Raw genomic sequence first — 211,326 nt, forward strand, 5'->3', positions numbered from 1 at the left:
TTTACTAGGCAAGCCTCGATCATTTATTTGGCCCCCAATAATAAACCAAGTCCTAACGTTATAGCATTATTAGTAAAACAATTCTGAAATTTATTTAACCCCTATCCATGTGGGGATCGTCTTGAACCAGAAATTCTCCTTCAATGGGTTAAGCGTATATATAATGCATACAATCGTTCAAGTTTAACCCTTTAGGTATCAAGGCTCAAAAATTGCAAATAACATCAAATTATTGAAACCATGTTGCTATGACGTCACAATATATTTTTAAAGACACATAATTTGTCAGCTATTGGTATTAAATGTTATGTTTATTTTGAAGGTATAAGTCACAAAACACGATGACATCGATTCATTTTTAGTCGAGTGTAACAGCAAGCAGATCAACTTGAATTTCTAAAATGAATATCTATCCAAAAATTGTTCAATTCGATTTAGTATTTACAAAGATATGAAGAATTGAAAATTTATCAAAGAAAGCCACCATCGCCAATAATCTTTGATCAAATCTTTTGACGGTCATTTTTTTACTTCCACGGAATACAAGCAGGGAGATTTGGAAATTTGTGACTTAAGTGTCAAGAGATTTGATACCTAAAGGGATCAACTATATTTTAATTATTCAAATTTACACAGCAATACTCTTGCAAACATAATGGAAGAAAGTCGATGAATTCTTTCTATTAAGTTATGGTTTAAGATAAACAAATTCCTGTGGATTTAACTATGAAATACATGATAACGCAGCTAACTAATAAAAAAACTAAATGAGTGGTTTGATTTTATAAATTTTACTAATTAATTTGATTGACGAAAACAAAATCGACCAGCGACGTAACTATAAAAAATGACAGAAGGTTAAAGTTCAAGTTGTATATATGAACGTGATTTCGATCAACGACTACAATAAAATTCTTACAAATGTTTAAAGGCAAGACTTTGTTTGGTTAAAACTGAGTGGTATGAAAATGGTAGTATTTAAACGGATGAATTTCAAGTTTGAAATAAATTAATATGATATAATGACAGTATGGATGATAAAATGATAACAACTAAATGCTTTAACCTATTTTTAATATTCCATGTAAGAATACCTATATGCAAATTACTGTGTTTGTTTTTTTTTATTTCAAAACTACCATTTTCGATCGAGACAATGTCGTTGTCTTTCAGATAAGCCCATAGTCTCATAGTTATCTTCTATCTTTCAGAAATATTTTAATCTTAAAGAGCCATTATGTAAGAGCTAAATCTTCCTATAGCGGTTTTTTTTACTGGCTTCAAATATTATATAAATTATTAATTAGGCATTTATTCACATGAACAAGCCCATAATTAACACTTTTGCCATTTAATAATTTAATGTTAAAATGGATAATCAAAACTTTGTTTTTTATCGTAGCAATTGTACCAGAAAATCAAGACTATCTTGTCAAAACTTTGAACACTCATAACTTGGCTCAGTATAAAGTAATCTGACTAAAAAATTTTAATATATTCATTTTTAATTATTTTTTAACTATTGTAGCAAAAATGTCCAGCTCTTTATCTAAATCTTACATAATGCATCTTTAAGTATTTTAGTAAATAACTGAGGATCTTTCTAATCATCACCCTAAATTTGAAAGCAATTTAAGATTAACTTTTAATATTCTTGTAAGAAAAACGGATTAAAGCTCAATAATTGAAACGGAATAATGACTGGCAAATCTTGAATCTAATCGTCATCTAATTAGCTAGCACACAGAAATCAGTTTCAAAAAAGAGGTAGCTCAACAATAGTATATATATATATATATATACACATAAATACACCTGGACATTTTGGACAGATTCCAAATTACCCAAGAGCACAATTTTTTTTTTCTTACATTACAGCTACAGGTCAAAGGGCAAGCCTTAATTTCATACAATGAGATTAATTATCTTACTACAGTAAAACAAACAAACGCAAATAAATAAATCAGTCAATTACTACAAAACAAGAAATTAATGCTAGCAAAAAATTAATGTTAACCGTGGACTGATCAAAACTATTGACACTGGTTGACATTCTGAGACAAATGTATAATAGCAATCATTTATTGGTGTAACGTAACATAACCTTAGTTCTGCACAGTGAACTTAGTTGACATTCTGTGACCATTGTTTAATGGCAATCAACTTTATTGGTGAAACGAAACATAACAATAATATATGCATGTCAACCTCTGCAGGTCACATTATTACACAATCTCATTAAAATACAGATCTAAATTTCATTTCATATTTTTATACTTCCGATGACAAACACTTATGAAGATATGACAAGTTGTAGTGATAGGTCGCGTCAGAGGTCATACGAGCGGCTTTTAACCCTATGATGTCAGACATTTGATTAACAAATCAGCATTGATGTTTCTAATGGATTACCCACAGTTTCGTGCAAAACATGCCTAAAGCTCGCCGTAACAGACCGTTTCATTGGCTAATCCCTAACACCATTCAGAACACAGCAATGATAACAACTCTTCCAGATTCTAGTGTAGTACAGACAAGTAAAACGAAATTCTGAACTATAAAAAACGAAACGAAATAGGATCTGTGTTTTAATCAGATTGATTATTACATTAAACATTAATCTCAGGTGGCATTAATTCCTTGATTTACAGTAATCATCATTCATACACAATTAAAATTAATGAAAACAGTATTTTTCAGCACATTAGGCTCACCCCTTCCAGATATAATCAGTATAAAAAGTGCGCCTAATGCGCTGTAAAATACATTAGTCTACTGTAATAAATACTATATAAATACTTGTCTCATATGTTAGATATCAGGTGAGATCTAAACTCTTTGGTGTGAGTAAATATCGTAAAAACAAAACGAGTAATAATAAGGTTGAGTTGGGGTTTTATAACTTGAAATAAATATCAACTATTTGTTCATAAACAGGTCACAATTTTCTGGAATACAATAACTGCTTATTACTGAGCGACGTTGCAACTAGGGTTTTCTCGTGTTTATCAAGCAAGCCTCGTCGAAACGTCACTCAGTAATAAGCAGTAATTGTATGCCATAGAATTGTGATCTGTTTATTCCAGTTCAATTACTAAATGCCATTGAAACAATTTGTTTGTTCATAGCCTTTGCACATTCATTGATCTTCGGTAGATTAAAACTGTCTTTTATTGGTCATAAATATTTGATTCGACTTACACCTGACCAATAATTGATCTGGTCGGATTTAAACCACTTATCTTTTGTTTTTTCTTTTAAACAGAGTTTGAATTTATCTGGTCCGATTTAAACCACAAATTTTTTTTTGCATTACAGGTAAGTGCTTCATTACATTAACATAATTTAAGTACGAGTTGATTTTCAAAAAAAGAGATCAGCTTTGATTCCAACGAAAAAATAAGAAAGGTGCAAAAGCTAAGAATTCATTGAAATAATAAACCTAGTTAACAATGGCCATAAAATATTAATATAATAACTTTTTAAGATCTGATATGTCATAATAAAAGTATTGAAGATCAAATTCTTGATATTAATCGTCAGTTCATTAGACATTTATAACTTTGAATTTCGAGCTAAGCCATTTAAAAATATCTTGGGAGGGATTACGATGGAAAACAATGCCACCTTGTTTGGAAAACCCAACATATCCCATTCTCCAGTTCTTTAAAAATTTCTAATATCTTTTTAGATTCAAGGAGAAATGATAGAAGATACGTTCATGCTCCTAACAAATATTTCTAAATTGAACCGCCCTTATCCATGTTATACCATCTAAAATAGGAAAATAATCTGCCTAAAGTCTTTGTCTATCTATTCTCCAGAAACGTTTGACTGAAAGCACATAAACTAAGCCACAATAATATAAGAAAATTAACAATAAATATCATTTAAAATTTTGTTGTATTTCTAATATTAGTGCCTAGTTAATAATTAATTCAGATGTACTGATATGAAATCATGAAGCCATTTTTTTCACAAGATAAATTATGTAAATTTTTTTTTTTTTCAGTACAATATGAATCTACAATATCTAACTCAATTCTAAAATATATTTAGGTTTGATTTATCTTTTTTTAAAAATATTTTACTTCTCTCATATTACGTTTTGTACAATATCTATTTATTTTTTTTCTAATTTCGATATTCAGTGTGCTGTTTTTGTGATGTAAGTTTCTTGGTCCATAAACAAAACTTATATAAATTATGCCCTTTAAAAACAATAGGTTACAGACATTTATAGTATATATTATGTAGGTATAGTATATTTGTCAACACACAAATTCAATTTAATTTTTGATCCATGGAAGATATTTCTGTAAAAATGGTACATTGTGTCTGCTATATAAAAGTCAAAAGGTAACTAACTCTGTCAACTGTTGAATGTCCAATAATGAAATTATGTCTAAAGACAACATAGTCTTTTTCTAATTTAAAAACTAAAATAGTATACCGGTAATATGAATTAAATATTACAAGGTTTGCATTGTTTCGGGGACAATCTAAAGTATGGAATTTGATGTTACTTCCATAAATTATTGCTAAGTAATTAGAGAGTCGAATTTGTTCAGAATAGATCTAAATCAAGATCATATTCCTTGTTCTAAATAGATCTAAATCTTAAATCAATAACAGATATTTTTTTTCTAACTATATCGGAATCAAAATCACATTTACAGATAATCTTTTGCTTTAAACACAAAATATTTAACAGAAGTTACCAAAAACAATTTGCTTTACGCACTACACATAGAGATTTTATTTTCCATACCCCAAAACTACAAATTGATTTTGACTGTGTAGACAAATACCCCAACAATGATTAAGTCAAATTATGTATGTACAATGTTCATTGTGTGAAAAATCAACAAATAACAAAAGGAAGATCAAAATGGTATGATAATTAAACTACCAATTATTATCACCATCAGGTTTTTCAAATGATCGTTTTCTGTTGACCGTGGTATTTACTGTAACATCAGAACATTCATCAGAATCGGAACTACTTCCCATATCCTACAATATAATCACAAATAATTCCAATATTATATATTCAATATTAAACCCTGCAGCCTAAAAAAACAGAATTTAACAAAACGTTTTCCATTAGAGATCAAGATTTTAACATCCATTTGACAAAAATTCAGAATTAACCTTTAGTAAATTTTATTTCAATAATTCCCATAGGGGTGTTTAGGAGTGGGGTGGAAACTGGACAACACAATGCATGATAAATTGTAGGTACAAAACTCTTGTATTAAGAAACGAAGTATTCTAAGAACAAGCCTTGAAATATGTCAAGTGTCACAGACTTTATAATATAATATATACGTTGTGTGATAATTTATGTCCACGTTTGCAAAAATAAAATAAAAACAAACCTTGTACACAGATTCTGGAGAATTGGCCACCTGATTTCTCATTCTACGCACTGTCATCTCTTTATCTGATAATCCATCTGATGGAGCAGCCGTTATTTTAGCCAGTTCTAATTGTAAATTCTCCGAACTGTTAGTCGATAATAATCTATCAGGTCCAGTCTCATACATGTGTTCACTTGTATTCTCCTCTTCCGAAAATACGCCTTCTGAACTTATACCAGAATATGACCTTCTATTTTGCTGCTTTATGTGTCTTTCATCCTCACTTACCTCCCCTTCCTCTTCCGAATAAGAATCTTCCGAGTGCTGGAAAAAAAAAAAAAAATCAAATAATAAAAAGAACGAAATGCCTGATTAGTTTTATTGGAATATTTAGAAAGACTAAATGACTGGGCATACTCCAAAATGTCATGTGCATTTGAAAAAGTAAAGTGGTTTTTTTTGCTTGCAACCCACAGCGTCTGCAGATAGAGTGTCAAATCCATAATGTCTGGAGATAGAGGGTCAAATGGATGTTCTATATTGTTCAAGTTTGGAATTTGTTCAAGTAATCAAACAGATAGAGAAATGGTGGTTTAATGTCCACTCCACACAACTAGGTAATTTCGGGACTAACATATGGTTCATTGGCTTTATCCATATTGGATATTTGCTTTACAACTCTAATGGCTACAGTAAGTTTGTTATTTAGAGTTCAAAGAATAGCAATCATGTGACGCAGAATTTAGTCTAGTAACATTTCTATCAATCTCGATAGCTGAGATAACATTTCTATCAATCTCGATAACTGAGGTAACATTTCTATCAATCTCGATAACTGAGGTAACATTTCTATCAATCTCGATAACTGAGGTAATGTGAGTAGAATCCTGACATATTTAATAATCACGGTAAATATCTTTATTCAGTGAGCACAGCCTACAGGTGTTGCAGTCCCAAATCACCTTATCATGTGATTGTCACTATTGATGGGATTGAGAAAATTCAATTCCCAGATATTCAATCAAGTATCCCTTTTGAGAACAATTATACCTGGAATACAAGTTACTTGGGAGATTTATTTCTGGCGACGTTTCAACAAGGATTCTCTCGTCTTTATCAAGCAAAGAAGAAATAAATCATTCAAGTAACTTGTATTCCATATAATTGTTTCATGTGTTATTCTCATCCAGTTACTAAATGTCGTTGAAACAATTACACAATGCTGTCACATTAAAAAGATTTAAAATCCCCTGAAACTAGCAGCATTTTCCTTGAACGTTTACAACAATATGTATGGACTGTACTAAAACAAAATTATTCACAAAATGATGAACCCAATTCCAATAAATGACAAATTCAAAATAAAAATAAACATTTAATCCAACTAACCTTGATATTAGAGAACGTAACAGCAGTTTTATGAACAGGGTGATCCTCATTTGATTCTACACTATCCAAGCGTTGTGAATGCCCATTTCGTTTAGGTGATATTTCCGTATCACTTATAGTTCTCTTAACAGATAACGAACAATGTAAGTTGTTCTCCAGATTTTTACCACATTTTTTCACGTTTTCCTCGGTTAATGGAATCGTTAAATCAGTCAGTACATCTAATGGACAATTGATATTCTCGTTTGAGTCTTTTTCTCTGAAGGGCTTTGATTGGTTTTCATATAAATTCTGATAATAGGTAGCTTGGTGTAGAGAGTTCACAATGAGGTCCTTGTTACACGATCGTGAGGGACTCGTGCACGGGGAATCGTTAATGTTACTTTCCACATCGGCACTGATTTGGCTTGACCGTTTGGAGCTGCAGGTGGCATCACTACAACCCCCATCACACCCAAAACACACATCATTCAAATTCTTTTCCTTCAAATTCTGATTAACGGGTTTTTCTGTAGCACTCTCCTCTTCGCTCTTGTTTTCCCTGATAGCAGTGCCTGGTCCCATATATCTAAACGTACTAGCAGACGGAACATTGTCATTCGGGTCAGCAAAGCGTAAAGCACTAGGTTTTGATTGACTCTCTTCTTGTAAAGAGTTATTTGAAGGACTTTTGATTGGAGAGGTGATGTCTTTTAAAGAGCCACGACTATTGTTACGACGATGTCGACTCTTTCTGGAGCGCATTTTAGTAGGTGAGGGAAGAACTTGTTCGGAACTAGTTGTCATGCTACCTGTCATACTGCCAGTCTTCTGGGAGTCAGGACTAAAAATATTCAATACAAATTGCATTTTATTCAAAGTTGTACAAAATACTAAAATCAGAAATATAACAAAAATAAATACAGTGTTACAGCCTTTCCTTCTTGATGTTATACATTTTACATTGTAGGGCCCCTTATTCACTAAAACTTAAATCTCATAAAATCGTGTGACTCAAAATATGACATTAAACTTAAGAAGAAATACTCTTCCATCATCGTTTTTCCCTGGAAACCATTCTTTTTGTGGTCTGCATTCTATGAATTAATTTAGAATACAGAAGAAGAGAAACGACCCAAAGCTTTCATGTTATTCTGAGCACGTTTTGTTTGTCTTTAAAGACTAAGCATGATTTTAGTGCTATTTTATCACTTGTAAACTACAATATTATGAAAGTTAAATATCTAACAGGAATAGCAGTCCTAAAATGGTTCATTTCCATTCAGTATTTACAAAGATACAACTCATTTAATATAATATCAATCTATCCTGCTCCCTATGTAACGAGAGCACAGCTATCTTTATATGCTGTCAACAAAATTCATGGGTGTTTTAAATCTGATTGATCTTAGCCAGGATATTATCTGGCATTGGTATTTTGATTTTGTTTTCTTAATTTAATGTTTATTAGCGTGATAAAGCCGTGAGAAATTTAATATTTTCTGAAAAATGGAAATCAAACATCGTTACTTTAAGGAAAACTGGAATTTTCAGACTTACCTGGTAGCTTCGGTGGAACCATCTTTATAGGATTTCTTTTTACTTAATCGATCTAATCTCTCCTGGGCTTTAATAATAGGACGTACGATACTCTTTCTTCTTTTAGAAAAATTAAATAGGTGTTGTTCTCGTCTGTAACATAACACATTGTTATATATTAATATCATTATTCTAAAGAAATATTTAATTCAATTAGTAAATTATGTAATGAAATCACAATATACTGGGCACTGCAGACATTTAATTCAATTAGTAAATTATATAATGACATCACAATATATTAGGCAGATATTTAATTCAATTAGTAAATTATATATTGACATCACAATATATTATAAAGATATTTAATTCAATTAGTAAATTATATATTGGCATCACAATATACTTGAACAACTTCACAAATTTCATTGCAAGACCCCCTGTCCTGCACGACTGACAGGCAGGAAACTATGCTCAAAATTCTTGAGGTACAGTCCCGCCCAACACAATACTGATAAACTATACTCACTTTATAAGTTCTCTCTCTCGTTTCTCTAACTGTAACATACAAGCTGTTAACTCCATATATAAATTATTAGCTCGTTCTAGCTTTCTTTCATAGTGATCTCGAACATCTTGGGCATGTCTGAAAACAAAAAAAAAAAATCTTAAACAAACATACAGACCTTTCGCAATTCCCAAATAAATCTTTCTCCAAACTCTTTTGAACATTTAAAATTACATTTTTAGCATTGTGGAAAAAGCTATGAGTTTTGATTCAACATAATATTTCTTAATCAGAGTATAAGAGGCGAGTGGGGGTTGAAAGATTTACACAGTCTGTTATTTATAGAACTAGATTACTACTTGAGACAACCTATTGTCCACATGTAAAATTTATGACCAATTATTCTATTCATATCATAAACTCTTATAAAATAAATACACATGTTCCAACCTTAATTCTTCCTTCCGTCTGCGTACCAATTCCTCTTCAACTTGTGGTAAATGAGATCCATCTGATTTGATTTGAAGCAAAGATTCCTGAATTTCTTCACGCCATTGTTCCTGAAAAACATAATAATATATCACAACTATATACACAAACTAGGTTGAACAGACGCACTTACTCTTTGTCACATACAACCGGGGAATCGAAACCACGCCAGTTGACTCAATGACAGCGTGCACATGCTAACCATTCGGCCATCCAACCCCGAGCAATGTTATGAATGTTGGAAGTTTTTATAAGAATAGTGAGTGTAGTCTTGATTTTCATTCCAACTATTGTTAGAATAATAAACAAAGTATCAATTATCCATTTTTAAATTAAATTTTTAATGATGATCATGTTTCAATCCATTAAAAATCATGACCATCCGATGGTCTAAAGTGTTGATAAATGGCCTTGTCATGTGAATAAATTTTTTGTCAACAGAGTAGTTACAAGGTAATCTTTATTCGTCAACACAGTAGTTACAAGATAATCTTTATTCCTAAATACAGTATTTACGAGATAATCTTTATGCCTAAATATAGTATTTACGAGGTACAATTTATTTGTAAACACTGTGGTTACAAGATAATCTGTATTCCAATATGATTGATATTACCAACCTGTTGTGCCATGAAATCCTCTGTACAACATTTGATTAAGTCTGGTGTAGCTATATCTAGATGCATGATAATTTGACGGAATGATGGTCGATTTCTAGGTTTACCGCTCCTGAAAATGTCAAATAACCCATTTATAACTAATGTCAAAAAGGACTTTAAACTATTACGGCCACAAAATCTGTCATGGAATAAATATATGTTGATCAACAAAAGAAATTACATGAAATGAAATGTGTTTAACATCCTACTTTTCTGTCCTAATCAAGCTTATGAAGATGGACATGCATCATACACAGGCGCGTGTCCGCAGGGGGGAATTTCAGGGTGTCCTGACCACCTCCACCCCACCTGCTGGCACAGAGAATATTTTTCTCTCCTACATTCATGGAAATAATGCTGTTTTGGTTCACTCCATTGTAATCCTAGCCATGTATACACCTAAATGAGTAGAAATATCTTTCAAAGCATCTGATTTGATCAAATTCACAGGTAGTTTCCTCCGAACTAACGCCAAATTTGAGGTTTTCTCCACCTTGGGACCCCTCGCTACTCAAATTCCTGAACGTGCCCCTGATACAATTTGTTAAAAGATAAATTCTGCTCATCCAACCGTGTTTCAACTGATGCTTCATCAAATTCCACTCCTGTATTACATTAACACCAGTTAGATAACTCAACCTCCCAACCCATTTCAGTATAGAACTTACCAACACATTTTCATTAATAATTTAAAGCCATCAGGACATGTTGAAGGGACTGGTAAATGTAGACTATTACTTCCAACACCCCAGATAATGGCCGACGAATCAACATCTTTATATGGTATTTCTGCTGTTAATAATTCCCATAATACAACACCAAATGACCTGCAAAATTACATTAATAAGAGAGGTTTAACCTCCACCCGACACAAACTAGATCATTTCAGGACTAAATGGTTCAATTTTATTTCAAACCACAAGGTCGGAGAGGCAACCCTACTCCTTGTCATGTACTAGCGGGGAATCGAAACCACGCCACTTGACTCAATGACAGACCTTCTGATCCCACGTACACACCACACACACCCATTTTCTGGAAAATGAGTACATGAATGTGTACATGAACCGCACAAGGTATCGTTTGATAAATCGGCATAAATTCTCACTGTAAAAGTAATTGTAGAATCTTACCAAATGTCCACTTTTTCTGAACAAGGTTCATTTCTGATAACTTCTGGTGCCATCCAGGCTACTGTTCCTGCAAATGACATCTTCGTGGATTTCTCATTCCATTCTCGACTCGTTCCAAAATCTGATATTTTAACTACGCCATTATTAGTAACAAGAACACTGAAAGAGTAAAAGAAATTACTTTAGTTGGAGTGAAGTTATCAATGTGTTGTATTTTTGACAAGATGTTTGAATTGATCCTAACCACCGTACTGTGTAATTTGAGTTTTAGCCTCGCTTCTTCATTTTTAAATTAAATCATTAAATGAGCAAAGCATTCTAATCTACTTAAAATCTGAGCCATCTGATGGCCTAGAGAGTTGATGATGGGCTGGTCATGTTGATAAATAGTTTATATGACATTTGAAGCCAAGACAAAGACCTGCAATAGGCAGATTTAGCTCTTACATAATGCACCTATAACCTAAACATCTAATTTCAATGTAATCAGAATCTATTACACGGCATGAATGTAAATAAGGACAAGATATATAACTTACTTGGGTGATTTTAGATCTCTGTGTATGATCTTATTATTATGTAAATAATTCATGCCACTAGCTATCTGTTTGGCCCAGTCTACAATCAGGCTTGGTGGGATTTCACGACCATCCCGTAATACTTCGTAAAGCTGCCCATATGAGCAAAACTCCATTATGATACAATAACATGGTGCCTGAGTACATACACCCCTGAAAAAGAAAACATATACTTTTATTTACTATATAGGTAGGAGAAAGGCACACACCCTGCAGTGTGCTATGAGGGAAAATTTGCCTGGACATTGGCACTACAAGCTATTGTTATTTTGAATTCCAAAGCTAATGTGCAGATAGGACCTGGGGTTTTTTTTTTTGTCCCATCAGAATAACTAATTGCTGTTCTTTGCCTGGAATCCAGCCTTTATCACTGATAAGGGGAAACTACACCGGAAAATTCTTAGGAACTTTCTTGACCAACACCAGAATCGAACACGGGAACTGCAGGTTAGCGAGTCAGCACATTACTCAATTAGCCACTGTAGCCCCCTTTTTACAATAGAGCTTTGACATACTTCAATAACGTTTCAAAATAAGCTACAGTAATCACTGAAATAACATCAATATCAAGATCTTATCAATTTACAATATGGACATTTCTGTCAATATTCTACGTTTGTAAATAAATCTCTAGATACATCAAATAGATTTAAATTTTAAATTTGTTGAAATCAATGGGACTTGAAGACAAATTAGTTAACATGAATAATTAAAAAAAAATATTTGATATGATTTTTCCACAATTATTATCCAGACCAGACCCAAACCAATGCAACCTAGAAATTTGGAAGCCACTTACTTGAAAGAAATAATATTAGGGTGGTTTAATTTACGGAGATTTTTAATATCAGTTTCCTTGACATCTCTGACTTTTTTCACTGCTACCTCTTCTGAATTAAGTTTGCCGAGAAAGACGGCTCCTTGAGCTCCGCTGCCCAACCACTGTAAATTGGTGATATCTTCAAACGGTATCTCCCAATCATCTGAAACAACATAATTAAATAGTAATGCTAAAGGCAGTGTTCTTGCTCTCAATCAAGATCTACAAAAGAAATAATGGCAAATTTTTTACCGCTACATTTTACGCATAGTGGGTTTGGTTTTTTTATCGAAAGATTTGAGCTAAGTTAATTTTCATGGCGTTCATCTGTTCAGGTCCATAGAGCACATTCAGTCACTATTTTCAGGTAAATGTATGACTTTATTTCAGATCATCATGCAGTAATAAATTATTGAAATCGAACATAGGTTGATACAGACTAGAGTACGCTTTATTTATTTTGCAATCTATATATACAAGCATAGAAATAAGGATTTGTCAGGCTTGTCCAACACAGAATTTATCAGTGTTTTGTAATAATGTTCAGCACCAAAGTTCAATTGTCAGGAATAAGTTCATTAGTGCCTAAGATTTTGTTACATACTGTGTATACATTGTAACAAATTCCTATCTTCAATTAAAACTGCTACGTTTCAACAAGATTTCATGAGTAGTTATCAAGCATATAAAACACAAATTGATTCAACTGATTGTGTCCCAAATACTAAATGTCATTCAAAGAATAAATCCCTACCTTCTTTGCTGCTGTTTTTTTGCTTTAGTTCAGCCACTGCTGCCTTTCCGAGTATGGTCCACACAGGCCTTAAACAACCTAGCAGACCATCAAAGAAACCACGTTGGGCGCTATCTCTATAATCTACGCTACAGGAAGGATTATGAATGGGTGTCACCGGGGCTGATCGACATGTAGCTGTCGTAGGAGATGGACTTCTAGAAGAATCGGATTTCTCTGTTAAACTCACTTGTTCTACATCATTCTCCAATCGTAACATACTGAAATATAAAACACCAATTATCAATATACATTAAATTAATTATTGTTATTTGGCATGCCTGGTAATAACATAATATGTCAACCAAAAGCAGGATGGACCCCCCCCCCCTCCACAAAATGTTTTTTAGGAGAGAGTATTTTAACCTGCACTCAACACAAACTAATTCCGTATGGGACAAACATATGATACAAACAATCCTGTTAGGTTTGGTAAACAACCCTGATCCTTGTCACCTCCGAGTGTTGGATCGAAACAACGCCAATTGACTCAATGACAGGTTAGACCAATCAGCCACCCAACCTACCACCCACATAAAGCAACTGTGACATTATTATTCTTTGTATTACATGTAACATACTGCACCATTTCTTTCAAATATCAAAGGTATCATATACTATTACTGGATATGATTCCACACTGATCCATGGATTTTTTAATCTAAATCCGAATTACATTTATATGCACATCTTTGGAAACTGACCAGAATGTATTGCACAAAGAGACATAAAAAGTAAATTGAAAATTCATCCACTAAACCTTAAGGTTCAGACAGTAAATATAGTTTATAACTATTCAAATCTTTTATATTATTAAATGCATAAAAACCTCTGATATTTTCAATTCAACATCCATTTTAAACTTTGAACTGGCCATTGGGACATGAGACAATAATAGTTCAAGTTGTATCAACCATCAATTAATTTCAAACAATAAGCATAGATTTACTATTAATACATTTAATTAAGATATTGTCATATATGGTCAAATTCAAGAGAATATCTGACATCCTTTCTCTTTACAAGTGTGGATTTAAATTCTAAGAACCAATACAAATACTTGAATCTTTTCTTATAAACAGGAGTGGGTGTGAGTACTTGTTTCTGGGGGGAAAATTTCTTAAATTGTTTGAATTTTATACCTTGAGAAAAAAAAAATAAGAGAAATCTGGCAGAGTGGAAAACTTTAAGGTATTTTATAAGCAAATAAAAGGCTTGTTACACTAGTGTATGGTGAATCACTGACACAGTCATCGTTTGTTTTCAAGATTTAAAAAATTTATTTACCAGCTTTATATATGTCATTTTGCGGCATCCCACTCGTATTCACTTTAATTGACAAATTATTAATATCCAATTTCTCTTGAAACAAAATTATGTTTAAACAAACTTAAAAAATTCTATCTATAAATGTGAGTCATTTTTATTTTTCAATTTCAAAGAATGACACATTCTTATAAAAAAAAAACAACTAAAAGACACCAAAACACTTTGAACAAAAGATCTCAAATATAAGTTCTAACAAATTATATATTGACATGCCTATGTAAAAACCCTCTTCCCCTTTATTTTTTATTCATGATATTTGAGATTGGGAAACAGGGATAAGTCTATATAACATCATTAAACAAATGTGTAAGACCTAAAAAGGAAAAATCAGGGTTTTTTGGATTTTTTCTAATTCAATTTCAAATCATGACACATGTGGCACATAGACAAATTTTCATAAAGAACTAACGTTACTAGTTTAAACACCAAAGAATTCCCTAACCACGGATTTCAATAAATCTAATTGGTTGGCATCGGTCCAAGTTGTGAGTTGATCAATAAGTGCTCTTCTGTACTAATAGCAATCCAACATCCCACTCCTACAAGTCTATTTCATTATACGGAACAGTCAATCATTTGATACATACGTCAAGTCACTACGCCGCAATCAGCCTCGACTTTCTCGGCGTAACAATTTTCAACGTACGAATCCCAAGTGATGCATTTATACATAACACTTTTGGTAATCTTATCTCTGTGCATTTAAAAAAATAAAATCTGACGCAAATTCATCTGGTGGTTATGTTGTCATGTTCAATTTTTACCTCGATCAATGCGGCTTAAGATTTTGTGAAATAGAAGGATGATGATGATTCGGGAGAGTTGCGATAGATCTATATTAGATCTATACCACTAGTTATTCATGTCAGTGTATTACGTCAGACAAACTCGGCACTGAGACTTATTTCTGGCTATTGATTCACCATCCATATAATAAATATGTCTAGTGTTATGGCCACATTACAAGGAGGACCACACTTTAAGTGGATATTTGGCTTTCAACTCCGGGAAATGGTTCACTGGCTTATGTTTGATGTAAACCTATCAATCACCTCCAGCTTCTGTTACACTTTCATTGAACAAAACTATAAATAATTCTAAGGATGCTCCAGGGACGACATCCATGAAATTAAAGTTCCACTGTCCTCTTTTTTATACAAACGCTTTCATTATTTTGCTGTTTTCACAAAACTATGCATGCCATTTATTTTGTCTAAAAAAATGGGTAATTGTTTACGTTTTTTAAGCCGCAATCACTATCGAAAATATTGATTCAGCATTTTTAACTCAGAAATTATAGCCCCTGGCTGTCATTTGCATTTTCCGAACAATGTCTAATTTTTCATGGCTCAATGTTAATAAAAATATAAATGGTAGATTATCTCCCTTCTTTGATTCAATCGGATTAAAAAGAGGCCCATCAAATAATTTTATACAGCTCTTTAAAGATGACAAATGTCCCAAAATTTTCAGTTTATCATATCTTTGTAATTAATACACAGAAATGAACCACTTTGAACAGGAGCACAATTTACCTAAATCCACCAAAATCTACCATTATTTCAACTTATAAGACATTAATTTATATCGATATTTGATAATATACTATTCTTTATGCCAAATTTTCATTTTTAATTCACAATTGTAACGTTTTTGTGTCAAAATGACTCTCAAAATGCAAATCCACCATTATTTTAACTCATATCACAATAATATATATCGATGATAATATACCGTTCTTTATGCTAAGTTGTCATTTTTAATTTAAAATCGTAACGTTTCTGTGTCAAATTTCCCTCTTATATCTTGTATAAGTTAATTAAAGAGGCATTATGTAAGATTTAGATAAAGAGCTGACAGGTCTCACTATAATAGTTTTAAACTAGATTTAATGAAAAGGGAATTTGTTGAAAATTTCAGCCAAATTACTTCATTGCCATTAAAAGAACAGTGTAATGGGCATCGCATATCTAATTAATAATTACATAGCATTTGAGGACAAATGAAAGAAGATCTGCATTAGACAGATTTAGATCTTACATAATGTATCTTTACTTACATAATGTATCTCTAAGCTAAAATGATTTCTTTAAATTGTTAATGGGGCAACAGATTAAATAAATATCAACCAGAAAACAATATTGTAAAACATTAATGCCAAGAAAATGTTTTCAATACATGTACAACAGTAATCTGTGGTTTGGCTGAATGCAGAGATTATGAAACAGTTGGTTATCATTTATCCAGAACTTGACCCAGCGTTTATTGTTAGTCAAGATCATTATATCAGACACATACAAGCTATTGTCTGATATTCCATTTAATTTATAGCATGATATTACAAGATTCCTATGTAAATTATATCATTAACATCATTAACAAACACTAAAGCAGATGTTAATCTATATTTCTTGTAAACCCCATATCAAGAACAAATCAATAACTAATATGCTCAATTAATTCAGTTATATCTGAAAAAAAAAGTCCTCACATAAAAAAAGTCCACGCATAAAAATAAATCAATATTAATATTTTTCACACAAAACATCAAAAAGGAACACACAAGATGCTCAATTTATTTAGTCTTAGCCAAATCGGAGTTAATTTATAGTAAAGTTAAGGTTGTTTATGGCTCCCGGCCTGCTTATATACTAAATTTTTTTATTCGCAATTAAGGTGGAGCAAGTGAAGTAGAAAGTTGTCATTGATAAGTGGAATGAAAGTGTTTGACCAATCGCATGTATTAGTACAATAATTGTCCTTTTACGTCAATGATGGTAGTGGGTCGATACCTAACACGCTATCGCGAAAAGGCTCGGACAATAAACCAATCTAAATATACTCAATTTTCTGTATAAATAGAAAATAAATGACTTGAATATATCTACATATTTAGTGGGTGAAAATATCAATATGAATGAATTATACATGTTTATAGTATTTCAGTTTCAAGGTTTTACTTACATAAATAAATAATCCAGTTCTACGATGTGTAAACAATAATATAAATGTCATTGAGTTTACTACTATTGTTCATTTCTTAAAATATCAATTGAATGGAAATTGAATGCAATCAGTCAAGGGTAAATTGAGGCAGACAAAGACAAGTAAAATCTAATACATGTATGATGCAATCAAATTTTAAAAAATGTCTAATTCGTTGGATTTTACATATATCTGTAGTTAAAACCAATGTGGAGATATAACGGACTATAGATTTTATAATAAACTGAAAATTGGGGTTATTTGGTTTATTTTGCATGAAGTTGACTTTGTTGATTTTTTTTTTTAATCTTTTAAAGAGTTTTGGGATTGTTTCCCTCTTCACACAATATGTCAATGGTTTTTTTGATATTATCATTTGAAGAATATGTATTTTGACAGATGTACACACTAATATTGTACTGAATTTAATATCTAACACCTTGCTGTGAACACACCACTGACATTCATTGTCACTGGCTTATAGAACAATCATAAATACTCATTCTCGACTAACAACCCATACATTTTAATACAAATATTTTAATACCAAAAGTCTGTACTATATTCCACCGAGGACTGTTTTCACAATCATCTGAAGACAGAGAGAGAGAAATGGGGTTTCAGGTCCACTCGACACAAACTAGGTCATTTCGGGGACTAACATATAGTTCAATTTTATCTTTACTCTTTAGCAGCGGGCGGAAACCAGAGGACCCAGGTTTGACAGGTGACCCTACTCCTCGTCACATACAAGCGGGGAATTGAAACCACGCCACTTGAATCAATGACAGACCTTATGATCAAACGAGCACATGCGTTAACCATTCAGCCACCCAACCCCCTTCTGAAGACAGGAAAACAGTATAAAGTCTTGAACGATATGGAGAGAGAGAGAGAAATGGGGTTTAACGTCCACTCGACACAAACTAGGTCATTTCGGGACTAACATATGGTTTAATTTTATTAACATAATTCGCTTGCGCGTAGGGGTCTTTAGCAGAGGGAGGAAACCGGAGGCCCCGGAGAAAACCCACAAGGTTGGACAGGCGACCCTACTCCTTGCCACGTACAACCGGGGATTCGAAACCACGCCAGTCGACTCAATGACAGACTTTATGATACAGCGCGCGCACGCTAACCATTCAGCCATCCAACCCCCCGAACGATATGGAAAAGAATTTGAAATCTTATTATTTCTCTTTAATCAAACAAGATGGTGGTTTGAATCGATCATAGCATATACTATTGCGATTAGCTAAGACAAGTCATCTTAATGTCATATAGATTCACTTTCTTCAATGTATTTTTAATGAGAAAATTGTATTGCGAGACATTTCTTCATCAATAATTTACCTATTAAATACATTTCTAATGTCTTTGTTTAATGGCACAACTGGCCAGATGAAAAGTCAAATATATTATTATGATTAGGCCCATCTGAGTGTGAAAAGTGTTTCGGGCTGGCTTGCTGTACATAACAAAATTGGAATAGGGTTTAACGTCCTACTTTTCTACTCCATCAGTGCTACATGAAGACAGACAGTGTGCTATGAGGTAACTCTTGCCCGGACAGCGGTGCTACAGCCTACTCTTTATTAGGAATTCCAACTGTCAAGGTTCTCTTACGTGCACGCCAAGTAGAGAAAACTTTTTAAATTGTAACATCACAATTTTATGTATTTATGTTGAAAGTAAAAATGTAATAAAAATTTTGGCGGAAAAAATATATGGTTAATAAATTAAAATAAAAAATTGGGGAAAAAAATGGAACCCAGAGTGAGCACTGTACATGGGACCTTGATGTTCACATTTCATAAATATGTGCAACACAATTAATTCATTTTAAGTTCCAGATTTGAAGAAATATATTTTGTGTCACCTCATGAAGTAAACAGAGCATAGAACAATTCTATGACGCAAATAACACACTGAATTACGATTCTTGATTTACTACACTGATAAATATTTCAGTATAAACAGTCTAATTCAATAACAATAAATTGAGAAATGAACTACAAAATGCACCAAAAGACTAAATCAATCGAGTCCACAATTGAAACAAAGTGCATAAAGTGCAAAGTAAACAGAATGCAATTTAACATCAGTATCAGCCCAAGATTCTAATTCTGAGATCAGCTGTCAGTTCTACAACTACACCATAGATGCTACCTTTTTTAACCTTCGGAACGTTTTTTGTTGACAGAATCGATTTTTATTACTTATAGTGTGCATAGAATAAAGATGGCGGATGTCTTGTTACATAGGGAGCAGCGCATACATAATGCTCAATGGATTTGTCATATCTTTGTAAATACTGAAGGGAATTGAACTATTTTTAGACTGATATTTCTATCAGAGATTAAGCTATCATAATATATTACGGACATCTCCTACTCAATTTTCCAAACGTCCGACCTGGAACATACAGTGAATACTATTCAAAATTCCAAAATATATTAACTGTATTGAGTATATAACTACTACTCATCTTGATTATCGTTGATAATTGGCTAGATTGTTTACATAAAATTAAATGATCAATTCTTTTATGGTGTTATAAACCTATATTAATTGATTAACTACTCAATCTGCCTTCATTGATTTTCTAAATCTACGTTAATCCCTTTATATCTTAATCCTGAAAACAATTTGTGGATTCTTCTTTGTGGTACATTTTAATCCCCTTGATGTCGGTCGATGAGATTAAAAGTAGTCAAAGATTAGTCAATAAACTTGTAAGCTGATGATTCAGTACTCTACCTAAGTATTTAGTATAAACAGTAATTTTGATAATCCCATAAATATACAAGCTCAATAATTATTCACAACACCATAATTTTTATCTGTAACCATTGTTCCCACCTGGCACCCGATTAGCCATCATCCAACATTTTAATCATTTTCCATTTTAATTTACTACACTATTTTGATAGCCTAATCTCTGATAGGAATATAAGTCTAAAAATAGTTCAATTCCATTCAGTATTTACAAAGGTATGACAAAGCCATTGAGCTACATGTATGCACTGCTCCCTATGTAACAAGACATCAGCCAATTTTATTCACCATGAACCAATTTGATGGGTCTGTTTTGAATCTAAGAGGAGAGATCTAATGTTGTTATTTTGATTATTTTTTCTTAATTAAATAATCAATCTGAGTAAAGTGAGTACATACATGTATTCGATGTATTAGCGTGCATTATGTCGTAAGAAAGTCAATTTTTATGGATTAAGTCATAAGAAAGTCCATTTTCGCAGATTAATTCTTTTGCATTTAACTATTTAGAGAGGTAATATTTTTTTCTCTGCATAAACGACCCATTCTCTGTGGATCATCGACTCAATCTTCTTGTTTTGAAATTCAAAATTAGGTAATATGCCAGTAACATGTTTTGTCTGCCACCTCTGATGTACGTAAAAATAATATTTTGGATTTGATCCTTTATCAATGACTGACAGATAATTAAAAATGGGGCATGCACAGAATATGTGAGCATGTACTTAAAAAAGATATTCATATCTACAAATTTGTGGAACTGCATGTGAAGGGAATATATTTAACAATAATCATAAAGTACATGTAAAGGGAATATATTTAACAATAATCATAAAGTAATCCTGGTTACAGCATATTTTCAACAGTAATCGATTAAATTACGTGTAAACAGAAGATGTCTGATTACAAATTACCTATGATTACTTTTTTAAAAAAATGTGTAATTGATAACAGCTTATTACGATTACTGATTACATGCATCTTATGTCTGCAATAATGGCCGATTAAAAATATCTATGCAAGTTCATAATAAAAATCAGCATTTTAGAAGTAAGAATCATACCTATTGGAGAATTCAAAGTCTGAGCTAGCTGTAAGGACATTGAGGGTGTTGGGACTGTTTCTACTGTACATAGGCTCATCTTTCTTTGGTATATCAATGGCTTTGGTTTGCTGGGGTGCTGACATAGTCTGTTGCTGGTACAGAGGGCCAGCATTACGCTCTAATGTCATTTTCATCTGTTACGGTAAATGCAGACTCTGAAAAAAAAAAAAGAAGTAAAATTGAATTAATGCTTTTCAGTGAGACACTGAAGATTAAAATGGTGAAATACGCATGTATTTACATATGATATACATGTATGCGCTTTAAAACTGTAAAATAAGCGATTAATGTAAATAAAATGCATGTATGTGTTAAATGAAACATGATGTAGGCAGACGTGGAATTAATGATTTTAGTTGTTTGTACCTGTCATTTTGAGACAGAGAAATGGGGTTTAAAGTCCACTTGATACAAGCTAGGTCATTTTGGGACTTAGATATGGTTCAATTTTATTTCAATAATTCGCTTGCACGTAGCTGCCGGAGGAAAACAGAGGACCCTGAGATGACCCTAGTTCTTGTCACATACCAGTAGGGAATCAAACCCACGCTATTTGACTCAATGACAGATCTTATGGTTTCATGCGCAAACACACCAAACAACTCAATATTATCTGGAGTCTTATAAAAAAAAAAATTGGAGATTTAGTTCCTTTAATACCAACATGAACATGGGCCATGGCAATCATACACTATAATATTATTTTCAATTTCTTAGCATCCTGATCATGAACAATATGAACAATAGATTTAAAAAATAAAATAAAGCTGCCTACTACGTGTTGTGTTTAAATACAATAAAAAAAATCACCCAGAAAGAAGAATAGAGGACTATTTTAGTTTAAAGTTTTCACGAGGGATCTTATCTAAAGCTCAAAGAATAAATAATTAACGCAAGAAGTTTTACGACCTGGCCTCAATTTACCTTGATTGTCGGTAACTATAGTGTCGAAGTAAATCAATCAATGATTTTTTCTAAATTTGGTCTTGTTACAATGTAATTATTCAATGGAAATATTTATAGTATGATTAAGTAGCTAGACAACTTGTACATATTTATAGAAATAATCAATGCAGCTTATTATAAATTATTTGAATCCATGTTGATTAATTGTGTAATATTAATGCACAAATTCTATATCTGTAAACAACAAGTTCTGTGTGGGCAGTTAAGACCACCTGAGCTTTATTTAATTAAGATAAAGATGGAGAGATTAATGTCTATCAGCATAAGTCATTTCAAGGCTAACATATGGTTAATCTGAAAGATACATTATGGGAGATTAGATAAAGAGCTGGCAGTTCTCACTATAATAGTTAAAACTAGATAATTTAAAGGCAATTTGCTGAAAATTTCAGTCAAATTGATCCAATATGAACCGAGATTTAAGCGATTGAAATTTCAGCCTAGCCTCGATCATCATTAATAAAGTCAATACGATAAAAAACATAGTCTCGATTATCCATTTCATGATTAAATCATGAACGAATGTTGAGCAGCAAATCGGATCATAATCCAGTAAATATCGCAGGCTAGTGATGACATCGAGAGTTGATTATGTTCTACATAAGTTAATTAATGTCTAATTAATAATTTAGATAACATTTCAGACCTAAAGAAAGAGACAGGCAATAGGCAGATTTAGCTCTTGCATAATGTAAGTTTAATAATTTGCTTGTGTTGTGTGTAAGGATCTTTAGCCATACATGTAGAACAATGATGCGAGATGCAGAGAAATCCAATGAGGTTGGATAGACAAGACTCCTTGTCACATATAGACTTGGAATCTAAACAACTTTACCCAATGACGGATCTTAGGGTCTAAAGCACAAACCCCAACCCCTGTAGACTTCCGCTTATAATTAACAACTTAGGTCTGATAACCAAAACAAGTTTTCTCTGTTAGGGATCAAAGGGCAAAATAACGCAGTGACAAAGTGTCCAGAAAGAAGGATGGCAAATACATGTAACTTTAACTTTGATGTTATTACATATCTGGAAACACTATATTCATTTGATTGCCACCATAAAAAATAGTTAATGAACAAAACAACACAAAGAAATGATTGTTTTTCAGTGCTTTCTTCGGCAGTTTCCGGTCAATTTTGTGTTTAACGCAGATATGGCAGGCATTGTCTAAACCACTCAATATCTAAGCCATCTCCGATGGCCTAGACAGTTGAGACATCTAAATAATAATTCATATAGGATTTTGAAGCCAGAAACACAACCGGCAATAGGCAAGTTTAATTTTGTATTGTATGTGTAGGCAGTCTATAATCAACAGAAATTAATTAGACGATAGGCTAATGATGTCATTATCAGGTAAATCTTTTTAATTGATTTGATATATTTTCATCAATGAAATAAATGAAATGATATAGGGTTACACTACTACTGTTCTGCATATGCCATGTGTGCTATGAGGGAAATTTTGATATATTTTCATCAATGAAATAAATGAAATGATATAGGGTTACACTACTACTGTTCTGCATATGCCATGTGTGCTATGAGGGAAATCTTGCCCGGATAGCGGTGCTACAGTCTACTCTTATATCGAATTCCAACTGCCAAGGGATCTTTAACGCGCATGCCAATGTGTACACGGTGCCTCAGTTTTTCGTTCCATCCGAATGATAATACATTGTCCCTTAGCAGACCCTCAGTCCTGCACCACTGACAAGGAAGAACAACGCCAGAAAATCCTGATGAACTTTCTCGACCAACGCAAGGATCCAACACAGGACCTCGAAGTTAGCTAGCCAACATCTTACCCATTGAGCCACCGTGGCTCCCTAATTGCATCAAGCTATTAGGGTTAAAAATGAAATGGAAATAGAGTTTAACGTCATACTTTTCTACACCAACCACGCTAATGAAGAAGTAAATAGACCAGGGAAATCTTTACCCAGCAAAGAAGGGTTCTTTTACATTTACGACATTAGTACATAAGTGGGCCTCTTTTTGTCACATCCGAACAACTAGACAGTTTTACTTGTCAGACACTCTTGTCCTACAGAAACAAGACTGGAAAATCTCAAAGAACTTTCTTGGATCAAACCCAGAGCCTCCTGTTTAGATGAGTCGGCACCATACGCAGTGAGCCAACAACGCTTAACTACCTACTCTTGTTAAAATCATGAATAAAAAAAAACAAAACAATTTCGATACACGTTTATGTCGCCACCCATCAGGTTACATTTATGTCATGATGCACTAATCTTTTCTTATGATACATTATAAATATTGATGCAAAGTCACACAATTCGCAACATTCTCATACAATATAATCCAATACGCGATCTTTAGTTCTTTACTACAGGGAATCGAAGACCAAACCTAACAAGTGCACTAATCATCAATTGATTGACATTTATGTGCGAATGATTTACCATATTCCTTGTCTGACGCCAGAAGATCCGTAATAACATGACTGTCAATTCACCTATTGATTTTACAGCATGCTTGAACAGAATTCCTCTACAAACAATTCACTACCAGTCTTTTTCCTTCCAACATGAATAATGGAGAAAAATTGATAATGATACAATCTTGAGTTCTGTAGCTCCAGGAATCAAAGAAGAACTTTTTGACATTTACATAATGCTGTAGTTCTTAAGACTTTTGTCTCTCACTGAACCAAGGACATTTTAGTCTGCTGCATGCCGTTTATTTATTGGTTGATATGATAGAAAACAGGCTTCAGATTGAACCAAACACCGAATATTTCGTCCTTTCAAAAAGAATCAGGGTTTGTTTTGACTAATGGCTATGTCAAATCAAGTTACAAACATCAAATTGAATAGACAAATACGTTCAGCATTATGTTATCTCGGTGTTGCATGCAGTGTATGTGGAACACTGAACTCATCACTACAGTATAATGCATGTACGCAATTTAATGCCTGACTGAAGTAATGATAAGGATTGGTATCAAGTACTTCAGATGGAAAGGGGATAAAAGCACAAGATCCTTTGTAAAAATCAATAATGCGTGTTAAACGATATATTTCTGTGTAATGAGAGAAATCAAGACCAAATTTGCACACTTGCACGCTTCAACAGAAGATTTGTGACCACCTTTCTGTACTTGTACAAGACATCACGAAAAAAAAATAAAAAGTCACAGGAGGAAAATACCAGCTTACAAATCATTTGTGAGCTAAGCAGGATTGCTTACTTTATAGGTAATTTCAGGACCAGCATAGTACATATAGATTTTTCATTTCAATAATTCAGTTTATATAGGGGAGGAAACTCAAGTATACAAACCTGGTGATCAAAGCTGAACACAGGCCCATTAAAAACAACTCAACACTACTTTAAAGAACACCCGATAACACTTTAATAAACTATAGCCCATATTTATAGAAAAACAATTAATTTATTTTGGTGAAAGAGAATACTTTTCAAAATGTCGGCAAAATAAATAATTGTTCTTTCTTTCGTAAGTATATGTACCAGTATGTGTTATAGGTTGAATGGCCGAATGGTTAGTGCATGCGCGTTGTATCATAAGGTCTGCCATTGAGTCAATTGGCATGGTTTTAGATTCCCGGGTTGTACGTGACAAGGAGTAGGGTCGACTGTTCAACCTCATGGGTTTTCCTCCCACTGCTAAAAACCCCCACGCGCAAGCAAATTATTGAAATAAAATTGAACCATGTGTTAGTCTCAAAATGACCTAGTTTTGTTGAGTGGGTTTAACCCGTATTTCTCTGTCTCTCTCTCTCATTTGCTAAATGACTTTAAAAAGGACTACTTATTATTTCATGAGATGAAACAGCTAACAACATTATTTTGATTATTTTGTACTTCTGCCTGGTAGAAAAGAAATACGGTAGTTTATGTCTAAAAGTAGCACAGAAGCAGACAGACATGTAGATATTTGAAAAATTAAATTCATGATATTCATTGCCTGTGTATACATTGACTGTATACAGACGTCATATTATACAAATATTCATTAGACTATAATAGACAGTAATATATCGTCTGATGATAGCTGTTTTAAACTCCTATATAAAGCCCTCTTGCTCTACTGCATTCATGTACACATATATGTATTGATTTTTCCTACATGACTAGCAGTGAAAAAAGCTTGCACAAACACACTGTCTTAAATAATCTAATCCTCCTACAGAACTCTGTGGGGGTTTGATCTTTTATATCTAGTTCATTAAAGGAGCTCAACCTTTAACTCGATATCATTCATAATATTCGACATTAAGAACACAAATTAGAATTTAATATTTGATCAATATTGATGTTGTTATCTTACCGTGAAAATATTGGGTCCTAATATCCAATATTTAAGACACAATAACATTTCAAACTGAGCGCCATTTGTAATGATAAACAAGGCAAAACAAACCCCACAATTCAGTGCGGAATTGAAATGTCGAACTGTTCTCCAAATGTACATTGGACTAACTGTTTATGAGAAAAGTGTCAAAGTCGTGTGCTTTATCCTTTATCATCAGATGATGACATTGGGATACGCATTCAAAGCGTGAGATACATGTAATGATATAAACATATGTTATATCACAATTAATGCTTTGCATCAAGGAAATTGAATTACAATGTGATACTATTAATTCATAAAAAAAAATTGACATCAAACAGGGTGTTGGATTTCTCTCTTTACAAACATCGGTGTGTATGTACATGTATGCCTACGTAATTTAGAGACGATGATGGCATCATTGTCAACTATCAAATTTCCTTAACAGGAACCTAGCAAACCCCCTCCTGCAAAAATTCCTGGATCTGCCTGTGACAAACCATTCAATTTCGCTGAACAAAAATGATTAGAAATAACAATAAAAAAAATTTAAAATTGAGTGTAAGTCAGTTTATATAAGCTTACATGTACAGTGTACATTCATCTTATGTGCTTTTCAACCCATTTTCGTCCATATTTAGGTTCCAATTATAGAGGCTTAGCTCCTTTACATGTAAAAGGCACAACTGGTCACATTATGAGGATTATGCTAGTTCTTTAATGAACATGTGCCACTTCTCCCAGCATGACAATCACTGGCAATAGACAGGAGGCTAGAATAAGTAATTCTACTCCATATGTACTATTTTATTCACCACTGACTGCATTAAAAGGATTAGGCTTACTGATGCACTTAAATTTCTAGAACACCTGATACCACGTCTTTTTCACTCCGTAGCAAACACTTTTTGTGTTTCTATAGACTGTTATTAAATGTGACTGATATTATGACCTTAATCTTGGGCCGAACGCCCAAAACCACTTGGTTCATCATTAGAATTATCTCTTGTGGGGTTCATAAGTTTTGTAAAGGGAAGATATTCTTAGTTCAACACAATGGGGGTTGGGCATTCTTAGAAAGCCAACACCTTCACAAGGGGTCTCTAATTCTACAGCCAACAAAATACAGCACCGTATGGAGAATAATGGTGGAAAAGGTCAAGTATTTTCTGTGGTTCTACATAGACTTACAGTCCTGACTACTCCAAGTACCCTAAACTATACAGAAGTCAAGCAAAGAAACAACTGTTTTGCTCTATGAGGCACTCAGAGTCAATTAGCTTGCGTTAAAGGCAAGATTGCAAGGAATACATGTATGACATGAATAATATGGGTAGCATTTTTACCCTATTCATTTACTATTGAAATAGCATCAGACAAATTTGAAAACCATCTTGTGTTTGACAAGACCGTGTTTTTATTCCAACCATCGCTGATAAATTCTACTTGATCTGTGTTGTTTTATAAGTTAGACAGGCAACTCCTTGTCACGAAATCATGCCACTTGACACCATGATAGATCAAACAACTCCCGTTTCTCAGTAAGAAGTAAGAAACCAATTTCAAATCTGGCACTTAATTAGAGATACAAATATAATAACAAAAGTGCAATTTATGCAAATTTCCCAAATAAATGAGAAATGATATCAAGTGTTCTTGAAAGAGTAAGCATACCACCTTTATAAATAACCTTCCTACTCGACAGCCATACATTTTAAGGCATTGCAAACAATATTAGGGAGATATCGCAACTTAACAGTTACACTTACATTTAGATAAGAGAAAGTGTAACTGTACATTATGACGTTTCGCTAAATTCACACTTACATTTACATTTAGTAGGTGGCGACACAAACTTGGTCCACGATATCTTGAAAGGCCTTCATCACGGATAGGTTGTTGAAAATGAGAGTAGTAAAGCATGCACATGTTTTGTCTCGGCCTCTTCTTATTTTGTCTACATGAAGGAGGCTGTTATCCGTCAGCCACACTTTTATGACGTGCGCTTCACATCATACGTCACAAGAACAGATGACGTGTTACCGTCTAAATGTAAGTGTAAATGTAAAGTTGCGAAACATCTCTATTATCAACAGTTAGACCATTATATCAGCATCCTTTCATTATATGAAAACAAACAACATCAAACAACTGATAAACAACACTTGCATGTTCATAAATGGAAATAACATTTCTACTGGATTTAGACACAAACCTATTCCTCCATGGTTGTTTAAGGTCAGACTACCAATAAACATGTAACAATAAGACCAAACTGTATAGACAACCTATATTAGGAACTGTTATTTTCATGTTACTTGAAACTTGATTAATTAAATAAATAACACGGCCATAGAATCGGAGATGTCTTAAGTTGTGTTGATCTTAAAATGTCATTTCTATTGATTGTCTATAAAAGATAAAGTTATGAAATTAGTTTTGTTAAAAAAAAAAATATATCTTTTGACTACAGAATTTTAAAATTTGTAGTTGTGAAATCATAAGGTGCCATTGAAAATATAATTCTAAACCTTTATGTGCTAAGCATGTACTGATGTCATAATAGCAGGTTGAATTAAATTGGTAACAAAACGTAAAAGTTATAGCATATTAAAATCAAGTGGCTCATGGAGGCTTACCTGTTCTTTCATTAAATGTGATGATATTTGTACGGAATGAAAAGAATTCAACCATTTTAGAAATTATTTTGTTTTTAGAGATTCAACTTTTTAATTAGCAAAGGATTTAAAATCTGTGAATTGGGGATCAGTATCTTTAATCTAATGGCATTCCATGCATGTACAATATTTACACGTATTATTAAATAATATGATGTAGCATACAATGACATTCTGATAATCATTTATAATTCATATAAATTAATATATCATTAATAATTTAATCATGTCATCAGTAGACCATAGCTCAAATTATTTTATATCAAATACAAATCTGTCGCTGATTAAATTAACAACGCAATTTCAGATCAGTGACTTTCATGCACAGATGAAATTTTTCAAAAGTTCTCCTTGAAAGGGCCGATCTGATAATTATAATGTGGTCAATCAAAAAAGGAATTGTCAATTTTTTCAGTGATCACATGTTCGGGAGAAGAATTTGGCCTGGGAAGCAGTATTTAAAGGGTTCTTTCACATGCACACCAACATGTACACAGAAGGACCTTTATCTGAACCCTCACTATTTCAAACAACAGTCCAGTGCTCTGACCAATCGACTCCCAAAGGAAACTTTTGCTCTTAGATAGTTTCCCAAACGACCCTTCTAAAAAATGATTGATTTTTAAACTCTATGATCCCCTATCTTATAAACGCGTAAATTGTCACAAATATAGATCACTCTGCAAGACCTAATATAAAATACACGCTTTCTGCTCCAATAATAATTGAGCCATCCAATCTATTTATTAACATTTATACCAAATTCCAGTGATGATTCATATGTCTAATTACTAATTGTAAAGACAAATCGGTATCAATTAACAGCGACAATTAATTTGTTTTTTGGGTACAAACCCACCAAGAGTGATAAATATATTGCTCTGAATGGATGCAAGACAATTTTCTCGTCCATTAATTTATTGTAATTTTCCACTCTATTAATTTATTAGAATAATAAATTTGTTTTCACCAAACAATTTATTCAAGTGAGGCAAACTATTTCCATTTAAACTTGTTATTTATTTATGGACAATGAACATGCTGACTGGCAGATGTTAATTTTGATCAATTCTTCACATCTAGCTCTATATGCACATTGATGTACATTTCATTTCTCTAAAACACAAAGGAATTAAGTTCCCATCAACACATTACTCAAGCTTCTTTAAAATCAGATGGGGTTTTTTAATTCAATTTCTAGTTCATATTTACTTGTGAAATGTAAAGACTCAATAAAAATGCAGCCCTTTCAATCAGGCGAAAACATCACTCAGAGACCTATTTATAAGTTCACTTAAAGTAGCTAAGTCTCTAACTCAATATCGTCAAAAATCTTCAAACATTGAAAACACGAATTATTTGTCAATTCAAATCAACATTGGTCTTGTGATCTTACATCAAAAAGATGGGCTTCTGATATCCAATATTCATGACAAAATAAACATTTTACCATTGGTACACGAATCGTGTACCATAATGCATTTTAGCGCCATTTGGAACAAGGGACTCAAAGAACGAGGCTAGACATATTCCACAAGTCGTGTCAAAAGGTGACGCTATATTCTTATCTGGAGAGCATGCGCAATAAATACCATCGGTGTAGACTGGAATAACCAGATGCTAAAGATTGTCATTTAATTGAGATTTTGGCGCATTTCGCCGAACATAACTGATTAGAAATTACAGTAAAAACAGAAACGATTGAATGTAAACCAGTTTATATACATTCATATTACATTATTATATGCGTTACCATTCATTTGAGTCAATTTCTAGGTCCAAAATATTAGCGATTTAGCTCCTTTAAGTCTAGTGCATATCACAGCAGATATGACAGAACCATTCTGATATTAGATCTTACTCATTGCAGAAAATCAGAACCATCCAAATAATCAGGCTCCCTTCTTTTCACCACCTTCGACAAGGGGGAAGATGACTTGAAAATCCTGAAGGTCTTACTTAGCTCCTGTCAGTGTTTGAACCTGTGACAATCTATATGTTATGGAGAAATTATTTCAATGGCATTATCAAATGGAATGGATATACACAGGACACAATTTTATGGAATACAATTACTGTATATTATTGAGTGACATTTTGACTTTGACTCACAAGGATTTATCAACCTTAGTGGAAACATTGCTCAGTAATAAACAGTAATTGTATATTGTGTCCTGTGCAACAGAGTTTCTCAAAATAACACCTCTAGCATATTGACCAGCGTACAACTTTCTTCCGGCAATAGCCTTTAAGTTTACAGTCCACTTTTTGTAGAATGAATGAACGAATTGAGAGTTTAACCTTCTACTTTTCAGCACCGAAAGGAATAACAGGACTTCTTGTAGAATAATATATGTGTGATCTACAGGGACCATTATGATGTCATTATCTTCTGGGTTAAATTTAATGCCTGTGCATGATAATCAAATTGTTTTTATTACGAATTCAAAGAAAATATACATATATAAAAAAACAAGATTCTATCAGATGCACAGACTGTATAAATTCTAGTGCACAACATTCACCGCACAGTCTGAAGCCACAGTGTTTACCTTGCAACATTTGTCTTCTCAAGGTGAGACTTAATATGGTGTTACCTGTACATTTGTAGTTGTCATGATAGAATAAATGACAAAATGTAGCAAACCAAATGCAGATGAATGGCATATGGTGTGACAGGTGTATGTACAATATAGATAATAAAACATTGATCAATTTACTATGTAATATATACATGTAGATAAGCAATAGATTTATAACATACAACAATGGTGTTAATACTGTGTTTTGTACGTGTGACCTACAAACATACATACACAAACTAGGGCTGAAATGGGACAAGAGAGTGCAAATTACTTAACATACCAGACAACTACGTCAAACTTCTCAACAAGTAGTAAATATTAAAGTTGGAGGATTTCGCAAAAGAACGAAACAAGTAGCTTTATGAGATAAATTTGGGATGGCTACCCACCCCTACATGCATATACATGTAGATTTACAACTAAAATCCAATTCATATAAAGAAATGTTGCTGTTATGTAGCTAAATGACTCCCCTACCTATTCTTGCCCCTAATACAACCGATGTGAACAGAGCTGCAAGTGGTATCAAGTGTTCTTGATATGATAATCAAAATAGCATAAACTGCTTATTAAACCATCTACATGGGTATATCATAATATTTTCGCAAGATTCCCATTTCATTTCATTTAATAAGCTTAAACATACATTATGCAAGAGCTAAATCAGCCTATTGCAGGTCTTTCTTTAGGCCTGAAATGCTATATAAACTATTAATTAGACATTAATTAACTTATCCAAACCATACTCAACTCTTGATGTCATCTTATATGTCGGATTTTCACTTGATTTGGATCCGATCTGCTGCTCAATGCTCATTGATGATAAAATCCAAAAATGGATAATCAAGACCCTGTTTTTTTTTATGGTAAAGACTTTAGTAATGATGATTGAGGCTAGACTTAAAATTCAAAAGCTAATATCTAGGTTCAGAGTGGTACAATTTGACTGAAATTTTCAACATATTCTATTTTTTAACTATTATGGCGAGCACAGCCAACTCTTTTTCTAATCTCCCATAATGTATCTTTAAGGATTTTGATATATCTTTAAAGATTATGCCATACGAATTTCTACAAATCGACATTTTAATTTCAGACTGGTAAACCAAAATCAATAGATAGTAATTCTTGTTATTTAGACTTTTCATTTGTGCTTGAAATTAATCTATGTTCAAAATATAGTCTTAATTACTTTTTACATTACCTGATTTAAATCAAAGTCATGAAATACATGTATGTACAACCACGTAGACAACAACAGCCACATAATGATGGCATTGAGATCTTTCAATTTTAAAATTCTGCATCCAATACGTAATAAAACATGCAATATTGCACCTTCTGCCCATCCCAATAAAAAGATTCTATTTTCAAGATATAATTAGATATATACATTTCAAGACAAACCAAATTTTATTAGATATATAAGTTTCATTTCAAGATGTTCGGCATTACTTTATATACAATGTACATGTACAGACCTACACAATATTATAGACTGGAGAACTAGTTTTCGCCAAACACCCACACAAACATGTCTTATATTATCCATCAGAGAAATCCACCCAATGACAAACTATTTGGTAGAATAATCAATATACGTCAGTGTTCCGACCATTCAGTCAGAAAAAAACATACATTACCTTACACACTCTACTAAATCCCATTTCATTCAAAAACGACAAGCTTTAATTTAATCACTATTTCTTTTTTAGTTGGGTTTTTTTTTCCAAAACAACAAGCTTTAATTCAAACATAAAAAAAAAATAAAAACTTCATTTAGACATTTCTATGTTTAGAGGTTTGATTTGAGAATTTATCGCGCATGGAAGCAAAATAACACTTCAAAGTTATCAATGTGTGAACTGTAACATGTTGCAAATTGCTGTAAAATTTCACTAGGCAGCAAAATTAAAGAAATGAAATGAAATGGGGATAAATATTCTAATTTTCTGCCTCAACCAGTCTGATGAAGACAGGCATACGGCATGCAGCGTCCTAAGACAGAAATCTTGCTCACACAGCAGAATTTCCACCTACTCGTCCTCAAATTCAGACAGCAGAATTTCCACCTACTCGTCCTCAAGTTCCAACTATAAGAGTTATTTTACGTTAATGCTGATGTGGACACAAGACTTTTTTTTTTGTCCTATCCGAATGACTAGACAGTTCCTTGCCAGGCCGTTCATCCTGCACCATTAACAAGGAAAAACCATGCTGAAAACCCAAGGAACTCTCTCTCAGTTAACACTGGTTAGTGGGCCTGCCCCTTAATCCCTAAGCCACAGACATAACTGACCATGGTATCATATATAGAACAAACATGTATATTCAAATTAAAAGTACAACATAGGTTTATTTGCCATGTGACCTTCTGTTAATCTAAAAATTTAAGTACATCCTGTCCAGAGCACAACAAACCACTATTTACATGTATCGTTACAGTATTATCAAACAAGTTCGTTAGCGAATGTACTCATTTAATTGAAGAACTGACAGTTTTTTATTCAAATATAATACTTCCAGACTGTATTACAGACTGAATGTTTCTGGACATCGATCAGATTATTTGTCTTATTGTTAAAGAGCAAACAATAAGACCTAATTATATTACTTACAAATGAAAACAAGAAGAATGTGTTGAATACTTTTCTGAATAAAAATCAAAGTCAAAATATTATCAAAATTATGTTTAAATGGTCTAAATGTCCATATTGGCAACCAATACTCACCAGCCATCTTGATTTTTTCTTGTCTTAATAAATGTACTTCCATTCAGTTTTATGAGAATTTAATATCCTATAAATCCAATTGTAGCCAGTAGATAAGTCAATATGTAGTTTATATTAATAAAAACAATATAAACAGCTGTCAGGTATGTAAGTTCAATTAAATGTGATAGAGATCTGTGTGAATAGGATTTACAATACTGTCAAATCTATTTGAAACTGTATTACATTTACTTGCTTGACACACTATTAACAACAGTACACATTACTATGTTCATGTAAGGATATGTTGTCCAACAATTTGGTACAGATGAATTCCACAACTACAATGTAAACCCACAGGCGGTCAAACTCAAATTCGCCGACCTTCCAAATATAACTCCACCAACAATTCCAAGACGAAAGTATAAAATTCTTGATATTCCAATCACCAAGAAATCATTACATTTTCTCCCTTACATGAAACCATCAATGGAAGGCGATAGAGGGCATCTCTACTTCTATATAAGGAAAACCTGCGCAAGCTTCACCATGGCTCCCAGAGAAATAATCAATAAGCTGATTTTCTCCTCACACAGTTACCCCAATAGTTTCTGCCAGTCAGCCATCTTTATTATTGATTTTTTCCACCAAGGATGGGAATTGCCAAAGAAATAGGATGTCACAAGGCTTAGGAAGAACAATAGGTCAACATAGAGTCCATGTAGAAAGAGCTATTGAAATTTCAAACAAATAACCAATAATGTACACTAACTGATTGGACTACTGCACGCCTCATAGAACACAATACATAAAGATAATTACTCCTAATACACTCAGTTACCCAAATCATTTACTATATCAAATAGTATTTTATCTATGTATATATATACTGACTAATATTATTGTGTAATTACATATCATCGTAGGCCTCTAAGCTTCCCAAACAGTTAATATCAATTTTTCTTTCTTAATGTTCTGTAACCTAAATCATTTACCATATTAAATAGTATTTTATACATGTATACATAGGCTACATGTATGTGCAATGCCTATTGTATACAGTGTACCTGACATATCACTGTGTAATTACATATCATGAGAAGGCCTCTAAGCTTCACATACAATTAGTATAAATATTTCTTTCTTAATGTGCTGTAATCTTCATATTTGTAATTACATATGATGTTATCTTTTCAACACTAAGATGGCAAGTGCTAAAGGGCTTTCCATTTTCACAACACTAGCTATTATTTTGTATACTTAATACTGTCCAAAGAAATGAAATGAAATGGGGTTTAATGTCCTACTGTTCGCTCCGAATTGGGCTAATGAAGACCGGCATACGCCATACAGTATGCTACGAGGGAAATATAGCCCAACAGCAGCCTACTCTTACATCGAATTCCAACTGTCAAGGGATCTTTTATGTGCATGCCAATGCATCACTGACAAGGGGGAACCACAGCCCAAAATCTGGATGAACTTTCTCGGCCAATGCAGGGATCGAACACCCGAACTCCAGGCTAGCGAGCCAGGGTCTTACCCAGAGTGATCCTCTACTGTCAAAAGAGAGATGGTGGTAAAATACATGTATGATCAAAACTATCCAGGTAATTTGGGGATTGAAATAAGGCAAGCTTATATTTTTTATTTCAACAATTCACTTGGACATCCAGTTCAAATGTGTGTAGGGCATAGTGGTCTTTAGAAGTGGGAGAAAACCGAAGGACTCAGAGAAAACCCACTACTTGTAGGATAGCATACTTTGGCTATTTTAAACAATAGAGATTAGCAATTTTAAAGAAAAGTTTGCACTTGAGAATGAAACCTACTTGTTTACATGTATGTCTAATGATGTCAACAATAATAAACTGTAGTGTAAGTCTATGTGAAAGAAAATAACATTCACTAAAAAGAATGTGCACGAAATAATAAAATCACTAAAATAATGTGCAATGCAATCATCACTTCAAATCATCCAAACAGTTTTCAGAGATTAAAACAAGTTAAGTGACATTGGATGGTTATAAAAAAATTCAAACCAATGCAGACATCTTTTTAATTTGTACAAAGACTGTGACGAAGTAACTCCTTATTTAAGATACATTGTCCCAAAAGTATTTATTGGGTGGTTATTTACAATAAAAGTATGGCAAATTTGGTATATACAGTATGAAAACTATAGACACCCAATCTTACTAGAAAAATACTGGATTACCCCAAAAATACCCATGGGACAAGCACTGGGCAAAATGTCAAGGTATCACTAACTAGCAACCTGACTGTTGTCTGCCAGCTTATTGTGTGCTAGCTTGAATGAAGGAGCGGTTGTTATTTCTTGATCAAATGGTTAGACGGTTTTGGGAACATCGAGGGGTGTCAACGTACAAAAGACTCTGCAATTAAACAGCGGAAAAAGAAGTTGACAGAAAATAATAAATAATTTACTTAAGCTTCAATATGTATGATAAATAGACAGTACATGTACGTAATGAAAAATACATTCTGAAAAATGAACCCTCCCACAATGAACTGAGGTGACAGACATGGTGTCTAACAACATTTTATTTATAGCATGTGGTATCTCCCCAAGAAAACAAAGTTTTGACAGGGATTTGAAGCAGATTTTTTATAGATTAATTAGTTTGAATATGTTATTAGTCCAAATATATCATCAAATCACACAGTTTGTACGTGGGAAAGTATCTTTAAAAGTACAGTAAATGAGTGGAAGAATGGGTGGAAGAATCACTGACACAGTGCAGACAAGATCAGATCTCAGTGATACAGTTGGGGATAAAAGGAAATCATCTTCACAAAATAATAATGCATAAGTTGCTTGCTGATTATAACCCAAACCAGGGATGGCCAACATGAAACATACATGTAGGATGATTTGATGTGATGAATTGCATTTATTTATGTCGAAAGAAATGTTGACTTTTGTTCATTGAAGTAGATGGAGTTACAATTTTACAAGAGCTGTATGGCACATCCAAATTATTGTGTGAACAAATTGGTGCACTGTGTGTAAAAGGTTGCCAACCCATGAGTTTGGTCCTTCTTGAAACTATTAATTTGCCTTGGGTTGCATTATGAACATGCACGGTAGAAAATGGACATGTACTAGCAGACCATTAATTTCAGTAGGCTTGAATTATAGGTGTACATTTTAAATAAAAATTGTCAATCAAAAATTGTCAAGTTCTGACATCCAGAGCATTAATAATATACATGTACTATAACTTTATCAAGGGGTGTAACTATACTAGATTTCCACACTAATACATGTATTGCTGAAGTTAAATTGGTTTCTATGCCTCACCAATGGAGCGGTAATAAAATATCATATCCCCAAGAATCAATAAATAGGCAAGAAAACTACATGCACACAAGCTACATGTACAAATAATTATCAAAAATTAATGACAAACAATGGTCATCTTCATCCTTCTAAAGTAAACAATACAACTTTTTTTTCCACTAAGATTCGATAATTTGTATCAACATGCCCCCAGAAGGGTTCATCCCACATATATCATGATAGAATGGTGCGTACATAGGCATGAGTCTTTCATGTTTCATGAGTGATTTCGCTCCTGCTCCTCTCATCGCACCTCGACTTTCGTTCACAGGAGCCATTAAAGAATCCGGCAAATTAGCTAAATCGCTCTCCTAAATATTGAGAATAATAAACTACTTTCAGTTTTTGTTTATTTTTAAACTGCATACATTCGAGCTGTCAGTTTCCATGATGATAATTCCTATGTAACCATATTCACCAAATAAAATATTAAACAAGACTAAAACATAAATACAATTTGGCTCTCCTTAATTCAAGAGAATGTATAAATACTCTTGCAACTTTTTTCTCATTTTTGAAATTGGTAGGAGGTTTTTGTGGCTCCCGCGCAATTTTACAACAGTGAAGGACTGCATAGGAATGACCAAACACTGAACATAACAGTGACAGATTTTTAAAGGTAGATTTAGGACCAAACTTCTTTACAAAATGTTTTGTCATCCAGATACAAGTACATTTATTATATCATATACACTATGCATCAAGCATTTGGACCTGATTTTGGTGAACGCAGTGTTTTACTGGCACGATTTGCTAAGACGAAGAATCATGGTGAAACCACCATGCCTAATTGCTGGCATGTCAAATCCCTACACGTAGCGGATGCTGATATTGCCACAATTGCTCGGGTGCCGTAGGACGATGTACATCATAGTCTCTTACATTTGTACATGTATACAGTAGGACAATAATAAAGCTTTTCATTGAATTATCAGGGGAAGACACTCTTTGATATTTTGTTGATATTCTGGTGCTTTGGTCAATTGGAAATGAAATGGAATTTAACGTCCTACTGTTCTGCTCCGACTTGGCTAATCAAAAACAGGCATACACCATACAATGTGCTATGAGGGTATCAAATTTCAACTGCCTGGGGATCTGTTACGTGCATGATAATGTGTACACAGGACCATGATTTTTCATCCCATCCAAATGACTAGACAGCTGTCTTTATCAGGCCCTCCGTCCTGCACCATTGAAATGGGGAAACCAAATGAACTTTCTCTGCCAATGCTGGGATCGAACATGCTGCTCAATTAGAACACCTTCATAAATACATTTGTGGGGAAATTAAAAAATTAATGACAAAATCAAATTGTTTGGAATGATACGAGAAACAGTTTCGCTTGTGTATAGGGGTATTTAGCAGTGGGAGGAAACCAGAGAAACCCATGAGGTTGCCACTTGACTTAATGGCAGACCTTGTGATCTAAACTTTAGATTTTAAAGCACAAGTGTTGGACCATTCAGCAACCCAACCTCTCGCTCAATAAAGACAGCAATACTTACATTTTCACAAACTGTTTTTTCATGTGCAGACTTGATTATTGATTCTCTATTAAAAGTAATGGCATTCAAAGTTCCCAATGCTATTTGGTTGACTTGTAAACAACTATGGTGGCTTCCACTGAACTCAAGATAAATGAATTTCATAGTGTCTGAAAAAAGCAGAACAAATTTATTGAAAATATATCAAGGAAAAATGAGGTCACTGATTCTGAAAATTAAAACCCGATAATAAAACATTTATAAAATTTATAATGCAATTAGAGGTACATGTAAGTTTATACTAATTAAATCTTTTGTCGATAACTCTGAAAGGGGTAATATTTTGAATCCACAATGGGTAAAGGAGATTATGTATATACATGTACATTCTGGAGCCTAAAATAAACAGTAAAATGTCTTAAAGTAGCCAAGTCTCTAACTCAATATCATCCAAAATCTTCAACATTCAAAACGCGAATTATTTGTCAATTTAAATCAACATTGATGTTGTGGTCTTACCGGGAAAAGATGGGCCTCTGATATCCAATATATAAGACAAAATAAACATTTTACCTATGGTACACGAATCGTGTACCATAATGCGTTTCAGAGCCATTTGTAACGGGAACTCGGAAAACCAGGCAAAGCTTATTCAACAAGTCATGTCAAACGGTGACATCATATTCTTATCTGGAGAGCATGCGCAATAAATACTATCGGTGTAGACTGGAATAACCAGACCCTAGAGATTTCAATTCGATTGAGACTTCTGGCGTATTTTGCCGAACATAACTGATTAGAAATTAGAGTAAAAAAAGAAACTATTTAATGTAAATCAGTTTATATACATTCATATTACATTATCATATGTGTTGCGACCCATTTGTGTCAATTTCTAGATAAAAAATATTAGCGATTTAGCTCCTTTAAGTTCACTGTTTCTGTGAGCTGAAACTTATAGGAACTTTCTTTTCTTTAAATAACTGCTGGTGAGTGGAATCAAGTGATCAAGTAACACCTACATGTATGTTAAAGAAGCATTATATTTAGATAAGAACTGACCATTCTTGCTATAACAGTTCAAAATAGATAAGAAAATGAATAACGCTCTCTGAATGTTCATCACACTAGAGCATTGGTTATTTGACACACTGATACATGAACCTGTGGATAATAACATTGAGTAATAGCCTACCCCTGTAAGTTGGGGTTGGGTGCCAATGGTCTAATACATTCGCTTTTTTTTTTAATAAGACCTATCATTGAGTCAAGTATCGTGGTTTCCATCCCGTAGTAAGTGACCAAAGTAGGGTAGCCTGTCTAACCATGTGGGTTTTCTCTGGGTCCTCCAGTTTCCACCCACTGCTAAAGACTCCTATGCGCAAGCAAATTATTAAAATAAAATTGTACCATATGTACAAATGACCTAGTTTGTGTTGAGTGGATGTTTAACACCATTTCTCTCTTTCATCTTGGTGTTAATAAATGAAATAGCAATCTATCTACATGTACTCTAGGTACATGTCATGTACTGTAGGTATTTGAACCTTAACAGCAGTTATTTCAAAGCAGTCATTAAAGACACCTTCCTGCATACAAACTAGGTGATTTGACGATATATTTGGATTAAAAACATATTCAAACTACCGGTAATTAATCTATCAAAATTTTGCTCCAAATCCTTCTCAAAATATTGTTTTCGCACAGGAATATCCCTGCTAAAAAAAAATCTATTAAAAGAAGTCAATCTATCTAATAGCATTTATTTCAATGCAGTTATTAAGATTTAAATAAAAAAACCCAAAAAACATCTGAAGTAATAAAAGAGAAATACACAAAAACAATACCCCATTTCAAATACATTCATTTACATACATGTAATGTGTCTGTCTGATCATGATGTATCGATGTACATTGTATATGTAATATAGGCTACAAGAACAATATGGTAAATTATACAATGTATATGCTTCTTTATACACTTCTTTGGCTATAACATGAGGTGGATCAAGCATAGATGTAACAGGGAGAGAGAGAGAAATGGGGTTTAAGATCCACTCGACACAAACTAGGTCATTTCAGGACTAACACATGGTTCAATTTTATTTTAATAATTCACTTGCGCATAGGGTTCTTTTGCAGTGGGAGGAAACCAGAGGACCCAGAGAAAACCCACAAGGTTGGACAGGCGACCCTACTCCTTGTCACATACAACTGGGGAATCGAAAACATGCCAGTTGACTCAATGACAGATCTTATGATACAGCGTGCACATGCTAACCATTCGGCCATCCATCCCCCTTAGATGTAACGGAAAGTGAAATGTACACAGCTGACCCAACACACACACACACAAAGAGCAAGGTAAATGTCCATGCGACACAAACTAGATCATTTCAGGATTAACATAGGGTACAATTTTATTTCAATAATAGTGGGAGTTGGAGACCTCAGAGAAAACCCACAAGGTTGGGCAGACAACTCAACTCCTTGTCATGTACATGCACAAGCTTGTGATCAAGACCACATCAATGACAGACCTTATGATTTAAGGTGCATGTGTTAGACCATTTGAACACCCAAACTTTACCCATGATACATGTACGTACATGTGTACATGTACAAGTACATGTCTGTACATACTTTATATGTATTTCAGCAAAATGATGACAGTCAATTTACCATTAAATCCTCATTAAAGACCTGGGCCCTTATACACGAAAACTACATGTAAGTTACAACCGAAATTTTAAGAAATACTGCAACTTCATTGGATATATGCAAATTGATTTTACTGGTCAGCCAATCGAATTGCAGTATTTCTTAAAATTTTGATTGTATCTTACTTTAAGTTTTCTTGAATAAGGGCCCTGGGCTCTGTTTCTCGAAATCTTAACTAAAGATAAAATCCAAATTTTAGCAGATACTTCAATTTTGATTGGCTAAGCACTAAAATCAATCTAATATTATCCAATCAAATTACTAAAATTTAGATTTTATCTTAGTTAAAATTTCATGAAACAGCCCCCAGGATTTATACACAAACATACTTTTTGCAAATAATGTCACAGGTGAGCATAATTTTGTGTAGAAGGTAGGGTATGCTCACTCTATCTGAAACATCTGTTATTACTACCATCTTAAATACATTTAAGTCCATTATATCAATTAAAGGGGAATTAAGGGAGATTACATAAAGAGTTAACAGTTCTTGCGATAATAGTTAAAAAAATAGGTAACATAAATAGAATATGCTGAAAATTTCAGTCAAATTGCTCCACTCTGAACCGAGATATTAGCTTTTGAATTTTAGGCTAGTCGGTATGATACATGTAAACAACAAAGTCTCGATTATCCAATTTCATGTTTAATTATTTATCAAAAAATGTATCTCAATCCGCTAAATCGCAGGCTAGCGATGCGATCGCGAGTTGATTATGGTCTGGATAAGTTAATTAATGTCTAATTTATAATGTAGATAACATTTCAGGTCTAAAGAAAGACGTGCAATAGGCAGATTTAGTTCTTGCATAATGTATGTTTAATCTGGTTAACGTCTACCTGGTTGGTAAACATACATGTATCATTGATTTTATACATGTAATTGTCAGATAGTGTATTCTGAGGATTACTGAAGAAGAAACACAAAGTAGTGACAGGTCCAATGCACAAAGGTAGTGTATGTTTCTAATATCCAACAAACCCCTTCTGCATATTAGTGTGATGTTAGAAACTGCTTACATGAAATATACTCCACAACTATTGTTTTTATGTATTATAAACCTGTAACAGTAAATCTCTTTGATCTTTGGGGTCTATGCCCAAAATAACTTGCGGTCTGAAAGGCGGGGGCGGCTTTGGATATATACAGGGAAATTTGGGGTTATTCTTCTGAAAGTGTTTCTTTAAACCTGTACCGGGTTATTCTTCCTTTTTTCCCATAAGAAAACATGATATAAGGTTTTTCTTGTGGGAATTCTGGGATATTCTCATCTTGCGTACATGTAAACATAGATGGTTTATAAGCAAGATAAATTCCTCGACTTCGGTTATGCTGGGGAAGAAAGACTTCAGAAAAAACCCTCGACAGAAAAACCACGGCCTACCGGCCTGGGTTTTTCTTTTTCTCAGGTTATTTTCTTCAGTCTTTCTTTCCCCAGCGTAACCTCAGTCTCGTGCTTTATCCTACACTTAATCACTCAAGTGTATTTTGATTACCCTTCGGGTTCAATGGTACATATATCATCATATTTTTTGTATCATGTACTAAAATACTTTGCGACGACACCCTTTTCTATTTCCATCACTTTTACATTCCATCATTTTTATATTTCTTCCTACTTTCTATTAGGGTTAGGATTAGGATTAGGGTTAGGGTAAGGGAATTTACCATGGAAGAACCAATCTTCTTTTCACTTACATGTACCTACTTGTTATTTAATGAAATATTGAGCCACAAAAATGGGAGTCACAAACATGAATGCCAAATACTTTTTCGGAGCTACATTAGATAGACAGAGAGAATGGGGTATAACTTCACTCGATACAAACTATGTCATTTTGGGGCTAACATACATGTATGAATGGCACTATTTTATTTCCATAATTCTCTTAACACCAAGAGGATACCAGAGGACACGGTCTACACAGAGCAAACCAATGAGTTTGTACAAGTACATGTACAAGCTTGAGATTGCAACCACACAATTTTACTCAATTATGGACCGTATGGTCTAAAACACATGCGTTAGACCACTCAACCAATGCACCCAACTCAGCCTTACTACATTAGATAGAATCTGTCTACCTATTTTTTTCTTACATTATACATGTACCTGACATCAGGTAACCTAGATGTTCACTGCACCTGCTAGTGCGAGTGATGAACTGATTCCAAGAATTTGACAATTATATGCAATATGGAACCCCATATTTATATTTTAAAAGATCCATTGTATTAAAATCCAGGCCTGCAATCCACAATCTTTTCAAGGTGGGTATAGTTTCAAAATTCCTAAAATCCACTTTGAATAAAACATATAATTGTTAGACCAGTGTCATCTAACAGTACATTATTACATTAATATTTTTGCTTTATGGTAAGAACCATTTGTTATGGACTTATAAAAATTAATCACTAATTAATTTAATTGATGACAATTTCATGTCAAGTTATGAAAATTACATCATCATAGACAATAATAGATGACCTACGTGAGGACATTTGACAAACTTGTTTACAATTATCTTACCAATGATGAATCATGTTGAGTCAGTGTTTATCAGGAATTGTATCATCTTCACCGAGTAGACCTTGTCATGGAATGTTAGCTGTCAAGTCTGTATACCTTAGTGACGTGTTCGGTTATTTTTAGAACAAGATTTCGACATACATGTTAGTAAACGTATACCTATGGCATTATGCTTATGGAAATATTTGATAACGTTGATGTTCCGAAACATTGTATATAATTGTGTGAGAATATTATAGTAATTAAAAGAATACTTACGGAATTTCTACACAATGTTGACATATTGCGGTTTATATACTCATAAACAGTAGTAGAAATATCCACAACTAGCAGCGGAAGAACACAATGGAGCAAGCCCCACCTGTTATGGGTATTCCAACCAGAAATATTACTCCCTCGTTTTATCCGCAGTATATGAAAAGTAAGCTTAAATTATATTGTTTAACCAAATCAAGGTTGCAACCAATATCATATTGGCATAAATAACCATTACATTCAACTACTTCAATTTTTATAATATCCCGTCCCTGATTTCAGACTAATTTCGTTTAAATTGGAGAACGAATAATGAAAGCAACAGCTGATCTCGTGACCAATCGATTGCCGCGTATTCTCGAATAACAAGCCCGTTTATTAATAATTTATAGGCGAGATTGTCAAGTGGAACTCCAGAGAAAATTACAGTGATAAACCAGGGTCGTAAGGAAATTAATGCCATAAATTTGATTATAAATTATAAATATTTAACCGACTGATAGGAAAACTGGGTCATAAATCGATGACTCTAAACAAGTTATTTTAAATATGGATATAGATCCAAAATATTACTCATACCTATCCAAATCTATACTAAATTTCTTATTTTTCTATACTCAAATTCATATAAATTTTAAATCCAACCGTAATACATTTTATTATTATTCATTATAGTTTTTCCACATGGGCCAATGTTTATCTCATTTCATATTTAAAACGTGCTCATCCATATATCGATTCCATGTCAACCCTATGGAGCCCGGTGAGGGATTCAAAATAATATATATATATATATATATATATCAACATTCAACTTTTTTATTTGCATATACATCGGACTATACGCGTATAGGGGCACGCTATACGCGTATACATGGTATCGTGCAAGTACGTTTTTTTTCGGCGTATACTTGCTTCAGGGAGGAGTAAATTCCATGGGATGAGTACAAAATGGGGCATTTGTGTTGTAAAAAGTTCGAATCAAACGTTCTGAACATTGATGGACATATCTCTAGGCATGGTAGACTATATATATATATATATACTATTCAAAAAAAGTAGGGGATATTTGATTTTTAAGTGTTATTAAAGTCACCTTATGAAACTGACGAAGAAACAAATGACAAAATGAAATGAAGTTCACATTCATCGATTTATTCCAAATGATCGTTAGACTAAGTAAGGCACAGACTGACCATTATAAGGGTAAAATGATACCCGGGGTCAAACAGCAAAGTTACCACAGCATCACAACCAAGTCAGTAACGGGTAAATCCTCCTCTGTTTGCCAAACAAGCATTGATCCGACGTGGCATACTCCTAATGAGACGTCTAAGGTCATTTTGGTCCAGATTGTCCCATTCCTGTTGCAACGCAGCAGCAAGTTCTTGGACATTGGCAGGACGTTGTTGACGTTGACGTAACCTCTGTCCAAGCATGTCCCAGACATGCTCGATGGGGGAGAGGTCGGGACTCAGTGCTGGCCAAGGTAATGTGGTGATGTTCTGTTGTTGGAGGTAACCTGTAACGATCCTGGCCCTGTGACATCTTGCGTTGTCATCCTGGAAGATGAAACGGCGGCCATGACGTCGTGCGAACGGCACAACATGGACTGCCAAGATGTTGTCCCGGTAGTACTGGCCTGTAACACGCCCTGCAACAACATGTAAAGCCGTTCTTCCAGCAACAGTGATGCCTCCCCACACCATAACAGAACCACCCCCAAATCGATCATGTCTGATGACGTTAACGTCTTGGAAGCGCTCGTTTCGACGACGCCACACCCTCCTACGTCTGTCCAAAAAATCAACAGTGAACCTTGACTCATCTGAAAACATCACTTTGCTTCAGCGTCGATTATCCCAGTGTTGACGATCCCTACACCAACGACGTCTTGCCTGAATGTGATGATCTCTCAAACAAGGGATCACGCGAGGACGTCGGGCGCGAAGGTGACCCCTATGCAGTCGATTCCGAATCGTCTGGCCACTCACTCTCACACCAGTGTCTGTTTGAAGACGAGCGCTGATCTGATTTGCTGTGATGACACGATTTCTCAAGGCCAAGGTACGGATAAATCTATCCTGGGCTTGAGTTGTCGCCCTTGGTCGACCTGAGCGTGGTCTGTCCTGTACAGATTGTGTATCACGGTATCTGGACCATAGCCTGCTTATGACAGACTGAGAAACATTCATCGTCCGCGCCACAACCGCCTGTGTTGTGCCGATCTGTAGCATGCCAAGGGCACGTAACCTTTCATTTTGGGTAAGCCGACGCATATAAAAATTTGTTTTCTGGTCACTAAAACAATTAAACTGATGTTTCCACCCTGGAATTCAATGCCACAATGACTGTAACATTCAAAGTCAGAGTCGTGCAAATCTTGGGTTGGACCCCCATGATGATCCCAAGCATCACCTGCATTCCATGCGGTAGCTATTGGTGCGTTTGGGCGTCACATGTAACTGGAAATGTTTCTTCTGTTAGGTTCTATAGTGACTTTTTTCGTAGTCATTTGCATAATTTAGTATTATGCCCCCAAAATCAAATATCCCCTACTTTTTTTGAATAGTATATATATATATTCTAGATTATCATGAACAGTGATCTCCAGTTATTCCCCCCCCCCTTAAATATTGAAATGAGCCGACTCAAAGCCTGACCTTCATGCCACCATACTTTACTCCTCCGCAAGTAAAATTCAAGTCAGAGTTTCCTCTTCTTCTGAATCCATATGAATGAGCCTCGATGAGGGTACCAAAATCGGTTGGGAAAATAACTGACCAGGCCAGTATACCTACGTATAGTATATATGCCGTGTAAACCGCCGTGCCCGTATACTCCTATGTAATAGCAGCCTAAAGAACATTATACAAAACATACGCATACATCAATATACATGTATATAAAAATATATTTTACTTGGAATAATATATTGGAATAACATGATATAATATCTGGCGCGCATAGTATTATCTGCGCGTGCTAGTTATTATCCGGGGCGCAACTATTAACTAGTTATCTATAACTATAATAACTAGCGTGGGTGGTACTTTTTACCGCCGACCACCGCCGACTAATACTTTTACCGCCGACCGTCGTGAAATTACCGCCGACCAAATACTTTTTACCGCCGACCGCACTGTAATGACTTTCGATCGTAATATATAATTACCGCCGACCAAATGCTTAATGATTCCTTGTTACCGCCGACTATATAAAATTAATTAAATTATTAGTGACAAAAAAATAGATTTGGTTAAATACACAGAGTTTGATAAAAATATAGATTTTATTATATATAAATATGGTCGACAACCCTAACCCTAACCCTCGCACTAATAGAAGATAGGCCTAAAATGTTATTTTTTTATAACCAGTAGCTGAAACAATCTTCATATATTTGCCCTTCAATATCTAAATTGTAGTTTTGTCCTTCCATATTCTTTAAAATATATATTAATGTTTTTCGACAGATGTACGTGATTAAACCTCAAATAAAAAATAACATTCTTGTTGTATTCATTTTTATAAAAAAAAAACAACCGTAAAATAGTTGGCGGTAACAGGTAATCATTAAGCATTTGGTCGGGGGTAACAAGTATACACTGTAAATCCAACGGACGCCTTTCTGAATGTGTTCTTATTAGAACATTTTGCGTTGAAATGTGAACACGTTAATGTTCACATATGAACACCGCAGTTCTAAAACGTACGCAAATCCTTAAAATCCGTTAAAAATTGAACACATTGTGTTCTTTTTCCTTTCAATGGTCTTTGAAATCGTTCACACTTAGAACACAACGGACGCAGAAGACCAGTAAGGAACGCATGGTGTTCAGTGGGTGTTCATACCGGAACATCAAGTTGGACACCATGTGTTCAAGTTCAACATCGGACATGCACACGACGCATCACGTGATGCGGGTTATTTTCAAAATCGCCATTTGCAGGACGCTGGTTTGACTTTAAGGCTCTGACTGTTTCAACAACTGTTATTTAAGGTAAAGTATTGTTGTTGTTTTTTCAGGGGGGGTGGATGGCTGAATGGTTAGCGTGCGCGCGCTGTATCATAAAGTCTGTCATTGAGTCGACTGGCATGGTTTCGAATCCCCGGTTGTACGTGACAAGGAGTAGGATCGCCTGTCCAACCTCGTGGGTTTTTTCCGGGTCCTCCGGTTTCCTCCCACTGCTAAAGACCCCTACGCGCAAGCGAATTATTGAAATAAAATTAAAACCATACGTTAGTCCCGAAATGACCTAGTTTGTGTTGAGTGGACGTTAAACCCCATTTCTCTCTCTCTCTCTCTCTCTCTCTCTCTCTCTCTGTTGTTTTTTCTAATAAGGTAGATAAGTTGTTTCAAAAGTAACAGTGAAACTTAGATATATGAATTTGGAAGTAGAAATATGAATTTAGGTTATGTTGCTAGATTAACAATCTAGGCCTGTATAAACTACTAGGCCTGGCCCTAGACCTGTGTTCCCAAATCAACTCGTAAACCCTCGTCAAGCATATTAATTTGTGTTAATAAATTATTTCCTCTTATCAAAAAGCGCATGTATTAGAGATTTTTGGTCGAATTTGACAAATTATTTTCTTCTTCCATTTGTTTGAACACATGGTGTTCCTTATAGAACATATTCTGTTATATACGTGCCAGCGTCTTGCTCACTGATCGTTTTATATGCTCCCGTTTTACTAATGATTTAATAACAATGCCAATGACAGTGGAATGTTTATATGGAGACGTGGGTTTTCTTCGGGCCCTCCAGTTTCCTTCCGCTGCTAAAAAAATCCCTAATTTCGCGCATGCCCCCGCCCATGTTCTCACACACTGATTTGAACTCTTTATATTATTATAAGAGTTTATATTCCATATCCTTTGTCATAGGCATTATCCGATTCGTGAATATTAGAGATACGTACATTATGTAAAAGCTAATAAATGTATTATATATTATGATATTTTCAGAATTCGAGAAAATGATAAGGTCATAAGGTCTGTCATTGAGTCAAGTGGCGTGATTTCGATTGCTCTCTTGTACGTGGCAAGTAGTAGCGTCGTCTGTCCAACTTCGTCGGTTTTCTCCGCCCCACCCCCCGGCCGCGTTTCTTCCAAAGGATACAGACTCCTTCTCTACTTCAAAAGCTCATTTTGTGTAGCTGTGACCCCACCCCAAACACGCACACCCACACCCACACACCCATGAGCATTGCATTAAAAAAAAAGATAATTTAGATATTAAACAACTTAAATATTGAATTTGTTTTATTTTTCGATATTATTGCTGAAAGCTACTGATAGGATATATACTATTCAAAAAAAGTAGGGGATATTTGATTTTGGGGGCATAATACTAAAATATGCAAATGACTACGAAAAAATTCACTATAGAACCTAATAGAACCAATAGCTACCGCATGGAATGCAGGTGATGCTTGGGATCATCATGGGGGTCCAACTCAAGATTTGCACGACTCTGACTTTGAATGTTACAGTCATTGTGGCATTGAATTCCAGGGTGGAAACATCAGTTTAATTGTTTTAGTGACCAGAAAACAAATTTTGATATGCGTCGGCTTACCCAAAATGAAAGGTTACGTGCCCTTGGCATGCTACAGATCGGCACAACACAGGCGGTTGTGGCGCGGACGATGAATGTTTCTCAGTCTGTCATAAGCAGGCTATGGTCCAAATACCGTGATACACAATCTGTACAGGACAGACCACGCTCAGGTCGACAACTCAAGACCAGGATCGATTTATCCGTACCTTGGCCTTGAGAAATCGTGTCATCACAGCAAATCAGATCAGCGCTCGTCTTTAAACAGACACTGGTGTGAGAGTGAGTGGCCAGACGATTCGGAATCGACTGCATAGGGGTCACCTTCGCGCCCGACGTCCTCGCGTGATCCCTTGTTTGAGAGATCATCACATTCAGGCAAGACGTCGTTGGTGTAGGGATCGTCAACACTGGGATAATCGACGCTGGAGCAATGTGATGTTTTCAGATGAGTCAAGGTTCACTGTTGATTTTTTGGACAGACGTAGGAGGGTGTGGCGTCGTCGAATCGAGCGCTTCCAAGACGTTAACGTCATCAGACATGATCGATTTGGGGGTGGTTCTGTTATGGTGTGGGGAGGCATCACTGTTGCTGGAAGAACGGCTTTACATGTTGTTGCAGGGCGTGTTACAGGCCAGTACTACCGGGACAACATCTTGGCAGTCCATGTTGTGCCGTTCGCACGACGTCATGGCCGCCGTTTCATCTTCCAGTATGACAACGCAAGATGTCACAGGGCCAGGATCGTTACAGGTTACCTCCAACAACAGAACATCACCACATTACCTTGGCCAGCACTGAGTCCCGACCTCTCCCCCATCGAGCATGTCTGGGACATGCTTGGACAGAGGTTACGTCAACGTCAACAACGTCCTGCCAATGTCCAAGAACTTGCTGCTGCGTTGCAACAGGAATGGGACAATCTGGACCAAAATGACCTTAGACGTCTCATTAGGAGTATGCCACGTCGGATCAATGCTTGTTTGGCAAACAGAGGAGGATTTACCCGTTACTGACTTGGTTGTGATGCTGTGGTAACTTTGCTGTTTGACCCCGGGTATCATTTTACCCTTATAATGGTCAGTCTGTGCCTTACTTAGTCTAACGATCATTTGGAATAAATCGATGAATGTGAACTTCATTTCATTTTGTCATTTGTTTCTTCGTCAGTTTCATTAGGTGACTTTAATAACACTTAAAAATCAAATATCCCCTACTTTTTTTGAATAGTATTATAAACTGGATTCTGAATTTGGCGGAGTTATTAGTTTATAAACTGGAACCTGAATATATTTTGGATTAGCTAGCTCGTGCATGAGCTGTGTGAATGCCGATAACGTACACAGGGGCGGATCTAGGAATTTGAAAAGGGGGGGGCGCCGCAAAATGAGGGCACTGACCGCGGAGACGGGGCACGCCGCTGAGGGGGGGGGGGGTATTTCCGCCCAAGAAAATTATCCGTCATTTCTTTGCATCTGTAGCCATCCCAAGAGCTATTTGACTGATATTTTCGTCTAAGTAATCGTTCGGAAATCGTTGAAAAAGAGCCTTAAATTCGAGCAACCAGCGGCTGCCAGGCAGGATACGCCCACATTTTCGAGAGATGGATAGAGAACAAGCTAAAAAGAAAGTGATTTTTCCTACAATCAAGGGCCATAATTGAGGAAATTACAATTAGATATGCGCAAATATCGAAAGGAACCAAGATCTTTGGGTTATAAACTTACATTTCAAGTTTCAACGAAGGTCGGCCATTTTGTCTGTCAGTTTTGGGCCGATTTTTACGAAATTCGAACTCAGCCGTCCTTAGGGTGTAACGGTGATATAATGATACGTTTTTTAAAATCGGATAAAAATTATGACCTCTATAGGGTCCACAAGCTAAAAACGCGATTTTTCGTACAATCAGGGGCCATAATTCATGAAGTTACGTTCCGATATGCGCGAATGTCAAACGGAACCGAGATCTTTGGGTTATAAGCATACATTTCAAGTTTAAACCTAATCGGATAAAAATTGTGACCTCTATAGGGTCCACAACCTTGATATACCATAATTCAGATTTTAAGAACGATAATAGTGTTGGTGGCATTCAGATTTTGAGAACGATCAGAGGCGTAGCCGTGAAATATATATTGGGGGGGGGGGGGTCCGCAAATGAAATTATATAAAATGTTGACATCTGTGACGCCGATGTAGCGCGATATGGGAGGCCACCCCCATAAACCTTTTTTAAAGTTTCAGTCTTCTGTAAACACTGTTTTGGCATATTTTCGGGGTTAAACTAAAACATCACACCATTACAATGTTTATCATGTTAAAGTCAGGGGGTGCCGTATTCATATTTTTTTCATGACTTTCACATATTGAATGTTAAGCTTGAATTATGAACAATACGACAAAGAGAGTTTAGTAGGGGAATGTTTATGAGGAGGAACCAAATGAAACAAAACTTGATCACATAACTTTAGTTTATGAGGATGCATATTTGACAATCACCTTGTTAACTACAGTACTATATACATATACACATTGACATTTACAAGAAAGTTGTATAGATATTTAAAGTATTTTGAACATTTTGTGTATTATAAATGGATTTCAAAAAGTAAACATAAGTGTTTGTGTTTTAATTTGTAGATTGTTTTATACATATAGAATCGTAACTAATCCTAATAATTGTTGTAAATAAATCGGAGTTATAGGGCCGACTATGTAAATTTTGGGGGGGGGGGGGTTCCAAGTATTGGGGATTCGCCGCCCCCCCCCCCAATGTGTGACGCCCATAAGAACGAAACTAGTGTTGGTTACATCTCTTGATTGCCAAGATTAAACAATACCGAGAACCACATACATAATGGCTCCTGGTTTCCAAACCTTTTCGTTGCTTTATTCATTCAATCAGAAGTTGCTGACACCATGTTCCTGAAGATGTACGCAGATGACCACACATGTATTACCAAATAAGACGGAAACTCGAACCCACGGCTTTGAAATCGGGAGTCTCTTTGGCGCTTTTAGTGGCGATATCGGTGACGACCCAACATACGATCATTTCGAGTGATACTCATGTTGTTACTCCCTAAATCTTCACCATAGTTCGTATATCCAACTATAGCTACGAGAACGTAGCTAAAAACGTTGAGATATACTGACGGAGGGTTGAGAGGTAAGATTTGTTATCTAATCCAACTACTGAATTACATTTCTATGCCTCCACCACAGCTCATGTTCTCCCAATCTGTTTCACAGAGAATTACGAGTCAGAGAATTACGAGTCTAGTAATATCTCTGTCAAAGATGACTGCCTCAACACGTGCCGTCACAGCACGCGGCGTCAATCATTGGCTGAATGGCGCGTACATAAGACGTTACTGCTTCGGGCGGAATGATGTCTTTTAGTCATTTTAATACTCATTTACACTAAATAGGAAATAATTTTTACCTACAAATACGTCAAACGCCATTATTTATTTTTCCAATACATAAAAAAAAATGTTTTAGAATTTAATTTGTCGCAGGAAATATTTCTGGCTCATTAAGTCGCATCGATGTCATCCTTATCAGTAATTGTAGGGGCCTAGCGAAAATTCATTTCTGATCAGTGTGGTTAACACCCTCGATGCAACATCCATATTTTCTTTCTAAATAGAAGTATTACCCGGTAGTACATTCGATCCAAAAAAAATTCAATCAACAAGCCCAACACTTAAAATCACACTTTAAAAGGGAAAGGTGTAGAAATGAAGAACAGTTTAAACATAGAATGCATCGGCTACGAATAGTTTAATTATCTTTTATAATATACTGCCTTTTGCTCGGCATATTGTTATAATTTTCGTAGGACTGAGTATTGTTAATAGTGTAATAAAATCGCAGAAGTCACAATCAGCGTATATCCTTTATTGTAATAAAAGATAGGTTGCCAGGCAACGAAACATACGCCCACAGCAGCTATATCATCCGGGCAATCAACAAGAGTTGTCGCATATTTTTACTTTTTTCGGTAATGAAACATTTATAATACATTAAAATCTGATTAAGAGTAACAACTCATTAAGTAATTATCAGAAAAACTTTAGAATTTGTTTGGTTTTTATAAAGTTCTTCCCCATGCTAACGTTAATTAGTATACAAAACTTTTAACATCATGGATTTAGCTGTTCAAGTCATAAAGATTCATTGAAAATCAATATACATGATCGACTCAAGACTTTAAACACTGCGTCAATCGGATACTAACTTTAGCCTCTAGAGCGTCCACAAGATTTTTAAGTGATCAAGGGCCATAACTCTGGCAGTAATTATCGAAAATCGTTGAAAATCAATAGGCTTCTTCGTCTCATGACCTTAAACACTGTGTATAAATTTAAAGTCAATCGGATATTAACTTTAGCCTATAGAGCGTCCACAAGCAATTGTGGACGCCGGACGGACAGACGGACGGACGGGCGGATGGGGTCGACAACAATATACGACCACATTTCAATGTGGGCGTATAAAAACGTAAAATGTACATTTATATATATACTGAGCGCCATGGAAAACGCATCACTTAGTTTTTCGTATAACAAAATGATCCTGTAAACAAATCTTATTTATTTGGCTTCTTATTGTGAACAATATTCAAATGGGAACACATCAATAACAACACATTTGTACACTTATGGATGTTTAATCTGTAATAAAGGGTACAAAGTCAGAGGGGTCAAAACCAACACAGACGTCAGTAGCGCGTGTGTCCTCCACGGGCCATCATCACGGTAGGCTACAGCATTAACGCGACCCCTGCAAATGTGTAGGGCGGTCCGGTGATGAAATGTGAAGCCTCCCCACACCATTACACTTCCCCACCCCATCGATTCGTTTCGAAGACGCAGCAGTCTGCAAGACGTTCCCCAAGACGTCTCCACACACGTTGACGGCCATCGGCGTGATAAAGATGAAAGCGACTCTCATCACAGAAGAGCACACTTTGCCAGTCTACTCTTCTCCATGCCTGGTGTCCTTGAGCCCATATCAAACGCCGCTGACGGTGATGATCCCTGAGGATAGCTCCAACATAAGGTCGTCGTGCACGGAGTCCTACTTCTCTTACACGACGTCTTACGGTGTTGGCACTTACTGGTCCTTGTCTTCCGACGACTGCTGCACCTGTTCGAGTCGCTGGGTGGAATCTGTCACGCAGATGAGTGACCCGGATGTAGCGGTCTTGAGCCTGGGTTGTAACGCGTTGTGGACCAGGACGTTGACGGTCACGTGTTGATCCAGTAACTCGAACACGTTCCACCAACCTTACAATAGTGGACTGATGACCATTAAAGTGTCTGGCAATAGCACGTGTAGACATGCCAGCCCTGGACATTCCCATGGCTTCATTCCGTTGATTTTTAGTAAGTCTCGACATCTCTAGCTCGATTCCTTCATACGTTTCACACTTCATGTACTGCACATTAAGTTGAAAACATGCTTTTAAAGGGCTCACATACAATGCTGCACGTGAATATTGGGTTTTTTATGTGCATCTCGTCCAACTTTTTTTTTGTGCACACGGGCCGATATTTTTTGCGTTTGGGAGCATTGTGTGAAACAATAGTTCATAGTATTGCATAATATTATACATACAAAACCACCTAGTAATAAAATGTTTGGGGAAAAAAAGTGATGCGTTTTCCATGGCGCTCAGTATATCAAGCTTAATTGGGCTAGACTTAATTGGCTCGCTCGGCCCTGCTCTTTCATTTCTTTCGTCTATGTTGAAAATATTGTCCAAATCCAAGAGACGGAAGCATGCAAGAAGTTATTTTTAAAATAAATTGCACGTAATATTCAACCTTGCTGTTGTTTTTTTTTTGTTTTGTTTTGGTTTTTTTGGGGTTTTTTTGTTTTTTCTTTTTTTTGGGGGGGGGGGGGCGTGTACCCTCCACGCCTTTCGCAGATTGATCTATCCGGCCTTGAGTGTCCAGGTAGGGCTACTAAAAATATTTGATAATACTTTTACAAATACATAATCACTTCAAAATTCTTAAAATATCTCCGTGTATGGGGAATGGGTGTCGACGTACAACGTCGGTTGAACTGATATTCTACTTCGATCTGGTTGAAATTGAGAAGCCACACAATGCTCCAACAAACTTCACATTTACTCAATAAAATGGTTTCCCGGGCTATATTGTGGTTTCGAGTATAGAAAATTAGAGTTATTGAGTATTTTGACGCATCCTTTGATACTCCGTATTACCGAAAATGCCAGCAATGAATGACCTACAAGATTAAAGAATTCTGTGTTAATCTTTCAGCAATGCGTGGCCCTGCAGATGTTTCAATGTCGCATACGATCTATTTAGGTCCACGATCTATGTAGGTCTACCATTTAAAGGAGCTAAATTCCTATTCTTTGGCACCTAGAAATGGACACAAAGCGGTCGCAATGCATATAATAATGTAATATCGCTGTAATGTCTACCCACAGTTCCGCGTGCTAGACGACAAGAACTCGACCCAACAGACCACTTGATTGGTCAATCCCTCAGATCCAGCAGAATGCAGGTTATATAACAACTCTTCCAGTAGTGAAGACAAGTAAAACCATGTTTTGTTTTAAAATTTGAACTACTAAAAGCATAATATGTGAAGATTAATCAAATAATTGTTCTTTTCGAGATTTTAATTTTATCCCATTGGGGTTACTTTGAGTTTACAATGACAATATTTTTTTCTGAAAAAAAAAGATTGTCAGGCAACAAAAAATGAAATGAAATGAGGTTTAACGTCCTACTGTTCTGCTCCGACTGGGTTAATGAAGATTAGCATACGCCATACAGTGTGCTATAAGGGTAATTTTGCCCGGACAGTGGCGCTACAGCCTACTCTTTTATCAAATTCCAACTGCCAACCCTAACCTATGTTAATGTGTAGACTGGACCTCGATTTTTCATCCCATCCAAATGACTAGACAGTTTTCCATGTCAGGCCCTCCATCCTGCACCACTGGCATGGGGAAACCATGCCGGGAAATCCCAATGAACTTTCTCAGCCACCACCGGGATCGAATCCACAATCACTACACACAACAAAGCATAAGCCCACAGCAGCTAAAGCAACCAAGTAGTCAAGACGGGTTTTCATATAGTCTTTTATATGAAGTGAGAGAATTTACAAGACACTAATATCAATTTCATACAGATTGTATGATAACTTTTGACCTTCACAAAGTGAAACAAGGTAAATAACTCTAGAAGTAACAGTGCTTGTCCGTTTTACTAAATTAAATAATTCAAACTTTTGTTGTTCGACCGTTCACAAGATTCTATAAAATTAAATAGGATTCTTCCTATCCCAGGTGTAAACAACATAATAATATATCAATTTCAAAAAGATTGGATGATAAATATAGCCATTAGAATGTTCACAAGAAATTGTGTATGACGGATGGAGGTGATGACAATATATGACCACATTTCCATGTGGGCGTATGAAAAAATGAAACACAATATTTTATTGTAGAATTATAATTTTCTGATAAATGACAAATATATTAATAATATACAGTTATATAATATGTAACGTTTATAACATGATTATGTCTTATTAATATTCATTCCCTGACTTATCACCAGAGTTCTTACTCAAATATTAATCCCTTAACCTAAGATGTGAAGTTCAACACCAAATCTAACTACATCAGAATTATAAATATTTGAAATGCGGTATACATTGTTCTGACACACTTATTATCCTTAGCCTAAATTTTTTTTTTAAATAATATAAAATTGCAGAATTTTTTATCGTTTAGCCGTTTAGTAACACGACCGTTGGAAAAAAAGACAAGATACTGAATAAAATCTCAGTAACTCAGACTTGTACTTTCACAACTCTGTACCTAGCCAGTTTTTACTCAGATAATACGGTAATCCATTATCATGAAATGTTAAAACTCAGTCAAACCATTGCAGAAATTTCAATATTAAGTATTTCCTTTTCCTAGAAATGACCCTGTCAAACTCACCCGGTATCTTATACATGATAGCGTACTATACACTGGAAAATATGGTACTGTAAACCCTGTTATATTTTGAGGACTTAATTTTTATCATAGCACATAAATTGTCTTCATTTTAGACTTTCAAGTGATACAAACTCTCCATGATGACAGACAACTCTGCCCTTATCCCCTTTAAAAAAAATGCTGGGTTTCCATGCATTGCTTATACCTTCAAAATTCTGTACTTCAAAGGCAAAGTAGATTAACACCTTTTAAATACTGCAGGAAAAAATAAGAACTGTACAAATAATTTCAGGTAAATTGCTCATTCCTTAGAATAAAATTTTGTATGTGGTTTTATATACTAATAGACAATATTTAGTTTCATTAAAATAAAATAATGCTATAAGCCTAATGACTTTCTGACAGTTCTTTGAGCAATTTCTTGAAATTTTTGGCGATCCTCTCTCCAAGTTTTTGCAGCATCAACATTCGCAGCACTTTCATCATTAGGTTCTGAAATAATATTTTTAAAACAAATTATTTTATCAATCAAGCCAGATGGCAAATAGTTTAACCCGGCAGTTGATATATAAACCGTATGGGGGGGGGGGGCCTAGAGTGTCGCATTTCGAGCTCTGGGTTCTCTGGTTTCCTCCTACAGGAAAGACCCCTGCAAGTGCGCTAAGTTAATAAAAATGAAAATAAGACTTGTCTGCAATATACCCTCGTTGGAAGCGGGTGTTAAACACCAAGAACAACAACCAATCTATCGTCAAGTTTGACCCACAATTAAGAGCAAACAAGTTCATAAAGCTGAAATTTGTCATGCCACTAAATACAGAGAGAGAAGGAGAGAAATGGGGTTTAACGTCCACTTGACACAAACTAGGTCATTTCGAGACTAACACATGGCTCAATTTTATTTCAATAATTAGCTTGCGCGTAGGGGTCTTTGTCTTTAGCAGTGGCAGGAACCCTGAAGACCTGGAGAAAACCCTTGAGGTTGGACAGGTGACCCTATTCCTTGTCACGTACAACCGGGGAATCGAAAAAAAAAAAAACGCCAGTTGACTCAATGAAAGACCTTATGATAGAGCACGCATGTGCTAACCAATCGGCCAACCACACCCCCAACTAAATACAACAGTGAATAACACTGTGGTAAGGCAAATATAATTTGAATTCATTACACAAATAGTTGTAACAGGAGACCGTACGATATGAGAATAATATACTATTTTGTAATGCGGTTCTAATCTATTTGACATGTTTCATACACACAAAGACAAAATAAACATTTTCAATTTTGATAAATGGAAGCAGAATAAATACTTTTCCAAATTCCCAAAGTATAGTTAGCGGTTGAGTCTAAAATCATCCTTTTAGGAATTAAAATGTATGTCAACGAGCTTTGTGTCTGTTCTCAAGCAGAGCTAATGGTAGACAGAAAGGGTCTGATTTGTATGACAATGGACCATGTTACCATAAGAATACTATAAACACTTAAGGAGCAGTTCGAGAAAATATAATCTGTATAAAATCCTGTAATTTCAAAAATGATGTGTCATTTTGTTTACCACTGACATTTGTATACAGGTATTTGGCTCTGATCACATAATGCTATTTGAAGCATGATTCCAAAAGGGAGGCTACTCCAATAATTTTGATTTTTCTATGTTTACAATTTCTTAAAATGGATTGCACCTATCTCTAGCCAGTTGTTTTAAAGCTAACCTATTTAAAATGTTTTTTTTGGCAACATATTACGTAATCCCCTAAGCAACGGTAATTTCCGATGGAATTTGTAGCAGGCTTCTCTAATTCAGGTATGTAAGGCCATCCAAAATAATTATTCCGGTTCTCAAACAATTCTTACCAAAAATCTGATGCAGGAGGGAGGTTTTTACTTTTGTGTTTCTATGTTTGTCAAAGGATCACTTACCAGCCAGCATACTGACAACTGAAAGTAATATTTTCTCAACACTTTGTACTGGACTCCACCTCTCTGCGCTTGTTTCGTAACCCATAGGATCATCCCCAGGCGCATGTAAAATTGATATGCATACTCGACCATCGGGATATACTAAATTGAAATAAAATAGGATCAAAGAAGAAAAATAATATATCTTTTGAGAAATTATTTTGCTTTTAAATTTTAACAATCTAAAAATTTTAATGTATGTATTATGTAGTACACTTGCAAGGCACAGACTAGCACTACCGCTACCTAGCAACACATAAGTAAATTGAATTTTCCTGGATGTCACAAATATCATATTTTCAGAATTGAATGAAATGGAATGGGATTTAACCTTCATACATTTGTGCTCCATCCAGGCTAATAAAGACAGTTACACACCATGCAGTGTTTTTGCCAGGAGAAGTGTTACGGCCCACTCTTTTTTCAAGGTCCAATTGTCAAAAGTTATTCTACACGTACAGCAATGTGTATATGGGACTATAGTTTTATATCTCATCAGAAAGACTGGATGCTGTTTCTTGCCAGGTCCTATGTCCACCAACACTGACAAGGGTAATCACATCGGAGAATCCTGAGGAATTTTCTCTGCCATTATGAACATCGAAACCAGGACCTCCAGGTTAATGAGCCAGAACCCTACTCACCGAGTCACAGTGGCATCTCTGGTATAAATATAGATGATGAAACAGATGACCTAAATGTGCATGAGGGAACAGTATTATTGCTGTAAAATAGAACTAGATGGACCACTCCTTATGAGCCCAAACTTGCATATTTCGTCATTTAAAGTGGTAAGCATATGGATTGCAGCTATATAATATTATAGAAAATGTCTGCTCATACTACAGAAAGGATTCAAATCAGACACAAACTTACTATTAGGATGAAAAATTTCACATGTGAACTTCATTTTAGGTGGACTTAAAGGGTAATCTGTTGGAAAAGTTAATCTGGCTGGAAATATACCACCTTCGAACCATGTGCCCTCCGGACCCCTGAAAATATAATTCATGTAAAGGGTAAAGATATATAATCAAGTGAAACAGTGTTACGTGTATAATGACTTGGTACTTAGTTTGGTTTCTTGTGTTTCATAACTTGGTACCTAGTTTGGTTTGATTTGTTGTGTATAATGTATGACTTGGAGCCTACTTTGGTTCAGTTCCTTGCGTATATGACCTAGTTTGGTTTGGCTCCTTATGTATAATGTCTGACTTGGTATAATGGTTACATGTGTATAATGACTTGGTACCTAGTTTGCTTCTGGTCCATGTGTATAATGACTTGGTACCTAGTTTGGTTCGGTTCCTTGTGTATAACGACTTAGTACCTAGTTTGATTCGGTTCCTTGTGTAATATCTTTTTTAGCTCAGTTCCTTGTGTATACTGACTGACCTGATACTTAGTTTGGCATGGTTTGTAAAGCAAACAGATCAATATCTGGGAAAATAAATCATTAAAAATCCAGATTTTTTCGTGTCTGATTTTATAACTTACATTATTAAGGCTTCCCATTCAAAGAAATTTTCTTCATTAACTGGTCCAGCAATAATACCTTCTGGAGGATTAAGTGTAAGCTCTGAAAAAAATTGGACATAATGTTTAGTCAATGTTAGCCACAGTACACATGGCTAAACCATACAGATGATGGGGAATCAGAGGGCAGTGCAAGTGTGGGTACTCAGATACTACAATCAGCCACCACTGTCATTACAGAAAGTGACGGTAAGTTTAGCTGTTAGAAAGAAATTGTACATCCTATCTTTCGGGTGAATTAAGACACCCTCCATATAAATTTCTGCACCCTGATCAAAATTTCAAAATTTAAAGATCTTTGCTTTTCAATTAAATACAAATAATTTTGATTTGAAGTTACAAGTAGTTTGGATGCACAAAATTTGTGACAAATAATGCTAATTCATTGTCCTGATAGGTTTGCTGTAAGTAGTTCACTGATTGATGTTATGTCAGGAGAGTCTGTTGATATTGTTCAAAATCTATTAAAACCATGGACCTTTTACATGATGTAGACACAACCGATGACAACTAAATCAAACAAAATCGAAATACATTTAATTGTATTTTTTTTTTTAAAATGTCCTACTTTTCTGCCCTGACTGGGCTAATGAAGATGGGTTTACGCCATAAAGAATGTTATGGCCTACTATTATTTCAAATTCCAACTGTTAATAAAGGGATGTTTTACATGCTAGTCATGTCTCGTTTTTGTGTCCAATCCAAATGACTAGACACTGTACTTCCGTCCTACACCACTGACAAGGGGAAGCCGCAGGAAGTTTCTCAGCCAACATCAGGTTCGAGAGCAAACCCAATACCTCCATGTTAGTGAGAAAGCATCTTACTCACTGAGCAAAAGCGGCTACCAGAAACAAAATCAACAAACTAATATTGGTTATTGTTTTTCAGAAGCTGTTTTTAGAATGTTTCCATGAAAAAAATATAAGCGAAGATCTATCTTTTCTTTTCTTCTTTTTTTTTTAAATTAATAAATAAAATCATCCCAGTCCAAATGGCAAATCCGCGCAAAAAAGAATGAACAGATGTGCATACGTTTATACTCTGCCATGAGTCTTTTTAATGCTGATCCAGCCATAATCTTTTTGAATAAATAAAACTTTTAAAATGTGAATAGTCCATCCATTATTCCTGATGAATATTATTACGGACAATAAAAAATATTGCTAGAAAAATGAGAAGATCTGATGTCCAAAGTAAATAAATACACGCATCGTTGGTTCCACTCGATTCCATAAATGTTCATTTGATGCGCACTGACGCTACAATCTTAACGATTGGACTCTTAGCCTTACAGTCTACTATCAGTACTATACTATCACATTTACATGAATTTGAAAAGAGCATAGCAATGAATTGAATTGATATTTTAAAAATAAATAAATTTTAAAAACCCATTTTTATCTATAAATTAACGTTTCTTTACACAAAATCTAACCATGATGCCTAGGAAATGATAATGTGATCTATTGTACAAACTAATCAAGTTCAGATCTGTACCCGAGATCATTACGCGTCTGGTTAATCAAGCATTTGAGTATTACTAAAGAGACAATTCTTCGGGACTATGTATTATGTGACTTGAAAAGACTCACTATCGAAGTACTTAATCAATGAACATGTATTTCACTTTAAAGGGTGTACTACCACAACATTAAAACTGAAACTTATGTTAGTTTTTTCATAATCAAAATATTTGTCAATAATATTAGTATCGCGGACTGTCGGATTTGGATGAAGAAAAGCCCCAAGGTATTCCACTTTGAGGACCCCTCCCAATCTGCACATCCCCTACCTCCCATGACAGAGGAAGATGAAAATGAGTTTTTAAACACAACTGAACAAAGTCGAGGGTGATGACATATGTTTAAGACTACAGTTCGTGTAAGAAAGGCTTCCGACGGTGTTAAAAAAAACAGTCATGTGCACCTTGGTCTGAGGCCCTCTAGGTCCTGTGGCGCTATATGTTTCAGTCAGTCAAGTCATAGGCAAAACCGATACTGAGCAAAGTGGCCAAATATTCTTACTAAAAGGAAAATTATCCTGTTTGTCCAACAAATTTATAAAAACGGAAAATTTCGTTCGGTTTTTACAGCCCAAGAACGTTAACGGTTCGTTTATCTTAGTTACAGTGTCGATTTTCATGCGAGGAATAATTATTTCTTCCATAGTCTTTATGAAACACTCTGTTACCTGTTTTTTGTTTAAGCTTTGATTTGGTGCAGTAATTCTTTTTTTTTTCTTTCAAAATTTGCAGAAAGGAAAGTGGCACCAGGTGTTTTGGAAAGGGTAAGTATATCCTGCATATAAGTAGCATAGCCTACACGTTCTATAAAAAGCCACAATAAATTTGTCATACATATAGCTGTCGTGCATGCATGGAGAAGATACTTGAACAAATCCATAATATTTTAAGAACTTTGACAAATTTTTGTTTTGAACAGCCCACAAAGAAGAAAGAAACAGTTATCCGTTTTTAATAGACCCTCCACCCCCTTCCACGCAAAAAAAAACCAAAACAAAACAACTCAACTTATTGCATTAGTTTTTAATTTTCAAAAATCAACATTTGGTACCATAAAATGTCCGTCGGACATCGTTTTAACACATCATACGTCGCACATTTAAAAATCTAAATAAATAAATGTAGTTTACATCCTGTACTAAGGTTATCGGCAAGTTGTCACTTTAATAAGAATAAAATGTATACACGACATCGTCCTGCGTATGGAGGGTCATTTTATTCTTACGACTAAAAGGCGGCTTCTCATTGGACAAAAAAGCCCTTTCTCTCTTTTTATTAGCCAATGTGCGTTGAGTGTTGAAATTAAGCAGCAATTTTTCGCTCGCTAATTTTCAATGGCCGTCGGCCGAAACTCCTTTTAGAAGCACTAGATCTTGCAAAAAGAAAACCTGGGCACATATACACAAGTAGGTATAACATGGGATTGAATAGTTTCCCGACAGAACATTTTTGCGCTAATTAAGAAGAGACACGCCATTGTTCATGCATTTTGGCACCTCAGTTTGAATGACCCGGCGGCGGAAGTGAAATGTTTTCTTTTATCTTGCCAGTGTAACTGTAGTTTTTGACTGTCTGGCACCACACTGTACGTACACATGTGTGAGACAAATTATTTAATTTATTGATATTGCGCTTGTGAATATCTGTATTACATGTTCTAAATTTTCATTTCAGGTGATCTGTTACACCAAGAAAAAGTCATGGAAGAGGTATAAAATATGAAATTTTGTGTCAAAAATTGATGTTTTCGTTCTATTTTGTCACGTGACTTTTCGCGCGGTGGACACTTTTCCTGCAAATTTAGAAATATATGAGCCTTAAAAAAGAAAAACGACTCCTAAAAAAAGATTTAACATCATAGAAATTGATAGGTTATATTCAATATGAGCTTTTACTTTTTCACATAGAATTTGTAGCATGCTGACTTGCTGTTGTAGGCTCCTTGGCGTTATCTCCATTTTGACTAAAGTCCTCTCTAGTTAGTAGTAGTAGAGACTAGAGGGTAGCATTGGGTCCCTTAGTTCAGCTCTGAACGTAGGTCTCATGTCACTCGCCCTGTACGTTCAGGCACTGTCCTATTGAATCCTTGTCGATAATCTAGGCTAATCGCTCACCAGTTAATTTTACTGGGCAACTTTTTACTGCTAAACGGTCGCGTGTCGGTCCCAGTGAACGCCTGAACAATATAAATGAACATTTTAGTGAGAAAATAAGACCTTGCTTACCTCGCTAGAATCAGTATGAGCGACACAACACGCTGCTAAAAAATACGTCTCCGTCTTCTGACTGACTTGGCGGACTTCATTGAAAGGGTAACGCACAAATTTACGAACTCAGCCATATAAGATGAAACGAAATTTAGGTAAGCCTGGGAGAAAAAAATTGAAATCTTTGAAAAGTTGAGAATCTTCAGTCATTTATTGCTTTGCCTAGCCAAATTACAAAAATTTACAATCAAATTTGTTCAAAAATCCCAATTTTTTCCCCCAGGCTTACCTAATTAGCCATATACAAAAGTGTCAAAAGATCGCAAGCAAGAGTCTCATAAATGCGGACCAAATCAAACGTATTCTGTTTATGTTCGCAAACATGTTTTGTTATTAACTGACAAAAGACTTCTAAAGCACTACTGAAGTACAGTGCAGGTCAAGCTTTTAGTTTGAAAAATCATGGAAATCTGACCTGGGAGAAAATGAAAAATCCCAGGCCTCAGTTGATTTATAATTTATAATTGAATAAGTATGATTTATAATTTCAGGAAATGCCTCTGGGTGCTGGGGATGGTCCACCGATCAGTAATAATGCTAACAAAAGATTATCCGTTGAAAGAATTTATCAGAAGAAATCCCAGTTAGAACACATTTTACTACGTCCTGATACTTATATCGGTTCTGTTGAAAGAGTAACACAGGTAAATGAATTATTATCTGATATTGAAATGTTGATATACTTTCTATCATTCCGTAAAGCCTACCTTTGAGGGATTGAGGAATTTTTTTATACTACAATACTGTGAAAGTTTAATCTCAAAATGGAATATCAGTCCAAAAAGGGTTTAATTCTGTTGAACGTTTACAAAATGTAGAATTCATCATTAGTTTGGAAGTAAGATTATTCAAAGTTCTTTAATGTGTTTGAAATTCTGGGTTTTAAGTAACAGCATGTGTGAATTTAGGAATTGTTTAATAAAAGTTTTCTTAGAGTGGATAGTGCTGTAACTGATTTTATTTGATTTTAGCCAATGTGGGTATTTGATGAAGAGAAAGCTATGATGATACAACGAGAAGTAACCTTTGTGCCTGGTCTATTTAAAATATTTGATGAAATTCTTGGTAAGTAGACATCACCTGTATTGTTTAGAGTTAATTTGATCTTTATGATATTTACAGTTAAAAGATGCTATTATAAGCTACTATCCATCAGGAGAGAGGAGTATAGGTCTTTAATAGTGGGAGGAAACTTGACTCTATGACTGACCTTATTGTCTAAAGCACACACATTAAACCATTCGATCCCCAACCCCTGTGTTGTAATGTTTCACATCTTCTTTGAACCATGGCGTTCTCTAGTTACTGGTAATGCCAAGATTGTTATACAGACGAACTCTCTTGGTCTACACCGAAATTGAAACCGGATTTGTGATCAAGCACCTTACACGGTGAGCCACATTAAAATGTGAGATTGTAAGATTATTAATTATATTAAATGGAATTTTTGTATTATTTCTGTTTTCAGTAAATGCAGCAGATAACAAACAGAGGGATGCTAACATGAATACCATTAAAATCAATATAGATGCGTAAGTATTTCATTTTTAAATATCTCCATTTTGATTAAATATCTCATCATGGTTTTTATGATATACGGAGAAGGAATATGTATCCCTAAATCAATATGCATACCCAGGACAGACTTGCCAATCCATATCATTTTTCACAAAATTAAATTTTAATTTAAGCTATGATGAAAAATTCCCTTTCAATCTCAATCAGCTTAGGATAATAAGTTTTCAAATTCATCTATGGCCTGCTCAAAGATAGCAGGCATTGCTTCTGAATAATCGTTATTTCTCCAGTCATTGGAAACAAGTATTTTTGATATGATTATTTATGAATTGTTATCAGTACTCTAGGTAACTGGAAAACTAGGTCTGGTAAGTACAGGAGGACTGCACTGCCCATGTCCACTGTGCTGTACAGACCCTGCCCTTTAATGATACAGGCCTCACTCCGCAAAATGAAAACAAACTAACAAGGGAAATCAAGAACAAAGGCGGAATATTTACCAAATGTACATACATATATATATCATACCGTTATTGAGTTATGAATGGTTATTATAAATAGACATAAAGAAATTCTGAATTGTTTTTTTTGCAGTGAAAATAATCAGATATCAGTGTGGAACAATGGTAAAGGTATTCCGGTGGTTGAACATAAGACAGAGAAAATGTATGTACCAACTATGATCTTTGGTCATCTACTTACCTCCAGTAATTACAATGATTTTGAGAAAAAAGTAACAGGTACGTAAAATTTAATATTTGTATATTTGCGATACTAGTAGAGCTGTTTAATGTTGGTATGTTTACATGTAGAGCTGTTTAATGTTGGTATGTTTACATGTAGAGCTGTTTAATGTTGGTATGTTTACATGTAGAGTGTTTAATGTTGGTATGTTTACATATAGAGTGTTTAATGTTGGTATGTTTACATACAGGCCTATGTTTCTGCCCGGTCCGAGCTACCCATATTACATCAAATTTCAACCTCAGAAAAACCCTAGTGTAGCCGCCAACCCTGAACAGACAAACAAACGACAGTCACAAATATTAGTATAGATTAACACAGCCCTAATGATTAGAAGCAAAAAAAAAACAACCCAGGTTCAATAATGAACTTATTATATTTCTTCTCCAGGTGGACGAAATGGTTATGGTGCTAAATTGTGTAATATTTTTAGTACTAAATTTACAGTAGAAACATCCTCTGGAGAATACAAAAAATGCTTTAGACAGGTAAATAGATTTAAACAAAAAACAAGTTACATCCTACTTTCATGCACCCATCATATTAATAAAATATTATAATAACCATTAAGTCTGGAATATTTTTGTATTGCAAATACCAAAACATTTTATCATTGTTACGCTTATTTCTCTTGATATATCTAACATAGTAGTGTTACGGGAGGGGAGTTGGGTCGTCCAGTGGTTTAATGCATTAGCATGAAACCATAAAGTCTGTCAATGAGTCAAGTTTCGATCCTCGCTAGTGCCTGTCAAGGAATAGGGGCACCTGTCCAACCATGTGTTTTTTCTCTAGGTCCTCCAGTTTCCTCCCACTGCAAAAGACGCCTGCACGCAAGTAAATTATTAAAATAAAATTGAACCATATGTTAGTCCGGAAATGTCCTAGTTTGTGTCGAGCGGACATCAGACCCAATTTCTCTCTCTCGCTACTTGTGTTTTGTATTAAACGATTCTTGCTGACTCAAGTTAATACAAAAGACTGTAAGCACAAAATATTTCTGTAAATTTATTTTTAAATTTTATTCTTTTTCTTCAGACATGGCAGAAAAATATGGGTTTCACAAAAGAGCCAACAATCAAGGATGCAAAGTCTGATGATTTTACATGTGTATCATTCTCCCCGGATTTATCTAAGTTTAAAATGGAATGCTTAGATAAAGATATAGTAGATGTGTTTAGCAGACGTGCTTATGATATCGCTGGTTCTACTAAAGGCGTTAAGGTTATACTGAACGGCAAACGAATTCCTGTAAGTCAGAGTGAATAATTTTATATTCAGAATATGTTACAAATCGTAATTGATATAGTTCCATGAAAGTTAGACCTTTGTCGCATATTTAAGATGGATGAAATGTCAATAACTTGATGTGAATTGTAATGATTTGTTTTTCAGGTTAAAAACTTCAAAGAATATATTAATCTATTTATAAAAGATAAAGAAGATGAAAACGGTCAACCATTAAAGATAGTTTACAGTGATGTCAATCCAAGATGGGAAGTAGCACTTACTCTCAGTGATAAAGGTTTTCAACAAGCTAGTTTCGTCAATAGTATAGCAACAACTAAGGTACATACACACATTTATTACACTACTTGGAGTTAAAGATTAAAGTAATTATGGTATAGGTCCCTTATTCATGAGAACATAAATCTGATAAATGGTTTACTTGTCTAACTAGTGAGTTACAAGCATTTGTTGTATGGTTGTGACTCAGTAAGACGCTGGCTTACTAACCTGGAGGTCCCGTGTTCGATCCCTGCTTTGGCCCAGAAAGTTCATCAGGATTTTCTTTTGTGGTTCCTCCTTGTCAGTGGTACAGGACAAAGGACCTGTCAAGTTACCCAGTATAGCCAATCGGATGGGACAAAAAACCAAAATCCTGTGTACAGATTGGCGTTAAACCCCATTTCCTTTTATTTTTGTTGTATGATTTGTTTGACCGTTTTATCGAATATGACGAAGAGTAGAATTTTCATTTTGGTATTTCCAGAGACATTCTAATGTTAAGAGTATACTTGTATGGCCAGGTTGTTTTATATTGAATAAATTTCTAAATAAAAATATTTGACATGTTTTAGGGTGGCAGACATATTGATCATGTATCAGATCAGATTGTAAAGAAACTGATAGAAATTGTACAGAAGAAGGATAAAGGAGGAATTAAGATTAAACCCTTCCAGATTAAGAATCATTTATGGGTTTTTGTCAATTGTTTGATTGAGAATCCCACTTTTGATTCACAAACTAAAGAGAACATGACTTTACAACCCAAGAGTTTTGGGTCCAAATGTTCATTAACGGACGACTTCATGAAACAGGTAAGATAGTGGCATATATTTTGTTTAGAAAGCCTAAGGCTTTACAAAAATTTAAGTAGAATTGACATTAAACTTGGCATGCTTGTTCCTATAGTACTATCAAATTTGTTTACGACACAAATCCGTAAATCAAATGTAACTTGGTATTTTGTAGGCTAGTAAATGTGGTATTGTGGAGAGTATATTGAGTTGGATGAAGTTCAAGGCACAAACTCAACTTAACAAGAAAAGTGGCTCAAAAAACTCAAAGTTAAAGGGTATCCCTAAATTAGACGATGCTAACAACGCTGGTACCAAATCTTCTCAATCCTGTACTCTCATCTTAACGGAGGGAGACTCAGCCAAATCTTTGGCTGTAGCAGGTTTAGGTGTGATTGGACGTGATAAATATGGTGTGTTTCCATTACGTGGTAAACTTCTCAATGTACGGGAAGCTTCACACAAACAGGTAGGGTTTTTAAAGTAGTTTCTTTAGCTTTCTTTATTGAATTGGGCAGTGCTAATCCAGCAGTTAGGCCATCCACAAAAAAATTTCTGGTTCTCAGACAATCCTTCTCAAAATCTGAAGGGTACTGGAAAGGGTGTGTTTTTATCTTTGTTTTATCAAGTATCCCTACTGTTCTAAATGACTTCTCATAACCATCATGTGTTAGACACTGAATTTCTCTCATCACATTGTTGAATATAAATTATTATTTGCATTGTACATGATAAACAAATCATTTCAATCAAAATTTCTTTGGATAATTATTAATTTTACTTTTAGATCCGTTGATCATTATTTCAGGGGCTAATCTTTAATCCGATTTAATCCAAACCAATCTGATTAAAACATAGATCCTATTTCTATTCGTTTTTTATAGTTCAAAATTTCATTTTACTTGTCTTTACTATACTAGGACCTGGAAGAGTTGTTATCATTGACGTGTTCTAGATGATGTGAGGGATTATACAATGAAACGGTCTGTTGCGATGAGCTTTTGGTGTGAGCTGCACGGAACTGCAAGTAATCCACTAGAAACATCAATGCTGATTGGTTAATCAAATATGTGATGTCATAGGGTCAAAAGCCACTCATATGATCAACTGTTAATGTGGATTAAGCCATGAAAAAAATAGATATTTGAAAAACCCAAATGAGGATCAATTTGAAATGAAAATCATTTATTGAATATGTTGTATAAAATTTATGATGTTTTTTAATGTTTACAGATTATGGATAATGCAGAAATCAACAATATTATTAAAATAATGGGTCTACAGTTCAAAAACAAATACAATGAACCAGAAGATTTGAAAACATTACGCTACGGAAAGCTGATGATAATGACAGATCAGGATCACGATGGTTCACATATTAAAGGACTTTTAGTTAATTTTATACATCACTTCTGGCCTAATTTATTAAAATATAATGTTGTTGAACAGTTTATTACACCTATTGTCAAGGTAAGATACATTACTGTTTATTCAGCACAAGGACGTTGCTTGAGTCACATAATATTAAATTTAACGATAAAACATCCGATGTGGTACCTTGTTTGCACTTTGGCATAAATATAAAAGAACCGTTAACAGTTGGAAATCAAAATAAGAGTAGGCCGTAGTGCGACTATCCAGGAAAAAATTCTCTCATTGCACATTGTATGGCATATGCCTGTCTTCATTAGCCTAGTCGGAGCAGAACAGTAGAATGTTAAACCCCCTTTTATTTCATTTCATTTATTTCAAGCTTGACTTGCCCTGCTTTCAGTGGAGAGAGTACCTATCTTAAGCCATGTATTCTGTCTCTGTAATACATTTCTGGCTCAATCCTGGCTTTTGTAGTTGGTTAAACGTCCCTTAATCAAATACTTGAGAGATTGTGAAAAAGCTTTTTATCTAAATGTTCGTTTTTTTTTTCTTTTGTAGGCATTTAAAGGTAAAAATGAACATGCATTCTACAGTATGCCAGAATTTGAAGAATGGCAAAAAGAAACACCCAACTTTCACACCTGGAAGATCAAATACTACAAAGGTTTTTTTTTTTTTTGTCCCCATTATTATCAGTTTATTTGGATTCTGTTATTAAAAATGTTTTTCTTAGAAGATGATCTGTATCGAAAGAGTTGTGTAATTAGTTATTGCAGATGTACTATCTCAAAGAGAGAGAGAAATGGGGTTTAACGTCCACTCGACACAAACTAGGTCATTTTGGGACAAACATATGGTTCAATTTTATTTTAATAATTCGCTTGCGCGTAGGTTTCTTTAGTAGTGGGAGGAAACCGGAGGACCTGGAGAAAACTCACAAGGTTGGACAGGCGACGCTACTCCTTGTCACGTACAACCGAGGAATCGAAACCACACCAGTTGACTCAATGACAGCATACCTTATGATACAGTGCGCACATGCTAACCATTCAGCCATCCACCCCCCATCTCAAAAAAAGAACCTTATGGGAAATTTTCTGAACTGCACATTGATTTACCCCTAGTCTTGACAACTTGAAAGCCATCCTTCCAAAAACTGCTAGTTTGGCGACTCTGTTTTAATTTTAAGTGATGATGTCATGTTAAGTTAAACATAGCCTGCATAACCTAAGTTATTTACTTGAATTGTGTGCATATTTTACACCATTTCTTTTTTCACTGTTAGGTTTGGGAACCAGCACAGCGAAAGAAGCTAAAGAATATTTCACAGATATTGAACGACATCGTATTAGATTTAAGTATGGTGGAGCAGAAGACGATGCCTCCATTACACTAGCTTTCAGTAAAAAGAAAATAGAAGATAGAAAAACGTGGTTAACAAACTTTATGGAAGACAGAAAGAGACGCAATGAACTGGGATTGCCAGAGGTATGACTAGGTTTTAAGTCTCTTATTCACTTAGCATTGTCGCATTTACTTAATTTTCTTGATTTTCTTCAGGTTTTCCTGTTATCTCTTATTGTTAAAGATCCATGCATCCAAAAGATATATGTTTGTCTCAAAATGGAGACACAGTGGATAAGAAACTGGCTCGCTAGACTGAAGGTCGCATGTTTGATCCCTGCATTGGCCAAGATATTTCATCGGGATTTCCCCTTGTCAGTGGTGCAGGATCGTACAAAAAAACTGAAGCCCTGTGTATACATTGGCATGCATGTAAGATATCCCTTGGCAGTTGGAATTTGATATAAGAGTAGGCCATAGTGCCGATGCCCAGGCAAAATTTCCCTCATAGTACACTGTATGGCATATATGCCCGTGTTCATTACCCCAGTCGGAGCAGAATAGTAGGACATTAAACCCGATTTCATTTCTTGTGCCAAAATGGCCAAGTTAATGTCAAAAAGCAATACTCCCTTCCCTTGTAATGTGTGGCATTCAAAAATAGAAGCAAATATATCTATCCCTTTTAGATTATATGTATTAAAATGATTTATTTTTTTTTATTTTCAGTTGTATCTGTATGGTAAAGAAACACAAAGGGTGACATTTAATGAATTTATTAATAAAGAACTCATTCTGTTCAGTGAAGTTGATAATATCCGATCTATACCTTCTATGGTAGATGGGTTTAAACCAGGACAGAGAAAGGTCATATTTACCTGTTTTAAGAGAAATATCACAAAAGAAATAAAAGTTGCCCAGTTAGCTGGTTCTGTTGGAGAACATTCAGCTTATCATCATGGAGAGGTGAGTTACTGCTCATTAAATAAAGAGGGTTAAGGTAATTGAGTGGTCTGAATCCTGAGATTTAGATCATAAGGTCTTTGATGGATTTAAGAAGCATGGTTTTGGTACCAAGCTTGTACGTGACAGGAATTTGGGTTGCATGCCCAGATCTTGGGTTTTCTCTTGCTGCTAAGGTGAATAAGAGAGCTCCAGTGTGGTGGTGGTTTCATTGTCTCCATAACTCTCTCTCTCCATAACTCAGAAGAAAATAACATAGATTCAAAACATTGCAAGATCCAGTCACCAAATGGGTATTGTATGTCAATCACACTAGTGCTGTTTGTTTTGTTTTTTATTAGCCTACATTTAAATGTAACCTTTATCAGCCTTGTGAACACTCTAGAGGCTGAAGATTGACTAAATTTGTAGTGTTGGTTTAGAGCTTCTGCTTGTTATCATTTTAAACAATTTTGTGAACACACGATAGATCCAATTTATACTATTTATACACAGTGTCAACCTGAAAAATCTTCAGCACTCGTACAGATGAAAGTTATCCGAATTTGACAGCTTGGCTTCTGTGGGCATATTTTCAATTGCCTGGTGACCTATATTCGTTTTTTTTTTTTTTTTAAAGGGTGTGGTTGCCATTTCCTAAATATATGTAATATTAGTTTGATGAATTGATGTTTTGTGATAATACTTTCAATTAACACATGCCTTTAATCTTACAGGCTTCATTGATGGGAACAATTGTGAATTTGGCACAAAATTTTGTGGGTTCCAATAATATGAACTTACTGATGCCACAAGGTCAATTTGGTACACGATTACATGGCGGTAAAGATGCTGCCAGCCCTCGATACATTTTTACTTATTTAAAGTAAGTGTTATCTGTTATGGAGATTATTTTATTTACGATTGATGATGGATGAATATCTTCCTGTACATTATCATACTTAAATGAGTAATATTAGATACAAAATATTGAACTGATGTTACAAATGGCCTAAGATTCACCAAATTATCAAATGAAATAAGATTTGTCTTAACATTTTTGCACCAACTGATGACAGGCATTTGCTGTCTAGTGTGTTTTGAATGAAATTTTGCACCATTGACAAAGGAAAATCAGACTGGAAAATCCTGAGGAAATAATAATTATTACAAGTGAAATTTTGTACCATTGGCAAATCAGGGTCTAAAATTCTGAGGGAATTTTGGCTTGATCGGTAATATATGGCTGACATTGTCTAATCCACTAAGCCATCTGATGGTGTAGAGAGTTGAATACAGACTGGTCATATATATGTATAATGTTCTAAATAATAATTTAAATAACATTTGTAGCTAGAAAAACACTCTGATGTTTAAAAAAATAAGCAGGAATCTCCAAGTAAAATTTTTGCTTAAAAACTCTGTCTATTTCAGTCCATTGACAAGGTTAGTGTTTAGTCCATTAGATGATGCATTATTAAAACATCTATACGATGATAATCAGAAGATTGAACCCGAATGGTACATACCAATAATACCAATGGTATTAGTCAATGGTGCTGATGGTATCGGTACAGGATGGAGTACAAAGATTCAAAACTTTGATATTAGAGAAATCGTAGCAAATCTGAAACGAATGTTGGATGGAGATGAGCCATTAAAAATGGTAAGTCCTAAAAGAAAAAAACCCACCACATCAAATAATGCTGAAACCGTATTTAAATACATGTGCACTTTAGATAATAAAGTCTGTCATTGAGTCAAGTGTTGTTGTTTCGATTCCCAGCTTGTACATGACAAGTAGTAGCATCGCCTGTCAAACCTCATGGTTTTTCTCTGGGTCCTTTAGTTTCCCCATAACTGTTAAAGGGATAAACTATTTAAGACAGCATGTTTTAGTGTGAAATAAAATGCAATATGATATTTGCAACAGCAACTTTTCAAATTTTTTTCATACATTTAATACTGTCTTGCTTCACAATAGATCCAAGAATCTATCAATCTTTAATAGGGATTAATTAGAGTGTTAATCTTTGAATTTCAGCTGCCATCTTTTAAGAACTTTAAGGGAACAATAGATGAACTATCAGAGAGTCGTTATGTAATTAGCGGAGAGATTTCTATTCTTGATGATAATACAATAGAGATATCGGAATTACCTGTTCGAGTATGGACACAAAATTATAAAGAAGATGTTCTAGAACCTATGTTACATGGTACAGATAAAACAGAAGCTATGATCACGTAAGAAACTTATTCTAAATGAGAATCCAAAGTTAAAAGCGCTGATCATTAGAACAAACCTACTTTTTAATGCTTCAATTTATACTAAAATGCACTCCTATTGAATAACAAACCAATATATTCTAATCAAAAAGAAGTCCATCAAAAAATTGACGGTGACACTGGCTTGTTCATATTGTCTAGAGAGGGTTCTGAAAGTTGCAAAATTTTAACAATCATCTCTGCTTTCTATGAATTGAACCATTTTTGGACTGAAATTCCTTTTACATATGGGGTTGGATGGCTGAAAGGTTAGCGTGTGCGCGCTGTATCATAAATTCTGTCATTGAGTCAATTAGCATGGTTTTGATTCCCAGGTTGTATGTGACAAGGAGTAAGGTCGCCTGTCCAACCTCGTGGGTTTTCTCCAGGTCCTCCGGTTTCCTCCCACTGCTAAAGACCCCTACGCGCAAGCAAATTATTGAAATAAAATTAAACCATATGTTAGTCCCGAAATGACCTAGTTTGTGTTGAGTGGACATTAAACCCCATTTCTCTCTCTCTCGTAAATGTCTGGTATAAAACTTTGTTTAATATATTTCAGTGACTATAAAGAATACCATACAGAATCAACTGTTAGATTTGTAGTTAAAATGACAACACAGAAATTAGCACAGGCTGAAGCACAGGGTATCCATAAAGTTTTTAAAATCCAGAACTCCTGTACAACTAACAGTATGGTAGGTCAATTTTCAACTGTATTGGGGGCTATCCGATTATTATTATAAATTAATGTTTGATCCAGGAGTTAACCAAGGAAGTTCCTTAGGAATTTTCAGCCCCGTTACCACTTGTCAGTCATAAGTTGGGACAGGAATCATTATTGAGTCCAGCAGTGTGTGATTGAGATTATTCAAATGGAGCATAATAATGCTCATGCTTAATGTATATGTATTGATGTAAACATTGATAAATTACAGGTATTATTTGATCATAATGGTTGTATTAGACGCTATGATAAAGCTGAAGATATACTCAAAGATTTCTATGAACTACGTTTCAAATATTATATCATGCGAAAGAATTATATGGAAGGCATGTTGGAAGCAGAATCAAATAAATTAGATAATATTGCTCGATTTATTTTGGAAAAGATTGAAGGAACTATTGTCATTGGTAAGTTATGAGATTGTAGTTATCTATTGTGTTGTTATTCATGTCTAATAAGACTTTTTCCAGAATGCAAATAACTTAAGTAAATTGATGATTAAACATTCTTAACCAAAAACTTCAAAAAGGAAAAACAAGTGTTTATGAGAAAAGGGTGCTTTAGGTGGCCTAGTGATTTAATGCGTGCACGTGAAATCACAAGGTCCGCCATTCAAGTGGTATGATTTCAATTCCTTGCTTGAAAAGGACAAGGAATAGGGTTGCCTGTCTAACCTTGTGGCTTTTCTCCGGGTCCTCCGGTTTCCTCCCCTCCAACCTTGTGGCTTTTCTCCGGGTCCTCCGGTTTCCTCCCCTCCAACCTTGTGGCTTTTCTCCGGGTCCTCCGGTTTCCTCCCCTCCAACCTCGTGGGTTTTATCTGGGTCCTCTGGTTTACTCCCACTGCTAAAGACCCCTACGCACAAGTGAATTGTTGATATCAAATTGAACCATATATTAGTCCCGAAATAACCTGGTTTGTGTTGAGTGGACATTTAACCCCATTTCTGTCTGTCTCTTATGAGATAAGTCCTAACACACCTACCTAATATGAGAAATGAAAGATATCTGAGAGGAAACAGTCTTATTTAGTATTGTATGGATTGTCTCCATAGAAACCATAGATAAATGATATAATAAATTGTAGAAAATAAAAGAAAGAAAGATATTATACAGATGTTAGTTAGACATGGTTATGATAGTGATCCTGTTAAAGCATGGAAGGCAGCACAAAATAAAGGACAGGTAAGACACTAGCTTTTATTTTACTTTCTTTAAAATGGGCTTCAGTAAAATTTACCTGACAGTTGTTATACTACTGTAAAACCTGAAAGGTTTAACATATTGAACTGAATATGGCCTACTGTAGCTGTTCTCATCTCATGTCCGGGCGTTGGGGGGTGAATGGTTAACACCTGTTGGATCAGATTGTCTGTCGTAGAGTTGGTTTTGATTACCCGCTTGTATGTGATAAGGAGTAGGGTCACCTGTCCAACCTTGTGGGTTTTCTCTTGGTCTTCCAGTTTCCCCCCACTGCTAAAACCCCTACGCTCAAGCAATTTATTGAAATAAAATTGAACCATGTTAGTCCCGAAATAACCTAGTTTGTGCTGTGTGAATGTTTAACCTCATCTCTCATCTCGTGTTTAAAATGACCATTTTTAGCCTCTTATCAAATCAATCATCATTTTTATTCCACCCCTGCAGTGGTGGGTGGGAGTCCGATTCCACCCCTGCAGTGGTGGGTGGGGAGTCTGATGTTTGAAATTAATGTAACGGGATATATTACAGGTATTTCTTGTTTGCATAATTCTCTTAATTTACTCTCAATAGGTTGAAGAGGAAGAATCTCAAGAATCACAAAGTGAAGAAGATATGGATGGTCCAGATTATAATTATTTACTTTCATTACAATTGTGGAGTCTGTCTAAGGAAAAGAAAGATGAATTATTAAAACAAAAAGAAGCAAAGGTTGGTTCAATATTTCAACATCTCTATACAATGAATCCCTGCCTCCACATAAAGTCATGTTAGACCCTTCACAATGCATTCTCAGACTTAAGTTAAATATTTACTCAAAATTGTTCGCCTTATTTTAACTAGAACATAGTCCTTTCTAAATCTTTTGTTGTGGTAATGTATCAAATACATAAATAAGAAACTATATGCAAAGTTTTGTGTTTCTGGATCAAATATATTTCTGGTAGAGATTGAAAGTCTGAGAATGCTTTGTAAAAACAGGGCCTGATCTTGTTAGATTTAAGGGACAATAGACTTCAGTATATTAGAATACATGAAAATTGTGTAATATTTTGTATTTTTCAATCTAAAAAGATATATTCAGAAATAAACAAAATGTATCAAGTGGCAATTATCAATTATCTTTCAGGCAAAAGAATTATCTATATTAAAAACTAAAACCCCTTCCGTATTATGGAAGGAAGATTTAGAGATCTTCCTTACTCAACTTAATGTAAGTATTATCATCAAACTTATTTTCTAAACTGTCAAAGAAGTGAACATTCCAAGTTTTTAACATATTGTGGTAGTCTTTAGTTTCTATGGTTACAGAAGATAATTCAGTGTGTTGATATTTGGGTTTCAGACAGCAAGGGAGTGTTACATCCAAACAATAGATACAACAGCTTTATGGCGGGGTATCGGGTTCAAAATGCAATCTAGAGTAAAAAGCAGAAAGTCAACAGTAAAAAGTAGAAAATTTAAAGTAAACGGGAAAATTCTTATCTAAAAGGGTATTTTTATGGTGAAAACCTATAAATTTATGTACTTAGTCTGTAGAAACATCAAGCTTTTCAACTTTTAATCGTCATAATTCTACTTTCATGGACAAAATTTCTCCTTTCTACTATCAACTTTTGACTTTCGACTTTCTACTTTCAACTTTTGACTCTCGACTTTTTACTTCAGATTTTCTACTCAGGATTTTCTAACGCCGATTTTCTCCAATACTATGGTGGCTGATAGTGGCCATGTAATTTTTCGCCATTTTCATAACCCGACAACACGACATAATGACAGTATTAGTGAGAGCATACGTCAAAGTAGACTTGGATATTATAAACTTTTGGCAAGCGAAATTTTTCACATCCGTATCGCGTATCCGTATCATATACGTGATACGTTGCGTCAGTGTAGTTTTAGAGTTTTGACAGACGTTCGTGCCGCGTACGTATGAGTAACTGAGCTGAGCCTAGTTCTCTTACAACATGACGACGGTTATCTACCGAAATCACCATCAGTGCTAGTCAAGTGCCTAGCCACAAATGCCTAGACTCGACAGCAATTTTTGGTTTCACTCATTTCAGAAAGTTTATACCCCTTTACGGTAGAATCACGCCATTTACACCTCCCTAAATTTAGCACGTAGATCAATCAGCATGCAGACAAACAGGAAAAATATGAAAATTCCGAGAAAACACGTCTTTATCATGGTTAAAATCACATCAAATATACACCTTCGTGTTCTAGGATACACATAGATTCATAAAAACGCTATGCCACAACATTTCAGCGTATAAAAGAAGCAAAAAAGACGATGAAAAGACGATGATGTTATACGTACCTTTGCGTATGAAAGCTGTTCGATACGTGCTGCCGCATCCGTGTGCCGTATCACGTATGAGAAATACACACACATTGATGATGACGTCACACACAAAATCCATACGGATACGCGATGCGGACCAGGAATTTACGCTTGCCAAAAGTCTATAATATCCAAGTATACTTTGACGTATGCTCTCACTAATACTGTCATTATGTCGTGTTGTCGGGTTATGAAAATGGCGAAATATTACATGGCCACTATCAGCCACCATAGTATTGGAGAAAATCTGCGTTAGAAAATCCTGAGTAGAAAATCTGAAGTGGAAAGTCGAGAGTCAAAAGTTGATAGTAGAAAGGAGAAATTTTGTCCATGAAAGTAGAATTATGACGATTAAAAGTTGAAAAGCTTGATGTTTCTACAGACTAAGTACATAAATTTATAGGTTTTCACCATAAAAATACCCTTTTAGATAAGAATTTTCCCGTTTACTTTAGATTTTCTACTTTTTGCTGTTGACTTTCTGCTTTTTACTCTAGATTGCATTTTGAACCCGATACCCCGCCATACAGCTTAAGGTGGAGAACTATGACACAATGAATATGAAGCTGGCTTGTTAAACAACAGATCTGGCCTTAATTCCCTCTGTCTTTTGTGCAAGGAAAAGTGAAAAACTATGATAATATACTTTTGGCAGTACGTTAATGATTCCCTGACAGTTGTAAATCTAAATAATAGTAGGCAGTAGCTGCTGTCGGGGCAAAATGTGCTTCATAGTATTTCATCAATGTAATTGAATGGTACAAGTGACATCCATATTGTTTTATAGGAAAAAGAACAACAAGAACGTGATGATGAAGAAGCCATTAAAAAGAAAGGTGCTAGTAAAGGTGGTAAATTAAAATCAAGAACACTACAGTTAGAAACCATGCCTTCACCACATGGTATTCGTGTTGTTCCTAGAGTTGATTCCGCCATTAAACTCAAAGCTGAAAAGGCAGACAACAAGAAAGGAAGTAAAAAGGTATGGATAAATGGTAACATAGCAGTACTAATGTGTAGGAATGAGCTGATATTGGTAATATGGTAAAACCGATATCAGATACTATCAATTTGTAGCTTTCAGATGAAATTAGGTGGCCTGTTATGTTCAGTTTACTATCTTCATTAGCCCAGTCAGTGCAGAACAGTAGGACCTCGAACTTCATTTCAATACATTTGTTTCCTTAGGAGTCGGTAACTCAAAGAACCACACATCAAATTTAATTTTTACAATTATGTATTGGTACACAAACATCTGTATGAATTATAGGTAATTAATGAGTGTCTGATAACACAATTATTGGCCGACACTGATGATGAAACCAATAATTAGCTCATCTCTGTTGATGGATTGTGTCTATAGACATGAATATTTGAGATTAGACCAGAGTTTTGGGAATAAAAAAGGGCATATCAAAAGATTTTAACCAACACTTACAGGTGACACTGGCTTGTTTGTATCATTTGTAACATAACATATCTTTGTAAATAGGAGGGTTAATGGCCGAATGGTTAATGCGTGTGCGCTTGACCACAAGGTCTGTCATTGAGTCAACTGGCGTGATTTTGATTCCCTAGTTGTACGTGACAAGGAGTAGGGTTGTCTGTCCAACCCCCAGTTTCCTACCACTGCTAAAGACCCGTACATGGAAGCGAATTATTGAAATAAAATTGAACCACATGTTAGTCCCGAAATGTCCTAATTTGTGTCTAGTGGACGTTAAACCCCATTTCTCTCTCTTTATCTCTTTGTAAATATTGGACAGATGTTCTTTTTATAGATACAATTTGGACAGTTGATTGCTAGGGATTTAAAGCCTGACTAATGATGAACAGCAAATTTTATCATTACAAAAAATCTAAATTGATATTTTCAGATTAAAAAAGAGCTGAATTTGGATCTAGATGACGACATGAAAACAGATATCAAAGAAGAACCCAAAAGTCTCGCAGAAAGATTAAATATAGACAAGAAAAAAGTATTTAAATGTATGTTAAACACTTATTTACATATTTGAATGTTCTGGCATTTAGATTGAATGGCATAGAGATTTCCATGGCAGACATTTGTAATAAAATAAGATCTCTGGGTTTCAGATGACTTGAAAGTTGTACACTTGGGGGATACACATTTGAATATTCCTGAATGGAATTCTTAGTCTTGCTCAATTACGATTAAGTGAACAAGAGAAACTGGTATGAGGACGGTTGTCTACGAAATACGTAAGGAAAGTTCGAGTGGGACAAAAAAACAAAATCATTCTATTCACATATTGTTGTACATGTAAAGGAATGTTTGAAATTGGACATGATGGAAATGAAAATGGCTTAAGAGAAGATAAAATTCTCCTAATTCCCAATTGCACCCATATTTATTGAAATAACATGACTGTTTGTCTCCAAATGACCTGCATTCAGGTAGTGAAGTCTCCAACAATGTATTGTTTATATTTCTGAATTAATAAAGTAATCATACAAATGGTCATGTTTGTCTTAAAGTCGCCTATTTAGACGTGCTGATGTCTCTAACAAAGTATTGTTTCTATTTCTTAATAGCTAAACCAGCCAAACCCGTGAATAAATCACCTGTGAATAAATCACCTACTAAGTCACCTAAAGGTAAAAAGAAGAAGAAAAGAAATCCATGGTCATCTGGTTCAGAATCAGAAGATGAATTAAGTGAAATTGATATGGACGATGGTGATGGTAGTTTTATTGCTGCAAGTACTAAAGAAAGGGGACCTCGTAGAGCTGGTAATCATTTTTACATCTCCTATCTTGCTGAATTAAAAGATGACAATGGACGGTCACTCATTCCATGCCAATGTGGCCTCCATCGTCGCTTGTATATTGACTGTGTGGCAACTTGACTGAACATTACCGAATTGAATTCTCTCAGTTCCAGGAAATGTGTAATGTAAATTTCTGGTGACGAGGCATGTGCCAACATGATGCTATAACCTTTGATTACATCCCAATTATACACACCACATCTGTTTCAACTGGCAGAACTGTTACAGGACTCTGTGTAAATCTTTATAAGTGAAGTTTTAATGAGACATTTCACTTATGTTGTAGTTCAATAAATGATGGTTGGGAGTTTCAGTGGTGCAATGCATGCGCTTCAGATCATACAGCCTGTCATATAGTCAAAAGGCCAGGTTTTGATCCAAAGTTTGTATGTGACGAGGAGTAGGGTCGCCTGCCTAACCTTGTGGGTTTTCTCAAGAGTCCCCAGGATTCCTCCCACTGCTAAAAGACCCTTATGCACAATCGAATTAATGAAATAAGATTATACTATGTTACTCCTTTAAATGACTTAGTACTTCTGTGTTGAGTTTATAAGGAAGTCATATTGAGCACATTATTTTGGAAGAGTAACAAAAAGAGTATACTGTGTAAAACATGAGATGAACCAACTGTTAGTTAGTATTAAACAAATTAATATTCTTTAAATAAAATTCTTTTTACAGCTAATAAAATTAACTATTCGTTTGGAGAATCAGAAGATGGTATCAGTTCCGACTCAGATAATGATGATGAATTTAAACCAACAGAGAATAACGAAAATCATTCTGAACCTGTTGTTCTACCAAGGTAAACTTATTAAACTTCTGGGATCCGCTGTGCCTCATTGAGTAAGATGTAGGCTTGGTAACCTGGAGATCCTGTTTTCAAGGTTACTCGAGATTTTCCTGCATGGTTCCCCCTTGTGCACGATGGAGGGCCAGACTGGGGACTTTGTCTAGTCCTGTAAAAGAACCCTTGACTTTTGGAATTCGAAATAAGAGTCCGGGCAAAATATCCCTCATAGCACACTGTAAAGCATATGCCTTTGCTTCATTAGCCCAGTCGATGGACATTAAACTTCATTTTATTTCAATTAAGTTTTGTTGAACATCCAATGGTATTTATATTATTGAATTTTAAGCGAGCTAAACCTGTTTCATTTGCATCAAAATATAGTGATAAGGCCTCTCACTGTTAAAGACCGCTACGTGCAGGAGAATTATTGAAATAAAATTTAACAATATTTAAGTCTTGATATCACCTAGTTTTGAGTGTACATTTAGGGCCATTTCCCTCTTTCCATCTCTCCCCTATCTATCTCTCTCTTTCAACAGAATTGTTAATTTACCTTCCAGTCAAGTGGATGTATCGTGGATATATCTATGCTCTAAATTTAATAATATCTGTATTATATTTCAGTGATAGTCCGGAACCCCCTCAAAATAATGCTATTACAGCTGAGTTCTCGGATTCTGAAGATGATGGTTTTGATCTCAACTCTGTTTCTAAAACTTCATCGGTTAAAGGTGAGACAATCAATATAATGGATAATCTATTAGTTATGTTAGTTATATAGCAGGGCTGTCATTTCTATCATATTGACCAGTTATGACTGACTGATAGTGAAATTGACCAACTATTGAACCTACCTGTCAGTGATAATGTGTCATAAAATTATAATTTCAAAGTAAAAACATATATATCAAAAATTAAATAATGCTAAAAATTGTTGCCTTCTTAAGATAAAGCATACTATGGACCAGAAAAAGATCATGACGTCGTGAATTGTGATGTATCGAAATTAAAGTCACGTCTGTCATGTCTAATTTTCCAACAAACCAGCCTGTAAAGTTTCATGTCAATTGTCTGTCAAAGCTTTTTCAACGAGCATTAGCCTCAGGAAGAACAAGTCATGTAAACAAAACATGCCAACAAATGACTGGCTGACAAAATATTTAAGTGAGAGCCTGGATAGAAAGTGAATCATGGTGAAGGTGATGTTCAGACATGAATATTAAAATGTGACAAACCCATTCAGAGAGAATATAGCAAAAAAGATTTTCTACAGGTTTCTATCTCGCCATACAAAATATTTATATGTTGCTCTATCATTCTTCTTAGGATCATCTGTTCCCAGTGAAGATGACATTTTTTCATCGAAGCCATCTGTTAAACCTCCGGGAGAAAACAAAAAAGCAGCACCCAAAAAGCCTCCAGCAGATAAAAAGAAAGCAGCGCCCAAGAAGCCACCTTCAGAAAAGCAAAAAGCTGCTCCTAAAAAACCACCTGGGGAAAAGAAAAAGCCTGCAGCTAAAAAAGGTAGATAATGAAATTAGTAAATAAATAGTTGTTGTAATATGTCGTGGCTGTAATCTAATAACTTTAGTTTATCAAAGGATATTCGTTGAACAGTGAATTGGAAAGTTTAACCTGGTTGTCATGCTGTAGGTTGGTCTGTTTGTGGGGGGTTGGATGGCCGAATGGTTAGCACGTGTGTGCTGTATCATAAGGTCTGTCATCGAGTCATCTGGCGTGGTTTCGATTCCCCAGTTGTACGTGACAAGGAGTAGGGACGCATGTCCAACCTTGTGGGTTTTCTCCGGGACCTCTGGTTTCCTCCTACTGCTAGCTAAGGACCCCAATGCGCAAGCGAATTATTGAAATAAAATTAAACCATAGGTTAGTCCCGAAATGACCTAGTTTGTGTTGAGTGGACTTTAAACCCCATTTCTCTCTCTCTCTCTTTCCAAACTTGCATGGTATGTTAGACCTATTATCTTGTTAGGCATCTGGCACTGTAGTTGCTATGGCTCGCAGATGAGTTAACCGATTAGTACAAAACTTTCACATAGATCCCACATATTACTCCACAACTGTGACCATGGTTTATTGGTTAAATAGTGCATTTTAGTTTTGATTCTTTGGCAATAAAACATGATTTTCTACTGACTGAGCTCAGCAATTAGTGGGAAACTGCTTTTTCATTCTATCCTATATTTTCAAATGACACTGCAGCTGTTGAACCATTTCAACTTTTGAGTTTGTTCAGTAATATATCAGTGAAAGAATTAAATGGACATACATTGTGAAGAGCATGTACAGCAGTTAGACTATAGCTTTTCATACATTTAAAGAAATAAATCGTTCTATTGAAATATTTGAAAGTGCTATGGTCATTGGTCTGAACAGATCTATGTATAACAAAATTGTTCATCATTTCCCCAGACAAATATATCTTTGTCAAAATTTTTATCATCTCCCCAGACAAATACGTCTTTGAAATTCTAGAGCAATTTTCATGTCAAAATCTTTTGATGATACTCCAGATAGTCTATTAAAAATTTTTTTTAAATTATAGTTGTGACACCTCCCAATGCTATTATGATTTTTTCAAATTCTAGATATGCTTTGTTTATATAGTTGTGACACCTCCCAATGCTATTATAATTTTTTCAAATTCTAGATATGTTTTTGTTTATAATCGAGATTTACATTAAGAATATGACAGCTTCTCAGAAGTTCTTGATTATTATTTCTGAAATAATTTGTGTAAAATGCTCAATGTATGAAACCTTTTATTTAGCTGATTCAAAACAACCATCTATAGCCTCAGCGTTTATTTCAAAACCCTCTAAAGCAAAAGCTACAACAAAGAAAAACAAACCAATAACATTTAGTAGTAGTGATGAAGATGCTGATATAATTGATGTAGATTCAGGTGTGGCCCCACATGTTTTAAACTTGCTTTGCATGATTTTTGTTTGTACATTTTGCACTGCCCTTTGAAAATGTAAAGGGCATGTTCGTCAATTTTTCACTACCCTTTTAAATTGAAAAGGGCACGTTTGTACATTTTTTCACTGCCCTTTGGAAATGAAAAGGGCATGTTTGTACATTTTTCACTGCCCTTTGAAAATATAAAGGGCATGTTTGTATGTAAAGTTTCAACTGCTCTTTAAATATATCAAGGGCAGTTGTTTTAGCATGGAATTTTTGCATGTTGCTTCTGTGTAATTTAAATTGGATTTTATGGTTATCGTTTGTAAAAAGCTAACATTAAAGGCCACAATGGAATTTTGTTAAATGTTGTTACATTGATATTTTTGTATAAGATATTTTGTAATGGTATTGTTTGGTTTACTAATTAAAGTGTATTTTTTTAAAGTTCCAATATGAAAGTAATAGGCATTTTTGTTACACTTTTGATATTGCTTTGATGGTCAAGTGATCTTTAGATCATAAGGTCTGTCATTGAGTCTCATTGCTTCGATCCGAAGCTTGTATGTGACGAAGAGTAGGGTCATACTGAGGGCCATATTAATAATGTCATTAGGCTAATAGTAATTGTTTTGGAAGCTGACTCTTTTAAACTTTGTAATATTTTAGACATGTATGAACTAAAAATTGAACATTGTCTGTTGTTTTGTTTTTACAGACAATGATAAACCAGCAAAAATGAAAACGGTGAAAAGACCTGCGTACGATTCTGATTCATCAATGGAATTTAATCCTGTCGTCTCTAAGGTAAGATTTTCAAGTATCATTATTTTAATTTAAAAACATATGAGTGTTTTACCTGGTAATAATTTTGTTCCTGAAGACAGATATATTCTTATCCTTGGAGTTTTTAACATCCCTTAGAACGTTGTTAAAATTCAAGTAAACAATAAATCAACAAGAGTTTCTGTAAATTATTGATGATTTTAGATTTTCTAGTTTCAAAATTAGAAAATTTTCACACATCCCGAATAATATGTTAGTCACAGCATGACAACTCACAATCTTATATGTTTTGGGATAGGAGGGTGATGAAGTGGTCTAATACATGCACTTCAGATCATAAGATCTGTCATGGAGTCAAGTGGTGTGGTTTCTAGTGACAATGTGTAGGGTTGGCTGTCCAAACAGATGAATTTTCTTTGGATTCTCCTGTTTCCTCCCACTGCTAAAGACCCTACACACAAATTATTGAAATAAAATTGAACCATTTGTTTAACACAAAGTTACCCAGTTTGTGTCAAGTGAAGTTATACTTGGTCTCTCTCTCTCTCCCTCTCTCTCTCTCTCTCTCAGTTGTATATTTTATGTTTCTATTTACAGAAGAAATCTAAGAAAGGTGACAGTGATGATGATTTTGCGATGGATGACTTCGATAAAATTATGGACAGTAGTCCTCCACCAAAGCCTAGTAGTGGTAGAAGCCGTGCCAAACCACAGGTCAAATATAACTTTAGTGACAGCGATAGTGATGAGGACTATTAATGGCAATCATGAAGAAAACTTGTCGGAATATGGAGTATTAAAGTCATGGAAACTATTAGAATACTGGAAACATTATTGCAATAAACGGACTGCTTTATACTCAGTCTTCGAAGGATCACAACTGAAATGAAATAAAGGGCAGTATAAAAGATACTAAAATCTGAAAATACTTAAATTGTATGTCCAAAATTAGCCCTTTAAGCTAGTAAAATACAGTTAGATTTAATGTCCAAACAGCTTTCCAGATGGGTGATTTAATTGAGTAAAAAGCCACCGATTAATTCTCTTAATTTATTCTTTGAATTGAGTATTAGAATATATGAAAGAAAATTTGTAAATAAATGTATGTATAATATTAGAACGTAGATATACATGTATATGTACTTATATTATTAATTGATTTCAGTGAATTAAATGTTCTTATTTTTATTTCATCCCAATTCTTCATCATTATATCGTTCATTGTACATTTTATTTTTATATATATTTCATCGTATCATTATCTTATTCTTAATCACATAACTCTATATTCTTCCACTTGTCTGATTATATTGAAAATTTTTGACGTTTAGTTATTGAGTTGTTTGAAATTAATTTGTGAAATATTTCTAAGAGACCCAATATTCCTTTCAGTTCTCTTCACATCTGACCCTCAATTTTTGAATTTTACAAAATCTACGACGTCCAGCTCATGAAAATGTAAAGCCTTATAGTCCATTCAATTTAGAATTTTTACTTTTGAATGTTATAAAGTTTTGAAATAAGTGATTTCTGGCTAACAAATGTAAAACTTACTTTTGTCCATCCAAATTCATCAGTCATTTCTAGAACACAGAAAATAAAGAGGTTGAAAGCGATAACCGTAATATTAATAATGACTTGAAAATAAACAAATTAAAGTTTAATGTTGATGAAAGATCAGTTTTGAAAAAGATTAAAGTAATGTTGATTAAAGTGTTGAAAGAGATTAACATAATGTTGATAAAGTGCTTATTATTGTAAACTTCAGTTGATATGTGCTCTATGTAAGATTGAATATTTGTGTATTTGTTTGAGTAGTTATGACTAGAAAATCTATGAAATAACATTGTTGGGTTTATTCGGAATTCAATGTTAATCCAACATCAATGACTATAAATCATTTAAAAATTACTATTATTGAGCTCACAGAAATATTCAAATTCGAATAGTGGTTCAAGGCTATTCAAACTAAAATTTTACAATTTGTTATTCGATATCAATTAAAACGAAGTTAATGTAATATAGGAATTTCATATAATATAATCAGACCCTGTAATCTGAACATTGGTTTCCCAACTTGGTCATTTGTCAATTAGAATAATTTTTCTTGACTATTTGAATTATATTTCTAGGAATCGTTATTCAATGTATTAAAATTACTGAATTGGTTTGGTTTTTTGTCTCCTATGAGATATTTACTAAGTATAGTGCTTCAAGAAAATCTTCTAATTTCCCCGCATAAACATATAGATAATGGAAATATTTTGATTTGAGATGTACCAAGAACAAGCCAAAATGTCTTCATTTCAATTGATTCAAATAATTTCTTGAAATATTTGAAAAGTAAAATCGGCATTTGATGTGAGTACAAATATATTATGTTGGAAACAGTTTATATCTGAATCCAATCCACAGGCAGCTTTTATTTAAGGTTAAAATTTAAAATATTACCCTTAAACAGGTTTACTAAAACATGTGACATACTTTTATTCTATTTTCATTTGTTAAATTTCATGAATATTATTAGGAGTTTGTTCATATCATACTATGTTTTTACTACTACTGAGCATAGTCTTGGATAATATTTTATGCTACTCTCTCCATGATTTTCATGTTTTTAAACTTCATGTGCTAAATTACATTACTTCCTACTATTCTACATAAATTATGGTTTCTGTCATTCATCGTCCATTTTGCTTTTATCATAGAATCTCTTTGGACATCAATAAATCTTAATGTAGGAAGAATTTGTTTGCTTTTTATTCTTTGCCCACATTGAAATGTGCTCACAGTTATTGCCATGTCAGTCTGGCATCAACTTTTTTCCAGTTGATGCTTTAGAAGCCACAGTTATTGTCCTGAGTTCATTCTTGGTGTGTTATCCAAGAAAGTAACTAAGTATTTTCCAACCTGGTTTCCCAATTGTCTAGCCTGTAGATCGCCAGGCATCGATATTTCCGCGTGCGCAGGCACATTTGCTTGAAAATTTTTTTGCAGGCACATTTTTAAAGATGTAGCCACGTCGGGCAGCGCCTGCGCCCGGCACTATTTTTTGCCGCCCAGTACAAAGAAAAAATCGAAAAAGGCCCAGTCGTATTTAAACCCCTTCGACCTTCTCTGTACACAAACTCGGGGCTCGAAATTTACCACGGCAATTAAACGGCAAAGCCATGGTAAAAGCCGACGTACGCAAACCATGTCTATCACGGCATAATTTATTTTTGTGTGCCGTAGTAGACCCTATCATCCCAAATTAGTTTAAAGAAAGATGTATTGGTATTTTGTTTATTTATACTTAGAAGATGTGTAGGCCTAGGTCTATTCATTTTACAATTATTCTAAGGTCTTTATTTTTGTTTATTTGCCATAAATAGGTCACCCAGACCATTTTACGGCACTCCAATGTTAAAGGTTTGAATGTCGTAATTGTCCAACACGTGCCTGCAAATTTTCACGATGATCTTATTTTATTTCTTACCTGTGTTGACCGTGGATTTGCTACGGCCCGAGAGTAGGACTAGGAGGACGATGAGAGCTTTCTCAGTTTCTGCCTGACCCGATTCTCATTCCACCGTAATAATAATAATATTCGTGAGACACGTACAACAACTTTACAAACAAGTCAAATAATACAACGTGTTTTAATTATCAGTATCTACCCGTTGTCATAATTCGTTGTACTCAAATAAAACACAAACACCGTTTTAATAATTTTTAATCTCAAACTAATAAAGTAATATTTGAAAAAACAAAACAACAAATATCGAAAGGTCCTCAACTTATCTATCCAGAGAAACAAAGTGGGGCGGGACAATTTTATGCTCGGTCGGGTGGTGTCAAAAAGTTTTTAGATCCCTGTATCATTGATGAAAATTAAGTGAATTTGGTAAAATTTGAATATATAAATGGAAATTTGATTTGCCCTGAACCAAATACAAAAGGCAGCAGATGCTCTGAAAATACACCAAGAAGGGTTTAATTTTCATAAAAGACCACGCCCCCTCCCAAATTTTTTTTTGACCCGCTCCGCTCGCCAAATAAATTTTAACACCACTCACCAAATCCTGGCTACATCCCTGTGTTTCAGTATGACCCTGCAGGCACATTTTCAAGTGTGTGCGCAGGCGCACTCAACTTTTATAGAGAAATGAAATGAAATGGAGTTTAACGTCCTACTGTTCTGCTCCTAACCTGGGCTAATGAAGACGGGCATACGCCATACAGTGTGCTATGAGGGAAATTTTGCCCGGACAGCGGCACTACGGCCTACTCTTATATACTTTTATAGATCCCTGGAGATCGCGGATTCGATCCCAGTGTTGGCTGAGAATGTTCATCAGGATTTTGCGGTGTGGTTGTCAGTGGTGCAGGACAGAGTCTTAACAAGGACAGCTGTCTAGTCATTTGAATGGGACAAACAAAAATACAAGGCCCTGTGTATGTGTGTACACATTGGTGTGCATGTAAAAGATCCCTAGGTAGTTGGACCTAACAAGGAAAAGTCTAGTTTATTAAGTGGCAAGAGGGTTCTTATATATTTAATATAGCCATCCCATGGTCCACAGAGTTGATGATGGGCTTGTCATGTGAATAAATGTCCAAATAATAATTTATATAACATAAAAAAGACCGGCAATAGGCAGATTTAGCTCTTTCATTGTGCATCTTGAAATAACACATTTTGGGTCATTGCTGTGTTTATTGCTCTGACATTAAAGTCTTTTTTATCGACTTGCCAAATCGATTTGAATTTAGTGGAGATGTCATGTGACAGTATAGTCGATTTCAAAGTACTTTGGCGAGTCCGTTAATTTATGTGGCTGGACACAGTTGAAAAAAAAACCGTGATCACCTGATCAAATCGCACCCTGAAGTGATTTGGCGATTTGATGTAATCGCTTCGGAAATCGGTGTCAATAAATTCGTTGATTAGGGTAACCAATTTGATTTAGATGGACGTTAAAGATGAAAATTTGATTGAATGCAAATCACTTTGGCTAATCAGTGGTCGATAAAAACGCCTAAATATTCTTTTTTTCTAAAAACAAAAAGAAGACATTTCATTCTTCAAATTTATTTCTGATCACAAATTTCATATAATGTATCCATACATTTTAATTTGTCTTGAATGGTTTCGTCATCTGCACTGTCTTTTAACAATTTTTCAAATAACTGTTTACAAACAACTTTTTCTTTGGAACTTAAAAACTGAACACTAAGTGAGAATCTATTAATTGTTGTTAATTTGTCAAGAATATCTACAACACAAGACATTTCGTCCAACCTGTACATCGTCAAGGCTTGTATTATGTCTCCAAGCAACCCGAAACTAATTTCCGCATGAAATATTTTCGTCAGTTTTTCTCCACCAATGTCTATTAAGTACTTGTATTTCTCGTCCAATGTTTTCAGGGATTTCTTCCAATGTTTTCCAAACTCTTGACTAGTTTTGGGTATTCTGTTGGAATTCTAAAAATACAGAACAAAATAACATTACATTACTTAAAGCTGAGACATTCCAGAAAAAAATTTTCAATACAGAGTTTAACACCATATTCAATCAAAAGTATGTTTTTTAAGAAAATAATGGTCTCAAATTTAAGTTCTGGCCATTTCATGTTTACACCCAGGGAGAAAATTAAGTGACATAATGACTGCTTATTATATGTTGAACAAATGATTAACAGTTATGAGAATACTGAGAGACTCGAACATCCAGTGGACTAATTGGTGGAGAAATGAAACGAAATAGGGTTTAACGTCCTACTGTTCTGCTCCTATACTGGGCTAATGAAGACGGGCATACGCCATACAGTGTGCTATGAGGGAAATTTTGCCCGGGCAGTGGCACTATCGCCTACTCTTATATCGAATTCCAACTACCAAGGGATCTTTTACGTGCATTCCAATGTATACACGGGGCCTCGGTTTTTCGTCTCATCTTATTGGTGGAAAAAGAAATTGGCAGAGGATAATCCAGAAATTTACTTAGGCTTCGACATTTATGGTAAATGGACAGTGACTAATGATAAATCAAGATGCAAATAGATTCTCTCTTATCAAGTCATGTGATAAACAAAATACATTCTTGTTGCATGGGGTGGTTTTCTATATATTAAAATGTTTAAGAGATTTAAAAAAAAACTTTTGATAGATAATTTGTTTGAACATGTTTACTGTCCAAATATATCATCAAATCACACGGTTTGTATGCGGGAAGGCATCATAAATTAGTATAGCCAAAGAAAAACATATCTTTAAATGATATACATTTGATGATGATATATTTTACACATACCTGTTGAGTCTGATTTTCAGTGTTTTTATCATAATTTACTGGTATTTCTTTATTTGCTACAGTATTCCATGGTTGTGTCATTTTACATTCACTTATACGATCTCCTTTCTCTAAAGGTTTAATATGTGATGCCAGCACTATATCTCTGCAAAAACAAAATACACCTGTACATGTAATGCCAGCACTATATCTCTGTCAAAACACAATAGATATGTAGAAATGTATGGTTGCCACCCCTATAGATGTTTTTCCACTTGTGGGATATTTATTTAGTCTCGATAAAAAGAAATTCTATTGAAATTCAGAGTTACGGTAGTTACACAAAAATTCTTTAGCAGAGTTACATTCCATCAGCAAAATTTTAAAAATAATTAATAGATGAGAGTTCAAGACTTGCTTCAAAATTTCTACTACAACTGTTAACTAATCATAATGCATAGTTAAAACCCATGAAAACTTGAAATTTAAACCCACCTTTAAAAATGCTGTTGACAGGCATAGTCATTGCCTGGCAATACTACGTTTTTAAATGACTGTGTTATGAGTCAAAATACAGAAATTTATGAAAGACGATATAATAAATTCTGTCTTTTCCATGATATCTGAATTCATATACTAGGAGATTATGTTGGCGGAAAAGTTAACTAAGAACGTTGGATGTTATTTCTAATTAAGATTTAGAACTGGATATTTATCAGGTAATGAAACCGACTCACTGAACATTCTATGATGGTGGAATAGTTCCATAAAATGTTGTTTATTTTCTTTATTACTTTAGGGTTTGTTTAAAATAAGTTAGATATCAACCATTTATTGGATAATGAAGGCTATGCATTTATTTGGTGTAGCTTTATCTATAGCCCAATTCATTTTCATAGTCAGGCAATCATGTTGACTTACTTTGAAGATAGAGATATAATATTTGTGGTTATTGAATAAATTGTGTATAGAGTGGAGCGAAAGACTTATCTCAAGTTATATAGCTTACTCTTTCCAGAACATCTGAAATCACTTCTAAAGTAGTTTGAACATTTTGTATAAATCTCTAGTTTACGGTTATAAACTTGTAGTATAAATGTATGATATTATAATATGTTATTGGAACCGTGTTTGCTCTCAGAAATAAAATATTTTGTCCACTGTTATCTCAAAAATATCAAATGATTTTAATCATGAGGACAAAAAGATACTACTCTTATTAAATTTACCTAAATTCATCATAAGTAGCAACTTTTTGATGCACAGCTCGAAACTTTGCATCATTCTCTCTGTAATATCGCTTATCAGCTTCTACCGCAGCATCTAATTCTTTGTCGATTTTATTAAAATCGAGATTTTCATCGTCATAAGACATATTCTGAAAAAAAAAAAGAATAATTTGATTAGACTACAAACAATGAAAATTTAAAAATCTAAGTTACTATAATTATATAATTATAATTATTATTATAATTCGTACCCGTTTCAGGTAGGATTATATGCTTAATTGTAGTTGGGTCTGGCAGAAATATTATAAATAACAATAATCAATCGTTGTTTTTATTAAAAATATTGCCAATTTTGTTTACAAATGCCGGGTGCGAATCGCTCCCACATGTGCTACGTTGAAGGTAATGGCCTCATGTCTTATCTCGAAATCGGAGGGTTGAGAGATTAAGGTTTGTTATCTAGAGTGGTGAGCAAGTTTATGGATTATATCTTGTCATTTTATCAAAATAAAGAATAATTATAAATCAATAAAAACGTTTTGTTTTTTGTCCATAGTTCGGCTAGACACATTTTTTTTCTACAATAGTACTACGGCCTAATCACACAATTAAGTAGGCTAATTAAAGTAGACTAATCACTAAAGTTAAAGGAAAGGAACTTGACTTGATTGGGAAAAAAATAAACCCAAAGGTCTATGTGAACTTTTTACTGTAGCCTAGATCTACAACATAAATACCTGTTTCTGCAATTCAGTGACCGACTTCCGGACTATAATATTACGATTTACGCGCAAATGGAATCAAAATATTCAATAAACTAATAAATCCTCAAGTTGTAAGCGTCCATAACAACAATGGCTGCCTCTTCCTCCTCTCCAAAACTTTAGGCAAAACAAACTCAGAGTGAGTCAAACGTAATTTCAGACTAAATAATCGAGACAAGAGGTCAAGGCTGTAACGCCATTTTGGTATTCCATTTTTTCAGTCTTAGATTAAAAACAATAATTTACATATTTTAATGCTGTTTAGAAGTGTGTCATTTATATGAATTACATAATGAATTAGCACGGTATGTATTTAATAATTCAGAGCAATGCAATTTCAACGCTTGTGTTCGTACCAGGAGAATGATGGAATGAAAACCTTCGCTTTTCTAATCTTATCATAATCTGACCCGAGTCGATATTTTTTTGTTAATTTTTTCTTCCTAATTTCCTGCAATTGTAAGCCACTATAATAAATTATTTTCTTTCTTTTTCTGTATCAAAATAAAATATGGTTAGCTGCAGCGCTAGTTTAGCTCTGAACGTAGGTCTCATTACACTCGCCCTGTAGCCTTCAGTCAGGACTACTGCAGAGCATGCTGACCGCCTAGCCTACTCCTTTAATCCTTATAATTTTATGTCATAGGAGAACCTAGTTCTAGCCTTTTCTAGGAATGGTCACTGGTCGGACGATGTCATCCGTCTCTATAATAGCCTTGAAACAGATGGGGAAGAGAGGTATTTTCATATTGTAGCTATATAGGCCTATAGGGACGGATAGGAGCGGTCAGCAGACACTGTGCGATCAGAGACAGGAACTAAAGAGGACCTTGTCAGAAATGTATTGCCACCATTGAACGTGGATTCTTTAGCCAGTTTAGGCCTAATTCGTCCCTTTTGGGACCCTCTCACAAACTGCCCAGGGGCCTGTTTCACGAAATTTTAACTAAGATAAAATCTAAATTTTAGTAATTTGATTGGATAATATTTGATTGATTTTAGTGGTTAGCCAATCAAAATTGATGTATCTACTAAAATTTGGATCTTATCTTTAGTTAAAATTTCGTGAAACAGGCCCCTGAGACCCTAAAGGATTTTGATGAATGACGGTAAGGAGAGACTGACGATGAATCCTAGTCTGAAATATCTGTTTATTGTGGATACTTGTAGGCCTAATGGTCAGTGGTGTAACAGTAACTTAGCACAATGAATCAAAAGCATATGATTTATATTCTATAGCTTTTAAACATTACCCCACTCAACTCACTGTGTTAACACTATGTGAACACTATGTGATCAAATTACTTCAAATATCTGTACTGTTGTGAGGCTGACATTGTTTAGTGGCATTGAACTCTATTATGACAGTACTACTACTGACTAAATTTAAGCAAAGGATTCAGTGCTTTCAAAAATGTCCCAAGAACAAGCAAGTATAAGACTTCTGCTGCGTTCCTTGCCAACATAAAAAGTTATCAGGGGCCAGATAGTTTGGACTAACACATTATGTTCCAAGCACACATGTAGCCTACCTTACTTACATGCAGTATGCCTTTCCAAGGCTACACATGTATGTTGAGCGCAGATTACCCTCCGTGGACAGATTACCCCTGTGCATGCTCGGACTATTTAATGAATTGCCGCGATGATAATCCGTTCACCCATGGTGACCACTGAACCTGAATTCAGAAACTTTAGGTTACATTGCATATTGATAAAATATTTAAAACCCCGTCAACTGTTTGTTATACATGTATTTATGCCAACTGTACAAAAATAACACTGAACTTTACAGCAATGACAGCAAATATTTTTGACATTCAGTCACATGGTCAGCACCGATTATGAGATACTGCTGACAAGAATTAATAATCTTATTTTCTAAGCACACACGCTAACTATGCAGTGATTTTGAAAATTATTTCACTACAATGTCGATAGGGGGCAGGTCATATATATACTTACGTCTGATCTCTAAAAACATCGAGGGGTAATCAGCGCGAAGTTGGCAATCTGTGCACCAGCTTGATAAGCGCAGATTGTAATCTGCACGTGCGGGGTGCAATCTGCACAGAACGACAGCGCAGATTGCAATCTGCGCGAGGGGTGAAGATTGCACCTAACAGCTACATCATCTACCTTTTTACAACTTCTGTAATAAGACAATATACCAGTATCACCTACGTATAAATGTATCAATATTTGTAACTTTTTGGAAAGGTAAACAATTCATGTATGATATGTATAAGTAGTGCAGGGGTTTCCATGTGCCAAATATTATTCATATGATTTCAGAAGTGCCCTTTTTCAACTTCAAAAAATGAAATTAAGAAAAGATGTTAACTTTACTTACCTCTTAATTAGACTTTGGGTCTGTTGTTGATATTTTAAGTCAAATTGTTATTTTTACATTAGATCATTATTATAATAAGTTGCAATGTACCATTTGGAATGGTTCAGAGTGTCACTTCTGCCACTTCACCCGTAAGCTTACGTAGTATGTTAAGAAAGACCTGACTTAAAAACAGCTCAGATAATGTTTTCCATTACGGTAGCCATCTGTAAATTACATGTAAACAAAGGGTCAGATACTGAGATATATTTATTTCAGATTATTCTTAGAGATTTTTTTTTTTTTTTTTTACAGCGTGTATCGTTATGCTTTTTGTATGTGGACATATTAAAAGCAGGTTTAATTCTAAACTATCAATATGTCTCGACGAAGACCAACTGAAGCGTCATGGGATAGGTAAGGTTGTTTTAACATTACTAAAATAAATTGTTTTGCTGTAAAAGAAAATGCTCCTAGAAAAATGCATGAAAGCACTTGTGTATGAATGCACATGACCAAATAATAACTATTTAAAATGGGTAAAATTGTTTATTAAATAGTTCCAGGGAAAAGCCCCCAAAATAACTACAATGTTGATAAACAAGATCCTGTTATGAATTTTTTGGGGATTTATTGTCTATTTAACCATTATCTTCGAATTACTATCCATTAGAACAACTGGACACTGGTGCTGACAGTGTTCTAACTATTCAAGCATAGTTAAATGGACAATATCCCCACCCCACCCTTTCTCTAAATTCAAAACTGAGTGTGTTTATCTTCTACTTATATCTTACAGTGATGATGATTTATTGAGAGATGATCTACCAGGAATTAATGCATTTGCTAAAACTAAGGTGAGCAATTACTGATTTTGAATTGCAGGAAGTTGTGTTTTAGATACAATCATGACAGCTTACCAAATACAAATCACTGGAGGTTTGAGACCAAATATATATCTTAACAACTGTATTCAGTTGTAGATTTTGTATGCCATTTACCTGATATTATATTTTACTATGCAGCGAGAAGAATCAGAAGATGAATTTGATGAAGATGCTCTGTTAGGAAGTGATAATGAAGATCAAGGAAATAGTGATGAAGCTGACCCCGAACAGTAAGAATTAGCCAAGCCTTTTTAATCTCGGCGATTATATATTCTGTGTATTTAAAAGAATTAGGGAGACTTGGTTGTTAGTAGTTTGGTAAAACAATGTGATTGACAGAGTTATTTCACAGCAATTAAACTCTTAATTCCACCACATTATTTTTCACCGTAGAAAGTGGTGAAAATTTGGAACGTACTGTAAATTCTTTTAGTTATAAGCTTACCCTGTGACTCTAGTATATTTTATTATGTATTTAGCTATTTCATAATTCCCTGTTTGTTCAATCGTAACTGTATTTGATGATTTCTTTTTCTTATAATCAGACAATCATATGTGAATGAAGAATCATATGATAATGCTGAAACAACCTATGATGAATCAGAAACAACTTACGATGAGTCTCAGACTTATGAAGAGCATGACACAAACTATGAAGGCGCTGAAGCAAGTCAGGTAATTACCGGTATAGTCAAATCCATCAATTTCATATTTAATTCTCAACTTCTGGTGGCATGGCTCAAGATATACATGATACCAGTACATGTTTTATTTATGGTTTTATTACTCTGAGCTCTTCAGCAAAACTGGAGTCGTTTATCGAAACTTCCTGATGTGGTGTCTTTACTCAGAAACAAAAACTGGACAAGATGTTTAACACCGTAGGTTAAAACCGTATCACCATCATTACTAGACTCGGTGATCAAAAGAAATCTCCACCATGTTGTATTGTTGGGGTGTTATCCTTTCTAGAACATTCTACAGAGACTTTCAACAGGTTAAAAAGAACAAACACACCATGTGCGTTTCATCTTCTCAGAATCCAATCTACATGTAGGATCATCCTTTATTATATTTGTCCCCCGCCTATCGAAGAAAGCAGGGGACTATTAAAATGGGTTCATCCGTCTGTCTGTCTGTCCGTCCGTCTGTCTGTCCATCACACTTTTTGGGACACAATAACTCTCTTTCTAATTGAGCTAGAATGTTCAAACTTGGTGTAGGTATTTATTAGGTCAATGCCTTGATGGAGTTTGCAGATGAGCATTTTCTGCTTAGGGTAAGCAGAGATAAGCAATTGGATTGGTTGATGCTTTGGGACACGATAACTTAGTTCTATTTAAGTGAGAGTGATGAAACTTGTGTATAGTTTTATTACATCAATACCTTGACTAAGTTCGACAATGAGCATTTTCTGCTCAGGGTAAGCAGAGCGATAAGCAATTTCATTGGCCGAGACTTTGGAACACAATAACTCTCTTTCTAAACTTGGTGTAGGTGTTTATTAGGTCAGTGCCTTGATGGAGTTCGAAGATGAGCATTTTCGGCTTAGGTTAAACAGAGATAACCAATTAGATTGGTTGATGCTTTGGGACACGATAACTTTAGTTCTAATTAAGTGAGAGTGATGAAACTTGGTGTATAGTTTCATTACATCAATACCTTGACTAAGTTCGTTAATGAGCATTTTCTGCTCAGGGTAAGTAGAGTGACAAGCAATTTGATTGGTTGAGACTTTGGAACACAATAACTCTCATTCGAATTGAGTTAGAATGTTCACACTTGGCGTAGGTGTCAATTAGGTGAATTCCTTGATGGGAGTTTGAAGATGAGAATTTTCTGCTTAGGGTAAGCAGAGATAAGCAGTTTGATTGTTTGATGCTTTGGGACACAATAACTTTAGTACTAATTAAGTGGAAGTGAGGGCACTTGGTGTATAGCTTTATTATATCAATACCTTGACTAGGTTCGATAGGTGTCTATTAGGCTATTGTTGTTCTTAGTGTTTAACGTCCTCTTCCACTGAAGGTGATATCGCAGACAAGTCTTTTTTTTGTATTATTATTATCTTAGCGCACGTGCAGGGGTCTTTCCTGTGGGAAAGGTTGAGAAGGCGCCCCTATCTCCAAGCCACATACGCTCACACCAGGAATCGAAACCACAGCCGCAAGCCAGTGGTGACCGGCCAGCTAGAGGTCGAAGCGCGACTCTCTAAACCACTAGGCCATCCCAACCCCCTTTGTCTATTAGGTGAATGTTTAAACTTGATGTAGATGTTCATTATGTGAATGTCTTGACTGAGTTCAATGATTAACATTTTGAGCTGAAGCTAAGCAGAGCTAATTGATTTCATTTGTCGATGGTTTGAGACAAGATAATCTTGATTCTATCTGATAGAGAGTGATGAAACTTAAGGAAAAAAAATAAATGTGCGATTAATTAATATGTGTCATCTATTTATTTTGCAATTTCGGCGGGGGGACATCAGGCTCATTATTGGCTTGTTTATTAATATGTGAGTATGTTTTTTTTTTTGAAAATCTTCAACCATATTATTTCTGATTGGTCAAAGATCTTGGTAACGGGTATCACATAAAATTGAATGTGTTCTGAAAACCTGAATGGTAATGAGAAATTTTAAGTTAACTGAGCATACAGAATATATATGGTAGTCTGTGTGAAGATACAGCTGATTTTCGTTTTGGCAGTTCTTCTAGATGCTCTTATAGCTATTCCTTTAGATTTAATTTTTACTTAACTGTAGATGTTGTAGGAAACTTTCTTGTTTACACAGAATAAATTCACAATTATATGTTTTTGTAGGAAGATGTAGATGCCCTTGAAATAGGTGTTGATGATGAAGAATTTGAGGAATATGGAGGGGAGGAATTTGAACTTTCAACTGGGGAAAATATGAGCTATGGAGAGGGACAGAACATGAGTGCTGTTGAAACCGATCAAGAATTAGAAACATCTGAAGTAACAGCTGATGAAACTATGAATCAAGATGAAATTGAAGTATGTAACCATTTTGAAAATGAGTTAAAGCCACTGATCATCCATTCATCCTTTTACTAAATTTGAATCCCTTGCAAACTACAATATTGTGAAAATGGAATCTCTGAATATCAGTCCAAAAATTGTTAAATTTTGTTTAGTATTTACCAGGATATAATAAATTTAAAATTGTGCAACATTTCACATCCTCTGCATATGAAATAAACAAGCCAGTGCCACCTGTTAGTTTTGCATATAATCTTCTGATGGGCCTCTATAACATGTAAACATTTCTAATGAATGAGAAGTGACACCATGTATATATTTTTTTTTCTAAACAATATTATTATTCAGATGTTTATCTGAATAGGGATTGGGGAACAGACACAGCCTATATTAATCCCCACTCATGTACAATATTTTACTTGGTTATACAGATAGGAAGCTTCATTCCATTTCCCTTTTTAGTCCTATTCATTGAGCCTTTTACATGAAAGCTAAGAATTAATATAATTATTTAATTCATTTGATGGTGCACCTAAAATCCAACTACACTTTCAGTTGAGCCTTTTACATGAAAGCTAAGAATTAATATAATTATTTCATACATTTGATGGTGCACTTAAAACCCAACTAGACTTTCTATTTTTTGTTAATATTGGTATGTTATGTTTTATTATAGAACGAAAATTTGGATGTAAATGAAGCAAATGAGGAAGAAAGTGAAAGTGATAGTGATAGCGATGGAGATAAGAAAAGTCGTGGTAGATTTAAAACAGAAAGATCCATTACAGTTACTAAGTCATCGTCTATTAGTAGAACAGACATACCAGATACACTAGGTATGTTTCTTCTTAGGGGGGTTGGGTGGCCGAATGATTAGCATGTTCGCGCTGTATCATAAGGCCTGTCATTGAGTCAACTGGCGTGGTTTCGAATCCCCGGTTGTACGTGACAAGGAGTAGGGTCGCCTGTCCAACCTCGTGGGTTTTCTCCGGGTCCTCTGGTTTCCTCCCACTGCTAAAGACCCCTACGCGCAAGCGAACTATTGAAATAAAATTAAAAAACATATCTTAGTCTTGAAATGACCTAGTTTGTGTGTTCTCTCTCTCTCTCTCTCTCTCTCTCTCTCTTCTCTCATGTTTCTTCTTCTTTTATTAGTGTTTAACGGTCATTCCCACCAAGGGTCATATCGCAGACAAGTGGTCTTATTTTCTTATGCTCAGCACATGTGCAGGGGGTCTTTCCTGTGGGAGAAAACCCACAAGGTTGAAAAGGTACACCTATCTCAAGGCCACATATGCTTTCGCCAGGGATTGAAACCATGATCGTACGCCAGAGGTGACTAGCCAACTAGAGCTCAAACTGTACTACTCTAGACCACTAGGCCATCCCACCCCCCTGTTTCATATAATCTTTAACTACAGCAAGCCCATGACAACCAGACTAGTTGTTATAACCAAAAATTTACTCAGGTGTCTGTTAATGATGTTAATAATCCTTACTAGTAAATACCATGCTCAGAGCCTGAAATTAGCATGTTCATTAATTATTTTGAGAGTTTAATGTATTTACATGTTTGACTTTTGTCGTTCAGAAGCTGTTGGTTGTTTGACACCTGCCGACAACCTCTATAGTTTATATCTATACTGTGATCACAACCACCATGAGAAACATCAATCCGTTATTTCACGTTTACTCTTTGGGACTGTATGTAGAACAATTTTTGTGTTTGTAAACCTCTTGGTGTCTTGCTCTTAATTTTGTTTATATATTTCTACGACAGAGATTACAGAAGAACAGCAAGCCCAGATAGATGATTTTATGGATAATCAAGGACGTAAAAAATTTGGAAAGGGTAGAGGTAGATCTGATCGAATGGGGCATAATTCTCGTAATCAAGATAGACGTGGTCCTCCCGGGTTGATGGATAAACAACATGGCTATCCACCTCAACGTCATCAGGGTTATAACCCACGTCATCCATATGGAGGGCCATATAATCCCCCGTATCATATGGGAGGGCCACCAAACCCACCTTATCAGGTTCAGGGACCCCTCTATCAAGGGTTTGATCAACCGTTTAATCCTCTAACTCCGGGTCCCCCATCCCACCCAAGTCATCAGATGAACCAAGAACAGTATTCGACCCCAGTGAGTTATCACCAACCCCCAGTATCTGTATATTATACTCCCCCAGAACACCATATTCCTCCTGAACATCATAACCCTCCAGGCCACCATCTACCCCCTGAGCATCATAACCTTCCAGGCCATCTACCCCCTGACCACCATATACCCCCAGATCATCACATTACCCCCGACCACCTCATACCAGATCATCACATACCCCCTGACTATGCTTTATCTGACGATGTTACGGAACCAGAATTGCAAAATAGTCCTCCACCAACCTCTCAACCGGTTCAAGGTAATACTTATCCTCCTCTTTTCTTACATGAAAAATTAGATTGTAAATATAAACTTTTGTCCTGCTAGAAAAAAAATTATTGTGTACTATTTATCCTTCTTTTTGTTTGATGAAAAATTAAATTGTATATAATCTTGTTTAGTTTTAAGAGAAAACAACTTATTGTGTACCATATACCATTCTTTTTCTTAAATGAAAAATTAAGAGAACACAAAATATCGTGTGATATTTATTCTTCTTTTTATTTGATGAGAAATTAAATCGTATATAATCTGGTGTACTATGAGAAAATGAATGATATAAATCTGGATATAACTGATGATGACATATAACTGTGTGTTCAGAGCAGTTCTCACACTACAGTGAAGGTTAAAACATAAAATCTAATGAAATCGATAATTATATTTTTGATCCAACTCAAAGAGATCTAATCAGGGGGGTCACGTCACGGTGGCTACGTGGAAAGACACTGGCTCGCTAGCCTGGAGGTCGGTTTGTTCGATCCCTGCATTGGCCTAGAAAGTTCATCCAGATTTTCCGGAGTGGTTCCCCCTTGTCAGTGATGCTGGACGGAGGGCATGACAAGGACAGCTGTCTAGTCGTTCAGATGGGACGGAAAACTGAGTCCCATGTACAAATTGACATTCACATAAAAAGTCCCTTGGCAGTTGGAATTAGATATAAGAGTAGGCCATAGCACTGCTGTCAGGGCAAAATTTCCCTCATAGTACCCCATATGGGTGTATGCCCATCTTCATTAGCACTGCAGAACAGTAGGACGTTACACCCCATTTCATGTGAGATCTAATCAGTTTAAGGACACAAATCTAGTCATGATTCCACAAGCTTTATGGAGTTATGGAGAGTGTATCTGTTTTGTTGACTGGCAACATATCTTTTAGCATATTATATATCTGATTGTAAACATTCTTGTTATAACTTGAATTTTCAGGAAAATCGTCAACTCCAAGAAAAATTCTTTTAAATCCCCACTTTAAACCCAAGGGCCCCCCTCCACAAGTTTCATGGGCTGAAGCGAAGCTACCTACTGATCCAGTGTGCACATCACATGTACCTAGAAAGACAGAGCCCTCATCACAATCAAAAACAAAGTCTAATATCCACCCATTAGACATGCTGTTATCTACTAGTCAGGTAATGTTTCTTTTATAGCCATCTTACAGCTCACACCATTCCTAAATCCTTATAGGATCAAAGACTTCAATTAATAAAAGGAAGTAATTTAGTTTATCACAAAGAACTGGAGAAGGCTTCAGACCAACATTTATTATTAACGTGAATAAAAAGTTTAAAGATACATTATGTAAGATTTAGATAAAAAGCTGACCATTCTTGTTATAATAGTTAAAAAATAGAAAATGCAAAATTAATATCTGTACAATGAAGTTATATTTTTGATTGAACTTTAAATCATGTTTACATCCCCTGGCAGTTGGAATTCGTATGCCAGTCTTCATTAGCCCAGTATAGGAGCAGAACAGTAGGACGTTAAACCCCATTTCATTTCATTTCATTTAAATCATGTTTACAGACAACACCATTTACAACAGCATCATCACAGACATGGACTCCCCATAGTGCAACGGCTTCTTATCTGCCTGTTAGTCATTCTGAACCAATACAAAGTTTTCATCATGGTGGTCCACCACAACATTTTCAAGGTTAGTTATTTTGTTTGAATCTTGATGGATGCAGTGAGGTGCAGTGGATCAGTGAGTGAGACAGTTGCTCAGTGAATGAGGTGCTGGCTCATGCATTTACCAGGGGTCCGTGGTTCAGTTCTGTTTTAGCTAAGAAAGTTCCCCAGGATTTTCCAGAGTGGTTTCCCCTTGTTAGTGGTGCAGGATGGAGGGCCTGGCAAGACAGTGTCTAGTCGTTCAGATGAATTGAAAAAACACATTGTTGTGCACGTAAAAGAACCCTTGATGGTTGGAATTTAATGTAAGAGTAGACCATAGTGCCACTGTCAAGGCAAGAATGCCCGTCTTCATTATCCCAGTTGGTTTTTGAGAAAAACTCCTTCAACCGTCTAAAAATGGTGTAAGAATTTAAAATACATTAAACATTATTCAAATTATTTTGTTAATTATGCCAGATTTAATTTGATGTTTCATTTTGAATATTTTAAAACCAACTGTTATACTATCTTTACCAACATTATTATAATCAAAGATTTTATTTCATGAAACTAATTTTCTTTCTACAGATCCTAGAACAGATTTTAGATCACCTTTACAGCAGAACAGATTACCAAATATGGTTGTGAGACCATCATTTCCTCCACAGCATTCACCTTATCAACCAAGATCTTTGTTAGGAGCAGGTTAGTAATGGCTTGACTTTGTTTATCTTTTTGGCTTGATATTTCTTGTTTGTTTTTCACAAAGTATTGGCCGATTTCATTGGGATTTTCCAGCATGGTTTCCCCTTGTCATTGTTGCAGGATGGAGGGTCTGACAGGGATAGCTGTCTGGTCGTTCAGATGGGACAAAAAATTGAGGTCCTGTGTACACATTGAAATAGAATGTCCATAGCGCCGCTGTCGGGCAAAATTTCCCTCTGCCTGTCTTCATTAGCCCAGGCGGAGCAGAACAGTAGGATGTTAACAGCATTTCATTTCATTTCTTATACGAGAAGTTTCATAGGATTGAGTCACCATGTGAACAATTTAAACCAGGTCTCTTGTTTCAGTTATATTTACCAATATTGACAAAGTGGAAGTAAAATTGACCACTTAGAGAACTTACCTTTAGCATGCCATAATATGTTAATGCATCAAATTGATCAGCTGTCAGAATTTTGAAGCAAAAGTGTTATGTTATTATTGACATGGTGTGAAATTTACATGATTTCAGGTCCTCAACATCCAGGTTTAGGGAATGAAATGCCAGCTCCGTTGTTATCTGTTCCAGGTGGTAGAGGACCTTTAATGAATCAGTATCGTCCAGATTCTCCTTATCCGCAACCCATCAGGTACTTTAAACTTAGTAATAAACACAGGAGGATGGGCTGGGGGTGATATAAGTATGCACTTTAGATCATTAGGACTGTTTTGAGATGCGGTGACTCACCAATTTCGAATTTAGGGGGCCACAAAAGTTGCTCCAGATTCTCTGCCATGGTTTCTCCTTGTCATTTGTGCAGGACAGCTGAAAACTGTCTAGTTGTTCATATGGGACCAAAAACTGAGGTCTCTTGTACACATTGGTGTACACATAGTTGGACAGTTGGATTTCGAAATAAGAGTAGTCTGTAAAATTTCCCTCATTGCACTCTGCATGGTGTAGGGCTTTCTTCATTAGCCTTGGTGGAGCAGAAAATTTAGACATTAAACCTCATTTCATTTTAATAGGTTTGTCCTTGGTCAAGTGAGTTGCTTATTTAACCATGGGGGGTTTTGACCTGGTTGTCTGGTTTCCTCCCTCTGCTAAAGATCCCTGTGTGCTAGAAAATTATTTAAATAAAGATTAACCATGTTAGTCCCAAAAAAACTTGGCTTGTGTTGAGTGGATGTTATAACCGATTTCTTTCTGTAGGCTGAAATCCTTCTTTTGACTTCACATTCACTATTCGTAGCTGATTAAGAGAATTCATTTCTTGAAAATGAAATATAACCTAAAATTTTACCATCATAGAAAGTTTTGTGTGTTGCTAATTTAATAGTTTTTTGTTTCCATGTTTTTGTCATACAAGGACTCTTGATGTTGATGAGTTTTTGTTATAGAAGGGTTCTTGATGTTGGTGACTGATGAGTCTTTAATATTTCTATTTGATTGTTTTGCAGAGGAGGACCACCACCATTATTACAACAAGGCGGTCGTTTCCCAAATCAACCTCCAATGCAAAGAATGCCAATGCCTCGACCTCAGGCACCATTTCACCAAAATCAGCAGAGGATGGCACAACCTGAAAACCCACCTCGTCACTTTCTTTCAAACAGTCCACGTAAACAATTTCAACAAATGGGAAGGTTTGTTATATGATATCCAATCTTTTAGATTGAATTTTGCTTTGAATGTGTGTAAAAATCCAAGCAGATTCAGAAGAAGCCATTATTTACCATTTCCAAAATATTTCAGACAAACAAGAACATTTTTGGTCAAAATAGTTTAGAATTTCTTGTGATCAATTTAATTATTTGATTACAGAGGTCGGGGTAGGGGTCAACATGTAGCATCTCAAAAAAGTAAACCAGCAGAGCTCAATGTTCCGGCCCAAGCCCAAAAACGACTTTCAACGTCAGAAACTGAAGAGATCATTCCTGAAAAAATAGCCAAAGCAGAAGATGTAAAATCTACAGAAGTGGTAATATTATTTTGATTATTTGAATAGTTTCATACAATGTTTCAGAAATAATTCTATATGAAGAAATATGTTGCAATTAATAAAAGAAAATCAAAATACCAACACTAGATATAATCTCCAGCCTTGAATTCAGTCAGATTTAAAACAATCTCATCAAAATTGGTTCAAGACAAGATGGTGGCTTCTTGTTACATTGGGAGAAGTATACAATGATGCAAATTTCAATTTGTCGTATACTTTATAATTACTGATCTAAATTGATCCATTTGTGGATTAACATTCCTTTCACAATATTGTAGTTTGCAAGAGATTCTTTAGCTCTAAATTCCTGAAGAATAAGCCTTCTAGGCAGTAAATAGAAAATGATTGAAAGTTTCATACATTATTGTCTTATCAAGGGAGGGAACTCGTCCACGTACCGCTATTGTCTCCCCTTAGACCACAACTTTCAAACAAAATTCATAATTGGGTTCCACATGATGCAGATTTTAAAAAAAAACATTACTGTCTATTCCATTGCTTTGTTAGTTCACTGAATTTTCTTCTGCTAAATAGGAACCTTTAGATGAGGAGACAATCATTCTTAATGAAAAAATAGCAGAACAGAAGAAATTAAGAGAAAAACTAATCAAACAGAAAGAAATGAAAAGGCGAATTGCTGCTGCTAAACGTAAAAAAGAACTTGAAGAACGATTGGCTGCCAAAGGTAACTTTCCAAAACAAATTGTTTTGTTGAAATCTGTTGTATAATGAATGTGTATATGGTAGTATTAGATTTGTCAAAGAGAATAGTAGAGTTATGAATTTTAAATGTTTTGAAATCTAAAAATATCAGTTTGTAGCAGACTAGGCACGGTCAATTGTTCTCTAATCCAAATAATTTTGAAAGAAACTAACTATATCTTAAAGCTATTATATATTTGGCAGGCAATTGAATGGTGAGAGGATAGAACAGTTGCCATAGGTCAATTGTTTGAGGAATAACAGAACAGTTGTCTTAGGGCAATTATCGGGGGGGGGGGGGGTATCAATGGGGTGGGTGCATATAGTTGTTGCAGTACAGGCATGGGGCACTGTACAGCTGAGTGGAATGGAAACTGCTAGACAATCTCGTGATTCATTCAATTGATATGATGGTCCTTATGCACATGCACATACATAAAACATAAAAGATCCCTTGGCAGAATTTAAAAAAAAGGGTAGATCCTAGTGCCACCATACGGGCAAAATATTTCTCATAGCACACTGAATAGCGTACGTCTTTCTTCCTTTACCAAGTCGGTGCTGAAAAGTAGGACGTTAAACAGTTCGTTTCATTTCTTTGTAGGTTTAACATTAGCAGATGTGGTAGGAGATTCAAGTAGTGAAAATGAAAAAAATCTTACCGAAAAGGTTGAAACAGCTCCAGTTGCAACTACACCCCCACAAAAAATAGTTAAACCATACCCTCAACTAAATGCAAGACCTCCATTTAATCGAAATCCACAAAGATTGCCCAAACCAAAGCCAGGTTTACTCAACCAAAATAATCCTGTGCTCAGAGGAAGGGGTACAGATGGACAAGGTATTAGAATGCAGAATCCCCAACATCATCAACAACAACAGCATCATCAACAACAACCCCATCATCATCAACAACAGCATCAACAACAACAACAGCAACAACATCATCAACAACCGCAACAGCATCATCAACAGCATCATCAACAACAACATGGCCCCCCACCATTATTACAAGGACAGTTTAGAATGAGACATCCCAACCCACAAGGTCCTCCTCATGCTCAGAATCCACGTATGAGGCCACCAGGACCTATGAGACATCCAGGGCCTCCACGAATGCCTCATGACGATTTTAGAATGCGACATCCTGGTCCACCACGACAAAATCGCCCTGGAAATCCAAATCAACTTCAAAGACTGCCATCTGGTGCTAATATGAGAAATCCTGGTATGCAGTCGTTTGGAAATCGAAGACCTAATTGTCCACCTGGTGTGCGGCAACAGTTTCGTCCAAGGACTCCTAACAATGAACAGTTTGCTTTTCCACAAAGTGGTGGTCCTAGAGGTCCAAATATGAATCAAAGACCTCCCCGACCTTTAATCGGTTCGGGAAAACCGCCACAAACACAGAGTAATCCAAACATTCAGAGTGTTTCACAAGACAATCCAAGTCCTAATGAAGGCAATATTCAGCGAGTTAATATTTTAAATCCTCAGAAAAGACAGGTTCGTTTAAACAACCCGAAACAAATTAAACGTGTGGTTAATAAAAGTACTGGTAAAGTGAATATAAACAATATTAGAAAAATACAAAGTGCTCCCAGTGGTATGAATGCTGTATCATCTGCTAATAGATTAGTTATTCAAGGAGGAAAAAGAACTGTTATATCAAATACATTAAAACAGGTAAACAAAATAGTATTTTTTCTTTGATTGACCTAGCTACTAACGTTGTTCGTTGTTTGTAGGGGTTAACGACGTTTGCTTCCACTGAGGGTGATATCACAGACAAGTTGTCATATTTTAATGTATTCAGCGCACTTGCAATGGTCTTTCTTTTGGAAGAAAATCTTAAGTACCCGAAGTAAATCCATGGAGTTGAGAAAGCGCCCGCCCCTATCTCCAAACCACATGTGCTCACACCAGAAATCGAAACCATGACATCAAGCCAGTAGTGCTCTTACAGTTAGGACTTTTTGTTATTTGACTAACTGTAGCTATTAACCCATTTAACCCTGAGCCAATTAAAAAATTAGCTACCCTACCCCTAAGCTAATTTAATCAGCAGGGCCCATCTCCCTAAGCCAATTAGTGGATTATTGTTAATCCTAATACCCTCTACAAAATTGCAAATAACTAACAAAATATTTTCTATACATAGAAATACTTTGTTACAAAAATGTACAGATTGTCGTGTTCTTTCCAATGATATAAAATTCAATTGTAAAAAGTAGTAATTATATTACTATAAATAACATTGAAAAGTCAGTTCCACTAAAATTGTGACTTTTCTCTGTCATAATGGTAAAATAATGTGAACAAGTATCCCCTAATAATTTTTTTAAAAAATAGAACACAAATATAGTCCCTCACGTTGGCAGCAGTGTTCAAAGTAAATGTAAATATAACTTTTAAAAAGAAATATCTCCCCAAGTAACGGATCACTTCATCGCTATCTCTGCATTTTAACATTTCTGCCTTTCTTTGGATATATGACGGGAATGGTCTTCTTCTTTGCTTTATTGCATCAAAAATAAAAATGTATAGTTGAAATCTTCGACAATGTAATATTCCTCTATGTAGCTTGTATTAAATCCCAAAAGTTTTGATTCAATTTAGTTTTCCAAAGTCTAGAATTATTAGCCGTAAGTTTTGTGCTATCGTACCGTATCCAAAGAAAGGCAGAAATGTTAAAATGCCGAGATAGCGATGAAGTGATCCGTCACTCAGCTCGAGTATCTGTATTCTTCGCATCATAACGCCAAAAAAAATAACAAATAGTTGATTTCTTCGACATTATCATATTCTACGATATGCCTGGCAGTAAATCTTAAAAAATCTGATTCCATTTCACTTTTCATATCATAAAATTATTAGCCGTAAGTGACAACTTGAAAATATTGGAATACTGCCAAAGTCATTGACATGGTGTGAATTTTCAGCTCTGACCTATTACATAAATTCTGGAAGATCCTTTGTTGAAACGTATGTTTTTTATTCGATAATTGGTCAATATAACATTTCTTGCCATTGGGGGCTTTATTTTTATTACTCAATCACCATTAATTTATGAAATAAAAACAATAGAAATCTGTTGATTGATCTGGCGCTTTTGTTCGCTAATGCCATTGCAAAGTATGATGGGTCTGGGAATTGATTCGCTACCATGAGTCACTTGGTGCGAGTTGTTTCGCTATTGTCAAAAATGGGTTAATCGGTTAGTAAATGTTTAACCGTTTGGTATCAATTTTCAACATATATTAGACCTTGTCAGGAGGTGCGAGTCATTACTCGCATGCACGCTATACTATACTATAACCGTCAAATTCTAACCATTATCTGACCAGCCGTAGGAGCTGTACAAGCCACAGGTGATCAGCCAGCTGGAGCTCGAAGCACAAGAGTCTAGACCTCTAGGCCATCCCAAACCCCTGAGGGCCATATCTCAGATTGATGTTAGTATAGCAAGGCACATGCTTCTTACAAGGTACAGGTATATGATATTTGGCTGCTGAATGAAAAAGTATAATAGAGTGAAAAGGAGTGATTTCCACTAGAATCGTTAACTTCTTGAGTAAAGTATGAAACTTTGCACCAGGGGTACTATGATATGTAAGGATCATTAAAAAAAAATTGGACTCCCGAAAAATGAGGCACCCTGGTGGCCGCCATTTTGAATTCCAAAATGGTCATCTAAATAACCTATTTTTGTTCAATTCTCCAATTCTACTGCATTTCGAACAGTATCTCCAGTGTCTATGTACATATTTTCAATATCAAGGAATATTTTGGAGATTTGGTAAAACCACCTCCATATTGGATTTCAAGGTGGCTGCCACGTTTTAGAAATTTATTTGTATCTCAATAACTATAAATCCCAGTAACAAATATTCTAACCCTTACTGGTGAGTATAGTGAGTTAAAATTTGCTTACAATGTGAACAATAGATCTTTTTTTTACAGAAGGTTATGATGAAAAGTTATTTTATAATTGTGAAGAGAGAGAGAGAGAAATGGAGTTTAATGTCCACTTGACACAAACTAAGTCATTTCTGGACTAACATACGGTTCAATTTTATTTCAATAATTCACATGCACGTAGGGGTCTTTAGCAATGGGAGGAAACCAGAGGACCCGGAGAAATCCCACAAGGTTGGACAGGTGACCCTACTTCTTGCCACGCCGGTTGATTCAATGACAGACCTTATGATACAGCGTGCATGTGCTAACCATTCGACCACCTGACACACACACACACCCCTTACTTTATTTTACAGTTGTTGATATATTTTGTAGGTATTAAGTGGTGGTAAAGATAAAGTATTTATCAGTAATTTATCAGCATCAACAACTAAAGCTCAAATAGCTAATTTATGTAGGAGTGTTGGCACATATGAAGTAAGTATTTCTTTAAAGATACATTATGTAAGAACTAAATCTGCTTATTGCAGGCTTTTCTGGCTTCAAATGTTAAATAAATTAACTTCCAGGATTATAGGAAAAATCACGTTATTAGCTTCTGTACACTTTTAGAGGTTAAAATCTTTATTTGTTTTTAAATATCATTATATATCACTGTTACACCATAATGACGATTGAGTTTCAATTTCCAAAATAGTATTGTCAAAATGGCTGCTCCCTTGTACACAAGTTTGTGGGCCCTCTAGAGGTCACAATTTTTATCCGATTTTTTATTTTACTCCACCTGTATTTTTTATTCTAGAATATTCAGATGTTTCCGGCATCAAAGAAGGCTATAGTCACTTTTCAAAATCCTGAACACGCTGTGGTATTTAGTAACAAATTTAACAGGTAGGAGTCTGAAGTTGATTCATTCATTGACAATTGAAATATTTGTAATAATGTGGCACCTACGAACAGAACAGATTATATATATAGATTGTGACTGACGTTTGTCTGTTTGAGGTTGGCAGTTACACTAGGGTTTTCCCAATGATGAAATTTGGGGTATATGGAGCAGTGACATAGGCCAGGTGGTGTTGCACTATCAATTCCATTTTCGTAGTTATACCACTTCCTGTTTCCGAGTTAAAATACTTTCATTTTCAGAGTTATACCACTTTCAGTTTCGGGGTTAAAATACTTTAATTTTCAAAATTATACCACTTCCAGTTCAGGGCTCTACCTGTCCAAAGCTGATTAAATCTCATGATATGTAATATTTACCTAAAATAAGAATATAAAATATCAAAGAATTTGGTTTTATACTTTAGTTCATATTACATATTTAATCATAAGTTTGTTTTTATTTAATTTCAGATATATGCTAGACTTGTCTCATATTAGTGTAACTTTGAAATCTGTGAGCTGAATGAAAAGACATTTAATCTTAGTTGTACATAATGTACATTTTAATCTTGAACATAGAGTTTATATGGTGAAAAGAGGTCCCAAATATGTTATTATAATGCAAATGGTGGCTTGCTTATTGAGAGCTGTAAATTAAGAAAAAAATATCATGGTATTACAAATTATTGTGTATTTCATGTTTGGTTTTCATTGTTTATATCATGATTAAGTGCTACTTGTATTTAATTTTTGGACAAGGAATTGGACCCAAAGTGCTATTCAATATGTTGTTCTTGGGTGTGATGCTTTTCAAAAAAGCCTAAGGCTCCGCCAGGTCAAGTTCAATTGGCATGAAACTTGACATGCTTGTTCCTTTGATTGACAGACTTTGATTTTTGACATGATGTCATAATTCCAAGATGGCTGCGATTACGTTATGCTCAGTTCCTGGTCCATAGTAAACTCATACTTGTATATATTCTGGGAAAGCTTATTGTTACGAAAAACTAGCAAGTGGCCTAGATCAAATATAATGCTCACACAACGGGGTTTAAGATTATTTTGACATTTACCAGAAATATTACAAGTGCTTTAAGCATCTTGTAGTGTACTCATAGAATATCAAAATTCTGCAACATGGACATATATTGTGGTCACTTCGGCCAGTCCATCTGTCCACAATTTCTTGAGAACAGCTCTTCAGGGATTGTTCATTTATCATACTGAAGAACCCTAAAGATGTAAAAGAATCTCTGTTTTAACATTGATACGGTTTACAAATTAGCACTATTCTGTTCAGACTAAAGATGGTAAAGAGGAACAAGTGATTATGTCTGGATTCTAAATGGACATAAACAATTTTGATTCAGTGGAAAAATAATGTGGATTTAGCTTAATTTTATGTTATAATTTAGATTATAAAGTATTGAAATAATATATAAACAAATGCTTAATTTAGATAACAAAATATTGAGATAGCATAAACAAATGCTTAATTTAGATTACAAAATGCCTTGCCTTTAGCCAGATCAATTTTAATGTTAGTTATTTGAGATTATTTTTTTAAAAAGCATTTTACATCTGATCAATTATGATAATTTTGTTTCCTGTTTCTTGGAAATTTTTGATAATTACTTGCAGAGTTATGGGTCTTTGATATGTCTTGTGGACATTATAGTTGCTTAATTTACAAGCGGATTGACTTGAAAATTGTTTCTAATAACAAGATGCAGCCTATTGATTTTCAATGATGATATATAATTAGACCTACACAGAGTTATTGCCCTAAAGACTAAAGTTAATTTCAGAGTGTATTGCACTCTTTACAGACTGCACGGATGACTAGCTAATGTGGGCGTATGCTTCAGTGCCTGGCAACCTATCATATAGAAAAGGGATTAGGTCTAACCAAATATGATTAAAATTGTTAAACTGATTCTTCATCATTCATTGTCAGTTAGAACATCACTTTGATTTAGACATTAGAAATGCTAACTCAGAATTTTTCATATTGTGGTCTGAATTCTTTACACTTTGGTCAGAATTCTTCATATTGTGTGATTTCTAGCCCATGGTTGAAAAATATTGCTGCTTGACTTTGTCTCTTAGAAAGCTATTACTGCAGATATTAAAAATGATATGTTTCATATGAGATAAAATAAAATTAAACATGTTTTTATGTAGATATTTGTGGCAATTGAAAAAAATTCATCATGAATTAAAAATAAAATCAAACTAAGAGAGACTTGTATATTCTTTGTCATAACAGAGCCACCGTTGCCTAGTGAGTAGGGTGCTGGCTAAGTAACCATTTCCTGGGTTGTTCATATTGGGTTTGTCGAGAAAGTTCCTCAGGATTTTCCTGCCTGATTTTCCTTGTCATTGGTGCAAAACTGATGGCCTGACAAGAGAAAAGTGCCTGGTCATTTGGAATGGATGGGATGAAAAACTGAGATCTGCCCTTGGCAAAATGGTTCACTACATAGATTGTGTCAGTCTTCATTAGCTCAGTGCAGAATGGTAGGATGTTAAACCCTGTTTCATATCTTTCCCAAAAATCTGTTTTTATCAGTTGATAAGAGGAATACATATTCATGTGCACGTAAAAGAACCCTTGATAACAGATGGATTTTAAATAAGATAAGCATGTAGCCCCGCTGTCCTGTGTTATGGATCTCTCTCTCTTTCTCTGATCTTGGAAACTTCTTCATTTGTATCAATTTTGGATAAGATGTGTAGAATATATGCATTTCTTTAATATATCTTTCCCAATTGGTTATGTTTTGCAAATATTTAGGCGATATTGACAAAAAAACACTTAATCGGTGATTATTAGGACCGCTGAACCAGAATCACATGATTTTATGTCACTTGAAAATACAGAAAAACTGTTAAGATAAGATTACGGTTTCAGTGTTCCATTCTTCACTTGTAGTAACATAATTACTTATTTCCATGCAAACTGTGATGATATGTGTTGAAAATTTTGCAATTGTTCAAAGCCTCAAATAGTGTATCAATTTCACGGCTACAAATATTGCAGCATTCTATATAAAGATATTTATAATGTAGATATTATTTTGAGATATATTTGAATGATCTGGCATGTTGTGCCTTTAGTATTATGCTTTAGAATCCAACTTCAAATCAAAATTCTTTGTCAATTGCAATAACCAAACCCTGTCAAGAATCAAACTTTTCCCGGCCCCATACCTGCAGCTGGGCCTGATCGAATAATTGATCTATCTGACATAAATTAGTATCATGCTATGAATATCCCTGCTTAAAGAACAACAACGCTAATGTTGTATGGTTTTTTTTATTATTCCGGTTTGACCGTAATCCTCACCCTTATACATCATTGTATAACGAGCCGCGAGGCATGTCATTCATTGTCAATGGTACACGTTGGCTAGTTATAGCCGATCACTTGACAAATTCCTCAACATAACAGAACAGTTATCACTGTCACGTTTCATTGAGTACAGGTCCTGCCGTCCATTGCCGATAGAAGGGTAAATTTATCTTGCTCCGTCTTCTCTCGGGCGTGCAAATCCACTTTCTGTGTCTTTATAAAAGTACGCGATATTCCTACGCGTATTCGCATGCTTACCCACTCGAAACGGTGTTCTTTTTAACCTTAAACATGTGAATGACACTCAAGGCACATTTTGAATATTTACGCTAACAAGCAAAACCGGTTTTAGCTCATATTATTTGAACAATAAAAACGCACTCGTTAAACATATTTTTACATCTATCTATGAAAGAAGACCCGTGTCATCGACTAATACGTACGGTAGGCAGAAGAAAAACGACCGAAAAAAGATAAAAATATTTATTACTTTAATGTGAAATTGCACGGCGTAAAACTTGAACGGATTTGCCATATATAGAACTTGGAGTCCCCTGCTTAACAGATATCAAGGCGACAGGATTGACAATCTCATATATTATATGCAAAGATGTAAAGTTTAAATTGTTTGTTCACTGTAGAACACCAAATAAATGGTTGCACTTTTACTGTTGCAAGGTGCTATTTAATTTTGAACATTATTTAAAGATACATGTACATTATGCAAGAGCGAAATCTGCCAATTGCTGGTCTTTCTTTAGGCCTGAAATGTAATCTAAATTATTAGACATTTATTAACTTGTCAAGACCACAATCAACTCTCGATGGCATCGGATGCTGGAGATTTTCAACGGATTTAATCCCGATTGGTGATTAATGATTTAATTTAAAAATTGATAATCGAGGCTTTGTTTTACTATCGTAACAACAGTGGCAATGAAAATTTTCAAGATATTGATATATTCCTTTTCATTGTCTAGTTTTTAACTAGTGAAAACCCTCAGCTCTTTGACAATTAATTGGAGATTTTTCACCCGCGCAACGCCGGGTCACAGGCATTTGAAGGGATTAAAATATATAGTCAAGCAGTAGTAAGAAGTTTTATTTTAATCCCTTCAAGTGTCTGTGCGCCGGGTATAACTTGCAATTAATAAACCCTAAAAAGAATGAATCTTGTTTGATAAATTTGCACGTGTCTTTCCTTAATTCTTCGTTAAAAATACGGGGGGGGGGGGGGGTCGTTGGATGGCCGAATGGTTAGCACGTGCGCGCTGTAACATAAAGCCTGTCATTGAGTCAACTGGCGTGGTTTCGAATCCCCGGTTGTACGTGACAAGGATTAGGGTCGCCTGTTCAACCTTCGTGTGTTTTCTCCGGTTTCCTCCCACTGCTAAAGACCCCTACGCGCAAGCGAATTATGAAATAAAATTAAACCATATGTTAGTCCCGAAATGAAAATGAAATGAAATGGGGTTTAACGTCCTACTGTTCTGCTCCTATGCTGGGCTAATGAAGACGGGCATACGCCATACAGTGTGCTATGAGGGAAATTTTGCCCGGGCAGCGGCACTATCGCCTATATCTTATATCGAATTCCAACTGCCAATGGATCTTTTACGTGCATTCCAATGTATACACGGGACCTCGGTTTTTCGTCTCATCCGAAGGACTAGACAGCTGTCCTTGTCAGGCCCTCCGTCCTGCATCACTGACAAGGGGGAACCACGCCGGAAAATCTGGATGAATTTTCTCAGCCAATGCAGGGATCGAACACCCGACTTCCAGGCTAGCGAGCCAGCGTCTTACCCACTTAGCCACGTGATCCCCTAGTCCCGAAATGACCTAGTTTGTTTCGGGTGGCGTGGACGTTAAACTCCATTCTCTCTCTCTCTCTCTCTCTCTCTAAAAATCCACCTCGCTCTCCGCTCACTGGCCAAAACGTTATCGCTATAAATTAATTCTGCTTTAGAGTTGTAAAGCACGGACCTGATAATAAAGGATCCATGGATAAACCAGTCCTTTATTCTTCATTTGTGTCCGATCGACATAACATCATAGCCCGTGAGTCAAGCAACTTCAACGTTGTCCATGTGGTTTCGCAGCCGAAATCCAACTCTATATTATGCTGACCTGAATTCCAATCACCCAATCAGACTGTTAGAGATGCATTCACAAATGCAAGAAATAACCAATCCCCGAAAAATGCCGCGCAAAGCAGTGCGGTTCCAGATAAGCTTTTTAAATCAATAATCAATTCAGTGCAAATTCGAGGTATTCAATAAACAGAGAATTAAAATTAGTTTTATTAGACGTCGGGCACCTTATCTTGCCAACTAGATTATCCGTCTACCCGAAAAGTCAGATTGACTAAAATGTTAGATGGGCAAGTTCCCTGCACCCCCCCCCCCCCCACACACACACACACACACCACCACCACCACCACCCCGGCCTGTACGCCTATGTGTAAATAAAACAAAACACGAATACGGCGATATCCTTTATTAGAAACAGCATGCCCTGTATTGTCCACGACGCCGGCCTGTGTTTATTTGGGGGCAAAAATACCGCTATATGGTTCCTGGGGCTAAATGTATATTGCATAAGTGTATATTAACTAGCGTGATATACAGTATCTATGTACAATGTATATTGCATATATAGTGCGTGTTGAAACAGTGAGGTATCATGTTATTGTATATTGCATAGTGTGTATTGACCCGCGTACAGTATGGTATCATATTATTGATTGCATAGTGACCAGCGGACGGCATCTACCGTAGAGCCGCTGTCCGGACAAAATTAAATGTCCCTCCTCATTGTTTTGGAGTTTTGTCTGGTTTGGAATTTGTGCCCGTGTATACTTTTTGTACTTTTATTTTTCAATTTTACAGATTATATGCTGCTCTAAAAGGGAGCGGGAGCCGGGAATCTGGAGGTCGCATTTTCGATCCCTGCATTGGCCGAGAAAGTTCATTGGGATTTTCCAACGTGGTTTCCTCTTGTCAGTGGTGCAGGACGGAGGGCCTGACAAGGGCAGCTGTCTAGTCGTTCGGCTGGGACGAAAACCGAGGTCCCGTGTATGCACGTAAAAAAACAACCTTGATAGTTGGAATTCGATATAAGACTAGGCCATATAATGACACTACCAGGGCAAAATTTCCCTCATAGCACACTGTATGGTGTATGCCTGGCTTCATTATCCCAGAAGGAGCAGAACAGCGGGACGTTAAACCCCATTTCATTTCATTTCTAAAAGGGATTTTCGATGCAATGCAATTTTGTTTGATTATATTCTATAAGATACTGCATGCCCGCATTACCTATCCCAATCCCGGTTGGTGCAGGCCAGCATATGACTTTAAATCCCATTTCATGTCACCGTTTATCCCATTTATTATCAGACTAAAATTACATAAACCATTCACATGTACCATAAAATAAATTTTGACAGTCAGAGTGTGCTAGAGTGAAGTTTTAACCTAAGGCCAACCTGTGATTTATGTAACATAAAATTGAAAAGAAAATAATAAAAATATATTTTATTTATCCAGTATTTCAATTTCGGCGATATTCTGAAACAAGAAGCAGGAAACAAATTGATTAGTTTGTCAGAGTAATGTGTGAGCACAAAGTCTGAACATATTTGTGTATGGGATTATTTGTCGGCATGGTCTTAACAAATAAATCATTTTAACCGGTCTGAAAGTCTATTGTATTTTTAGAATGTAATATAATATTTTAAAATGCATGCCATTTATTATGAATCACTGTAAAACCGTTTTGTTTAAAAGGATTAAATCTTAAAATGTGGTTTTTATCCCCATTTGAAAATAATATTTTCGTCGCGGAAGCATATGTCCTAAGCGGTGTGATCAAGCGTCTATTTTTAGCTCACTACCTTGACACTTCAAAGTGAGATGTAAAAGCTTGCAGTCATCAACCAAATTTCACAGGTAAGACGTCCTTATTTTCTATGGCCGATTCACCAAGTTTCTGATATCATGCAAGTTCGACAGACGTACCTAAATTAGCAAGTGCATGGATGACAATATTTTGTTGTGTGAAAATTGAATACGTGTCGTTTTTAGATAGGTATTGAACAAATTATGCATAATAAATGGCGATGTAATTGTAATGAAATTTTAGAATCTTATGGCAGACTGGTCAACGGCTCCAGCGTGACTAATAATGGACGATTTTTTAAATGTTGTTTTGTTCGCTCATTGTTCATGAATATGTTTGCTTCATTATCAACATTTGCATCAAATAATAGAATTATATACTATCAACATATTTTCAATGGAATTTAATCGGGTTTTACCTGTGTATGGCTCTAATTGATTATCTATCACTAACGGCTAATAATGTACCAGGGTATTTTAAAACCTAAATAGATGAAATTCTTTTGAGCTTTTTATAACGAAAATCATTGGATTAAAGACACGGACTGACACACCCAAATATATAAATGACAAAATTTACTTCAAAGCAAATGTATTATAGCAAAGTCAATAAATGCATATTTTTATATTTTTAAAAAATAAGCTATTAAATTACACAAATACAAGACTTTGAATAGTGATTTATTTACTGATAATTGTGAAATGATATATGTAATAAATATGATAATATATTTTGCAAATATTTAGATGTAGATAATACTTAAATGTTGTTTACATATGGATTTTTTGTTTCCAACTAGCATAAAATAATATAGCTATTAGTCAATATTTTGACACTAATACTATTCTCATACATTCAGGCTATAAAACATTAGAGATACAGTAATAGAAAGAATTTTTGGTCAAATTGACATTGAATATCCTTTCTGTTGAATACTTAATCTATTGGTGGTGGCAAGGGGTTGCCTGACTAAGTGGTCTAATTCCTATATGTTATGATCTTAAGGCCCATTATCTGTGCAAGTCATAATAAGTTGATACTAAGTTTGTATGGTACATGATAAGGAGTTTGGGTTTTCAGGGTACTCTGGTGTCCTCCCGTTTCTAACGACCCCTGCACACAATTCAGCAAGTGACCTATCAGCTTTCAGTGGGTGATAAACCTGATTTCTAGCTTTCTCGACTATTCCCTGGCGTTATGAATCTTAGAGAGAGGAGTACAGACATCAATCAAGTTAGTCTGTCTATTAGACGCGTCTCATGTCATGAAATTAAATTACTGGTAATAAGCTTTTCGGCGCTACAGGTCTATTTAGTGTCATTGCATAGTGTAAACTTCCATATACCACATTTTTGAATTGATGACATACAAATTATGAAAGCATCTCCTGATTCGAAAGATAAGTTACAAGATGGTACATGAAATAAATAGAGTTAAATGGCAAAAGCGTTGAGTGTGATCAGAAACCTTATATTTATATTAATAGCAACATCAGTGACCAGATTTGTGTTGTGTTTGTGGAGATAATTGTGCTTGATTAACAATTTTCAACAATCACATACAAGACCATATTGGGTCACCTTGATAACTGTATCCCAAAGAGGTCAAAAGGCATTGTGCTTTTGGAGGTCAGGCCCCTACTGGTTAGTAAAAAATGATTTCTATTTTGACATGATTTGACTAGACAGTTAATATAGACATGTCAGTTGTGTTGAAAATATATTGTATTAACTGGTTACGTAAGTGACAAGGAGTAGGGTTGCCTGTCCAATCATCTTGGATTTTCTCTAGGTCCTATAGTTCCTTCCTATTGTTAAAGAGTCTTGAGCCCAAGCAAATTATTGAAATACATTTGAGCTATATGTTAGTCCTGAATTGACCTAGTTTGTGTCGAATTTCTCCCTCTTTGTATAGTAAGTTAGGGTAATGTATTATATCTAGCTTTTTGAAACAAACTGGCTGGGATTGGCCTTAATGGCCCATAAGGATAATCCACCGTCTCAGTGAATGAAAACATAAGTTGTGCATTCCAAAAGGCAATAATAAACTTTGATGCTAGTTATTTACCCTAGGACAAATAAGTAATGATCTGTTTATTCATTCATAGCCACAAGCAACAATTACACACATTTGTACCCTTTATATAAAGGTCAGATTCATGTACGCTGAGATAAAAAAATATCCCAGTTAGATTTACAACCATTCATATATTGTTTATTGTAGAGAGTCCTTGATAAAAAATAATTTAGGGTCTCACCATACACGTAATCCCAGGCCATGTAGACGTAAAGGTGAGGTTTTGAAGAAAAAGGAAATTAAAGATTATATACAAATTATGGTGTTGAGTTGACAAGAAGCACATTAAAATAAACAGATTTAAAGTCACATGTCGACTTTCAGTCTTAGAATGTCAATCAGCTAATGAGAGAGAGAGAAATGGGGTTTAACGTCCACTCGACACAAACTAGGTCATTTCGGGACTAACACATGGTTCAATTTTATTTCAATAATTCGCTTGTGCGTAGGGTCTTTAGCAATGGGAGGACCCAGAGAAAACCCAAGCATTTGGACAGGCCACCCTACTCCTTGTCACATACAACCGGGGAATCAAAACCATGCCAGTTGACTCAGTGACACGCCTTATGATACAGCATGCACGTTCTAACCATTTGACCATCCAACCCCCCTCAGCTACTGAAGAATAACTTGTTTCTATGCATGATGGAATGTAACCTAGGAGTTTTGATTTACTCATCTATATTTCTAGATAAAGAACACCTTTCAGGGACATGGAGACTTTAAGCTTAGAGATGTCTCTTGTAAAAATAAGTGTCATAGATACATGCAATATTTTATTTTTACAGCATAAGAATAATCTACCTCATGCACTATACTTCCAACTGTAGGGCAAAGGTATATTAAACTTAAAGATGCCTCATCACTTCCACCTAGAAAGAGTAAATCTAATTCACCTAGGGAACATATCTTTGAGTTACTGTAGGACATTAGTTAAGCCTGTCGGTACCAGACTTGTTTGACATTGACTCCAGAAGATTTTAGTGTGTCAACTTTGGGTGTCTGTAGCAGGAAAACTATAAGAGATTTTATGATTGTTGGAGATGAATTGAATTCTTATTAATATCTTTAAGTTTGAGTTAATATTGATCAACTTGCCTCGCATATTTTTGTGACTTGATTCATTCGTCTCTACCTAATCTTCGACATTAACAACATGATAAACACAAAAACATAATATGGAACACAATTACTATTTTAATTAAAGTGACGCATGGTTGAGGGTTCTCCCAACGTTTTCAAGCAACGTTGAAAACGTTGAGAGAACCCTCAACGAAACGTCGCTTTAATGAAAATAGTAATTGTGTTTCATTTTATGTTTTTGTGTTTATTACGTATATCAATTGCTAAATGCCGCTCAAAGAAGATTAAAAACATGATTTATAATTTAATATTAGTTCACTTTAATGAAAATTGTTATCTTGTCATGAAAATATGGGCTCCTGATATTTAAGACGCAAGGAACATTTTAGAATCAATTCATGAAGTTTGTAATGACAGCTTGATGAACGAAGCAAAAGTAATGTCAAACAATACTCCAGATGTAGACTGGACTAACCGAAGATAATTGCAATAAAAATTTTAATAACTGAATGAAAACAAACTGTCATCTTACATAAAATGAACAAAAAATCGAGTGAAATCAACATTTATATTTTTGACCCAGACCCAAGAGGGAGTGTCATTTTAAGCAAACAATTAAAATAATTTTTTAGAGAACGAAAACAAAGAATTCTGTCACCTATCTTGTCTGCATTATGTGTTAGACATGGAAGGTTAAACCCTATTTCATTTCATTTCTGTCACCTATCAAATTACTTTCAGTGCAGATAGAATGAAATGTGTGTCTTGATTGACCTAAATGTCGAAAATTGTTGACATCTGACTAAGGTAGTAAGGATTAAAATTCATGTCACACTGAAAGAGTTAACGATGGATCATTTAATCATAATCAAACTATGCCAAGTTCAACTAACAACATATCTTTAAGCTAAACTAAAGGAGGGTCATTTAAAGCTCTTTTGAATCCCTTGCAATCTACAATATTGTAAAAGTTGAATCTCTAAAATGAATATAAGTCCAATATCAGGTGGGTCATTTTAAATTAATAAAATCTCTGATCGTTATTTGAGATATTTTGAATCCCTTGCAAAATACAATATTGTAAAACTTGAATGTCTATAAGGAATATCCGACATTCGGGATCCACTGCAGACAATATAGGATACTGTCAAAACAAGCCAGCGCCACCTATAATTTTTACTGGAATCATTTGATGGTCCTCATTAAATACAAATGATTCCATGCTGGGAGATTATCTACCCTTGTTAAATAATCAATGCGAGTACATTCTAAATCCAGTGTGTGTCAGCGACCTTAAAGGACAATACACTACGGTTTGAACTAGTAAAAAAAATATGGGGTAACCAAATGGTCAAAATTTGCTCTTTAGATCATAAGGTCTGTCACTTAGTCAGATGGCGTGGTTTCAATACTCCACACGAGTACATGTACTTGACAAGGGATACAGGTGCCTGCCTGACCTAACAGGTTTTATTGGTGTTCTCTGGTATCCTCCCAGTGCTAAAGATCCCCTACATACAGGCAAATTATTGAAAAAAAATTGCGTAATGAGCACTTCAATCTAAACAATCAGTTGTCAAACCTCATTTCAACCCCGGTAAGCGAGCTACCAACCCCGGTAACAAATTTGCAAACCCCGCCAAGAGGCCAACCCCGGTAACCCCAGCAATTAGTAACCATGGAAAGCCAAGCAGGGTTTCGGAATAGTATAAATAAAAAAGCCCCTTCATTTAGATGAGGTTAAAACCTGTTTCTCTCGCTCTTATTAAAAAAAACCATTAACTATTTGTAAACTAATTCATGTACCGTGTCGGTAATTATGCTGCCTTTTCTCTGTACGAGCCATCTCATTCTAAATGTAGATATGGTTAATTAGATGCTAATAACAGTCCTTACTGTAAAATACTATTTAATTTTAACTTGGAGATACTTGGCATAATGCCACTTTAAAAGCTGTTACTAAATATAAAATTGATGATTAAGACGCTCAGATTTGTCAAGTTCAAGGACAATGATATCACCACTACACAATTTCTTTATAAATGAAAATTACAGTGCATGATAATTAACTAATTATAGGTTCAGTTGTAGCTTTTGGCAGAAATGATATGAAAAATACCTGTAACCATGAGATGACAGCTCAATTAGAATCATGTAATCTGTCATTATACCTACCATGTTCGTGACCGAATTAATAGATTTTTCTGTTGTCAGAGCAATTTAACATTCCGTAAGATAGGTAATCAGAACAATTTAACCCCATCTTAAAGACATATAAATTGTGGGAAAATGGCTGTTGGCTACACTCATGGAAAAATTGAAAAAGAAATGGGGAAGCATCTAGCTTATTTCATTTTATTACTACATGTGAGACTAGACAGCAAATATCGTCCAGATACATCTCTCTACCATATTATTGATTGGCACAATACATCGGACATTGGATGACATTTATGTCACATTTTGACACTCTCATCCAAACACAATTTTATAATTTTTGTGGTTTGTGCATTAGAAAAGAATTTTTCCAAGGCAGTGGTGTAACCTTCTAATCTTTTATAATTTATGACAGGCTAAAACAAAGTCATATTGGCACATACTTCATAATATTTTAGGCCTTATTTTGTGATGGTATTAACTGGGTTTATGCGAGGGATATTTTGTAGATTAAACTGGGAATAGCCGTGGGAGAAAATTCAGTAATAGACATCTTTTAGCACCCCTATAAATCCACATATTTGTAATTGGAGCCAAAGTGAATCGAGTCTGAGCCAATTCCACAAAAATCAATCAGAACCATTGCAGAAGTGAACCCATTTTGCTCTATCTGGTGAATATAGCGAGTCAATTTTATATGCAGCAGGCGGGTTACTTACTGATACCATAAATTGATAATTTGGTGGTTGTCTGCTATAAATATGAATGTGTGTGGCATTAGATCTCCATAATTCAGGACTGGTCGGCCATAACAATACCAATAGACCTGATCACAATGGAGTTAATATGTGTGCATGAATGCAGAGCTTATTACCCACCTACTGTGTAATACAAGGATTATACCATAGCACCTAGGGAATTTACTGTTAATTACTTATATGTCTGTGTTTAAAATACAATTGTCTAAAACACAATGGCTGGTCAAGGGAGATCAAGCAAGGCAAATAAGGAGCCATTTTTTTCCTCACTTCTTCAGTCGGACAGCAGAAGTATGCATCACCCAGTTCAGCATTTCAATAGTAAGAATTTAACTTTTTTATCTCTTGATGCATGTTTGACTATTTGGTTTAAAGGGACCTTGAAGAATAAGTTAGGAATCTTTCATCTCACTTGTTTCAAGTCGTGGGTTTATAGGAACTTTTGACATTTCTTAAGCTTTTTTCTCAATTCTTATCGGGTATCTAAAGATGTGTGTCTTTAGACTTTCGAAAACCCCATGTTGCCTGCCCCGGTGTGATGGACATATTAGTGGGAGCATCAGTCATATAGCCTTCAAATGACTGGGGAGAGTTTCAGCCACACTCTCTACATGCCACATGTTCATGCGCAGAGATGATATCCCAGAAGGTCTTTAAACAGACGTCTTCGAGAATAATCCTGTCAGAATGAAGCGACCAGCCATTGGCTTGGTCCAGCAGCCGAGGACCAGGGGCCTCGTTTTAAGTTCAGGTTTTAAAAACTGCTGATCATCATTTATGGGGTTTTGAATCCCATGCAGTATTTAAAAGGATGTGATCAGTTGGAAATTGTGCAGCATTTGATAGGCCTCGTTTTATTTGATGGAATCCAGACCAGGAATTTATGATATAGCTACCATCAATAGTTTTGTTTTGTTTAAAAGAAGCCATGATGGCTAATTGGGTAAGACTCTGACTCTCTAGCTGGGTCTGCGTGCTGTATCATGAGGCCTGTCATTGAGTCAACTGGCGTGGTTTCGATTCCCTGGTTGTACGTGACAAGGAGTAGGGTCGCCTGTCCAACCCCGTGGGTTTTCTCCGGGTCCTCCAATTTCCTCCCACTGCTAAAGACCCCTACGCGCAAGTGAATTATTGAAATAAAATTAAACCATATGTTAGTCCCGAAATGACCTAGTTTGTGTTGAGTGGATGTTAAACCCCATTTCTCTCTCTCTCTCTCTCTCTCTAGCTTGGAGGTCGCGGGTTTGCTCCTAGTGTTTACCAAGAAAGTTCATTGAGGATTTACAGGCGTGGTTTCCCCTTGTCAGTGGCGCAGGGTGGACAGCCTGACAAGGACAGCTGTCTAGTCATTTGGATGGGACAAAAAAAAAGGTCCTGTGTACACATTGGCGTGCACGTAATAGATCCTTTGGCAGTTGGAATTCAATATAAGAGCTTCCCTCATAGCACACTGTCATCATTAGCCTAGTCGTAGCAAAACAGTAGGTCATCAAACCCCATTTCATTTTATTTCGTTTTGTTTAAATGTTAAAACAAACAATTTGATTAACTTTTTGCATGAAAAATTAGATTTTGTCCGAAAAATGCAATTGACGATGACCAGCTTTAATCTGACAACGTATTGTACCTCTCTTTAAAGATGTCATGAAAAGACAGTGTATAAAATATATACGTCAGCTAGCGTTGTTGATTTATCATAAGTAAATAAAAAGTAGAATAAAATACATAGTGTATATGGGGACAGCCTGTCATATGAAACAGTGTGTGTATTAAATATTAGTAAAGCGGCTACTACTTTATACAATGAATATAATATACTCTCTAAACATTATAGTGTAAATATAGAGATGTTAGGGTCTGAATATCATATCTTTCAGCTTGAGCTCTTTATTATTTCCTCGCTTGTACTTACTTATATTATATCTATGTATATTATTAGATCTTTTGGTCCTATGAAAGTACATAAAACAAACTTTTAACTATCTTTTTGTCTAGCAGTGGAGCATGCAAACATTCTTAAAGATAAGAATGGGGCCTGTCTGATTAAAATCACCTGTAGATATGTAGATTATTAAATCTTTTAGTCCTTAAGAAAATATACAAAAAAAACTCTCTTTGTCTTGCAGTGGAGCATGCAGATTTTTTTCTGAATGATGGGAATAATGGGGCCAGTCTAATTAAAATCATACCTCATTTAAAAACCTTTATTTATTGGGCACGTTTGCTATTGTGCGGATGCAGGACGGAGGGGCTGACAAGGAAAGCTGTCTAGTCCTTCGGATATAAAAAACCGAGGTCCCGTGTACACATTGGCGTGCACGTAAAAGATCCCTTGGCAGTTGGAATTCGATATAAGAGTAGGCTGTAGTGCCGCTGTCCGGGCAAAATTTCCCTCATAGCACACTGTATGGCGTATGCCTGTCTTCTGTTGTGCGGATTGTGATTTGCTAGCATCAGATAAAACTACCAATCAAAACCTTTGTCTTTGATATAGAAAATTTTGCGCATTATTTTCAAAGGCTTTGATTTTTTAGTTGTCTCATCAAGGGTTATTCTACTTCTGATTTGAATTAGATTGGCAATGGTGCACACAATAATAAATTGATTAGACCTATGTTAAAGTGGACCTGGACACAACTTTCAACAAATAAGTCAAACTTGTCAAGTGCTTTGGTCAATCTGTGAATCCTTATGAAAATTCCGAAATAATTAAACATGTTACATGAATATAAACTATTAATAATACATTTATTAACATGAAAAGACCTTAATCAACATTCGATGCCATCTTATGTGTCAGGTTTTCACTGGATTTGAATCCGATTTGCTGCTCAACGCTCATATTGATGATTAAATCCAAAAATGGATAATCGAGACTATGGTTTTTATCATACCAACTTTAGTAATGATGATCGAGGCTAGGTCTAAATTTTGGCTAATATCTTGATACAGACTGAAATTTTCAGCATATTCCCTTTACATTATCTAGTTTTTAACTATTGTAGTGAGAACTGCCAGTTGTATATCTAATCTTCCATAATGCCCCTTTAAAGAAAAGAATAGAGGCCTAGTCTAAACTGACTGTACATGTATCCATCAAAAAGGCAAAGAAAAGAGTCAGACATTTTGGAAAAGCTAAACAACAATAAAATGTTTTCTTTCCTATTTTAACCTTAAAATTATTTATGTCGGCATCTAAATTTTTTTGTGAAACGATGTAAACGTGTTAAAGTTTAGAAGAAATTACCAGGTTGATTGTGGGGCATTCGGGTGAACTCTCCACAATACATGTTTAAACGTTGATCTAATGATGCCTACAATATGTGGGAAATAACGCTGTGTGTCAATACACTTTGTTGTGGTGTTAAATAACGAGCTTTGCGTAGCATTTGTAAAAATCTTTACATTGGTTGGAATACACGACACTGTACACTTTTTTATCTATGGAGGTTATGTGACCTTTTATTTATATAATTTACAAAATCCACTCAGAAATAGCTGAATTGGTATGAAGATACAGGTAAGTATATAGTGGTTTACCTTTAACACTAAGTTTTATTCATCAAGCTGATCCCTATATACTAGGGATTTATATAGATTGAATGAATAAAATGGGGTTTAACGTATTAGTATTTGCAGACATGCATACATGTATTATGCGCCATGCAGTGTGCTATGAGCAATTTGAAGGCAGTAGCATTTCATCGAGATGAGCCGCTGTAGCTAAGTGAGTAAGACGCTAGCTAGCTATAGTCTGGAGGTTGTGGTTTCGCTCCCGGTGTTGGCCAAGAAAGTTCATAACAGTAGTGCATAATGGAGGGCCTGACAAAGACACATGTCTAGTCGTTCAGATGGGACGAAAAACCTAGCCTCCTTGTACACATTGGCGTGCACGTAGAAGAATTGAATTTGATATAAAAGAGTATGCTGTAGCGCTGCTGTCCATGACAAAATTTCCCTAATATCACACTGTATGGCGAGCCGTCTTATTAGCCCAGTCGGAGCAGAACAGTAGGACGTTAAAGCCGATTTCATTTCATATCATTTGTCAGAAATGGAGACTTATGGCTAAACCCCATAAGGGAACTTAAAAGTTTGTATTTCTTCAAAACATATTACAGAGCTCCAGAGCTAGGATAAAGGCATATTCCTGAAGCAGTGGTCCAAGAAATCATTTGGTTTAGTGGGAAAAAACACTTCCGAGGAGTATGGGATAAAGGTTTCACCAGAAATTTTCAGTCTTATTCACTAAAACATCTGGGATTTCTCCTTTAAGAAGCGGGGGGGTTGGATGGCCGAATGGTTAGCATACGGCCTGTCATTGAGTCAACTGGCGTGGTTTCGAATCCCCGGTTGTATGTGACAAGGAGTAGGGTCGCCTGTCCAATCTCGTGGGTTTTCTTCGGGTCCCTGGTTTCCTTCCACTGCTAAAGACCCCTACGCTCAAGCGAATTATTGCAATAAAATTAAACCATATGTTAGTCCCAAAATGACCTAGTTTGTGTCAGGTGGACGTTAAACCCCATTTCTCTCTCTCTCCCCTTTAAGAAGCAATATGAAAAAAAAAATAATAGCTCATAAATAATTACTGGATGTCAGATATTTGAATGTTGTCATATAGATATCTATGTAAGCTACAGTAATGAAATACCCAAATAATAAAATATACAAATTTGATATTCTTTTTCGACCGTACCTTAATATAATTCATGTGTACAAAGAATAATTGAGACAAATATTTGTCACCAAATAGAAAGCTGAGTAGATTCAGTAAAAAACCGATATGTGTTATCGTGCTACTTAGTAAATCTATTGATGGTTGACTTAAAAAAAACACCTACATGAATAATATGAAAAGAATAAAGATGGCCGCCTACACAAGCATGCGAATAAACGATCTATTTATTTTTTTTAAAAAACAGTTTTTACATAGCAACATAAATTTTTGTAAGCATCTGATCAGGTTGAATTAACTACGATTTGATGATATTTACACTATACACATCATAAATATTGTGAAATTGGGTGGAGCAATGATACACCCAACATCGGTGTGTTGTGCAACAACAATACAACCAGTGTGCCGTGACCAGTTTAATATGGTGTGATTTGTGGTCCACCCTGTACAACCCAACTAGGAAGTGAAAGTTTAGGAAACGTCTGTATAGAGTTGTGGTCAAACAAGTATGGATACAGAAGGTAATTAGGGGCTAACGCTTTTTGTTTTTTGTGTAGATTATTATAAGATACATTATGGAAGATTAGATAAAGAGCTAACAGTTCTCATTATAATAGTTAAATAACAGATAATGTAACGGGAATATTCTGAAAATTTCAGTCAGCCAAGCAATACTCATTGTAAAAACATTGTTGCCTCGATTGTCTTTGTTGCCGTTGTGACGAAAATAAAAAAGGTCTTGATTATCTATTTTTGCATTGAATCATCAATTCAATGCCATTGACTGTTGAAAGGTAGATCAGATTCAAATCTAATGAAAATCGGAAGCATCAGATGGCGTTGAGAGTCGATTATGGTCTTGTTTTGTTAATAAATGTGTAATTAATAGTTTATATAACATTTCAGGCCTAAAGAAAGACCTGCAATAGGCAGATTTAGCTCTTGTATAATGCATGTTGAAGTAGTTACTTAATATTATATACATATATGATTTAAATGTTTATATTGCAACATTTGTTAATGTCGAACATCAGAACAAAATTCATACTGGGGCTACTGCCAGCTTAACTTGATCTCAGAATAATTTTTAAACTAAGGAACAATATTAAAAATCCCACAAATGAAAATCAGGGCCTTTTAATCTCCCGTTTTATTTGGAAGGTCAGACATTTTGCAACTCTATATTGTACTGGTATATAAATTGATACGGATGATGAAAGGAGATAAGACCTTTTTGTACTGACATACTGTCTGAAAGTTATTTGCATACAGAGTGCATAAATTATATAAGCCGCAAGTCAAATATGACAACCGTAACAGGTCAGTTATTATTTTCCACCAAAAATAACAACTTACAGATAATTTGATTTCACGACAGTTAACAAATAGAAACCGAATTGATCATCTCATGATTTTTTTCCCCTTTGATCGTAACTTTATAGTTTATCAACAAAAATAAAACTAAGTAATAAAAATCTAATTGAAAGAAAGGATGGTAACAATATAAATTTTATGGTCTTCATTATTTAATCATTTGTCTTTTCTATACCCGTTAAGAACTTGATGGGGGGGTGGATGGCTGAATGGTTAGCGTGCGTGCGCTGTATCATAAAGTCTGTCATTGAGTCAACTGGCGTGGTTTCGAATCCCCGGTTGTACGTGACAAGGAGTAGGGTCGCCTGTCCAACCTCGTGGGTTTTCTTCGGGCCCTCCGGTTTCCTCCCACTGCTAAAGACCCCTAGGCGCAAGCGAATTATGTAAATAAAATTAAAACCATATGTTAGTCCCGAAATGACCTAGTTTGTGTCTAGTGGACGTTAAACCCCATTTCTCTCTCTCTCTCTAAGAACTTGATCTGTCTTAACTACCAAATTTACAAATCAAAATATTGCTTGTACTCTTACATGTAAATACAATCTATTAGTCAAAACTTTTTATTTCATTTCCTATTCATACTAAAAATTAATCTCAAAATAGTTTTGCAACATATGTGGTGGAGACAGTAATGGTCTCCGAAGACCAGGTCTAATTGAGTCATTGACAGAGTAGGCCATTCCTCCTACAATATCACCTAATTATGTGATATTGAACGCTTCATAGGTGTGATTATTGAATATAGGTAAAGTAGACTATTTATAATAGACACCTTTATGCTAATGACTGTTATTATTAATGTATTAAGCGTAATACGAAACAGATGATGTGATATTGATCTGAATGAAAATCCAACCTACCTCTGATTTACATTCTTACAATTTATTGATTCACTATTAACAACTACATGATTTATTATTTTGTTTTCATTTCTGAATTGAGGACTGGAATGTAGGCGAGGCATCTGCGTAGTGTCTGTTTTGTTAATATAAAGGTGAAAGGCAAAGTAAATCAAATGTAAAGGTTTGCAATTGTAGCTTATAATTGTGTATATTGTGTTTTGTTTGTGGGTTCGTAATTGTTTTTGTGTGGTGCAGTCCTTTTGTACTAACTAATGCAATTTGGCCAAAAAACTGCCAAATTGATAAAAAATTTCTTGAAGAGCTTTGTTATGAAAGATTTAGTAAGGAACAACCAACAACATAGAATAAGTGGTACTGCAGAGGCATCTATGGATACAAGATCTCAATGAGTGAATGAAATGGATCTTACGATACCTAATTTCTTGTCATGTGCAAACTGGGGATCGAAACCATACCACTCTACTCATTCACAGACGATATAAAGTAAAGCACACATGTTAGACCACAACAGTCTTTATATTATTTGTGATCTGGTTCTTTGTGCCATTAAGTTTTTATCTTTTTATATTTTCAGAAACCACCAATATGGCGAACATTGATCCAGCATTTAAACAGGTGAGCCGTAATCGGGCCTGTTTTAATGTATGGAGAATAGAGGTAAGAGAAATTTATTATCTGGGTGTAAAAATGAAGGGTGCTCATACAGAATGGAGATTTTTATCAATTGATCATTGGATCAAATTTAATCATCAATCAATGTGCATGTACATGTAATATAGTTTTGAAAATACTGTTATGTTTCCTTTATGAATTGGGGGGTCACGGTGGCTAAGTGGGTAAGACACTGGTTGCTAGCCTGGAGGTCGAGTGTTTGATCCCTGCATTGGCCGAGAAAGTTCATCCAGATTTTCCGGCGTGGTTTCCCCTTGTCAGTGATGCAGGACGGAGGGCCTGACAAGGACAGCTGTCTAGTCGTTTAGATGGGACGGAAAATGAGGTCCCGTGTACACATTGGCATGCACGTAAAATGATCTCTTGACACTTGGAATTCGATATAAGAGTAGGCCGTAGTGCCGCTGTCCGAGCAAAATTTCCCTCATAGCACACTGCATGGTGTATGCCCGTCCTCATTAGCAGAGTTGAGAGCAGAACAGTAGGACGTTAAACCTTATTTCATTTCCTTTATGAATTATATGTGGTTTCATTCATATAATTCATCTGATGATAATCCATAGAGTATCGGGTGATTTTGTTTAGAAACTTTAACTTCTAATGTACTAATGAGTGGTCGAATCTTGAAAGGCATTATTACGGTAATCAACCGTTCATTAATCACGGTCAGTAAACTATTTGAATAACAAAGTCATTTGCGTATATTTAATTGGTCTGTTGCAATCTAATTGGTTGATATTGTCAAACATCAATGCCATCCATATATATTTCATTGACCTACTGCAATCTGATTGGTTGATTCTTTGAAATGCAATAAATTTACATTTTGGCGAATGGATTTTGATCAAACGTGTAATATACTTCCGCTATTACTGTCACTCATCGAAGGTCAAAGATCAATCCATGTTTAATTGACCTAATCCAGGCTGATTGTAATCCCAATATCAATATCATCTGTGCATATTTAACATAGCTAGCTCAGCCCTTTTTAACAGTAAACCAAATAATCTAGATATTTTTTTTTGTTTGTTTAGAAAATGCAGGTTGTACCTGTTCCAAGAGAGTTTCATGGTAAATTTTTCCGAGGAGATTCCTACATAATATTGTCAGTAAGTATATTATCTCATATATTTTTGTAATTTAGTCAAAGTGTTGATGAGTCATTTTATTGCTACAGGAATCACTTGAAATCTACACCTCTGTGAAAGATGAATCTCTAATAGGAATATCAGTCGAAAAATGGTTAAATTCCATTTGGTATTTACAAATTGAAATTTCATTGATCTGTGCTGTTTGCTATGTGGTCTGCAAAAATTTATTGATAGGCCTTTTTTAAATCCGATTGACTCCAAGTCTGGATATTATCTAGCGTTGGTAATTTGATTTTGTTTTCTTAATTAAATATTGAATAATCAATCTGAGTACATATGATCGTGATCGTATCTTAGAGCTTTCCAGAAGATCACAGATAGCAATGTAGTTGACTACGGTCAGCGAGGTGGAATGCTGTGGTCTACTGATTACATGAATTATAAACAACTACTAAGTAGCCAGACACATGTAACAGTTAGTTCTTCTGGTAAATGTTGAGAAACTAATGTCCTATAAAGACTTCATAAATAAGCCTAAAACATTTTGTGCAGAGGCAGAGGAAGTTGAAGACAACATGCATGGCAGACCGTTTGATGCATGTTTATTGTGTTACAAATAGCGTTATTTTCAGTTCAATTTAATTTGATTTTGATATATTAATTCAACTGTTTTGTACAGCATACATCTGTAGGAGATTCTAAAAGAGGCTCAGCCTTTAAGGTATATGAATATGAATTAGTTTAGCTCACTTTCTTATCCTGTCTTTTTACATGGTTGGTGTTGTGCACATGGTAGAGTTGCCAAATATGTCACCTTGTCTGTGTACATTCAATAAAAAAAAACTTTTCTAATGTTTAAGAAATTTTTATGCAATAAAGGAATTTAAGAGGTAGAGTTGGATAACTCAACGTAAATAAGATAAAAATGAAAGTCAACGCAACAAATCTGTTGGGTAATTCAGTCTGTATGTTGACAGGAGTCATTAAAACACTATTTCGAGCAAATTCTTGAAGGAAAAATAAAATAAAATTTATGTGTACAAAGTGTCATGGTTCAGGACTTAAGCAAACAGAGCCCACAGCATCTGGATCCTAAATGAAATAGTATTATCAGAATATTACTCAGAGATTACTCTGGAATTAGGTCAAAACCAAGGGAAGTAAATCCTGCAGAAGTGTGATTAGTAATTGTAGATGAATGGTTTCTTCATTCCATTTCTTGATCTGCAACCTACTTTTTACACTAAGCCATTTTCATTTTTATGACAAAAGGCTCTGTTTTCTTGAGGAACTATCCTTTTGATTGGTGCTCATGACTTTTGTTTGTTTTCAATTGAAACGATGTATGAATTACTCCTGTTGACTTATATATGTACTTCCTTTACTAACATATTTTATTGTGTTCGACATTCATTTTTAATAGCAAATTTTGGTTTAATGTTTCTTTTGGTGTGATTTGTTTTGGAGTGCTTTGGATTTTATTTGATTTTTGATTTTCCTTTGGGGAAGTGTCTTGTTGTTTTTATTTCAATTTCTCTAATGTCCGCACATTTTTATTTTGTACCAGAGTGATTTGGCACCAGTCGTCTTTGTTTACTGTTTGTAGAGAATTTTTAAAAGTTTATACATGAAAACATATTCGTTCAATTAGTATTTAATTTATTGGTTTTTTATTTTTCATTTTATTCTGGAGAAAAGGTTATTCGTAATTTTATGACTTTTAAATGCTTTTATATTGATCTGGAGAAAAATTTATCTCAGTTTTTTTTTTAAACAAAATTCCTATTTTGGAAATATTTCTGTAATGTAATGATACAAATGATTTATTCAGGTAGGTAAAAGGAATAGTATTTTGTAATCCAGATGTAGAAAGAACCAACACAGTATTTAATTTGGTATAGATAAAAGATGTAATTTATTAATTAGATTTGTATGAAATGCCTGACAAGGGCAGCTGTCTAGTCGTTTGGATGGCTACGAAAAACCGAGTTCCCGTGTACACATTGGCGTGCACGTAAAAGATCCCTTGACAGTTGGAATTCGATATAAGAGTAGGCCGTAGTACTGTTGTTCGGGCATAGCACACTGTATGGCATATGCCCGTCTTCATTAGCAGAACCGTATAGAACGTTAAACTCCATTTCATTTCATTGTATGAAATGGCTGCATATAAGATCTAATCTATTAGTTAGATTAAATATGATATACCTGTTTATAAATCTAATTTATTGATTAAATTAAATATGATATACCTGTGTATAAGATCTAATTTAGTAATTAAATTGGATGTGATATATGTGTGTATAAGATCTAATTGATTAATTAGATTTAATATGATATATATGTGTATAAGATCTTATTTATTGATATGATATACCTGTGTCTAAGATCTAATTTATAATTAAATTGGTCCCGAATTTTGAAAGTAGATTTTATACTTATTCAGACCTGAGTCTGACAGTGCCCTGTTAAGATTATTTTATATTTTAATTTGTTTTACAGATTAAAGAAGTTAAAGGAGCTTTAGAGAGTCATATTCACTTCTGGTTAGGGTCAGAAACTTCTCAGGTACAATTAAACATTTTACCTGTAACTAGAACTTACATTAGAGTCTTAGCCCTACCAAGTAGAGAATTTTACAAACTCTTATAGAACGAGATCTCCAGGATGTATTATGGATTGATTGTCACCCTGGCAATATTCATCAACAAATTGCATACCATGTGTCACCATAAAAAATAAATATTATTTGTGTGTTTAATGATGAATATGAGATTTGAGATTGTATTTCGTTGATTGGTAGATTTAGAATTTGAAGTTCTTGATTTGATGAGAAATCCATCAATTTCACTCTGTAATTCACCGATTCTTGGATTTTAGAATTTAGAATTCTTAATAAGAAAAATGCCACCAATTTAACTTTATAATTCATTGATTGGTAGACTTTATTTATTTTCCCCGGCCTGGTTTCGCTTGTCATTGATGCCGGAGGGAGGGGGAGGGACAGTTGTTTAGTCGTTCGGATGGGACAAAAAATTGAGGTCCCGTGTACACATTGGCATGCACGTAAAAGATCCCTTTGCAGTTGGAATTCGATATAAGAGTAGGCCGTAGTCTGATGTCCAGGCAAAATTTCCCTCATTGCACACTACATGACATATGCCCGTCTTCATTAGCCCAGTCGAAGCAGAACAGTAGCCTACGACGTTACCCCCCATTTCATTTCATGTTTTGTTATCCCTATTAATCTAATTAAGCCAGTGAAAGGTATTATTAGGGTATGTTTATAATAGAATGATATAAAGATGTTTGATATTATTTATATAGGATGAAGCTGGTGTAGCTGCGTATAAAAGTGTAGAATTAGATGATTATTTAGGTGGTTCCCCAGTACAACATAGAGAAGTAGAGGGTGCTGAATCACGGAGATTTATTAGTTATTTTAGTAAAGGTTTTGTGTAAGTATTTAGTACAGTAAGTTTACAAGATATGTTACCATTCTAACTACATAACCATTGATTGAAGAATATGTATCCAAATTACCAAGAAAAATATTTCTCATACTAAACACAATTTTTCTTACAAGATACTTCAGGAAAAGCTGTTTTGACAATATGCACCATTAATTTAAGTACAGATTCAGAGGGAGACCCAAATAGAAACTCAGAATGGTTTGACCGCGTATTGCAGAGTTTTCACCCCTGTTTTAACTTTTAGAGCTTGTGAATGTGATACAGAACAATCTTCATGATAGACGTTCTTTAAAGCTTATTCATTTGGGCTTAAAGAAGAACCGGGGGGTTGGATGGCTGAATGGTTAGTGCGCGCGCGCTGTATCATAAAGTCTGTCATTGAGTGGACTGGCGTGGTTTCGAATCCCTGGTTGTACGTGACAAGGAGTAGGGTCGCCTGTCCAACCTCGTGGGTTTTCTCTGGGTCCTCCGGTTTCCTCCCACTGCTAAAGAGCCCTACGCGCAAGCGAATTATTGAAATAAAATTAAACCACATGTTAGTCCTGAAATGACCTAGTTTGTGTCGAGTGGACATTAAACCCCATTTCTCTCTCTCTCTCGCTAAAGAAGAACCACATGTTTACTTTGAAAATATTTTGCTGAAATATCTCTTTTCACATTTTGAAGATTTTTTGAGCTAACATAGACTTGATTGCTGCTGTTGGGCTTGTTTCGGCGCGTTAAAGCCCCAGTCTATATATCTTATTTGGAAAAGATGGTATTATTATAATTTGGGTTGTGGGGAGGGGGGTAGTGGCGAATTATTGAAATGAAAAAAAAAAGTACAACATCATAGTCCTGAAAAGACCTAGCTTAGGTTGAGTGGACATAAATCCCAATTTCCTTCTCTCATAACATATGATTTAGAAATCAGAAAATTGTAATCATACTGTTCGAAGATATGGCTATTTAGATATGCATCTGTAAGAATATATTATTCACGTCAGGTTTTATAGCTAGACTTTCAAGATTTACTATACTTTTTTCCGTCTCTTTCCTCAAACTGTAAGGTGACTCACTAACTCTACCAGCATTTTAAGGTGAAATAAACAATATGTCATTTAAATACACTCACTTTGTAGTAAACACTATGTTTAGCATATTATGAATCCAGTCAAATGTTACAATACAATTGGACGTCACTATAACATGGTTTGCTATAAAGCTCGTTTAGCATCACCCTCATCAGCGTTATAGTGAAGGCATACAAATGTCTACCTACGACGAAACAAGTTTAGTCAATGGACCCCGAACTTCCATATATAATACTATTTTATAATCCTTTAATGCATTATTTTGACCAGATTTAATCGAGAGTTGGGGGGGGGTATTTTTTTTACATACTGGTAATCCCCCAAGCCACTAAGTGGTCATGATCTTTGTCCCAAAACTACCACTTAAAGGTGATGAGCATCTTTATAAGCCTAGAGGCAGTATGTTTTATATTTATGATATTGTTTTATATATAATGTATTTATAGTGTTGTAGCTGGTGGAGTTAAATCTGGTTTTAATCATGTAGAGGAAGTCTTTAAACCGAAACTATTACGAGTGAAAGGAAAAACAATACCTATTGTTTCAGAGGTATGAGTAAAAACACATTTTGCTAGATTTTAAATATAGTGAAGTATATATAGAAATGAAAATATTTTTCCTGTTATACACAGAAATGGTGGGTTGGGTGGCGCACGCTGTATCATAAGGTCTGTCATTGAGTCAACTGGAGGGTTTCGATTCCTCGGTTGTACTTGACAAGGTGTAGGGTCGCCTGTCCAACCTCTTGGGTTTTCTCCGGGTCCTCTGGTTTCCTCCCACTGCTAAAGACCCCTACGCGCAAGCGAATTATTGAAATAAATTGAACCATGTGTTAGTCCCGAAATGACCTAGTTTGTGTCAAGTGGACGTTAAACCCCATTTCTCTCTCTCTCTCTCTCTCTATATATTATCATCCTTAATGTGTTCTTATATCAACTTTAAGGTGCTCATATATCGCCTTATAGTGGTCAGATATTGACCATAATGTGTTCAGATATCGACCCCAATAATGTGTTCAGAGTTCAGATATCAATTTTATTATATCAACCTTGAGGTGGTCAGATATTGACCTTGACTTGGTCAGATAGTGTCCTTGAGTTGGTCAAATATCAACCTCGGGGTGGTCAGATATCGACCTTGAATGGTCAGATATCAAGCTGGTGGTTGTCATATCAATTTTGATGTGGTCAGATATCGACCTTAGGGCGATCAAATATCGACCTCGAGGTGGTCAGATATCAACCTGATGGTGGTCAGCTATAACACTTATGATGGTCAGATATCGAACTTGAGGTGGTCAGATAGAGACTTTATTGTGCTCAGATTTCAACCATAAAGTTGTCAGTAAAATCAGTCACAGAGGTTTGGTTAGGAATAAAAATATTTATAAATCATGGACCTCTTGTTATAAATACATTCTTAAAACTTTCTTGATGCAGCACCTCGTGAAAAAGTGTGCTCGATATATAGAAAATTAAAGTGAATTGTGAAATTTATTTTGTTTTTATTGTTTATTTATAGGTTGAGATCGGATGGGAAGGTATGAATGAAGGTGATAGTTTTATATTAGATCTGGGACAGACATTATTTGCATGGATGGGAGGTAAATGCAGAAGATCCGAGAGATTGAAGGTTTGTATTGAATACAACATTTCAGTTTAAAGATGGCTGTATGGTCGAGAACTGTTGTGTAGTATTTAGATTGAACATTTAAGATATTTTAAACCATGTTGGGGTTGGGCCTACAGGGCTGATGAAAATAGCCATGTATCATTAGATTTCAAAATGCCATGGTACAAGAGTAGCATGACAAAAATAAGTTTTAAAGTTACGCTGTATTTTCCATATCTATCTGTGTGAATGAAAGGTAGATCGGTAAAGTGTATTATTCAAATTTGTTTCCATTTGTATACTTTACCAATCTGATTAAAATACAGATCTATATTTCGTTTCGTTTTTTTATACTTTCGATGGCCTACACTACATGAAGATCTGACAAGTTATAGCAATAGGTCACGTCAGAGTTCAAAAGACCGACTTTTGACCTATGACGTCAGACATTTGATTGACTAATCAGCATTGATGTTACTAGTGGATTACCCACTGTTCCGGGCAAAAAAAGGTCAAACACTCGATTCGACAGACCATTTGATTGGCTGACCCCTCATTTCAAGCAGAACATGAGTTAAATAACAAGTCTTCCAGATCTAAGTGTAGTAAAGATAAGTAAAACGAAATTTTGAACTATAAAAACGAAACGAAATAGGATCTGTGTTTTAACCAGATTGATAATTTACCTGGGCAGAACAGAATGTGCTGTAAAAACCTAATTTTATATGAGATTATTATATATTAGTTTGATTTGAGTTATTGATGTTAATACTGATTTTATTATTTATTAGGCTATGGAATATAGTCGTAGTTTAAGAGATACCAGAAAGAAAGCTAATATCATAGTTATAGAAGATGGAGAGGAAGAAAAATTAACTGGTAAATCTAAAGAGGTAAATACTTTATCCCCTCACAATTTGGAGGAAGTATGGGACTATTAGAATGGGTCTGTCCGTTTGTGACACCTATTGGAACACAATAACTCTTGTAATTGAGGTAAAATGTTCAAACGTGGTATTGTCATTTGATCCATATTTCGGCTGAGTTTGATTATGAGAGTTCTTCTTTTTCGTTTCGGCTGTGTAAATTTGATCATGTTTTGTCTTTGGATGACATTTTGATCTTGACTTTACAGCAAAAAATGACAAAGGGAAAATGGTGCTGGAAAATCCTGATAAACTTTTTCTACCTACACCCTTATCAAACGCGGGATCCCTTGATCAATGAGCAAGCACCATACTCACTTCGTCATGGTGACTCCCGGTAGCAAATAAAATAAATTGTCTTTGCATGAAACAAATCTTTGACAACGTCATTACATTTAATTAGCCACTTGAACTTACGACAGGATAATACCTGTTGTCCTCACAGATTATGCCAGTGCAAGTGGTATCAGGTGTTCCAGAAAGTCTTAGTATATATTAGGGATGCTGAATTATTAGTCCAGAAAGTTCCAAATTTACTTGTCAGTATTTATAAGATATTAAACCTTGTTACAATATTTTTCGCAAAAAATATCAAAAAAAAAAAAATATACAATTTGGTTACAGAAAAAAGTCCTCAGAGAGGAATATATATTTAACCTTGGTTCTTTCTATTTTAGTTATTTGAATCTCATCTGCCAATCCCAGACAAACGTGGAAAGCTAAAAAGTGTGGAAGAAGTCGGAACTGATGATGTTGCTGAACGCAATGCTGGAGCTCAGATAAAACTCTTCTCGTAAGTTATCTCTATAGATTTAAATCTGAACTGGTCAATGTCAACTTTTATAAGTTGTGCAGTTTGTTGTTTTTTGTCAGTGTTTAAGTCATGACATAAAAATAGATGACCACATTACATCCATAGAGAGGAATCACTTTTCATCCTGATATGTTGAAATGCCAGTTTGTGGTTTGATGGAAAAAATTAATGGTTTGAAGATTTCACTGGAGTTAGAATTTGATAAAATCATCAAATGTCTTTTTTTTTAAAGTTTTTGGTTACTTTATAAACCAGAAAAAATGATATTTTAGGTGGTAAATGTTTTGCAACATATTTAAATAAATTTAAATCTCTGGGGTTTTTTTCTATATATTCACAGTTGTCATGAAGAAGGAGGTACTCTTAAACTTTCTGAAATAAAAACTGGACCATTATCACATAAAGATCTTCACAATGACGTAAGTTATCTATAATTAGGAGCTAGAATTATTGAGCCCATCGGTATACCTATAGAAAATGATAGTCTTTTCTGACCTTTTGAACTTCATGTATTGGCATATTTCGCTAAAATACCAAATTTCTCGCATCTTAATTCACACTAAAATGTACTCAGATTCATTATTTAACATTTAATTAAAAAAATGAAATCAAAATACCAGCTCTAGATAATGTCAGGGCTTTGATTCAATTGGATTTAAAAAGGTCTATTAATAAATTTTAACGGACAACAAAATGGCAGTGGGATCCTTACATAGCAATCATCTTTTCAGGTCAACTATAAGGGTGAAATGTAGTTTTTCTTTACTACTTTGGGGAGTTGGGTGGCCGAATGTTTAACACGTGTGCATTGTATCATAAGGTCTTTCATGGAGTCAAGTGGCGTGGTTTCAATACTCCGCTTGTACGTGAAAAGAAATAGGGTCACCTGTCCAACCTTGTGGTTTTTCTCCGGGTCCTCCGGTTTCCCCCCACTGCTAAAGACCCCTATGCGCAGGCAAGTTATTGAAATAAAATTGTACCATATGTTAGTCCTGAAATGACTTAGTTTCTCTCACTCTTTATGGGGCAGTATATTAGTGTATAATCCCTGTCTGTCTGAATCTAGAAAGTGCATTGTTTGAAATTGTTAAAAATTTTATTTTATCAGGATTCATTTATTGTTGATAATGGTCATGCTGGTATCTGGGTGTGGATTGGTAAAAAAGCCTCATCTAAAGAAAAGAAAGAAGCCATGAGAAATGCCTTAGTAAGTACATACCTTTTTATAGGCCTACTTAAAACCCACTTGCTTGAAAACGTTGAGAGAATACTCTTCGAAACGTCGCCCAAATAAATCAGTAATTGTTCTTCCATAAGTATGTGTTATAGTTTATTCCACTTTGATTTATTGTGGCTTTTCAAATGCTTAAATAAACCCACTTTAATTTATTGTGACATTTCACAGACTTAAACCTATTTAAATTTATTGTAGCTTTTCACAGACCTAAACCCACTTTAATTTATTGCGGCTTTCCACATACTGAACCCACTTGTGGGATCTGGGACTGTCTTTTTAATATTATGTTAAATGATAATTTTAGGGTTTTGTAACAAAGAAAGAATATCCATCTAAAACACCAGTTACAAGAGTTGTAGAAAATGGAGAACCTGTAGAATTTAAATGTTTATTCCGAGATTGGCCTCAACCACCACCACCAGGAAAAGTTTACTCCAACAATAGAATAGGTGAGTTCATTTATTTCAATTATTGTCTGCTAATTGCATTTTTGTTCTTAAAGCGAGCCGGTTTTAAAATTTTGTTTTATATTTCTTTGGGTGGGGGGGGGTGTAAGTTATGAAATTCTAAACAAAAAGTGTGACAGTATATAAAAAAAAGTTGTTAGCAATATGTCATCATGAGCGAGAAGTGACAACATGTGTTTTGAAAAGTAAGCATATCCTTCCTTGTGTACCATATTTATCACTACTTACAGCAAACGACAGTGATATCTTTTGAATTGTATGATTTTTTTTATACCATTTGATTTAAAATTCGATTATATTCAAAATAACACTGGTTTTTAATAGTTCATTTCTGTTATTTCAATATTTCAGAAATCACACACATTTTGCCCACTTTTGTCAAAACATTGTAGGATTCCAACTTGTATTTCACCAAAATTATTTTGTACTTAGAGAGTAAAGAGTACTGGTAATATAAAATTGTGTATTTGTTATTCTAGCTAAAACTGTACAGACTAAATTTGATGCTGCTACATTACACAGTAAACCTGCTCTAGCAGCAGAAACACAGATGGTTGATGACGGTACTGGTGAAGTAGAGGTTTGTTATCTTTTTATATTTATAATAATATCATCAGGGCCATCTTAACGGAACCAATACAGTTATATATGACAACAATCACTGATTATTATACACAACGTTTTGATAAGTATCCTTTTATCGTTATCAACCTTAATAATAACAATTTAAGGATACTTATCAAAAAGTTGTGTATAATAATCAGTGATTGTTGTTATATATAATTGTGTTGGTTATGTTATGTTTCCAATAGCTAAATACCATTCAAGGAGTACCATCTTAACAGCATTGCATGCCTCCAGAAGAAATAGTGCATTGGGCCCACAACCACTCACAGGAATAAAAATGTAAACAATCTGTGAAATTGTATTGGTACTTCCAACAAAAGTAGTGTTGAATATTAAAAAACATATTGTAAGGCAAAGATACAATATAATATATTTTATAGCTAAAGTATTATTAAAGTATTTTGGTTATAGACTTGTAAATGATTAGTACATGCAATATATTTGGATGTTTGTATTTGTAAATGATTATTACATGCAATATATTTGGATCATTATATTTGTAAATGATTATTACATGCTATATATATTGTGATGGTTTTATTCGCAGGTATGGAGAGTAAATGATTTTGAGTTAGTTGAAGTAGAAAAGGGTCATTATGGTGAATTTTTTGGTGGAGATTGTTACGTTATTAAATATACCTATCAAGTTAATAATCGTCCACATTATATTATCTACTATTGGTTGGTAAGTAAAATATATACACTTTTTACCATGACTTCACACAAGTAAATTGTTGAAATAAAGTATACCATATAACTTGGATTGTATTGAGTTATTATGAAATCACATTCCATTATCTCATTTGATTGTCCCATACTAAATGAAGTCAGCAAGTGATAATGAAATGGAATACTTCCTTCTGTCCATCCATTTTTCGTAACAAATTTTCTGGTGCATATCTCAGAAACTGTCAAAATTTCCACTACAAAGTGGAATAAACTATCGTTAAACCACCTCAGACGTCCATCGCTCAATCAATTCAGATCTGACTTGAAAACGTTTCTGTTTAAATTATATTATTAGATATCAGTGTATTATGCGCCATAAGCAGATTTTGTGGATTTAGCTGTTATTGTATAACAAAGTAAAAAAGAGTTTGGGGTAACCCCACCAATTTGTGACCACGGCAAAACACACAGGGATTTCGCAGTAGTATAAATAAAAGTCTGCCACTTAAGTTCAGTCAGTCTGAGGAGTTCAATACAAACGAAACTAATCACTGACACCCTGGATAACCAGATCTTATTAGCCACTCTAATATAGCTATTATTGTAGTTAAGCGCTCTACTAATTCACAATTTATCAGATTTGATCAGTTTTGTGATTCCATGGGAACAATTTTGACTTAGTTTTTGGTATACATGTAAATAAGTCTTCATGTTTTATTTAGTAAATATTTAACATGATATATTTTTTCAGGGAGCTAAATCAAGTGCTGATGAACAAGGTACAGCTGCTTTAAAAGCTGTAGAAAAAGATGATGAATTAGGAGGTGCTGCTGTTCAGGTTCGTATTTTTTATGATCTCTCAGTTTATTTGATAGTCCAGAGAATGACGATATTGTTATAAATAGATGATATCATACAAGTCTTTTGATGGTCAGAGAATAACTTTATTGTTATAAATAGACAATATTATGCAAGTCTTTTCATAGCAAAAATATTTACACACGTCAATAAAATCTGAACCAGTTTGACAACAAGTTTTACTATTCAGTGGTGTTGTCTTGATTTTCAAGTAGGCTCCTCCACCAGAGAATTTTCAAATGTTATCCATTAACTGTGTGATCTGGGGTGTGTCAGTGGTGTAGGATGGTGGACGGGGGCCAGGCAAAGAACAGTGTCTAGTCCTTCGGTTGGTACAAAAAAACTGAGGTCCTCTGTACACATTGGCATTCACATTGAGTGCTGCTATCCGGACAATATTTTCTTCATTAGCCCTGTCTGTGCAGAAAAATTGGATGTTAAACCCCATTTAATTTCATAAAAATGTATTTTTGTAGGTTCGAGTTGTACAGAATAAAGAACCACCACATTTTATGGCCATGTTTGATGGTAAAATGATTGTCTTCTCTGTAAGTAAATATCTGCTATCAATTATTGTACAATGCTCATGGACAAAATCTAATTTTTCACAGATTAAAGAAGTCATGCTCATCGTCAAACACATTTACCAAATAAATACCTACATCAAGTTTGAATATTCTACCTCAATTAGAAGCAGAGTTATTGTGATCCAAAAGTGTGTCAGACTAATTGTGCACGCAAATTGATTATTTAACATTTTATTAAGAAAACAAAACCAATATATCAATGACACATAATCTTCTGGCTTAGATTAAATCATATTAAATTTAATATTCATCTATCTTTGTAAGTTCTTAATTTGCTGATATTACTTGTAGAGATTCAGTTTTCACAATGTTGTAGGTAAACTTCAATAACTATTACCTCTTTAAAACCCTTTTATAATTACCTCCTCACTTAACCCTAAGTATATCTTTTCTCTCCCGCCATATTCTCTACTACATGTTAAATTGTTTTATTTATAATTTTAGGGAGGTAAAGGTGGTTGGAACGGTGGTCAGAGTAATGATGGACCAGGTGATAAATATATGTTACAAGTCAGAGGTACATCTAAACTCAACTCTAAAGCTGTACAGGTAATATATAGTTTCAATAAACTAAATCCATGGTAGAGACAGTTTAACATCAGTTGAGCCTATTTCCTCATTAAATTTTTGTGGGGTTGGGTTGCTGAATGGTGAAAGTGCTCATAAGGTCTGTTATTGAGTCAACTGGCATGGTTTTGATTCCCTGCTTGTACGTGACAAAGAGTAAGGATGACCGTCCAACCTCGTGGGTTTTCTCTAGGTCCTCCAGTTTCCTCCCACTGCTAAAGACCCCTACGTGCAAGCGAATTATCAAAATCAAATTGAACCATATGTTAGTCCCAAAATGGCCTAGTTTAGTTTGAGTGGAGTTAAACCCCATTTTTCTCTTACTGTCTCTTTAAATTTTGAAGCCTATGGTGGCTTATAGTGAGTATTTAGCTGGCTCGCTAACCTGGAAGTCTGGGGTTCAATCCTGGTTTCCCATGTATGCCATGCTTTAATCTTATTCACACCCACATGTTTTTTTTTTGGACAGATTAGGATTTTATTATGTTTATCTAAATTTGATATTATATAGGTTGAGTTACGAGCTGCTTCCCTTAACTCCAATGATGTGTTTGTTATATTTACTAAACAAGCTGTATATACCTGGGCTGGAAAGGTAAGTTTTATATATATACATTAAATTTCAGTGGGGGGGGGGTGTAATGTCCGAATGGTTAGCACTTGCGTGCTGTATCATAAGGTCTGTCATTGAGTCAACTGGCGAGGTGTCGATTCCCAGGTTGTACGTGACAAGGAGTAGGGTCGCCTGTCCAATCTCGTGGTTTTTCTGTAGGTCCTCCAGTTTCCTCTCACTGCTAAAGATCCCCACACGCGAGCGAATAATTGAAATAAATTGAACCATGTGTTAGTTCTGAAATGACCTAGTTTGTGTCAAGTGGACGTTAAACCCCATTTCTCTCTCCCTCTGTACATGGAAGCGATAACATGATGTGTTTTCCGGCTCCACAGGTTTCCTCCTCGCTGTCAAACACACCTACCCGAAAATGAATTATTGAAATAAATTTTGAGTGTATGTTTTGTCCCAGAATGACCCCATTTCTCTCTGTCCCCTCGATCTGTTGTAAGAAACACCTCCTGTATATATTCACACTTTAATTATTCAGTGAATAATGGTATATAATTTGATTGTCAAACGATCAAGATGAGATTGAAAGATGAATTATATTATTATGCTATTTTATAACAGGGTTGTACTGGTGATGAAAGGGAAATGGCTAAATTAGTGGCGAGTCGATCACCCAGGTACGTAGATACACACACATAATACATTATATATTTAATTGAGGTTTAGATTAAATCCCAGTTCGCTTTGTCTCGATATGATTAAAACACAGATCCTATCTCGTTTCGTAGTTTATCGTTTTACTTGTCTTTACTACACTAGGAACTGGAAAAGTTGTTATATAACCCACATTCTGGATGATGTGAGGGATTAGTCAATGAAACAGTCTGCTGCGGCAAGTTCTTGGTGTGTGGTGCACGTTGCACGAATGTGTGGGTATCCCATTAGAAACATCAAATGTCTGACGTCATAGGGTCAAAAGTCGATTGTATGACCCATGACACAACCTCCCACTACAACTAGTCAGATCTTAATGTAGCGAAGGCCATTGAGAGGATAAAAAAAAAACGAAACGTAATATAGATTTGTATTTTAATCAGATTGCCTTTGTCTTAATTACAAAGTTAATTCTGTTGGCATAGCAATGCTCAATTTGATACAACAATTTCAACACGTAATGTTCAAGGAAGGTAATGTATGTTGGTCTAGCCTTTCTGTGAATTTAACAAAAATATTTAATTTGAAATGTATTTATTATGTGTTTTATTTTGTATTGGATAGAGTGTTAACAATGGTATTTGAAGGTCAAGAAAAAGATGATTTTTGGAATGTGTTGGGTGGTAAAGAGGAGTACGCTTCAGAAAAACGACTTACGGTAAATTTCTTTTGCTATGATATATTATTATTGATCCCTGTCACTGCATTTTAGATCTTAAGGCCAGACATTGATTCAGGGCATGGTTTTTATTCCACACTTGTAAGTAACAAGAAGTAGGGTCGTTTGGCTAACCTTTTGGGTTTTCTATGGTTTCCTCCCAATGATAAAGTTTCCTTGAAATATTGAAATAAAATCGAACCATAAGTTAGTCACAAACTGACCTAGTTTGTTTTGAGTGGAGGTTATACCTCTCTCTCTTGCTGAATTTCTGTATTGTACGACACAGGTTGTAAAATATTTTTAAGGATAGGATGTCATGTCTGATTTGGGTAAAAAATTGAAAGAAATCATTTGATGTACTCATTTGTTTAAAGAGACCTGTCTCAATTTTAAGTTTACGATCACAGACACTTTTGCCATTTATTGTGTCCTGTACGGATTTTGTGTCCTTTACGTAATATTGTTTTAATTTTATTTCAGGCTGATGATTCGACACACCCACCTAGATTATATCAATTATCTAATGCTTCTGGTCGTTTTACTTGTGAAGAAATACCAGATTTTGTCCAGGTAAACAAGTAGTACTCATATTGTTAAAAATAAAATATATCAATTTTTTCATTGTATACAAAATACAATTTTTGCTTGTTACTCTGGTCTTTATCAAACATTGAAGTGATAATTTATTTGAATGACGTTTTGGTAATTGAACTGGTTAATACACATGACACATTTCATAATGGAATATGATTACTGTTTATTACTGAGCAGGAGCCACGGTGGCTAAGTAAGTAAGATTCTAGCTCGATAGCGTGGAGGTTGTGGGTTTGCTCTTGGTATTGGCTGAGAAATTTCATCACGATTTTTCAGCGTGGTTTCCCCTTGTCAGTGGTGCAGGAAGGAGGGCCTGACAAAGACAGATGTAAAACCGATTCATGCACATAAAAGATAGATCCCTTGTAGGCCATTTGATTTCATTTATTGCTGAGCAACTGTTCAAGAAGATGCCTAGTAAAATGTCTCTCAGTAATAAACAGTAATTATATTCTATAGAATTGTATCCTGTGTGTTTACAGTTCAATTACGTAATACCATTGAAACAATTTTCCATTAGGAGAGGGAAATAGATTTATGTTTTATCATTAAGTTTTGTTTTATATCTAATAGAGTGATCTGATTTGTGAAGATGTTATGTTATTGGATTGCTGGGATAATATTTTTGTTTGGGTTGGTGATGATGCTAATGCACAAGAGAAGAAAGAAGCTGAACGAGTTGCCCTGGTAACTTTTTTATATATAATTTTACTTATTGTCCTTTCATTGCTTGTTCATTTTTCTGCTCTACCAGAAAGATTGTGGACATTAAAAGGGTTTTTTTTTACGTCAAAGGCTTGTCAATAAGTTGTTTTGATTCCTGGAAAGGAGGAGGGTCATCTGTCCAACCCCGTGGTATTTCTCCGGTTTCCTCCCATTGCTAAAGATCCTTATGTGTAAGCGAATTAATGAATTAAAAATTGAACTGTATGTTCGTCCAGAATTACCTGGTTTGTGTCAAATAGTTGTTAAACCCCATTCCTTTCTCTCTCTTAAAACAGCTTTACCAGTTTTAAAAAACAAAATAATAAAATGCTACCGAAGGAAAAAAGTTTCATTTATGTAATATATTTTTTTAGTTATTCTATTAAATCACTTAATGATCTTCATCTGTGAATTTGTTATTTTTCAGGAATATTTAAAAACGGATCCATCAGGTCGAGATGAAGACACACCTATTATTAGAATTAAACAAGGAAGAGAACCTCCTTCATTTACTGGATTTTTTGGTGTTTGGGACCGAGAAATGTGGAGTGTAAGTTGAGAAATTATCTTTTTACTGGAAAATATTTCTAAATATCAACAATTATAAAATGTTTTGAACCTGTATGTAATTTAATTAGATCAACTTGGGTCTGACACCATTACTCAATAACCTAACAGGTCCCTCTGGATCTGTGAATGAATAATTTTATTCTGTGTTTATGATAAAATTCTCCATTCTGTAGAATCGATAGTCCTAGGAATATGTTTTCGTTCCCATGGGTTTTCCCATTGAACCTTGTAAATCTATCAAATTTGCTACACATTCCAGCATCAATCTCCTCAATTTTTTTCTGATAATTCCCAATTGTTATCTTATTACATGCAGGATTAAATGACAAGCTGACCCTGTTATAATTGTTAGTCCTATATGGAAAGTTTTCTTATTGTTACGGGCAAATCTTTAGCCTTCTCCAGTTTTCACCAGCAAACATTTTTTCCTAATTTATTTGAATAAAAATAGGAAACACATTAAAGGATGTTCTTGAGCCGTGGTTGTCGAGCCAATAATTTGGTAAATGTTTTATGTTTTTCCTGTCATATTTACAACATTTAGCCAGACCTTGTCAAACATTATACACTGACATTTGACTTTAAAGATATCATCTGTATAGTGAACAGTGATGTTCTATATTGTATATTGTATTATTACAGAAAGGTAAAACGTTTGAAGAAATGAAAGAAGAATTAGGATCACAAGATATATCTGTAGATATTGTTAAAGAGGTGAGTTTAATTATTAAAATAATTACTTTAATTGATTATCCAACATCATGGGTTTTTCTCTGGGTGCTCCGGTTTCCTCCCACTGTTAAAGACCCCTACGCACAAGCGAATTATTGAAAAAAGAAACATGTGTTAGTCCCAAAATGACGTTTGTGCCAAGTGGATGTTAAACCCCATTTCTCTCTCTCTTTTTACTGATTAATTTATATCACAAGAGTTATTAAATGGGCCAAATTGATTAATGAAAGTTCTTTAAAGATGCATTATATAAGAGCTAAATCTGAATATGGCACGTTCTTACTTTGGCTTTAAATTTTATATAAACTATTATTTAGATATTTATTAACGTAACAAGCCTATAATCAACTCTCTAGACCATCGGATGGCAGGGATTAAAATATGGTCACCATTTAATGATTTGATTTAAAAATGGAGAAGAGCAAGACTGAGTATCAGTTGTCTTCCAACATCCATGATTTCACTCAGAATATAGTAATTTGAATGAAATTTTCAATATATTCATTTTTCATTATCTGTTTTTTAAACTATTATAGTGAGAACTGTCAGTTCTCTTATCTTAGTCTTACATAATGCATCTTTAGTATAACTGTTTTTATGATTACTAATTTACCTGGTAGTTTGTTTAAATGTTAGATTCTTACAGATAATGCTTTTGAGCTTATCATAAAAAATTCTTCATTTTAGTTTTGGACGATGTACAAAATTTTGATGCTTATATGTTAAAGGGTCATAACAAAGTTGCATTTTCAAGTTAACAAAATATTTTATTCAAATCATTCATTTATTTATAGAGTATTGCTAATGGAGCACCAGATTTTGATGAAGTACAGAAATATCCATTAGAGAAATTACAAGGAAAACCTGAAGAACTCCCTGAAGGTGTTGATCCATCTGCTAGAGAGGTATGTTTTCTTTTCTTGTGTGATATTTCTGCCACCAGTATGCACAGTATAAGATGTAGGGCCCAATATTTTTAGGGCTTAGTAATTTCTGAAAAAAGAATGCCTTTCAGTCACACATGGATTTGTCAAAAATTCCAAACGTGGTCTAGTCTTTTGGATGATACTCAAAGCAGAAGTCGGGCCCCGAGTTTACAAAGCATTCTTAGACTTAATTTAGGAATTTACTCAACTTCATTCACTGTTTATGAGAAATATCTTGGTGTCTGAAATGCAAAAGTTTGCATATAGTTGATACATTAAAACAACAAAAGTTTTATAAAGGGCTACATTTTATTTAAAATAAGGCGAACAATTTTGAGTAAATCCTTAACTTTAGTCTGAGAATGCTTTGTGAACTCGGGGCCTGGTGTACTAGCAGTTGGATTTTAAAGAAAAGTTAACACCCACTCCAAGCCCAGATTTTGGTATTGCTCTGCAATCTGTTACCAAAGAAACACGAAAAATAATGTATAGAGTCTCAAAATGAACCAAGGAAACTGTCAACAAGCTGTTAAACTTCACCCCATTTCATATAAAAACTCATTTGCTTCATTTTGTCAATTTTAATTTCAGATTCATTTAAAACATGAAGATTTTGAAAAATATTTTGGAATGAATTTCAATGATTTCAACTCAAAACCAATCTGGAAGAAAACTCAGTTGAAGAAAGCTGTCAAACTGTTTTAATTAAATCGTTTTACCTTTCCATTGTATAAAAGAAGTTTTGCATATATATTCCATTTATATATTATATTGTAGAAAAATAGAACGATCTTGCTACTGTCTCATATTTATATCATAATTATACACAGGCCTGGAAATATTAGTTCTTACGTAACTATGGTAACAAGATGCCTGGCACTAAAGAACTAGTGTCTGACATTTTTGGGGAAGTAACTGGCTTCCAAGCACTACTTATCTTGTTCTTGTTCTTCTTTGTTGTGGTATGATGCTTTTAAAAAAAAAAGCCTGAGACTCTGCCAATTAAAGTACAATCAACCTGAAACTTGGAATGCTGGTGCCTTGGACAAGTTTTGATACAAGGCCATAATTCCAAGATGGCTGCCATGACATCATTCTCAGTTCCTTGTCCATAGTACACTCGTACTTGTTGGATACAAATAACTAACAACCTGTAGGCACTGATGAACTAGTACCTGGCATTTTTAGGTAAAAATATTAATAAGAAAACTGCAAATAGATCTGATAATGTCTGTGACAGATGCTTTATTTCCAGGCTTGATTATACAATATGGACGCTGGCTGGAATGTGTAGTTTTATTTACATTCATATTAGCTATTCCTCAATATTGACGTTATTTTAATTATGAGAGTTTATTTTTTGCTTTTTAAAAAAAAAAAAAAAAAATCAACATTACCTTAAAATCTCAAACTAATACATAAATAAATATTGTTATTTACGATGATATGTCTTGTTTACATGGTTGTCATAGTTACTCATTGATATTAACTAACGTTTATTATAATTTTTATTTAAGGGAACAATATTAGATCTATTTTTTAATTGTTAATTATATACATGGCATTGTTATATTTGTTCTGTTAAGACTTAGATAATCCCATTGTTTAATATAAGGGTAATTTAAAAAAATAAAGTATTCTTATCAATAAAATATCAATTCTGATCAATAAAATATCAATTCTGATCAATAAAATAGCAATTCTAATCAATAAAATATCAATTCTAATCAATAAAATAGCAATTCTGATCAATAATATATCAATTCTGAGCAGTAATAGATATGTATTCTTTGAAAAAGACTAATGCACCACCAATTAAAGTACGTTCAACATGAAACTTGCAATGCTTGTTACTTAGATAATTGCGCATCGATTGACGTACTTCAATTTTTGATAGGACATCACAATTCCAAGATGATGGCAATGATGTTTATATTTTGACATTAATGATGTTCTCCTCCGGCCAGATTTTGAATAACAAAAACAATTTGTTTAAATTATATATTAATAATTTTATTTGTTTTTGAATAAATAAATACTGTCAGATAGTGTAAGGAATTTGAGAATTGTAAAGTTTTCATGGCATTTGAAAAATATATTTTCATTAATTTTATATATGAAACAAATTCATAACGTAATAATTTAAAATCCAATTAAAGTCAAAATCGTTGATACTAAATGAAAGAATTGAATATGCAATAATGTGCAATACAATCCTTCACATAGGATATAAAGAGGGGCTTATTTTGATCTTACAACTGGGAGCAACTGACTTCACGTTAACCTGGGTCAAATAAATAAGTAGCTGTTTTTCCATATGTGTTATAGCTTATGGCTCTATCCAATTGCCTCTAGAAGATAATAGTTGAAAGCAGTTAATCTCAGTTGAAAGTTAACACAAGCTCCACTTAGGTCTCCTGAAAAGATGATGAAATTATAAAGTTTAAGCATTTGTTAATGTTGATAATATTGTTAGACTATATAGGTATTCCAGTTTATCATAATTTTTATATACATTCCAGTCTACATTTAGTATCACAATATATTTTATGTATTTTTGTCTTCCATTCAAACTTGCTATAAACCACTCTAGGCAATTTTCTAACCTGCTGTCATTAAAGAATCTAGACAGATTTCCAATTATCGTGATATTGATAAAAATTTCATAAATAGATATGTTGAAAATCCTGTTGTTTCCATATGCTGTGAATTTGGAGATATTTGTCGGCAGGTAATTCTTGCTTTTTAGGCATGGGCCAAAAGGTGGGGTTTGCAGGCTTACGCTTTTTGAAGGACAGGTGTGTGGTGATCATATTGTCGTCCAATCACCGAATCTCCCTTATAGTGACACGTCTATTAACGCACAATCCCAGAATCGCTAGACAGTATTCCCTAAGAGTTACTTATGATTAAGCTGGCTAGGACCTGTTCACATGAAAACCATATCACTGATAAAAAATCCTTAATATGCTATAAATAAAATTTTGGTATAAAATTGTCTTGATTTAAAAATGTCCTGAAATAATCTAAAAATTGATAAGCACATTTATTGGTCATTACTTATATCGAAACATGAAATCACTCCAAAAGAACCTTGTTGTGTGGTCCGCTTATAAACCTTGTTGTATGATCCGCATATAAGCATGACAGTTTGTCGCATAAAATAAGTCATTTATAGTATTTAAGGATAAAATAAAATCTTGGTTAACCCCAACTTTATAGCATACTATATAAACTGTCATTTATACATGTAGTATTTAATAAGGCCAAACAAAAATTACCTATGTTTATGGTTATTGAATTTTAGCTGAAATTGCTGACTTTTTTGGTTATTTCCTATACCATATAACTCAGTTTTGCTGTAGACACATTCCAACACTGAAACCTCAGTATTTTGTTTTCAAGAACCTTACTCGGTAATTAAGCTAGAAATGCTAGGAAATAGATAATACCCCCCCCCGGAAAAACAACAAAAACATTTTCTGACTGATTCTAGTTTTTTTTAGGGCAAAGTAACCGTAAACACAATTATTATTTTTCTTGGCCTAAATAAAATGAAATCTGTTTACTACAACAGTTATTTATAGTATTCAATAATTAAAATGAAATCTTTGTTAACCTCAACCTTGTAGTATTTTCATGTAGGTTTACATGTAGAATTGAATGTATTTTGTTGTGTATGATGCTCAGTAAAATTGCTCATTGTACTAATTATATGCATTTATTTGTTTCTTGAATTTCTGCTTACCCGTATTCATAATTAAATGCCATGAATATTTTTGACCTTTTGGGCATAAATAAAAGATTGCATATTATCAGAAATTGTACAAAATTTGTAGTTAATTTAGGAGTAGAAATATGAAACAAAAGCATAATTATTAAATATTCCCATTGTCTCGATGAATACAGATTTGTATTAAATAAGAGATTTGTTTTTTTCTAGAGTGTAGCTTTTAATACAATTGAGAACAAATTAGAATATTTATATCCTATAAGCTTTTTGTATATGTTGCCTTTATAAACGTTTACCATTAATACAACATATTACTTGTATGTTTTTTTTTGTAATAAAGACACCTAACAATATAACTTTGTTTTAATACCCATCTAAGACTGAAATGGTGGGGAGGTGAGGAACTGAACTCGGGACTATAGCAGAATATCCTGGTTTCCAATCTCACCTTGAGCCCAGAAAACCATTAAGGTTTTTCAATCCCTTTTCCTACTTTGTTAGGTGTGGCTGTGCAGTGTGCCTAGTCATTTGGATGGGACAAAAAAGAGACCAGGAAAATATGCCTAATCGTTTCCGATATTATGGAAAACTGAGCTGAATTTGTACACTAATGAGTAGCATAGCCGGTCGAATATGGAAGCTAAACCACAAGCTTACCAAATCCAACTAGTAACACTACCCCTGCTACACATTCTTGGTTTCTGCCACTAATCGTCTAGGTGTGACTTCAGTGTATACCGTTAATTGCTCCTCTCAATTTGGACTTCACGTTTGTTGCAATTATTGACTTGGCACAGACTTAAGATGACGCCAATATATCACCTCAAAATAGCACCATAAATTTTTTAGGTATTTCCCTATTAGTGAATAGTTCCACAGGTTTTCCACCAGAGTTGATGTTTTGGTCACAGGTTTCCACGGGGTTTCCTCGAGGGCTGGTCCTGACACGGCAATTATATCGTATATGCGTATTCTTCCAGGGTGATTGGTCCTGGTCACGGCACCAGATAGAATGTGTAGCATATATAGCGTGGTCGAATAGCAAAACCAAAAGCTTACCAAATCTAACACTATCTCTACTACAAATTCTTTGTTTTGGTCACTAATCATTTAGGTATGACTGGCGTGTATACTGTTACAGCTCCCAAATTTTGGACTCCACGTATGTTGCAATTATGACGCCAATGTCACCCCGAAAAAACTCTGGGGAAAGACTGCTCTTGCTTAAATACTTTTTATATTATGGGAGATTAGATAAAGGGCTGGTAGTATAAATAATAGATAATGTAAAGGCAATTTGCTGAAAAATTTCAGTCAAATTGATCCACTTTGAATCGAGATTTTATCGAGTGAAGTTTGGGTCTAGCCTCTATCATCATTACTAAAGTCGGTACGATAAAAAACATAGTCTCGATTATCCAGGTTTTGATTTAATTATCAATGAACTTTAAGCAGCAGATAGGATTCTAATCCAGAAAATATCGCAGGCTAGCGATGATATCGAGAGTTGATTATGGTCTGGATAAGTTAATTAATGTCTAATTAATTTAGATAACATTTCAGGACTAAATAAAGACCTGCAATAGGCAGATTTAGTTCTTGAATAATGTATGTTTAAGCAGGATACAATGTTTACAGCGCAAGTCTGCATAAAACTCACAAATAAAATGTCTTTCATTCTCTCATCTTCACTCGGTTTGCTCTAGCCCAGTGATTCTTAACCAGTGTGCTGTGTGCCGCGCGATCTTCCTAAGTGTGCCGCGAAATTGCGAACAGCACACTAAAAAAATGCGAAAAACCACGTGATCCCAATTAAGTATTCACTGGCGTCTATTGGTAAGTTCATAGCTGTGTTTTTTTTGATTCTGTGTGTATATGACTGGTCTGTGTCTCCGGTTGTATGCCGTCTATGACTTGCCATGTTTTTATTTGGCAAAATTCAAATATTTTGCATATATTATTTAGCCAGATGTGCCACTATTTTTTCATGTGTTCCGAGGTGTGCCGTTGACAAGAAAAGTCTGAGAACCACTGCTCTAGCCAGAGCCGCTACTGCTGGAAACGTTATGCCCAATAACACAAAGAATTAGACAAATATGGATTTTGTTGCTAATATCGACAACGGACCTTGAATTTAAGTGGTATTTTATTTATGCCATCTGCTGGTGCCAGGTACGACTGTACAACATCTTGTTTTATCATCATTTGAAAATAAATTAATTCCGCTTTATATAAACAAGTATCTAACAGAGGACTTTTAGGTAAGGTTGTTACCGTATTCATGTAGGCCTAACATTATTATTCAATATACATAAATGTCCAATTATTACAGGTAACAGAACCCTTAACCCTTGGAATTCAAAGAATGGTAGACAAGTCACTACCTGGACAAAATTCTCCCTACTTGGTATTGCACAGACAAATTATCATATTAGTCTCAATTGCATCTTCGATATCCCCAGACGTCATTCCGTTCTACTCCACTATAACCTAGGATGATCTATGGGTATTCACGTATTCAAATTATCTGCCCTTGATCTAGTTTGATTCTACGAACCAATCAGAAAAACAGTTTACAAACAAGTCTTAGCCTCATATGCTTTTCATGAAAACATTTTTTCCAAAGTTTCAGAGTAGACTACCATGTAGACCCTACAAAAAGGACATGGCGACCCCAGCTGGAGATTTCGCGACCCCCAGTTTCGGAACCTAGTGTCTAATGTATTTTATGGTTCGCCAACCGGTCTGGAATCTATGGTATTTTATTTATGGCCGATCTGGCAAGGAAGACTGTCTAGCCGACCGGATGGGAGCTCTTGCTGGTAATGCTGTAAAAGATGGATTTAGCTAAATGAATTTTCAGGAGACAAGAAAGAAGAATCTAAATTGTAACTGTAAATTTTTTATTTAACAAATGAATAAAACAACAATTAGATAGATACTTGTTAATTTAGAAATATAAATTATTTTTTTCAAAATATCAATCTGTTATTGTGTTCACTAAACCATCTAAACTGGTTATTTTTTCATTACCATATTATAGGTACATAATTTTCTGTTCTTCAGGAACACCTATAAAAATGTTCCTTCTTATTTCTTCGGTGAAAAAAACTTATTTAAACTTCAAAAGTACTTGGTTGCATTGTTCAAAAGCTTTTGGTTTCAAGTTTGAAAGTCTTGATCACATACTTATCAAGACACCGACAGATAGGAAATCAGACTGGTGTGACCTTACTGGACCAGGCATATAAGCGTATAAATTGTCAGATGCTGGATTTGTAACGTTGGGTATTTTGAATGCGGTACTGAGTACTGAGGTCGAATACTCAGACTTGTCCAATTTTAACGATTTTTTTAACCCTATGTGTAAATTACGAAAACTTGGACCTATATGATTTGAGTTTTCTTGATCCAAGCTTTTAACATTGGCCCTATGCAAACAAAAATTACCAAAACTTGGACCTATATGATTCAAGTTTTCTTGGTTCAAAAAAAAAAAAGCGCCTTTTTTTTTCGTATTGCTCCCCCTCAATGTCCACTCTACATCCATTGCTTTATTACATTGTCAAGGTCTGCGCATGATTGTCGGAGTTGGCGGCATACACAAATTGAGATTGGGTGATCTGGAACTATGGGGTGACCAAAATGTCGTTCACACAACACAGGAATCTAACGAGAAATTCGTTTTTGTAAATTGTCACGGGGTGTCTAGAGTTTTGGCACCCAGCTCGCACAAACTTGTATCATTTTTAACTCGTTGACGATGGTGATGTGCCGTTTCTTGAAAACATCAATACACGAGGTATATACAGATTTATAGCTGTTTGAAACTTTGACTTCAGAGTAAGTTGCTTTGCGCATGCTTGTGATAATCATCATGGCCTTGCGCATGAAAACAGTTTAACAAAGTTTTTTGTGTATGAATTGAAATGGTATCTAACGTACTACTTTTGCGATCCAACCGGGCTAATGAAGACGGTCGTTTGGTAGCAGGCGAATGATTATGTTATTTGTCTCTCGTGTTGACGATGGTATAAGAAAGTAGCTCCTTTTTGTTTCAAATTTCACGTTGCTTTTCCTTGCCTTGATTTAGATCTCACTATACTTGTAATAGACTTTGTCATGCGTAGTTTATTCACGGACTTTTCTCGCTCCGACTTGTTTAACTTTTCTGAAGAATTTTTTTTCGTGGGTTTCATTCTTTTAATATCTATACTCCCATCATAATCATCTTTGATTGCAAGGCGAGCTAAAAAAGATAATTTGATCATATTTATTACGTTTGACATCTGCGATCATCATTTAATTTAATTTTATTAAGGCATTAAACTGCATTTCAGTAACGTGGTATATGCTAATACATGTATATCCAACATTTGTTTTTAATGGGTACTCTTAGAACAATATTCTATATAATACATCGATACGTGGTGTCTGGTGTTCCAGGAAGAATGAAAGAAACCAGAGTTTAATGGAACATTAGTGCCAATCAGGATATAATGCGCGCCAATCGGACTAGAATGCAATGCGCGCCACCTAAGCTATAATGCGCGCCAACCAGGATATAATACCTGCGCCAACCAGGATATAATGCGCGTCAACCGGGCTATCATGCGCACAGGGTCGTAACTAGCTCAGAGCAACGAAGGGAGGGTGGTGGGGTGTTCTCAGAGGTGCTGTAAAATTGACGGACACTGTATATTAAGGGGGATTTTACGTCAAATCTACATATAGCCATTTATTTGAGTCCAGTGTGCACCGAACATTAAAAAAAAAAATTACCTAAAAATTCTTCTGTTATTGCATCATTGTCCATCAGTAATGGCGAGTAGGATACGTAACTCTCATTTTCTATAATATAAATAAAAAACATTAAAATAATTTTATAAAATCAAGTTAGTTCCAGGAAATAAATACCTAAAAAATAGAAATAGTGGCGGCCATACAGCTAATCTGCAAATACAGTATAAATATATTTGCATTTTTCGGATGATATCTGATCTGCCACGATTTAATTCCACGTTAAAATGTACCCAGATTGATTATTTGACCCCACCCCCACCCCCCAACGGATGGTAATCCAAAGGCTTGGGTCACCTCCGATTAAAAATTGACTCGTCAAAAGATTTTACCCAACATTCAGAGGTGGTAATGTCTTGTTTAAATCGTTTTAGAGGATGTCAAATCGGGGAATAACTCGCTCAGAGCAACGAGGGGGAGCAGGGCCTGCGGAAGCAATTCTTGATTGGGAGGGCTTCCATCCTAGGTCCTTATAGGCAAGGGTCCAGGGGCCGCAATGACCTGGAGAAAAGAGTACTTGCGACCAAATTTTATGGGGGGGTTGGGGAGGGAAGTGTTCTCAGGGGTGCTGTAAAATTGACGGACAATGTATATCTATTGTCTATGGCCGACAATTTTTTCACAGGATGGGTGGGGGGGGGGGGGCGAAACTTTTTGCATGGGGGACACCCCACCCCTACGCTCCCCCTACCCCCGCCCCTAGTTAGGGGTAGGTGTCGAATGGACTGATATTCTTTTTAGAGATTCAACTTTCAAAATGCTGTAGTTTGCAAGACATTCAAAATCTCTGTAATGACGATCAGCAGCCTCGTGGTATAAACGAACTATATCCTTCAAACCCCGTTTCCAGGTAAAGCAGGAAATAAGGTGTGCGCATTAGCGGATATAATTGAAATAGTCTTTGCCATTTTGACATTCGAATACGAATGGGAGGAAATTAAATTAGATGGGTTTACTTACTGTCTACGCGTAATAAAACTAGATTCTCTCTTTCTGTTAAAATCTCACTGGCAAATTTATATGGCGTTTCTCGTAAATATTTCACATTACCATTCTCATCTGATAAATCTACTTCTTCGGCTATAAAAGATATTTAATAGAATTTAATAAAGGTCTTCTGGGTTATAAAAAATATTTAATAAAGTTGGTCTACTGAGTTAAACATAATTAAAGATACATTATGGGAGGTTAGATAAAGAGCTGGCAGTTCTCACTATAATAGTTAAAAACTAGATGTAAAGGCAATTTGCTGAAAATATCAGTCAAATTGATCCACTCTGAACAGAGATTTTAGCGATTGAATTTTTGGTCTAGCCTTGATCATCATTACTAAAGTTGTTACGATAAAAACATAGTCTCGATTATCCACTTTTTTATTTAATTATCAATATCGCAGGCTAGCGATGACATCGAGAGTTGATTATGAGCTGGATAAGTTAATTGATGTCTAATTAATAATTTAGATAACATTTCAGGCCTAAAGAAAGACCTGCAATTGGCAGATTTAACTCTTGCATAATGCATGTTTCATAAAGTATTAACCTAAATCCATGTGTTTTTTCGACTTGATTTTGTCGTGAAATTTATACTTGCAACGCTAATTTCAGTTCCAAATTTGTAACAACTCTTTAGGTCAAATACAAATCTTACCTTCAAAACAACTACATCTGTCTCGGATATTCTTTAATAAAGATATAATTCTACAGTTGGGATTAAACAGCTCACTTCTACAATCTGGAAAATAAAATAATTATATATTTAAATCAGATTAAACCAATTAATACATTTCTATTAACAGCAAATTAAAATTCTGTTGCCCCATAACTTTACTGATCTAAGCTAATATACCGGGTTTTCATGCAGCCTCAGGGTTTGGTAGATCAATAAAAACAATCAACTCTAATTGCTGTCTGGGTTAATCAGCTTAAAACCATTTCGTTTCGAATGAGATGTCTTTTACACTGGGTTTTATTTTGTTAACATTTAACCCACAGTTTATATAGTTCACCAGTCATTGTAGGGGATTTACATAGTCTGAGTCTAATCCCTAATCCCATACAGAAATACAGAATAAAATATTGTTTAAAATAATAATATATTAGCATTGTGCCTTCATTTATGGTAAACTTGGGCATGCCATTAGAGCTTTATTCATGTTGTATCTTCAAATGTTTGGTTTAAAGATCTATCTTGTAATTAACCTCTAGTCTAACACGGTTATCAAATGGGATATGATGTACATTTTAGGGTCACAAATGGAATTCATTCTGCACTGAGAGAACTCGCCACGTTGAGAATTTGTTCTCAAGCGGAGTTAATTGCAGACAGACAGCGTAAATTTCGTTCGAAGTCGAATTTTCACGAAGCGAATTTGCTCTTTAATTGGCAAGTGTTTATAGTTTAATCAGTGACATTGGCTATATAAATTCAACTGCAGACAGAGAGGTACTGGTATTCAGATATTTATGTAGTGTAGATCAGCAAAATATTGAAATATAGACATAATGATTAAAATAAAACCTAGACATAATGATTAAAATAAAACCTAGACATAATGATTAAAATAAAACCTAGACATAATGATTAAAATAAAGATTAAAATAAAACCTAGAGGAAATGATTAAAATAAAACTTAGACGAAATGATTAAAATCTACACGAATGGCAACCCCCCCCCCCCCAAAAAAAAAACCCCCCAAAAAACTAGACGAAATAGTCGAAATGATTAAGATAAATTGTACACGAAATGATCAAAATAAAATCCAGACGAAATGGTCGAAATAAAATTTAAAATAACATATTTTTGTTTTAAAAAGTTGCTTACCTCCGAATCTGACGGTCACATACATCTTTTCTGTCTTCAGTTTACCTTAGTAACAAAAGAGGCAATCTGAACTCTAGTAGACCACTTTACTATCTAACTCAATATGATTCCAAGGCAGTTAATATACAAAATCAATATAAACATGTTCTGACAAAACTACCATATATTCATTACAACACATTCATTTTCTTCAATTATTAGATACCAAATCTTTCTTATAGCCTCAAATATGTGTTATCTCAATTCAACGTGCAGTTGTGTCAATGGAGTATTCGGTTGTTTAACTTTATAACACTTCCAGGTGGCCAATGTTTTAGAAACCGCACCTAAACATTGCAATTAACACACTTTCCTTAAGCCTCACTGATTGATTTGTTGTCGTTTAACGTCTGTTTTCACGGTAGCGATATCAAAGACAATCCTTACGCGCATACGTTTACAGTTAAATAAGTCGTAACATGTATGGTCTTGAAAGTTTACAGTGACCGTATCCAAGAGAAACAATCAAGTATTAAGAAAGTCATTACGTCAATAATGTGAGGTATAAAAAGATATGCCACAACATATCGCGTATTACTAACGTGGATCGACAGAAGAAATATGTTATCGAAAGGGATTGTTTGAAAATAAACAATAAACTATTGTCACCGATCGCCACCATAATCGGCTTATAATGTCGGTATGCTTTGTAACGTAGAGCTTGATTAGTCGCGTTTAATACCCATTTGTTGTTTCTTAGTAATAATTACCATAATTCCATTCATCATTAACACATTCATTCATTAGGCTACTCGTATGTCTTATAATACCCAACTTCAGATGGCTTGCTGGACAAATTAGACTATTTATCACTCGATCATGATGACTTAGATCCACCTGGTTTAATGATGAATCAGGTCGATCACTGTCACATTTCTATGAATAGGTCTAAATCATTTTCTTCAGATATCTTTTAAACATACAGCCGCTCGATCATGATCATGACCTAGAATTATACAGGCCACCGTAATCTATCTCTCTCTCTCCCTTTCTCCCAATTTGAATGGTTATTTTTTGTTTTGGTCTAGAATCGAAGAAGTGGGTTTTAATTGACATTTTCTGCTAAGTTTTGGTAAATATGCATGCTTAGAGACGGAAGGGTTATAGGGTTAAGCATCCCCGGTATCCCCAGTGGTATCGTTCCTTTCTACTCCACTATATCCTGGGCCCATTTACAGAGTTTCAAGGGTGGATAATTGGACTATGTTTCTAACCCGTAAATGGAGCCAGGGGTTAGCTAGTGGAGTTAGTAGAACGGAACGATACCGCTGGGGATACCGAGGATGAGAGTTCAGAGACCGTAATTTACATTATAGCCGAAGGGGGAAATAATGGTGGTCTGCATCCATACATTGTGTGCGATTGTGGTGGATTAATTGTCTCTCTTGCGAGTTTGTCTTTTTTAAAAAAAAAAGAAAAAAATAAATCTACATCACTCTGATTTGGATTTGAAATAGCATAATAGACACTACGTCAAACACTAGCTCGAACTGTCTTTATTTAGGGAAGTAGAGTGAATGGGATATACACTTCTTCATAATCCTCCAAACCATTCCGGTCTCATTTAAAACCATACCAGACCATAGAAACCTCGAGTCGTTCGGGTGGGACGAAAAATCAAGGTCCCATGTATACTACTGACAGCACTAACAACGATCCACCGACAGTTGGAAATCAAAGAAAGAGTTGGTCATAGAGCCGTTGTCTGGGCAAAATTCCCCCCCCCCCCCCCACAGCACACTGCATGGCCAATGCCGGTCTGTATCATTGGTACAGAAAAGTTAAATCCCATCATTTCATTTATTTGTCCTTGTAAAGAAAAATTGGGCTTTAAACCAAATCTCGTTTCATTTTATTATTTTTAGAAGGCATTTTCATCCCACAAATGTTACATGTATACTGCGTGACCAGACATAATGTGGAACGGAAATTTGCTTTCGTTACGGCAGTGCTTGAGTAGGGTTAGGTCTAAGATCAAACGAAACAGTGCGAGGAGTATGATCTATAACATATCTTTGTAGGTCTCTTTTTGCAATATACGCTCTTGTCGGTCCTTCACGGTTATTAGTTTGACCACTGATGCACGTTTCAGCCATTAGTCTACTGGTCGAATTTTCTTTTTCTTTTAGAAAGTATAGGGTTAGTTTTAAATTCTAGGTGATGGACATAGACGGATTATACGGTATTAATGCCCAATGGTGCTGGAAGTAAAGTTCGGGGAAACTGAACAGGATACAGGAACCCAAATGGTACCGGTGGCGATGAGATACCTTAACACGTTTTCCACGTCATATTGTGATGTAGGTTTCTGTAGTGATCTTTGTTACCCCATGTAAAAGTTGGTTCCGTATATTGGTAGATTCAGCATAAGTTTTATTATTTTCACTAATAGCTTTACCATTATAATCTAAGAGTGACCCCATTATGCTACAGAGGACTTTGCATTTGTTAGGAAATGAGTAAATGACTAATATATGGTATAATTGTATTTCCATAATTCACTTGCATGTAGGGGTCAGTGTGTGTGTGTGTGTGTGTGGTGGGGGGGGGGGGTGGAGGGGTGGAGGGTACTTAAAGGGGCATTAGGTAAGATTAGATAAACAGCTGACAGTTCTGGCTATAATAGTTACAAATAGATAATGAAAGAATATGCTGAAAATTTCAAATTGCTTTACTTTGAACCCAGATATTAGCGATTCAACGAACCTCATTACTATAAGGTTGGTACGATAATAAACAAAGTCTCGATTATCCATTTTTAAGTTAAATTATCACAAAATGTATTCAAATCCACTAAATATCATAGGCTAACAATGGCATCGAGAGTTGATTATGGTCTGGATAGGTTAATTAATGTCTAATTAATAATTTAGATAACATTTTAGGCCTAAAGAAAGACCTGCAACAGGCAGATTTAGCTCTTGCATAATGCATGTTTAAGAACCCAAAGAAAACTCACTCATTGACAAGTACAAGCTTGGGATGGAAACCAAGCCACATGACTCGACGATAGAACTATGATCTAAAGTGCATGCACCAGACCATCTACCCCACTCCACCCCTTAATTGAAATTAACCATTTAACGTCTACATATATAATTTTATTCTTAACAAGTATTATTTACAATATAAAAAAAATCATTTCAAATATACAAAACATTTTTTTTTTGACACAGAAACTATATACAAATATATAAAAATATGTTCTTCCAAAAACATAAATATACACTTCTTGATGCTTTAGTTGGCACAAGCCGAAATATTAATTTAAGGAGATGAACGCTGCAATGTTTGTGGTACGATTTGGAGGGAGCATCTTTACTGAATGATGACTAAACATAATTTTATTGATTTGTAGGAGATCAAATATCCTTTTATAGAAATATGACGGTGATTTATATATTTAAGGCACCAATATACATGAACAGCCATACAATTCCACATTGTAAAGGCACCAATCACTATACATAAATTATGATACAATTCCACATTTTAAAGGCACCAACATACATGAATTATGATGCCATTCCACATTTAAAGCCACTAATTAATATACATGAATTATGATATATTTCCAGATTTTAAAGGCACCAATATACATGAATAACCATAGATTTCAGCATATTAAAAGCAATTAAGAGTAGCATTTAAAACCTAATGTGAACAGGGTTCATTCATTCATCCATCTTGGAAGCCACTATACACAAGTATTACTAAATATATTTTACATTGATGTTGAAGATAAGTCAATTCTGTTATCCATTCATAATAAAACTTATATACATATATTACATATTCAATAAAACAAAACAACACCTAATTAAAGATATGATCAAATTACAGCCACTTTATTTTGTTATGATAGCAAAGCAGTTTGGTTACTTCACCCAGGGAGAGATTGGGTGGACTCAGTGGTTTAACATGGATGCATGAAATCACAAGGTCTGTCAATGAGTCATGTGGCATGGTTTTGATTCCCTGCTTGTACGTGAAATGGAGTGGGTTTTCTCCAGGTCCTCTGGTTTCCTCCCACCCCTACTCGCAAGCGAGTTATTGAAATAAAATTGAACCATGTTATTTCCGAAACGACCTAGTTTGTGTCAAGTTCCTATATAAAACACATTTTAAATCATTTAATTATGACTAATTTCCGTCTTCAATCTGAAAATTTCAAATTTGTCCAGCAGACATCCGACCTTTATATACTGCACTGACCACACAACCTGAGAGAGTAAATATCCTAGTCATGGGGGAGGGTGGGAAGCACCCGTCCCCCTCACTAACAACACCTTAAAGAATGCATTACAATATCATAACAAAATAATTTGGCGTATCAATGTCTGATATTTCTGTGAAGATCATGTATATGGAAAAACAATGGTATTTTTTTGTTCTACAAAGAACCTTGTCGTACCAAACCTGCTGTATCATGTTCGTAGTCTTCTGTAGGATTAAGCGATCTTGTTGTCTGTAAAGTAAGTTGTTGTGGAGTGGCTGTTTTGTTGTTAGAATTTGGTACGATTATTTCTATTGGTCGAGGTTCAATTGGTCGATTATTTAGGTTCCCCGGGGGTAAAGTCACTGTTTCTTGAGCGTGTAAATTGTCATACATTGGATTACAAAAATTAGTAGGACATGTGGGATCACTGAGACTTGAAACAACGGATGGTGCCTGAAAATTATAAATGTAGATTAAAAAAATATATTACATGATCTTTATTTGATAGACTAGATTATTCAATTTACATTTGAAACCAGTTTTGTTCTGTCAATAACTGATGGTCATTTTCAATTTTTGGACCAAATATAACTTTTACTGCTTTATTCACACTAAAATGTACCCAAATTGATTATTTAACATTTAAATGATTATTTAACATTAAATTGATTATTTAACATTAAATTGATTATTTAACATTAAATTGATTATTTAACATTAAATTGATTATTTAACATTAAATTGAATATTTATCATTTAATTTATTGTTTAACACTTACTTCATTATTGAACATTCAATTCATTATTAAACAATTAATTGATTATTGAACATTCAATTGATTATTGAACATTTAATTGATTATTGAACATTCAATTGATTATTAAACATTTGATTGATTATTGAACATTTTATTGATCATAGAACATTTTATTGATCATTTAACATTTAAATGAGAAACAAATATCACGTCAACTTACATCTGATGTACTTGGTGTTTCATAATTAATTCCTGGCATTCCAAGTTTTACGCTACCCCCTTCTTTATACTCTACAATACCTTGTAACTTGGATCTAAACCCGCCTCCTTCTCCTTTAGGCATCAATTTCTTAAAATTAAAATCAACCCTGAAATAGGAACAACGCAAATTTATAAACAATTATTACAGGGTTGTTATTTGGTAGTATTGCAGTGGTGATGAGGGTGGGGGTGGAGTTGGTCGACTGGTTTAACACATGCCCTTTAGATCATAAGGTCTGGCAAGGTTTAGATGTCACACTTTTATGTGACAAGGAGTAGTGTCAACTACCTAACCTTGTGGGTTTTCTATGGGTCCTCCGGTTTTTTTCCTCACTACTAAAGACCCCCACACTCAAGGCCGCAAATTATTTAAATAAAATCGTACCATATGTTAGTCCCAAAATGACCTAGCTTGTGTTTAGTGGACATTAAACCCTCTCTCTAATAACTAACTGAAGCAATATTAATGGACCCTGTGTGTACTGCACCTCATTTCTAATTTAAAGCCGACAAGGTAACCACATTGTAACCATGATGGTTTTCTAAGATAAAATAGCAACTTACCCTCGCCTTCTGAGTATGACTAATAATACAATAATTATGACTATTATTACAATGATGACTAATATAGGTACAATAATTGGAACTAAATCTGAAAAAGATAAAAAAAATAATACATGAGTATAGGAAGAATCTGTGGATATGTATTGATGTTTAATGATGAAGTAAGGAAGATATTAGTGTTGGCTAGAATAATGATCTGTGGTCCATTTAACTAAATGGTGTTAAGTCTTTATGAAATTGAGAGAATTATAGAAATATGGGAACATCAATTAGGATAGTTAGGACTATATTTCATTGAAGTAATCTAGATTAATTATGAATAATATTGGGCTGAAATGCTGAAACTACCTTTATGTGTATAATTTATGTTCTCTTGAAGCTCTAGAATCCAAGATATAAAAACATTAATAGAGATAACTTACTACTTTCTTTTTCAAGAATCTGTACTTTAGAAATTTCACAGAAATCACCAATATATCCTGTTAAATTAAAATAATTCACAATAAATATTGGCGAATATTGTGTGATTTGTAATAACTAGAAACACTACTGTTTAAGTATGGAAATACTGATATTTTCCAGTGTGTTAGTTAATAATGACTGCAGCCAATCAAAATGCTCTTTTAGGATAAAAGATTATAAAATATTGATGATATCAATAATAGAGGCACATAATTGTGTCATGTGTTATAAAGGCACATAACTAATTCTTATATACAATAAATAAATAACTTACCGTCTAGACAGTTACATTTATAAACTTGATTTCCTTTATCAATACAGCTACCCCCATTTCTACATTCACAACCTAATGGTCTTTCTTTTGGCGTTTCGTCAGCTGAAATATAATATTCAATATAATTAATATATCAATCACGTAAACTGAGAGATATCAGTCGAATTTGATGCAATATGCTGACTGAAAAAGTACAGCCCACACTACAAACATTTATGAAACATATGTGCTATATATAACAAGAAAGAGGGAGAGAGAACTGGGGTTGAACGTCCACTTGACACAAACTAGGTCATTTCGAGACTACCACATGGTTCAATTTTATTTCAATAAGTCGCTTGCGTGTAGGGGTCTTTAGCAGTGGGAGGAAACCGAAGGACCTGGAGAAAACCCACGAAGTTGGACAGGTGACCCTACTCCTTGTCACGTACAACCAGGGATTCGAAACCACGCCAGTTGAATCTATGACGTTATGATACAGCGCGCAAGTGCTAACCATTCGGCCATCCAACCCCCTACATATACTGAGAAATTATAAGTACTTAACAATATACAATTACCTGCATCACATATTGTTTTACTGGAATCCACAAAACTGGAACCATCTGTACAGGCACATGCAAATCCTGATGGTGTTAATAGACACAGATGGCTACATTTAGATTTACTGCACTTGTTTTTCACTGAAAACACAGAAACTCAAATAATCAGAATCAGACAAAATAGTTTCACAATGCAAACAGTTGTAAATAAACTCAGTTAAATAGGTCAATGAGAGTGGAATGTATTTTGTTTATAAAAATGTGAGAGAGAGAGAAATGGAGTTTAAGTCCATTCGACACTAACTAGGTCATTTCAGGACAAACATATGGTTAAATTTTATTTCAATAATTCACTTGCGCGTAGGGGTCTTTAGCAGTGGGAGGAAACCAGAGATATGGAGAAAACACACGAGTTGGACAGGCGGTATACTCCTTGTCATGTACAAATGGGGAATCGAAACCATGCCAGTTGACTCAATGACAGAACATATCATACAGCATGCACGTGCTAACCATGTATGTATGTGCAAAATTTTGACTGGATATTGGGGCTATGTCCTACTCTTACATCAAAATTCAAACTGTCAAAGATTCTTTACATGAATATCAATGTGTACTGGGGACCTCGGTTTTTCACACAATCCTAAGGACTAGACTTTGTTCCTTGTCCCACCCTCTGACCTGTACCACTGGTAAGGGACAACCATGATGACTAATATTGGGGAACATTCTGGTTCAATATCAGGATCGAACCTGGGCCAACTCCTTGTTAGTGAACCCACATTAATACACCATGTTATGTTTTTTTTTTAAAAAACATTAGTGTGTCTAATGTAAATAAAAGTGGATGAAGAAGTTATCATTGGTGAACAACCTACACCTTTTAAATACAAGTGGACCAAGAACTGATCCTTGTGGAACACTTTTTAAATAAAAGTGGACCAAGAACTGATCCTTGTGGAACACCTTTTAAATAAAAGTGGACCAAGAACTGATCCTTGTGGAACACCTTCTAGATAATTGTAAAAGGAATAGACCTAGAAAGTCTACTTACCTGTTAAATCATAATTTTTATTGTGGTATATTTTGACACTAGATGGTAGTAATAGACCAGTCTGTACAGTTTTATTTACACCTTTACCAAATTTATTCATCTTCATAATCTTCCCTGTTTCTCGTGAGGCCCAGTATAATGTACTTTCAAATACATCTATGCTAAATGGACTAGAAATATCTGAAATCATATATCAAGCTTAATGTAGTTACATAACAAACATTTCGTACCTGACACTGATTTAAAATGTCAGTTGCAGAAATTTTAGACTTTAATTAAAAGAGGCATCAGTATTTCGAACTTTGGAGATCTTCACCTGTTGGTGAAAACAAAATAATTTTCGAATGTATGTACAATTTATGTGCACCAATTGAGTCATCACTGTGAAGTAGACATTTTAAAGAATCTTATAATTTATTTCGTTTTGTAGGAGTTCAGCAATCACTCAACAAAAATACCGTACTCTAAGTGTACAGTGCTTTGGATTTCACATATTCACATTGGTCTATACAAATATTGGAATATGATATTCAAAATAAATTTTTTAATCCAAATTCATTGTGTGCATGACGAACCTCATGTAAACTGAAACTGTTTAATCTATATTCGAAAGTGTTCTTCTATTAATGAATTGTTTTTCACAACAACATATGCTTTACCTTTATTTACAATAATATTTCTGTCAGATCCATCAGGCCTCATAGTCTCGATTATATTACTCTTAACATCACACCAATAGACTTGATTATTCATGAAGTAATCTATAGTTATTCCTGTAGGACGTCCCAGTTTACTTGAAACCAATACTTTACGTTTCTCGCCATTTAACCATGACGATTCAATTTTAGGTTTTGTTGCACTTGCATCGGTCCAGTATAGTAGTCTAATAGAATAAAAATTTAGAAATGAAATGAGGTTTATTAACGTCCTACTGTTCTGTTCTGACTGGGCTAATAAAGACGGGCATACGCCATACAGTGTATTATGAGGGAAATTTTGCCCAGACAGTGGCACTATGGCCTACTCTTATTTCGAATTCCAACTGTCAAGGGATCTTTTAGGTGCATGCCAATGTGACACAGGACCTCCGTCGCATCTTAACGACTGTACATTGTCTCTTGCCAGGTCCTCCCATCCTGCACCACTGACAAGGAGGAACCACGTCAGAAAATCCTGAGGAAATTTCTTGGCCAATGCTGGTATCGAACACAGCACCTCCAGGTTAGCGGGCCAATTTCCTTCTCACTGAGCCACCATGAAAATTTAGAGCCTGTTATTGAAATTTCCGAGACTTAATACAAACTTTTTTTTTCATTTGTAGAGATACATGGATGAGAATTATATATGTTGAGACGGATAGGGTGTAAATGTACATTAGCCACTTTCCTTGGGATTCCAGCTTATCGAAGAGTGAGTACCAGCCAAATTATTTTGATAATCCAAAGATACAGCATCTCATCGCCCCAACAATTGACATACTAGTGTTCAGTAGGAGAACAGGATACCGCAATGTCAAATACGCCTGGCAGACTATCGGAGAGGCAGACAAACTGTGTCTATTTGCTTGTTTAAAAATTACCATTCTTATATGCAGTTCATGTTTTTGTAGCTAGCATACAGGAAATTAACTTTCAGATACCCCCTTTGTCTTAGATAACCCCTCCTCCGTCTTGGATACTTCACTTTGTTGTAATTACGATTGTGGAAATATATCTGATATAAACCTACCCTAATTTAGGATTAACAGCTATTCCCATTGGATGATCTAAATCTGTAGAAAATAGGGTCAGCTGATATCTACCATCTGCCGTGGTTACAGATACACGTTTCTTTAAACTGTCGGTCCAAAATATATTTCTGTAATACAATATTAAATAACCTTATTTATAATACATAAAACCTTTCAAATGCTAGTGAAAATTATCTTGGCTATCTAATGCATCATATGATATTGGACTTATAATAAAATTAGATATATCATTTTGGCAATTTAGCATTAAATTGAGTCAGCTAGTTTCCAAATATTTCTGTATATTAGGGAAATTTTGCCTGGACAGCAGCAATATTGAATTCCAACGGTCAAAGGTCCTTTTACATGCACACCAAGGTGTACACAGGACCTCGGTTTTTCGTCCCATCCAAACTACTACTGATTTAAAAGAGCATTTCAATATAATCCAATATTTCAATTTTGGTGGTGTAGACAATATCTATTTCATTCAACTACAGTAGACGAGAGTGGACTGTAGCACTGCTGTCCTGACAAATTTCCTTATAGCACGTCTGTCTTTATTAGTCAGGTTATTATAGAAAACTAAGATATTAATCCCCCTAATCTTACTTTGAAACCCAATCAACAGCTAGTCCTTCGGGTTGTTGTAAACCGTATATCCTCAGGTCCTGTTCGACCGCTGCTACATCAGCATCGTCAGGTATGGCCGCTCGTTTTATGCGTCTCTGTGCTGTATCAGTCCAATATATTAACTTCCGATCAGGATCCACGTCTACAGCTTGTATACGTTGTCCCGACACAATGGCACTTGTATATTTTTTGGTAGATGTTCGGTACTGTCGTATATCACCACCCATACCAAAGAAAATCACAATATTACGATCTGAAGAAAGACAAAAAAAAATATATAATTCTTTTTATTTAAATTGAGATATAAAAAAACCCCAATTTTCTAGAATAGAGTGTGTATAAACTCTAGATCCCGCCACTCAAAAATGTTTTAAAATATATTTTCCTCACTGTTCCATCATTAATTTACCCCAATACAACAAATGGGAAGTGGTATCAAGGGTTCTAGAAAAAGTATGTACTGTATACCGTGCCTTGTGTTTGACTTTCTCACTAGTTTCATCTATCTGGGTCAAAGGTTTGGACTTGGCTTTCTCAATTCTAAGGTTACTGGGTAAAACAAGGTGTTGGTATATTAACTAGTAATTCAATCTGATTAAAATAACAGATCTATACTTTTTATACGCCCACATTTTCATGTGTACGTATATTGTCGTTGCCCCTGTCCGTCCACAATTGTTTGTTGACACTCTACAGGTCACAATGTTGATCCGATTTTGATGAAACTTGAAATATATCTTTATAAACCAAACATCTTGGTTCATGTCAATATTCGCGCATATCGGATCGTAACTTCCTGAATTATGGTCCTTGATTGTACGAAAAATCGCTTTTTGTTTAGCTTGTTCTCTATCCATCTCTTGTAAAATGTGGGCGTATTCTGCCTGGCAGCAGCTGGTTTATACTTTTGATGGCCTCCACTACATGAACATCTGACGGGTTGTAGTGAGAAGTCTTATTAGTGGTCATACGGGCAGCTTTTGGCCCTATGACATCAAACATTTGATTAGCCAATCAGCTTTGCGATGTTTCAAGTGGGTATTTAGAAATACAACTTTTGGTTTGTCTTCATTGCGAATGTCTACCCACAGTTCCGTGCACCGCATGCCAAGAACTCGCCACAACACAAAATTTCATTGGCGAATCCCTCACATCAAGCAGAACAAGGGTTATATTGTAGTGAAGGCAGGTAAAACAAAATTTTGAACTATAAAAAAAACCGAAACGAAATGAAATAGGATCTGTGTTTTAATCAGATTGCTCGATACAGAAGTGGTACCCTGTGGCATGCAGAGGTCTGGTGATGCCTGGGGCAAACTCTTTGATTATATACCCCAAGACTCAAGTATAGGGGCTAGTACTGAGAAATGTGAGAAAGACATTTTAAATATACTATTCAAAAAAAGTAGGGGATATTTGATTTTTAAGTGTTATTAAAGTCACCTAATGAAACTGACGAAGAAACAAATGACAAAATGAAATGAAGTTCACATTCATCGATTTATTCCAAATGATCGTTAGACTAAGTAAGGCACAGACTGACCATTATAAGGGTAAAATGATACCCGGGGTCAAACAGCAAAGTTACCACAGCATCACAACCAAGTCAGTAACAGGTAAATCCTCCTCTGTTTGCCAAACAAGCATTGATCCGACGTGGCATACTCCTAATGAGACGTCTAAGGTCATTTTGGTCCAGATTGTCCCATTCCTGTTGCAACGCAGCAGCAAGTTCTTGGACATTGGCAGGACGTTGTTGACGTTGACGTAACCTCTGTCCAAGCATGTCTCAGACATGCTCGATGGGGGGAGAGGTCGGGACTCAGTGCTGGCCAAGGTAATGTGGTGATGTTCTGTTGCTGGAGGTAACCTGTAACGATCCTGGCCCTGTGACATCTTGCGTTGTCATCCTGGAAGATGAAACGGCGGCCATGACGTCGTGCGAACGGCACAACATAGACTGCCAAGATGTTGTCCCGGTAGTACTGGCCTGTAACACGCCCTGCAACAACATGTAAAGCCGTTCTTCCAGCAACAGTGATGCCTCCCCACACCATAACAGAACCACCCCCAAATCGATCATGTCTGATGACGTTAACGTCTTGGAAGCGCTCGTTTCGACGACGCCACACCCTCCTACGTCTGTCCAAAAAATCAACAGTGAACCTTGACTCATCTGAAAACATCACATTGCTCCAGCGTCGATTATCCCAGTGTTGACGATCCCTACACCAACAACGTCTTGCCTGAATGTGATGATCTCTCAAACAAGGGATCACGCGAGGACGTCGGGCGCGAAGGTGACCCCTATGCAGTCGATTCCGAATCGTCTGGCCACTCACTCTCACACCAGTGTCTGTTTGAAGACGAGTGCTGATCTGATTTGCTGTGATGACACGATTTCTCAAGGCCAAGGTACGGATAAATCGATCCTGGGCTTGAGTTGTCGCCCTTGGTCGACCTGAGCGTGGTCTGTCCTGTACAGATTGTGTATCACGGTATCTGGACCATAGCCTGCTTATGACAGACTGAGAAACATTCATCGTCCGCGCCACAACCGCCTGTGTTGTGCCGATCTGTAGCATGCCAAGGGCACGTAACCTTTCATTTTGGGTAAGCCGACGCATATCAAAATTTGTTTTCTGGTCACTAAAACAATTAAACTGATGTTTCCACTCTGGAATTCAATGCCACAATGACTGTAACATTCAAAGTCAGAGTCGTGCAAATCTTGGGTTGGACCCCCATGATGATCCCAAGCATCACCTGCATTCCATGCGGTAGCTATTGGTGCGTTTGGGCGTCACATGTAACTGGAAATGTTTCTTCTGTTAGGTTCTATAGTGACTTTTTTCGTAGTCATTTGCATATTTTAGTATTATGCCCCCAAAATCAAATATCCCCTACTTTTTTTGAATAGTATATATAAAAAGAGATCAAATTAAGTAGGGCAGCTTGTACACCAAAGTTAAACGAAAATTTAAAAAAAACCATAATTCTAATTTCACTGTTTGATTGGATGCCGCCTTGAAATGGATGCCCAGAGCCATCATCCTCGGTACAATGGACGGATATAATATAATATAATATAACCAATATAAATATTCCTACCGGTTGCTTTACAAACAGTTCCTTTACGTTGATTATCTTGGAAACCATCAACACATTGACATTTATGTGTTCCCTTCAAATTCTGACATAATTGTGGACAGTTATGACCCCAACTAGCACATTCATTTATATCTAAAAAAAAATATTTATTTTTATTATTCTAATTTCAAAATCATATTTCATTTCAATTATTCAAAAGTATGGGATTTAAAATTAAGAACCTTGTGGATTAGGTGTTTGTTTAGCTTATGCCGACACTGAATTAGTAATATTTTGATAATCAAAAGATTTAAAAATGAGGAGTCACAGTAGCTCAGTGAGTAACCATAGCTGCATCACATGATTAAATCATCACATGATTAAATAATAACCATAGCTACCATCATGTGATTAAATAATAACCATAGCTGCCATCACATGATTAAATCATCACATGATTAAATAATAACCATAGCTACCATCATGTGATTAAATAACAACCATATCTGCCATCACATGATCGATTAAATCATCGCATGATTAAATAATAACCATAGCTACCTTTGTGTGATTAAATAACAACCATAGCTACCATCACATGATTAAATAATAACCATAGCTACCATCACATGATTAAATCATCACATGATTAAATAATAACCATAGCTACCTTCGTGTGATTAAATAACAACCATAGCTACCATCCCATGATTAAATAATAATCACACTTACCATCACATGATTTACGATCCTGACTACCAATTTTAAAACCTGGTAAACAGCTACAATAATAACCATTTGATAACTGTGTACAGTTATGTTCACAGCCACCATTCTTTACTGAACATGTTGCTGATGCTGATGTCTTATCTGGAAAAATCGAAATTTAACGTCATCAAATGGGAGATTTACAAGCACAGACTATGAATCAGGAACCAAACATGACATCATTGACGCCATCTTATAATAATATATGGCGTTATATAAAAATTCCATCAATCCATCAATCGATGTGCAATAGATCAAATTATAAGCACGCTATTCAGTTTCATGTCGATTATCCTTGAATTGTATGGAACCAGTTCTTGGGTCAAAAAGCTGTGCAATGTAGAGATGATTAATCTCTACCACACAGAAACTTAAACACTACTAGTACGCTACACTAAACTTATACTGAGGTAAGAAAACAACACATACTATAGTTGAAATTTCTAAAACCCACAAAGAGTATGCAACTTGATGTTAAAGGTACAGGGAAAGGTGGAAATTACTAAATCTAAAGTGGGGGCCTCGACAGAATAGAATAATACATCTTCCTTGAAGTGTCAAATTTGACAATGAACCCCTCCCACGTGTATGGCGCTGTTGGGGCGATAAGTTCTTCATCTGTGAACATACTCTCAAAGCATGTCAAATGTCCATGACTATTTATCATATCACAACCTGCATAGGTATTTGCATTTCAATATGCTCTACTTTTTTTTGAAGAGTATATATTAAACAATCAACACATTGCAAAGCGTTTCTTGGTTAAATTCTAGGTGTTAGAAGCGTTGAGACATTTAGAGGACAACCAAGAATAAATATCAACTTACGACAACCAGCTTCATCTGAAGCATCACCACAATCATTGACATTGTCACAAACTTTATCAGCATCAACACATTCTCTATTGGAACATTTAAAATTCTCTTCATTACATCGTACAACTTTCCCTTTACCTGTATACAAAGATAAATACCGAACCGTTATAACGTGTACATAGATACAAATATAAAAATATTTATTAAAACTTATAGCGTCGGTGAAGTGTCAAAAGGGTGTATCTAAGAATTTCTAAAGATTAAGAAATAGAACCTTTTGCATTTCAAAATTTCCACAAATCAAGATACAACATTTGGACACATGATACCCAGAATAGTTCTAATTGGCATAGAGATACACAGCTTATACAGAAATGTGCATATTAATTGGGAGAGTTTAAAAATGCAAAAAAGTGTATTTGACTAATTTCCCAAAATACACCCTTTTGACACTTCACCGAGGATAGTCTTGTTAAGCCAAGACTTATAATCTTGAAGTCTGCAGTTGATCGGTGGGGGATGCTGAGTATTTATTGGATAGCTTCTTATTTGGAAGGGCCATGAATGCAGAAATTTGAACGGTTGACATATAGCTAACAAATATCTGAACAGTTCAAATAGGGTTTAACGTCCTACTTTTCTGCACCAACTGGGCATACACATTACAGTGTGCTATGAGGGGTATTTTTTCCGGATAGCGGTGGTATCGAATTCCAACTGTCAAGGGTTCTTTTATGTGCATGCCAATGTGTATGCAGGGCCTCATTAGTCCAATTGTGGTTACAATCATCATGAGAAATGAAAATGAAATGAAATGGGGTTTAACATCCTACTCTTCTGCTCCGACTGGGCTAATGAAGACGGGCATACGACATAGTGTGCTCTGAGGGAAATTTTGCCCGGACAGCGGCACTACAGCCTACTCTTATATCGAATTCCAATTGTCAAGGGATCTTTTACGTGCACGCCAATGTGTACACGGGATCTCGGTTTTTCGTCCCATCCGAATGACTAGACAGCTGTCCTTGTCAGGCCCTCCTTCCTGCATCACTGACAAGGGGGAACCACGCCGGAAAATCTGGATGAACACTCAACCTCCAGGCTAGCGAGCCAGCGTCTTACCCACTTAGCCACCGTGATCCCCACAATCATCATGAGTTCCATGAAGTAAACTTACATAAATCACTCTTATCTTCGTCTGATCCATCACCACAGTTATTTACTCCATCACATATACGCCATCTTGGAATACATTTAAAATTATCACACTGAAATTTAGTATCTGCTCGACAATCAATAGATTTACAGACTGCTGCTGTTTCGTCAGAATTATCGCCACAATCATTATCTCCATCACATTTCCAATCTGGCTCTATACAAATCTATATTATAAAATCAAATCAATAAATTATAACATATAGGTATGAAAGAACAATTACTAATCTATTTGGGAGAGTATTTTGAAGAGTATTCTTTTAAAGTTTTCGAGCAATTATTACAGTTTATTGCTCATACTAATAAAATTATTAAATGCCTCTAAAGTATTCAAAATAGGTTTTCAGTTTCAAATTTAGAAAGAAAATCAATTAAAAAGAAGACTTTACACATGATTACAAAAAACATATTTACTTCTTAAAGATACATTATGTAAGATTTAGATAAAGAGCTAGCCATTCTTGCTATAATAGTTCGAAAATAGATAATGTAAAATGAATAATTTGAAAATTTTATTTAAATTACTCTATTGCGAGCAAAGATATTAGCCTTAGAAGGTTTGACAAGACGTGTGCACTAATTTCAACCACTGTACTTGTTGTGCGAAGCTAATGTCTAATTAATAATCTAGAAAACATTTCAGGCCTAAAGAAAGACCTGCAATAGGCAGATTTAGCTCTTGCATAATGTATGTTTAATGGATGACAAAAGTTTTAGTTCAATGGCATTTTACCCGCCTTGCACCATATATATATTGTGCTCTGTATAGATTGCCCCTTATCCCCCCAGCCTCCTCTAAGCAATTTCAAGAATTGACGCTTTGCAGCTGCTTTGACAAACAATATTAATAGCATCTGGCATTATGATGCAATGAATTAATGAATTAAATAAAAATAAAATGGTGACCTACATGATTAGAACACTCAAACTTGCTGTCAGGACAGAATCTGTTATTAGGATATCTCGACGTGCAATTCTGTTCATCGGAAGCGTCTAAACAATCACGTCTACTATCACAAGTATTTGATTTGCTGATGCAATGACCACTTCCACATTTAAATTTATCAGCATCACATTTGTGGAATTCTGAAAAGATTAGCAACAGTTAAATTCTAGTTGTGTGGCCTATAAATTGACTGACAGGTAAGATCTTTCGTTGGTCAATTCCACTGTCAGTCAGTCAAGACCGGCTAATATGATTGAAACATGAGTCCTATACTGCAATAATTCTGGGAGATGCTGAGCATTTATTGAATAGCTTCTTATTTGGAAGGGGCATGAATGCAGAAATTGCTGGTGCAATGACAACTTCCACATTTAAATTTATTAGTATCACATTTGTGGAATTCTGAAAAGATACAAATTTATTTAAAGGGACAATAACACTCTTGCTGGCTTGAAAGCTCCAGAAAATAAATAATATCTCTATCTAAGTACTAGATGTTTAAGTGTCCTACCTGTTGTGTAAATTATCCATTACATCCTATTTTACTTGTCCAGAGGGTTCGAAAATATTTTTAAATCCGAGTTTCATTTGAAAAGGTTTACGTTAGACGTTTCAACCCATTTTGTTGAATTTTTCAAAATTTTTAAATAAGGTGTGTTAAGATGAAATTTGTATCATCAATTAATTGAAATATTCTAAAATAGTACAATTTGTTGACCAGAATAAAGATTCGGACATATTATTCAGTCACAACAAGAGTGGTATTGAGCCTTTAATGTTTCTTGACTGAGAGCTGAAAACAGCAGTTTAATGTCCTTTCAGTACTGGTGGATATTTTTTCTGAGTTGTTTTCATAAAATGATACAGATGTCATGATAATATGGAACACATCTTGGAGTTTCAGTTAATTTAGGTTCCCTGGCTATTGAGACAATACTGCCCACACCTAGCTAGAAAGATTTGCTATCGGATATGCTAGTTTTCGCAATGAATGGAGGCCTTTTATTTATCTTTGCAAGCTTGTTTTCCTCACTGAAGTTTGTGGTTTCTTGGAATTGAATTGTAAAAGCGCAGATAATTTCCTAAGCAAATGTTGGAAAATTTCACAAAAAACTAGTCAGATGCTTTGTCTTAAGGAAAGGTGTTAATATTTATCGCACAGTCAGAGTGACAGATGTTGTTGGTACCAGGGTCTTCTCATAACCCCATATCACTACCCCGTGTCCCCGTCCATAAAACAGCAACATGATAAGCATTATTTATTCCAAATCAAGAAGCAGCTGATATTGGATTATATCCTTTTGACCCACAGCGCCTCATTAACAGGTGAGTTATATTGTTTAATGGTCTTGGTAAGTTTTGTTTACGTTTGCGTGTACAAGGGGTGACTGGTGCCATTGCTCATAGGCATTGCCATGTGGTTCCGATCTACCAAGTAACCTCAACTTCTAAAATACAAGGCTTTGACTGTCTGCTGACTATACTGATATTTGTAGTAATGTTACTCACGTGTACAATATTGAGGCTTTTCATCTGATCCATCACCACAATCATTATCATTATCACATTGCCATTTTCCTTGTATACATTTCTTATTATCACATTTAAACTCAGACTCTGAACATTTACGATGTTTATCAACTGAAAAATATCAATTGGAAAGTCTCAAATAATCTTTTCTACATTACACAAAACTTTCATTCAGGATTGGAAAAATTTGCATGCATTCAGGCAATCAGATTAAAATACAGATCTATATTTCGTTTCATTTTTTTTATACTTTTGATGGCCTGCACTACATGAAGATCTGACAAGTTGTACTCAAAGGTCGTGTCAGGGGTTGTATGAGCGACTTTTGACCCTATGACGTTCATACATTGATTAATCAATCAGCGTTGACGTTTCTAGTGGTTTACCCACAGTTCCGTGCATGGAATGTCAAGAAGTCGCCATAACAGACCGTTTCATTGGATGATCCCTAACTTCAAGCAAAACTCTGGTAATATAACAACTCTTCCAGATCCTAGTGTAGTAAAGACAAGTAAAACAAAATTTAAACAGAACGAAATAGGATCTGTGTTTTAATTAGACTGGTATTCAGGATTTAGGATAGGTATTGAAGAGCACAATCTTCTATTTACAAAACCCCAGGATTATGTCTACTCTTATATTTTAATATCAATTCTAGATTATCTCTAATCCAGGGATACTATTTCGCCTGTATATTCCAAACATGTCCTATGCGATATTTCAAATGTCCGACCAGGACTATGCCCAATCAGACATGGCGAATATTATGGAGATAAGGTGAATAACATTCAAAATTCCAAAATATACTGACTGTACTGAGTGTATAACTAATACTGATCTCGATTACTGTTGATAAAATATCTCAATATTATTTATGGATTATGTCTAGTCTTATATATCTCGATATCAATTAACTAATCAAACCATTGTGTTAATTCTTGACTTATAAATCAATTAGAAATTTTGTTAGTAATAGAGTCGACAAAAGATCCTATCCTCGATCATCTCACACTAAGTTTATAATACAATTCAAACACTCCAATAATTTTGGAATCAAAGTAATTCTAAATCAACCAAGGAACCGTATTGTTGACAGTCAATTCATTAACGCTTTAAATACTTAATATAAGTGATTCATACTTACTACAAGTTTCTTTTTTCTCATCAGAGTTATCACCACAATCATTATCAAAATCACACAACCAACGTTTAGGTATACATCGTCTGTTAGCACACTGCCAGTCTCCAGTTGGGTGACATTTTGGACAATTTTCTTCCTTTTCATCTGAATTATCTCGACAATCGTCATCACCATCACATCTTGACCAATTTGGTACACAGCGATAATTAGTTTCACATTTCCACCACCCAGTCGGACAAGTTCTTGAAGCTATAACAATTAATAACAGTATTCTTTTTTTTAATATACAAGTATGATTGCACTATGGACCAGGATCTGACCATGGTGTTGGATGAAATCGAGCCAAGTGGAATGTTTTCGATTCCCCACTTATACGTGGCAAGGAGTAGGGTTGCCTGTCCAACCTCGTGGGTTTTCTCCGGGTCCTCTGGTTTCCTCCCACTGCTAAAGACCCCTACGTACAAGCGAATTATTGAAATAAAATTGAACAATGTTAGTCCCGAAATGCCCTTGTTTGTGTCAAGTGGCCATTAAACCTCTCTCTCTGATCACTCTCTGCTGAGTTTAGGTTGTCCATAAAGATAGATGTGTTTGCTATATCATAAAGCTTATGCTCCAAACTCACAGGAGAATAAAAGGGTTGACTTTTCATTATTATCTTTTTATGTTTACAAGAATTAAAGAATATCATTACATTGAAATTCTACTGCCAATTACAAGTTTTTAATTCTTACAACAAAACAAATTAAAAGAAAGAAAAATCATTTACGAACCACATTTAAATTCTTCTTTTTCGTCTGAGCCATCACCGCAATCGTCGTCAAAATCACATTTCCATGTAGCTGGTATACATCGTTTGTTATCACATTGAAACTGTCCAGCACTGCATGTCTTGTTGCCTTGATAAAAAAAACCCAACAAAACTCTCAATGATAGAACAAACAAAGCCGTTCTTGATATATATAATAAAAAATTAATTTATTAAAAATTCCAGCCAAATTGCTTTAATCTGAGGTAATTTATGAGTGTTTAAGGTTTTGGAAAGATAGTGTTGATTGTCAAGTATCAAGTATTGCTACTTAGCCTAAGCAGAAAATTCTCATCATCAAACTTAGTCAAGGTATTAGAACCAAAGTAATTGTGTTGCAAAGTCTCAACAAATCGAAATTGCTTTTCTCTGTTTAGCAAATGCGCATGATCGAACTCTGTTAAGGCATTCACCTAATACACACCCACACCAAGTTTGAACATTCTACCTCAATTAGAAGGAGAGTTATTGTATGCCAAAAAGTGTGACGGATGGACAGACATACAGACAGATTGGCAGACCCATTTTAATAGTCCCCTGCTTCCTTCGAATTGCAGAAGTAATTTATATAAAATTTGATGCCACAAAAATAAGACTAATTAATAGTTTGACTGAATTAAAGTCGTTTAATTTCTATACTTACCACAAGAATGTGAGATTTCATCCGATCCATCTTCACAGTCATCTTCTGAATCACATTTCCATTTTTTTGGTATACATTTATTATTGTTACATTTAAACTGCCAGGCTTCACATTGTCTAGCATCACAGTTCTCTTCATCTGAACCATCACCACAATCATCATGTAGATCACAAACACGGAAAGCAAACAAACACTTTTTGTTGCTACATTGAAACTGTCCTGGTGCACAATGTTTAACAGCTGAAATACATATTTGATATATTTTATTCCAGAGAGAGTCTGTACCATGTTTAGGACTTGTAAAATAAGACACTATCAGAAATTTGATTATTCTTTTTATCACTGATGTCAGTTGTGCAGGGTGGAGGGCCTGTGTACACTTTGGTGTGAACGTAAAAGAATCCTCGACAGTTGGAATTTGAAAAAAAAGTAGGCCATATTGCACACGGCATAGCGTAATCTTCATTAACCCAGTTGATGCAGAAGAAAAGTAGGATGTTAAACCCCATTTCATTTGATATAATTTATTCCAGAGAAAGTCGGTGCTATGCTTATGAATTGGAAAATTTGAAACTAACTGAATTAAGACTATTCCTTTTATTCATGACATAAAAGGACATGCTTGTAGAACAACTGATTACTAACACGCAAACAATGAAAATAAGTAGTTGTTAAAGACAAAACGGGATAATTTAATAAATAAATTTAATGAAATGCAAAAAGTCCCCAATCTTTATAGCATAGTAACACAACATATGCCATGCAATACCTTTTGACTAGTGTGGGTTTTACTATTTAAATTAACAACTTTTCAGCAGAAATCAGGGAAAACTCCTTGTACGATATAGCCATTTAACTAAAAAAATTCACAGTAAAACTAGTAAATCAAAACTCGACTTACGACAATCTTCCGGTTCATCTAAAGCATCTCTACAATCTGCTTCTCCATCACATTTCCATAGTAACGGTATACATCTATCATCTGATGCACCACATCTGAACTGGGAACTACTACAGTTCGCAATACATGTTTTATTATCAGGGGACATAATAAAGAAATTGGGACATTTACAAACGTAGTCATCGCCCCCTCGTGCAATCAAACACAAATGAGAACATCCACCATTGTTTTTACCACATGGATTACCTCGGGGACCTGGAATCAACGTTATTCTTTAGTGTTAGTTTATTAAATAACTAATTAAATGTATTGACAGTTAAAAATACACTGTTGTCTCTACTACTTGTACTACTACCCACCTCACAGAGGGTGACTTTACAAAGAAATTGCTTCACAAAGTGGATAATGAAAGCGGATTTAAATCTAGTTAAAGATATGGAAGATGGAGTGACTAGGCAGTTACATTAAGGTACGCTCTGTAGCTAAATCGCCTTTTATTGACCCTGACAGCAAAGACTGTGAAGAGACAGGTTAAGATGCTGTCTGGCCTAAGCAGAGAATGCCCATCTTCAAAATGTGACAGAAAGACAAAAAGACGCTTCTAAATGTGGAGGACAATAATTTAATTACCTGATTTTTGTCGAAGTGGGTGATAAACATGTATATCCATTGGTCGATGTGTTATATTCCTTAATACAGTGTGATTAGCACCAGTATATTTATTAGCTCGTTCTATAGATAAATGATTCCAATCTGTCCAGTACATCCAGTCTTCAAATAATGTAATAGCAAATGGATGAGGTACACCTTGTAGTACAGTATGTCTATCTGTACCATCAACATTTATATACCTGAAATATTAGGATATTACAAAACTTGTGAAAATGGACCACCCCTCACTATCTATTCCTTTATAAAATAAAATCAAATGAGAGAGAGAGAGAGAGAGAGAGAGATAGAGAGAGAGAGAGAGAGAGAGAGAGAGAGAGATGGGGACTTACATATAGTTCAATTTTATTTCAATAATTCACTTGTAAGTAGGAGTCTTTAACGTTCATTTAACACACACACAATAGGTCATTTGAGAGGTAACAAATGATACATTTTTTTTTCAATAATTTGCTTGAGCATGAGGGTCTTTAGCAGATGGAGGAAACCGGACAACCCAGAGAAAACCCACCAGGTTGGGAAACACAAATAGACAATTTATTGTCAACAATTAAATAAACATATTTTCGTGACTTACTCTATAATATCTAGATGTGCATCCGCCCACCACAGACGACCAGTATCATAATCTATAGTCAGAGCATTTGGCCAACCCATTTTATTGGTTACAAAATCTACGGTAGCATTAGTACCATCTGTTCCAACACGTCCAATAGATGATTTAACACCCCAGTCAGTCCAATAAACATATCTGAAATATAGTAAATAGATAAAACAAAAATATACAAACTTGATTAGAATTCAAATAATTCTTCAAGGCTATTTGAACTATTATTTGTTGATATTTACTTATTCAAGGTAATCAGCTAATTTTTAAAAATTCCAAAATAAACAGATAATACTAGAATTCTGAAAATGCATGAAAATGAGCCAAAATGAATTGAATATCTAAATAGCATTTGAAAAAGAACCGTAAAATCAGCATTCGGTGTGAGCTCTAGCATTTGCGACAACCTTAATCATTTACAAAATATCTTTTTCCAACCTTTAATAGAGTATTATTTAAATAAAGAGTCACAATAAACGATCCTGACTTACCCATGTACTGGATCCACTACTACAGCACGTGGTCTCCTCATATGTGACGTCAACAACTGACATCTATTGGTACCATTTAATTCCGCTACATTAAGAGACGATTTTCTGCCATCGACCCAATATAACTTTCTGAAAAAACAACATCAATTTTATTAGCATACATTTTCAATAAGGGCTATAACCCGTCAATATGATTTCAAACTGATGCCACAGTGAAATTTACTTAGTGGTTACAATCACTATTCAAAAAATAAAATGAATGTCAAGTAAGTTTAGAGCTGAAAACTGTGTGTGTGTTTAAGTAAACTTTGATAGGTCATCTTCAAGGCAACAGGGCAACACTTAAAAACTTCTGATTTGTCACTTTTGCAAAATTGTTTTATGCTATAGTGTTTTAACAAAAAAACATGAAATGCCAAAAATGGGAGAAATTTGGTATACTTTAATCAGCGGATTAAAGTTATTTTCTAAAGAGGCAAAATAACTTTCATAAGAATATAATCAATAATTAACAAGGAAAATAAATTAAATTGGATAAAATTGGCAGAAATAAACCGGATACTGACAGGAATGTATTTAATTGACAAGGCAGAACATGCATTTCTTTACTCTTTGGCTAATGGGTAGAGTTAGAACTGTCACAATATATTGACTTCCGGTTTTGAAAATATTTAGTCTTAGGCCAAGTTGCCTCCCCCATCCCCCAATCCAGCTCACAGTCTACTAATCTCTGTAAATGGTTCACTTTACAATGCAATATGATTGGTCACATGATAAAATAAATTGGTTATGGTTGGTTTATTTTCAAATCAATTAGGTAGAATCTTGTGCTAGTTTTCCTTTAGCTTACCGTCCTATCCAATCAACTGCTAATCCTTCAGCACTGGGTACATCATGTTGTATAATAGTTTCCTGTCCAGTACCATTGAGAAATATACGATATATTTTATGTGCCTTGACATCAGTAAAGTAGACTCGATCTTCTCTGACGTCAAAGTCTAATGCCACAACATTATCAAAACCTTGTGCGACTCGTCTGTAATTCTGGCCATCCGTTGACAGTTCACGAATATAATAACGATTTGCGAATATCAGCCATGGTTTTACATCTGAAATGTAACAACATTTTAATGCAGTTCAAAGAAGCACAAAACATATTACAAACTGCATACAAATAAAGTACACGCAATCTAAATATCTAAGTGAATGAAGCTTGTAAGACATGAAACACCACCTTATCAAGTTATCGCTGGCTCACAAACCAGCAGGTCCTGGGTAAAAGAAACATCGCTATTTCCCTCATTTGCCCTTCTTCATTAGTCCAGCTGTTGCAGAACAGGCAGATATTAAATCATTTCATTTATTCTGATATACCGTCTAAAATGATCCTAATATCTTGTCTTTAATACACCAATGCCTCTGTATATAAACATCACAATCCTGTACTCATATCTAAAGGTCAAATATTTCAGACAATGTGGGAAATTGAAATTAAACAAAGAATGAACTTACTGTCTGTCTTTTTACAAGTTCTGCCATCTGCAAGTTTTTGAAAGCCTTCAGTACATTTACAGACAAAGCTTCCTTCCGTATTCTCACAGTTCTGACTACAAGTACCAGGTATATCAGTACATTCATTTATATCTAAAAATAATGTTCATAACAAAATCAATGATTCATCTAGGGTTATCTCCCCATATCAGAGTTATGCCCCCTTTGTTGAAAACCTTATGAACAAGATGCAATACAGGCTCCTTTTCAAATTTGGCTCAAATAACGTTTATAACACAATCAATGATTCATCGCGGAAATTCGCATAGATAGGTTGTTTTTTGTATTGTCGTGATAAATCTTTTGACGGTTTGGAGCCACGGAGACTAAGTGATTTTGTCGCTGGTCTAACAAGGGGATTCCAGGTTCGATCCCGCCGGATCAACTCGGTGTTGGTTGAGAAAGTTTTTTGCGATTTATCCTTTCTGTTTCCCACTTGTCAGTGGTGCAGGAGAGAGGCCATGATAAACAAAGTTATTGCCACTATTGATTATATGCACACATACTTCGCTGTGACTTGACACCATCACTGGTTTCCTAACAATTCCTCTGACAGTGCTTCAACATGCAAAAAAATAATTGCCCATGTGTGTTTAACTTTAAATCAAAGATAGTGTTTACCTCGACAAGCCTTTCTATCTGACATGAGTTCATAGCCAGGATTACATTCACAATGATAACTAGTTAATGTATCTTTACACACATGTTCACATTGATTTAACTCTGTCTTCTCACATTCATCTATATCTATAATATACAATATACACAATATCTATAATACACAATATCTATATAAATATACATAATATACAATATCTATAACATAAATATCCACTATATACAATAGGAAACATAATCAATTTTAAAATGCTCATTGATTTCTAATTTTTCACAGATATAATGTATTTGTTTTGATTATTTAAAAAAGAAATAAAAACCAAAATATCAAAATTTTCACAGCTAAAATGTAGGCTACTCAAATTGATTATGTAACATATAATAAAGAAAGAAAAACCAAAATATCAACACTACATAATCTGCTGGCTTAATAAGAGATCCATCGAAAGATTAAATTTAAGTACCAGTACAGTAAGTGAATAAGCTCTATGGAATACTTACGACAATGTTTTTCATCTGATTCATCTGTACAATCAGGATTTTTATTACACACAAAATTATATGATATACAATCTCCACTATCACAACGGAATTCATTTCCTGGACAGGTTGGTTCAGGCGTTACTATTCGAAAATATAAAAAATGTCATAAAACTCTTTGTTTGAACTGATGAATGCTATTAAAGGTGCATTATGCAACAGCTAAATCTGCCTTCTGCAGGTCTTTTTTCTGGTTTGACAATTGAGACTAAGCTACATCTTGTAAACGTCAAACACTCATATCTTCACTCAGAATAAAGTAATTTTGACTGAAATTTTCACTACATTAATTTTTCATTATCTGTTATAGAGCTATTATTTTAACAATGGCCAGCTCTTTATCTAAATCTTACGTAATGCATCTTTAATAGGCAATAAACATGATTTCGCCTAAGTATATACCAACTCTAAAGATCATCAACTAAGAATATTAATTTTTTTGTTATGCTTAAATTTTTTCTATTTAAAGAGTGGCCACGAATGTTCAGTGGCTCAGTAATGAGAAGGCCCCAGGTTTGATCACAGTGTTGCAATAATAATATTCAATGAAAGTCAACAATGTTTTTTTTTTTCCTAGTCATATGTGTTGATGATTGGGTGGCTTAATTATGTTTCAAATGTACACATCTTTAAGATTACAATTCGAATTTATTTTTTTTCATCTGGCATGGAAAAGTGTCTAACGTTAGTTGTTCAAATGGCACTAACAACAGAAGTTACATTAAACAACTGGTACTAGGTCACAATGCTGCTGTCAGGGTGTATTCTCTAAATTCTCGCACAGCACAATCCGTGGCATTTGCCAGTCTTCATTAGACTGATTGGTAAAGTAAAGTAGGATGTTAAACCCAATTTCATTTCATTTATTGACAATAAATTTTTTATTACTCACAACACACATCCTCCTTTTCATCAGAGTTATCTCTACAATCATTGTCACCATCACAAACCCATCTCTGTGGTATACATCTTTTATTTTCACAGCTAAATTGACCACTATTACAACTAGCATAATCTGTAAGGAAGAAAACAGGAGTATGTTAATAGTCAGTGAAGGGGGACTGCACCACACACAAACAATTACACAAGAAAAATCTACAGACAGGACACAATATAAAGAAACCACAAACAACATATGCACAAGTAAATGGATCAGGGAGATAGCCGTAATCGTCTACTGCACTGTACAGTCTCAGGGGGTTGTAGTGTTACAGATTTCACTCAAAATGATCTGCATTATTTCATTGTATTCAAAATTAATTGTCTTATTACTGGAATAATAACTTATAAAGACAGACAACTGCTTTTTTAAAAAAAATCAATAAATAGTTTATTCGAAGCCAAAAAAAAGAGACCTGCAATAGGTAGATTTAGCTCTTACATAATGCATCTTTAAGTGAGGTGAAATTGGCTGAATATCAGGACATAGGTCAACACATTGATGTCATAATTATCATTTCTATGGAAACATAAAAAGGACACACATGAAAACATGAAAAAGCTGATATTTGAATCTCCAAAATGTTAGATAAATGACTTACCACAGTTATCAGGTTCATCTGAATTATCCCCACAATCATTGTCCAAATCACAATAAAATCTCCGAGATATACAGATACCATTAGAACACTGAAACTGATTAGGTTGACATGATCTGGCAGGACAAGACTGCATCTCATCCTCCCCACCTCGACAGTTCCTTACACCATCACATACTCGTCTTCTATCGATACAGGGGTAGGTACCAGCCGGTTTATTAGACTCACAGGTAAATGTATCAGGTGGACAGGTTCGTTCCGCTGGTAATAAAACATACACAAATTAATTTAAAATATTAGAATTTACTATACAATTTATAAAATAGGATTTACAATGCAGCATATGAAATTAGAAGTTACAATACAATTTATAAATTAGCATTTTCTATACAGTTTATCAAATTAGAATTTTCTATACAATCTATAAAATTAAGAATTTTCTATACAATTTATAAAATTAAGAATTTACTATAATATTTTATAAAATTAGAATTGTATAAAATTAGAACTGTATAAATTTGAACTGTATAAAATTAGAATTTTATCAAACTAGGATTCACTATATAATTTATAAAATTAGGATTTACTATGCAGTTTATAAAATTAGAATTTACTATACAATTTATAAAATTAGAATCTTATAAAATCAGGATTCTCTATCCATTTATAAAATTAGGGTTCACTATATGATTTATAAACTGAGGATTTACTATGCAGCTTAAAAAGCCATTATTTTATAACAAAAAACCCAAAACAATTAGAGCATTTACTATACCATAAAATGAGAGTTTATTAAGAAATTGATACAAATGGGGGTTAATTATTAAAATTTACTATACAATTCATAAACATGAAAAGATGACCCAGAAGCATGTAAGACAGTAATAATATGTTTAAACAATACTTACAACAATTAAGTGATGTATCTTCATCCGAGTTATCACCACAATCATCTGTGCCATCACAAACCCATCTTAATGATATACACTTTCCATTGTTACATGTAAATTGGTTACCAAAACATGTTCGATTACTTGATGCTATAAAATAAAAAGAATATTGGTTAATAATGTATCTGTATTCAGGAGTCGGGCCGTCAAGGCGTATTAAAGCATTATACCAAGAAGATATAGTAAGCAATTTCAATACAAAAGTACAATAGTAAGCTATTTTAGCTTTGCAGACAAATGAAAAGTGGTATCAGGTATTCTATAAGAAACAGCATATACTGTCTTGTACATCATTATCATCACTACAATATGGCACCAATGTTAAACTACTTGGCTAAGGCAACCTAAAGGTAATTGACACCAGGAAAAATCTCCTCTGATTCAAAGGCTTACTATTGACCCAACGATTAAGTGTGGTCGCGCACTAAAAGATCTCTTGATAGTTGGAATTTGAAGGAGGGTAGGCCAATTTCTCCTCCCTTGCATAAACAATTAGAACCACTCAAAATGACCTAAGTATTATGCTGTCAAGATGGCCAACTTTATTCTGATTGAAATAATCATTCTTACAGCAATAATCTGATTCATCTTCGTTTGAACCACAATCATCTTCACCATCACAATGCCATGCACCTGGTATACACTTGTGAGTCTGACTACAGTAAAAATCACCTGTAATAGAAGAAGAAAAGAGTTATGTTTAATAGAATTTACCGGTATTAGTTTACACAAGCTCTTGAAATGGATCCCATTACCAGGTCATATCTAATTTTTTGTTTTAATAATTAAGCAAAGGAAATAAAATTTTTTTAACAGGGTGATAGAACAGTCAAATATTGATATGCTGTTACACAGACCTGGAATTAATGATTTTACCCAACAAAATGTCAATACATGTATTTTAAATATTGTTAAAACAAAATCAGTGAGATTGCTCCCGACGGTAATGACAAAGTCTGAATTGGTGCCAGTCAATGTCTGTGACTGCTCTATGGTATACATCATTTTCTTCATTAATACAGATTTGTTATAGGGGGTGGTGGTCTAGTGGTTTAACAAGTGTGCATGAAACCGTAAGGTGTGGTTTCAATTCCCCGCTTGTACATGACAATTGACAAGGAGTAGGGTCCCTGTCCAGCCTCGAGGGTTTTCTACGGGTCCTCCCACCGCGAAAGACCCCTATGCTTAGGTGAATTATTGAAATAAAATTAAACCATATGTTAGTCCCGAAATGAGTTAGTGGGCATTAAACCCTACCTCTCTTCCTCTCTCCCTCAGATTTGTTACATTTTATTGTCAATAACAATATGTACTTTAGAACCGAATGTAAACACAAGATTCCTGATGTTTGTGTACCTACCTGAAGCACAGGTAACTTGATTACAGAATAAAGGATTTTCATCATAATTATCACCACAATCATTATCTCCATCACACATATAACGACGTACTATACATATATTGGTATTGGGACATTTCACTTGATTTGATGGACAAACTCTTGGTGCTGTAATACAGAGAGTATTATAAAGATTAAAACATTGTCTAAGGGTATCAAATATAATCGAAAATAATTAAATGAACTACATCAGGATCTTCATTAATTAATGTCTTACGTCATAGGGTGAAAAGCTAATCGTATGACCCCTGACGCGACCTCCTAGTACAATTGGTCAGATCTTCATGTAGGCCATTGAAAGTATAAAAAAACGAAACGAAATTTAGATCTGTATTTTAATCAGATCGTTTTTGCAGGGAAAAGGGACACCAGCGTTTCCATCTACTCATTTTTTTTTTGGCCCCATCTGTCATCAGAAACCTAGCCATCACCCCTGATATGCGAGAACTCCTCAAGCTTTTCGGCCCACGACATGATCCATGTCTGAGACATTCTAAAGATATTAAGTTTAAGACATATACTCAAAGTGTACTCACGACAATCCATTTCATCTGTTTTATTTCCATCTCTACAATTATCAACCCCATCACATACTTGTACTCTGTCTATACATCTATAATTAGCACAACTATACTGATCTGGTCCACATGTAGGGTATGCTGAAATACAATCATTTACTAGATCAACTTCACAAATACAGGTAGATCAAAAATGGTGTAACCTCCTGTCTCGTGGAAAAGTCACAGCAGAGATGATTAGCTATGTCAATTTCCCAAATAGATAAAAAAAAAATGGTATCAGGTGGTCTAGATAATGCAACCTTGTGTTTTTTGGAATTGAAACAGCACAAATGATTAGTTATTAGTATTAGAACAGAAATATGACTCAGACTTTATAATGTTTTAAAATTAAAAGTCAAAGAAATTTTACCCAATTCTTACTTTAGGAAACTTTCATGGACTTAAGTAAGAATGGTTTTGCATTATATGTTTATCGATGATAAGAGAATAGAACTTACGACAATCTAATTCATCTGAGTTGTCTCTGCAGTCATCATCAAAATCACACCTATAACGGAGTGGCACACAACGGCCGTTATTACATCGGAAATGGGTGGGATCACAAGTATGCAGTGCTACAAGGAAAAGGAACAATTTAATTTTAACCTACTAGCATGCCGGATGTGACATTTAATTAACAAACTAGCATGTCGGATTAGACATTTAATTAACAACATAGCATGTCAGATGTGATGTCAAATTAATAAACTAGTTGCCATATGTGACTTTTAATTAAAACTAGCATGCTGGAGGTGACATTTAATTAACAAACTAGCATGCTGGAGGTGACATTTAATTAACAAACCAGCATGCCGGATGTGACCATAAATTAATAAACTAGTATGCCATATGTGATGTTTTATTAACAAACTAGCATGCTGGGTGTGACATTGAATTAATAAACTAGCATGCCATATGTGATGTTTGATTAACAACCTAGCATGCTGGGTGTGACATTTAATTAATAAACTAGCATGCCGGATGTGATTTTAAATTAACCACCTAGCATGCCAGATGTGACATTAAATTAACAAACTATCATGCTAGGTGTGACATTTAATTAACAAACTAGCATGCCGGATGTGAAGTTAAATTAACAAACTAGCATGCCAGATGTGATGTTAAATTAACAAACTAGCATGCCGGATGTGATGTTAAATTAACAAACTAGCATACCAGATGTGATGTTAAATTAACAAACTAGCATGCTGGATGTGACATTTCATTACCAAACTTGCATGCCGGATGTGACTTATGTAGTAAGTCAATATTTCTCACAAAATTTAATAATGTAGCAAACTTACCACAATGATTGGGATTTTCATCACTGTTATCTCTACAATCATCATCCATATCACAAACCCATCTCTGGATTAAACAGCGGCCATTTTGACAAACAAACTGATGAGCTGTACAGTTATGGTTTTCTGGTATGCACATTTTACCATCAGTACTCAATACCAGCCCACTACCCTCCTCGCAACTACATTCTGGTTCACCTTTTGGTGAAGGATGACAACCATGACTACAGCCTCCATTAAATTTAGCACAAGGATTGTCATCACCTGGTTTAAAATTGATTAATATTAATTGTTGCCAGAATTGTAGTGTGGTGATGAAGGGTTTCGTACATGTGAAATGTGAATGTGAAAATAAAATTCTAACAGAGATCAGTTATTCTACTTTTAGAATGTGTGAAGAATATTATTTCAGAAAAAATTGTTTGTTTATAAGTATCAACCTGTTTTTGTAAGTTAACGAACAAAATCCAAGTGGAGTAAAGAGAGAATGATAAAAAACAGCGGACAATTTTTTTTTATTCAATAAAAGCATTACCAGATTTGAAAATGATTTAAAATATTTCAAATTGGAATTATTTTCACAGGATATCTATGTTTTCTTACAGATTGTGGTACATACTGATACTTAATATATCGAAATCCTCACTTACATTTTTGTCTTGCAGCAGAAAAGACAACTATACCCATTGGTCGTCCTGATATTCCCTGTATCAACATCTTCATATCTGATCCGGTATGTTTTTCAGCTCGGAATACACCACCTGTAAGAATATTGAGAACAATGGATAACTTCATGGACTGTCAGAATCAAAACACTACATTTTTAATAACCAAATTATAATATACAGGTCACAATTTTACTGAGCACTGTTTTGATAAAGATGAGTGAGGTCTAGCCACTCAATAATTAACAGTAATTATATTTCGGTGTATTTCCAACTCAATTACTAAAAATAATTTAAAACAAAGTAAAGTAATTATTTTAAAATATCCCAAAATAACACATTCTAGGTCATTTCGGGACTAAACTAACATGGAATCATTATATTTCAATAATTTGCTTATTCATAGGGGTAATTAGCAGTGGGAGGAAACTGAAGGACCTGGAGAAAACCATACTCTTTGTCATGTATAAGTGGGGAATTGAAACCACAACACGTGACTCAATGACAGACCAATGAGACACCTATTAACCCCACTAACTCTTGTACAAAAAAAATGAGAAAATTGAAAGTCGGAAATATTTTAATTAATACAAACAGGGTAGCCTGAGACAATTATACATGACAGATAATACTTACGTAAAGTCCAATCTGTCCAATAAAGGTATTGTTTGTAAATGGTTAAAGAAAATGGATGTACTGTTGTCTGTATTATAACTTCACGATACATTCCATTTATGTTAGATCTTTCTATTCTGTCTCTATAAAATAAAACAACATACCATAAAATGGGGTTTAACATCCTACTGTTCAGCTCCGACTGGGTTAATGAAGTCGGCCATACATTGTCAGGACATTTTACCCGGAATTCCAACTGCCAAGGGATCTTTTCTGTGCGCACCAAAGTGTACTGAGACCTCTGTTTTTGATATCATCCAAAAAACTAGACAACTGTCCTCGTTAGGCCCTCCATCCTGCACCAATGATCAGGGGAAACTGCCGGGGGAACGCATGAATGATGCGGAATATAATACTGACATTGTCATAACCCAGGTCTTTAACATTTCCCAGTTCTAGATAACCAGTATAACTGTCCAGATTTTGTACTTTGGTACTAAAGACAACATACATTCAACATCAAATATTGACCTAAATAGTAAGCATGGTCATTTTGATGCAAAAAATTGAGCGTTCTAATTGTACGGATTATCAGATCTGGTAAAATAGGATATTGGCTGTATTTTGGGCATAAATTCTCAAAGTAAAGAAATTGTGGATGTGTGAAAATCATTTGCTTCAGTAACCTATATTCTTTACAAACATTGCTTACTTCATTGCATCTGCCCAGTATAACATCTGTTCATCGTAATCTATAGTAAGACCATTCGGCCAACCTAGATCTGTTTCTACTATAGCTGTTCTCTGGTTGCCAGCCATTGTGGCTCTTTCTATTTTAGGATTTCTACCCCAATCTGACCAAAAGATATACCTGTAAAACATTTAAAACAGGTTATTTTACTTTATTATTTTGGGGGTATAAAAGTTACTTCATTATTTTGGGGTATGAATTTTACAGTTATTTTGGCTGATTTGGATAACATGGAAAATAGCTATTTATTCATTTTGGCAAGGTTTCGAAGAGTATTCTTTCAATGTTTTCAGTGGTCTAACACACATGCTTTATAAGGTCAAGTGCCATAATTTCGATCACAAACTTGTATGCACAAGGAGTCAGATTGTGGGTTTTCTTCAAGTTCTCCCCAACTGCTAACAATCGCTATGGGCAAGCAATTTATTGAAATAAAATCATACCATAGTCCTAAAATGACCTAGTTTAGCTCAAGAGGACCCTGAAGCACATTTCTCTTTCTCTCTCTCACTTAGTGAATTAATATTAAACCAATTTGCTCCCCATAATATCAAAACAATCTTACTTACCCTCTACAAGGATCAACAGCCACAGCTCTTGGACTATTAACAACAGCTAGCTCTATTTTATTGGTATGATCAATACCCATGCTATATATTCTCTTCTTGTAGAGATCAGCCCAATACAGTCTCTTACTGACCCAATCAAAGGCCATACCTTCAACTGACGTAATATCATGTGTTGATGTTGCACCTAAGGAGTAGGCACAAGATAAATAATATTAAGGGTCAACCATATAAATTTCACAATTAGACTTATTTCAAATATTAGGGGTAAACCATATAAATTTCACAATTAGAATTGTGTCAAATATGATGGGTAAACCATATAAATTTCATAATTAGAATTGTGTCAAATATGATGGGTAAACCATATAAATTTCTCTTTTAGAATTATGTCAAATATGTCACAATTATGTCAAATTATGTCACAAATAATTGTGAAATTATGATAGATATAGATCATATAAATTTCACAATTAGAATTATGTCAATTTTGAGGGGTGAACCATTTAAGTTTCACTATTAAAATCACATCACATATGAGGGGTAAATCAAATTTCACTTTTAAAACTATCATGTAACATATTAAGAGCAAATCATATAAATGTATATGAATTATGTCAAAGTATAACAAAAGAATTTGTTAGCTATGCAAACAGATATCAGATATTCTAGAAAGTATAACAGTTTGCAATAACAGATAATAGTGTGTGATGATTTTCTTCCAAAGCGTCTTAATCCCCTAGCAACCTCTCATGCAAAATAAGATATAAATCATTAAAATGGCGTACTTGAACTATTATCTTTGTTTACTATATCTGTTACAACTGTCGAGCCTTTCTTCACTTCACTAATCTTCTTCCCTCCAACTTGACTAAAATAAATAAAGTTGGTCTTGGCATCAAAGTCTACAGCTACAGCTCCCTTTAGCCCTGTGATTGGTGGAATTGGAGCCGCCATATTGTTCATATCTAAACTGATACCGTGGATCTCTGTTTCTGCCGCATAAATGAGGAACTCTGCTGGTGCTAAAAGTTAAAAAAATAAATTATTGAAAAGGCAATGTCTGCAATCGTAATAAAGGTTTCCTCACAAATGAAACCAGTATCCTTAAACTACTTACAGTAGTACAGGATGGAGGGCTTCACAAGAAACAGTGTCTAGTCCTTCGGATGGTACAATGAAATGCTGAGGTCCCATGTACAGGTTGGCATGAACGTAAAAGAACCATTGACTTTTGGAATTCTAAGATTAGGCCATAGTGCACCTGTCTTGACAAAATTTCCTTCATAACACACAGTATTGCATAGGGTCTAAGATATATTTTTTTCTTGTTGAGACTACATGATAAATAACCATCTGATATCTTATTTCTCTACTTTGGAAAATAAATTTGGATTAAATAACTGAAATAACAATGAATTAAATCCTTAATTCTCTCAGCCCGTTAACCCAGAAATGTGCTGCATAGAAATTTAGAAACTTACGTTCACAACTCTTTCCATCAGAAGCCAGTCTACCAGATGCACAAACACAAGAAGCACTTGCTTTATTGGGTAGCGCAAAACACAGTTGATCACATCCGCCATTATTGGTTTTACATGGAGTATCACCTGAAAATTAAATTAGTACATTTCTTATCTGGTGCAGTATAGTCGATATCAAGACCAAACATGTGTTAGACCATTTGACCACCCAACCACTTGTATTATCAACATTACTATTACTTCATGTACTACTGAGTATAGTCTCATAATCAAAATGTAAAATTAAAATATTTACCAGGTGGCTGAATAGCGGAATCATAAATAGCCACATCTCTTAAATTCTCTAAATCACTTTTAACAACTATTGATGACGTATTACTCGGTGTCTTACTGGCTTTAAATATCTGAAATACAAAATATTCTCTAATAAAACAAAAAATAAAGCAGCAGTGGGATGATACTGATGATGTTGTCAAGTTAAAACCACAAGCTTTAGGCAATATTTGAAAGAGGGAAAGTAGCATAAGGTATACTCAAATACGTAAGTTTTATAAACCTACTGGGTGATACCCCACATGACCCCATGTCCCAGTGTTTCCTTAAAAAATTACTTACACAGATAATTCCATTGATCGCTAAGATAAAGAAGTTTTTTAAGATTTAGTAGTACCCATTGTATCTTATAGTGGTTTGTCAATTCTTCTATTTTTGATAGTATGTGCAGATAAGTAGGACATTAAACACCATTTCATTTCATTTCATTTCATTTCATTTCATTTCTCTTCTTGATAATTAGCAGTGCCTAGAGTTTTACACTGTATTTACAATGATAATTATTACAAGAAATAAAATCAATTGAAACAGGGTTTAACAGATGCCTATAACTTTTGAGTACTTTCCATAATGAAACATGGAAACCAACCTTTTTGAGATTTTTGTCCACCCAAAAGACAAAATCGCCATGTATCGCTAGACCAAATGGATTTGGTAGGTTTATACGTATATACTGCCGATTTCCTCCATTGAAGTTAATACTCTACAAAGTACAAAATATGTTTTATTATTTCAAACGTTACATTCTAAAAATCCTGCTGTAGATTTACTGAATAGGTGGATTGATTCTGTAGTAAATTAGCCTGATTTTAAAGCAAGCATAATGCGATCAAATCCACATGAGTTAAAGTGAGTACATTTAAAAGCTCAATGTCTTCCATTATTTATTTGTTGAGCTGATTATTTTGTTCAAATGTGGAAATTCAAAAGACCTTTAACATTGCATAGATATTGGTTTAAAAAGAAGGCATCTATTGTGAGTTTATTCTAACAGATGGCGAAACTGACAGATTTCGTAACTAACATAGGCACATAGTGGTTTCATAATGCATTTCCATTTTGCAGTGATTTCAAAATGCATTTCCATTTTGCAGTGATTTCATAATGCATTTCCATTTTGCAGTGATTTCATAATGCAGTGATTTCATAATGCATTTCCATTTTGTGACAAAAAAATCGATTTCAGTTATTGATAAATGGAATCGTTTGTTTACTGGAAAACTCTTTTCTATATAGTAAATGGATCATTTCAGACAATGAAACATTTTTTATATATATGGAAAGGAAAAGAGTAACTTTAGACCTTAAATCCCGGTCTATTACAGTGCGTTACCTATGCTTACAGATTCCAAGCTAGATCTATAAGATTTGTGTGAAAGCAGGAAAGTGTTTGAACAGACCTGAAGGGCATCAACAATTGAATCCACCCAGTAGACATTATGTGTCTTGATATCAACAGCTATATCTCGTGGAAAACTAACACCAGTTGATACTAATGTAGTTCTATTACTACCATCTAATCTACTCCTCTCTATCTTAGGATGTTGTCCATAATCAGCCCAATAAATATACCTTTATAATGAATAGTAATAAAGTAGAGTAATTAAAGGGTGGCATGGCAAAATAAACAACTGATAAGGGTTATAGAAAGAAATGAAATGGAGTTTATCGTCCTACGTTTCTGAAGATGGAAATAAGGGTTAAAAAGTCTGGAATATAATCTAATTAAGGAAATTACAGGAAAGAAATGAAATGAAGTTTGCAGTTTTCGTCAATGTGTACACATCCGAATGACTAGATACGGTTCCTTGCCATGCCCTCTTTCCAGTACCACTGAGAAGGGGAAATCATGCTGGGAAATCCTGATGACCGTTCGAGGTCAACACTGTTGGTGAACTCAGGACCTCCTGGTTAGAGAGTCAGCGCCTTACTCATTAAACAACTGTGGCTCCCTTACAGCAAGGATTTTGTTAAAATAATATGCTGACATCAGTAGCAGGCTATACTATATACTGGAAAACACCGAAAAAACACCGGAAAACAATCGGAAAACACAATGTTATACTGAATACCGGAAAACACCGGAAAAACACTAAATACCGGAAAACGCACTAAATACCGGAAAACACCCTAAATACCGGAAAACACCCTAAATAGGTAACTCGGAGCCTGGTCCTCTGGAAAACACCGGAAAATCTAGCCCTAACCCTAACTCCCTGCAAACAGAGGACCAGGCTCTGGGTTACCTATTTAGGGTGTTTTCCGGTATTTAGTGTGTTTTCTGGTATTTAGTGTTTTTCCGGTAGCCTATTCAGTATAACATGGTGTTTTCCGGTAGTTTTTCGGTGTTATCCGATAGTTTTCCAGTATATAGTATTACCGTCAGTAGCCATGTATTCACATAAAATAAAATAAGTTTAGTAAGTTAAAAGTTTTGAATGTTACCTTTTGATGGGATTAACAGTAATAGCTCTGGGTCGACCTTGTGGTTCTCTGACAATAACTCGTCTATAATTACCATCTAAACGACATACTTCAATAAATGTTTCAATCGTAAAGGCATTGGTGAAGTACATGTTACCTGAATAAAAAGAATCACCATGATTTAAACAACATTAAAACTCCATCATAGATATATTATGAGAGGGAGAGAGAGAGAGAGAGAGAGAGAGAGAGAGAGAGAGAGAGAGTCCTTTAAATAGACTTTTGCATATTGGACTGTTAAAATCTTTTATATGGATTTTGTACCAGTATGGGGATTGTAAAAGTCCATTGAATGGTAGTATACAGTACAGGATTGAGAATGTATTTTAAGTGAATTTTTTGTAGCAGTATATTGGATTGTACAAATTTATAACTAACCTGATAACCAATCAAGGGCTAAACCTTGAATACCATTACTACCAACTCCAGATGTAATCACCTCTTTAAACTCACTACCATCAGGTTTAATACGATTTATACCACTAGATGGTGAGTCCTTACCATCACCAGGATTTAAATCAGTCCAATAGATATATCCTTCTGCCATATCTACCTCCATTTTACTTATAGCTCGTTCTAAGGTAAATAAAAAAAAACCCCATATTCATCTCAACCACTGTCACATTAAAGGGCATATAACTCTATATAATTCATAACATTCCAAATTAAAGAGATAAATTAGAATTCAATATTGGTCCATTTCAATCAATATTTATGTTGTTATCTTACAGTGATTCTTAGTATAAAGGGGCATCTCGACACAGAGGGAGAGAGAAATGGGGTTTAACGTCCACTTGACACAAACTAGGTCATTTTGGGACTAACATATGGTTCAATTTTATTTCAATAATTTGCTTGCACGTAGGGGTCTTTAGCAGTGTGAGGAAACCAGAGGACCCAGAGAAAACCCATGAGGTTGGACAGGTGACCCTAGTCATTATCAAGCTGGAATCGAAACCATGTTACTTGACTCAATGACAGATCTTCTGATCCAACGCACGTGTTAACCATTCAGCCGACCAACTCCCCTGCATCTCGACAGGAAATACTTGAAAACATATCCCACCCTCAACTGATCCCTTTACAATTTTATAAAACTACATCCCATTCAGTTTTATCTTAATTTCAAAATTTATTAATATTATTAGGATTATACTAATGTAATATATTTACTTTTCCCGCCAACTGGCACCATAGCTTCTGTTGAATCACTGGTCTTTAATCCAAATCCTCTCATCTTGGTGAACTGAGAAACAACCAGGAATGAACTGGATTCTATAATATAAATGGTAACAGTATTTATTCCATCGTAAATAACAGAATAACTTGTATATCTAAGTGAAATGAAATTTAAAAAATAATAATATTACTTTAATTAGCTATGTATATTGTTTTTATCACACACTTTATTAAAGTAATGAATTATCATTCTTTTTAAAAGTTTACGGGGATATATACTATTTATGAATAACAATTACTGATTTATTAACATGCAATGTTTCGACGATGATACTCTCGTCTTTATCAGGCAAAGACGAAAGCATCATCATCGAAACGTTGCAAGTTTAATGTGTTACTGTTCAATTATTAAATGCGACTTAAAGAATTACAGGGATATTGTCTGATATTACCATTGAAACAGAATTATATTTTCACCATTATGGTGATTGAAGAGATTGCTTTCATGCATCAATATTTCGTGTTTGTACCAACACAATTATGGAAGATAATGACTATAGAAGACGAATTGTTAAGATTCTTACTTGTACAGGATCCATTGGTTTGAAGAACAGAGCCAATACCACAATCACATGACTTCTGATTATTAGGACCAGACGGCAAACACAGCTGTGAACAACCGCCATATTTATCTGTGCAACCATTTGATTGGTCAACTACAATAAAATATTCTGTGTCACTATGTGAAAACTTTCTTACACACAGAAACAAAATGGTGCTTAGCTAGGTGTGATAATATTAGAAGATTTAAATTAGATCAACATAAAACTTCAGTAAATATATTAACCTTAGTAAAACAAATCACCATTTTTGTAAATGCTCATAAAAAGTACAGTTATATGATATTTCTTGAAGCAGACCCAAGTTCAGGCGGAGGGTGGGGGGGGGGTTGAAGCATCTGGACCCTCCCCTGCTATTCAGAGCTCATTATTTCTCCTACATTCATCAAAATAACATTGAACAAACCAACTCTAATAATATACATGTATACTCCTAAATGAGCAGAAATATTGTCTCAGCGCTTCTGATTTTATAAAATTTTCTGGTAGTCGTCCCTCGACCACTTTTGGTCAAATTCCTGAACAAGCCCCTGTGAATCCAATATGGTGAACATCGTGTCATTATAAAAGGCTATCAAATCATGTGTTTTTTAAGCCTCGCCCATACTTTTTCCCTAAATACAAAGTCCACTAAGTATTACTCAGGTTATCATCTGCACATGTTATTTTAAGATCAGCAACGGGGATTTCAGCTTTAAAGTAACAATGTGTTATTTGCATTTTTCACAGTTTAATCCCAGCTAATATGTACTCAGAGTGATTAGTTAAAATTTAACTTAAAAAAAAAAAATCAAAATACCAACACTAGATACTCTCACTCCTGGCATGGATTCAATCGGATTTAAAACAGGTCTGTCATTTCTGCTCGCCCACAACAAAATGGCGGCAGGCTTTTTACATGTCGACCAAGAGCATAGATTGATGAAATTTTAATTCCACATAGTAAGGGATTCCACTGCTTAAATTGATGCATCAAGATTTTGAACTGAACTATAGATTTGATTTAAAAAAGTCTTACCATGCCTATTATAGTAGATTTTCACAGTTTTGAGACCGGGTAGATTATTTTTTATCTTTTTAGGATTTGCTGTGTCTGTGAAGTTCGCTTCATAGATAGTTTCGTAGTCCGAGTCAGTATAATACAGACGATTTTTATAAACAGCCAGGCCTTGTGGTGAACTCATATCTTTTACTATAGCTGCACGATCTCCAGAGTCCAAACTGTATTTTTCTATCTAAAAATAGAATAAAGGATCAAAATAGACAAGTTCTATATTTGGATTAGAGAAAAATGTATAAAGTTCTTGTCCTGGTCGATGAGGATGACCATAACCATTACGATTCTAAACCTTGGTTATCTAATATATAAAGATTATATCGAACCGGCCTTGCGAATTGGAAAATATACAAGTACCACAGTACAACATTTGTTCAATTTAAACCAGTAGACAATGGCTTCAGTGTTATAATCAAATTATCCAACACATAATTATTTATTTATTGCTTACAATTTCTCTGTGGTTTGTGTGTCTTGTCTTATCGGTTTTGTATGTGTGGTGCAGTCCTCCTGCACTTTATATTATAACATATTATCACATTATAGGACTGGTTGAAATCCCAAATTCCCCAAGACTAATTATAAAGTAGACTTACCCTCTGATAAAAGGAATCAGACCAATACAGTGCCTGGTTATCTATATCTAATGTAAGATATTCTGGATTACGTAATCCAGTATTAACTAATACTTTAGGATTTGATCCATCCATATTCATTACACCTATCTTTGGTGGTACTCCATTTCCACCTTTATCTGACCAATACAATTTACTACAAAGATAAATCATTACGATTTACTAAAAAGATAAAACATTACGATTTACTACAAAGATAATACAATGCAATTTACTAGAAAGATAAAACAATAGAATTTACCAAAAACATAAAGATAGGTTGCCAGGCAACGAAACATACGCCCACAGCAGCTATATCGTCCGGGCAGTCAACAAGAGTTGTCGCATATTTTTACTTTTTTCGGTAATGAAACATTTATAATACCGGTACATTAAAATCTGATTAAGAGTAACAACTCATTAAGTAACTATCAGAAAACCATTAGAATTTGTTTGGTTTTTATAAAGTTCTGCCCCATGCTAACATTTAGTATACAAAACTTTTAACATCATGGATTTAGCTGTTCAAGTCATAAAGACTCATTGAAAATCAATATACTTGTTCGTCTCAAGACCTTAAACAATGTGGGCGTATAAAAACAGAAAATTAACTTATTAATTTATACCAATTTTTATAGAGTACTGTTAAACAGAATAAAACTGGAATCAAGCTTTGTGCAGTGGCTATCTTTTTGTATTTAGTTCTTCATCTTGAAGAAGTCAGCATTTTTATTGAAGAAACTTTGGATAAAGCAATGTTTTTCGGATTTTGTATTCTATTTATCATTGTATACCGGTATCACATTAAAATGTAGGCATATAAAAAAAGAATGATTTTATTGCAGGGATATTAACTTAAACAGAATTTACCCTCTAACTGGATCTAAACTCAGAGCTAAAGGTGAAGCTACATCTGTATCTTTACCACTGTTACTTAATAAAATCTTTCTATAATGTTGTCCATTCATCCTCATCACCTCTATAGTACTCAGATCAGCATTAGCCCAATAGATGTTCTTAGATATCCAATCAATGGCTATGGCATTCGGTTGACCAATCACTGCCGTTGGTACATACTCTGATGCATTTTGACCATTGATTTCAATTCTTCTTAAACTTCCCTAAACAAAGAGGATATAATATTGTATGCATCGGCAGTTCTCATCTCAAGTGTTTCCAGTCATACAGTTTCTTTTCAAGAACATTACAAATCTTTAAAAAAATGTAGGATACGTAATTGCAGTTAAGGGTCTTTATCTATTTTTAAAATTCAAGACCCTTTTGAGAAATTTTTGTTCTCATAATTTGACTGCAGCAAAAATTAAAAGAAGCTTTACCTTTTTGGACAATAACAATTGCTTCAGTCTGAACAAATTCAGATGAACTATTTTTCTCTCAACAAGCATGAGAATGATTTATTATGCAGGGAGAATTGAAATCGTGCCGCCAAATTTGTTGTAGTCTAACTGTTTCCATGTAGTATCTTAATTATGAGGGGGGTTGGATGGCCAATTGGTTAGAGTGTGCACGTTGTATCATAAGGTCTGTCATTGAGTCAACTGGGGTGGTTTCGATTCTCTGGTTGTACATGACAAGAAGTAGGGTCGCCTCCATGTCCTCCAGTTTAACCATATGTTAGTCCCGGAATGATCTAGTTTATATCGAGTGGACGTTATACTCCATTTCTCTCTCTCACGTATCTTATGAAATAAAACCCTTGTTGTAGTTGAACTATTTCACTGTATAATTATATGTATGATCAATAAAATGCTAATCCTTACATTTTCTTTCTGTACATAATAGATAAAACCTTCTTGACTGTCATAATCAAAGTCTACACC

At 34.8% G+C, this 211,326-nt stretch overlaps 7 protein-coding genes across 9 annotated transcripts; 3 read left to right on the forward strand and 4 right to left on the reverse strand.

The window, feature by feature from the left end:
- Positions 1 to 316: 316 nt before the first annotated feature.
- LOC126831973 (mitogen-activated protein kinase kinase kinase 13) lies at positions 317 to 45,146 on the reverse strand. The gene is made up of 15 exons (XM_050562632.2): positions 45,074 to 45,146; positions 39,585 to 39,733; positions 21,406 to 21,602; positions 13,212 to 13,471; positions 12,437 to 12,620; positions 11,599 to 11,790; positions 11,060 to 11,218; positions 10,595 to 10,753; positions 9,888 to 9,996; positions 9,229 to 9,338; positions 8,800 to 8,916; positions 8,292 to 8,423; positions 6,753 to 7,575; positions 5,382 to 5,687; positions 317 to 5,016 (listed from the first exon to the last, which is right to left on the reverse strand). Exons 3-15 carry the CDS (start codon positions 21,579 to 21,581, stop codon positions 4,909 to 4,911), a joined length of 2,835 nt encoding a protein of 944 aa, XP_050418589.1. The 5' UTR covers positions 21,582 to 21,602; positions 39,585 to 39,733; positions 45,074 to 45,146; the 3' UTR covers positions 317 to 4,908.
- Positions 45,147 to 58,131: 12,985 nt separating this feature from the next.
- LOC126832208 (ubiquitin-conjugating enzyme E2 G2) lies at positions 58,132 to 63,383 on the reverse strand. Its single transcript, XM_050562921.2, has 5 exons — positions 63,176 to 63,383; positions 62,102 to 62,183; positions 61,481 to 61,599; positions 60,566 to 60,706; positions 58,132 to 59,136 (listed from the first exon to the last, which is right to left on the reverse strand). The coding sequence occupies exons 1-5, from the start codon at positions 63,216 to 63,218 to the stop codon at positions 59,024 to 59,026; spliced, it is 498 nt and encodes a 165-aa protein (XP_050418878.1). The 5' UTR covers positions 63,219 to 63,383; the 3' UTR covers positions 58,132 to 59,023.
- Positions 63,384 to 64,948: 1,565 nt separating this feature from the next.
- On the forward strand, positions 64,949 to 84,291 carry LOC126832695 (DNA topoisomerase 2-alpha). Its single transcript, XM_050563562.1, has 25 exons — positions 64,949 to 65,071; positions 65,340 to 65,374; positions 66,424 to 66,576; positions 66,904 to 66,997; positions 67,401 to 67,464; positions 68,045 to 68,190; positions 68,585 to 68,682; positions 69,233 to 69,445; positions 69,590 to 69,763; positions 70,276 to 70,515; positions 70,670 to 70,963; positions 71,728 to 71,964; positions 72,427 to 72,532; positions 73,154 to 73,356; positions 73,942 to 74,178; positions 74,892 to 75,040; positions 75,589 to 75,820; positions 76,199 to 76,398; positions 76,982 to 77,117; positions 77,358 to 77,553; positions 78,231 to 78,328; positions 78,917 to 79,054; positions 79,473 to 79,556; positions 81,478 to 81,685; positions 84,164 to 84,291. The coding sequence occupies exons 2-25, from the start codon at positions 65,366 to 65,368 to the stop codon at positions 84,289 to 84,291; spliced, it is 3,837 nt and encodes a 1,278-aa protein (XP_050419519.1). The 5' UTR covers positions 64,949 to 65,071; positions 65,340 to 65,365.
- An 8,756-nt stretch (positions 84,292 to 93,047) lies between these two features.
- On the reverse strand, positions 93,048 to 96,365 carry LOC126831525 (coiled-coil domain-containing protein 103). Its single transcript, XM_050562057.2, has 4 exons — positions 96,227 to 96,365; positions 95,490 to 95,638; positions 94,282 to 94,426; positions 93,048 to 93,452 (listed from the first exon to the last, which is right to left on the reverse strand). Exons 2-4 carry the CDS (start codon positions 95,633 to 95,635, stop codon positions 93,057 to 93,059), a joined length of 687 nt encoding a protein of 228 aa, XP_050418014.1. The 5' UTR covers positions 95,636 to 95,638; positions 96,227 to 96,365; the 3' UTR covers positions 93,048 to 93,056.
- Positions 96,366 to 96,420: 55 nt separating this feature from the next.
- LOC126831526 (RNA-binding protein 33) lies at positions 96,421 to 116,997 on the forward strand. Of its 2 annotated transcripts, XM_050562059.2 has the most exons (19): positions 96,421 to 96,558; positions 98,901 to 99,002; positions 99,385 to 99,442; positions 99,611 to 99,702; positions 100,018 to 100,147; positions 102,296 to 102,490; positions 103,152 to 103,311; positions 104,256 to 104,900; positions 105,853 to 106,055; positions 106,453 to 106,582; positions 107,128 to 107,244; positions 107,777 to 107,894; positions 108,706 to 108,891; positions 109,070 to 109,226; positions 109,782 to 109,932; positions 110,554 to 111,635; positions 114,246 to 114,347; positions 114,673 to 114,761; positions 115,230 to 116,997. In XM_050562059.2, the coding sequence occupies exons 2-19, from the start codon at positions 98,965 to 98,967 to the stop codon at positions 115,279 to 115,281; spliced, it is 3,705 nt and encodes a 1,234-aa protein (XP_050418016.2). In that variant the 5' UTR covers positions 96,421 to 96,558; positions 98,901 to 98,964; the 3' UTR covers positions 115,282 to 116,997. The 2 variants fall into 2 exon arrangements, with proteins under 2 accessions (XP_050418016.2, XP_055959154.1); XM_056103179.1 differs by lacking the exons at positions 106,453 to 106,582; positions 107,128 to 107,244; positions 107,777 to 107,894; ... (5 more) ...; positions 114,673 to 114,761; positions 115,230 to 116,997 and having other exon boundaries at positions 104,256 to 105,996.
- Positions 116,998 to 121,982: 4,985 nt separating this feature from the next.
- Positions 121,983 to 158,597, forward strand: LOC126831503 (advillin). Of its 2 annotated transcripts, none has more exons than XM_050562029.2 (26): positions 121,983 to 122,067; positions 135,581 to 135,663; positions 136,713 to 136,787; positions 139,272 to 139,337; positions 140,097 to 140,227; positions 141,762 to 141,864; positions 142,837 to 142,947; positions 143,718 to 143,819; positions 144,530 to 144,645; positions 145,007 to 145,085; positions 145,775 to 145,873; positions 146,208 to 146,352; positions 146,850 to 146,950; positions 147,545 to 147,682; positions 148,418 to 148,504; positions 149,001 to 149,072; positions 149,556 to 149,660; positions 150,190 to 150,273; positions 150,865 to 150,920; positions 151,522 to 151,615; positions 152,099 to 152,188; positions 152,786 to 152,899; positions 153,345 to 153,467; positions 154,130 to 154,201; positions 155,014 to 155,124; positions 155,737 to 158,597. In XM_050562029.2, exons 2-26 carry the CDS (start codon positions 135,592 to 135,594, stop codon positions 155,848 to 155,850), a joined length of 2,460 nt encoding a protein of 819 aa, XP_050417986.1. In that variant the 5' UTR covers positions 121,983 to 122,067; positions 135,581 to 135,591; the 3' UTR covers positions 155,851 to 158,597. The 2 variants fall into 2 exon arrangements, with proteins under 2 accessions (XP_050417986.1, XP_050417985.1); XM_050562028.2 differs by lacking the exon at positions 121,983 to 122,067 and adding an exon at positions 133,248 to 133,290.
- Positions 158,598 to 161,770: 3,173 nt separating this feature from the next.
- On the reverse strand, positions 161,771 to 166,991 carry LOC126807986 (uncharacterized protein CXorf65 homolog). The gene is made up of 5 exons (XM_050532996.2): positions 166,502 to 166,991; positions 165,329 to 165,412; positions 164,639 to 164,758; positions 163,661 to 163,729; positions 161,771 to 163,127 (listed from the first exon to the last, which is right to left on the reverse strand). The coding sequence occupies exons 1-5, from the start codon at positions 166,524 to 166,526 to the stop codon at positions 162,943 to 162,945; spliced, it is 483 nt and encodes a 160-aa protein (XP_050388953.1). The 5' UTR covers positions 166,527 to 166,991; the 3' UTR covers positions 161,771 to 162,942.
- Positions 166,992 to 211,326: the final 44,335 nt, after the last annotated feature.

This window comes from Patella vulgata, chromosome 9 (assembly GCF_932274485.2).
Source record: "Patella vulgata chromosome 9, xgPatVulg1.2, whole genome shotgun sequence".
Lineage (NCBI taxonomy): Eukaryota > Metazoa > Mollusca > Gastropoda > Patellidae > Patella > Patella vulgata.

Coding starts and splice junctions, on each gene's coding strand:
- LOC126831973 (XM_050562632.2), bottom strand. CDS start 21,581: ATGAAAATGACATTAGAGCGTAATGCTGGCCCTCTGTACCAGCAACAG. Junction 11,791..12,436: donor CCTAATATTATTTCTTTCAA/GTAAGTGGCTTC, acceptor TTTCTTTTTCAG/GGGTGTATGTACTCAGGCAC. Junction 10,754..11,059: donor TCAGAAAAAGTGGACATTTG/GTAAGATTCTAC, acceptor GTAATTTTGCAG/GTCATTTGGTGTTGTATTAT.
- LOC126832208 (XM_050562921.2), bottom strand. CDS start 63,218: ATGGCTGGATCAGCATTAAAAAGACTCATGGCAGAGTATAAAC. Junction 61,600..62,101: donor GAATGGGAAGCCTTAATAAT/GTAAGTTATAAA, acceptor TTATATTTTCAG/GGGTCCGGAGGGCACATGGT. Junction 60,707..61,480: donor TGAAATTTTTCATCCTAATA/GTAAGTTTGTGT, acceptor ATTTCAATTTAG/TATATCCCGATGGTCGAGTA.
- LOC126832695 (XM_050563562.1), top strand. Junction 67,465..68,044: donor ATTAAAATCAATATAGATGC/GTAAGTATTTCA, acceptor TTTTTTTTGCAG/TGAAAATAATCAGATATCAG. Junction 70,964..71,727: donor GGGAAGCTTCACACAAACAG/GTAGGGTTTTTA, acceptor TAATGTTTACAG/ATTATGGATAATGCAGAAAT.
- LOC126831525 (XM_050562057.2), bottom strand. CDS start 95,635: ATGTCTTATGACGATGAAAATCTCGATTTTAATAAAATCGACAAAGAA. Junction 94,427..95,489: donor GCTACTTATGATGAATTTAG/GTAAATTTAATA, acceptor TTGTTTTTGCAG/AGATATAGTGCTGGCATCAC. Junction 93,453..94,281: donor CTGAAAATCAGACTCAACAG/GTATGTGTAAAA, acceptor CTGTATTTTTAG/AATTCCAACAGAATACCCAA.
- LOC126831526 (XM_050562059.2), top strand. CDS start 98,965: ATGTCTCGACGAAGACCAACTGAAGCGTCATGGGATAG. Junction 99,003..99,384: donor ACTGAAGCGTCATGGGATAG/GTAAGGTTGTTT, acceptor TATATCTTACAG/TGATGATGATTTATTGAGAG. Junction 99,443..99,610: donor ATGCATTTGCTAAAACTAAG/GTGAGCAATTAC, acceptor TTTACTATGCAG/CGAGAAGAATCAGAAGATGA.
- LOC126831503 (XM_050562028.2), top strand. Junction 140,228..141,761: donor TATTTTAGTAAAGGTTTTGT/GTAAGTATTTAG, acceptor ATGTATTTATAG/TGTTGTAGCTGGTGGAGTTA. Junction 146,353..146,849: donor TTACTCCAACAATAGAATAG/GTGAGTTCATTT, acceptor TTGTTATTCTAG/CTAAAACTGTACAGACTAAA.
- LOC126807986 (XM_050532996.2), bottom strand. CDS start 166,526: ATGTATGTGACCGTCAGATTCGGAG. Junction 165,413..166,501: donor TGTGACCGTCAGATTCGGAG/GTAAGCAACTTT, acceptor TTTATTTTCCAG/ATTGTAGAAGTGAGCTGTTT. Junction 164,759..165,328: donor CAGATGTAGTTGTTTTGAAG/GTAAGATTTGTA, acceptor TATCTTTTATAG/CCGAAGAAGTAGATTTATCA.